This window comes from Microtus oregoni, unplaced genomic scaffold, assembly GCF_018167655.1.
Source record: "Microtus oregoni isolate MIOR12 unplaced genomic scaffold, Mior012 000010F_ref0000083, whole genome shotgun sequence".
Classification (NCBI taxonomy): Eukaryota; Metazoa; Chordata; class Mammalia; order Rodentia; family Cricetidae; genus Microtus; species Microtus oregoni.
The window spans coordinates 36638511-36926868 of NW_024543069.1; the positions used below are offsets into that span (position 1 = coordinate 36638511).

At 37.3% G+C, this 288358-nt stretch overlaps 3 protein-coding genes across 11 annotated transcripts; 1 reads left to right on the forward strand and 2 right to left on the reverse strand.

Annotated features, from left to right (window-relative positions):
- Positions 1-2419: 2419 nt before the first annotated feature.
- Il2 (interleukin 2) lies at positions 2420-7177 on the forward strand. The gene is made up of 4 exons (XM_041658921.1): positions 2420-2566; positions 2657-2716; positions 5046-5192; positions 7064-7177. Exons 1-4 carry the CDS (start codon positions 2420-2422, stop codon positions 7175-7177), a joined length of 468 nt encoding a protein of 155 aa, XP_041514855.1.
- Positions 7178-13224: 6047 nt separating this feature from the next.
- Adad1 (adenosine deaminase domain containing 1) lies at positions 13225-47298 on the reverse strand. 2 transcript variants are annotated; one of them, XM_041659492.1, is made up of 12 exons: positions 47181-47298; positions 46693-46872; positions 45754-45942; positions 43571-43738; positions 41721-41789; positions 37284-37409; positions 33063-33186; positions 29999-30169; positions 28595-28824; positions 23504-23741; positions 19567-19699; positions 13225-13338 (listed from the first exon to the last, which is right to left on the reverse strand). In XM_041659492.1, exons 1-12 carry the CDS (start codon positions 47296-47298, stop codon positions 13225-13227), a joined length of 1860 nt encoding a protein of 619 aa, XP_041515426.1. The 2 variants fall into 2 exon arrangements, with proteins under 2 accessions (XP_041515426.1, XP_041515427.1); XM_041659493.1 differs by lacking the exon at positions 47181-47298 and having other exon boundaries at positions 29999-30136; positions 46693-46849.
- A 9999-nt stretch (positions 47299-57297) lies between these two features.
- Positions 57298-241557, reverse strand: Kiaa1109 (KIAA1109 ortholog). 8 transcript variants are annotated; one of them, XM_041659588.1, is made up of 88 exons: positions 241422-241557; positions 240264-240340; positions 234276-234402; positions 229792-229908; positions 228548-228626; positions 227410-227474; positions 218146-218332; positions 215828-215909; positions 215245-215438; positions 213861-213940; positions 212035-212185; positions 206125-206281; positions 205675-205753; positions 200797-200888; positions 195535-195652; positions 188295-188450; positions 187516-187613; positions 186081-186259; positions 185819-185925; positions 184695-184903; positions 178873-179100; positions 178016-178153; positions 176165-176344; positions 175008-175136; positions 173351-173470; positions 171721-172001; positions 170811-171061; positions 170073-170331; positions 167933-168767; positions 165825-165895; positions 165114-165287; positions 161565-161685; positions 160388-160534; positions 158906-159033; positions 158492-158691; positions 156031-156228; positions 155198-155409; positions 152190-152341; positions 151602-151752; positions 151285-151437; positions 149040-149280; positions 147854-147996; positions 141785-142004; positions 140960-141118; positions 139471-139646; positions 137071-137246; positions 134161-134867; positions 133445-133690; positions 131117-131210; positions 128666-128716; positions 125878-126084; positions 123957-124195; positions 121353-121597; positions 119181-119286; positions 112842-112939; positions 111488-111673; positions 110392-110560; positions 108081-108292; positions 106702-106900; positions 100462-100521; positions 97849-98075; positions 96981-97181; positions 96660-96790; positions 94952-95075; positions 93524-93633; positions 92306-92396; positions 91750-91812; positions 88902-89155; positions 86248-86463; positions 84759-84939; positions 84158-84254; positions 82236-82397; positions 81659-81798; positions 80102-80303; positions 78631-78831; positions 77395-77574; positions 76511-76648; positions 75392-75649; positions 74497-74647; positions 73808-73965; positions 73493-73685; positions 73058-73275; positions 70467-70718; positions 67418-67621; positions 66583-66777; positions 66043-66177; positions 62280-62445; positions 57298-57985 (listed from the first exon to the last, which is right to left on the reverse strand). In XM_041659588.1, the coding sequence occupies exons 3-88, from the start codon at positions 234370-234372 to the stop codon at positions 57769-57771; spliced, it is 15174 nt and encodes a 5057-aa protein (XP_041515522.1). In that variant the 5' UTR covers positions 234373-234402; positions 240264-240340; positions 241422-241557; the 3' UTR covers positions 57298-57768. The 8 variants fall into 8 exon arrangements, with proteins under 8 accessions (XP_041515522.1, XP_041515519.1, XP_041515518.1 ...); XM_041659585.1 differs by having other exon boundaries at positions 81659-81795; positions 84053-84254; XM_041659584.1 differs by having other exon boundaries at positions 84053-84254.
- Positions 241558-288358: the final 46801 nt, after the last annotated feature.

Here is a 288358-nt window from a genome sequence, read left to right on the forward strand (position 1 = left end):
TTTAGAAATGGAGCCATGTAAATTTCTCTAATGGAAACAGCTGGAGAAATATAGATATCAAGCCCATGAGGACATCAAAGCCCTCGTTGTGGGGGAAAGCCCCCACACAGGAAAATATGTGGGCCTGATTTCTTCCATTCTGGAAGGGGGAGACCTGAGTTTCTTGGGCTTGGATGAAGATCTGAGAAGACAAGAGCACTGACGCCGGCGGGTCAGCAGGTAGCCCGCTCACACAATGGCGTGCTTTAGTCTGAAAGGCACAGAAGAAACTTCTGAATTCTTAGGTGACAAATCAAGATCAGGAGACCTGCCTCTGACCTGTCTTCATGCCACCTAAGGAGCTGTAGCGCTTACTGCAAGATACATGCAGAGTTTTGTTTTGTTTTTCAGAATATTGCCCAATGCATGGAGAATTGTCCCAGAACCATTCTCTTTGTTCTTTGTGAGAGATTACAAGCCACTATTCCTTACAGTGATTAACCTTCCAGCCTCCACTATCCCCAGTGTCAAAATTCAGTTGAAAGTAATTGCTTGATTTTCAAAATTCTTTACAACACTCAACATGCACCATTTCCTCAGAATCTCATGTGTCTACATCCAAACATTAGGTCAACAAGAACACAGATGACAAGAGAGTGGGTTTTGGAGTCAGAGCATTCTAGTTTCAAATCTTCATCCTACCCTTTTACTGGCAGTAATGACTGAGTAACCTCAAACAATAACTTCTCTGATTCTTTTTTTTTTCTTTTTTAAAAATGAATTGTATCCATTGTTGTTTTTTATATGTAAACATGAAGTGTATGTGGATACATGTATCCACAGTGTGCACATAGCAGTCAGAAGGCAACTTTGTGGAGTCTGCTCTCACTTGCCATCTTTATGTGAGTTCTGGGATCAGGATGCAAGGTTCCCACAGTAAAAACCTTTCCGCTGTGAGCCATCTCATCAGCCTTGACACTCAGTTTTTTGACCTACAAAATGGGATCATGTCATAGGTATGTGGTAAGGCACATATTTTTTCTCTATGTACCCAGGGGTGGTTTAGATACTAGATAAATGTCTGCATAAAGACTAGACCAGTACAAGGCACTAAAAATGAAGATATTAAAGGCAACCCCTTTGAGAAGGATCTCATCTTTATCAATTAATTGGAACTGTGTTCCTCTTCCATCACACAGCCACTGAGGATGAGGAATCTGATATATCCTTCTCAATCCACCCACTGAGAACACATGTTAATATTCCCTTGCTGTTACTCTCACAGTGCCCCAGGTGCTTTTGAGGAGAAATCCAAGACTATTAAAGAAGAGAAAACAAAGTTGTTGAGATGGCTTAGGGGACAGAGGCATTTGCACACAGACCTGATGACTGGAGTTCAGGTTCCTGGGTCACACACGGTGACAGGAGAGATCTGGCTAGCAAGAGCTCTCTGACTTGAGTTCAGGTTCCTGGGTCACACACGGTGACAGGAGAGATCTGGCTAGCAAGAGCTCTCTGACTTGAGTTCAGGTTCCTGGGTCACACACGGTGACAGGAGAGATCTGGCTAGCAAGAGTTCTCTGACTGACTTCCCCAAGTTAACTGTGGCCTGCACGCATGGCACACGCACACACACGAAAATATTCTAAAATAATGAAAGTGCAACTAGAAACATAAAAATAGCATCAACATCCTTAGGTGCTAACCCTAGTGAGAGTTTGTTACACATCACACTCTTTTTAAAAAGCATAATAAACACTAAGACTTTTGAACATGTTTTTTAAGCATGTTAAATTTAAAACAAAGTAGTACCTCAAACTCAAAAGTGTTTTAAGGGTCCTGATCTTACTATTTCTCTGGCTAACTGTAGGAAGCCACCTATCTATCACCTTGTGTGCAATTAGCTTATTGTGTAGATAAGAAGGTAAAACCATCCTGAAACAGGAAACCAATATTCTTCCTGTCTAATCAACAAATCTAAAAGATTTATTCTTTTCATCTACCTTCTCTTGCTCTTGTCCACAACAGGCTGCTTACAGGCTCAGGATGGTTTTGACAAAGAGCATTTTCACGAGTTACTTTTGTATCTCCACCCCCTCTTAAAGAAAAGAGGAAAATCTGTTTCATACAGAAGGCGTTCATTGTATGAATGAAAACTGCCACCTAAGTGTGGGCTAACTCAACCAAGAGGGATTTCACCTCCATCCATTCAGTCAGTTTATGGGGGTTTAAAGAAATTCCAGAGAGTCATCAGAAGAGGAAAAACAAAGGTGATGCTTTCTGCCACTCAGGTAGTCTTTGAAAATATGTGTAATATGTAAAACATTCTGACACCCCCGGATTATTTTTCCAGCATTAACAGTATAAATTGCCTCCCATGCTGAAGTGCTGCTATCACCCTTGCTAATCACTACTCGCAGTGACCTCAAGTACTGCAGGCATGTACAACATGCAGCTTGCATCCTGTGTTGTACTGACGCTCGTGCTCCTCGTCAACAGCGCACCCACTCCAAGCTCTACAAAGGAAACACAGCAGCACCTCACGCAGTTATTGCTGGACTTACAGATGCTTCTGAGAGGGATCAATGTAAGTGCCTGTCTTTCCTATCTGTAGGCATTACCTTTAGTTTTCTCGCCAGAGGTTGTGCTTTAATAACAATGTGTTATGCTTTCTCAGAATGACAGGAATCCGAAACTCCCCATGATGCTCACGTTTAAATTTTACATGCCCAAGAAGGTAAGCAGCTTTCTGTGTTCAACTGGTGCTTTAATGAACTCAAAGTTATATGCTTTTTGCACACTGATCAGATGAATAGATCCTCATCTGAAGAAAAAAAGTTACTTTGAAATCTGTGTGTAAAAATTCTTGTTTGATAATGGCATTGATTTTAAATGATTATGTCTAAATTTTTCTTATGTATTTATTTGTGTGTTGGGGAAGAGGAAAGGAGAAGAAAGCACAGGATAATTGCATTTTGATGCTGGAATAATTTAAAGACTGTGCTGATTTCTGTTTTATGCTCATCTTAGTGATGTTTGAATAGGATTTATTATTTTATGTTGTGAAATGTCAAAACTGACTTCAGAGGTACTCATTTTATAAATACTTTACTGTTTTAAGGAAGATTCCTAAGACTCTATGTTTGAGGAAAGTGTATCCAGAATTCACAGACGGTAGGGCAGAGGATCTGAAAGAAAGGCCCAGCTCTGCTAGGCCCTAACTCTCATGGCTTCAGGAAGTTGTCTATGTTCACTCACCTACTAACATAATGATAATTGTATGCTCATAGTTCAACAGGCTTCAGAACAGTGTCTGTCCAGCACCACATAACCATGCTGTGAGGACTAGTGAAGAAAAGGACTGAGGCATATAAACAATTTTGGATTTATGTAGTCTTTTTCTAACCAGGAGAACCAGAGAGCTGTAATATTTCTATACAACACTATCTCTCAATATTGAAAATTTCTATGATAAGAAACAGCTTCCCCAGGCTCCTAGAGCTCCATCAGGGTAGAAGTTTGCTAGAGTCCCAACAGCCAAAAGAGAACTAATAACTCTGGTGCTAGAAAAAGCTTGTCCCAGGATAAATCCAAGCCTAGAGCAAAATGGGATCTGAGGGACCAAAGGGGCAATGCTGTTGACCCACCTCTATGAAGTCGGGAACTCTCTCTGGCTGTTCTACTGGAGATGGAAAGGAAATGGCCCCTAAGAGCTAATCTTCTTAACCAGAGTCACATAACTTTCAAGTCCAACAATAACAACTAGATAGTTCTGTGAGGGAAAGAGCTCCACACCCAGCATGCGGAACTCCTCCTAACAAGTCTGAAGCAAACAGGTGGACAAATCCGGAAATACATACTGTCTGATCAGACCTCCCCATCTAGGGATCCCTAGAGAGACATGAGGTCATGTCAGAGAGTGGTGAAATTCCTAGAAATCTAAGTTTTTAAACAACTATTGGAAACAAGAGTAATGTGATAAAGTCTGTTGTGGTTTTTTTTTAAATTTAACCTCCATTTTGTATAAATGTAAGATTTAAAAAATGTTAGAAGCATTTAATTCAGAGGGTGCGGTTAATGAAAATGAGTGCCCATGCCACCCTTGAGCTACCTATTCTTGTGACTGTGGTACTGAGACTTAGTAAAATGGACTTGACCCAGGTCACAGCTTGCTTCTAGAGGACCTGAAGACTTAAAGTGGCTTTTATGGAAATCATAGTGCACTATAGTACTAGACAGTATTCTTTCTCATTGCCTGTATGCATAAATATCCGTGACATATATGTATCTATATATTCTTTCAGAAATATACAGGAATCTTCTCCAAATAGTCTGTCCAAATACTGTGACTTATTATTTCATTGGGACAAATAGAGCTTTTAAATTACGTATTTGTGTTTGTATGTGTACCACAGTGTACTGTGAGAGCTGGGTCACTCCTTCTCCGATGTGGGTCACTGAGGTTGAATTCAGGTCTTTACTTTACTTGTAGAGCTATCTTTCTAGCCCTGACAAATAGGTTTTTTAAAAATTCATCTTTAGTAATTACAGAGAAATAAAAATTTAAGAAATATTAAACATGTCTTCCTGGATATCTTGACAGTAATCATTCTGGGTCATGATAAGGTCTGTGCGATTTGGGTCTGTGACAGCAGGCATCCAAGGACTCCTGCTCCTCACCGTTCTGTGTTCTCAATTCTGGGATTATGACGTTAGTGTAGACTGGGAATCTTGCACTTTGACATTCTTTGATTTCTCTGCTGATAAGAAATGTAGTCTATACCTATGATGTGCACTGTGACAAGGAAATACACTTTTTACAAAGTCTAATGAAGCTGGATTGAAGTACTCACTAGAGTGACCTAACAGCCAGTGTTAACCACAGGGCTTTGCTCTCTTGCTCCACTAGATGTAGGATATCCACTATTTCAGTTTCTCTTTACACTGAGAACAGGGACTGGGTAAAAGCTATGTACTGTCTACTCTTGGTTAGATAAGCTGCAGATTGCCTTCTGGCTGCTCTTATATGGTGAGCTGAGCTAAGAGTTATGCTTATTACCCTCCAGGCCACAGAACTAAAACATCTTCACTGCCTAGAAGAAGAGCTCGGGGCTCTGCAGAGTGTGCTGGATTTGGCTCAGAGCAAAAGCTTTCACTTGAAAGATGCTGAGAATTTCATCAGCAACATCAGAGTAACAGTTGGGAAACTGAAGGTAAGATGTTGCTTGATTTGCTGAGCTAGAAATAAAATAAAGGAGAGAAGAATTGCATTCTGAAGTGGTACGACATTTCTGGTCTTTATCAGGTTCCACGCATTTGGTCAGACAAAATTTAAAGTCTGCTGAGAGCGTGAATCCTTCCACTGCAGGATGATGCTAGCTAGAGTCCCACCCTGCTTCCTCTCACACTAATATTGGAAGCGAGAGAAAGTACTGAGTACAATTCCACAAAAAACAGGCAGTTTTAGTTGCCTTCATGTTTATCAGACCAGGACCAACGATCTGAAAGGCTTTTCCAGAGAGGTGTGCTATACTGGTGGAAGAACGCAGAGATTTCTCTCCAAAAATAGTAGCCATTACAATGGTGAGAGGACGACAGTGAGCGCCCATTTTAGGGATTTGGTTGTTTTTTTTTTTATTTTTATTGAGAAAAAAAATTTCCGCCTCCTCCCACCTCCCACTCCTCCTCCCTCCTCTCCCCCTTCCCCCACTCCTCTACCCCTCCCCCACTCCTCTCCCCCTTCCCCCACTCCTCTCCCCCTCCCTCTCCAGTCTGAAGAGCAGTCAGGGTTCCCTGCCCTGTGGAAAGTCCAAAGTCCTCCTCCCTCCATCCTGGTCTAGGAAGGAGAACATCCAAACTGGCTAGGCTCCCACAAAGCCAGGACATGAAGTAGGATCAAAACCCAGTGCCATTGTCCTTGGCTTCTCAGCAGCCCTCATTGTCCGCCATATTCAGAGAGTCCGGTTTTATCCCATGCACAGGAAACACGGACTTTGGTGAGGCAAGGGAGAATTGCAGTTCTCTTTTCTCAATCCATCTGCTAAACAAAATTGCTGAGTTGACAGGTATCCTGAGCAAGCAGCATCGTTTTCATTTCTGCAGTAGTAGCAAGCCTCCAAGAGGGTGTCAGGCTAGTCCTTTTTCTCTACACTGCTTTCACCTGAGACTTGTAAAATAGGCTGAGAACTACATCTAGGTGTTGAAAGGCTTGGGCCCTTATCTATGTAAAGAAGTCTGCTCTAAGAGCTCTGGGCCACACCAGAAGTCACCCTAAATGAGTGATATAAATTTTTGAGGTGCATAAAAACTAGGAAGGCATGTTTCAAGAGTCACATACTTAAAAAAAAAACCCAAGATATTAGAGCATTCAAGTAACTATGCAAAATAAGATCACGGTAAGTTGCTTTAAAAGGAACATTTATTCAAAAGAAATGTTCTGCCTCACTGACTTACAAGGGATTGCTCAGATTTGGAAAAAATGTTCCCCAAACCTGTCAAAATATTTTCTTCTTAGCTTTTTATCTAGGAACAGAGTTGAAATATCTCCTCTAGCAAAGGAGGTTAGCTTCCAGAAAGTCCATCTACACAACAAATTTAGAATATTTCTACGTGTACAAACTGGAGAATCATCTGCATTGGTATCAAGGCACATATCCATATTTATGAAATGTTTGTCTCCAAATTTCCCCTGCTAGACTTCTGTCCTAACCTACTCTGGGTTGCTCCTATCCTGATTTGGGAAAATAAGAGAATAATAGAATCTTAAGGTTTAGAGATGAACATATAACATATATGTAACCTAAATCAGTACATAGCTGTGTACACTCACCAGAGAAAAAGAGGTCAAACCACTGCATTCTAGAGTGTTCAGTGTTTTCATTCAAACGTTCAGTTGTACTCAGGGAAATTTTATCTCAGATGGTTTATCATCTGGCATCACAATAAAACACAATCTGACAATTGTGATCACTCAAGAAGTGTGAATGACTAATACAAGAATTAAATGGATGCCTATAGAACGTTGGTGAGGAACAACTGCGTGTAAAGTAAACTCCATAGCCTAAAGCTCACTGTTCTTTTTCAGGGCTCTGAGAACACATCCTCGTGTGAATTCGATGATGAGACGGTAACTGTGGTGGAATTTCTGAGCAGATGGATTGCCTTCTGTCAAAGTATCATCGCAACAATGACTCAATAACTATGTGCCTCCTACCTACAACACAAGGCTTCTATTTATTTAAGTATTTAAAGTTATATTTATTTTGGATGTATTGTTTACTATCTTTGTAACTATTAATCTTCAGATGATAAATATGGATCTTTAAAGATTCTGTTTGTAAGCCCCAAGGGCTCTAAAATGTTTTAAATTATTTATCTGAAATTATTTATTATATTGAATTGTTAAATAGTATGTCTGTGTAGATTCATTAATAAAAGCATTTAGAAGAGTTGGTGAATATAAATAAGCTCAGACGTCTGTCATTTTGAAGACAACGTGGTGTAAGCTCTAGAACGCTTCTCAGCTCCCTGAATTCTATGATGGTCATAGTATGCTTACAAGAATCACTCTACCCCAGAGAAGGATGTAAAATGAGACAGGAACATGCACTTTCCTTTAAGCATTGATTGGCTCTTTAGTTCCTTTCAAATTTTAACAGGACACTAAACAAAAATTCTTGAAACCTTTTGTCATAATCTGCTTTGAGCCATAACAAAACAAAGTCTTGATACTTTATATAGAGAAGTTTAGCTCACAGTTTTGGATGTTCGGGAGCATGTGAGGATCTCATAGCAACATGGCATCACCGTAGTGGGAGTATGTGAAGCAGACAAATGCTGTGTGCGGGTGTGCATTTGTATGTGACTTATAAGAACCCATTCTTGCAGGAAACAGTCCCCTCCCATACAAACTGAAGCAGCATTGTTCATAAGGTCAGCCCTGGGCCATAGCATAATTACCCTGCACCAACCCAATCATTTCCTACCACGTTCACACTGCCACACTTTCCACCACATGAACCTTTGAAGGACAAATCAGCACATCTCACAGAATAATGTGCTGCATTTTAACACTGTTTAACACTGCTCTCACCTGGCTAAATCAAAAAGGCTTCTGTTCTTTTCTGGTTTTTCTCTGGGTTCTGACAATGCCGGTATCATAAGAGTCAAAGGAAGATCTTCCTACCTTTGGCTGTGCATCTTGGCCAGAGTCCACCTTCTTCTGAGATGATTTTATGGATATATTTTCTTACTGGATCTTACCTTTCCTTCCATGTCTCCTTTAAAGCTGTGGGTGCTCGTTAGTTGTTGCCAGGTATAGGGTACCTGTGCTGTCTTTTACAGACCAACACTTCATAAATCACCCCTCTCCAATCTCCCTTCTGGGGATTGCCACCTGCTTCCGGCTGAGGCTCACATGTACTAATTGTATCAGAAATAGCACCAGGAAATACATCCCCAAATTGGACTCTGGAGTTGTACTGCTCAGATACGGAAGGAACACAGCAATTGTATCACATGGGTATGTCCCGACTTCATGCTATGCCAATGAAGTGAATCTGAAAGACAAGCACTACATGGAATGTTCTGATCTCATGGTGTGCCAATACCATTTATGTAACTATCTGCATAATCTCTTGTTTACTTAAAATACTTTAAATAGTAGAATGAACTCTTGAATAGGGAATAGAATATGCTACACAAATACTAATCCTGAACAACAGCAAAAACAACAGAAAAGCAGAACAAAAACTATAGGTAGCCAAGCATACTTTAGCAAGAAGAGCAGAGATAAGGGCATGATTTTATAATGATCACTGAGTTCATTCAACAAAGCATATACCATTTCTAAATGTGATCCATCTAACTGTAGCACAGACCAAAGCTTCTGCATCCACCCTAGTTAGAGCATGTTACCAAAGCAGCCCTCTTGTGACTATCCATGAAAAGGGACTCTGAACCACAGGCAGGAGATGTGACACTAATGAAGTAGGCACAGTTGAGCACACACACACACACACACACACACACACACACACACAACCACTGCAATTTTACTGACTTGAAACAGTTTAGAGTTCAGGTTCACTAACACAATCTTGAAGAATGTGTTAATTATAGTAACAGAAAAGAGGCAACTATAACAGTGGCTACAGAAATATAAATAAAATATCTAACTTTTGTTTTCTGGGCAACAAACTAAGAAGCACCAGAATCTACAACTCCAAACCAAGAATAATAATCAGGGAAAGAATGTACACTGGAATACCATAACCACAAAAGCTAATGATGCTGAAACTGGAAAGATCTAGGTTCAATAAATCAGAGTGGAGAAAGCCTTGGACCACCCTGGGGATGTGCCGCAAACCAGAAGGCTGGACCTCAGAAGTCGAGAGCCATGCAGGCTCCCTAACCTAGAGTAGGAGTAGTCTAACCTCTGGGTACAGACCAGCAGGAAAGCTCCACAGTGAAGGCACTTGCGGAAAAGCCTGGCAACTCAAGTAGAGGAGAGAGCTGCCTTCTGCGCGTTGTCCTATGATCTCCATAAGGGTACCATACATAGCACTGTGTGTCACTATGTAGATCAGCTTGGCTTTATACTCATGTTACTCCTGCCTCTTGCTTGTGAGTGGCTGGGTTACATATATAATATCACCATGCTGGTTTTAGCACCATTTTTGTTCAGTTGTCTAATACGCATTTAAACAAGTGTGGTGAAAGGGAAAGGGAAAGGGTTGAAAGGAATATGTTAAAATATTACCATAGAGACCCCTTTAATCTTAGCATTCTGGGAGGCAGAGACAGGCAGATCTCTGAGTTTGAGGCCAGCGTGGTCAGCCAGGGCTGTTACACAGAGAAATCCTGTCTCAAAAAACAAAAACAAAAAAGTTTATCACTCACAGATGGTAAAGATATGAAGTGAAAAATAGTAGGATTAATGGGTGAGTTTAATAGGATTACTAATAATATGGCCAATATACATGTGCAGTAGATTGTATTTATATATGTTAACATCACAAGAAATGTATCTGAAAATAATACCATGTACTCTAGAACCCCAAACATCAGAGATTTGGGAATAATTGTAATAAATATATGGCTGTTAAAATAAGAAGATATTAAGCAACAGTAAGAGCTAAATAAATTGAGTGAGCTAATAGATTATAAGGCCTTGTATCTTAAGATGTTAATTCTCCCTAAGTCTATAAAATTAATGAAATTACACTTAAATATTCAGTCAGTTTTATATGGATGTATACGACAAAGGAAAAGAAGGGCTCAGGTGTTGGTATTAGATGTGTTAATGGCTTTAAAGCTTAGGTTTCTTCGCTACAGTTCTATAAGGAAAGGTATGCCAGTTAAAGCAAGGCTGCCAGTGGTTAGACGAGATGATGTAAATGGAAGGGGTTTGGTTTTTCTTTTTAGTAGACTACCTAATTTTAGGTTGTCTTGTTCATCATTTAGAATGTGGATAACGTGATCCTGAGCATATGAAAAGCAGAGCTTTGAAGAACGTCATGTGAAGATGTGAAGGAAAGTTAGACAGGGTTGATTTACACCTAAGTTTACTATAATAAGGCCTAGTCAGCTGGATGTAGGAAAGGCTACATTTTTTAAAATGTCATTTTTAGTAAATGCACAGATGGCAGTGACCAGTGTGGTTAGTGAGCCAAAGCATAATGTAGGTGTCAGAATAGTACTATTATTTGAAATAAGTGGGTAAAATCAGATTATTAAGCAGATCCCTGCAACAGCTGTAGTTCTTAGTACTTGAGTGAAGGAGTGCTGAGATGGGGTTAGGGCCATCTATGGCTGATGGGAGTAAGGGGGGAGGCCAAATTGTTCCAGTTTGCCTGGGGCTGTTATTAGAAGGCCTAAGAGAGGAATTAAATTGATGTTGTTTTTTCAAAGAAAAATCTGTTGAAGTTCTCAGGAGTTGGTGTCTGGCAGAATCATGAACCCAATGCCTCTAATGTGATTAATAAGATTGCTTAGAGGGTTATGATGTTTGTGTCAGCTCAACCAAATCATCAGCTAATAAGAAGAAATAATACAGTACCTATGCCTTCCTAACCAATAAATAGTTGTTGGCTGAAGTAAGGATAATTATGGTGATTAAAATAGGAGATATTTGATCAGATAGTTTAGGTGGGCCTCGGAATAAATATACCATGAGAAAACTCTATTCTTGATCAGGTTACAAATAAAAAAGTCAAAGGTAAAAAGAGAAGAAGAAATAGTCAACTTTTGAACAAATAGTTTGGTAGAATTAATAGAAATTCAGTGTCAGTAATTAGGAGTGTTAGAGTACTAGAATATTAGGGTTGATAGGCTAGGAAGAAAGCATATTTGATAGATGAAGTTATATATAAGGGAAAATGAATTGATTTAATAATGCCAGCTACAGATATAAAAATTGGAACACTAAGAAGATGGAAGATGAGGTCCTATTTATTAGTTTTATTTGATGTTGCACCAAGTTTTTGACTCCTATAGAAACTATCCTATAAAAGCAAAAAAGTCATGTTTATATATGGAAGCAGGGATTAGCAGTTCTTGCATAGTTTATTGATAAATAAGAAGCTGACAACTTCTGTTATTATATTCACAGTCTAATGTTTTTTGTAAACCATATTTACAGAAGGTGTGTTCTATAATGAATTTGCAGTTAATATAATTAATAAAATTAGTTTGCCTCATTGAGCTGCAATAATTATGTACATAGAATATATGGTGGTAATAAGAATATCTATGCCTATAAGGATATGAGGCTTAGGCCAATAAAGATATGCATATGAGGAAAACATTAGAAAATCAACAACCTAAGCCTTAAAATTATATAGACATATACAAAGTTAAAATAGTCAATGTATTTTTGAAAAAAAACAAAGGATTCATGCAAGCACCAGGTGGATGGTGCCTTCTCTTGAAACAACACCGGGCCAGCAGCATGGTTCTGTGGGTAAGGGCTCTTGTCCTGAAAGCCTGACTATTTGGATTCTACCCGAGGAACCCGTGATGGAAGGAGACTAGATCCATTTGGGGGTGGAGGGGCCTGACCTCCACGTACACGCACACAATACAGTACATGACACTGTCCACAAGCACTCTTGTTTAACAACCTGACACTGAATTTGAGGACTCTAGATTCAGTATTGGCTTTAGAAAATGAGACAGACTGGTAAATGTTATTGTGGAAATGAAAGAGACAAAACTAATACTGTGGAAAACTCTACAGAAGAGCCAGTATTTTGGGCATATTCAGTTAAAAAAAAGAGTAATAGGAAACCTATAGACTGATACATAGCAGCTAAATCCCACTGTATAAATCATGTCAATTCTGGTGCCAGCAGTCTGCAAATACAATGGATACTACTGTTATGGTGTACTAACTGACTCATAGATATGCACCCAAACATACTTTTACCTTTCATGAAGTAACATGTTGCTCCAACATGAAACAATTGAGGAAGTTTATGTGATCTAATATTACCTATATTTAAAAGCTGCTAGCCTGGTCTACAGAGCTAGTTCCAGGGTAGGCTCCAAAGCCACAGAGAAACCCTGTCTTGAAAAAGCAAAAAAAAAAAAAAAAACCTGCTAAAGCAAGATGATGGGTACTTGGAGACTCATTTGCTATTCTCTAGTTTATAAATCCTCACAATTTCTGAGATGAGGAAGGATGGGGGGGTATACTCAGTTGGTACAGTGCTTGCCAAGAGTGCATGGAATTCTGGGTTCAGTTCTCAGCACTACATAACCCAAGTGTGGTGGTGCATACCTACAATCCCAGACTGGGGAGGCAGAGGCAGAGGCAGATAGAGCCCTGTGAGTCTGAGGCCAATCTGGTCTACAAGAGCTAGTTCCAGGCCGGGACTGTTACACAGAGAAACCCTTTCTCAAAACAACAACAACAATAAAAAACAACAATAAAAAATAAACAGACAAAAAAATGCAATTTCCTAGCTGGATGGTGGTGGTGCACATCTTTAATCCCAGCAGTGAAGAGGCAGAGGCAGGAGGATCTATTTGAGTTTAGTCTGGTAATTATTTTTATAAAAAAGACAAAGGAGCATAATGTTTCAATGCAAGATGACATGAGTATTCATACATGTTTAACAATATCTGGGCAGTGCTGTTGCAAGACTTCTACTGTGAAGGCTGAAACCCCATATTTTAAAACATTTTTACCAGTCAAACACATCAAAAATAGAAGATTTTTAATATGACAATGTGTTGTCTAATTCACATACTAAATTGCTCTATACAGGGAGACTTCACAATCCAGGAGCCATAGCCGTGCTGCTGTAAGTAGGACTTCAATAGTGCTTTAGCTTCTTGATAGGGCCCAGACATACGCTAGGGAGAGAAAAAGTTGAACTGAATCAAATTGGCCTACAAAGTAAATAACCTCAGAATGTTTAACTTTATGTTTTAAAAAAATGAAAAACTCTAAATGCCTGTGCTAATTTAAAACAATTATTTCCCAACATGCCTAAGAAGGCAATTTTACTTGTTATTTAATATTTTAATTAAGAGCAAAATTCACAGCAGAAAAACTGAAAGAGCATAAAAAGTATGACCTATGACCTATAACACCCAAACTATAGATAACTACCATCACTATATCCACTGCAAGTGTACATTTTGGTCTTTGTTAAAGTTACTGAGATGTGCAAATGCCAGCAAAATCTAGTGGTAAACTCCACCACCTCTAAATCGCCCATTGTGCCTGCCTGCAGTCAATCTATAATATACCTTTGGCCCTAGCCCCAGGCAACTACACATTTTTCTGTCTCTAGATTTATTTTTCTGGAAGTTTCACATAAGTTGACTAATACAGTAAGCATTCTATAATGCCAGGCTAGCACATTTCCCAATTCAAGCTAATCCATGTGTCAGGGTTAGGCTTTACTGTAGACTAAAACATTGTCCGTGTCTATTACAGCAGTCCATTCACCGCCTCATGAACTTGCACTATCCTCAGTTTTTACTATTAGGAAATTGCTGTCATAAACATTCGTGTGAATTCTGTTTCTCACAAATACAGCAGCACTGCTGAGTCACACAGCAAGTATGTTTACCTTTGTTGGTGGGAGAAGCCAAATTGTTCTCCAAAGTGGCTGTACCATTTTTTATTCTTATTGTAATGCATGAGGCCTCTTTTCTCCAGAAGATCAATAGCACTTGGTGTGGCACCATCTTCTGAACTATAATTGTTCGTGAGGGTTAGGGAGAGAAGCTGACTCCACCAAAGAGCAAGGTCTAACAGCAAGTGCTGATGAAGAAGCTGAAGAAATTACCTGCCCTGTCTAGAAGACCTGGCCAATGTGACTGAATTACAGTGTTCAGTGTAATCAACTTTATCTTGAAGAATATGTCACCTGTGACTTAAAGAGAAGCCTGTGCCTGCTTAAAGTTTTGAAAAATAACCTAACTGCTTTGTTAAGGGTTAATGGGGATACTGGCTATAAGTGAAAGCCAATGTTCATTTACTATCCTGAAAGCCTTCAGTCATCAAAAGAAGCGCACTAAACATATTTGTCTTCTGATTTATATGAAGACAATAAAGTCTGGATGAACGCACGTCTGCTGACAGCATGGCTTACTGGACGTGTACTCAAGCATGTCTGTTGTTTGGAGACAAGGTCCTTCTGGGTAACTGGGGCTAGTCTCAAATTCACATCTTCCTGCCTCAGTCTCTCAAGCGCTTAAGGTGGGATCTACTCCTGGTAGAGGCTGTGAACGTGTTGAAACGACAACAAAAAATTTAGAATCTAACTTAAATTTACTCGATGAACAATGTCAAGGTTTGCTACACTGAATCTTGCATGAAAGAAAGAATGTGACAAACCTCACTGCTATCTTGAGAAACTGTAGCCATTCCAGCATGTGGGAAGTGGAGGAAAGATGATTGCTGAGAGTTAGGCTATCCTGGGCTATCTACTGAAGCCCTGTTTCTAAACAGCAGCCATCTATATGAAAGCAAGTTCCTCCAGTGCCAAAGCAACTAAGTTTTTGCTGTTGTTGTTTTTAGAAACATTTAAAAATCATGTTTTAAAGAAATGATGTTACCTACGTAACTAGGGTACAGTATTGTACAAAGTTAACTATTACACACATGACCATATAAAGCTGTTTGACTCCCTGTGTTGAGTGGTCTGAAACAAACCTGCAGTTTCCAAGGTATGTCTAGTTTAAATTGTGATTAAATTGTGAACAAGGCAAGTTTTCCAACTTTGTTATCGCCCAAAACTGCTTTGATTTTCTATGACCTTTAGATGTTGTCAACCTCACAACCAGATATTTTCAACACAAGTGTCTGCAGCAACACTGATTATTCACTGAGCAGTAGATTAAATTTGGAGACATGCGCCATCCTAACAACACTGAGATTCCCAATTCATGAATTTGTTACATCCTCTCATTTGTTTACATCTTCTTTACTTTTTCTCAGCAATGTTTTATCATCTCTAGTGTACAAGTCTTTTGTTTATTACTGTGTGTGTGCCTGTGTATTTGCTGTTGTGTGAAATAGTTTTCTAAAATAAATTTTTGGAGTATTTATTCTTAGAAAGTAATTATATCATTTATTTTTTATGTTGTGGTGATATCTTGTTTGTACAAATAAAGCTTGCCTGAAGATCAGAGGGCAGAGCTAATCACTAGCTAACCTTAGAGGTCTGGAGATCTGTAAAGACAGACAGGAAGTGATAAGGCAGGGGGAAATAGGAACTCATTTTCTTTTTGACTGAGAAGTTGAGAGATAAAGAGTCCTTTGTCTCTCTGATCTCTCAGCATTTTCCCCAATATCTGACTCCAGGCTTTTATTACTAACATGTATTAGAACTTGTGCAACAATATTGTTCTGATACAGGGGCTGGAGAGATGGTTCGGAGTTAAGAGTGCTTGCTGCTTTTCCAGAAGACTCATATTTGTTCCAGCTCTCACATCAGTGGCTCACAACCACCTGTAACTCCAGCTTCAAGGGATCTGATACCCTCTTCTAGTCTCCACAGTTACCCACATACAACAAAATTTATACATACATACAAATAAACTTTTCTTTTCTGTGACATTCCTAAATTCACATATGATGATCTAACACATTGCACATGGTAAGTTATCCAGTAAATACTCAGGAAATCTATCCTATAGTCTTAGCAATGTTATTTCCTGACATTTGCAGCCCACAGAGGAAGAAGACATGCTCCATGTTGCTGTTTGTTCATTTATTTGGAAACCTCACCCAAGAGGACACTACTCTGCCTAGAAATCTGTTAGGTCCTCCAGGTGATGGTCTTATAGGGCTTCTCCAGGAGATTTCTGCTACATGTTTTAAGCACCTAATTACACATTTATTATTATTATTAATCATCATTTTGCCATCTTTCTTTATCTCCTGCTGTATATTCTTTTACTTTGGCTTGCTATATACTTAATATAATTACTCATTCTAAACTGAACCATGGTTACTTCAGATCATTCTTCAGGAAATCAGAACAGATAAACAGAATAACGGAAGAGGGGTAATTGTCAACATCCTTGTTTTCTTTCCAGTCATAGGTGGGGAAGGGAGATTTCAGCTTTCAGTTGGGCAGAGAGAGAAAGTGATAAGGCAGGAAGAAACAGGCACTCATTCTCTTTTTGGCTGGGAAGCTGAGAGATGAGGAGTCCTTCGTCTCTCTGATCTCTCAGAATTTTCCCCAATATCAATTTCAATAAAATTTTCAGATTTCACTACTAGGAATAATACCACTGTTAAGTTCACTGTTGATATCCTTTATGAAGTTGTGGGAAGTTCACTTCTATTTTTTTCCTTCCTTAGTGTTTTATTGTAAAAAGGTAGACTGTCAAATGCATTTTAAACATATTTAATAATGAAAATTTTAAACTTGGACTTATTAATACAGTGTATTACATAAAAATAATTTACTGATGTTAAATCAACCTTGTAAACCTGACATAACAAATCCTGAACATAGAGCAGAATTTCTATATGCTACTGGATGGTTTTTCAGTACCTTGCTAACTTCTTTTCACATTTATGTTTGTATTATAATTTTTTTCTGTGATGCTTTTATTATTTTGGGTATCAAGAATTTTGGGGAAATGTTCTCTATATATGAAAGTGATTTGTAGGATTTATATAACAATTTTGTTATGTATTGTAGAATTTTATAAGAACATGTTAACAATTCATAGCTTCTCTATGTGATTAAGTTACAGTTGGATATTCTGTTTTTCAGTTATACTTTTTATTTGTGTCGATCTAGCAGCATGTCCATTTTATCTAACTTGTTAACAAACAGCTGTTGGAAATGGCTTTTTGTGGTGTATAACAATGACCCTTTTTTCCATTCCAGCTTTCAATAATTTCTGTTCTCATTTATACTTCTTTGATCACTAAGAGATTAAATTTTATTTCTCTTAATGAGCCAATTTTATATTTCATTTACTTAATTTTTGTTTCAAATTTCATTGATTTCCACTATAGTCCATATTATTAATTCCATTTTACTTATTTTTGTGTTCTAGTCCCCCAACTTTTATTTTAACCAGTTTCTTGAGTCAGAAGCTTAAATCACTGATTTTAGGATTCTTATGTAATATACACTTTCAAAGCTATACAATTTCCCTATTTCTTTAATCATCCATGAATTTCAATACGTTGTGCTTTTCAACTCATTCTAAGATATTTCTCCGTTTTTCTGAAAGTTGTTTCCTATTAACCATTGTTTTTTTTTTTTTTTTTGTTTTGTTTTTTGATTTTCGAGACAGGGTTTCTCCGTAGCTTTTGGTTCCTGTCCTGGAACTAGCTCTTGTAGACCAGGCTGGTCTCGAACTCACAGAGATCTGCCTGCCTCTGCCTCCCGAGTGCTGGGATTGAAGGCGTGCGCCACCACCGCCCGACTTTCATACTAACCATTGTTAATCCATAAATTAATTTCCAAATATATGGCAATTTCTCAGATTTCATTACACTGTTAATTGATATTTTAATGCCATAGTGGCCAGAACCTATTTTCTGTGATGTTTAAGTTTTACTTTTAAGTTCTCCTGCTTTTACTGTGAGGTCTGTCTTCATTAGGTATATAGCTTTGATAGTCTCATCCTAGCTTTTTATTCTATCTTATTTTTAATTTTTACACTAGGCCCAGCATTCCAGTGGTTACCGTGTTTCTATAGTTTAGAGATAAATTATTCAGTAACAGCAGACACTGTACTCAAACACATTAGACCTGTAAGGCTTCTGCCATCTTCTGGCAAACTTACATCAAGAATATTTGATATATATCTTAAGCATCCTTTGGTTTTTGTTCATAGCCTGACTTTTTGACCTTGTCCTGTATATGACTCTGTAGTTCCACATCAATCATAGAACACAGAGAATTTCAAATTTATCCCAGTCTTTCAATTTCCCTGTATCATTCTGGTAACCAGAGTTAGCACTTGTCTCCAACAAGAACTGCAACTTGAGCCAGTGAATTCAACAACTTTTCCTATTCATTTCCTACCAAGTTGGACCTCTTAAACTGAAAAAAAAATCCACAAATTGTTATCCTCTGACACGCAGAGGCCTTTTCTTCTGACAGTAACTCCATGACTTTAGAGGTGTGAACTACACTCCCCACCATTCCGACTAGAGACATGAAGACAAGAGAAAGAAAAGAGCTCCAAGCAAGAACACGAACTTGTTATTCTTAAAATCCTAGCACTTTTTCAAGAACATATAGTTTTGATATTTAAATTTTACTACCTTGAATTCATTTCTACAAAAGACTGTTTTTGACATTATCAAGCTTTTTATATTTGTTCTTACACAAATACGTATAGCTTCTAGACATCACTGAAAACAATAATATTATTAAAAAAAAAGCTTATACTTAGTATAGGTGGGAACGTGCACACAGGCTTGTAGTTGATATGACTGTAGGTGTGAATGTGTGCACAGGTTTGTAGTTGATATGACTGTTGGTGGGGATGTGTGCACAGGTTTGTAGTTGATATGACTGTAGGTGGGAACATGCACACAGGCTTGTAGTTGACATGTCATATTAGATGATAGTAGAAAAATAAAATCCAGCATGTACTGTGACTTTAGCTTAGTGCTTGTCTTGCATGTGCAAGCAATCTTTTTTGTTTTGTTTTGTTTTTCAATACAGGGTTTCTCTGTGTAGCTTTGGAGCCTGTCCTAGAACTAGCTTCTGGGATTAAAGGTATGCGCTAATACCACTCTGCCATACAAGCAATCATAACTATTAATCTATCCCTCCCACCCCCAAAATTTGTTTAGGAAGAAAATAATCTGTATTATCTACTAAGTCACTTTTAAATTAGAGTCTGGAATTAAACTTACTTTGAGCAATGTATTATTGTAAGACTTAACATTCTCTAGTTAATAATGCCATGCACAGTAAAAAGTTTTATAACCTTTGTATCTATGGGCATAACAAAAAGGTGCTAAGCAATATTGTCAGAATAAGTTTGATAATATGTTATATTTAGAACTACTTAAACAATTTTTGTTGTCTCTATAGATTCGCCACATTACTGTCTTTAGCTACATTTCTATGGTCACCTTACCTTAGCTGCGTGGTACGTACGAGCTTCAAGTAAATCATCTGTTTTAGCTTCCTTGGCAAGCAGATTAAATCGACTTAACATTGCAGCCTTACAAAGCCGACTTGCCATTGATAAACCACTTTTAAATGGGGAACTAAAGTTGAAAGGAATGAAACATGCAATAATCATAGTTAATGACTTATGCTGGCAATTGTAGGGATTAAAGGCAGTTCATAGACATTTAGGATCCTGATTAGGAAGAAGAATGCATGTACTGAAGCTCTATTTTAGATAAGAAGCAACTTGAGTTACTTAACTGCTGTCAGAAGCTAATATAACTTAAATTAGTTTAACTTATTACTGTACTGCATCAAAAGTTAAAACAATGTTTGTATTTGAATATTCCTATTATTTAAAGAAAATTAATCTATGGTAATACAAATTAAAAGAGTTATTCTCCTATGATTGAAGAAAGGGAGTGTAGAAATACCTTCTGGAGTGGGGACAGCCACTGAATTCTGACTAGAGTAATAGGTGACCTGGATGGATACATGTATCAAATCTCCTGAAATTGTACAATGCATTCTCTGCAAGCAAACTGTAATTTAGAAAACACTACTTTGAAACCATCCATCCATGCATATGTGTTTGCATGCACATGAATACATTATTCGTCTGTTGTAACAGATCACAAACCTTTGCGCTAAGCAACTTCCCCCTCATATTAGCTGTTCCTGGTGACAGATGAGTAAAACCGTAAAAATCCTCAATTCTTCTGGTTTCCATGTAGCTTTTCAGAGGCAGACGCCCCCTAGAACATGTGCTAGCCTTGTGATTTGTTATGGTGCCACAAAGAGAAAATGTGCAAGTTCAGAGTCTATGTTTCAGGGGAACCCTGCATTCTTCTCTTGAGACCCCTTCATGTTCAGGTAAGAGTGCTGTGACTAGCCTAACCGGTAAAGGACAGTTATTTCTCTAAGAGATCAACCAAAGTGACATTTTATTTGACCCACACCTGATTCCAGATGCCTGCAGGAGTTCTAACTAGATCCAGAAGAACCGCTCAGCTGATCCAAACATTTATTGAGAAACAATAATATAGTGTTGCTTTAAATCACTGAATTTGAGGTAGTTTATATGTAGCAAATGTTAGCATGCACTCATGTATACAAAATCTATTAATCTCTGTATATTAATTTCCTACCATGATAGTATTGGTAGATTTTCCGTAAATTCCTTGGGCTTTTCAACAGAACTGAGGAACACAGCAGAACGTGCCTAGTGTTTGTGAGGTACTGGCTTCAATCTATAAAATCCCCTTAACAGTGGTTGTTTTACCTCCATTCCCCCGTATTTTATGTCTACTTTTTTTATTCAACATATTGATGTTATGGACAGCAGTAACAGCAAGCATCACCCTGACATTTCCTCACCAATCATGATAGTGTTCTGAGTCAATAAAGCTGTATTGTACTCTTCAACAAACCACCTACTACTCTCCTTTTTACGGTTACTCCTTAGTAGGTCCTTGTTATGTGCTCTAGCAGAGCGATCATAGGAATAATTGTGATAAATATAAATTTCTAATTTGGTGTCATCTCTACTACCACATTTACATGTTGTAGAATATTATTTTAAGATGTGTTAATTTGTTTATGCTGTTGAATACCTGTTTAATGATACAAAGATGTGTTGCATTCTTTTATGTTGCATTTGTTTAACTCTGTGAAGCTGTGATTCTTTGCCTGTCTAAAACACCTGATGGTCTAATAAAGAGCTGAAGGGCCAATAGTGAGGCAGGAGAAAGGAGAGGTTGGGCTGGCAGACAGAGAGAATAAATAGAAGGAAAAAAGGAGAGTAGAGAGATCAAGAAATGAGAGAAGGAGGAGAGGAGGACTCAAGGGACCAGACCACCAGTTACACAGGAAGCCGTGGAGTAAGAAGTAAAGAAAGATATGCAGAAATAGAGAAAGGGAAAGGCCCAGAGGCAGAAGATAGTTGGGATAATTTAAGAAAAACTGGTTAGAAACAGGCTAAGCTAAGGCCAGGCATTCATAAGTAATAATAAGTCTCCATGTATGATTTATTTGGTAGCTGGGTGGCAGCCCCTGCAAGACCCAAAAGAGGGGAAAAAAAGCAAATAACATTTACACTTGTGGAAAAACTTCAATTAGTACTGTTGTATGTAATATCTATGTGTTTTAATATGCTGTCATTTTTTGTTGCAGTTTTGATTATCAGCAAGTGTTCTTTGTAAGTTTTGTGTGTATGTTGGGAAAGAAATAATCTTTCAACATGTTTCATGATGCAAGATACATCTGCTTCATGCAAGGATTGGTGGATTCCTAACAGATATGGTGATCCATGCCTGTATCCCTAACACTTAGCAGGCTGAGACAAGGTAACTGAAAACCTGAGGTTAACCTATATAGAGACTCTGTTTTAACACACACACACACACACACACACACACACACACACACACACACAAACACACAGTTGGATACTCTTAAAAATTTTATTTATATGTGTATGTCTGCATGTGTATATTAATATATGTACATTAATATATGCATGTTAAGGACCCCTGGACCCAGCAATACCACTCTTGGGAATATACCCAAGAAATGCCCTATCATATGACAAAAGCATTTGTTCAACTATGTTCATAGCAGTATTATTTGTAATAGCCAGAACCTGGAAACAACCTAGATGCCCTTCAATGGAAGAATGGATGAAGAAAGTATGGAATATCTACACATTAGAGTACTACTCAGCGGTAAAAAACAATGACTTCTCGAATTTTGCATGCAAATGGATGGAAATAGAAAACACTATCCTGAGTGAGGTATCCCAGACCCAAAAAGATGAACATGGGTTGTACTCACTCATAATTGGTTTCTAGCCATAAATAAGGGTCACGGAGTCTACAATAGGTGAATCTAAAGAAGCTAAGTAAGAAGGGGAACCCAAGGAAAAACATATAGTTATCCTCTTGGCTAAGGGAAGTAGACAAAATTGCCGGGGAGAAAATTGGGATCTTGGGGTGGGGTGGGTTGGGGGTAAGGGGAGATGGGGAGAGAAAAGTTAGAAGGGAAGGAGGTCGGGCCTTGGGAAAGCAGGAGGATTGGGATAAAGGAAGGTTGGACAGGGGAGCACGGAACCACAATTCTTAGTTAAGGGAACCACTTTAGGGTTGGCAAGAGACCTGACCCTAGAGGGGCTCCCAGGTGCCCAAGCTGAGGTCCCCAGTTAGTTCCTTGGGCAGTTGAGAATAGGGAACCTGAAATGACCCTATCCTTGAGCAATACTGACGAATATCTTGCATATCATCATAGAACCTTCATCTGGTGATGGATGGAGATAGAGACAGAGACCCACACTGGAGCACTGGACTGAGCTCCCAAAGTCCCAATGAGGAGCAGAAGGAGGGAGAACATGAGCAAAGAAGTCGGGACCACGAGGGATGCACCCACCCACTGAGACAGTGGAGCTGATCTATTGAGAGCTCACCAAGACCAGCTGGACTGTGACTGAAAAAGCATGGGATAAAACTGGACTCTCTGAACATGGCGAACTATGAGGGCTGATGAGACACAAAGGACAATGGCACGGGGGTTTGATCCTACGTAATGTGATGGCTTTGTGGGAGCCCAGCCAGTTTGGATGTTCACCTTCCTAGATATGGACGGAGGTGGGAGGTCCTAGGTCTTACCACAGGGCAGAAAACCCTGACTGCTCTTTGGACTGGAGAGGGAGGGGGAAAGGAGTGGGGGGAGGGGGAGAAGGGTGGGAGGAGGGGGCGTAGGGGGGGAGGAGGGGGAGGGAAATGGGAGGCTGGGAGGAGGTGGAAACTTGTTTTTTTTTCTCCTTTTCTCAATAAAAAAAAAGAATAAAATTTCAATAAAAAGTCTTCTTGTGCTTAATATATGATTTTAGAGAAAGTAGCAATTCTAACCTTTCAGTGATCTTCCCACTTAGGCCATCCACAATCTCCAAAGAATTGTCCCCTTGTGCCCAGTTCAGACTGAGTGATTTGTGGTCCAAGTTTATTTGCAGAGGATATGCAGTGGGCACTAAGCTAATGTGAGGTCTGTTGACCAAGTAAAACATGGGAAGTTTTGAAGTGAGCGCATCATCAACACGTTGGTTTATTGCGATTTCTAAGCCTCTAGTGTCACTGCAATTCCCATCACCTAAAAAGCAAAAACAAAACACACTCAGAAATTTAAGGTCAAAGAAAAGATTGTGCTAAAAAAAAGGTATATAACGGGAATAGGTTAACTATAAATACTCCAACGCTTACTTCTCTTCTAATTTTCTCTATCCCACATTTCATTTGTTTTTTAACCATTAAGCTTGCCTGAAGATCAGCCATACAGACCACTGCCATACACCTTTAATCCCAGTAGCCACACCAGTTTGCCATAGAAACTGGGCAGGGCACGCCTTTAATCCCAGCCGGAGAAAGGATTATAAAATGGAAGGAAACAGCTCTCGGGCTCAGTCTTATTCTGAGATTCCTGGAGGCAGGATTGTCATTTTGGACTGAGACTGAGTCAGTGGCTGGCTGTTTTGCTTTTCGGGTTTCAGCTCAATCTTTCTCTCTGAGTTTTTATTAATTGTGTTTCGGGTTAACTGCAAATACCCTAAAGCTCACTTCTCTTAATTTTCTCTACCCCGCATCTATCCTCTTAGCACTTATTTCCATATATTTGACCAGAATCAGGACAAGGTAATGACAAAATTTCCATCGAGGAATGATCAAAAAGGAAAAAAGCAATAGTGACTAAAAGTAAAGACCCAGGGACTAGAGCATGGGGCGGGGGGTGTTAAGACCCAGGGACTAGAGCATGGGGCGGGGGGTGTTAAGACCCAGGGAATGGAGCATGGGGCGGGGGGGGGGGGGTTAAGAACCAGGGACTGGAGCATGGGGCGGGGGGGCGGGGTGTTAAGAACCAGGGACTGGAGCGTGCCCCAGGGTTAAGAACCAGGGACTGGAGAATACCCAGGGGTTAAGAGCACTGGCTGTTCTTCCAGAGGACCAGAGTTTGATTCCCAGCATCCACACAGCAGCTCACAACTTTCTCTAACTTCAGTACTATAAGATCTGATGACTTCTTCTGGCTTCTCTAAGCACCGCAGGCCCATGGTACACAGACACACATGCAGGCAAAACACTCACATACAAAAAATAAAAAAACAAATTAAAAAAATTGCAAAGAACCGGTACTAAACCACAAAGAAATGGTACTTTTTACAGAGTTCTGCCAGAAAGAACCTGTTCACTCTGTCTTGATTTTTAGGCTTTTGCATGAAATCAGCATCTGATTGTTGGTGAAAGTCAAATAATTTTTTATACTTAATGAGCACAAATTATAGCTGTTATGGAACCACAATGTTCCAATTTAAGGACACAAAGTAATTATAGAATGACCATTTTTGGTTAACATGAACAGTAATAAAAGCTTTCTTTGTATTCACACAATATTGTTGAAAGGAGTGAAGGCATTCTCAAGAGACCCAAATGTGTCTCTATCATAGCTCACTTTGGCTATCAAACTACTAAAATTTAGATGTACCCCAAGAAACTTGAAAAGTCTGGGATCCTAGTGGCAGCCAGGGAAAGGGAGTTTGGCAACTTGTCAGACAATCTTGCAGAGAAACTAGAATTGAGACAATGATGCGTGGGATAGATCCTAACAAGGGACTGGTTATGCATGTTTCTTGCCCTTTATTTAAGTCTAAACCTCCTATTGAAGACCCTGAAAACCTCTCAGAAATTAAAATGAAAATTTAAACACACTGTTCTTTGCATTCATATTCTTTTAAGTTAACATAGGCTTGGAAGAATAAATATAAAGAATTGTACAGTCCCTGACATAATTCCTAATGAGTTTGGTCTCAGAACCCACACAGTGGAAGGAGATAACCTACTCTTGTAAGATCCCTTCTGACCTCCAAATGCACATATATACTGTGACATGTGAACACAAAAACACGAATTATTAAAAGGACTTAAGAGAAAAGAAGATAAAGTCATCTTCAAAGAATTAAATTTAATCTGTAATTGCTCCCTTCTACGGAATTAAAAGGGAAGCAAAGTTCAATTATATAAAAGGAAGAAGTCTGTAAAGAACTGGAGCTGCCTGATTAACATAACTGGTTGTACTCACGCCTATATTCCACTTTACTGAGTGTTTTAACAACAGGCTTAGATGAATACCTATTTAGAATGGCATTTAGTAAGTGCTATATGTATTAGGTAATAAACTGTATGACAGAATAAAGTTCAATTAACTCTCAAGATGTCCTAGGAATCAAATCACTCTCTTTTAAGTGAGAATTGCTAAAAATGTGAGCCATTCAATTACCTGTGTCAGAACCCCCGAAGAGTCTCTAAAATGTATGCTTCTGGGTTTATAGGCAGATTCCAAGAGTTCTGGAAATCTTCATTTTATTATTCATACGCATAAGACTTTTTTAGATTAAACCAGACAGCCAATTATTTTCATGTGGGACCCACAGAGATTGTGAGATGAAAAACCTGAAGCAACTTTCCAGCACCATTTTCTTTTTATTGTCTGTATACTACCACCCTAAACTGCCAGGTGCAAGATGGCAGTCAAATGACCAGATATCTAATTCTTATACTCCTGCTCCAAACCACTAACCAACTACATAAGGGAATCAATGTCTGTTCTCTTAAACAACATTATAACTACAGGGTAAAGTTACATCATACAAATGACAAATTTTTAAAAACATCATCATAAAACTTAACAAAAGTTGTCTTCATCAAGTCTGTGATTGCAGAAAATGCACATAAATTTCTTATATCTCAAACTCATATTTATCAAAAACAAAGAGGGACTTCTACAGAAGATTTAGAAAAATTTAAAATGCCTTGAGAAAGTATTTGAATTGACTAAAACTGTAAACATAGTAAGAATTTTAGTCAACCATATGATCTTAAAAAGTATCACATAATAGATCCCCATGAAGCATAGGAAATGAGCATGTATTCTCACCCATGGTTACTGTGAGAGTTGACTGGGGCTATTTGGTAATATTTTAAAAAGTCTCACATCTTTGACCTGGTCTATAAAATAGAAAGGTATGAAACACTACCAAGCTCATTCTGTGATGTTAAAGACCAGACAAAGACATAACAACTATATACTGATTGCTTCAAAGAACACAGATGTGAACGTTCTCAATGAAACACTTGCAAACCAAATCCAATGACACATGAAGAACATGAACCATGTTCAGCTGGTTCCATCCTAGGCATCTAAGGGTGGATGTTTTGGCATATACAAATGAATGCTTTGTGACACAGAACATGAATAGACTTAGGGTTAGAAATCTTATCATGATCTCAAATAGAAGCAGGACAAACCGCGTACAAAGTTCAGTATTTCTTCATGAGGAAAGCCCTTAGAAATTAAGATAAAGGAAACATACAACAAATTTACAGCTAACATTATACTAAATGGGGAAAAACCTTACAGTGTTTCCTCTAACATAACAAGAAAACAAGGCTGTCCTTCTACACACAAAGATCTTATAAAAACTTTTTTCAAAGTAGGTTACAAAATCAACATTTAAAAATTACTAGTATTTCTATACATCAGTGACAAACTTGCAGGAAAAGAAACCAAGGAAAGAATCCCATTCTCAATAGCTTAAATATATTTGGAGATAAATCTTTCCAAGCAGATGAGATACCTTTACAATCAAAACTTTAAAACACCAAACAAAGAAATTGAGAGAGACAGAGTATGCAAAGACCTCTCAAATCCATCAGTATGCAAAATTTACATTGTGAAAATAGCTAACAAAAAACAAACTACAAATTTGACACAATCTCCATCAAAATTAAAAACAGCATTCTTCACAGAATCAGAAAATAATTAGAAAATTCCCATGGACACACTAAAGATCTAAATAACCTAATCCTAAGCAGAAAGATCAATGCTAAAATCATCACAATACCTGATATCAAATTGACCTATAGATCCATGATGATTGACCTATAGATCCAAAATAGCACAATACTGGCATGCACACACACACACAGCAGGAAGCACAGTACATAAGACATGAAACCTGCCTAGGTACCCTTCAACAGGTGAATGGGAAAAGGGAATTCAGTATATAAACACAATACGTATTTAGTCATGTTTTCTCTCATATGAAGAATTTATATATATATATATATATATATATATATAGACATATGTGTGCATGTGTGTACATGCATTTATGTGTACACACACAGCATGCAATTCAAAGAGGACCATCAAAAGGAGGGAGGGAAGGATGTAGTTAGTGAATAATAGACATGGATACGAGCACAGTACAATGACATACACATGCATATAAATATTATGATTCCCATTATTGTGTGTGCTAAATGATAACACATAAAACAGAAATATGTATAATGACATGCATATATGAAAATGAAAATGTCATTTTGAATCCCATTACTTTGTATACCAACTTAAAAGAAGAAGAGCCCCAAACTCTTTTTTAATGAGATAGTATCTGAAAAGCCATTCAAATATAAACCCAAACTTCAGAGCATCCTCTAGCTAGGAAGTGAATAATCTGTCAATTATATTCTAGTTAATCAGATTTATCTGACCAATTAAAAGGATCTTCATAATGATCAAATGCTTAAGATGATATAAAGATAAGAAGGATCCAAAATGGACATTCAATTTCTTATATCAGAGAAGATAAAATGTAGCATGAGCTTTTAAATTTAGGAGGTTCAAAACAGCATCTTTTCCATAAGGAAATGGGGTTCATTATGAGGTAAGTGAAGCTGTAAATTCCAGATGGAATAAATCTAAGTGACTAGTATGTTAATTCTTTGCCTCCAATAAGATTATAGAAGTCATATAGTAAGTGTAATTTCCAATCATTATAAAACAACAGCTCAACAAAGCAGATAATATGTCTGCTTTTACTTTACTTTCATGTATGCAAAAGCTGGCTATATACTGGTAAGTCATATCTAAACTGTGCTACAACTCACCGACAAGTATACTGCTGATATACACGGGCTGGATAAAGTGACTCAGCAACGCTCCCTGTACACCCAGCACCTCCCATCTTGTTAACTTGTCACTTGAGGACATACTGTTTACTCTATTAATTCCATCAGCAGAACAGTAAACAGTAAGATAAATTTTGCCTTCAACAGCCACATGGAGACTCAGTTCTTCATTGGCTTCAAACGCAGAAATAGAATGTGGATTAAGGCGTCTAGAGAGAGGAAAGAAAGTTTTGTTTATTTATTTTTTTTAAGAAATACAAATTTGTTAAAAGTAAAATGTGCATGTTCTCAAGATTTGTCTCTAACAGGTTTAATTTACCAGGACACACTTCATTCCAATAACATGAACAGAAGCAAACACAAAGAAAATAGGAATGGATTCATCACCTCCCCGCAAATAACAATGAACAACAAATTACCGACACACAGAGTCGCAGCACAATTTTCCTATTTTTAGCATTGTTTATGTCCTTTAACATAGGATGGTAAGGCCTAGTATGGTGGTGTACGCCTTTAACTCCAGCACATGGGTGGGAGAGGCAAGCAGATTTCCATGAGTTCAAAGCCAGTCTTGTCTACCCAACAACTTCAAGGCCAGCCAGGGGTATATAGTGAGCTGCTGTATAAACCTCATGACTCCTGCAAAGAAGCTTAAGACCAGCTTTGCCTATATAATGAGGATATATTATTCAAGGATTGTCTGGAACACATGAAGCCCTGTCTTTAAAAACCAGTAATAATAACAAAAAATACTTTGTTCTTGTAACTTGTGAGCTAGTTTCTTCTATATAGAAAAAGATTTAGAACTACAAAATGATGAAATGGAAAAACTTTTATTCAAGATTCACCTATAATAAAATGTTAATAAAATCTAAAGTCATTTTTTCTTGAATTGTATCTATCCATAGTTCTTATTTTCAAAGTGATTTATAGAATCTTTTATAAAAAAAATATTGCCTGTGGTTATTTCTAGATGGTCAGACTTGGGTATGTTTTTCTTTCTTCACTGTGCCTGTACTGTTCAGCATTCGCCTTACCTGATACTATATATTCATCACAGTAATGACATTTTGGCCACAGAGCAGTTTTTAATCTCCTGTATGTGAATATGAGTACTGCACAGACTCACAGTCTTCTAAAGCTCGTGAAGTAGAGTGGAAGCAGTGGTGAAACAAGAGTGAGCACCTTTAGAACTGGCCTCGGACAGAGTGAATGGAGAGGGGGAGGTTTGCGGTACTCTGAAACCCACAAATAACTCAAGGCTACAATATGGATACAAATTTGTACCAATACGGACTGAGCTTACTCTGTTTGAGACAGGCATTCAGAACATATATACAGTTATCATCCTACTGTCTTAAAAACAACTTTCATAATACTTACAACTGTGACTTAATCTGGGCTGATCCTTTAGGCAGCTGGTTCATGTAGAGGTAAATGTTGATGTTCTGTTTCAGAGTAAGCAGATTAGAAGCTGGTTCTGTACAAAAGATTGACTTTTCCATCATAGCAGGATTTTTGCTATAGAAGAGTAGAAGCTGTCTATAAAAGTACCTAAAATAAATGTTGTGATTTGTTAAGTAATAAAATTTAATGCAGATATTATCTTAATGAATATCATAACCAAATGTAACATGAGCAATATCTCTGTATGTCAAAAGTTTTGATATTGACAAAAGTCTTATCATAACTTTAGCTTTATCTATTGAAAAATTAAGCACCTCAAGAAGTCCTCAGCTTGGACTGCCCTGTAACTTATATTAAAGCGTCATTGCTTGATTACTATCCTACACTTTATATTTGTAAAGAACCCCTGACTCCAGGTTCCTCCTTTCTTCCTGAGATAGCTCTGAAAAACCAACTTGATGCTTTTTCCCTATCAAAACAAGTTACTCCTACTGTTTTATTACTACCACCATCACCAGTGGCTCAAGTTTCTTAGTGTTGAAGAAAAATCCAAGAGCACAGATATAACACAGGGAACATTACATTGTACTAGAAATGAAGTAGATAGCCTGAAAGATGGCAACTAATCTGTAAGGGACTGATATTATTTTACAAAAACATCATGACCTTAAGCTACACTCTATTCTCACTACCAGAAATACATAATAAAACACCAGTGTGTAACAATGTCAAGCACAGAAAACCACTCCACACGTTAAGAAGGTCAGATAATTCCTTCAGTATCAAGGAAGAATGGACAACCGTGAGTTGCAATGTCCTAAAGGGCTTCCACAATAATGCTGTGTCTGTTTTATGTATATATGTGTGCAAGACAGTGCACATGCAAAGGCTAGAACAGAGCGATGGACGTCTTCCTCAACTGCTCTCCCTCTTATTTCCTTGAGAAAGACAGTTTGGCTTACAGTTTAGGCTAGGTTAGGTGACAATTGATCTCTGAGACTCTCCACTCCCTAAAGCTGGGGTCACAGGAACATGCAGCCATGACCAGCTTTATATTTGAGTTCCAGAGATTTGCAAGCAGGTTGTCATGCTTGCAGAGCAAACATACTGATCCATCTATCTCCCCAGCACTTTTCTCTAACAAATTTTAAAATTATACAATTCTTTCTTTATTAGAGTTAGCTACTGCATTTTTTTCAGGTAAAACAGATCTAAATTTGCTTTTCAATATTCCAGCAAAGAAAAAAGCAACCGTGAGAATACAGAAATTAAACAAGAGTAGAAGAATACTAATAACTAAAAAGTTGGATGAGAACACTTACTTAGATTTGGATTAGATATTTGCTATAATGAAAGTTTGTAAGAAGTTTTGTTGGGGAATATTATTTTAAGGTGTGTTACTTTTATTTATGCTGCATTTATTTAACTCTGTGAAGCTGTGATTCTTTGTCTGTCTAAAACACCTGATGGTCTGAAAAACGGCCAATAGTGAGGCAGGAGCAAGGATAGGTGGGGCTGCAGGGCAGAGAGAATAAATAAAAGGAGAAACGAGAAAGGGAAGGAGGAACAAGGAAAGAACAAAGGGAGGAGGATGTCAGGGTCCAGCCACCCAGCCATCCACGGACTAAGAATGAAAGTAAGATATACAGAAGTAAGAAAAAAAAAAAGCCCAGAGGTAAAAGGTAGTAGGGATAATTTAAGAAAAGCTGGCAAGAAAAAAGATAAGGCTGGGCATTAATAAGTAAGAATAAGACTCCATGTGTGATTTATTTGAGAGCTGGGTGGTGGGCCCCCAAAATGTCAAAAGAGGAAAGATCAAAAAAGTAAAACAACTGACAACAAAGTTTAATGGCTCAAGAAAATAAAAAAATTGGTGTACATCATGGGATGTAACACTAAGTTCTCATTGTTAATGTTTTTATAAACATCAGCTTCTAAAGAGAACAAACATTCTTGGCCATTTTGAACCACATGCTACTACTTCTTGTGAAGAGCAGAATGATCAGTCTGGAAAAAAAAGGAGAGGGAAATCTGACTTCAGCCCCTTTCCTTCTCTTTTGATCTATCAGTCTAAGGCAGTGGTTCTCAGATGTTTAATACAGCTCTTCAAGGTTGTGGTAACCCCAACCATAAAATTATTTCATTGCTATTTCATAACTGTAATTTTGCTACTGTTATTAATTCTAACATATCTGATATGTAGGGTATCTGATATGTGACCCCATGACTCACATGTTGAGAACCATTTATCTAAAGGATATATTGTTTATATTCTGCTAATCAGTAGACCATGCTTGGAATTTGTAACTGAAAACCTGTGCTCTTCTGCTGCCGCCTTTGGGTAATGTGTTAGTTTGAATGTAATTGGCTCCTATAATCTCAGAGGGAGTAGCATTAGAAGGTGTGGCTTTGTTGGAGTATGAGCTTACTGGAAGAAGTGTGTCACTGTAGGGGCAGGTTTTGAGGTTTCCTACACTCAGGGTATCACCCAGTGTCTCAGTCGACTTCCTGCTGCCTGCAAGATGTACTGGACTCTCAGGTCCAGTACATCTGTCTGAATGCCACCATGTTCCCTGTCAAGATGATAATGGACTGAACTTCTGAAACTGTAAGTGAGCCACTCCAATTAAATGTTTTCTTTAGAAGAGTTGCTGTGGTCATGGTGTCTCTTCACAGCAATAGAAACCCTAAGACAGATATGTACATCTAATTTAGAAGTGAAGTAAGATTAAGTTTACTTTGTGCAAACCTAAGTTACACTTACAGTTACCATTTAAAGACGGTATTTCTAACTTTAAAAAATCTTGTAGGGTCTTAGAATTTAGTTCACAAGGAAGTCACCAAAATCTACACAAGACAGTTTAATTACCATGGTGAGGTTACTATAGCAACACAAAAATGTCAGATGACTTGGATTAGAGGTTATCATATCCTTTGCTCTATTATAAGTATTGCTCTACTTGTAACAGAAATGTTTATGTAGTTACTTTGGTCTGAGAACATTAATATTTGAAGGCCTTTAATGCATTCTTTAACTTACCTAAGGAGAGACCTTCTTGCTGTAACAACTGCATGAGTATCATGCAGCACTCTCCCATTCGGCTTGATGTACTGGCTGTAGTTGTATTCACCTGTGCCTATAGCCACAACTTCATGATGTCCAGCTGAAAACAGCAGCAAGCGGTTATTTTAATCTCTCTCTTCAGTTGCCCAAATTCTACCTTTATCATATATTTTTAAAAGATTTTATACATATATTTGTGTGTGTGTGTGTGTGTGTGTGTATGTGTGTGTGTGCTACGTGTACGCCAGTGCCCCAAGAGGCCAGAAGGTGTTGGAGCCCTTGGAAGCGGAGAGTCACCCAAAGTGGGCCCTGGGAATCAAACTCAGGTCCTCCACAAAGGCAGTAGAGCTGTTAACTGCTGAGCCATCTCTTAGTACCTATCCTCAATCTTCAGTCAGATAAAACAAACAGCAAATACAGTTCCAACAGTCTTAAGACTGTTATCTTAGTAGTTATCTCAATTTAAGTGGCAACTATCTTATGCACATTACATCACCTAAACTTTTAATTAAACAGAATTACCAAACAACCTTAACCTTCAATATGTACCACAGTTAACAAGACTCCATTTACTACTCTACTTCTGTCCTGAATACTCTATATAGTGCTTCCAATTTTTTTCAGTCCACTCAATCTCTCTATAAACTGAATTAGGTTTTTTTTGTTGGATTGAAGCTGACTTGTTTTTAAATAAAGAAGATCTCTATGTATTTCTCAGTAGTCTTTTTTCCCCACCCACATTTTGCTGTGTTCATATCTGAAATTCCATGCTTTGAAAATGGACAATTCAATTGGCAGTCTTTTCTTTTCCACATCCTAGTTATGGGTCCTGTCAATAGTCTAGTGAGTAGCTCACTGCTTTTCCTTCAAAACAACACAATTCACCTCTGTCTTCCTCTTTCTATCTTTTACTTCTATGCTGATGATTTCAGATAAACTTATCTTCACCCTTCAAACGAAGTTCAATTTATGCCTGCAATCTGAGGGACTTACTCATGCGACAGACATTAGAAATGTCCTGGCCTATACCAGGCCTGAATAGATGCTAGGGTGAAATGCTGAAAAAAACAAACGTTCACTAAGCATGCAGGAGACAAGGGGGGAAAGCCAAACAAATCCCACATTATAATATGTGCTTTGAAGGAAATAAAAACTGATTTGAAGAATAAGAGGTTATCATGCAAGGTAGTTGCTAAATCTTTTCCGAATAAGTTGGAATTAAAGGTGCAACCTAAGGGGTATAGAGCATCCACTTTAGATGGAACCATGCAGGGTATCACCCTGAGGAAACAGAGGCAGCCAGAACAACTGCCCTAGGAATTGTGAGTGCATGCTCACGTGTGTGGGGGTATGTGCATGCCTGTGCATGTGCTCATGTTCAGAAACCAAAAGAGGATGTCAAGTCTGTCCCTCCATTACTCTCTGCCTGATCCTGAGGTAGGGTCTCTTCCTGAACCTGGTGATCATTTCTTGATTATGCTGGAAACCAACAGACCCCAGCAATCCTCCTGTTTCCACTCTGCTTGGAGCAGGGGTTACAGGCAATTAAAGGGGTTCCTCAGCTTATTACATGGGTCCTGGGGTTAAAACTCTAGTCCTCACAATTGCAGACCAAGTGCTCTTAGCTGCTGAGACATCTCCCTAGCCTGCATCTTTTTAAAAATTTTTATTGTGAAATGTGTACAGAATTCACATCAATGATAATAATCCCTGTGGTACCTGACTGACAAGGATTTATCTACATGATCAGCATACCAAAGCCAGAATATACTCTCTCATTTTTTTTCCTTTGATTTTTTTTTATTAATTGGGAAAAAAAAAACATCCACAGACATTATATATCCATTATTCTATGATCGGGTTTTACCACAAATGATGGCTTTTTGTTGTATCCAGGGCAGGTAGTCCTTTCCATCTCCTTGGCATTTAGCCATATTCCCACTCTTCTGTTCAAAGCTCAGCAGTTTAGAGCCATATGTCCCACATCTATGCCTCCACCTCTTAGCATATTCTTTTTTTTTTAATTTTTTTTTATTGAGAAAAGGAGAAAAAAACATAAACAAAAAAACAAGTTTCCACTCTTTCTCATTTTTATCATGATATTTTTCAAACAAAATTTGTTTTTTGTTTCTTGTTTTTTCCTCCTTCAGTCCCCTTCTCTACCTTATAGCTTTCCACCTCAGTAGGCTCCTTTCTGCTTCTGTGTTACATGTATCCTCTGTCCTTAGTCCCCTTCCTAGCACTCACTCTAGTTTCCACTTGTGGTCTCCTATCTAGTTTCACATCTATACCCACACCCACTTATTTACGCACATGCAAACACTAAAAGTTAAAATCTGCACATGAGAGAGAATGTGATTTTCTTCCTGGGCTTTTGTCAGACCATTTAACTACTTTCCAGACCCATCTATTTTCCTGTTAGCCTCTGACAACCCAGCTGAAACAATAAGGTAAGGAAGGTAAGTCTAGAAACACAGGTTACTGCAGGAATGCTCACTTGATTTCCCTCGGATTTTACTAGCCCACATACACACTTGCATTTCCTAGAATGTTCTTATTCTCTCTTATATTCTTCATACAACTTCATGTCACCTTCCAGAATTTCTGGGATCACAAAGACAGTATTCTGCCATGTGAACTTGAAGTGATGTTTATCCATTCTAGTTTATTATTATCATGTTCATATTATCAATTTAATGTTTAATATGGATTTAAATATTAAAATTTAAACGTGGATTTTCTTTCTGTTCACGTTCTTAGTTCTTACACAGGAACTCCAGTATAATAGCTTCATCTGTGACCACCTAATTCAGGTTTTACTTCCATCATCTTTAAATGTTTTCAACCACTAAACATAAATTTACCTTAGCTTTTAATAGTGTAAATTAGTAATTTAGCCAATTACTAATTTCAAATATTGGGCTAAATTATTTACATTATAATATTTAATTCAAACAACTCAATAATATACACAGGTGATTATTTCCATTATCTTTATTTTTAAAAATGAGAAGAAAATTAAAGCACAGAGATGCTAAGTATGTATTTACCCAAAGTAATTTTTAACTGTAGATCTGTCTGATGCCAATGTTCCCAATAATTATATATATCAAGTATTCCTGATGTAAATATCTTTTGCATGTTAATCTTATTAATCAAATTTTTAGCTGACTTTTAAGCCATCTCTTAGAACCAACCGTATCTTATCAATCTAAATTTATTTTACTCCTTTATATATAATAATATTATTCATCTCCTTGTGTTCCTATAAATATTTTTTCCTTTTCCTCATGCCTCTCTCTGTCTAAAAATATTTCCTTCTCTCTTCTCAGGGAAGCCTCATTAGCATTTAAAGTCCCAGCTTAACTCTTGCCTATTGCAGAAGATTTTCATTCAGTTACTTCTTTCCTATCTATGAATTCTCATAAATTGTTTGTTGAGATAAGGCTTCACTATGTAATTCCAGGCTAACTATGAAGTCATGATCCTCCACTCGATTCCCAAGTTTTGGGATTCAGGGGTCTCCTAACATGTCCAGCTTTTCATACATGTTTGCATTATTAAAAGTAGTTTTTCATCATCTTAGATTTTCAACTTACATATATATAAATAAATATTATGTATTAAGTTCTATAAACATATATAGAAGATATATGTATATGTAAGGTATATATGCTGTATCTTATATATGTTTATAATTTAGGTGGGAAGAGAAGATATATATGCTGTATGCCATAAGAATTCCTTAAGCATATATCAAATATCAAAAAATGTTTTATCAATATCTCTAATACAAAGTTCAGGGATTGGCATGAAAGTAAAACTCTAAATGTTAAAAGGCTGGATAAAATTAAAATAGAGCTGCAACGTCAAAATGCCCCCAGGCACATACTCTTCCCTAGAGCTCTCTTTTCAGTATTTGCTATGCTGAGACCTAGATTTGGAGATGGCAGAGCTTCTGGTCATTCATTATTCTGCATTCTGCAGCTCTCTACTGGTTCCTGGTCAGTCTGTTTACTCTCTACCATTGAGAAGCTTTGCATTTAATGGCTTGCCTACCAGAAATGATCACTTCAAATCAATGCAACACTACTGTGTACAGAAGCAAAGACAGTTACTGTTTTACTGAAGTGTAGTTCAAATCACTGAGGTATAAATTCTTCTGCAAAGAAACATATACCAAATATATGGACTTACCTCTTTCAATTATAAAAGCAGCCAAGGAGCTGCTACATTTCAGATATTGCGAGTGAGCAGAAATTAGTTGACTAAATGTTTCTTTAACAAGCTGTGAAATCTTGGCATACTGGACTTGTCTTCCTTCTAGAAAAAATAAAAAGCAGTATGAATTTGAAGAGCACTGTGATTTTTCCAAGAAATGCTTTATTTTACAGTTACATTAATTATTAATTTATAGACACATAGACAAATTTCCAACTTTTGTTATGGTTATATTCAATAGTAAAAGAATAAAAATACAGAACTTTGCTCCTATGAAAGATGTTATCAACCCCAATATGTGAACACTATTGCTTATGTTTGCACACTTCAGTCTAGACATGACATTCAAACTTATGATACACAGGGAATTGTTTCTGTGTACAGTACTCTCCATCCTACATATTTCAATATACTACTTAATGCCTTGAATCTTCCTCAACTTATAGCAACCAAAATATATTCATCATAGTCATCAAGACACAAAATGCTTGGAGTTTGCCCAGTGAGGACCACTGCAAACCAAAAAGCATTTGGACTTGGATATAATTCCATATTCCCACTAAAAAACTTCCTGACCATTGAAAAATGGTTTGAATGATTCTAAGTAATAACCAAAATCAACACAGAACAGTGTATATAGCCAAGAATATAAATTAGTTACTCAGAAAGCTTTACTTATTTTTATTTTTTAACATGATGGAGCCTGAAATTGCAAGGCACAGTCCTGGAGATCTAATATTTTGTTCATTTACAACCGTGCATTGCTAATGAATGTTCATGTGTTCTAGTGGTTAAGAAACGGCAAAAGTCACTAGTTCATTATTTCTGAGAGCTGGTTGTACAGCACGCCTTTTGTTTGTCTATTTTGTTTTTAAGACAGTATCTCACTCTACAGGCCAGGCTGGTCTTAAACTCATGATCCTGTTGCCTTTGCCTCCAGAGCTCTGGGGTTACATGCATTTGCCAACATGCCCAGACCACTGAAAAAGGTTCTTGATGCTCTACAGTAAATGTTAATGGTTGGTCAGGTAGTTCATAGTTCATTTAATATTTTCAAAGCAAACTGAAATGGTTTTGCATTTGTGCAATGCATGTATATGAAATGTATGACTATTTAAATTTTTCAATAAGTTCTCTTAATAATCATAATTTTCTAAAAGGCACACAAATGCGTTCAGTCTCAGTACCCTGGTAAGTGGATATAACTTATTTCAAGTCCATTTATCTGTTCTTTTTTTCATTGAACTTGCATTTTCATTTGTTCATATTATTAACACTATACTTGAAACAACAAAAAAGGTAAAGAGTAAAAGGATAGTCATGAAATTAGAAAATTCAACTTTGAGTTAAAACTAAGTGAACTAGTGGTTCTGTTTATCACCTGGAATTCACAGTACAGAAAAAGAAGTTTCCATAAAAATTTTAAATTATTCTTTTTATAAAAATGAGATATAGATTCATAAGTTCCCCTCTCCGGATGCAGAACCACTGCCACCAATTCTCTACAGGTATTTTGAGACACAATTAGTAAGTATAAACATACTTCATTTATAAAAATCAAACCAAGACCTTGCTAAAACCCACTCTTTATATTTACTTAAGTCATGAGCAATGAAGGTGATTGTTAATGGATTTCATTCTCTCTAATCTTTCCAAGAATGAATTACTATACGGTTTGCAATTATTTTATGTCTTATTTTATGATGCAGAAAAGTATACTGCAATCAGTACCAAGAGGATACAAATCATGGCTATGGCAAGAAAATGTTTTGCTGCCTATTAAAAACAACATAAAGAACATTTGAGACTCATTGCTGTGCCAATGTAAGATGAGCATATAGCTCAGGAGTAAAGCACTTGAAATGTACTCCCTGGTTCAATCCTCAACTCCACAGAAAACCAAACAATGTGCTAAAATAGCCCTTCTCTTAATCTAAAGATCTGTTTTTATTCATGAGTACGCATGTCTATTTTCTGTGTGAATGTGTATGTGTGTGGGGACTCCTGGAGACCAAAAGAAGATGAGAGATCCCTGGAGCTGGGATTTCAGGCAGATGGGAGCCACTCAATGTGGGTGATGGGAAACAAACTCCACTCCAGCCCTCTGCAAAGCACAACATGCTTGAACTGCTGAGTCATCTCTTCAGCCCCCTTCTCTTAATGTTGAAAGAAATGGGATTTTGAATATAACCAAATCAAATAGTTATTAAATATACCTCTCAGCATATGAATGAAAAGATGAGCAAGAACAATACTGTTTTCCTTGTACACGTGTGCTACAAGGGAATCATCACAAGGGATCTGGAATAATGAGATGAAACCGTGACACACAAAAAAATCTGTTCATACTATTTTTCAAAAGATATTTATCATGTGTGTGTGGTGGGGGTTGTATATGTGAGTGCAGGTACTGTTAGGAATCAGAGATCTTGAATCCTCCTGAAGCTGGAATTAAAGGAGTTGTGAGTGACGTGCTGTGAGTGCTGGGAACTGAATTAGTGTCCTCTATGGTAAGCATAGCAGTAAGTAGGAGATCATAACTACGGAACCATCTCTCCAGCCTTCTTACGCACCTTTGATTATGAGTTGCTAACTTCAAGTGATACCCATTATCATGAATAATGTGAATCCATTTTCAGAGCTGGTATACTACTGTTTTCATAAAGGTATAGTCCACTAGAAATGTACTGCAAAGTAGACAGGTTGGAGCTATCAACCTTGATAACTGGCCCTACATGAAGTATTCAGTAAATTTTTTGTGGGTCTCATATTTTTTCTTCAAAAGTTTTAATAGTCAATTCCTATTTTAGCCCCATGTATTTGTTTGCTCACCTTTTTCTGACAATTGACTCCAAAACTCAATTCCCCAAACTGGACTCTACTTTTACATTATTTTAAAACTCTCCTTTCTGACTCAGATATTATGGCCCGTTTTATTAGGGTAATGTGATCTAGATCATTTGTCAATTCTTTGAAATCTATCCCCTTTTATCATTATAGAATCTAGAGGTTGATAGGGAATGACAAAACCTTTTCCTAAGAGTGATTAAGCAATCACTCTTATAGACAGAGCCATCAAAGATGCTCATGAACTATTACACTCCAGAGGTCGTTACCATACCTATCTCTTGATGGATTTTTGTCTTTTGAATATGCTTATTTTCCCTGGTCTGTTCATGCAAGCACAGAAATAATTGAGACCCCTTTTCTTTGTCTTAGAAAGAGAACTAGAACAGCAAGGCTAACTGGAACCAAAGCCTAACCTCCAGGCCTAGAAATGAAAGGAAAGCTCTTTTCATTTTACAAATGCCTTAAAGTCTGAAGTGTCTCAAATATCGTCAGTATAGAAACTAAAAACGTCCTGCCTTCCAGGAGACAACAGTCTACATCAAGGACACAGCTGCTTTACAATACTGAATGTGATAATGTCATGATAAAACAATGAAAGTTCTGATTTAATGAACACTTTCTGTATTTCAGACACTAATATATCATGTACCTATCAACTCAGTCCTCACAATAATTACATGAGGTAAGTGTTTGAATGGTAATTTTAAAAGTGAAGAGATCAAGCCTGTGGTAGTGGCGCACACCTTTAATCCCAGCACTTGGGAAGCAGAGGCAGGCTGATCTCTGTGAGTTCAAGACCAGCCTGGTCTACAAGAGCTATTTCCAGGACAGGCTCCAAAGCTACAGAGAAACCCTGTCTCAGAAAAAAAAGTGAAGAAATCAAAGTGCAATGAGAATTAATTAGTTCGTGGTCATATAAATAGTAATTTCAACTGAAGTTTTATATATATACACATATATGTATATTTATCTATTTAATTATATATCACACATGGTAATGTATATATATATGTATATATGCATATGAGAATTTTAAAGATTTTATTTTATGAGTTTTATCTACATGTGTGTACATGTGTGGAGATATATATATATATATATATATATATATTTGTACCATACATGCCTTATTAATCTATCTCCTTTTTAAAAGGGTCCTGTCCACCAGTATTTCATGTGGTTCTGACAAATGACTCAAAGTTCCCACACCATCTAGGCAAACAGTCTACCACCAAGCTATGCCCAAACCCCTTTCCCATCTCTAGACAAGCCTCATTACATTGACAGGCTACTTGGTGGACTGACAAATCTTGAACTTGCTATCCTCCTGTCTCAGCCCCCAGAGCAGTTAGGATTTATATATGCTGTACCATCAGAACTAGATAAAATCCCTTTTAAAATCTTTCCTCTCCAATCTCATTTCTCTCACCACAAGCAATTTGTTAAGCAAAATTTCCCATTTAATAGAAGCATGAAAGGTCTGAATAAAATGTTAAGGTACATTTTCATATCTGTGCATTTTAATTTATCACTGGTTAATCTTCTAAAAAGAACATTTCCTACCATATTGCACTTTTGAAACATATGCAGCTTCAGGTGTAGCAACAGGCTCTGCAGGGATAGGAGGAGGTCCTGTAAATAAAACAAAAACAAGCAGACAATGAAATGGCAGCCTTCTAACAAACTGGGAGCCAGAGCTTTTCTATTCTGCAGTAACAGTAATCCAGAAATGCACTCCAATAATAGCAATACACAATGGTTTGATTTTCTTTATACTTCTGTCAACTCTGTCATCATTAAGCTCACTGGCTCAGCTGATCTTCCTACTCTGACATCAGCTGTGCAAATGAATTTCTGAATTTCCGGATCTTACCAGCACAACCTAGCTTCCATTGTAAAAACTGCAACATTCTGAAATTCAGCTTACTTCATAAACTTAGGAACAATTTTCTGTTTACAATAGTACTATGTAAAACATTTAAAGTTAACATTTTATTAAAATGAGTAAAATTATTTAAAATGTCCTTATTAGGCTTTTAACAGGCCAATGCTACAAATTTTCTAATGATATTAGTTCTAATCTTTGCCAAATGTTTTCCAGCTCAGTCCTAAAAACTAAAGAGCACATAAAAAACTGGACCAGAGGGACACATAAGGAAAAAAAATCAGGAAGGTGTGAAGAAGCTTTGGAAGTTAAGGTTTTTAACTTAGTTAAAAGAAAACAAAAAGAATTCCTCAAGCTTACTTCAAGGTGAAAACCCAGTTAAAGATACAGATACAAGCAAGGAAAGAACAGTGATGTCAGCTGCCATCTCATACTAGACAGAGTGCTGACTAGAGTTGACACATACTCCCTGGACTTGAGAAAAGCAAGTCGAAAACTCAGGAAGAAGGATTTATTTACTCAAGAGAATATGACTCAAGAAGAAGGGAAACTAGAGATATTAAATTCTGCTTACTTGAACAAATAATCTCAATAAATAAAACAAAACTGTACAAGGAAAACTTCATTGTAAAATACCAGGTACAAATAGCCAAACAAAGTTGAAAAAGAATAAAATTAGAGAATTCACATACCCAGATTAAAAAAAATATTCCAAAGCTGTGTAATCAAAACAATGCCAGTAATTAAAACAGTGTATTACTGGCATAAGGACAGATACAGAGACCAGAGAGCCCAGAAGAAGCCCAGAACATCTAGTTGTTTTTGACAGGGGTGTCACAGGAAATTTTTGACAAATTCTCCTGGGAAAACAAACATTCACAAGCAACAGAATGAAGTTGTACACTAGCATTGTATACAAAAATAAAAATTTATCAAAAAAAATTTAAACATAATAGCTAAAACTATAAGGCTATAAAAAGAAACCACAGGGCGTAACTTCACGACATTGGATTTGGCAATAACTTCTTGGGTATGACACCAAAGATTATGTAAGACAGCAAAAGAAAACTGGATTTATCTAAAGTAAAATGTTTTATAAACCAAAGGATACTAACAATAAAGTTAAAAGGTAACCCACAGGATGGAATGTTATTTGTACATCATGTATCTTTTAAGTGTCCAGGGTAGAGTTTAAAAGTCAATAACAATAAAATTAATTTAAAATGGAAGAAGTGACTTGAACAGTATTTGTCTCCTCCTTAAAAAGATAATATCCAATAAACACATGAAAAGGTTTTCATCATCACACAAACCACAAATGATACTACTTCATATTCTTTAGTGTAACTACTGACTGGCAAAATGTGGTTATACATTTTGGTGATGAAAATACAAGATCAGTGCAATGATAAAACATTGCAGCAAATAGCAAGTGAAAGAAATTATTCAAATTCTGTAATTTTGTAGTTGTTAAGTAATCCTTCTGGAAAATGACACGTTCAAACACATGGTAGTCAGTGGAATTTACCTGCTGGTTCTATAACTCTTGGCTCAGGCTCATCCAATTGTAGAAGCTCATCAAGAGCTAATTTTGCTGCATTGGATCTAGATTCCTTTTTATTTTGTCCCAGTCCAGTCTTGTATTGAACACCATCCACCACAGCACAAAAAGCAAAATACGGTCCCATAACATTACCTTGAAAAAGAACCCAACATGAATGCTACAATAATTCACAAAATAGTCTTGCAATTAATGTCTGAATGTTAGAAAAAGATTCCAGTATAAATTTCTGGAGATCCATTTAGTATTAAATTATCTCCTTTTAGTATAAACTCAAATTCGGGATTAAAATTACAATTATATCAGTCTCTAAACTAATTCTGTGGTTTCAAGCGGTTGTATTGGCTGCAGATATAATACAAGCAATAAAGACAGATTCAGGTTACAGTATAATGGGTAGTAATGGTTCGCCTTCAAATATTTACTGAACTACTTGAGAGGTGGTAAAATATTTGAAGACTTCTATCAATAGTCAAAACTTCAATTCAAATAAAATTAATTTCTCTCATCTCTGGATTGTCCTATTAATTTTATGAGCTCCAAATTATAAGGGATACCTTTGAAGAAACTTTATATGCCCATTAAAGCATCATAGTACGTAACTGAATCCATTACCACTCAGGAAAGGGAAGGTCAGAAAACATATGGCAAGAGCCAAAGCAAACGAGAAAAGCATCTTCTTGAATTAAACCGAATGCCCATTCTTCCACAAATTCCCCAGCAGGATCATCTTTACACTATTACCTTTACTTGGATTCTGTATTTGTCTCATGCAAAATGAAATTTAATCGTCTTCTAAATTTACAGGTGGAACATTTTAGTGTTAGGAATATCTACTAAATCTCTAAACTGATACTTTTTGGTTAGGGATGACTAGGGAGAGATCACTACACACACCACTGTCTTATTTTCTCACATATTTACAACCATGCTACATTAATTGTTTTTAAAAGGCACACTCAAGATTTTACTAGGAACTTAAACCTATATATGGCTAACCTTGCTTTTTCTCCCTTACCTAAACACCCCAATTTACCATTTTTTCATGTTTACCTATATTTCAACCTAAACTGCTAAGCCAGAGTACATTTTACATTCTTAACAAGTTGCTCCTATGATTCTTCTATGTGTTTCACAGTAAATGTGTTAGAAAGTGTTCTGTATTAGAATACTGAATTTTGAACCTCAAAATTGTTTATATTACAGCTTCACAAACTTACTGAATCATATTTGTAACAAAAACGAACACCACTGGCAATCTTCAGACCAGTGAAGCACTTTCACTGGGCATTTTTATCGTTTTACTAATAGCTTACATTTTCCAAGTCTGCTCTATTTGAGAATAATGTAGGAAAGCTAAGAGTTAAACAAAGATTGAGATTACAGTGTACATTTTTGTCACTCTAAGTGGTATTTCACCAAAATAAACTTATTAAAAATCTTTAGCAAAATTTCCAGAGCTCTAAATTATGTTGCAAATCTTTGATAAACATATAGGAACATATGGGCAAAAGTTGGAAAAATAAACAAAACTCTATGCATACACACAAATATTTCAAAGTTGTGTTTTTAGTGTCATATTTTTAGTCAATGCTTTTTTTTTTTTTGAGACAGGATTTCTTTGTGTAGCCCAGGCTGGCCTAGAACCGGCCTCTGCCTCCCAAGCACTGGGATTAACGATGTGCACCGCCACGGCCCAGCTGGACAGTGCTTCTTAAAAGCACCTATGCTTTCTGCAAGTCCCTAAAATTCTTTCTTATTGTCCACAACATAAAGAAATTAGAAGCCTCTTTCTGGTTCTGACTGGTTATACTCCTGTAGTTACCCACAAGTACAACACGGTAAGAGACTTTTTTTCAGGATTAAGAGAGTGGAAGAAATAAATGTTCAGACAAGTCTGCGTATACAGCACCAACATGGAAGCGCTCCTTTCAGATCAAATCCTTCAGTTTCTGGGGCTAAATCTGAGCAATCTTAGGCACCATAGTCACAGAGTCTTTCTCATGACCAGGACAAATACCTAACATTGCTACCATGTGCATCACAAAATACCCGTTAACCCTGACAGCACCACAGAACCACTAACGGGCCCTACTTTCACTGGAGGAAAACGCTAGTTCTGGGACGATTAGACACAACTTCAGACTTGCCTGTGGTTACAGTCTCCTTAAGGTCAAGCTGAACACGCTGCATTTGTGCAAACTGGTGCAAGGCTGACACAGGATTTATCTCTCCGCGTTTGTATTTCATTATAAATTCTTTAGGTATTTTTTTTGGAGGAAGGACAGGATTTGAAATGGACGAAAGACCTTTGGAAAGCAATGGCTCTGGAAAATTACCTATGGAACAGATGTTTATACTGGTCAATCTGGTTTAAAGAAAACGAGCAAAACTACTAAATCCTTCTTAAATAAGCTTACATTTCCCCCAAGTCCCTACTAGACAGTCTGGGCACACACACAGGCACAACCTGCTATCGGAAAGGCAACTTTCGGCATACTGAGGGCACATTGTACCAAAATATTAATGTTAGAAAAGATACCATAATTTCAGTGCTGTTTTCAGAGATAAGCCATTTTTACAGCTGGCTCACTAAGGCCTAGATGGAGACAATACAAATCTGGCTTTGTTGGGACCACAATCTAGTTTTGAGCTCTAGTCTGCTGTTATAATGCCTATCCCACTGAGTCACTGGAATGAGACAGATTTACAGTGTCACCTCAGTTTTACAGTGTGTTTGCTTCGCTTTGTATTTCCATAAGTGATATGTGGGATACAAAGACCTTATTAGCCTAGTTCTTTCCCTGACACCTCATGGGGGTGGAGGTGGAGGAAATCATACTTTAACAGTGAAGGTGGGGACTAATAACTGATCTGCAAGGCTAAAGAGCTCTATAGGCCACCTACTGTATTGTAGGTCAACAGTTAGACAAACGCGACAGGGTCACAGAGATACACACAGACCACACATACATACATACATACACCCCAAACACCACAGTTACCTGCCATCCCAGGGTCTTAATGAACCAAGACACTTCTAAAATAAATAAATAAATAAAAATAAAATAAAATAAAAAGAGTTGTACCTGTCACTTGTGTAACCTTGGATGCCATATTCGACAGGCTACAACTTTCGGAGGAATAACCCGTGGGCAAAGTGACCGTCTGGGCTGATGATTGAACCGGTAAGTTCTTTTTCAGCATCTGAGCAAAGCTAGGAACCCTGGAACTCTGAAACCAGTCATTGTTTCCCGAAGTTTTCTCACCTGTTGAGGATGAAATTGGCAGAAAATGAAAACCCTAGGTAAACAAGTTCCCAGAAGGAGGAAGAAAAACCCACGAAAACTTTTAAAGGTCATAGCTTTTTCTTCGCCACAGGCATAGCCATGCTACCGCCAAATCCCTCCTGAATCAACCGCAAAGCTGTGTTGTGTTGAGGGAATGGCGGGACGGCTTAGTGGAGGCGGCAGGAAACCATCCATCCCCTCAGGATGGAGGGGCCTCATTAGCAAGGACCAGAGAGGTGAGAACAGGAGAGGACAGAACCAAACCGGCGGCCTCCCGGCCTGCGCACCCCCGAGGCTGTCCTTCGTCGCCTCCCCGCCCAGGCTAGCCGGCAGGTGAGCGGCCAGAGGCAGGCCGAGCCGAGGGCCCGGGACCGGGGCTCGGCGGCTGCCGCCCGCGGTCGCCATCGCTGAGCTGCCACCGTCGACCTCTCGCCTCAGGCCTCTGTGGAGCACGCGGCCAGGCGCGTCTTTCAAAAGGCCCCTCGTGCTGACCCTGAGGGGTGGGGCTGGCGCCCCCGCGGCGTCCGCCGTCCAATCAGCAAGGACCTCCCGCCCTCGGCCCCGCCCCTGCGCCCCCGGAGCACGTAGCCTGGTCCGAGTGCCTGCGAATCCCGCCCAGGTTCCAGGCCTCACCGTTCTCCTGGCCACAGTCGCGTCCGCAGCTTCCTGTCTCTGTGGAAGACAAGGTCCCAAGGCTCCGCCGCTCCTCCTACCCTGCCCCACTCACCTCCTCATGTGGCAACTTGTCTTCACCCCACTTCACTTAGCGTGACCCCAACCTTCAAGAGCATCACATGACTGCTTATCCCCGCCTCACGTAGGGTGACCCCAACCCACTTAGTAGACAACTGGTGCCAGCCCTTCCAAACCCCCAGATGCTCCTTAACCTCATGTATCTAGGAGGACTTCCTGTATCTAGGAGGACTTTCCCTTCTACATCCTTCCAGGCAGCCAGGATACTCGAGACTTGTTTCAAAGACACCTTCACTTTATCTCCGGGTAGGAACTGAGAAGGGCCCAAGGGTTAGACCTTTGACAAGCAGAAGCTCCACTAGTGCGGCCCCAAAAAACAATCTGGAAGTCAGATGTGAGGCTGGATGGCTGATTCCCTCCGACACACACTTTCTAGTTGTTTTTTTTTTTCCTCATAAAAGTCGAAAGAGAACCTAACCACCTAGCTGATAGTGGTTTGAAAATATTTTAAACAGTAAATTACCATGTGTTGACTTGCAATCGAGAAGGAATTCAAAGAATTTTTGAGTTTTGTTAGCACAAAACTCACATTTTTGATAACATCTACTAGTTTATGTCTGTGGGAAGGTTTTCTCACGAATTAGAGCTATTTTTAAAAGTAAGGAAAGAGAAAAGGACAATAGAATTGATGGCCACTTGCCTAAGTATAGCAAGAAGTAATATTCGTTCACAAGTATGGAGTGAAATTGAAGGTAAAACAATCCCAACCTTGTAAGTAACACTTACAGTGAGTATTTTTCTTTAGTTATTATCAAGATGTCTTGATTAGTTTGCTTGAGCCAAAGTCCACTAATAATCCAGGAATTTTACTGATAAGAATAAAGACAAGAGTAAAATGTTTAATAACAACATTCAATTATATTAGGGTCAAATATAAAGGGAGAGAGAGTCAGTGGGTAAAGGCACTGCTGCAAATAAGTTTGAACCTCAGAAGGAGAGAATTGACTCCTGTAGATTCTCCTCTGACCTTCATATGTGCACACGCACACATACAACAACAACAACAACAAGGGAAATCTTAAAATACACAATTTACAGAAAAATTGTGACAGTAGAACTCCTCTGTTTCCCCTTGTGTTACCTTGTATGGCCATGGCAAATCTATCAAAACTAAGAAATTAACACTGACATAAAACATTCATTTGGATTTTAGTTTCCCAAATGTTCAGTTTTTCTTTCAGGACTCAGGTTGCCACATACATTTAAAAATCGTTTCCTTTGTCTCCTGTGGTCTGTGCTAGTTTTTAAGTCTTGTTTCTCGTGCTTAGATATGTTTAAAGAGTGCAGGTCAGGTATTTTGTAGAATGCTCTCTCTAGAGAAATATAATATATATTGATTGAGACCTACTAACTGGAAGGCTAACTAGGTAGATAAAGTTAGTAAGAGTCAAAGGCCCAGTGATTACAGGACTGGACAGGTAGCACATGTCTACCATGGCCTCACATGGCCTTAAATCAGAAAGTCCCTGGTTAACACAGAATCTTTCTCCTCATTTTGCTCTGAAGGCTAAGACAGTAGTATTTCTCTTTCATAGTGGTTCTCTTCAAGAGGCTTGCTGTAATGTAACTTCCACTATGAAAGGTGAGAGTCCTCAAATAACCTTTATCCAAACATTTCGATCTTGGCCAGCATTTATTGTTCCCTTGTCTGGGGATAGTAAAGGCATTCCAGGAACATGGAATTAAAGTCCTCCCTGCTGTTGGCCATGCCAGAGGAGCAGCAAGCTGCAATTGAAGTTCCAGGTGTGAGCCCACCAGAACGGAATCTTCCGAAAGGCCATTCTGGTTTAGGCAAGGCCACAGAACCGCAGACACCAGAATGTCTTTTGCTTCTGCTGTGCCGTTACATGTTTGCTGCCCCAGTCTTTCTCTGGTATCTGGCATGGTTTGAGTGGATGTGGGGAGATTCCCACTACCTGTAATGTAGTGTGTTTATCTCATGGAAACATCCTGACCTACTTACTGGGCATTTTTACCTATGGATTATCAGGAAGATGATTCCTCCCTAAGCTGTACTGTCTAATTTGATAATAATAATAATAATAATGATGATGATAGCTTATACAGAATTTTGATGAATACAAATAAATACAAGGTTATGTTTCACAGCCAGGGCCTGTGAGTCTCACTTAAGGAGCTGCATGGATTGTAACTCAAGTTAATGACTAACAATTGAGTCCCAGGAGCCCAGCAAGCTTAAATTCATCCTTTAAACCTTAACGTCGGGAGATGTGTTCACAGGTCTCGGAGTACATCACAGCTGAAGCAAAGCTTTGAAAATAACAAAGTTAGACTCAGATGTTTTTGTTAAATAACTTTGAGGTGAAAAACCCAAGAAGACAGTCTAAAGTTTTAGAAGGCACATGGTTGAGTGAGGAACTCTTTAAAGACAGGGAACAAGAACAAAGCAGCCCAATTATTATTGACTGATGAATTCTCCTTGCTAGGTTTGGTTGATGACAAAAAGTGATGATTAATTCCATATACCCATTTCTGCCCTCAATCTCCTGATATAAAAAACTATTGATGAGTGGGTATGTACCCTAAAGATCTAAAGTAGAACTGACTGGTTCTTTTTATATATAAAAGTTTAGGTTTGTGATTTAAGATTCCTTATAAGATTACCTTTCAAGTTAAGTAATAGACTAGTTGACCCTTTCTTTGTAACTGTAAAATGCAGCCTTCCAGTAAAAGACCTGACAAAAACCCCTTGCTTGCCACATGGTTGATCTATAACAAGTTACTTGGGTATGAATGTATGTGTGTTCTTAAGATAATTTGTTTTTCACCTGTAATATATAAAATGTTAATCATGTAAGGGAGACGAAAACATGTTCTTACCTATAATCATTCACTTAAAAAATGGAATGCAACCGTTTTGACTCTTGTACTGCTTGGAAGATTCTGTTGGGGTACAAAAGCTGTAGAACAATGTGAGATGGGGAGAGAAAATAAGAGAGGGAGAATAAAGAAGAGAAAGAATAAAGAAGGAAACCATCAGGAGAGTTTGTGGGTGCCTTTTTTCTATCTGACCCCCATAAGATAGAAAAGATTAGCTTTGTCAACTCTGTCAATTCCATCTAAGGTATGGACCTGGCCAATGCCCGTCACCCCGGCCAGTATTTAATAAAGCTTGCTTCAACTTTGTCTCAAAAAATTGTGGCAGGGGTCTTATTCTCCTCTGGTGAGATTTAACAGTTTCTCTCATTCCCACATCTAAATCATATCTCTCATAAATCTACCTTACAACTTTTGTTTTTAAATAAAAGGAATTATTTTTAATTTTAAAAAAATAACTCACAGGATTCTTACATAGCCATTGTAAAGACACCTAATAACAATTTCTTTGAGAATCTTATACCAACAGCTGGGTATGTCCCATGCTTTCTTTGAGTTTCTATTAGCCTCTGTGCTTAAAGTCTATATTAAAAATGCCTTTTAATAAACTCACAACTATTGTACTGACTTGTCCTGAGTCACTCCTAACATCTTTAAATTTTATGCCATGGAAATATGGCAGCCATCATCCATGATCAAATAGGATCAACCTAACACAAGAATCTGCCTTTACCTGTGTCTAATTTGGGATTCTTCCTAGCTAGACTTGGGGTTGGGGGAGACCAACTGTTTTAGAACCTATTCCCACAATTTACATGTGTTTGCATGTGGAAACAACCTAAAAAACTTAGTGAGTGGCCTCCCTCCTAAATAAAAAACAAACAAACAAAAAATAAAACAGCAGAAAAACCTATGTTTTGATCTTCACTTTTTCAACTTTCAGTTTATGCTTAGTTCAGGCTCAAATGCAGAAAAATGTCAGGCTTCTATTTTAGGTCTGTAGGTCAAATGATGGGATGAGTTGCCTATCTGTAGGATCAAAGATGTTTCTTTTGGTCTCTTCTTTATCCTTTCCTCATGAGCAGGCATGAGAAAAAGACCCCTAATCAAAGTGTCCTTCCCACCCTACGACCTTGTTGAAAGATTCCCACATTTTGTCTGGTTAACTTAAATGAGTGGTAGAAAAATGTGCAATAAATTTTGGGGACAAATCATTAGACCTGGGAATCAGCTTTAGCATGCACCACTTAATCCCAGTTTCTTTGATTGACAAGAGACCCAAGACTCAAAGGTTTACAGGGAGTCAGGGTCATTTTGGAAATACCTTAGTCCCTCGGGACTAAGTAAGCTTCCTGACATGTAGGATCAGGCCCTACAAGGTGCCTTGATTTGCAGTGAGCAAGCTTTATTCTGCCCTTTTCAAAAAAAAAAAAAAGTATGATGGTGATGATTGCCTCTCTCAGATCTTGTGTTTCTTCTTGGAATGATCAGAAGGGATCCCAAAAGTAAGAACTGCTTATTTCGACAGGACATGTTGAAGGCACAAGGGCAACAACTTCCCTTCAAGAAACCAGTTGGTACACTGTATAAATTATCTCAGAAACCCAAGGAATCCATCTTGGACATATGGTATTGCCTCTTTAGTCTAATACAGGAAATTACTGTATCGTGTGACAATAGGGACACCTAGGAAACCTGATTATAGGCTACCTTTAAAATAACAAAAAAAAAAAAAACAACAAACAAACAAAAACCACACAAGAAGACTGAGCACCCGAGTTAGCATACCACAGATCTAGCAGGAATATATTCGGAACAGGGAACATAACATTGAGGTATGAAGTCCCAAAATAGCAAAGTAAGGAAATTGAGGAGACAGAAAAGAGCAAAAAACTCCATGGTCTCAATCCAAGAAAGGGTGTCCATATGCTTTACCGTAAGTGGTAACGGAAAATACCAAAAGATGTCATTGGGTTTTGTTTTCTCTCTGTATGGCTCCTGAGTCATCTGGGACAAGAGCCCTTGAAAGAGTTAGGGTGGGCAATTGTGTACACATCCACATTGGCACTGTTGTTTTTGTACTACATGGAGACACTCAGAAGGAGAAAGCATTCCATGGTGCCATTCTGTTCCATCCAAGTGAAATAATCAAGGTAACACCATCCTGTCCCAACTTTATGCCTGCCTGGTCATATCTCAGTCTTCTACCCCCTAACAGATACTTCTGCTTTGGGAATGCTTCAGGGATTGTCTATGACCTTGACCACGGTTCAAAAGCACGTCTAGAAGATCCCTCTGAGCCCTGCAAGGACAGCAGATGTAAAAAAGCTGCTCTAAATCTCTCACTAATATAATACACGCCACCCAGCACTGATGTAATAATGTATTTTTTCTTTTATAACACTGTACCCCTGAACTTGGGCACCAGGAGACTTTTCAGAATGATGAGCCCACTTTTGGTCTGGCCATTAATAAAAAAAAAAGTTAATTTCAACATGAAAAACCAGTTAAAGATACAGATACAAGCAAGGAAAGAGCAGTGATGTTAACTTTCAGTTGGCGTAATCAGCATGGCCATCAGTAACTATCTCATGTGGATTATTACACAAGGATAATGTGGGCTGAGACAGTATCTTTCACTTTGTATTATCAGACATTTCTGTCCCTTTGAAACCCACTGTTAGAAACAGTTAATCCTGACTTAATGTTGCAGCAGTCTTATGTGTACATCTACCCACTTAGATGATCAACTGACTAGGGACCACATGATTTAAGGGCTAAGTCAGTGGTTCTCAACCTATGGGTCATGGTCCCTTTGGGGGTTGCATATCAGATACTCTGTATATCAGATATTTACATTATGATTCAAAACTGGCAAAATTTGAGTTATGAAGTAGCAATGAAATAATTTTCTGGTTGGGGGTTAGTACAACATTAAGAACTGTATTAAAGGGTCACAGCATTAGAAAGATTGAAACCCACAGGCCAAGTGCTGGTGTTACAGGGAGCTCACCAGAGATGACCACTTAAGACACAGTTTGTAGCCATTTGAAAGTCATTATTCCAGCTTACTAGGACTATACTCAGGTACTCAGTACCTAAGTGTTTAGGTTATGGGGTTTTAGAAGGCAAAAACCACATCCTGGTTATCTTGCTTGACAGCTGCAAGGGGAAGTTTTGGGCAAGGAAGCAGTTTAACAGAAGCTAAGATAAGCAGTAAGCAGGAGGGGATGGTTTGCACAACAGAAGCTAAGTTAAGTGTGGCATCTTGACCTCCTAGAATAGAGTTGGGTAATTCTCACGAGAATTTCCATCAAGATCAAATTTTAGTTAGCCTAAAATGGCCTCTGCAATACAAGATGTAGGAACCTCTGCACTGTCTTGTCCTGTCTCACTGGTACCCTCTTTTTTGCCCAGGGACCTTGAGGCCTAACAATGCCAAGATGCTTTGCTCTCCTTTCTTCCCCTAAACATTATGACCCAAGGTCTCCCCAGAACTGAGAGAATAGTAGTTTAATGAAAGAAGTGGGAATCCAGAATCTTGGAATATGCTCACATGTTCTGTCCTGAGAACTTTTAAGATTCCATCTGGGTTGCTATGTTACAGAAAACTTTAGGAAAGCCCCATGTTGGATGCTAGATGTTATCAGGGAAACCGGTGTTCCCTGTCATAGGTTCTTAGTTTGATAATAAAAGAATTTAAAAAATGGACTCAGAAGGAAGTTTGGGGACAATTTTAGTCTAGGAAAAAACAACAGGGAGTGGAGGTCAGCAAGTAGATTCATGATAAACAGCAGCCGTGTGGCATGGCAGAAAGGAAAAAGCACTGTTAACTCCAGAAAAGAATGAGAAAGCCCACTGTCCAAGAAAGCGTGCTGAACAAATTGAAAAGGAAAAGAAAAAGAAAACAATACTTCCCGAGTAAAAAAAAAAAAAATTCTGAAAGCAGGTAGGATTAGCAGAGCTATATAGAAGCAGCTCTGGAAGCAACTGTATGGCAGGATTTCCTGGGGAAGGTCAAATATATATCATTAGATAATATTAGATAATAAATAGATAATTTATAATAGAAAATATTTAGATAATTCCTATTTCCTTCCCATGAATTCAGTGAATCAGGATTCAAGGGTGGTCTCCTGGAGAGATGACAGGCACAGCTGAAGTAACTTTAAAAAATATTTTCTGAGGATTTCATATGTGAATGCTTTCTAAGACCACTGTAACAGTGTGGCCAAGAATCTTGTTTTTTTGTCTGAGTTTAGGTCCCTAAAAGGCAAGGGAACACCTTAGGCTGCAAGTGACAGCATGGAGCTAGGCTTCTGCCTCTGTCACCACTGACTCTGTGTGTGTGTGTGAATTTCATAACCTATGACCTTGATACCAATAATAATGAAAATGCTATATGAACTATAGAAAAAAGAGAAAAATATATGCTAGCAAAACAACAGAAATGAAAGTTGTTTGGCACAACATAGAACACTCTTTTTTTTCTATTTTTTTATTGCAAAAAGAAGAAAAAAAACATAAACAAAAAACAAGTTTCCACCTCCTCCCAGCCTCCCATTTCCCTTCCCCTCCTCCCACCCTTCTCCCCCTCCTCCCACCCTTCTCCCCCTCCCCCCACTCCTCTCCCCCTCCCTCTCCAGTCCACAGAGCAGTCCGGGTTCCCTGCCCTGTGTTAAGTCCTAGGTCCTCCCCCCTCCGTCCATATCTAGGAAGGTGAACATCCAAACTGGCTAGGCTCCCACAAAGCCAGCACATTAAGTAGGATCAAAACCCCCTGCCATTGTCCTTGGTGATGGATAGAGATAGAGACAGAGACCCACACAGGAGCACTGGACTGAGCTCCCAAGGTCCCAAGGAGGAGCAGAAGGAGGGAGAACATGAGCAAAGAATTCGGGACCACGAGGCGTGCATCCACCCACTGAGACAGTGGAGCTGATCTACGGGGAGCTCACCAAGGCCAGCTTGACTGTGACCGAAAAAGCATGGGATAAAACCGGACTCTCTGAACATGGCGAACAATGAGGGCTGATGAAACATAGAACACTCTTAACCAGCAGCACTGGACAGAAAAACCAACATTCTACTTTGAACTTGCATTCATTCTGAGTCCAAACTTTGTAATTGCCACTTTCTAGCATTGCTCCCACAGATACAGGTGTTGTCACTGTTGACGGTAGTTGTTCTTCTGAGTGATTTTCAATAATAACACTTTACTAAAAACAGAAACATCTCCCAACATCTAGGAGTTCTGTGAGGACTTTCTTATTCCAAAAGTATATTTGTGAACCTCCCATCAGACTGTAAAACAATGCACCCAGGGAACTGGAATTTCCCCTAGGCATCATGCTAGGAGTGGAAAGGGACTGGCACCATATCTTACAGGAAAGTCTTGAACTGCGATGATGGGTCAGTCAATGATAAGTGGGACTATACTTTGACCACAACTGCTTAGATAGACATAACTCTTGCTCTCTATTTGAACTTAACTATAAGTCAGTATCTAAAAAGGAATTCAAATAGGTCAACTAATGACTTGATTTTTGTTTTGTTTAGTAAATAACTTTCTGGTAGTACACTTGTTTCTATGGTAAGATTGATTAATGAAATGATATTTCATAGATACCTTTGGGGACCATTTGTTGTGGGCACTAGAGAGGATTCAGAGGTTGAAATATGACTATTATTGGACTTAGTGTCACAACCTGTGCCCCAACAAGCCATGTTTGACTACCTGTCCTTGATAATTCAATTAAAAGTTCCAAATCAACAGTAAAAAGAAAGGAGATTTTTATTCAATGTAGCCACAGAGGGAAGAGGGACAAAGATCCAATGACACCCCTAAGTGCATCTTCTGGGTCCTGAAGTGAGGTTAAATAGTCCTGGACCCATCATTTGGCTCTATTTTTTCAACAAGGTGGTCTGTCAAGTTGAAAATCTCTTTCTAGAAGAAAAGTTTCCTTTTTGGCCGACTCAGACTTTAGGCTTTCTCCCAACATGAGATTTTTCTGAAGAACTTCCAATTCCCCAAGGCATATCTTTTCAAGAGTGAGATGGCAAAAATGGGGAGCACAAGTGCCACTTCTGCCTGCCTTCATGTCTGCCAAGCCAGTTACACATTGAGATAGCAAAAGACTAGAGAGTTGATACCTGTAGTTAGCTCCCCATTTACCACTGTTTACTGGACATAGCCCTGTGACTGAGCAAGTGGCTTTTCTGGAGGCTTGTTCTTTTAGTAAAGCTCATCTACATGCAAAGATCCACCAGATGTTTGAGACTTCTTCAGTTCTGTTGTATGCCTAACCTTTGGACTGTCCTGACTTGGCCAAATTTCCAATCTGAGTTATCAATAATACACCTACTTTTGAATATTTGTTTATTCAGGTGCACTGAGGAATGGAATATTATTTTAGATACTATAATTCTCTTAAATTCTTTTTAGCACGCCTACACATGTACCAGTGTTTTTCACAAATGTCCACTATACATATACGTGTATTATATAATACAGCTTATGAATTCATAAGCATAAAAGGTTACATACATAAAGATTAAATAAAGTGTAATAAAAATGAGCATCTTTGTACTCACCACCTGAAAATAACAATCCCTAATGGCTCTGAAACCTCTGGGAATCTCTGAAACCCTTCTCCTATTTTTATTCAGTATTTTTACGCATTTAAATTTTTTTACATGTAATATCTATAAAAAACATAGTAACTGTGATGAGCATATATATATATTATATATTATATATATATGTATACACACACACTAGTGAGAAAAAATCTGAAACAACTAACCATGGGCTGAAGCCATTATTGTGACTTTATTACAATAATTACAAACAACATTTTTGTTGTATACAATCATCACAATTACTCAAATTATATACAAATAGATATTTATACAAGTCTACATAAAAAAGACCCCCCTAATCACATTATCAACAAGAGTTTTTCTAAAAGTTATGGCCAATAACAAAAAAATTCACAGTTACTCTGCAAATATTTTAAATGCAGAATTATATTGCACATAAAACAATCATAAATTTTATGTGTATATTTTATATAGTTTTCCATAAAATTTATATTTTCATGCACTACTTTACTGTATACAGAATGGTAGAACTAGAATAAACACATTAATTTAAAACTGTTACAATAATGGCCACAAAATTAGAATTATTTAAAGTAATATTTAAAGTTACGCTGAAAAATAAATCCAGTGTAATAAAACTTAACGGACACAATCAGGTTTTTCACAGATGAAGCTACTACTCTAGTGTTCTTCTTTGTCTTTTCCTTTCTTTTCTTTTTCATCCTGCAGTGCAGTACCAAGTTTTTTGATGAGAACAGACAGCACCTTGTCCAGTGGGTCCATCACTCCTCTCTGCAGCCATTTGGGAATAGTAGTCCTGGCATGGTGAAAGCCCAGTTTTTGAAGAATATAATCAACACCTACTGGATCAATCTTTCTTCCAGTCCAAGAAATTAATCTAAAACAGTAACCAGAAAAGGTCATTGTCAAGGCATAAGATCCATTTGCATACACCCCTGAGGGTAAGTCCATGAACATTATTAACACCCTTAATATTGTCTGTGTAAAACATGTCAGCAGATATATTTGAATACTTGAGTCTAAAAGTCTTAGATTCATTGTAATAGCTTTATGAAAACTATTTATGGGTGATGATATGTCTGACATACTACATACAGCAATGATATTAATGTAATTCCAGTGTGCTTAATTTATTTCAGGCCTGTGACATGGTCATCTTAAATATTTAAAAGGACAACTGGTTAAAAGACTTCATAAGAATGTGGTTGTAATAAGGGAAAAGCTAAAATTTACTGAGTGCTATATACTAAACATGTTTGAGAGGAGAAGCATTTTCTCCTTGATTTTGACATTTCATTTCTTGTGGAGGATAGGTTACTGGTAACTCACTTCTTGGACTTTCAGTCTATACTGAGGATTTATCTGACTGGTAAAGTTAATAGGGGAATTGAGTGGTGTGTTAAGTATTTCCTGACTTTTTTTTTTTGAGGGGGTACGCATATTGGTGTGTTCCTACCTCATTTCAGGGCTTGAAAAAGATTAGCTCTAGGTGCTAAGTGCTGCTGATGGCTAGGTAAGCACACAGGTTAAGTATTACCATTTCTTTTCAAAAATTTCATGAGGAAGCTAAAGAAGGAAGAGAAGACAGGCCTTTTGAGCTTGACTATTGGTAAAGTCAAGTTGAAGCCAGAGCTGGTTAACAGTATTCTTTAGCACTCTATACCATTCATCATTTTTAGTCATGAGCTTGCTAAAAATGGAATATAGTAACTTTTTATATTCACTTGAATCTTCATTTATAGTCAATTTAAATACACAATTAGTTCCATTATAATTTAGATTTACAAATCTAAAATATATCTTCCAAATATTTTACTGCATTTGTACCTCTAAAAAAAAATCCCTATGTTGGCTTTAGTAATAGCAATGCTAAGATTTCTCATTAAAAAAAAGTGTTCTGTTGATTTGGTTAAGGCAAATTTTATTGAATATACATACTAACAAGTCATAGCTGTACATGATAAAATTTTGTTGTTTTGGAGTTATTTTGTGATACAAATACATCTGCTTAATAACTTTATTTAAGCACTGGACTGGAGTCAATTTTTGGTTACCATCCAAGGATTTGGAACATTACAATTTGAATAAAAAGTAGATGAGAAAAATAGAAAGAATGTTAATCATAAACAACATACAAAGCAGCACCACTGTAACAACCTCCATTAGATCTATCTGTAAGGCATTTTCTCAATTAGTGATTACTGGGAGAGGCCTCAGTCCATGGTGGGTGGTGCCATCCCTGGGCTGCTTGCTAGTCCTGGGTTCTATAAGAAGGTGAGTTGAGCAAGCCATGGGAAGCAAACCAACAAGCAGCACCCCTCCATGGCTTCTGCATCAGCTCCAGCCACCAGGTTCCAGTAATGCTTGAGTTCCTATCCTGACTTCCTTCAGTGATGAACAGCATTGTGGGAGTGTAAACCGGATAAACCCTTTCCTCCCCAACTTGCTTTTTGGTTATTTTATTTTGTAGAAGCAATAGAAACCCCAAGTAAGACAACTAATGGGTCTTAATACTGTGGGTGCCTAAAATTTAAAATTAAGGTCCTCGTCAGAAGGTGAAGAAAGGCCAAGAGCATAAGGAGTTAAAAGGACAACCCTAGCTGACCATGGCACCTGAGCTGCTCTCAATGTCTATAACTGGTTTTGCTTCACCCAGAGACCCTTACAAAAGCAAACAGAAGTGAAGAAATAGCTGCCAAAGATGAAAAATAACCTGTGACCAACTGTAAATTTAACGAGTTAATCTATGGAAGATACGCATAACTTTCTTCACAGCACCCGCTGTGATTTTTTTTATTGTTTTTATTGAGCTATGCATTTTTCTCTGTTCCCTTCCCTTCCTCCCTTCTCCCCTTCTACCCCAGGTAGATCCCCATGCTCCCAGATTACTCAGGAGATCTTATCTTTTTCTCCTTCCTATTTAGACCCATGCACGTCTCTCTTAGGGTCCTCTTTGTTGTATAAGTTCTCTGGGATTGTAGACTGTAGGTTGGCTTTTCTTTATGTCTAAAAGCCACTTATGAGTGATTACATATTTGTCTTTCTGGGTTTGGTTTATTTCACTCAATATGTTTTTTTTCTTCCTAGATCCATCCATTTACCTAAATATTTCAAGATGTCATTATTTTTACAGCTGAGTAGAATTCTACTGTGTAAATGTAGCACATTTTCTTTATCCATTCTTCGGTTTAGGGTTATTATTCATAATACCCAGAACCTGGAAACAACCTTTGGTGATTTGAATGTGAAATGTTGCTCATAGGATCATGTGTTTCAACATTCAGTCCCCAGATGGTGGCACTGTATAGGGAGACTATGAAACCTTTAATAGCGGAACTGGGATGTGGGGGCTATAAGCACGCCTGAGTTTTACAGTTCTGCTGTATTTCCTGTTTGTTCTTTATTTCCTGACTACAGATGTCTCATGCCCCTCTTAGGCCTTCCCTTTCCCACTTAAGTTGCTGCTTGTTGGGTATGGTCACAGCAATGGAAAAACATGACTCTTACATCAATTAGTTCTGAAAGTGCAGCTGCTGCTGTGATAATCTTGACCATGTAATTATTGGACTTTTGGAACTGGTTTACTAGAGGAATTAAAATAGTTTGGAACTTTGGGCTAAAAAAGCCCTTCAATATTACAAAGCAGAGTTTAATGGGTGGAAGTGTAGAAGTCAAGGATGCCAAAAACCAAATGTGGATAATGAAGGTCTAGTTCATGACTGGGATAAGGACTGTTGATTACTGGGCTAGAGGCTATTCTTCCTACATCCTTTCCAAGAATTTGGCTACATTCTGTCTATGCTCTGACAATTTGAATGGGGCTGAATTAAAAAATAATGGACTAATCTGTTTGATGGAGGAAATATTGTGGCGTAATAGCATTCAGGCTACTCTAGCCAGGTCAATAGTAAGAGTAAGAAATAAATGGAGAAGACGAGAAATGTGGAGTTTGATAAAGAAGTAAGTTTAAAATTGTACATAGGACTAGTGCTAAGAAAGTGGCTGTTAAAAGAGAAAAACACTATTAAAGAGTCACTTTTGTGGTCTGCACTGGAGCAATTGGAAATGTGCCCTGGCACCTCACCCATCAGAAGTTCCATTTTGAGAAGATGAAAACTCATTTGTAAGGAGAGAGCTTCAGCTGAGAATGTTACCAAAAGGGCTCCCTTGTGGGAGAACAGCTGAGTAGGATGTTTCTTCAAGGACCACCACATAAAGGCTACTCCTGTCTGAGGAGGCAGGCTACATTTTCAGCTAGCAGCAGAACCTGGCAGCACTGTCTATATGGTACTGATCTTACAGGCAAGAATGACACAAGGATGGGGTATCAGAGAGGTTTGTGCCAAGGTTCCTGAGGCCACTGAAGCCAGACAACGTACAGCAATATCAGAGTCTCTGCAAAGAAGCACCAAGAACTCACTGTGAAAGTGAAGTGCAAGTAGGAGAGGAAAGCCCTGGGTGACGGAGATGCCAGGACCACAGGATGTCTCCTGAGAAAAGCTACAGGCATGGAGAACTGGCCCAAGAGAGAGGGTATATGTGTTTCAGGAGGCAGAACTGGATGAGTGGAGCCACTGAAGATCCTTGGAGGCCTGGTTTCTGCCTTGCCAGGTTTCAGTACTGCTTTGGCCCATTTTTTCCTTGGTATGCCTCTATTCCTCCATGTCACTTTATATTGGAAGTATTAGCTTGATATTTGATTGTACAGTGGTTCACAGTTCAAAGACTGCCCTAAATCTCAAGAGAAACTTTGGGCTATGAAAACTTTTGAAGGTGAATGAATGCATTTTGCATTATGGGATGGCTATGAACCTGGTGGGGATGGAGTAGGTATTGTGGTTTGAACATAAACTATGCTTCATGGGCTTGGTCCCTAGTTGGTGGCACTGTTGAAGGTTGTGGAAACTTTAGGAAGTGTGGGTTACTAGAGACAGGCTTTGAGGTGTTATATCCTGGCCCCACTTAACTGTCATTTTTCTAGTTCTGATTGTGGATACACTGTGACCAGCTGCCTCATGTTGGGTCACCAGGATGGACTGTATCCCCTCTTAAACTATAAATCAAAACAAACCATCCCTCCAGCTTCTTGTCAAGCATTTGTTCACAGCACTGGGAACAACCACCAGTGCAGTAACTTTGGACATGCTGAGGTATGCACACCCACTTCTTACCTAAGGGTAGGCTCCAAATGCCATGTGTTGCACATAAAGTCTCTCCAGTCCACAGTGGTGTAAGTGATGCTGTCTTCTCTATCTCGATCAGAGGAATTATCATCATGCATAATAATTGAACTTTTTTGTCCTGGTCGAGTAGATAGAATCCGAGGTGGAAAAATGGCTACAATAAAAAAATTTATAAAATCAGATCTTATAAATTTTAAACCATTTTAAGAACCACTATTGGCTCTATCATTTTATCTATGACCATGCCAAGCCTCATTTAGTTAATTATTAAAAAGTATCTTAAGAGAAAATACCAATTTTTAATATTTCTGAGAAAAGCAAGGTTGCCACTGTATAGACCGTAGAGCTCACATGTGTGACAGCAGGTATAGGGTGTCCTAAACAAGAACTAGCAGTTGAGTATGCTATGCTGGTCACAGCTGTAACCACAGCTGACTAGAAGACCAAGGAGACTGCCAGTTTCAAGTCAGCCTAAAATTTGAGACTTTGTCTCAAAATAATTCAAAGAAGGACCAGGGGTTACTAATTCCATGGTAAAATACTTTGTTAGCATTTGATTCTAAACTTCAGCACGGAAAAAAAAAAAAGGTTGTGACTTGGTGACTTAGTTGGACTGTTATTTACATAACATAAAATTCATTTAAAGCTTGTAATTAGTGCATCCTGTAATGATTGTAGAGTTGTAAAAACAGTGTCAATAAGCAGCTTTTTGTGTAACATCTTTTATTCATGCTCAAGTATGCTTTACAAAAGATAAGTCTTTATTAAAGTTGGCTACCATAAACACACAGATCACATCTGTGACACACATTGCTTTTTATGTGATCTTATTGAATAAATACAGCAGTTCTCTTGAAGTACAGGCTTCAAGACACAACGTGATCATAAAACAAGGCCAGCTGGTCTGTGACTGAAAAAGCATGGGATAAAACTGGACTCTCTGAACATGGCGAACAATGAGGGCTGATGAGACGCAAAGGACAATGGCATGGGGTTTTGATCCTGCTTAATGTGCTGGCTTTGTGGGAGCCTAGCCAGTTTGGATGTTCACCTTCCTAGATATGGACGGAGGGGGGAGGACCTTGGACTTACCACAGGGAAGAAAACCCTGACTGCTCTTTGGACTGGAGAGGGAGGGGGAAAGGAGTGGGGGGAGGGGGAGAAGGGTGGGAGGAGGGGGAGAAGGGTGGGAGGAGGGGGAGGGAAATGGGAGGCTGGGAGGAGGTGGAAACTTGTGTTTTTTTTTCTCCTTTTCTCAATAAAAAAAAAAGAAACTAAAATTAAAAAAAAAAAAAAACAACTGAAGATGATGTTCACTGTGCAGCCCTTAATTGCAAATTGATTGGTAATGAACCAGGCAATACCACACTGTCAAAACACAGATTCCTACAAGTTCTATTGTACTTGCTGGGCTATCACTATTGGTGATAGTTACACTGCCATATCTCTATGTTCTAGAAATTACTGATTTTACTCTACTCTTAAATGATGGTAAAAAACTTTCTCAGAGAATGTTTATGCTTATTGTGGCCCAAATTTGTAATAATGAGTTACTTAAGTAGCTATTATACTATCTTTATAACTAAATCCTCACATACAACACTTTGTCTTTTCCCATTCAGAGATCTTAAACTGTCTATGCAGTACTTGGGGACTGAGTCTAAAGGCCTACCGGATGCCACACTAGTGCTCTACCGCTAAGACTGTATCTCTAATCCCTTTAATTTATTTTTCTTTTCTGAGCAAGAGACTCTCACTAATTGCCTGGGTTGACCTGGAACTCGCAATCCCCTTAAATCATTGGGATTATAAGCCTATGCTACACACCTGACTAAAACAGTTTAAATTAAGAGATTTTTGCTTTAGAGGGAGACTACTCTGAGGTAGACTAAGACCAAGAAGAGTATTTCATGAAATGTCAAACGCCTTCTATAACATTTGAGAGGAACAAGTACAGGCGTTCATACATGGGCAGATTAGAAATGGTTGGCACAGAACAGGATAACGAGTGGCGGCTACACCTCATGTGCTAGGACATGAAGGATAGGTTCATGCTTTGGGTAGGTGCAACACCCAGCGCTTTCTAGGGCAAAGTGTGAGATGTGTAGGATATTGAACCTTCCCACCATCATTATAGATTTTACTCTCAATTTTTGGCACATTTCTGAAGAACAGTAATGAAGAGTAGTCCAATCTATGTTACGTTAAATTTGTACTTTCATCACAGTCTTTTCGATAATCTTTTAGTTTTGATGTATCTGCAAGGTAAATTTAAAAATTTTCTTCATAAAAAAACAAAATAGTATTATATTTTATTCTGAACAAATTATCCTTCTTAAGCTACATTTAGTAAGAATCACACGTAGAATTGGGCCAGGCAGTGTATCCCTGTAATCCCAGAGCTATGTGGGAGCTGGAGGCAGGAGGATCAAAAGTTCAATGTCTGCTTTGGATGCAGAGTGAGCTTAAGGTCAGTTTGGGCAACTTAGGGAGAGCCTGGCTCAACACCAACACCAGCAACAACAAAAGGTAAAAAGTGATGTGTATATAGTTCAGCTGTTGTCTGCTACACATGCATGAGGCCCTAGATCCTAGCACTGAAAAAAACCAATATATCTGATATTTAACCCACCATAACTTTATTTTTCATAAATACACAACAGTTGTGCAATAAATACTGAACAGAATAAATGAGCATGTTTGGGAGGTCACTCAAAGACCTTCACTTTATCAATAGCTATGGAGGACTACAATACATTAAACCAATTCCAAATAGGTTATTAGGGTCACTGTATGTTTCTTAATGAGTCAATATTTATGTGCCAGTAAGGAAACAGATGTTATCTAGCTCATGAAATCAAAACTGGGCTACTAAGATATAAGTAACTTATTTATAAAACTAAAATGTTCTTTGCACAGAATTATCTCCTTAATAAATTCAGTTTTTCCAACTGTATGCTATGGATAAAACAATACAATTTTATTAGGTAGCTGTTTCTTCACTCATTTTACTTAAATCTGTAGTATTTCCTCCCATTTCCCACTTTGCAAAAAATCATCTATAAGGCTTTTAACTACAGACTTTAATATTTTTAGAAACTACTAAAAACATTTATTTTTGATTTTTATTTATGTATATGCATGCTCTCTGTGTGTGGGTGTGGGTGCGCGTGCATGCATGTGAGGGTGTTTGATCCCCTGGAGCAGGAACTATGTATTGTTGTGAGCCATCTGACATGAGAGCTAGAATCCAAACTTAGGCCTTCTGGAAGACAAGCAAGTACTCTTAAACACGGAGCCATCTTTCCAGTCCCTATTTTAAAAAATAAAGCAAACAAATGAACAACAAAAAAAAACCCAAATCCCAAACTCTTATAGAAAGAGTGCCATTGAAGTGCAGTCAGATGCTACCAAGGCTGATGACCTGAATTTGATTTTCACAAATACCATAGTGGAAGGAGAAAACTGATCTCTACATGTATGCCACAATGTACCTCATCCCCCACAAAACCAGAATAAATAAATGGAAATAAAAAAAGAGTGCCATGTATCTAGCAGGTACTCAGGAAATGTCATTTAGTCTTAGCAATATTATTTCTTGACATCTGCAGCCTGCAGAGGAAAAGACATGCTCCATTCATTCTATATTAGACCATGAAAACATTCCCCATGTTAATCCACTGATCCCTGCTTTCCCTGTAAAGTTTACAGGGAAGAAAATAAAAGGAGAAATTAAAAATATGCAACACACCCTTTTCTTTTTCTTTCAGATAGGCTGACACTAGGTCATGGAGAAACATGATGAGCTCAGCATCCATAGTCACACAAATGTGGTCAGTGAACTCTGTCACCACACTGCATTCCACCTTGGGTTTCAAGTTGGCATCTGTAATGATAAAGTTCTTTCATAGTAAAAAATTTCAAGGCCTCTTCCCATTAATATTTACATAGATCAATATAATGCATCCATTTGAAATGTAACTGTAAAGAAATGAGCAACTGCTATATGCACATGATTTATAGACTAATGATTATTAAAAATTCTTAGAATGTGCCATTGTTTATTTTAATAAAGTCCAATTGTTATTCCTAGTACTTGGGAAAAAAGGCACAAACAGGCTAAATAATTAACCAGAGGCAATAAGTATCTGGTACAAACATCAATTTGACTTATATCATCTGTTTTATTAAATTAATATACCAAAATAACCTGTCGTAAGAGAGCAGTAGTGAGAAGTTTCTTTAGAATTTCCTTAGTGCTGTTAAGACTAGAGATTCTTTCTCTACATACCTTGTAATGAAGGCTCCTGTGGTTCTTGAACATGAATTGATTTAAATTCAAGCTGCATCCTTGGCAATGCAAAGATAGTCTCTGTTTCATGGTTGTAGCTAGAACCTCCCCTGAATCCACTCAACAAACTAGAATTCTTCATAGTAGTACTGTTCTCCATGTTATTAGCATCAACATTACGAAGTAAGTTTAGCTCTACACACATAAAACAGTAAGGGTTAAGCTAAACCAAAGGGTACTATCAACACACCACACTTAAATAAAGCAGAATGATACCTTGTCCCTATTAACAAAAACAACAAAAAACAAAATCAAAACATGTATTTCTGAATGTGATAAGCTGTATTTAAATCCAGGAAAATAATTGTGACCTCAGAGTAAAGTAACAGATTTATCTAAGCTGAATGAAATGTGGCTTTAAAGACACTGTAATACATTAAACTCTTCACTTAAGAAGTTGTAAATGTTCATATTCTTAAAAAGAAATGTGCATATATATATTATTGTTATCAAAAGCACAGAATAATTATAAAACATTTTTCAAATAATTTCTAAGGTATTTCTCAAATGCTATAAAATATAACAAATTTAATTTTATTCATTTAAAACCAATTTATTTAGCATAGTTTCAGTTATAGCTAATTTAAGTCTACAAAATGTTATATCATCAGGCTGGTGATTCTTGTATTAAAAAAAATCACCTTATGTATCAACAGAAATAAAATGAAAGTTGTATCAAGCATGAAAACTTGACCTCTACTTATATTTTAAACAGCTGACAGAGCTCAAAATAGAAAAACAAACAGAAGAAGCCCAACAAAAGCTAAGAGCCAACCTTCGTTTCTTGTGGCAGTGACATAGTTGAACCATTCTTTTACACTTGCTACTCCATGAGGTGGGTTTTCGTGGCGACGTCTCGTTATCTTGGTTATTGTTGCCATGGGACTTTCCAGAGCACCACATGGTTTGGTAACCATGGTATTATGACCCAGATGAAAATCCAGTGTTTGAACAATATATGTAGAATGATCACTAGTGCCTAGAGTACAAGAAAGATATGTTTGTAAAAGTGATAAACTATATTTATAACTAAGAAAATAACTGTGGCTTCAGAGTAATAGATTTAGCTAAGCTGTACACAGACAGGGTAGAAAGGGGAATAAATGAGAAAGTATACAAATAGTTATTTTAGTTAACTGGATTTATCCTAGTGAGATGAAGAACATCAACCATTTTGTTAAGAACCACTGAGTGGGTCAGGCAATGGGACACACCTGCAATACTGGCTCTCAGGAAGCAGAGACAGGAGGATCCCGAGTTACAGGACAACCCGGGCTAAAGAGTAAGGCAATATCAAAAGGCAAACAGAAGAAAACACGGAATAGGAAACTGCTCAAAGGAATTGCTCTTTTAAAATAATTTTATTAGTTCTTTATGAGAATTTTGTACATGTTTTGGTGTCCTTTTTAAAAAACCCATTGTGGGGCTGGAGAGATGGCTCAGAGGTTAAGAACACTGCCTGCTCTTCCAAAGGTCCTGAGTTCAGTTCCCAGTAACCACATGGTGGCTCACAACCATCTATAATGAGATCTGGTGCCCTCTTCTGGCCTTCAGACATACACACAGACAGAATATTGTATACATAATAAATAAATAAATATTAAAAAAAAAACCCATTGTGGAACCAAATCGAAGACCCGAATATTAATCCACACACCTCTGAACACCTGATTTTTGACAAAGAAGCAAAAAATATCAAATGGAAAAAAGAAAGCATATTTAAGAAGTGGTGCTGGCATAACTGGATATCAACATGTAGAAGAATGAAAATAGACCCCTATCTTTCACCAAAACTCAAGTCCAAATGGATCAAAGACCTCAACATAAAGCCAGCCACACTGAACCTCATAGAAGAGAAAGTGGGAAGTACACTTGAACACATTGGCACAGGAGACCACTTCCTAAATATAACCCCAGCAGCAGACACTGAGAGAAACAATAAATGGGACCTCCTGAAACAGGAAAGCTTTTGTAAAGCAAAGGAAATGGTCAACAAGACAAAACAACAGCCTACAGAATGGGAAAAGATCTTCACTAACCCCACATCAGACAAAGAACTCACGAAATTGGTCATCAAAAGAATAAATAATCCAATAAAAAAAAAATGGAGTGCAGACCTAAACAGAGAACTCTCAACAGAGGAATCTAAAATGGCTGAAAGACACTTAAGGAAATGTTCAACATCCTTAGTCATCAGAGAAATGCAAATCAAAACAACTCTGAGATTCCATCTTACACCTGAAAGAATGGCCAATATCAAAAACACTGAAGACAACTTATGCTGGAGAGGTTGTGGGAAAAAGGGAACACTTCTGCCTTGCTGGTGGGAATGCAAGCTGGTACAACCCCTTTGGATGTCAGTTTGGCGATTTCTCAGAAAATTAGGAAACAACCTTCCTGAAGACCCAGTAATACCACTTTTGGGTATATATCCAAAGGATGCTCAATCGTGCCAGAAGGACATGTGCTCAGCTATGTTCATAGCAGCTTTGCTTGTCATAGCCAGAACCTGGAAAAACCTAAATGACCTTCGACCGAAGAATGGATAAGGAAAATGTCAGCTTGAATACTGCAGGAAAATGGATGGAGCTAGAAAACATCATTTTGAGTGAGGTAACCCAGACCTAGAAAGACAATTATCACATGTACTCACCCATAGGTGGTTTTTAAACATAAAGCAAAGAAAACCAGCCCACAAATCACAATCCCAGAGAACCTAGACAACAATGAGCACCCTAAGAGAGACATACATGAATCTAATCTACATGGGAAGTATAAAAAGACAAGATCTCCTGAGTAAATTGGGAGCATAGGGACCTTGGGAGAGGGTTAAAGGGGAGGGGAGAGGTAGGGAGGGAAGGAGAGAAAAATGTAGAACTCAATAAAAATCAATAAAAAAATTAAAATAAATAAATAAATAACCCATTGTGACCAATTTGTCTGACCAGATATCCCTGGAGGTGTGGCCTTCCAGGGTATTATTGTTGCCCTCAAGTTTTATAATGCAGTCTTGTCTATACAGAATCTCTTCACACTGCCACTGTCTGCATGTTTTTACAAGGAATATTTCTACACATCATGCTAAGACCAGTCACAGAGGCACTAAATTTAAGTAATGGAACAAGACAGCAAGTTCAGATATTTCTTTAACAAGTCCAGACTTTACAGATGCTAATTTCACTAGCAATGAATTCGTCACTTATCTGTTACAAATAGAGACGATATCTCCAATAAAAACACTCAAAAGGGGTTGGGGAGATGGTTCAGGGGATAAAGACACTTGCTACCAAGCCTGACAACCCAAGACCCCTAAGAACAGCTCCTCAAGCTGGCTTCTGACTTTCACATGTGTGTTATAGCACAAATGTGTCTCTCTCAAAATAAATAATTGTAAGCAAACAAAAGCACAAAGGAGTCAGAGAGACAGCTCAGTATGTAAAGCATTTGCTATTCAAGTATGAGGTCCTGAGCTTCAATCACCAGAACCAATGAAAAGCTGGATATAGTAAAGTGTGCCTCTAATCTCAAGAGCTTCTATACTGGGATTGGAGTTGGTTACAGGAGAATCCCTGAAAGCACATGAGTCAGTTAGCCTGGTCTCAAACAGGGTGGAGGGTGAGGTTGTTCTATTACTTCCACAAGCACACTGTGCCATGAACATGCCTTCATTCAAAGACATCATACAAAAACACACATACACCATACATACACACACACCCTCAAAAATTAACACACAAAAGACCTAAGAAAGAAAAATTACATAAGTCATTTATGATCAAGCCAGATGATAGCAAAGAATAAAAGCTGGAAATGTGTCAGTTTACCCTCTTCCCAGATTTTCTGAGCTTCAGTCCAAAAGGCAATATTTGGTTCTTCTAAATGAAAAAGGGCCCAGGATTTTGAACGGAAATTTGGGCCATGAAAACAAGCCAGGGTCATGTGATTTCCATGTAAGCTCATGGATCCTCCAAACTGCATCCCATCTTCTGGCAATGGAATCTGAAATAAGGATATATGGCATCCAGATACCACCTTCAACACCCCAGGCCAATGTCGGTGGTGCGCAGCATCAAGCACTACAAGAGAGCCAAAAAACATTTGTCATAAATGATCTCAAGCAACCTGAGCAGGGAAAAGGCAGAGGCAGGTACATTCTACAGCTAAAAGTGACTCAGAAAATAAGTGGAAATGATACACCATCTGTAATGCTAGCTGATTCCCAAAGAATGGCATTGTACACAGTTTCTACACAACAATAATTAAAGCAACTGTCAATCAGGTCTAACAACTCTTCATAGGTAAAAACAGGAATGAGAGGTTTTCTGTTTTTCTCTCCTATGTGCTTTCTAGTACAGTGAGGTCAGAGGACCAGCGCCATCAGCACTCTAGGAGCTTGTTAAAACTCAGCATTCTTGCGCCCCACTCTCTACTCTATCACATTTGCTTTTTCAAAGACTTTGCTTGCCATGTACAAGGTCCTGAGTTCATTCCTTAGCACTGTCAAAATAAAGATTTCCAGGTGTTATAGATGCACATTAATATTTGAGAAGTACTAATTATTCAGAGAATTCAGATATTTTCCCCACTCATTCCAGTAATGTCCTTTGTGGCTGTTTACCATGCTTATCTCAGCACTACCAAGAATCATGCTTTGTGTTTAACTGGCATATATTCTTTAAAGCAAATCTCTAAACCTGGTGCTATTTCTCTTGACAAGGACTTGTCAAAAGAAAGTAAACCATATACCTTGCACAGCACTGCAATTTACACATGCTTGCTAACAATACTGTTTCTAGAGAATATAAAGGCCTAGAGAAATAAGATGATAACACCACAAAGAAGTCACTGAAAAGAGTAGGGCACCCTGAAGATAACTGGCCAAATCTGTTTAATGAGTGCAGTCATTAAAAAAAGGGAATATGCCAGACTAAAGAGAGTAAAGATAGGTAACAACCAGATTTAAGCTTTGAACATGGCTGTACAAACTACTTGATACTTGTGGGTCAGTCATGAAGTTTGAATATGCCCTGGAAGCCAGAGGAGATAACTAACTGGGTCAGGGGAGTGGGAGGAGGGGAGGTAGTGGGAACTGGGATAGGTATGTAAAATGAGAAAAGACTGCTTTAAAAAAATAAATTTTATTTAAAAAAAGGAATATTTTATGACAAGGCAACTCAAATGATACCAAACCTCTCTCTCTTTTAAAAGATTTATTTATTATAAATAAGTGTCCTGCCTGCATGTATGCCTTCCAGCCAGAAGAGGGCACCAGATCTCATTACAGATAGTTGAGAGCCACCATGTGGATATGAGAATTGAATTAGGGACCTCTGGAAAAGCAGCCAGTGTTCTTAACCGGTGAGCCATCTCTCCAGCCCCAATAGCGAATCTCTTAAAAACTTTACAATACTTACTCATCTTATTAAAAACCTTATTTGTGGCCTGCACCCGAATTAATGTCTAAGTTTTTTCTTACTGATAACTGCTTTCACCAGTTATTTTAATGCCCCTCAATTCCCCCAAACCCTACTCATTGAAAACATGCTGGGCAAGGGTCCTACCATGGAATCACACCCCCAGACCATTATGATCATTTCATTTTGAGACAGGGTCTTAAATTAAGTTGTCCAAAATGGCATTGAACTTGCTCTGTAGCCCAGGCAGGCCTTGAACTTGTGATCCTCCTGTCTCAATTTACCAAGTAGTTGTTATTAGAGAACTGTGTCACTAGGTCCAACAGTGATTCTCAAATAAGTCAATTTTGTGAAGAACAAAAGAGGCCTCACATCTCCATGACCCTCTGCCCAGAACTTTTCCCCACATTTTATCTCAGTTGTTTCAACCAGTGACTCATTTCTACCAAGATGTCGATTCCCAATTATCTCTTCCAAAATAGCTATTCTTCCACCTTAGTCTTCTTTATATTATCCCTTTGCTTTATTTTTAAATAATCAATCCTATCATTTATGCATTTAATTACAGTCTCTAATATTTGATTGTAACGTTCATGAGGTAGAAATCGTCATTATCTTCAACTCTTGTGTTTAGAGAAGTACCAGAGCATACAGCTGTCACTTAATAAATATAAGCTAATTTATGAATTACTAAGTGAAAGATAATAATCTGCCTAGTATAAAAAGTTAATAGATAGATGCAGTTATTCTGACTCCTCAGCCCATGCTACAAACCAGAATATAATACTGTCACATAGCAGGTATGCTCCAGGTGAGCTGTAATGGAAAAAGTTATACCCTCCCAAGGGACAGCCGATGCCATTATCAGGACCATAGTCAGTGCTGAGTGGGTAAATGAAGAACCCACAGGATACCTTCTAAGTATGGCATATAAATGTGTTGCTTAATAATATACATTAGAGAAGATAGGGAATATATCAATGTTGAATTCTAACTCTTACATTGTTCTTGTGAATTTTTCTCCAGGTTGTTAGTCATGGTCTTGGGTGGAAGATAAGGAACAGGTCCCCAGGTCGACAGAGCTCTTTTGCTGGTGTCAAACTGTTGTGTGAAAAATTCTTGGAGCTTCATTCCTATTTTTATCAAGTCTGGTGTAGTAGATCTTGATATCATTACTTGGAAAATATCCCACTTCAAGTCTCCATGCACAAAAATCTCACTAGAGTATGAAACAGAATCTGTATCATAAATTTCACAGAAGACATAAACAATACAAGAATAATTATCTTCCCTGCCCAGTGTTTACATTTGTATTAACTGTATAATATAAAATCAATCTGTAGAAAAAAAATTAACTATTTCTCCCATCCCTGAATGTAAAAAAATGTTAAGGGCAGTCACATAAAGTTTCCAGAAGGGGCCATCCTAATAAATACCTTTTATCAGTCATGCTTGAATCCAGGGTGTTATATAAGTTCACTTTCCACTCATCCTGAAGCTTAAGATCAGCATTGCTGAAGATACCCATGAGGATACTTGAGCCCATGTAATCAACCCGAGATTCAGTAGAACCCATGGTAATCTGAATTTTGTGGCTGGGTTGCTGATTTGGATGTTCAGAAATATGAGCTAAATAAAAACAGTAATTACTTTCCATTGTAATTCATGGGAAAACTTAGCAAATCTGACTTTTTAAAACTTTTTTTCTCCCAATACGTTTGGGAATATACTAGTGTAAAATTTCAACATACCAACCATCTCCAAAGCATTGACATCGATGGTCCCACCAACTACTCCTCCTTTGGAATCTAACTGTGACCTTCCCAGACCGACAGACATGCTAATCTCTCGATCACGGTTACTTCCTACAGAAAGCCGGCCTTGGCTTTTCAAACCACTAGTTGTCCAACTAAAAAGAAGGAAAAAGTTGTTAGATAAGTGGCTGTCTGTCATAAATTAAAAATAGTAGGTAGCTAAATCAGATTATTTAATAGAAGATCCAATTTGACACTGAACCATTTCTTCCTTTTTCTGAGTCTGGATCACACAGTGTTGTTCAAACTGGTTTTGATTACTGGAACTCAGCTCATCCTCTTAGTTAAGCCACCTGAATGCTGGGATGAGTGGTATACACCCACCAGATCATTTAACACAGAATTTAAACAAGAACTACATGATAGATGTTTGAATATAAACTAATGAAGCTTTCTAGCTAGAAAATTATCCTATTTCCTTATTTTTTTTTCCTTTGGGAATGTGTTTTATGGTGTTTGTATTACAGTATCCTTACAATTAAGTCAAAATAAAAAGTTAACATTTTACCCACTATATTCACTGTCTCAAAGATCTCTTCATCTAAGAGGGTTGGGATTGCTTTAAAACATTATAAGAAAATTAAAAATTTTATTAAATCTATTTTCTTTGTATCTAAATAGCTTACGTTGTATTTCCCATGACATTACTCATATTCATTTGAACGTTTAGTTGTTTCAAGTTGATAGCGAATACAACAAGTGTCTCCCATGGAGTTCCTTGCTGGCTTGCTGCTTTGTTTGATTTGTTAACAGGTGTTGATGTTTTGGAAATTGAATCTAAAGACAGAAAAAAATCAAATATGCACTTATTTACACAAATCAAAGCTTACTACAAAGCAAAACCTACTAGATTCCATAATCCAAAAGGTAAACATGAGCTTCTTGCACCAGTCAAATGTTTTAACAGTTGCCATATTGCTTCTAAAACAGGTGAGATGAGGGAATTTAGGTGTTCATGAAATATAGATGCACATATATTTCATCACCTAAGATTTTCTTTATAAAAGAGAAAACAGTGTTTCGGTCAAATAGAAGACTCAAAGGCAGGGACCATTCTAAAATGCAGGCATTGGCTAAGTACCTGGCATTTATCTAATGAACTCAGTGTGAAAACCAAGTACTGACTTTACTCATTATATTTTATTCTCTGTTGTACGGAGAACCATATCATCCTGATACATTCAGGTATAACCACAAGACAACACCAGCACACATGAGTTGGAAAAACACTAAATAAACAAACTGAATCAATATAAAGATTTATTTCTTCAATAGCAAACCTTCTTTTGGTACATTCACCGCATTATTGGAATGTTTGTAAAAGCATCTGTCCTTAGGGAGTATATTGACAATAACAACTCCACATTTCCTGTAACTCTGTGAATCTAATAGATATTCACAGGCAGTGCTCTGAAGTGTTTGGTACTTAAGAGTTTTTTTGTTATCTTTTTCTTTTCCCAGTGATTAAGATCTTTAATTTAAGAACCTGGGAAGGCCACTGATAACAAAAAGCAGTGTTACCTCTTCGAGGAACTGAAGAGTCTGACACACTCCTTGACCTTATGGAAGCTGGGGACTTGAGGTTCTGTGCTGCTGACCCTGGTGACATGGTACTATTGGTCATGTGCTCATTGAACACGTTGGGTGACTGAGGCATATGAGTGAAAGAGGCTGACTGACTTGGCTGATCCCAGGTCCTGCAGTATGCTTTCCTTGAAGACTCAGGAGAAAGGTGCTGGCTAACCCCTTCAATGGAATCAGGAGTCCCTGGACCAGATGCTGGTACAACAGTAGAAAACAAAATAAAGTCACACGTAAGAGCATTAAGTAATGCTGGGCAATGGTGGCAGACGCCTTTAATCCCAGCATTCAGGAGGCAAGAGGCAGGCGGATCTCTGTGCGTTTGAGGCCAGCCTGGTCTACAAGGTGACTTCCAGGACAGCCAAGGCTACACAGTGAAACCCTATCTCAAAAACAAACAAACAAAAAAAAACAAAATAAAACCCATTAAGTGATAAAAGTCCTTTCACCCAGACACCATTTCTCAGTATATTGCATATATTTTCAACTTCCATATTTTGCAACTGTATGGCAGTAAATAATTTGGAAAGAACAATCCAGTATTTATTTACTTCTGACAGAAACTGAGTGAGAAGGTCAAAACAAATATTTTGGTCCTATTACAGGTAAGAAAATAGACCCACTCATGACATTATGTTACATTTTTTTACTGTTTCAGACCAACTGTACTCTTCACTTCCATAACCTCTTCAGTAGAACATAACATCTAAGATCATGAAAGAGATGGAGGCAAAATGGTAGTAAGTCTCCAATATTTTCATTTTTCCATACGTAACTATGATTAGTAATAGTTAAGTGTATACTTGCACTTCCAAATTTACAAGGATTACAGAGTAAATTATTACAAAATAAAATGTTAATTAGGAGGTAATCTTGAAGAGGGTCATGCATTTATTTGTTTGGAATGCCCAGTGCTTACTATTAGAGGGACTCCATAGATATTCTTTCAAACAAATTACATGGTAAAGTTTACAAAGTAAATCAAAATTTGTATTATCAATCATGGATCTTGTTTATTTTAACCCAAACTAAGAAACCTAATTACGATAACGAGCTTACTTGGCAAATTTACAGTTTGGTCTCCAAGGAACAGGCGTCTTGCAATACTTCTCCTGTACCAGGCTCTTGGAAACGCCAAAATTTCACTGAGTCGGCGCATATCATACTTAAACGAAGCGGACCCTATATCACAAACAGCTGATGCAGAAATAAAGTTTGTTAGAGCTTAGAACAGGCTTCCAGATCTTTTAACACTTTATCAAACATGGTATTATACCTACTGTTCTAATTCATAAAATCTAGACTCCATTGTATTTAACAATGATTTTATTTCTTTCTTCAAATTACAGAAAACAGTGTATTGTAAGATCATTAGCTTTGTGTCCTTTTCCTGGGGGAGATGACAAGTTACGGTTCTGCCACAGTTATGGAGAGGTTCTAGACATTAACTACATGGCAGCTTTCAGTTTGACACAGGGCTCCTCTAAAATATGGAAAATAAGTCAACTGTATGAGCTACAATATGAACTTGCACAAAGAGAACTGCAAACCAAACAACTGAATGCAAGGGAGTACTTATCTCCCTTTTTGTTCCAGGGCAGAAACTTTCACATGAAAAACTCCCTTATGGCCACCTTCAGAGCTTCTGTTTGTCATCATTCCCCTTCTGCCTTTCTTCTCTCTGTTCCTCTTCCACGGCTTCTTTAGACTGACCTATTGATAACTTCCAGTGCACACTGCCTGAGCCTTACGTCCAGACTTGGTGGTCAGCTGACCCACTGATAGGTCTATAACCACTCTCACTTTAGTTTATAGTTATCTAAGTTAATTAAGGGTTTAACCTTCCCCTCCAAATCATCTAAACTCAAAGCCACCTTAAAAACAAAGGCCATTGTTTAATTCTTTATAATAATATTTTAATTAAGAACTATAAAATAGAATACCAGATATATTGATTAATGTAGTGTCCATTTTGCTTGCAGACTTGCTTATAGACTGACTTTCAAAAAATGAAGCACCTCCTGAGCGCCTTATCCGAGACAAGCTCACTTTTACAAACTCAAGGTTTATACTTAACGAGTCTTTTCGACCAGTGACTGAAGTAGGTTCTTCATCTACATTCCCTAAGAAAAAAACCAAAATAAGAAAAATATCCACAAGTATGCATATGCAAAGAGATGTGTGTATATGCAGACAACTAGTTAATGAAAATTATCCAGTATACTGTAACGTGTCACCAATTAAATGCAGTTAAATTAGGGAAAATTTAGACAGAATAACCTAATGAGCATTTGCATTCTTCACAGTAGATTTGATAGATTGAAGCTTGTATACAAGAGTAGCAATTTAATAAGCTCACTCCAACCACATAAAGAAATATTCACTAATAAAGCCTGAACTTTAAAATGTAGACTTTATTTTACTAAATGCTGGCTTAATGATCTCATTTAAAATTACCAAGCATAACCTACATACTTTAAAATTTTACTTTTCATTGACTAAAATTTTTTGCAAAGTAATTTGATAATATACTTAAAAATGTAACATAAAAATTGTATCTTTAGGTATTATGCTATATATATCATGTAACAAGTATTCTTAAGTTTTAAATCCTTGTAAAATCAGTTTATCTGAATTTCGTTTCATATTTTTACTTATAAAATAGGTATTATCAGCAGGGCGGTGGTGGCAAATGCCTTTAATCCCAGCACTAGGGAGGCAGAGGCAGGTGGATCTCTGTGAATTTGAGGCCAGCCTGATCTACAAGAGATAGTTCCAGGACAGGTTCCAAAGCTACAGAGAAACCCTGTGTGTTTGTGTGTGTGTGTGTGTGTGTGTGTGTGTGTGTGAGAGAGAGAGAGAGAGAGAGAGAGAGAGAGAGAGAGAGAGAGAGAGAGAGAGATAAAATAGTTCATACCTGCTGGGCGGTGGTGGCGCACGCCTTTAATCCCAGCACTCGGGAGGCAGAGGCAGGCGGATCTCTGTGAGTTCGAGGCCAGCCTGGTCTACAAGAGCTAGTTCCAGGACAGGCTCCAAAACCACAGAGAAACCCTGTCTTGAAAAACCAAAAAAAAAAAAAAAAAAAAAAAAATAGTTCATACCTATTACTTAAGGCAATGTGGACTAAGAATAGAAAATATTTTGAAAAAGTAACAAAAGACACAAACAAGCAAATCTACCTAGTCCTCCTGATCCAGATGTAAGACCAGAAACCGTGGACTTTTGCTTCCCTGCACCATAGGGGTGAAACACATACAGGGAAAAGTCAGACATGCATGCAGTGAAGCTCAGGCCAGATGAGCTGCTGCTGGAGCCAGTGAGATCTGACTGACTGCTACTGTGTCGACTTCGGCCAAGTGGGCTCCCTAATCCTGATGAGCCTGTAAATAGGAGACATCCAACATTATCAACCACAAGCAAGTCTATAAGCACTAACATGCTCTCAAAAGGCAAACATGAGGCTAAAATTTTGGGTAAAATTTTGAATTCAAAATATTTGTACAAAAAACGGGACCTGAGTGATCATTTCCAAATCTGAAGGCTGATTTTTATTCAACAGCTTTCATGTTTCTTTTGAAACTGGAGTTTAAGATTTCATTCCCACACTTTTGCTTTAGTAAATTCAACCTTGGCCCTTCTAGCATTTTAAACCAAACAATTCTTTTCAGAAAGAAACCTTTTCAGATTGGCAGGTTGCTCGCACAGTGTTCCTTGTTTCCTCACAAGTTTCCTGTTAAAGTCTTTCAGTTGTGAAATCCCAAACTGTAAGGCACCTGCTGCCCTTGATTAAGAATCACCATTTTAATTACATTTCAATTCTATTGTCAATTTCCATTCAAACTAGTCAATATTGCTATTATTTATATTTGTATTTCTATTTGACTTTTGAGCACAGAACTTTTAGTGAGGAAGGAGTGTTACCTCATCAAGAAATCCTCAAGTGTATTTTACAACAAAACCTTTCACGAAACAAACGAGGTAGACAGCAATATTTATCATTTAAAAATACAAGTGCTAGCCAGGCGGTGGTGGCATATGCCTTTAATCCCAACACTCAGGAGGCAGAGGCGAGGCACGTGGATCTCAGTGAGTTCGAGGCCAGCCTGGTCTACAAAGCAAGTTCCAGGACAGTCAGGGCTGTTACACAAAGAAACCCTGTCTTGAAAAACCAAACCAAACCAAACCAAAACAAAAAACAAACAAAAAAACCCCAAAAAGAAAAGAAACAGAAAAAAATTATAAGTGCTATTTGGTAAATGTTTAATGAGAACATATTTTTATAAAAACTTATCCTTTACTTTCATTTGCAAACCCATTGTTCCTAAAATGTGAAATCCAACACAACACAACACAAAACATTCAAATGCACATGGATGTGTAAACAGTATTCTTGTAACAGTGCTTTTAGTATCACTCAAGCTCAAACTATAATGCTATCTAATCACCATTGAGTTAAAAAAATATATTAAAGGGGACTCATATTCTATTAACACATGAAATATACCTAGAACTTTGGTATTTTTTTCCTTCAAATGTCACAATTCTCTAAGTATGCTTTCCTAAATCTATATAGAATATAGATGAATAACTGTTAAAATTTATGTAAAAATAATAGTTGGATTTGTATCAGGTAACTTAATGTTTCTATACCTGGTATTCCAGCTTTGCTGGCAGAAGTCTTTGTCCCACTCTGAGGAGCATTACCACCAGGGGACAAGATCTCTGCAGGGTACGTAGTCCCCAAAGTGTCCAGTTCTCCTCGGTTTGAAGAAAAAACCAAGTCCAGGGATGGCAGCTTTAGCATGCATTCTACTCTTGATACTGGCAAACAACTAAATTTGATCTGTGAAGGCTAAAGAATAGAAAGCAAGAGAAAAAAAGATTTCTAGGAACTGCATGGTCTAAACAATTTCATATTAGATTCTAAAAGTTATATGTAATTTCCATTTAAACATTCATATACACCAAATGTATTATGTTTAATCATCTGACATTTAAAAGCAATTTAATCTAATGTCACAACTTACAAAAAACAGAAGGATGGCACATAAGCCAAAATGCATTAACAAAATGGTACAATCTTTATGAAACTAAACATTCTAGACATACAGGTTTATTCTAATGCCTGGCTCTTGGGGCTCTGGGGAAGGAGGATTACTGCAAGTTTAAGGTCAACCTAGTACATGCCAGCCTGGGCTACTGAGTTGAGATCTTGTCTTAAACAAACAAAGAAGATTCACTGACATTTGGATAATTCAGCATCTTAAACATATTTATGCCCATAGTAATTTTGCTAATAATCCAATCTTTTAAAGGAAGTAATCTTTAAAATTAATTAAATTTTAAAAATTAAAAAACATTGTTGTGTTAGTAACAAAGGTTTTTACACACCTTCAAGTACTTAGCATATTTCATCAGAATTAACAAAACTCCAGAGTATCAGACTAGAGATCTTTTGGCAAACAGTTAATCTTTAAACTTAAAGTAATTAAATTTTAAAAATTAAAAAACACTGTTGTGTTAGTAACAAAGGTTTTTACACACCTTCAAGTACTTAGCATATTTCATCAGAATTAACAAAACTCCAGAGTATCAGACTAGAGATCTTTTGGCAAACAGTTACTGTAGAAAATACCTGCAACTGATGACACTAGCAGTTTTCTTATTCTTATAGATTGATTTTAAAAATTTAACTGAATGGTAAACTGAACTTGAAGAGTCGATACAAGCATCTTTCTAATCCTCTTTAACAAGTAGATAAAATCAAAGGATGATATGTATTCCTAAAGGTGTATTGATAAGGTTGCATTAAAGAATAAAATATTTTAAAACTACATAACAGTTCCAAAAACTCCATAAAAGGCATTATTGTGCCTTAATTACATTGCAAATCTGCCCAGAAAGAAACATAATGGTGAGAGCTAAGAATACAACACTAATAAAGAAATGAAATGCTTTCAAAAGGTTTAAAACTTAATTTTATTTAATAGAAGATTGAGATTAAGAAATGGAAAACTCTTAATCTATGAAACTGTTCTGAATAGTAAATACATACATACAGTTTTAAATATACTTCTCAGGAATTATCAAACTTCTAAGCCATTGTATCAAACATGTGTAAAGCTATGACTCAGAAAAAATTTGAAGGGAAATGCTGTAGAAATTTCAAATACAATTTTGTCTTTATGAAGAAATAACACACATCACCTGAACTCGAACGTAAACCACAACATCTACAGGGAAGGAAGAGTAAGCAGACGTTGAAGATGACACTAGGGATGTTGTTGATTCTTCCATAGGATCTGGGATTTCAAAATGCCCCATATCTTCATCTTGTGAGCTGACTGCTGTTAAAATATTTAGTTTCAAGTTTTATAACATATCAAGGGCAAACCATTAGAAGATCCCTATCTCTAACTAATATCAACATCAGAAAGTTGCTTTTAAGTCTGTCCGTTTACATATTCTTGCCTACTCAAATCTCAATTTCATCTCCCAAATTAAATTCTTCCACATCACAAACTATACACAGTTTACTGCACCTACTACTTGCCTACAAAGGAAGTTCAGTGCAAGAAACACATTAATCATTAATGTTGTCACTATTTAGCAGTACCCTTGAAATCAAAAAGCTTGGTTCTTGACTTGCAAAGGAGAGTGAGATGACCTCTCTGGTTCTTCTCCAGTTCTGTAACTTGTTTTATAATGGAATATACAACAACGTTTAATAGCACTGAGAAATTCTAATAATATCTAAAATCCGAATGTATATGAGAATACTTACCTGTATAATTCCTTTCAATTGGTGTAATTGGGATAGTTTCCAGAGCCTTCTCCAGAAAGTCCAATAGACAAGGGCTAATAACCATTTCTTCTGGTAATGACTGAAGTGCTACCCAGGCATAGAGCTTGGCTGTTTTTACTCCTCCACTGCTTTTTCCTTTGGCTAGAAAGTCAATAAATATGATGCACATTGAATGAAATTCAATAAAATGTCCCAACAAAACATGGCAAGTTAATGAGAAATTAGAACTGTATGACAGCTTAATTAAGTGAAGTACTTTACCTAAGACTACATAAGAAAACAAAAATAGGCTGATGATAGAAATGATACATTGTTAGTCTACAAGTATCATTAATGATTTATAATACTATGTTTATTCTTAGTTATGCCAGGCTATACATTATATTCCAAATTTTCAATTTTATACTTTTGCTAAGTTTTTGGCTGATGTTAGTCCATCTGTTCACTTAAAAAGATAGCAAAGCTTGACTAATATGATTTAGTGGAAAGTGGAGGTAAACTATCACAGCTTTTGGATTTTTTATACCTAATATATACACACTGAGAATACTTCTATACATTGGATGCCATGTCTCATTCTACAAAATCTAGTATTTCTGCTTCATAAAATACATAAAAATATCTAACAAAGTCTTAGTTAACTTTGTCTTTAATACCCAATTTAAACATTAGCTGTATAAATATCGAAAAATGCCCCAAATCTGTAAGCCCTAACTTTCTCCATTTTATAAAATGGAATTCCAGTATGTGCCTCATTATAAATGGATCTAGCTATGCTCTGTCAATTGAAAAGTGGTTAGCACTAGGCATTACCATCATGATTCTTTACTGAGTATTTTAAAGGGTTGATATGTGAAATTCTCAAATGAAACTTCTTTTATGATTTTTCCCTATGTTAGAAATTATACCATATATACATATACGCATGCATATATACATAATATATAGATGTATATATGCACGTGTAAAGTATCATTTATGTGCTATGATAGCCATTTCCAAGATGGCTGCCAAGAATCCTTGCTGGCTTTCAAGCTCTAGTTCCCATCCTCAATGATCTGCACAACCAGTAAGAAACTAAATATAGTACTCTGTGATATTTAAAGTTATTAAGAATTTTAGGTTCAGTCAGCTCTTCTTTTAATCATTCCACTCAAAGTTTGTGAACTGCAATGTCATAGAAAATACTCCTATCTCAGTTGAGATGCCCACATGTGATGTCCCAGTCAGTCAGTTAGTCAGTCAGTCAGTCAGTCAGTCAGTCACATGACTAGGACAGGATGGAAAATCTTCCTAGTTTACTTAAGTATTCGGGTCTCCTAGCCAGCATCTTGACTTCAAGGTCATCAAAGACTTTTTTAAGTTGAGATTTATCAAGGCAAATTTCTTTTTTTTTCTGTAATCAACAAGGCACTGTGATTAAGTTTATATGTTTTTGGTAATTCACTGTGTTACAACAGATAATTAATAATTGCAAGTATTGCAGTATACTCACATATGTGTAAATTTGATCCCTAGCTGACCATAGCTCTCAAACTTAAACCACATGAACAACCCCTTTGGTAAATATACATTGTTCTAAAAGTGTGGTTTATTTATTAAGCTTATTCTAATGTAATAAAAATTCAAGAAAGAGTCTAAAGTAGTTATTTTATACAGATGTTTCCACAGATGGATTTTATATAGCTATTACTGACAAGTCTATGTCCTTTCTTAAACAAAGGAATTAAAAAGTCTAAACAGAGCAAGTAAAAGAACTAAAAATTAAAAAAGCATGACAGTGCAGTCTCAAATACCTGAGGGAATAGGTGGGGGTTGGGGAGGAAGTAAGGTGTTAGTCTTGCTCTGGACAGTACAAGGTAAAGGAGGAGAAGAAGGAGATGCTGCGTTATCTTTCATACCATACAACTTGGACTCTTTGGAGAGTGTTCTAGGCAAGGAAGATCCTCTGGAGGCATTAGGTGATTCGGTCTTTAATGTCTTAGAATTGTAATGCAACTGTATTAAAAAAAATTCAAAATAAAAATTTGGTAGATGAGGAAACAGCGTGAAATATAGAAGATGTAGATCAAAGAAACATTGGTTCAAGAGCCTGAAGTCTTAGCTCCAGCTCTGTGAGTTAGCTTTCAGGTTCTGGAGACTTCTTGCCTTTTTCATTATTTAAATTAAAGAGATCAATCTAGATCATGTTTAAAGTTCTTTTGAGCTTAAAGTCTAAAGTCAATAATTTTTGAAATTAAAAACATTATTATTTAATGAAATTACAGTAGGCAAGCCTACTATTAATATCAGTATCACTTCTTTCTGCCAAACTTTCATAGGAAAAGATATATGAGCAAAATGGTAAGCCACAATTTAGATACTCTCATATTCAGCCTATGGCTACATTTAGGTAAGCCAGAAAGTTTTTTTTAATAAAACAAGGAAAAGACAAATATATTATAGAAAATAAACACTGCTACTAAGGGTCTAGTCTCTTATTCCAGACAATCAGGTTTTTACCTTTACGTCCACTCCAGGAATATAAAACACTGTTGTTTCTAAGTCACTGGGCTTGGTCTGCAGAGAGGATGGCACTTTCTTGCCCGTCATTAAATGAGTCGTAGAAGCATAATTAGTTTGAAATTTTTTCTTTTTTGAAGGAGAATCTTGATCTAAACTCCTAGAACTTCGATCATAACTCCTACAGTTAAAAAAAAAAGGGACAGGGTATTATTTTATTTCTTTTCTTTTATTTCAAAACAAACATATTTATATAGTAAATGAAAAGTAGTAATTAAAAAATTTGAAAGATCAGAACTTTTAGTTAGATTAGTTAATGTTTTAGAGAAGTGATAATGTTTTATGTTTTAATGCTAGCTGTATGTATGTATGTATGTATATATGAAATTTTGTAAAAATTTCATTTGATAGTTAGAATCTTTTATTTCAGACATATAAAAAATAAAGGGAATGAAGTGGAGAATATTGCCAATTTCAGCAGCTGTTAGCATTCTTCCATTCCTATATTTCTACCTTCTCACTTTCTAGTAACTATTACCTTATTTTCATAACTAATTATTTGACCAGGAAAAAAGCTGATGAAATGGCTCAGCCAGGAAAGCATTTCCAACAGCATCCATGAGGACCTGAGTTTAAGCCTCATAGCCCAGAAAAAAAAATAATGGTGACACACACTCATAATTCCAGTACTGTGTAGTTACAGATAGGAAGATCCTTTGGGCTCTCTGCTCAGTCAGTGTAGCCTAGTTGGTGAGCTGTTGCCAGGTAGGTTAAAGACCCTGCTGAAAACACAGAGTGGAAGGTATCTGAGGATCGATACCCCAGTCTGCTTCCGACCTCCACACACAAAAGTACATACATACATCCACACATGAACATACACACAGCCAAAAAAAACCACAACCCAATGCTAAATCTGTTTATATCATTATTTAGTTAATGATAAAAACAAGTGGTAATCTTGCAGTTATACCCTGAATATTTCTATTTAGTGAGGCCCTATTTCAGTCTTTTCTTATTTGTTTGTAAACATATCAAAATTCCTAGTCAAGAGTCCTGCATTAATTATTCTTTAAAACAAAAATGTATTCAATACAAAGGCAAAAAAAAAAATTCAGGCTTGTTGAAAGACTTCCAAAGAATTCTTTAATTATATATGTGTGTATGTGTGTGGTAAGTGCTATTGGGAATTAAATCCTGTACTCAGACAATAGGTACACTCTACCACTGAGTTAAAATCCTCAGTCTAAAGATCTATTTTAATTAAAAAATTTACCTATTTCTAAATCAGATAGTCACTTTTAATTGCCAGAAGATATGTATTTGTTCTAAAGAATTGTATGTTATACAAATGACCACTATAACTATGAACAGTTTCTTTTAAATTAAATGTGCAGTTTTGGATAGGGAAAAGTCTGTGATAATTCATGGTATAGGAACAGTGTTTCTAACTAATGAATTCCTGTAGCTTTTCCAGCTAGTCTCTTACCTTCTTAAACTTATATCATCATGCTCCTGCAAAAGAGTGGTCGGGTGGAGGACACATTTCCCACTGTCAATTTCTACCCTTATATCAAGTTCAAAGTCAATATTTCTCTCAGTAGCTGTGCCACTAAGACTTCGGTTGACTGGTGTTGTAGGCCAGCGTTCAGTAAGAAGTTGATGAACAGCAGCAAAGCCTGTAGCTTTCTTCCGAGAGGTATGTCTGCAGAAAACAAGGAATTGTTCCTTATAGCAAACTGAAGTCTTCCTAATGAGCTATTTTCCAATGTAATGTGAGTAATAGTATGCAAAGAAATTTTATTATTTTATAAAATAATAGAAATTATTCAACTAGTTAATCCTAACAAGTTTTTTTCCAGGTTTAATGTAGTCGCAATTATGAACTGACCATTATCTGCTAGTAGATGCTAGGAGATGAAGACACAGGCATAAACACAACCATTAATGAGTGTGAACACCAGTGTACGAACTATACTCTCTGGAAGAGGTCTCATTTCCACAAATTGCAAAATCTAAATGCTGGCTTCCTGTTTTTATTTAAAGACAGAAGGATAGGGAAAGGAAGAGAAGAAAAATGCAAAGGTCTCCGACATGTGATGGAGCTAACACCACACACAAGGGCGATGACACTGACCCTGATGCTGCTCCACAAATTCATTCATGCTGTTAGCACAACACTCAGGAGGCTGCCAGACTGACTACACAACAGGAACTTATCCCTCACAAGAAAAAGTAAAACAAAACAACCCCCAAAACCCTCCAACAAGATTAACGACTTAAATATAAGACCTATTATGGTAAAACTCCTTGGAGGAAACAAAGGAAAAATTTCTATGACACTGATCTTGACAATGATTTCATAGATACCACAATTTTGAAAGCACAAGAAAATAAAAGAAAAAACAGACAAAATTGGATCAAACCAAATAAGTTCTGTGTCTCCAGAGCAAAGGAAATAATCAACAGAGTAAAAGGCAGCATATGAACTAAGACAAGAGGTTAATTTCTAAAACACATAAGAAACTCATAGAGATAAACAGAAAAAAAGAAAAAACCCAAAACCCAATTATAAAAAGAACTTATAGCCAGACTAAGCCCAGCACTTGGGAGGCAGAGGCAGGTGGAGTTCAAGGCCAGCCTGGTCTTGTGTGAGTGAGTTCCAGGACAGCCAGGGCTGACAGAGAAATCTTTTTCTTTTGGGCCACCAACCAGCTCTCAAATGACACAGAGGATTTTCTTTAGTTCTGAATGCTCAGCCCAGCTAAGGCACATTTTCTGGCTAGGTATTTTAAGTTAAAATAACCTGTTTCTCTTTATCTAGCTTTTGCCTCAGGGCTTATTACCTTTCTTACTTCTGTACATCTTACTCTCACTGCTTCTCTGCGGCTGGCTGGCTAGCATCGGCCTGGCTTCTTGCCCAGGGTGTGTCCCTCATTTGTTCCTTCTCCTTTTCTCACTCCTTACTCTCTTCCATAGATTTCTCCTCCCATTTATTCTCTCTGCCTGCCAGTCCCACCTATTCTTTTTCCTGTCTGGCTATGGGCCATTCAGCTCTGTATTAGACCAATCAGGTGCCTTAGGTAAGAAAGGTGAAACAAATACAACACATTATTACATAATTAAACAAAACAAATGCAGCATAAACAAAAGTTACACACCTTTACACAGTTAAAAGTAGTATTCTGCAGCATAAACAAATGCAACACATATTTGTCCAGTTAAAATATTATTCCACACCAACCCTGTCCCAAAAACCAAAAAAGAGCAGTCTGGGTTCCCTGCCCTGTGGGAAGTCCAAGGTCCTCCCTGCTCTGTCCAGGTCTAGGAAGGTGAGGATCCAAACAGACTAGGTCCCCACAAAGCCAGTAATAATAATAATAATAACAACAACAACAACAACAACAATAATATCATCACAAGTTTAAAAAAAAAACCAAAAAAGAGAAAGAAAAGAAAAAGAGCTTACAGTTTAAATAGACACTTCCAAGAAGGCTTTAGAGGTGGGTAGATTTTAAAGGCCCTTCTAGTTCTTCACGAGGGCACATTCTCAGTTAAGACTTCACACATATATGCCTTTTATTTCATCGACACTATCTCATCTCATTTCTTTCAAGAATGACTAGAAATTCTTATCCACTGCTACATATTTCCCTTTACTATTTATTATTTTTCTCAACTATATGTTTCTTTTTATTTTTATTAAACCCAGGAGGATATTGCTTTTTTCTTTATTAAACCTATAACCATATCTCTATCTCCATTTTACTGACAGGTATTATCATGGAGAAATAATTTAAATAAATCCATTTAAATTTTGAAGAAAATAGTGCCATATAAAATTAAGTAACATTAGGAAATTATGGATATGAATTTTAGAATTACTCAAAAATTCAAAAATTAATACTTTTTAAATTTGTTGTTGTTCAGACTTTATATTTTTGAGACAAAGTCAAATATAGCCCAGGTTGGAGTAGGGCTTGTTATGTAGTCTAGGAGGATCTTAACTCCTGATTCCACTGCTGGGATTACGGGCATGTGACATCATGCTTGGCTCGTTAAATATTAGGCTAGATAAAATGCCTTAGGTTTATGTCTAGATTCTGATACCGCCTAAAGATCTTAAAATAAAAGGCTACTCACGAGGGCTTCCTATAAATATAGAATCTTTCCCTCTCACGGTCTTCATCTTTTTCATCCTTTTCAGAGTCTTCACTGGTAGAAGACAGACTGTCATCCCGTCGGCCATCTTCGGACTGGAAAGGGACATTTGGTGAAAAGCTTCCTGTGGTTTTGGGAGAGCTGAACACCGAGCATGATCCTTCACTGTTTGATGAGTAATGCGATGGACCTTCAATAGTTACTGATAAAAGATCCAGTTCTGTCTCCTCTGGAAACTGAGTATAAAAATGGTAAATACAAATTAGATGTTTTTTCAAATTCTCTCTCAATTAAAAAGAGAAAAACTAAAAATATGAAAGATCTAAGTGTAAACATTTAGACTCTCTGAGTTGAATTTCCTCATTGTGAACTGAAAGGAAGGGCAGGCTCAGGGACATATATGCAATGGGAGAAAGGACAACCACAGAGCCACCACTGACACCTGAAAGTCACAGCGTCATTTTACTTTAGAGGAACATAAAAGATCACACTTTAATCAGTTCACACTGAGCAGAAGCAGATTATGAGGAAAGAAAAAGAAATCGACCATAAATCAGAATGAAAGAAGAGCCCATGATGAGCAGTGACTGTGAGTGCAGACATCTCCTAGAGAAGTTGCTGTGGACAAATCTCTAAAATGAAACCTTCATGAATTGATGGAAGATATGTAAACATCTGAATAATAAAACATGTATCAACTACTCAAACCTAGCAATGCTGTATTTTAAAAGCAAATAACTTGTTTAAATACTGTACCTCTAGTTTGGGATTTTACTGGAGGCCACAGTTTTAAAGTGTCCAAAATGCCAGCAAAACTTGCTCTGAGCTGATTTCAGTTTCCCAGCTAATACTGCTCTAGTGCCATCTAAACCTGATTAGTCCCAATAAAGTGCAGCTAGCAAGGTAATGTAATTTATTATTAAAAAGTAGATGCTACTGTAAGATTCATAGTAAAATAAAAACATTAAACATTTGTAGAAATCACTTAAAATATAAAGGTGTTATTGAGTAAATAAACAGATAATTTTAGGACATCTTTCAATTTTTAAAGTTGATAAATTTCAATAGGCAATTACCTATTTACTTGATATTTATTTTATATAAAATCATACCTTCATAATCTATTATCTAATATCTAATCTCATGTTATCTAATTTAAGATTTTTTATATATAAATGGGGTATATTATTATTTAAAAACAGGACATAAATTACCTTCAGCTATTTTTACATTTAATTGTGTGTGCTGGAGGTGGGGTAGGGTGGGTGGCAGCACACGTGTGCCATTGTAAAGTTTTTGTCAAACTTATATATCATTCATTTTTTTAAAAAAAATATTAAGCAGGATGGTGGGGGCGCACACCTTTAATCACAGCACGTGGGAGCCAGAGGGAGGCGAATCTGTGAGTTTGAGGCCAGCTTCAGGATAACCAGGAATACATAAGAAACCCTATCTTGAAAAACAAAACAAAACAAAACAGTGTGAAAAGTATTTTCTTTTATGGATATATGTATGTGTCTAAGCACATGGATGTGCTCCACATGTGCGCAAAGAATAAAGAGGTCAGAAGACATCAGATTTTCTGGAACTGGGGTTATAGGTGGTTGTAAGACGCCATGTGGGTGCTTGGAACTGAACCCAGGTCTTCTAAAAGAGCAGCAAGTGCTCTTACCTGCTAAGCCATGTGCTCAGACCTTGTATTACATTCTAATTGCTTTGAGATAAAAAATTATGGGATGCATGTTGAGATTAGTCTGAAAAAGTAAAGACAAGGAAACATATTTGGAGTTATTGCCAATTTTCTTTTGTAAAACTGAAATTTGAAAGAAAAATTCTAGGCAAGATTAAATGTCTGGTGTTGCACATGGGATAATGTGTGTGTGTTGTACAGATGTATATAACATTAGTAATTAGTTTAATGACACGTTCAGAAAAAAATTGACTTAAAATGTTAAGTATTATGTAGCACATTTTCACACTGTTCTGAATACAGTGACAATCTTTTAAATGATTCTTTTCATTTTTTTAATATTTTGGTTCTAGGGATCAAAATCAGGGTTTTATGCATGATGGCAACTATTCTACTAGTGAATAATATCTCTTGTCCTGTTTTTGTTTAAAGACTAAATTGCCCAGGCTGAGAACAGAAGCAACAACACATGACTGTATTCTGAGCATTTGGAAGCAAAGGCCATCTTCAGTGACACAGTGACCTTAAAAGTCAGTGTAGGCTAGATGAAACCCTGCCTCAAAAACTGAAACAAAAGTAAGTCATTCATGCTGGGTTTGCACTTCCTGTTTTGTCAAGGAGCTGAAATTACAGGCATGTGTTGTCACACTCCGCTTTAAATATAACATTTAATAAATACTAGTGCATCACAGTGACTTAAAAGAACTGGTAGACAATGATCAATCAATTTTCTATTTGGAGTTAGATTTGACTTGAATTTGAAGCACTTAACAAAGATTGCTAATTTTAAAATGACTCACTTTGTAGTTAAATGCAAGGAAAAAAGATTGATTTCAGGATTAACAAATTGATAGTAATTGATTTAGTAAACTTCAGCTTTAGAGCTTAAAACCTGGTTCAATTGATATAATAATCTGATTAAAGTTTATTAATTTGAAGGTCAGGTAAAATTAAACTATAAGTAAATGTAAAACCAAAACAGGGTATTATGAAATAAACATAACAAAAAGAATTCCAACAATCTTAACTCTTTACATAAAGTATTTTTGAAGCTTCAGTTTAGCTTGAAAAGACATTTTAAAAGAAATTCAGGGCATTAATTAGTTTGAAAGTAAAATTTTATGTTGTTTTCATAAGTACCTGAAAGTACCCTTCCCCTGGAGAGCTGGGCTGTGGTGAACTTCCCCACACTGTATTTTTCAACTTAATTAAAATAATAAGAAAAGAAAATAAAACTCATGAAAAATAAAGACAACATAAACAAATATTCCCCAAATAAACATTTTCACATGAATTTTGAAGTGCTATAGTGTATAGCTCTGAAGTTGGCATTTCTTCTAGTGTCTACTATTTATAAATTATGAACTTAATACATAAATGAGTATGTATTTCACATTAATAACAGTGTAAAAGACACAAATTATTTAATGTAGATCCTCACTAAGAAAACTGCTCAACAAAACAACTCCATGTAAAAGCAAGCAGCTATGGGATTTTTACTCTACACACACTTGGTCATCTGCAGTGCAGCTGTTGTAGGCAGCGTCTGCTTGCTGGTGGTGCAGATACTTCACCTATGACAACTTTCACTTTCACCATAGGCAACAATTCATATTTTTAAATTTATTCTTAAATATCATTTCATTTTTTAAACTACTAAGCAACACAAATCTCTAACAAGTACTGTCTCTCTTACTGTATCCTGGATGTTAAAAGTTACTCTGGGTCCAGGAGATGCCGCATCCACACGGATTTCTGGAAGCTCATCAGTTTCTCCTATTCGAGAACTATAAGTAATAAAATAGTTATAAAATAAGCATAAATATATAACACAAATATAAAACACCAATAGTCTCATTTAAAAACTCATGACTTTATAGAAGTCTTATTAATGACATTAATATTCTATGTCTAAATACTGACCTTATCAGATGATTTAATTTTTGGAATCCCATACATTAGCCTTCAACAAGTGAAAAAGCCTCGATGTTTCTTTCAATTAACTTTACATTGTCTAAAACTAAACCATATAAAAAGGATTTATGCTTTTTATTTTTATTTTTTGGAGATAGGGTCTCCTATGTCCCAGGCTAGCCTCGAAACCACTGTGTAGCTGAGAGAAAATGCTCTTGAACTTTTGATCCCCTTGCCTGTCTGAAGAGCTACCATTACAGGCATGAACCACTCAATTTATGTGGTACTAGGAATTGAACCCAGGGTTTCATATATGCCTGGCAAGTACTCTACCAACTCAGCTACAGCCCACCTTAGAAATTTCTACACCTTATTTTTATAGTGTTGACTTAATACTAAATGAGTTTTTAATGTGCACAATCATCCTTCCTAAATTGACTATTTAAAAAGCAACTACCATACGATCACGGCCAGCCACGCGCCTGACTCAAAAAGCAACTACCAGGGGCTGGAGAGATGGCTCAGCCCCTCTCTGAGCATGTTAAGAGCATGGCCTGCTCTTCCAAAGGTCCTGAGTTCAATTCCCAGCAACCACATGGTGGCTACAACCATCTGAAATGAGGTCTGGTGCCCTCTTTTGGCCTTTAGGCATACACGCAGAAAGAATATTGTATACATAGTAAATAAATAAATATTTTTTTTTTTAAAAAAAGCAACTACCAGTATGTAAATTTTATTTTCTTTGGATTATTTATAAGCTTATATATAAATCATATCTAGACAAGTTTGCTTTACTAAAATTTTGTTACTGCTTTGCAGAATAAACACAGTGGAGCTTTCTTCAAACTAATGATGTATGATGGTAATTACTAATAAAGGTGATTTTTTAAAAATTATTACTATATAGCTGGAACACAGTAAAAACAAAAAAGTACTGAATCTTAGTTGGTTAGAAGCCAGCAATTTTATAATTTGTCTTACTGGTGGAAATATGTATTACCTTGCTCTTTCCATTCTCTTAAGAGGTGGTCTTCCAGAAGCTGAAATGCTCTTTGATCGGCTGTAACTTGGTTTGTAACCTAAACCCCACTTATCCTTGAGAGAAGCAGCCTAATAAAATGATAGAGGAAAAAAAAAAGTGACTCAAGGCAATTATATAATAATGTGGCATTTCACTTCAGCTAAAACAAAAACTGTGTTAGTTCTTTCACCTCCAGGTGACTTTAAATGACATCTGGCATAAATGAATCAAGTACCACAACAATCAGCTATCCTGATGTCATGATATCCTTTAGGAGGATAAGACAATGGAAAGAACAGCTATTGACTAACTCAACAGCAAAGGAAAAGATTGGGGAAGGGAAGCAGAGGACAGAAGCAAAGTGAGAATAAAGAAAATAATTAATTAGAGGAAAAGAAGGGAAAAAGAAAATGAGCAAAGATCCCAGGGAAAAGCTAGGTATGTGTTGAAAAGAGACCACTTTATTATTTCCAGGACCATTCAAACTGCACCCCTGCTGCAGATCTCTACTTCACTGTAACAGATGAAAGAGACTGGGATACTCAAATGTGCTAAGATACTGCAAACTAGAAGGATTCTGACACAGTTGAATATTCATGAAATCGTAGAGATCAAAGGGGAAATGTTGAGTGAGATAAGTAGTAAGACAGTAGATGAAATTTCAATGATATCTTTAATAATCTCTATCAAGTTTTATTTTTAGCAACCTACCAGATAAACTACCATAGAAACAGCACAGATGTATTATTTTACTTAGTGTATGACTTTCAGTATAATTTTAAATATATAACTATGTACTTTTATTATCAAAGCCTATTACTTTCAGAGAATAGCAATGGATAAATTAAAATGCATTTAATCTTTAAATAATTTAGAGTAGAACTTGAGAAAGGTTCTCTGGCAGTTAAAAGTGATTTGAGAGATCACCTACAATCTCCCCCCATCCCTACCCTTCTTTTGGAGCTATTTTTATTTCCAGTTTCTAGTCCCATGACCATACAGAAAGTAATAATCCTTCCTGAGCTATAAGAGAAGGGCAAAATGCTGCACCAAGGATTTGGAAAAGCAGGTAAATACATAAATGGGAGTTTCAGCTGATAAGAACAGAATTCACAAGTAGAGAATGTCATAAGGACAGTGCCCTGCCGGGAAATCCAAGGGAATGGAGTGGAGAATCTTTATTGACTTCTCTGTGCCTTGTTTTCTCATTTTTAAAATACAAGAAAAGGTGACTTCATAGAACTATTGTGGAGCTTTATAATGTAAAGTGTTTTAAATAGTGTCTGGTACACAGGTCTGCTATTCAGAAATCAGGTGGTATTTTACCAGCATGAACAAAAACATTTTATCATTGTTAGGTTTCAAAAAGCAAAAATAGTCTTCTAAAACTTTTAAGTATGTACTCACTCGCATACTGGATCTCCGTAACTTTTTACGAACATCTCTTCGGATGTCATTCACAGCCACAGACTCCAGCTGTTGGTAACGCTGAATTTCCTGGTTTATGGTTCCTTCACTTGCACCCAATTTTCTAAAGGAAAACAAAACATAACAAAATCAAAAAGAAAAAGAAAATCAAAGCAAAACAAAAACCCCCACCAAAATGGAGAGAGGTTATTGTAAAGAAGTAAGAAAGTAAAACTGATTTTCAACTGCTCCCTTCAAGTTCTTCCACTTGTCAGAGAAGCAAAGGACTATGTCTGGATGGGTCAAAACACCTGCAGCTTTAACACACGTATCTGGAAAATTAAAAAGGCCCACTTGTTGTGGGATATTTGCACACCTGTGAAGATGTATTTGTTGTGATTGGTATAATAAAAAGCTGAATAGTCAATAGCTACGCAAGAGTTACAGGTGGGATTTCCAGGGGGAGAATGAGGAGGAAGAATTGAGACCAGCAAGAGACACCAGTGGGACTCTAAAGAAGCTGGATATATGGTACAAATCAGAGGTAACCAAGCCAATAGACAGAATATAGATTATAAAAGTATGGAGTAATTAAATTATAAGAGATAGTTGGGAAAAGTCTGAACTAAGGCCAAGCTTTCATAATTAATAAGTCGTCTCCATGTTGTTATTTGTGAGTTGGTGGCCCAAAGAAAAATCCATCTACACCCACTAACATCTGAGGAAAGGTTCTTATACTCTCTACCCATTGATGTAGCAAAAGGTGATAGCAATCTCATGCAAATCAAACACTAACTCTGCAGAAAAATGTATATACGATTTTGGAAGACTAATACATTTTGCCTCAAGTTATTTTTATACCTGAGAGTAAAACTCAAAATGATGGAAAATATGAAACATTACATGATAATTTACAGACAAATTCTAAGGTCACACCTTTTCATTTTTCAAAACTCCTGTATTTGTGAGAAGTCATGATTGAATAATAACAACAAAATCCCCACAGGTATAAGTATTTGAAGATTATGAAAGAGGAGGCACGGCTACCACCTTTGAGAAAATGTAAGCTTCAAAGCTTAGCAAGAATATTTATTCTTGCACAAAAGGTACTTAGTAAAATTACAATACAACACATGTAAAAAAAAAAACAAAAAAGGTTACTGATGCTTACTGCCTTACCTCTACTATTGTTCTAAAGAACTGTTAATATCAACAGGCAAGATTAAAAAAACCTCACTGACTTTGAATTCATATTTATAAAAGCACAAATCTCAGTTTTTTTTACTCTGAGATAGTTTTCTCATCATTACATTCGGAAAAAGCTATTTAACCTTACAACTACACTGTGAGGTTCACTGTGAGACAACATGTCACACCAGAACAGGTACCCATAAATGCTGATTATTAATTCCTCAAAAAAAAAACCACACTCAACTATGCATGTAAATATAAGCAAGTATGGACATGCACATGAGTTGTATATACATGATATAAAGTCAGCCATTCACTTCACAGAAATAAGAAGTTTTGAAGACATAAAACTAGGATTCCAAGCTTGACTTTATTGCTAATGAGTTCAGAAAATTTACTATACTTCTTGGAGCACTGATGACATCACTAATAAACTAAAAGGTTTCTTTCATCTTTACCATCTTATTATTCTATTACTAGGCAATGCTATATTAAGTTAAAAAAACCAATGACATACTTAAGATCATCTATGACTTTCGCCTGTTCATTCAGTTCTCTGATGTCCACTAAACGTTTCATAATCTTTCTTCCTCTGGGTTCTCCTGGCTGGCTAGATGATGTTCCTTGTCTTCGATAATCTATAGTTTCCTAAAAAAATTGAACGTATATATGTTAATACCACTTTCAGTTCATATAGACAATCTATACTACAAAATTAATGCCTCAGATCAAAGAAAGCATGCAAGAATCGAAGTCATCTATGGCAGGTAAGATGATTGCAGTTCTCCACTGATTCAGATCCCCTCATTTCATAAGAAGCTCACTGAATGCTACCTACGTTTCCCCATGAGTGTGCTCTGCATGCTCTCAAATGGGACTGGCTAGACTGAGGGGAGCCCCACATTTCTGAATCACACAGATACTCTGCAGGAACAGAATAGCGCTGATTTTGGGGTGCCAGGCCTAGTAGGTGATTTACAAGTCGTTGCCCAAAGGTGAGTTTGTGGCCATCTCCACTTACTGTACTTCCATCTGAACTCTAAATAATAAACAGTATTATTAATTTAAAATTAATTTCAAAGACAAAACTATTTCATGATACAATAGATAAATGTATTTAAAATATCTTTACAATCAAACCAGAATGAAATCTGAAAGTCACTTTCTTTTTGACTACTAAGTAACTTGATAGTACAGAATAAGCAGTATAGCTGGAAAAAACACATTTTAAATGTATATGTCATGGTGTAAGCACTTTTCTTTTTCAAAGACTTATTTGTAAAAATCTTTCCTAGGATATGGTTTACGAACCATAAGACATCCATTTAGCATGTACAACTCCATGGTTTCAGGATATTTAGAACTCTACAGTCACACCACACTCTGAGCATCACCCAGAAAAGCTCCTTTCTTTGTAGCAGGTCTTTCCATCCCAGTTCTCAAACCTTATCATCCACCCAGACTGAGGACCCACTGATCTACTTTCAATGTTTAGATTTATCTTACCTGACTTCCAATGTTATATTGGCTAAGGCACATTTCAAATGTCATTATTATGAAATATACAACAGCACTGTGAAATGCAGACCCAGAAACCTCTACCTTCTTCCCTTTCTTCATACACAGTAACCACAACACACAAAATAACACTGAGTTTACCAGGTATCTGTCTCAAGAAAAGCCAGTCTTGAAACTCCTACACTTACAGTATGGATTGTGGGAGACATAGTATCGACTTCGTCTTCATCTGACAGGTCAGCTATGTTCACTGAATTGAGGTCAGCAATGTCATCTATATCTTCCTCTCCTGTCAGTGTTGTAAGGGTGTTTCCCAGAGCATTAAGCCTTTTGCCAATGTTAGGGTCCATGTGGACATCAATCCCACACATTTTCCACAACACATTGAGAGTCCATGTTCCAGCACTACTACTTTCTGTTTAAATAAAGAAGTGGCATTTAAAAAAAATCCTAGGAATAAGAGTATAAGCAGTTCTAAAATGATGGACTTTTACAGCAAGGACTGTCCGAAACACCATACAGTGAATTGGTTTCCATGTATAGAGTGTGAATCTACCTCTTTTGTATAATAGCATGACTCTTTATCTCAAGGACTACACGTTTTTTTCTTCTGAGCACAACAGATATCCCCGTGCATGAGAAAACCATCATCAATTTATCCATCAGCTACAAGTAACTAAATAACTGGTCAAAGTAAACATCAAAGCTGTAAAAACAAAAATCTTTCTCTGTACTTAAGAAAAGATTTGTTGGGAGCTGTGCAGCCTAGTCTCAGATAAGCATATGACTACCTTTCCAATGTGTTTCCATGGAGCAAGGAACCTGTGGAAATGGATTCTCACTTGGTAAGGGCCAGTAATCCATGGGACAGCATAAGAATTTGCAAAACTCATGCAGGTTCTTTTCTCTTTCATTATATTGGTGATTCTTTGGGTGGTTTTTAGTTTTACTTTGTCAGTCATACATGCAACAGTTGTAATTTTCCATGGAAATTCTATTTTCAGATATTTTTCCCTAAAATTCAACAGGGACCTAATGTTTCCAAAATCTCTAATCTGTAATTACTAACTACAACTCCTAATCCTGGGAGCTTTTCTGACTCAATAGAGACAGGTACATATGAGAAAACAACACTTGGAACATTAACCATGTCTCACAGTTCTGGACAGGAGATTAACACATAAGTACAAAGAACAGGGAAAAGCCTCAGGAATACACAGTGCCAACTGTTAAGAACAAGTTCTCTGGGCACCAATCATACAGAATCAATGATACGATCTAGTATATTCTGATGGGAATAACACAATGTAAAATATGGGATGGGTAAATCCATCTTTACCATACACAGGAGCTTATACTGGTTGGAAAAGTATGATAGAGTGAGATGGGAAAAGAGTAACTTATCAAAGTATGCCTTTTACAGAGAGATTGAGACATTGGACCCTCTTGTAGAAAAGGGAACTGTATAAAAATATATCTTACAAACATGAAATCACTGTCTGCATTTAAATATTGTCCTTAAAGCATTGTGCCCATGTCTATTACCTTTAACTTTGTAACTGCAAAGCTGCCAGCTGATGTAAGTGCTGCAAGAACAGGATGTCTGGCTTTATATTTAGTTAATCTGGCAAAAATGCTGAACTCTATGTCTAGAATAAAGTTATGCAGGGTGGGAAGGTGTATTTGGAGAAGCATAAAGGAGGAACAATGGGGATTTCATGATCACAATGTATTCTTTAATTTGTGATGTATTTCTTAAAAGTAAAAAATAGAAACCAATAATAAAGCTATTTATGTAACCTAGTAAGAAAAACTCTGTTTAAAGAATAAATAAAAACAGCCTGAGCTATTTGGAGCCACTTGAGTGCAATCACTTGGTAATCAGAAGCTTTCCTTGAGCCCACACCCTTCCCCACCTCAGGACCTGAACCCAAGCTGAGGCTGGGCTCCAGCAAAGGTTGGTTTATTTTAAATGAGAGAGTGTAAATGAGGCCATGAGCTCTATCTATTCATGCAATGTCATCAATTAAAGCAAAGAAAACAAAGAAAAAAAGGATCCGAAATAAAAGAGGCAGTGAGAGAGGAACAAAACCCAGAGCTGAACAGGTCCTGGTAACAGATACTGGTTCCAGTTGTCCCCTCCCTTACCTGACACAGCATTCTTCAATTTAAAATCATCTGCAAATACCCTGGGATAAGATTTTGCTTTTTGTTAAGCTAGTTTGAATAAATTGCTTTTACTTACAAACAGACAGTTCTGATAAAGAAAACGTGTCCTCTCTCCCAAAGGGAGTGTTTGCTCAGTCTCTAGCTTCCTAGCAGTAATGCTGAAAACTGTCATAACATTTTAGTCCTTTGTTGCTGGGAATAACAAGCACCTCTTGAGATAGCTTATTCAGGTTGAACACTAAAGCTACAGTTGGAAGAGTGTCAAGGAACAGTAAAAAAAGAAAGGATCACTACAAATATTACTGGCTTTGATTAGTCTATGCTTGTCAGTATCCCAAGGGCCTTTCAGTAAATGTCTGCCTTTAGCACAGATCACTTTTATTACATGAGAAATTAATAGCTGACACTTTATTATTTTAGCTACAACACTCCACACTCACACTTACTGACCAGCTGTGTTCCTATGCCTTAGTACCTTGAGGCCTTTCTTTGATGGCATCACCATTTGATTTCTTGCTCAAAAATATTTAATAGCCTCCCTATTCATCAACAAATCAACTCCTGAATTTGGCACTTGAGATGTACCATTTTATTTTCACCTAACTCTGTTTTAAAGTGAAGAGTGAACCTACCAGCTGCAGCTTGTCCTGTAGTCCTTGAACAAACTTCATAGGTGCCATCTGGAACTACACCTGCACAAGAATGACCCCAATGCAATTAGCAATAAAAAACATGCTTGTATTAAACACTGTACCACATATTGCCTCCCAAACACAATTACCTAAATGTAAACAGGATTTGTAGCTCTGTTATACTTCATTTCTTCCCCACAAAAGGAGAACCTTTGGACTCAGCCCTGTTCTACAAAGTATAGCATTTTATTTTATGATTTTAGCAACTTACCTATAGCTTTGGCTTTATTTGTAACATATAGTTATTAGACTCATATACCTGGACACCTCTAGATGGCTCTCTAACAACCTCTAGGATTCTCTGATTATTTGTGACATCATAAAAACACAACACACACACACACGTTGTTGCTGTTTTTTTTTGATGACATGCTCTTGCTATGCAGCATGTCTTGGACTTGAACTCACAATCCACTCTCAGGCTTCCAAGTACTAGGATTACAGATGAGGCACTAAACCTTGGTGAGCAGATTTGTTTTTTAATGACAAAATTATTATACTTATTTATTATGTGCATACATGTGTGCAGGTGCCATGACAAGAGTAAAGAGTAGGAGTGAATTTCTACCCTGTGGGTCCCGAGGATTGAATCCATCTTAGAGGCAAGGGCCTTTACTGCCTAAGTCACAGGTGCTGCCCCATATATAAATTTTTTAAGAATGGAAATCACTGAAAAAGAACTAACAATTTAGAACTACCATATGAGGTCAGAGATAATCTGTCACTTTTGTCATCTCTTTGTCAAGGATTATTAAGTTTAATACCTTAAACTTAATCAGTGAAGAATATGCTATCTTTGAAATATCTCTAAACAAAATAAGTTTTGATTTTTTTCCCCCGAGCCAGGGTTTCTCTGTGGCTTTGGAGCCTGTCCTGGAACTAGCTCTTGTAGACCAGGCTGTTCTCGAACTCACAGCGATCCACCTGCCTCTGCTTCCTGAGTGCTGGGATTAAAGGCATGAGCCACCATTGCCTGGCACAAAATAAGTTGTGAGGAAAGAATTAAGGTCACTTTCAGTAAGCCTTAATGAAAATAAAACAATCTAAATTCGATCACACTACTAAGTGAAATGTTCTTTTATAACTGTGAATCCTAATTTGGTATTCAGTGTCACTTAATGTTGGAGTCACATCCCTTTTCTAGGTACTCTGATATCGTTTGTCTTTCCTTGAACATTTTCTAAAAAGAAAAATATTCCCAATTTAGGCATACTACCTACCATTTGTGAGAAAGGATCAATTCTTCTTCTTTCCTCTTCCTTCTCCTCTCCCACCCCACACCTCTTTTCTTTCTTTTGAGACAGCTCCTCAGGGCTGTAGTACATATGGGCTTCAAACTATTGTTATATAATTGAGGATTAATAGGCTGACCTTGAACTCAAGATCTTTTGGCCTCTTTTTGTGAAAGTCTGTGATTACAGGCATGCCTATCAAGGCCAGTTTTATGCGGTGCTAGAGATCTAATCCAGAGTTTCCTGATGGTAGGCAAGTACTCTACCCACTGAGCTACATCTCCAGACCTCAATGGAATTGTATAGAAGACCAGGATTTTAACCCACAAACCTATGAACACCTCATTTTTGATAAAGGAGCTAATAGTATACAATGGAAGAAAGAAAGTATCTTCAACAAATGGTGCTGGCACAACTGGATGTCAACCTGTAGAAGAATGAAAATAGACCCATATCTATCACCATGCACAAAACTCAAGTCCAAATGGATCAAAGACCTCAATATCAATCTGAACACACTAAATATGATAGAAGAGAAAGTGGGAAGTACCCTACAACATATGGGCACAGGTGATCGCTTCCTAGGTATAACCCCAGCAGCACAGACATTAAGGGCAACATTGAATAAATGGGACCAATTGAAACTAAGAAGCTTCTGTAAAGCAAAGGACACTGTCACTAAGACAAAAAGGCAACCCACTGACTGGGAGAAGATCTTCACCAACCCCGCAACAGACAAAGGTCTGATCTCCAAAATATATAAATAACTCAAGAAACTAGACTTTAAAATGCTAATTAACCCAATTAAAAAATGGGACACTGATCTGAACAGAGAATTCTCAAAAGAAGAAGTTCAAATGGCCAAAAGGCACTTAAGGTCATGCTCAACCTCCTTAGCGATCAGGGAAATGCAAATCAAAACAACTTTGAGATATCATCTTACACCAGTCAGAATGGCTAAAATCAAAAACACCAAAGATAGCCTTTGCTGGAGAGGTTGTGAAGGAACGGGTACACTCATCCATTGCTGGTGGGAATGCAAACTTGTGCAACCACTTTGGAAATCAGTGTTTTGGTTTCTCAGGAAATTCGGGATCAACCTACCCCTGGACCCAGCAATACCACTCTTGGGAATATACCCAAGAGATGCCCGATCATATGACAAGGGCATTTGTTCAACTATGTTCATAGCAGTATTATTTGTAATAGCCAGAACCTGGAAACAACCTAGATGTCCTTCAATGGAAAAACGGATGAAGAAAGTGTGGAATATATACACATTAGAGTACTACTCAGCGGTAAAAAACAATGACTTCTCGAATTTTGCATGCAAATGGATGGAAATAGAAAAAACTATCCTGAGTGAAGTAACCCAGACCCAAAAAGATGAACATGGGATGTACTCACTCATAATTGGTTTCTAGCCATAAATAAAGGACATTGAGCCTATGATTAGTGATCCTAGAGAAGCTAAATAAGAAGGAGAACCCAAAGAAAAACATATAGCTATCCTCCTGGTTATGGGAAGTAGACAAGATTGCCGGGCAAAAAATTGGGATCTTTGGGGTGGAGTGGGAGGGGGGTAAGGGGAGATGGGGAGAGAAAGTGAGAAGGGGAGGATGGGGGGAACTTGGGGAAAGTGGATGATTGGGATAAAGGAAGGTTGGATAGGGGAGCAGGGAAGCACATATCTTAATTAAGGGAGCCATCTTAGGGTTGGCAAGAGACTTGGACCTAGAGGGGCTCCCAGGTACCCAGGGCAATGTCCCCAGTTAGTTCCTGGGGCAGCTGAGGATAGGGAACCTGAAATGACCCTATCCTATAGCCATACTGATGAATATCTTGCATATCACCATAGAACCTTCATCTGGCGATGGATGGAGATAGAGACAGAGACCCACACTGGAGTACCGGACTGAGCTCCCAATGTCCCAATGAGGAGCAGAAGGAGGGAGAACATGAACAAAGAAGTCAGGACCACAAGGGGTGCACCCACCCACGGAGACAGTGAGGCTGATCTATTGGGAGCTCACCAAGGCCAGCTGGACTGTGACTGAAAAAGCATGGGATAAAACCGGACTCTTTGAACATGGCGGACAATGAGGGCTGATGAGAAGCCAAAGACAATGGCACTGGGTTTTGATCCTACTTCATGTTCTGGCTTTGTGGGAGCCTAGCCAGTATGGATGTTCACCTTCCTAGACCTGGATGGAGGGGGGAGGACTTTGGACTTTCCACAGGGCAGGGAACCCTGACTGCTCTTCAGACTGGAGAGGGAGAGGGAGAGGAGTGGGGGGGGAGGGGGAGAGGAGTAGGAGGAGGGGGAGGGAAATGGGAGGCTGGAAGGAGGCGGAAATTTTGTTTTCAATAAAAAAAAAGATATTGCAGTAACTTAAAAATTATACTTTTCACAGATTCAACACAATGTCCATCAAAATCCCAGTAAATTTGTCAAAAACCTCGAAAGAATGGTACTTAACTTCATATGGAAAAGCAAAAAACCAGGATAGCCAAAAAAAATCTGAACAATAAAAGAACTTCTAGGGGCATCACAATCCCTGATTTCAAACTCTAATACAAAGCTACAGTACTGAAAACAGCCTGGTATTGGCATAAGAACAGACAGGAAGACCAATGGAACCTAATAGAAGACCTGGATATCAATCCACACATCTTCGAACAATTGACTTTTGAGAAAGAAGCAAAAAATATCAAATGGAAAAAAGAAAGCATATTTAATAAGTGATGCTGGCAAAACTGGATATCAACATGTAGAAGAATGAAAATATACCCATATCTATCACCATGCACAAAACTCAAGTTCAAATGGATCAAAGACCTCAACATAAAGCCAGCCACACTGAACCTCATAGAAGAGAAAGTGGGAAGTACACTTGAACACATTGGCATAGGGAACCACTTCCTAAATATAACCCAGCAGTTGTGGGGTAAAGGGAACACTTCTGCATTGCTGGTGAGAATGCAAGCTGGTACAACCCCTTTGGATGTCAGTGTGACGATTTCTCAGAAAATTAGGAAACAACCTTCCTGAAGACCCAGTAATACCACTTTTGGGTATATATCCAAAGGATGCTCAATCGTGCCAGAAGGATATGTGCTCAACTATGTTCATATTCATAGCATCTTTGTCATAGCCAGAACATAGAAACAACTTAAATGCTCCTTGACCAAAGAATGGATAAGGAAAATGTGGTACATTTATACAATGGAGTACTACACAGCAGAAAAAAATGACAGCTTGAATACTGCAGGAAAATGGATGGAGCTAGAAAACATCATTTTGAGTGAGGTAACCCAGACCCAGAAAGACAATTATTACATGTACTCACTCATAGATGGTTTTTAAACATAAAGCAAAGAAAATCAGCCTACAAACCACAATCCCACAGAACTTAGACAACAATGAGGACACAAAGAGAGACTTACATAGATGTAATCTACATGGGAAGTAGAAAGTAGAAGAAAAAGACAAGATCTCCTGAGTAAACTGGGAGCATGGAGACCTTGGGGGAGGTTTGAAGGGGGGAGGTGAGAGGCAGGTAGGGGAGCAGAAAAAAATGTAGAACTCAATTAATATCAATAAAAAAAGAAAAAAAGTTAAAAAAATATACTTTTCAACCATAAAGAATGGATGCCTACCTTGTCAATTCTGAATTACAACAAACAAGGCAAGCTACGGCTTCAGGTAAAGATATGCACTTCAGTCATTGTCACAAGTCAGAACAAAGCCTAAATTACTGGCTTTTCAAATTTAAGAAGACTACATAATAAAAACTTTAAAACTTGAACATTATCTCTTTTCTCTACCAAATATGAAAATTATATAACAGTATTCTTCCCACTAGAAACTACAAACTATTAAATCAATTTGTTCATTTTATCATTTTGAATTCAAATATCAATAAAACAATTGCTCTATTCACTGTCGCTCCAATTTTCTTCCCCCAAAACAACTGAGCTACAAAAGTAATGCTCTTCAAAGTATAAATCCAGTTAACTGAATATCACAGAAATCAGAATGGCAAAGTTCTTTATTGCCAAAACAATAAATACTGAGGTACTAAATAATTATCTATTCATTTTAATAATATGCTTTTAATTCTGAGCCCAAGGCCTATTTTTTATAATCTCTATGAGATAAATTTTCTTAATTATTAGGAAAATGGTTTATTTCCTTTCCATCCATTGTGTATTTATTTTAATTCAACACAAATCAGGTTTAAATTAGTTTTTGTCTTTACTTTGGGAATATATTAAGTTATCGTGACTTTTTAGAATGGAGAAGTTGCATAAATGATGTCAAACCACCTTCTACAATGTATCTGGATCCTAGGATTGGCTGAAGATTTCAGTTTCAGCATCTTTCAGCTTCTATATGTGGACTTCTTCATGATTAAGAATGGTGATACTGTACTATCTCTGATGTAATACTTAAAAATATTAAAAGTGAGACAACAAACCTTTTTACTTTCAGATTAGCATGTGCAAAAATAGTGGAAGTAGAATTCACAATACTCTCTGTCGTGTACTGTTAATACTGTTATTGGGTTATTTCTTGTGTCAGCAATAATTAAAGCTGAAATTCTAGTTCAGGGGATTTACGCTACTCTATGTTTACTGAGTTGGGTCTTGCAGTTATCACTTTCAGGATCTATGGAATAAGGTTTTATCCAGTTATTCATGGTTCTATTATAGGAAAAAACAGGAAGAAATCAAAGCCTCAAACGTATAAAAGTCTCCCTGCATTACTAGAAGATTGAAGTTACAAGTTTTTGTAGATATATTTTGCTACCTTTAATAATAAGGCCTAAAATTCTATTTCATTTCTAATAGCATTCCTATATCTGAACATTCTTTAGTTACCAACACAGAGACATTTTAATTCTTTACAATTATCAGCCTCATGCAGAAAACAAACCAGACTCACAAGCATTCATGACTAGATCTCCACGGATCTCTGGTTTCCAGTCATCCCACGATGTCTCAAAGCCATCAGCAAAACGGATACAGAAGTTCTTGAAATGGCCTTTGCTAACCAGAGACTCTGAGGAACATGCAGTGATGAGGGTACTTTCAATGGTTAGCACTAGAGCAGAGCCGGTGTCAAGGTCCCCAGTGTGATTAGACTACAGAAATACCACAGGAAAAATGAGGCAAAAGAGGAATTAATTTCTTGTAAAAATGCATTTTATGTGTATGACTATTTTGCCTGCCCATTGATTATGTGCATGAGTGTGTGGTGCCCACAGAAGTCAGAAGAGGGCTTTAGATCCACTGAACTAGATTTACAAATGGTTGTGAGCCATCATATGGGTGCTGAGAATTAAAACCAGGTTCTCTGCAAGAGCAACAAGAGCAATTTCTTTAGACCAGATGACTTTTAAAATTCAGAAATCTTCACATTTCATAAGAATAAAAATTTAGAAAGAGTCAAGTCTAGAAATCCTCAATATAAAGCAACTTAGAAAAAAATAAATTTTAAACATTATTCAAACAAAATGTATTCTCCTTGTGCCTTTCCCTTTTAAATATACCAAGGGCTAACTACCTGTGTGTCTCTGTTTAAATAATGGGGAACATTCTCACTAGACAACCAGTTCTTGTGTGTGCAGCTTTCGTGAACGCTGTCATCATGTCATCAAAAAGCTGCCATGCTTCAACTCTTTAGATACAAAACACCGCCCATCTTAAACTCCAAGTTTCTCTTAGCATTGTTCTGCCAAACAGAACCCTAAATATAAATTTATTCCACTCACAGGCTTATCTCTGCCATGGCATTTAAGGAAAACTGTAAGAATAAGACAGATCTCTGCATGTAATTCTTAGGGCTACTTCTTCTGGGTGTGACAGGTGCCCACAGCATTTTCTTGCTTAAGCACATGTTCAAGTACATATACCTTCCTGAAAACTGGCCCTAAACTATGAAGACAGTATCCTTGCCTATCCAATTACATACATAACTTTCAAGTTACCTTGTCATCATTTAACATTCATACTTAATACATAAGGTTTGTAAGCAAATTGAAATTCCCTGCCATATTACAGATGACAGTATTAAAATGCATTCTCAAATGTCCTTTTGTTTCCACTTTATACAAAGATTAATAAAAGATTTCTTTGCTTAAAAAACTAATTAAGAAGATTCTGAAGCTTATTTGTAAAAGCAAGAAATAAGAGTTTTGTTCAATTTATAAAGTGCTCTACTTAATTTTTTTTATACGCTAAACTCACAGAAAAGTTGAGTAGAATTGTCTATCTGGCTGTCAATCCTGGAATAAAGCCTCCTATGTCTTGATTTTTCTGTACCTGTGCAGTATTTGTTATAGGGAGGCAAATTCCTAGATCATTCACAGTCAGCTGGAGGAAGAGAGTCCCAAAGGCCTGGGCTGATGTTTGCTGGATACCAGGGAGCATGTCTACCACTTCCTTTGTCGCCATATGAATATCCTTATGTAAAGCCATTCGTTGTTCATTCCAGTTGTCATAGGCAGCCTTATAATTCAACCAAAACAGCACAGCTTTTGCAAATAAAGAACAGGCAGAAAGAAAATTAAAGTCAATAATGCAAGTGGTTTATTACAGTTAGTAAATTTCAACTACTACAAAAACTGATGATTAATAATACTTTAGTAAGTTTTATTAACTTACTCCAGAAAATTGTAGAACTAGGATTGTAATGAAACTAAAATACTTTTCATAGACAAATGAAAAATGATGCAGAAAGTAAGCAACTGCCTAATGGCAAAAGAAAGAAAACACAGATCCATTTAGCCATTCAATACTGTAGAATGCCTATTACACATTTAGTCCTGGGAATAGTGATATTTCATTTGCATTTTAATAAATAAAGGTTGCCTGAACACCAGAATACAAAACAGCTACACTAGTTAGCCATATAGGCCAGGCAGTGGTGGCACACACCTTTAATCCCAGCAGTCACACTTAGCCATAGAGGCTGGGCGGTGGTGGTGTACACCTTTAATGCCAGCACTAGAGAGGACTAGAAGGCAGGATGAAACAGGAACTCGCTCTCTTTCAGTCCTAAGATTTCGAAGAAGTAAAAGCTCTCTAGTGGCTTGGCTGCTTTGCTTTTCTGATTTTTCCGGTTGAACCTCAATATCTGTCTCTGGGTTTTTATTATTCATGCTACATTTGGGTGGAATAATAAATGCAAACAAACATGGTCCTTGACTTTAACTATACGGTTTACCTTTTGTGTTGGTTTGACTAAGAAATGTCTCCCATATGCCCATGTACTTTAATACTTGGTTCCCAGTTGATAACGCTATTTGAGAGGCTATGGGAATTTTAGGATCAGAACCTTACTGAAGGAAATAGGCAGTGGAGGTGGATGAAAGTTTATAGCACTGTCCCATTATAGTTCACAATGGACTTCTTTGTGTAGCTGAGATATGATTTCTTAACTTCGTGCTTGACTATTTGCTGTCATGCCTCTGCAGCCATTATGGACTATCACTCCGGAACCCTAAGCCCAAATACACCCTTACTTCTTTCAAACATTTCTAAGGATACAGACACAAGGTAGGCATATATTTTAGAAGGATACGATTTTGAGTTTGTTAGTAACAGTAATCCCCACCTCCAAGGAAAATCTTCATCTCACAACAGACTATGGAAGTTTAAGAAGATAAAAATGGAGAGACAACAGAAGAAGAAAACCAAGATGTGTCACTCAGCAGTTGGGGAGTGTTTTAAGGACTTGGTGAAGGACAAAGGAAGGTTAGTGTGATGAAAGATGCATAGCAGGAGCAAAACGCTCAGCAAACAAAATGCTATGGCAGCACTGTCAGGAGGGAAGGTTTTTAATGGCAGATCTAAGACCACTGCTAATGGAAATTTTACAGGGATTCAGAATTATTCCTCACTGACTCTGAAAAACAATTTAAACATTAGTTTGTCCATCTAGTCAGTCTTCTTTCCCACTCTTTTCTTTCCTGAAAGCTGCTATCTTCTCTTAGACCACTGTGCTTATGAACACTCACTTGCTTCTCTCACTTGACAAACATTTAGTTAGTGTATGTAATAATGTTCTAGAACCTAGGATAAGAAAGTAAATAACACAGATTTCATGTGCTTATCGCTTTGTTGAACTTTACATTCAAAGTTGAAACTGAAGAATTTGATTCTCTTCTAAAAAGCATAGGAAGTCACAGACTCTTTCAGATCTAAAACAAATATTTCTGACTCCATTTAGAAGTTTACCTGAACTCTTTTTCAGCAGACTACATTCTTTGAGGGCAGGGATCCTGATTCTGTTATCCATTTTTGTATCCCACATTTAGCCATCACACAGCAAACATTTTCAAAATGAATGAACCAACCCCATGGCAAAAACAGAAATGAGTAGATAATCCAAACAAAAAATTTAGCATTTAAGATTGAAACTTGTAATAAAATAATTATAGTTATGTCAAAAGCAAAATAAATGTAAAATATGAATTTTTTTTTAAAAACTAGGGTTTGCAAGACTTGTTTTAAGTGCTCACATTTCACACTCAGGAGGTATTTAGCTGTCAAGTCTCTGTACTAGAACGCTACAGTCGATGTACCCAGAGCATGCCCACCCGGCAGTCAATAATGGTGGACATAATCTTACCTCTATCAAAGGCCACAGGTTGTGCATAAACTATTGGTCTATTCAAGGTAATAAGCACAGCTTCCCTATCTGAAGAACCACTGATTTCTTCTCGAAGGGCATTCCTTAATCCAATTCTAGTTTTAAAATAGGCAACTTGATGAAAATCAGAACCAGCTTCCTCATAAACCTAAAATGAAATTCAAAGCTTAACAAAATCAAATAATGAAAAAATTTTACCAAAACAATTCAAACATTATTAATAGCATTGTTCTACAAAAGACCTACAGTATACTGTTCTAATTCAACCATTAAATGGTACACACCTTACATTCTGTACCACAAATGCTTAAAATTAAGATAAAATATTAAGAACTATATAAAAGGCAAACGTGGAGCTGGGCTGTGACTCTGTGGTAGAGAGCTAGCAAGCCGAGTTAACCCAAGACAGAAGTAAACATAGTGATGTATTAAATACATCAAAATAAATAAGATTTATTTTTCTCTCAAAATATGTATCCATTTGAAAAAGTTAGCTTTTCCACAGTTAATATAGTTAATTTAACATAGTTAATATAGCCATCAATTTTTAAACTGTAACTGCATTTAAAAAATGACTTTGGGTGAAAATTAGGTGGGGCATTAAAATACATACTTAGTCAAATTGAAACAGAAAATAACTCTGATAAACAGTAAAACTTTGTGTATTGGGGAACTATACTAGCTACTATTGTCTTTTTCTTAAAACGTTAAATGCTTAACATTTATTATATGTTGAATTTTCAAATGTTCTACAGGGAAAGGGTAAACTTAACACTTTAGATATTAACTAATGAAACCACGAGACAGTGAAATAAAAATAATGTTTAACAAATTGAAAAATTATAAGCAAATGTTTATGCAGGTTCTGGATAAAGTCTCATGAGATTGCCATTGTACTAACCTGTAAATAGGTAGAATACAATAAAAAACTGTAATGAAATGGCAAATTAAAATTGTAGAAGTCTAAGTTTTCAACAGAATTTAAAATACAAATTTTAAGAACTAAGTTCTAAAATCGAAACACATAAATTAATTTAAAGACAATAGTGAAAATAACAATATAGTCTGTACAAACCTGATGTTTGACAATTTGCCCTAATGCCAGATTTAAGTCTACTTGGCATTTACCAAAGAGTTTCAGATAGCTGCTACTTCCTGGTGAAGCTTTGGTTTGAAGTCGGTTTGAAAGTTCCAGTTCAATCAGTCCAGTTTCAAATCTCACAGCTCTCATTGAAGGAGTGGTGGCTGTTACCTGAATACCCTAGCAGGTTACATGTTACAAGGAAAATAAGAAAATAAACCAATTACAGACTTATTCAAATGCAATCTTTTGAAATATGGTAAAAAGTCATGTTTAAAATGTGTAGGTTATACATAAGGAAAATAGTCTTTAATTCAGCTAGATTTCTAGGACTTTATAGTTAATAAATTTTGTTTTAATATTTTTACTTAAAATTCAAAGTGTTTTGGGGTTAAGTATATTAATTATAATTAAAAAGTCATTAAGTAAATATTTACTCTTTAAAAAATAATATTTTTATAGGAGAAAATGAAGGTTTACAGTAGTATTATAGTTTTCTGTTTTGCTTTTAGCCATGCCCTGTTCTCCCACCTTTGGTGCTGAGGATAGAACCCAGAGCCTTATTTCATTCAGATAATTGCACATATAGGTAACTATTCTATCACAGTCCCTAAAATATTATTATTAATGAAACAAATATCTAATATATCCTTGCAAAGTAAATTATAAAAAAAGTAATTAAGAAATATCAAATGTTCACTGGAATGCAGCAAATTAAACTGTCTCAACTATATAATACAGGTTTCAAGAAGATAAAGTTGATCTCAAAAATCTGATGTAGAAAGATTTAAAAGTTTTTTAAAAATCCATAAAAAACATGTACACATAATAATAGAAGGTCCAGGCATGATAGCACACAACTTTAATCTCAGTACTGGGAAGGCAGAGGTGGCTTTCTGAGAAGGCTAGTCTAGTCTATATAGTGAGTTCCAGCAGGCTAGCAGGCTAGTCAGGGCTGCTTAATTGAGACTCTGAAAAAAAAAAAAAAAGGAAGGAAGGAAGGAAGGAAGGAAGAAAGGAAGGGAAAAAAAAGGAAGAAGCTGGTAGTTTCAGGAAGCTTAGTGCCTGCCCTTAAAAGGATTGAGGATGTAGCTCAGTGAGAGAGGCTTGCTGTATATTTGCAAGGCCATGGGCTGAAAGCACAGCTGTGTTAAAATGAAAAAGTAAAAAGGAGCCAAAAAAGCACTGATAGAGTATTCAACTGTTAAAGCTTTCCCCTGAGGAAACTAGATTATAGTTTAATTTTACTTCCTATTTTTCAATTTATAAATTATACAAATATTCCACAACATATGTACACTAATTAATTAGAAAGTCCTAAATGTTATCACTGTTATGTAAATTTTACCTTAAACTGTAAATTCAGGGAATACAGGAGAATTTTTGGTTTATCTCCATCTGTTGTTCCATCATGTTCATTCCAAAGAGGAATAGGCTGCTCTCCACCTAGAAAGAGGTTAAATACTGAAGAACTAGAGAAGCGTCCTTATCAGATAAAAATCAGACTGTATTTTGTACATTAAAAAGAAAACTCCAGTAAAAAAAAATAATGACAAGTTAATGCAATCTTCAATTGCAATCTTTAGCCAAGTCACATTTCAGCGAAGCAGGTTATATAACATACACTATTCATAGAATCTCATAAGGAATTACAACATTAGTACTTCTCAGACTTTTGGCTACAATTGAGTGCAAAACATTAAATATGTAATCGTGCCAAACACATGATCATACATCTTGGAAAATGTATTTGAAGCCAAAATGTAAACTGATTTCTTTAATCAGCAATGTAAACGTGTTCACACTCAGAAATGCTGCAAACCAACATAGGTAAGTATGTGTTAATAATAAAGAATGTGACAACAAACATTTACTCCAGAAACTAAAAACACTGATGGCAGGAAACCTGGTGGTGAAGTTCCTATGAACAAAGCATTATGAACACAGACAACGTGGAATAGGAAGTGATACGTTTGTATTTAAGGTATAACATGTATTTCTACTTGTTTCCCTCAATTTGAATATTTCTCTGCATGTTTTTCTTTCCAAATGATCTACTTCAAAATAATTATTTTTCATATATATGATAAGCTTTGAGTCTAGCATCACCCCAGAGAGTCTCTAGAGGTGAGGAAGAAACTACTTCTACTACAGCCATAACAAATTAACAAAGAATCAGATTGGAAAGACTAGGTATTGCTTTGAAAAAGATACTGATTTCATATTGGCTCTTAAAATTTAGACTAGTGATCTAAAATCTATCTATAAATACTATGATAAAAACATATTTTGTGGCCGGGCGGTGGTGACACACGCCTTTAATCCTAGCACTCGGGAGGCAGAGGCAGGCAGATCTCTGTGAGTTTGAGGCAAGCCAGGTCTACAAGAGCTAGTTCCAGGACAGGAACCAAAAGCTACGGAGAAATCCTGTCTCGAAAAATCAAAAAAAAAAAAAAAAAAAAAAAAAACCCCAAAAAAAAACCCCATATTTTGTGATTTCTACTGCAATATAAAAAGAAAAATAAGAATTTTGATGGGACCTTGATAGGGATTGCATTGAATCTATAAATTGCCTTTGGTAGAATTGCCATTTTTACTATGTTGATCCTCCCAATCCAAGAGCAAGGGAGATCTTTCCACTTTCTGGTATCCTCTTCAATTTCTTTCTTCAATTCCTTAAAGTTCTTGTCAAATAGATCTTTCACTTCCTTGGTTAGAGTTACCCCAAGATATTTTATGCTATTTGTGGCTATCGTGAAAGGTGATGCTTCTCTGATTTCCCTCTCTGCTTCCATATCCTTTGTGTATAGGAAGGCGACTGATTTTTTGGAGTTGATCTTGTATCCTGCCACATTACTAAAGCTGTTTATCAGCTTTAGGAGTTCTTTGGTGGAGTTTTTGCGGTCGCTTATGTACACTATCATATCATCTGCAAATAATGAAAGTTTAACCTCTTCCTTCCCAATTTGAATCCCCTTGATCTCCTTATGTTGTCTTATTGCAATTGCTAAAACTTCAAGCACTATATTGAAGAGGTATGGAGAGAGTGGACAGCCTTGCCGTGTTCCTGATTTTAGTGGGATGGCTTTGAGTTTCTCTCCATTTAGTTTGATGTTAGCTGTCGGTTTGCTGTAAATAGCTTTTATTATATTTAGGTATGACCCTTGTATCCCTAATCTCTTCCCTTTCTTACTTCCAATTCCTCCTGTGCAACCTCTCTTGTTCTCTCTCGCCCCCTCTCAAATTCATGGTCTCTTTTTCTTTGACTGTTGTCATTTATTCTCTCTCTCTCTCTCTCTCTCTCTCTCCCTCTCTCTCTCTCTCTCTCTCTCTCTCTCACACACACACACACACACACACTGTGTATGAGTACAGGCAGGAGAGTAAAGAGAAACGGCATGTATACTGGGACAAGAACACAAATTCTGGAACTCAGAATACCAGAACCTATTATTTTTTTTTTATATTTTTTTTATTGCGAAAAGAAGAAAAAAAACATAAACAAAAAACAAGTTTCCACCTCCTCCCAGCCTCCCATTTCCCATCCCCTCCTCCCACCCTTCTCCCCCCTCCTCCCACCCTTCTCCCCCTCCTCCCACCCTTCTCCCCCTCCCCCCACTCCTCTCCCCCCCCTCCCTCTCCAGTCCACAGAGCAGTCTGTGTTCCCTGCCCTGTGTTAAGTCCTAGGTCCTCCCCACTCCGTCCATATCTAGGAAGCACTGGACTGAGCTCCCAAGGTCCCAAGGAGGAGCAGAAGGAGGGAGAACATGAGCAAAGAATTCGGGACCACGAGGCGTGCATCCACCCACTGAGACAGTGGAGCTGATCTACGGGGAGCTCACCAAGGCCAGCTGGACTGTGACCGAAAAAGCATGGGATAAAACCGGACTCTCTGAACATGGCGAACAATGAGGGCTGATGAGACACCAAGGACAATGGCAGGGGGTTTTGATCCTACTTAATGTGCTGGCTTTGTGGGAGCCTAGCCAGTTTGGATGTTCACCTTCCCAGAACCTATTATTTTACATGAATCTGTGTAGATTTATGTGTCTTTGCAAGCTAAGTGCCTACTTGCATGCTTACACTCTCCCTCTTTCAACAACTCTGCTCTATAACTTAAAACCTACTCTTTTCTCCTCTTCTGCTCATCATCAGGCCCCAATTTCTACCTCATATCAGAAATCTACAAAAACCTTTCTTAACGAAACTTAATTAGTGAAATCAGTGATTACCTTATCTGCAGCCAGCTATCAACTATTTTATCTTTCTTCTTGTCTCAATCGTCAGCTACCACCAAAATTTCAGGTGACAAAGTCACCATTTCCTAAATGTCTTAATTTCCTTAAATAAGGCTTTATCTGATACCACATTTGGAAGTCTCACGCTAACTCATTCCAAAAGAAGTCTTTATATTACTTTTCAATGAAAAACTTTTAAATGTTAAATCACTATTACTGTTTTTCAGCATTTGAATTTAAGTCATAACTCTCTGATTTTACCATTCTCTTAACTCCCTTTTCTAAAGCATATTATGTTCTTATTTACTTGCTGCATTCTCAACCATGCAGAGATCCATGTGGGCCCTGGTACCAAGGAGGGTGAGTTATGGAGTACATGCAATGTGCCATGTGCTCACCTCAGCCCACCATACATTGGTTGGTTTATTTATTTATTTATTTATTTTTGGTTTTTCGAGACAGGGTTTCTCTGTAGCTTTGGTGCCTGTCCTGGAACTAGCTCTTGTAGACCAGGCTGGTCTCGAACTCACAGAGATCCGCCTGCCTCTGCCTCCCGAGTGCTGGGATCAAAGGCATGCGCCACCACCGCCCGGCCCCCACCATACATTGTTATAGCCACTCTTATTCTAATAATTCTCATTTATCAGTTCTTCCCTGATATATCATTACGAGTACTTGGTCTTTCTTTCTCATGTGATGTGTCAAAAATATCCATGTCTGTCATAACTTTTACTTACCCCCATAGTTATCTCCCAAATTAGACTGAGTTTCTTGGGGAAAGCATTATTTTATTGAGTTCTCGGTGTTTTCCTCAACTCTGTCACGTGTACCTGTTCTGTTTCATGACCAACTTGTCATCTTCAGTCATATCCGTGATACCCTTCTCACAACAGTTATGACAAGTCTTCCTAACTTTCTTTAGACTCCTCTAAGTCTTATTCAATCACAGCAAATGAACATGACTTTTGCTGTTTTCTTTCCTGAGACTCTCCCTGTCTTTTGGAATGGTTCTATAATCAAAATGTAGAATGTATTCAAGCCCTAGTTCAAGTCATCCTGATATTAGGAAGTCCTCAGTGATAATGTATGCATGAAGTATCCTTTCTCCTTAAGACTTTCAATATTACATTTTTTTTTCATTCATTCATTTTGTGTGTGTTTGAGAGAGAGAGACCATCCTAATGGAGGTATAAGTCTGCAAAGTCCAATAACTCTTATTTCTACATCTTTGTAACTTCTTCATGATTTAACTTAGAGTCACATAGTTTCTCTCATAAATTCTACTTAAATTGATTTATTATCAGTTCTTTTATATAGAAATACGATTTATAAAGATAATTATATAAAGACAATTTCTACTTAAAATTACAAAAGTATATCACATACTAAAGAGAAAAAAAATCTCACAGCATAGTTACTTACACTTTGAGAATTATTTTTAAAATACTGTTAATAAAAATGTTTAAGTCAGTATAGGCCTCCAACATGGTCCTATAGTCAAAATTAGATTCCAGATGACTCTAGAGCAGAGGTTCTAACCTGTGGATCATAACCCCTTGGTGGGTCAAGCATCCCTTTTACAGGGGTCGTATATCAGATATCCTTCATATAAAATACTTATATTACAATTCACAATAGTAGCAAAATTAGTTATGAAAATAACTTTATGGATGGGGACAACACAACATGAAGAACTGTTTTAAAGGGTCTCAGCATTAGGAAGATTAGAAACATTGCTCTAGAATAATCTTATGGCACAACCAACATAGTGCATGTGCGACCAAGTAAGAACTATAAGGTTCTTTTTCAAAGTCTTTGCAGTTCTTTGTTAAATAAAGAATAAGTAGTAACTTCTCTGTAATGGAAAATGAATAAAGTAGCAGGTTATTGTGGTGGGGAAGGAAGAGCTCTTAAGTACGGGAAAGGGCAATGGAATGCTGCTATAAGGGCAGAAGGAAGACTCCTCCCAAGTGCAAGTAATTCTTGAGAACCAGAATCTAAATGTCCGTGACAGTAAAAAGAAAGTAATTAATTTTGGCCATCTGAAAATTCTTAAGCACACAGCAGGAAAATACAACTGAAGTTGAAATAATTGATAATAATACAAAACATAGGCTTTTAATCAAATTAAAGCTCTTAAGTTAAAAGACTCAAATACTTTTTCTAACATATTCTTATTTACGTATTTCTGAAAATTTTGATTATGCTTCCTTTGCTTTGCAAGATCTACAAAATAAGATTAAAACCATGCCAAAGATTACTATCTCATCGGTGAACAGCTTTACACCTGAATCTCTGTAGTAAAAATGAGTTAAATCTAGTATAATCTTAGTGGAAAGACAATTCGCTAGACTTTTAAATTCAACCACTGTCTTAATTTTGTCTATATTTATTTACAGTTGATCCATATTCAAATCATCCTAAAATGATCTAACTCTGGGTCCCTTTGACTGTTCTCCAATGCTTAAAAGTCAGCAAGAATGAAGACTCTAAAACCCCTTTATTCTTCTAATTTTAGTTGGAAGAGGCCAGACTTATTCAACATCAATAAGGGTCTCAACTCGTGAGCTGCGAATGTTAGCTAGACAGACAGGTACTAACAGGCTTGGATGCCATTAAAGGATTCTACCCTTATGGCATCCTCTTCCAAAGTTTCCAACACTAGAAACTGTCCTTAAACCATGATGAGGACGCTGGTTTTGAAAGTAGATAAGAACTACATGAACAACAAATGTGCCTTCTTCTCCATCTATCCATACATACAAAAGTCACCAATGTGAATCATGGCCATGGCATTTTGAACCCCAACCACTACCCCTGATAATCACCTATATTTCTTTCATACACACTTCTGCAGACCTTAACAGCTGTACATAAGAGATGGCTACCTATCATCTGACATTCTTTGACTCACTACTCATCATTTCTTTGGCCATTCCTAGAAAAAGTCCATCTCTGATCAAAAAAGGAAACTTTTCGTCCTACTTTCTGCTTCCTGCCATGCCTACCCTATAATTACCCCAGCTTGTAAGTGAATGGTGGGCTTTGATTCTTACAGAGAGTCTCCTCATCAGCCTACAGGTTTTCTTTCTTGAAATATAGCTCTCTACAGTCTCAAATAACAAAAACAAGCTCCAGATTCAATGAAAGATCCCAGCTTAAGGGAATAAGATGAAGACAATTTAAAAAAGCTAGCTGATGTTCTCTTCTTCTCTGGATGTGCATCTTCTCTCTTACCTTCCTCTGTCTGTCTGTCTGTCTGTCTGTCTGTTGTGTCTGTCTCTCTCTCTTACACACACACACACACACACACACACACACACACACACACACTAGTTACCAATATAATTTTTCTTACTTTTGTGTCACTTAGGTCTTAGTTCAGATCATGAAAACTCACGGGCAAATAAGAACAGACATTTGCATTGCTAGGTCCCAGACAGCCTTACCAGACACCTTCTGTATTACTTCATTCACTTCCTTCATGAATACTTTCTGTACAAACACCAAGTGGTTTAAAAGATCTGTTGTGAGATTGTGTTCAAAGGAACCAACCTGCCAAACAAAATCAGAGTGTGAGATTATATGTTAGCACTGTACTGCATTTCCACAAAGCCAAAAAACTCGAGGAAAAGGAGATAATTATCTATATAGTATATGAGAACAATGCATTGAAAGGGGCTTATTCAGTCCCAATGATCAATTCTATTTGAATTAAATGCTAAAGCTATAGTGATTAAAAACAAAATCCCTAAAACAGCACACTACAGACCTCAGGATTTCATGAGAGTGAATTATCAATCAGATACCTAATCTAATAGTATGAAACATGTGTCTTGTGATTAGTACAAAGCATTAATTCCTGACAGAATTAGTCAATAAACAGATGAAGCAGAAAGCAGCTTCTAATTATTTAGTGACCATTACAAAAAACATAGAGTCAAGCACTCTTTTGATTAAAGCACTTTATCATTGTGACATGGTTCATATTTTGGTCAAAAATTAAAAGAGGAAAATATATTTGTCATCTTAGAAAAGAAATCACAAAATGCTTAATTAGACCAGGAGGCACATTTTTAAAAATTTGTTTTTGTTATTTTTAATTATGTGTCTTGTCTGTGTGGGGGAATGTGCATATGAATGCAAGTGCCCACACAGGCCAAAGAGATGATATTCCTATGGAGTTGTCTGATGTTGTTGGGAGCTGAACTCAGGTACTCTGGGAGAGCAGTACATGTTCTTAACCACTAGCTGTCCCTCCAACTCTGCACCAGGCACTTTATCTTGCCCAAAATCGTACAGACAGGACAAAAATGAGTTACAGTGTATTTATATTAGGACACAATAAAATAGGCAATTTGAAATAAGGTTCAACTTTATATGCTTTGAAAGTAATTTGTTATTTTCTTTTCCTTTTTGGTAAATCTGAGATTGTATTTTTCCTAGAGTATAAATTCTTTCTTTTTAGTATATAACATTAACGTGGAATTATACAACAGAATGCTTTAAATTTACTTTCTTTGAAATGAGGCATCATTATTAGTGCTGCTCAACTATTTTTGCGACTCATTTTTCTATGTGGAAAGCATACCTGCCATATAAAATTTCCTACTTCAATCAACCTTTGGCTTCTTAGAATCCTGTGTACATTTGGATAGACTTGTTTTTCAAATACAGAAATTTCAACTCTGGGCCTGGCTAGGTAGATTACTGGGCAAAGGAGCTTATGATAAAAACCTGGAGACCTGAGTTTTATCCCCCAAACCAAGGTAAAGTAGAACAAACTCCACAAAAGTGTCATCTGATCACCATATGTGTGCTGTGGCATCCACTTCCAATCACATATCATGGACATGGATGGACAGACACATATGCACACTCACACACATGCGCACACACAAATGAAATTAAAAACTAAAAGAAATTCAAACTCTTAGGTGTGAAGGCCAGTTTAGAAAAGGTATATCATAATTAAATGTGTCTCTTCCAGTTATAGTATTTCTATTGAATTCAAAGAGCTTTCTTACAGATTTTCAAACCAGGTATGTCATGTTTTTGAAGTTTTCGACAGTTATACATACAGGTAAAAAAATAATGAGGCAGTCATTTTTAATTCTGTCTTAAATAATAAATGATTCTGTTAATTTGTTTCATTTTTCCATATGGCCTTCAGAACATGACTAATAATTATGTTTTAAATCATATAACCATATTAAAAATCAGTTTATCCCCCACTTAAAAAAGAGAACAGTATGTTTAACTCAAAGTTAATTAAAGGACCATAGAAGTAAACATATAAAACTCTTGCTGTTAGTTGTCAATTCCCTTTTTATAATCAAATAAGCCATAAAACATTGCCATGATGGGCTTGAAATTTAATATATAAAATGCAAAGTAAGAGATTATTAGTATATTGTTCCAAAAAGCATGTTTCAATAAAGCAAGGGGGACGAGTCAGTGACAGACACATGCTCATTCCTATTCAAATTCAGTAGGATTTCTTCTTCTGTATAAACAAACAATTTAACATTTAACCTTCAAAGTTTAGATCACTACACATATTGGTATCTAAATACTGAAAACATAAAAACTGCTAAAAGTAACTTTAAAAGTAAACTTACTTCTGCTACACAACGTAGATAATTCCCTTGTAAATAGTAGCCCTGTTTAGAAGGCAGCTCATCTATGCTCCACACTTGATCTGAGTAACTATCATGTTCTTCCATGATATATTTCCCTGACATGGTAACAGGTGGAAGATTAAGACTTGCAGAAGGAGGGATAGTTGACATATCTGTTGCAGAAACTTTTGAAGTAAAACGCAATCTATGATTTGGTAACTCAAATGTAAACCTTGTCTGTGCACCTGTAAGAAGTAAGGAACATTATATAGCCATACAAGCATGCATTAATATTTTCATTTTTCCAAAAATGGTGTCTTAAGAAAAATGTTTTGTCATCCCTCAGTTTGCTATACATAACAGCAATATTTAAAATTTATATATGAGAGATTCCTTATCTTTAAACAAGTACATTCACTCACTTTAAGAATTAGCAAGTACCATTAAGCAATACAGCAGTATTTATGAAGCTTACTGGGTACCTAGTATTGTATCATATGCAGAAAGACACAGATTTAGTATATCACAGAAGGGAGAACAGAAAGACATTGCCCTTCATGTAGAGGAGTTATACTACAACAACTCATGCTAAAAACAACTCCCAAATTCTGAAATATTAAGCACACATTCCTTTAGCCTTAACAAATATTAAGAGGCTAAAAAATAAGCTACAAATTTTAGCTCAATATTGTGTTAAATTTTTTAAGTCCTCTAACTGGCAGAGTTGGTCAAGCAAATATTAATGAATAGTCAATTCCATTATTTTGCCAATACTGTTTAGTTATCTCTGTAGGCATGAGGAATTGGTAGAAGTTGTATTGCCATCAACTCTATCACTGCTCAATGTATATACCTATGACTACACATTGATAAAGGTAATGTATATACACCCATGTTCCTTTCATAAACAGCAGACTGCCATTCTCTCAGTTCCCTCTTATACAACTGCTACAACAAAGTATACCTTTGACTAGCTACTGCAAGCTTCAAGAGATAGGGTCTGTCTCCTACTATCTCTACTGTGAGTATCACTAAATAAAATTCATCCAGATCAAAGCAACCCTAGGCCTCAGTTATCACATATCTGTAATCAAGAATGTGTCATGGTGGAGAACAATTCTGTATTCTGTCAATTACGTTTTAAATAAACGCTGATTGGCCATAGCCAGGCAGAAAGTATAGGTGGGACAATCCAACAGGAAGTAGAGGTGTAGCAATGAGAACAGGAGAATTCTGGGAAGAAGGAAGCTCACTCGCCAGTCTTGCCCAGACCACTGAAGAAGCAGGATGTGACCTGCCCCGCTGAAAAAGGAACTGAGCCCTGTGGCTAACATAGATAATGATAATGGGTTAATATACATTATAAGAGCTAATACAAGGACGAAGCTAATGGGCCAATCACTTTATATCTAATGCAGACTCTCTGTGTGATTTTCATTGGGACCTCACGATTTTGGGAACTGGGCAGGACAGAAACCCCTACAAGCCAGCCCTGATGGTACAGTGCCATTCTTTTACTGATTGTGTCCTTTTTCCTCATTTATAGAATTCTGGGTTCTTACTTGTATGGATATTCAACAAGCTGTTCACTCTGTTCTTAAACAGTTCTAAACTGCCTATTGGGCTTGCTTTTTCCATTAATTTATGGATTCCAGATGATATGAATATATGAACAAATTAGCCAATGTACTCATAGGACCGCCTCTGATAGTGAAAGCCCATGCTAACTTTGCCAAATCCAAAAGCTCACTTTAGAGTGTTTCTATTTCTGGTAATATAAAGGTTGAATGAAATGTTCAGAAAACTCTCTTAATCGACAAACTCTGAAATGTAAGGAGTAGTAATATAGAGATCCTTAACGTAACATATCTGTGTTAAAATAGATCTATTAGTGCTTTAAATGCACTAATTTATCATGTTAAAGCAACAAAAAGGAAAATACATTTTTATTTCAACAGGTATAAAAGAAAGTATCTGTATACAGTAACCAATTATTCTTTATAGAAATTTCATAACACAGTAGGAAAAGAAATCACTTTTGTTAAAATGACAAAGGTTTTGAAACCTATGAAAAACAAAGCAAACAGACTCATTAGTAAAGTGTTATTATACCTTAAAACTAAAGTTGAGACAAGGCAAAAATGACAAAGAAGATTAAAAACATTTTATAAAATGGGGAAAAAGAAGGTAAGATATTTAAGGATGATTTAGAGGTGTCTGGGAGAAGTTGGGGATGAGGGGAGTGGATAAGATCAAAATACATTGTAACCATAAATGAAATTATAAAAGGCTACATGAATAAAATTTATAAAAGAATATCATTGTTGAAATTTGAATAATTAAATTATTTATTTATTTATTTGTTACTTTTTGAGAGGGTCTCATTATGTTGCACTGAACTCACAACATAGACCAGGCTAGTCTCAAGTTCACAGAGATCCACTTGTCTCTGATTCTTTAGTACTAAGATTAAAGTGTTACCACCATGCCTAGCTATTTAGATATTCTTTAATATATTTTTAAGAGCTTTACCTTTTCATCAAAATACTTTCTTTTCAAAATTACCATCAGTTTTATGTGGTTAGACTCATAATCCAATGTTACCTGTCATTCCATGGCTTCTCATTCTCCCCATCTTGTACTCTGCTTTCAGTGATGGTAAGAGTGCTGCTCCAATGGCTATGCCATCCAACATGGCGCTAAATTTGAGAACAATAGGCTTCTTCTCTAAACCTTCTGGTAGTTGAGGAAATTCATTTGTTTCAATAGGAGTTTGATTAACACTTGTTGGAGTTTTTTCAGAAGGCAGTGGGGTTGCAATATCTTCTTTCATAGGCTGTGGGCTATAAACCAAAATATAACATTAAAACTATTTGCAAATACTACTTTATTGAATAAAATTACTGAATTTCTCAGTGGAAAAATAGCTAAAAAATAATGATGATCTAGAAAAACGGACAGAGTAATATCTTATTTCATAACTTATTGATGGAGGAAGGTCATTGGCTAATAAAGGAACTGCCTTGGCCCATTTTATTGGTTAGGAGATAGGTGGGAGGAGTAAACAGAACAGAACGCTGGGAGGAAGAGGAAGTGAGGTCAGACTCGACAGCTCTCCTCTCGGGGGCAGACACCTGAGAGAGATGCCATGCCCCGCTCCCGGGATAAGGCTCCGACCCAGGATGGACATAGGCTAGAATCTTCCTGGTAAGTGCACCTTGGGGTGCCATACACAGATGATTAGAAATGGGCTAAATTAATATGTGAGAATTAGCCTAGAAGAGAATGGGCCAAGCAGTGTTTAAATAAATACAGTTTGTGTGTTGTTATTTCGGGCATGAGCTAGCCGAGCAGGCGGCCGGGGTGCTGGGAACACAGCCCCGCCGCCCTTATTACTACAACTTATTAACATGAGAACCTAGATTAAAAAATTGTAGCAAAAAAACCATCAAGACTATCAAAATGCATGCTATTTCGTCACTTTATAGGATAGGGAAAAGCAATCATGCATGTGCAGACACTCACATGTGTGCACACACATACACATGGAGAAACTATAGGATGGGGAAAGGTAAGCATGCATGTACACACACAAACACACAGAGATAGAGATAGCTAGCTAGCTAGCTAGATAGATAGAGATATCAGAAAAGTAGAAGCTATAAATAGTGGCAACATACACAGAGAGTAAGTTACAGTGAAAAGGTCTGATTTTACTGCCTTTTAAAACGCTATATGGCACTGTAGTTCATCTTCAATCATAAACAGTAATTTCAAAATAAAAGAACATACAAAACCATGCATGCTATAAATGACCACTGCAATTTCTTAAAATTAAACAAGGACTGACAGTTCTAGAATTCATTAATTTGCTTTTTTAAAAATTGGTTTGCTTATTTATTTATGTATGTATGTATTTATTTATTTATTATTTTTTCAAAACAGGGTTTCTCTGTAGCTTTGGAGCCTGTCCTTAAACTAGCTCTTGCAGACCAGGCTGGATTTGAACTCACAGAGATCTGCCTGCCTTTCCCATCTGAGTGCTGAGATTAAAGGTGTGTGCCACTATTGCCCAGCTTTTTTTTCTCTTTTTCAAGACAGGGTTTCTCTGTGTAGTTTGGGAACATGTCCTGAAACTTGCTCTGTAGACCAGGCTGGCCTCGAACTCACAGAGATCTGCTTGCTTCTGCCTTCCAAGTGTTGGGATTAAAAGTGTGCACCACCACCGTCCAGCTAATTGGTATTTCTTATGATGCCAATAAAAATCAGGGATCTCTCAAACTTTATGTTTATGCTCCCTATTTAGCATGAGACAATGACAAGGCCATGATGATGTAATACTTTAATGATATTCACTGTGATTCTCCCATGATGTCATTGGGATACTCTCTACCAGTCCCATTACTGTGAGAGTCGATGCTTATAGTAACTGCTCATTTTCCTGCAAACCTCTGCTATCACAGCAAAAATAAAAGGTACATTTTATTGTAAAGTCACAGAATATATAAAAAATGAAATAACTCACGCTGTGGAAGGCTGTCTAATAAGGTCTGAGATTTGTTTGGATAATTGGTGAGAGCTTCGAACCATCATGCTGTGTAAGGTGGCAGGATGCTGAGGGATGTTGATACTGATAGCTCCTACTTTGAATACTGCAGCATTGTTTGTCTTCAGCCCTCTCTGGGCACTGTAGAGGGCTTGGGACTTGGCAATACTACATTTCACCACAGTTCTAGCAACAGAGGAGGAAGACTATTAAAACATAGCCAAATGAAAATTTTGGAAGAATACCAAGAATATAATATATTCTTACTCAATGAGTTAGAATGAAATCATTCATATGTCAAGAATATGAAAAGCTAGTTTAAAAGATCTTAAAAAGATACTAAATTTACACTGCAGAGAAAAGTCTATTATTTCTTTAGTAAATACTAATGTGAGTAAAAGCACAATCATTAACACATCGTTATATGTGTACACACACACAAAAAAATCCCATTTTGATTTTTTTTTCCCCACTCAAAATCCTCTTTTTTCCTCCAATTTATTTTTGGGATCTAAAGCAACAGACACAATACAGAAAGAAAAATACACTTATTATACTTCTTTTTTTTATATATTATACTTCTAAAATATAATCAAAGCACACGTCATTCTAACAATCATCTACTCTGTTAAAAGAAATAGAAGGCAGGCAGCCTGTTGCTTGAACTCAGGAAAAGGAAGTGAGAATAGACCCTGGTGTGATGAGGCCAAGGCTTAACAGTAGATCTGGCAGAACTCTGTAAACTGCACTTTCCATGAATCTTTAGTCAGTCTCTGTGGACATCTGTCATGAACTTTTTGTATATACAGTGGGAATAACAAGCATGGTTCAAACTTTTAATCATTTTTTTAAGTGAGATCATGACTATTTCTTCCTTGAATAAAATATACATGTGTACCTTAAACTAAGTGGTTAACTCTCTTCAAAAATAACGAAACTGCAAACAGAGGACTCATACTAACAACCTACAAACTAAATTATATCCCAGATCTCTCCACATCTCTTTCAAGGCTGACAAGAGCATCCTTTACAACTTCTAGTTGAATTTCATCAGTGCAGAATCACCATGATGTTTAGCTCTGGAAAGCCTTTATCTGCATCACAAATCTTGCTGTTGTTTGTTCAGTAGCAATAGTTTTGCTCAATGTGCATTGAACTTTTATTAGTTCTTTACATATAGTAAAAGTGTAAGTTGAAAAAAATCAATAAATCTTTATTATTTTTCACATCTACTTTTATAACCTGTTAGCCTGTCTAAAAATCACTTAAGGTTTTATAAGAAAACGTGCAAAACTTAATTCTCAATTTAAACCAAAATTTAAAATAGAAAGCTCACAGGCCTCTACCAAGGTGGTTCAGTAGAAATTTGGATTTCAAAGATAGAAGAATTGTCCTGTTCAGCAGTAGAGAGCCTAACTTACACTATAATTTTATCAGCTTTACACCAGTCTAGTAGCTCTGTCTCAATCTCTACACTCCCTCAGGCCTTGCCTCCTTGAATTGGCTTCCAACATAAAAAAGGAAAGAAGGTGGAGGATATTAATTTACATAACTTGGCCTGTGCTGACGACCTCAAATCAGTTTACTTTTTTCTACAATAGTGACATGGAATGTGTGACATGATCAATGCTTAAAGCCAGGAAATCTTTCCTACTTAGCAACTGTATTCTAGGTAACTGTCTCTCTCAGCAGAAAGCCTGAGAATAGACTAGGGTAGCCTAACATGATGATATGACAACAAAGACCACCTTTTACTTTTCCATTACTGCCTTCCTGGAGCCTTTCTAGTACATAATATCTATGTCCATAAATATTTTCTTTGTGTGAAATAGACGTGACCTTTTGCTTCTAAAAGCATTCTCTATAAAGTCAATATTGATATATCCAGAGAAAATGAATAAAAAGAAAAAATCTAGGTACTGTCTGAGTGGAACTAAATGTGGTTCTATTTATGTTTTTCTATAAAAGCAAAAGGCATAAAAAAAACACTAATATTACACAGGATATTTTCCAGAAATAAAATTCAATTTTTAATACTTTTAGTTAGCTCATAAAATGAAACAGACCATGCTAATATCAACAATAGACTTCTAACAAATGATGTTTTGTCTATGGCTTATTATCAATAATGAAACAAATTTCATAAGATATGATAATCATACCAACAGGAAACATAGGTCACCTACCTAGTCAACATATTTAAATATTATAAAAAATGTACACAGATGTAACTGTGCTAAGTTTAATGTTGATGTGACATGGGATAGACTCATGTGGTCAACATTTACACTGCACCTCAAGTGCAGCCAACTGCAAACAAAATATCATATGCACGATGGTTTAAATTAAGATACTCAAAACATAAATGCTCATGTAGCAAAAGCCATAGATAAAACTTGACAACCAGAAATTAAAATATTCCCATTAAAAAAATCAGAAAGCTGAAACATGCAGTTGCATTGTTAGTTTTTAAAAATTACTTCATAACTAACAAAAACTCACCAAGTGAATTTTTTTGGTTTTATTATAGTACCAAACAGTAACATGTCTACAGAAACACAAGTAACACACACTAAACACACTAAAAGTCTGTCTTACCTAAGAGACAGCCTCACTTAGGCTGTGATTGACTACTAATATGTATTAAACTACTTGTGTCTATGGTAAAGCTTTGAAATGGTAGCTAGCTATACACATACCATGAAGATAATATAAACATTATACAATATGATATTAATCGCAAGTCATGAAAAATAGTATGACATACAGAAACTCTTGTTTGGCTGTACTTGTAGGAGATGTAGGAAAATCCTCCAATCTACAGATGCAGATTCAAGAGAAAGCAGGAAAACAAAAAGGAAGCAATCAGTGTTCATATGTAAGTTAGTTACAACAGGACTGCACATCAGGAAACTTTACTAATGTCCAGTTCTTAAATTTTTTTCAAATTACTTTTGAAACTATCTTTCCCCATTCTATTTCCTTTCAACTGCAGTTAGAAATAAATTGCTGAAGAATAAATTCAAAAAATATTAACAAAAAGTCTTAATTCTAAGAGGTTGGCAGTAACAAATGAATAACTTTTACATTTCAAGTAAAACTGATAAGAAATATCAATTTTACATTTTTAAAATCTCATTAAATGCATGTTAACTTTTACAAGCTGAAGAGACTAAAGACATTCTCTTGAGAGAGTACAGACAATGAGACACAAGATAAAGCTAGCACTGGGGACACCTAATCTGGCTTGCTTTGGGAAGAGGCCTAGAGTCAATGGAACAATCATGAAGTGTGCTTTCTGTGATGACTTTCTGCAGATGAGGGAGGAAGATGGAAGCAGTGCAGCTCTGGGCTCTTCTGACTGGACTACTTAAAACAGTTTATGCTGATACTTTGATCTTTCTAAATCTCAACTTCTTGTTATGCTATAAAGTGGAGCTAAAATCACCTCAGCTCACAGAACTGCATTGAGATTAAGTAAAGGAACCGATAATCAGTTCCTAACCCACAGTAGGGGCTTCATAATACAACTAAATATTATTCTATAATGTTTTAACCATGGGGATTTCCTGGTCTCCTAATCCCTTTTTAAAAAAAGAAGGAGAAGGAGGGGGGAGGGGGGAGAAGAGGAAGAAGATTAAGAGGAGGAGGAGGAGGAAGAAAAAAATGAAGAGGACAACGACTGCTTAGTAAATGGAATCTGGGTCCTGGAAAGCTCCTAGAAATAAACTGTCAATGATTCCAGGTTTAAGCTACTTGGGCAAGAGACCTCCTCTACCAGGCTCTGGCCTGTTTGTAGATACCTACTTAAAATGTTGCCCAAGGTAGATATGCATTACCCAGATTTCCAGAACACTGTGACTAGAACTGTAACTAATCATGTTTACTAGCTGATCTATTAGTAAGTTTTACAGTAGTAGCCAAATCTTCTATTTTAGTGATTAGCTAGTTTGAGGGCTATATTGCAGGACAACATTAGCATAATATTAGTTATCCCATCAAAGAGGAACAAATTCTCAAAATATGACCTTAACTATTTAAACAATTTTAGTTATAATGCAAAACTGATTCACTAAAAACAAATTAGAAATTAATTTTGGCAAATACTGCCAAAGATATAAACAATGCCATATGGTTAAATGCAATCTTGATAGACAGTGTTGGAATACCAGGAGCAAATGTTATCAATATCAAAATAATTCTGAACAGATCCAAGAATAGAACTTATATTTAAAAAAGAAGAAAACAAAGAAGAGTTGAAATATAATATATGGGTTTTTGTTTACTTGGATTTTTGTTGTCATTGATTTTTTTTCTTTAAGAAAAAGAATAATTCAGGGTAGCCTGGCACACAATATATAGCCAAAGTTGGCCTCTAATTTGTGGTACTGTCCTGCCTCAACCTCCCAAAACTGGAATTACAGTTGTGAGCTGCCACACCGGCTTGATATGCTCTCTTAAAAAGGCTTAATTTATACTGTAACACAGATTTCAAAGGCTTTACTGTTAAGTTTGTTAAGTGCAAAATGACAAACTTGAAGTCTAGGTGAATATGAGTAATGATTACTTATCTAATAAAATAAGTAATTTATTAAATTGAGTTACTTAATCCTTAATATAAAGTTAAGAGTTTGTAGTTTTAATTAACTATTTAAATGATAGGAAAACTTACAATCTACATGCTAAACAGAAATTTGTACTGTGATCTTTTTCCTATAAGACAACCTCACAAAGTCCTAAAATTTGGGCTTTTCTCTTTCTTTCCTTTCTTTCTTTCTTTCTTTCTTTCTTTCTTTCTTACTTACTTTTAAACAGAGGTGAATTTAGGGTAAGAAGAGAGAGCAAAATCAATTATGTTTTCCAAAAAATATTTTACTGGGTGATATTCTTGGGAGCTTGTTTGGCGGTTCTAGCAGAAGAACGCAGCTTGTTTTATACCCTTGACCAAAAACCGGTTATCCTCTATTGGCAGTGAAGAAGGAAGGAGATACCTGCCTAGCCAGCCAGATCAACCAAATCAACCCTGGAGATCAATGGGGTGACAGATGTTGCAGCCAGAACACCCTCATATCCTATTAGATGATATTCTAAGTGACAGTATCTAGAAACACTGTATAAATCTCAAAATTAACAAGTACCAGTTCATTCAAGGAATTCCAAGTGTTCTAAAAGCTATAAAAAAGAAGTATAAGAAAATAGTAAAAGTAAACACACTTACTGTATATTTGGTGTGATCCCTTCAAGTAGCACAATATTAACCCCACCAATGTGAGCAGTAGCACATGTCTCAGTCATCTTTTGATGTAAAACATCTTAAATATGAGAAAAAAATATTCTGAGTTCTCGAAATAATATCATTGTATCTTATAGTAAAATTACTTTATTCACAATATATTTGGTGACACATGATGACTGTAAATCATGAGGAAATGCACTCAATGTTAAACTGCCTTAAGAAAACTTCCTCAGCTTACTTTTTTGTGTTCATATACGCATACAAAGTCTATACGAAAACTGGAATTAGACAAAAATGCACTTTAACAAGCTTTCATGAATTAAGTAATTTACTGGCGTTAAATGGTCTATACCACAGATATACTGTGAACATAAAAAAAGAAATCAAATAAACTATTACTCTTGGTCCATATAGTTGCTATGATTTTAATATACTTATTACTTACAAAACTAAATAAAATAAACATGTCATTTTGCCTGATTCTCTCTTTTACCATTTTTTTTTCATTTAAATCCCATGATACAATTTGAAATGAATAAATTTTAAACTGTCTTGGGGCTATAAAAATAACAATTAGCTATTTAACATCAGTCATTTTTACAAAATTATGTTTTTATTTCCTATGTTTGTAAGAACTAGAATTGCTAGGCCAAAGATTAAATTCAGTGTAAAGACTATTGATAAAACTTGGGGAATGTTAAACCAATTGATTTAGAAGAGATTGTCCATTTCCCAGATTCTACCCAAAAGAACCAATATAACTCTTATATTTTATTAAAACAGAACAAAAAAAACTGGTTAATTTTAAAACCATTGAAGTTAAAGAAAATTTTACTTCAATGTAGCCATCTGAAGTATGTGCACCACACATCCATTGCCTTGTATTTGAGAATTAATATGTTTGTATGTCTCTCAGCAATTTATAATCTTTCATTTCTGCAACAATTTTCTTTAATCTCACATAAATTTTCATGCAAAATCAGTGTTTGATTGACTTTTGTTTCATAGTCAGGACATGAAATAAAACAGTCAAAGATGGGTATTTAATGAAAAGTTTAGATTTATTTGTTGGGTAACCATAAAATTAAAAAAAACCACAGTCATTCATAATTTTCTTTTCTTCTGCAATACAAAAATTTCTGAAACTGGGGGGATATTTTACAACTGATTATATCTGGTGGAATTATTTTTTTGTGATACACAAAGCTGTAACAGGAGGGGCCTGCTTGTTGGGGTTTCTGTCCTTCCCAGTTCCCACAGCCGGTAAGCCCCAAAGAAAATCACACAGAGGTCTCCCTAAGTTATAAACTGATTGGCCCATTAGCTCAGGCTTCGTATTAGCTCTTATAACTTAAAATAACCCATTATTCTTAACTATGTTAGTCACATGGCTTGGTACCTTTTTCAGCGGGGCAGGTCACATCCTGCTTCTTTGGTGTCTGGGCAGGACTGTGGAAGAGCTTCCTTCTTCCCAGAATACTCCTGCTCTCATTGCCCTGCCTCTACTTCTTGTCTGGTTGTCCCGCCTATACTTCCTGCCTGGCTACTGGCCAATCAGTGTTTTTTTAAAACATGACTGACACGATACAGACAATTCTCCTGCACCACAAAGTTATGGACTATATTCAAGCAGATGTTCTCCTAGATTTAATTATTATACTATTATCATTTTTCAGATGAATGGCACATTTTCTTTTTTCTTTTTTTTTAAATATTTATTTATTTATTATGTATACAATATTCTGTCTGTGTGTATGACCGCAGGTCAGAAGAGGGCACCAGACCCCATTATAGATGGTTGTGAGCCACCATGTGGTTGCTGGGAATTGAACTCAGGACCTTTGGAAGAGCAGGCAATGCTCTTAACCTCTGAGCCATCTCTCCAGCCCCTGAATGGCACATTTTCATTAATAGAAGTGAACTTTTCCATCCACTAATAGAATTTTTATAAAGCTCTTAGCTTTTCTAAATATTAAAATGAGTATTAGGTTGTAAGATTTCTATAGAAGTAGTAAGAAAAGCAAATATTTTACAAATTTCACTTTTTATTCAATTTTTAGACATCAGAAACCTGTTACTGGCATTCAAAGACAAGCTAGTAAATAGGTACTCAGCATCACACATTAATGAGTCCATGCCCAAGGACTTCTGCTAGGTATCAAAGCTCCCTCTATTCACAGATCTTGACTAACCTGCAGAATTTTGTCAAGTCTCATTTTCTGAAGAAGCCTGCTAGGTAGGAATTTCTGCAACAATTGGCATTCACTTCTTTCACAAAAGCAACATCACAGTACCAGAAAAGCATCATACCTTTCATTTTTTCCTTAAGAGTGAAACTGCCATGGATCCTTTTCAGCTCTGACTCCATTGTCAGTCCACCAATATCTGCCTCTAGGTGTGTGCGGTTCACCATGCCAATCCCAAACACAATTAAAGTAACATGCTGAGGCTCAGAGGTTACCAGACTACGTTTTCTCTGTGTTTTAGTCAAACTGTTGTTGTCTTGTTCATTCTCAAACACAACTCTACATGTTGGCTCTGTAGGACTCCGAACACCTTTTTAGCAAACAGAAGTATATGGTTTCAGATTTGAAAAATGAAGCCAACATAAAGAATGATCTAAATACTGCATTAACTTTCTTGGTTTCAAATTCCAAATTAGACCTTTTCCTTCTCTAAACAATATAACTATTTTTCCAACATCTTCCCTAGTATCTACTAGTAGATATTTGAAATGAAATCTGTCTAAATCTCTTAAAGAGTAGTCTAAGGGTGTGTGACAATCTAGTGGCTTAGTTTTACCTTCTGGTCTTCAGGCAAACTTTATTTATAAAACATAAAAAAAAGTTCAGGGAAGATGGGGACTTTGGTGATACAATATCTGAATATTAGCACTATTATCTCTCCTTGGTAACTACCAATTTCTCTATATTTCAATAATTTATTACCATTAATATGGTGAGCAACCTACCATCTCTTTAGCATTCCTAAACAGAAATTTTAAAAATCATAAAAATGCCTATTACCTGCTGGTCCAAATGTTTCTGACGATTTTTCCAATATTCCTGTTGGATCTGAGATAAGTGAGTAGAAGTTAAGCAATTTATACATATTCTGCCAGCACTCAGCCGAAGGCTCACTTTGTTCTGACACTGTAATAGAATCTGAGTCATCCATATGGATGGTCATGTGATCCACTACATCTTTCGAACCTTTCCTAGATACTTTTGAAGTTCTTCTTTCAGACCTTCCTAGTGAATTTTTGTTTCGGGATTCTTTTTTGTTGTTCTCATTGTTAGCCCGTTTGTTCTTAGCATTATTTACTCTGTTCCCACCATTGAGACTTCCTCTAGAACTACGGCTGAAGTCAGATGAACGGAAATCCCGATGTTTTCTGGTTTTGAAGGTAGGTGTAGGAGAAGCTGATCCAGCTGTGTATCTACTAAGTTTAATGTCGGTCTGAGTTGCTTTGATGTCATCTATCATTGTACTGAACTGATGGATAAGACGAACCAGAGCCATATCCACATGTTGACTTATTGACTGGCAGGAAATAGTAAAGTTGCAGTGGAAGGTGTTGTAATAGCGCTTATTGAGATCATGAAAGGAAAGAGCACTGGTAGGGTTCTGAGGAGTACACACTGACTTTTCCATCACAACAGCACTGATGCTGAAGGTTTCCAACATTAATGCTGGTTTGAACTCAAGCGGAGGAAGATTCACATGGCCTTGCCTAAAATGTTCAAAAGAAAAAAAAAGCTGTTACTTCCTTTTTTGAAGAACAGTATAGCATATTCTTATGAATTTATAAACATAATAGCCTAGAAGGCGAAACGTACCATTAAGTAAGAGATTCAATACAATTGTGTTTGCACTAGTCTAGTCTTTTCGGGAATTACCAGACGAACTTTAGTTTTTCTTGTTACTTTTACACTAAAATTTACTAAGAAGTCAATATCATTCATTTTCAATTTAAAAAGTTTCAATAAAATAATAATCCAACAGTATACCAAACACTATAGAAACTTAGAGTTAATAAGAGATCAGAAGCAGGCCCTCATATTAAATGATTAACTAAATTTTCAACTCATTATAATTTTATTTGCTATTAGAAAGTCCTCATAGCTTGGTCTGACAAGTTTCAAATGGAAATGAAAATTAAAAACAAAACCACACTAAAAATTCCTAAAATCTGACACAAAAATTATTTTAAACCCTTCACTTATCTAAAAACTTCTGTGAAAGAATTATGATCACTTTAAACATTTTATTTTTAAAAACCACTCAACTTCTATCAACAATAACAAATCTCAAGTAAAGCATCATTTCCTCTCTTTTTTCATATGCACTGTGAGTATACTGCCACACAGAGCAAATTAAAGAGAGACTATATTCCTATTTTAAAAAATCAGAGACCTGGATAGAGGTGGGCAGTCCTTGGGCTTCCCACAGGTCAGGGAACCCTGATTGCTCTTCGAGCAGATGAGGGGGGGGGGACTTGATCGGGGGAGGGGGAGGGAAATGGGAAGCGGTTGTGGGGACGAGGCAGAAATCCTTAATAAATAAATAAATTTAAAAAAAAAAATCAGAAACTAATTTAAGTTTATAACTAGAACATGTAATTCCTTACTGAGTAATAGCATTTATTAATAAAATGTATGGCACACTATAGTATAATATGTACAAATACAGGCACTCACAAGTCGCTGACTATCAATGTTCTACATGTGGCTATAGAAGGAAACATTATATTGAGAACTAGAACAAACGGAAGACTAAAAAGATATGAAATAATCCAAGACTGGAGTGGGGGGCAATAGCAAATCTCTGAGAAAAAAATAAACAAACCAATAAAACCTGAAAAATAATGATAACAAAAAGGAAGAAGAGTTGAGAAAAGGAGAAAAGAATTCTGGGTACGTGCTGAAGCAGTCATTTAGAACAAAAGCAGTAAGGTGAGATAAGGAATAGAAATATGCTCAAAGGTGGCATTTCTGATAATGTTTTTGTAACATATTAAGGTGCTCTTTGTAGTTTAACAAGGTATAAGAATATACCTAAAGTAAAATTCCAACTTCTGAAAAGAACAATCAAACCTATTAATAGATACAAAACTGCCTACTCAAGCAGTAAGGAACCGGAAGAACTACTCATGAAAACACAGAACGGCAGTAACAGCTCCTATCTTCAGTGCACATATGTGCATTTGTTCTGATGGCCATGCTATCAATATGAATTTTACTCTAGCCCTAATACTGTCTGAGGGGCTGGAGAGATGGCTCAGTGACTAAGAGTGTCTGCTCTGCAATCATGAGGACTGGCACTGACCTCAGCACTCATTCAACAAGCCAAGTATCCCATGAAAACCTGTAAGCCCAGCTCTAAGGGTTAAGAAAGTAGGACAATTTCTCACACTTGCTAACTTGGAGTCTAACTAACAAAATATTAATCTCAGGTGAGGGAGAGACTCTGTCTCAAATGAACAGGTAGAAAATGTTAGAGACTACCTGACACCTTCTTCTGGTCTCTCTGCATGTGTACACTCCACCTATATACATACACATGTGCACACAATCATACAGACACATGCATACATACATAAATATATCCATGACTACACAAATCTGCTAAAAGTTGACTCAAAAGGTAAGTTAGAAATAAACTGTTAAGTGCAAAGATTAAAAACAAAGAGCCATAAGAACCCCACTATTGAAGCTAAGCATATAAACACTGAGTGCATTTATCAATAGATATACCTTAGAATACCTCATGTATATGCTTCAAAATATGCCTAAAATAGGCTGCTTGATCCATTAATAAAATCAACAAATTATAACAAAATATGTTTATTACATTTATTAATTAGAAATTATCTTCTCATTGTTATTAAAATTAATTATAACTCTTGGTTAAATTTTTATACACTATCATGTCACCTTCTTGCTCTTTTGCCTTTCCTGTCTTTAGCTGTGTCTGAATCTACAATATCTGCTCTGAGGCAGTCCAAAGTTCCTGAAAATGAAAGATGTTCTCCAAAGTACATCCGGTAACAGAGTGGCATTGTGTCCTGTGACTGGATCCCAGTATGACTCAGAAGAGGTTTAAAAACAACCTAGAAGAAATCAAACAACCATATTAACATAATTAATTGTTCATTGTTTACTTCTGTTCTTAGTCCAGCACATAGTATCTATTACCACAGAATGAAATGAAACCAAAGACATCATAATTGCTTTGATGAAAGCAAAGATTAGCTATATCTTCCCTGAGATTTAAATAATTTACATTCATTCATGCTTTTTAAAAAGTCTATGAATACCCAGTGTACTTCTATTAAAACAAAACAAAACTAGTACCAGGCCTTGTGGCTCAAGTCCATTATCACAGCTAATAGAGAAGACAGTCAAAAGGAATGTGAATTCAAAGCCTGCTGGGCTATGGAGTGAGTTCAAGGCCAGCCTGGGCAACTTAATGAGACCTATCTCAAAATAACATTTTAAAAGGGGATGGGGCTACAGCTCAGTAATAGAGCACTTGCCTAGATGAGTTCAAATTCCAGGAGTGGAAACAAAACCAAAACAACTAAAAACTAATATATACGGTTCACTAATAGTTCACCACTTCTTGCAATAATATAAAAACAGTTTACATGTTGTATTATGAACACTTATCCCATTTTTAAATGCTATCACTTGGCTATATCAGCCACTTAGCATGTTTTAGAACACATATTTTAAAGATTCCTTCTCTAAATGCTTACAGAAGTGCATAACTCACATGAAATTTCCAGCTAACTTAATGTCACAGAAGCAAATGTGTCTAACAAGAGTACCATAATACTTTAATTATCAACTCTCTGGTGTTGATTTATTTTTCCTTCTCCATATCCTATGTCTGAATGCTATACAGTGGTTTCCCAGCTCCTTGTAATTCATGGCACCTTATCCTTTAGTGATTTTCGTCTTGAAGCTTAAAATGCCTCCTCCCAGCCTCCCATTTCCCTCCCCCTCCCCCCAGTCTCTCCCCCTCCCTCTCCAGTCTGAAGAGCAGTCAGGGTTCCCTGCCCTGTGGAAAGTCCAAGGTCCTCCCCCCTCCATCCTGGTCTAGGAAGGTGAACATCCATACTGGCTAGGCTCCCACAAAGCCAGAACATGAAGTAGGATCAAAACCCAGTGCCATTGTCTTTGGCTTCTCATCAGCCCTCATTGTCCGCCATGTTCAAAGAGTCCGGTTTTATCCCATGCTTTTTCAGTCACAGTCCAGCTGGCCTTGGTGAGCTCCCAATATGATCAGCCTCACTGTCTCAGTGGGTGGGTGCACCCCTCGTGGTCCTGACTTCCTTGCTCATGTTCTCCCTCCTTCTGCTCTTCATTGGGCCCTTGGGAGCTCAGTCCGATGCTCCAGTGTGGGTCTCTGTCTCTATCTCCGGTATGGGAAGTAGACAAGATTGCTGGGCAAAAACTTGGGAACTGGGGGGTGGGGTGGGATGGGGGTAAGGGGAGATGGGCATACCCCTTTCTCTATGCCCATCCCAACTCTCCAGCTCAGGGACTGGTCTTCCCTTCCTCCAGAGGCTCCTCCCTATATAGCCAGCCATTTTGGTTACTGGCTTTTTATTCTTTTGCCCTCTTGACTCTGCACCTGGCTCCCTTCTCTCTCCTCTTCCTCCCCCTGCTCTTTTCCCCACATAGACCAGCTCAGCTTGGTCATGTCCACTTTGAACACAACCAGACATTCCTGACTGTCTCTGCTCTCCATTTTATAAACTTGTTCCTCCACCATGCTTAGCAGTCATGTCCTTTCCTTTTTGTCTGTTCACTTTGTGTATTTTTAATTCAGCCTATACTTTTGTAAAGCCACAAATTTTTCTAGTGTTTCATCATCACTGGTATGAATGACTTTAACAGTTTACCTTTCACCTCTACTTTTGACCCTGATTGATTTATACTACTTATTACTCATATATCTCCATGTGTTTAATTACTTTATTTCTCTATTCTAAATCCACTGTCTCAAAATTGCTCACTTAATAAAGTCTGAGATTTATATGAAAGACTATGGGATATAATAAAATTTAACTTTCTAGTCATGTTACTGTAAAATTTTTACACATAATAAAACATTATAATCAGACTTTCAATTTGATAAACTATTGGTTAATTTGCATTCATAATTAATCAATGTACTTTTTAAAGGCTGTTCCTCCTCTGCAAGAACGTTTTTACTACAGGAACAGAATAGAGTTCATTTGAACTTCAAGTACCTACTACTTAATGGTTCCTCCTGTAAGCCCTGCTGAAGGAGATATCAGTATCAAGTACAACAGGCAAGCTCACCTGTGCATCAGCAAGTTGAACAGCAGGAAAGCCTTGGTTTGCTTCTTCCACGCCTGCCACATCATCTTGACTAGTACTGTGCTGAGAATGTGTCCCATCCAGAGTATTCTGATCACTAGACAGGACGGTGTTGAAATCTGAGGCTGATGGTATCGTAGGAAGATTGGGTGCAACTCCTAACAGTAATATTTCAAGAGTAAGTAAAATGCAACAAATTTGTAAACCATAAAAGGGCATAACAAGTCAAATTTAAAGACAACCTATGTTGTAGTGCCCTTATCAGACTACTTGATAAAGAAAAAATGATAATATGTAATAGTAAAATCTTATAGATGTAATTTATTTTAAAAAATTAAAACAAATATTCAGAAAATACTAGTGATCTTTATACAGGTACTCAAGCCAGTCAGTCCAAAATGTAGGATTTTACAACTGGAAAAATCTCTGAAATGCTGATGCAGCAGGCAAAAAGCATTGTTAATAGTCTCACATCCAGTTTTCCGGGGGAAGAAAAAAAAAAAAACAAATAAGCTATGGCTTCTCTGGGCACTTTCTGTATCATTTCCAAGACAAAGGACCCTTAAGAAAGAGAATCTGTTCCATCCTAGTTCTCCTGTAATTTAAACTATAGCCACTTAGAACAATGGTGAAATGAGAACCAAAAGAAATGCCAAGAACTGCAGGGTGCCATTTTTCTATCTTCTTCAGCCAAGAGTCAATGCAGAGAACTAGGATGTGACTATCATATCACTTCAAGATGGAGGTGAGCCACACCAACAAGAAAGAGCTGAGTAGGCATTCACATTTTAGTAATTTCTATATGGAAAGAATTCACATGGTTCAGATAGCTGTTTGAAAAATTCATTTTAGCAGCCTTGAGTAATCAATACCAATATTCTTCAGTATTTACTAACTTGGAAAACCTTTGAATATTGAAAAAGGAAGGCTAATATTCTTACACTGGATACAGCCACCACTTTCTTGGGGAAACATCCTGCCTGTTTTCTTCCTATACATGCATATTATTTTAAAATTAAAAAATGGCCTTCATTTATCTCTCTCGTTGGGCAAAGAAATCTTACTTTACTGTTCCCATAGATCTGATTACATATTTGTTAAGTAACTATAAAGAGTACATAAATTAATAGTTACAATATCTCAGAGAGAGCTAAACAAATTCAAAGTATTTTCTACTGTAGGTACATCATGTTGTAACTACACTTTATGTTTTTTATCCTGCCTCCTTTGGTGTTATGAATGTTTAACCAACCACATTAAACGTAAGTTTTAAACTCTTTAAATCTTGTATTAGATACAGCAAGATCAATAAGTGATAGTTTGATTGATCATTTTCTGAATGAGTACAATTTCAAACAAATATTACTTAAACATCTGACAACTTAATTATACTCTGGGAAACAAGAATTTGCTATAACTGTTTGTGCTACTTAAGACAGTTAAGATTTTTAAAAAAAGACAATTTTAATACCTGTTGGAAGACTGTTATGTCCTGACTTTGTAATGGGAGATTCTTGTACCACGCTTCCACGATTACCCACAGCATTTGACATCCAATTATAAAAACTCACAGATGATGGCTCAGATAACAAAGGATGTTCAGATAACATGTCAGTGGCCACTGTATTTCCTAAAAACAAAGTTTACTGAGAATAAAATTATTATATACTGTAACACAGAAAAAAATGTTACTAATATACTTTCCGAAAGTTAGATGAAAATGTCTTTACCAATTTTTTTTTAAAGATTTCCTTTACTTTTATTTATGTATATAGGTGCTTTGCTTGTTTCTGTATACAAAGTGCATGCAGTGCCTGTGGGAACCAGAAGAGGGAGGGCATCAGGATTCACTGGAGCTGGAGTTAAGACAGTTGTCAGCAGCCATGTGGATGCTGGGAACTAAACCCAGGTCTTAGCAGGAGCAGCTAGTGCTCTTAACTACTGAGCATCTCTTCCCAGTATTTTTCAATTCTCACTTCAGGAGGTGGATTCTAAGACATTAGTACAGAACTCAATTTTACTCTCATAGGGAGATGATTCTATATTCCGTAGTCTCAGCATGTGTAGGTTAGCATTAGTCAGTACTTATTTGAAAACAAAAAATGAAAATGAAGATAAAGTTAAAATTTTCTTCTAAAATATTTCCTCAAAAACAAAGTATACTAAAAGTATTAGTGATGCAACCAAAAAACTGGAAAGAATTATTTTATTTTTAATTATGTGTGTGTGTGCACACACGTGAGTACACCTGTGTGTAAAGTACAGAGGAATGACCTGGTCCATAGGAGCTAGATACCTGTTCTTGTTAGGGAGCTACTTTTCACAGCTGCACTACTTCTCTGCGGAGTGCCTTCCAGAAGGTTGTGCAGGCTTGGGAAGCTTCCCGTCAGATAGCTGAGAAGGCTCTCCTTCCTTGGACTCTCCTTCACTGGCATCCCAGCACGTCCAACATGCACGGGAGAATCCGTCGCAGTGTCTCCACTGGTGTAACTCAGAGAATGATATGGATGAATGCCCTACAAAATAAACACATGATTTTTTTTTGCATATGTAAAATGACTCCTGACAACATCTATGACTGTTGCTATTGGTATCCTACCCTTTAATACAGTGGTTGTATATACTACAATTATTGAGTCTCAAATGTACAAACGCATTTTTTATAACTGTAGTACAATATTAAGGACTACAAATCATATTCAAGTTTATCCCTTTAAGTATTTTAACAATGAATTATTAATCAGTTTCTACAGCTGAACAAGAGCCCAAGAACAGCATCTCAAACAGAATACAGGAAATAAAATGCTGGTAAATATGTAAGTCAATAATATATTATTCATGTGTTATAAAAAACACACACTGTGGTGGTTTGAATAAGAATAGCCCCCATAGGCTCACATTTTTTAATGCTTGTTCTAGAGCTTGTGTGACTGTTTGGGAAGGACTAGCAGATGTGGCCTTGTTGGAGAAGGTGTGCTGGGGGTGGTTTTGAGATTTCAAAAGCCTATGCCATTCCCAGTAAGCTCTCTCTTTCTTTCTGCCTCATGGTTGTCTTAACGTGTAAGTTCTCAGCTACTGCCCCATTGCCATGCCTGCTTACCTGCCTGCTCCCATGCATCCCACAATGATGGTCATGAATTCTAGCCCTTTGAAACTGTTAAGTTCCCATTTAAATGCTTTATTTTAAAAGTTACCTTGATGTTTCTACATCTACAGCAATAGAAAAGTCTCTCTCTCTCTCTCTCTCTCTCACACACACACACATACTCACAACTATATTGTTATCAATCCATTTAACTTCAGTGACATCTACAGCTGCACAAAGACCTACCCCCTTTTTGGAAAGGCTTTGTGGTAGGCAAATTTTATTAGCCCTCTTATGTTGAATTCTTTTATGTCATATCTATTATATTCCCATTTGGTGTTGCCAAGAGAAAGCTGTAGGATCTGTCTGATCAATTATGGTCACTTTTAAAATGAATAGTCATTGACATGGAAAGATGTTAACTTTTCACATATAACTGCCATACTGTCTCCCCAGAACAAGGTTTATCATATAAATAATATTCTAATATTGCATGAGAATGACTATATTCTTATATTTTCACATATATATTAAGTTTTAGTATTATAATCTTGTAAACAAAAACAAAAATGTCATTTTGTTTTATACTTTTTATAAGAAAATATATCTTCATATGTATATATATATATATTTTTGTGACATATTTTATGCCTTTACCCATTTTTTAACTTTTCATTTTAGTATCTTGTCTTTTTCTTAGTGATTAGGAAAAACTTCTGCTGTTGTTTATTTGAAAGCCCTTTTTATAAGTATTTTTATAATTTTTATTTAGAAATTTAATATTTTAATGTCAAAACTATTTTGTCATTATAAATCTATGTGCAGACTTTGAGTAAAAGTAAACTTATTAACTACCATTTTCAGTTCTTAGAAAAGCACACTAACAACCAAAAAAAACCATAACAATGTAAAATATCAGATACACTTATCATGTCTTAACTCAGTTATTTTTCACCATAATACTTCAAAGGAGGTAGCTGTCAAAATCCCTACCTTACAAATAAAGATGCACAATTCAGTCAGTAATTTTTCAAGTTGCAGAGCAGGATTAAAATAAAGGTATTGCTCCATATGCTAGTCTACTCACCTGGTTATATTGTTCCTTTTATCAAAGATTCTTTAAACTTGCTAAAACAATGGAGTGTACATTAAGATCATAATTTGTAAAAACCCAACCTAAGGTTTGCAATCAATAATATACAGCCTAAAAGGCTGTATATTAATGACTAGATTATCAACATTTTTAGTATTGAATTTTATTGCATATAATATTCAATAAGATAAAAGAACACAAAGGTTTAATAGTCTTTAAGTATTAAATATTGATGATACAATTTTCATGGAAATATATACATTAAAAGTTATTATCCAAGGGGGCTGGAGATAGGGCTCGGAGCCTAAGAACACTGGCAGCTCTTCCAGAGGTCCTGAGTTCAATTCCCAGCAACCACATAATGGCTCACAATATCTGTCATGAGATCTGGGAGTGTCATATATCAATCTGTTGATTTCATTGGTTAAGCAATAAAGAAACTGCTTGGCCCTCATAGGTTAAAACATAGGTGGGAGGAGTAAACAGAACCGAATGCTGGGAGAAAGAAGCTGAGTCAGGGAGTCGCCATGATTCTCCCACTCCAGCCAGACTCAGGTTAAGATCATTCCTGGTAAGCCGGCTCTTTGGCTACATAGATTATTAGAAATGAGCTAGTCCAGGTGTGAGAGTTAGTCGAGAAAAGGCTAGATATAATGGGCCAAGCGGTGTTTAAAAGAATACAGTTTCCGTGTAATTATTTCAGATAAGGCTAGCCGTGCAGGTGGCCGGGTGCCAGGTACGCAGCCCCGGCCCCGCTGCTCTTATTTCAACAGATGGTGCCCAGACGTGATGGACTAAATCCACTTAAAAACCTGAGAAGGCTTAAAAATAAGGGAGAGAGAGTTTAACACAGATTTTTGCTGTTTGTTGGTGGCGTGCTGTAGAGAGATTTCCTGATTCAGCAACAGCAGCAGAAAAAACGCTGTGTCATTTTAAAGCGCAGCTTTTTGAGGCTGTGCTGCCAGTGCAAACTCTGGCTTTAAAGCATTTCAATGGATTTTATGGGACTGGATGTTTGTGTTCCTGCTTGGGATCAGAAGGAGAGTGCTCTGAGACCTTGCCAATGGCTCATTGCTCCCTGTGTGCACCTGGGCAGACTGCAGAATCAGGCTTAGGCCAGCGGAAGAGCATGGCAGATTCCTGCCAGTGTTTTCAGACTGTGCAGTGCTCTGCGTGTCAGATTTGGATGTAACTTGGATGAAAAGAATTTCTGTGCTGCACGCTCAGTCTCAGAATTAAAGTGCTGAGTGCCGCTCCTACCTGGCGGCTCCAGAGCTAGCACAAAATGGTACGTCCTCCATTTTGAAATTTTCCTGACTCAGCAGCAGGAAAAAACTGGCTGTTTTAAAATGCTGGCTTTCTGGACTGTGCCGCCATTGCAATCTCTGTCTGTCTCCTGCGGGAGACAGAGCTTTTGAATGGAGCATTTGGAGTAACGTGCTACGATTTGTTTGATGGCAACTAGACTGTTGTGTGCCTAAAAGGGGGAAATTGTGTGCTGCAGCTCAGAGGCACAAGCAGCTCCGCCATGCTAGTGGTGCAATGTGCAAGAATCAGAGGCAAGAGCGCCATGTTGGACTGGGCGGGGCCAGCAGGCAGTACCTGTTTTTGACTTAGGAATGTCACAGCTTAGATTCTTAAGTGCTTAGTGATTTAAAGGCACAAAACAAAGTGCTCCGGGATAGTAAAAAAAAAAAAATATTACAGATTCACAATAAAACAGATTCAGACATAAAAGACCACACTGTTGGATGAATGTACATAGGCTTGAAAAGAGAAAAGAAAAAGAATATAGAGAATAAAGTTGATGGTTTAAAAAAAAAAAGAGGTAAAGTCTTTAAAGAGACAGAGTACAGATAGTTAAGAGATTAAAAGAAATAAAGAAAATTAAGCCACGTAAAAATGGAAAATTCACAGAGAGTCTGGATTATGTACATTGTGTTTTCTTTAAAATTTTTGACTGTGAAGGAGCTAAGTACAGAGAGACATTTCATTACAAGGGCTGCCAAGCTAAACCAGAATGGATATAAGGGTATTACGATTTCAAAATTTGGGTCTAAGGATATGATGCTTTGGGGAGGGTCTTCTTTTGTTTTCACAGAGGACCAGACCCTGTGGATTGCATCTATCCCGATATGGTATGATAGACCATGACCTCCCGAAAAGTTCCTGTGAACACCCTCAAAAAATTACTTCACTCAACTGCCAACTGAGATAAACCTGGCACACAGGTTACACCCTAAATGATTTGATTAACAGCGCCCCCATTCAGCAGAAAGCAGTTTGGAGAGAAAAAACTGTGCCCATGTTCCCAAAATATTGTTTATAAATGTTCTTTTACATTTAAAGGGGGAAATGATATAGATATGAATAATTTACATTGGTATGGATTTTAGGTCAATTTTGTTATATGTATATGTATTTCTGATCTTGATTAAGGTATTGTGATTGTGTAGTTCATTTTTAAAATGTAATGTATAATTAGGAAATATAGGTTGTTGATGGATAATCATAAATAATAGTCAAGTTTGTAGTCATGTTACTTAGATTTTCTAGATATATAGAGATATATTTCAGATAGGCATTCTTCATATCTCTCAAAGGCTACAGAATATGGCATTTAAAATATTTTAATAACTTGGGACTTTTCATGACAATGAGACATGTCTGCTCCTGGCGGCACCAATCTACTTCGAGAGGAAGATGGGCATCGAAGAGGATCCTTATGGAGTCTGATAGCCATTTGGGCAAGAAACTGCTCTTGCCTGGACTATTGCAGAGAACCCGCAGAGAGAGAGGACTGCTGAACTTGCCTAAAGGTGAGACGGTCTTTTGGGGTTCATGACTCATGAAAGAGTCTGCGAGACATTCTGCAGGACACAGTAGATAGTGACTGAACTGTCTTTGAAATTGCCTGCTTCATGGAAATGTCTGCTGGATACTATGGGCCTGAAGGCTGAAGATGGATGCCCCAACGGTACAGAGGAATTTTGGGTGACTGTACAGGCAGCGAGATGTCTCTGTCATTTCTAGAGTTTTGGATTTCTTGTTTACTTAGGTAATATTATATCCTTCTGGAGTCTTTGATGGAGTTGAAGAATGAATAGATAGTTATAGTTTTCCTTAGTTATGATAAAAGATAAAACAGATATAAATATTGTAATTGTAATTCTTGCTTGATAACTTTTTGTTATATGTAATTTTGCTATGCTAAAGTTAAAGCCTTCCTTTTTTTGTTTAAACAGAAAAAGGGGAAGCGATGTGGGAGTGTCATATATCAATCTGTTGATTTCATTGGTTAAGCAATAAAGAAACTGCTTGGCCCTCATAGGTTAAAACATAGGTGGGAGGAGTAAACAGAACCGAATGCTGGGAGAAAGAAGCTGAGTCAGGGAGTCGCCATGATTCTCCCACTCCAGCCAGACGCAGGTTAAGATCATTCCTGGTAAGCCGGCTCTTTGGCTACATAGATTATTAGAAATGGGCTAGTCCAGGTGCGAGAGTTAGCCGAGAAAAGGCTAGATATAATGGGCCAAGTGGTGTTTAAAAGAATACAGTTTCTATGTAATTATTTCGGGTAAAGCTAGCCGTGCAGGCGGCTGGGTGCAGGGGATGCAGCCCCGCCGCTCCTAATACAACAGAGTGTACATTAAGATCATAATTTGTAAAAACCCAACCTATGGTTTGCAATCAATAATATACAGCCTAAAAGGCTTCTCACTAAAACTGAAATGACTAGATTATCAACATTTTTAGTATTGAATTTTATTGCATATAATATTCAATAAGTTAAAAGAACACAAAGGTTTAGTAGTCGTTAAGTATTAAATATTGATGATACAATTTTCATGGAAATATATACATTAAAAGTTATTATCCAAGGGGGCTGCAGATGGGGCTCGGAGCCTAAGAACACTGGCAGCTCTTCCAGAGGTCCTGAGTTCAATTCCCAGCAACCACATAATGGCTCACAATATCTGTCATGAGATCTGGTACCCTCTTCTGGCACAGAAGTATACATGCAGGAGGAGCAGTATATGCATTAAAAAAAAGTTATTAGCCAAATTAATTTCAACATACACTACTGGAATATTTAGAGTAGGCATCTAATATATTTAATATTGAAATCAAAAAATCAAGTTTTTGATGTAAGTTTTAAACTATAATCAAAACCAGCAATACTGTACCTTTATTTTTAATGCAGAGTCACTATGTGTATGAGTTTTAGAAAGTTTCCTCATTATTTCTGCTCCAGTGACAGGTCCAGAGCTCCCAGGTGGTGGCCGGTTAGCTGTTCCTTCTAGAAGCATTGTGTGTTCACTGATTGTGGCTAAAATGATTAAATAAGAGAATATATATATGTGACCACACACTTTTGAAAAAAAAATCAACCAACATCCTGATCTGTATAATTACGATCCATATTTATAAGCTGAAAAATATAAATTTTTAAATTTTTTTATTCTTGTTTCTTTACTTTCCAACTTTAATCTGAGTTTATGCTATCCACTGATATAGTGCCCAAGACCCAACTCAACTACTCTCAAGAATATCCAGAGAGGCACAAATGAATACAGGTACTAGAAAGTACCTAGAAAGTACCTAGAAAGGGAAAGCCTAATTCAAGTTCTGTGCTTAATAAATTCTGGATAATAAGCAATAAAATTTAGGCTACTTTTTATAATGGATTCATTAAAAGTAATTTTTTTTAATTAAGCTATACTAAAGCGCTAATTTTGGGACTACCCTTTCCCCTACTTTTAATTCTTTGTCAAAACAGTGTAAGACAATCTATCATCATAATAAAAAATTAACCTTTGGCAAATAGTTAAAATACAAACATACATTTCAAAAGCATCCACCTTGTTCAGATGCAACACATTTTATTTACAGAACTGCATGCTCAGCTCAGGCTTCCAAATTTACTTAAAGAGCAAATATATGTAACAGGCAGTAGATACAACTTGGTTAAAATCAGAGGGGACAAATACAATGTTAAAAGATAGGTCTTTATGAGTTTGCTATAAAAGCTGTCTCTACTGTATGGATCATCAGTATACTGTATCTCACAAATGCAAATCGTAAAACTTGTTCAATGAAAAGATTCCAAAGTTATTGTGAATGTGGGTTTATAAAACTGCCTAGTTAAACCCACAGCATTTTCAAATTTGAGACAAAAATTATTAAAATTAATACCATGTGACCAACTATGTACAGCTAGGATTTGCTTCTATTAATAATTTGCTAATAGCTATAGGAAAAAGGTCTTGATTGGTATCTTTAAAGAGGCACATTATCCATATGAAGCTATTCCTATAAGATGCACATACCCAATATGCCCCACTTCCCCCAAAAACCCACTTCTAAATTTACCTGCATCAAACTCAAATTCTGCACCATCAGCACTGGTATCACTTTGAAGACCACCTCCATTATCCAGGCCAAGTCCATCTTCATGTTCCTGATCCATAGCAGCTGGAGGTTTCAGTGGCTGAGCTGGTCGGTGTAAGTTAACTACTTTAAAGGCAGGTGTCACCACAATGAACTTCATCCACTGCCGTGCCAAAGCAACTAATCCTTTCTTTAAGGTTACCAATGCAGGAAGCCCATCACTCTGCAATAACAAAGAAAAACTTATTTGAATCTCAAAATATCCACTTAGAGAAGAAACTAAAATTTAGAATTTAGATAATTTGTTCAACAAAACTCAGTATTTCAAGTTGATAATAAAACTTTCTACAGCTACGCATACATTGAGAATGTGCCTTGAGGGTTTATGGGGTTCAAAAGTTTGGGTTTCAGTGTAGCAATGTATTTGGAAAGGTGCAAAATCTTTAAGAGGGTATCTAGTGGCAATCGCTGATGACAGTGGCATCAGAATTCATTACAGCAGTTTTGGTGAGACCTGGAAAGTCTGTACACAGGCTGTTATTAAAGAGCAAGGCCACCATTTCATCAGCTCCTGGCTTCCTGACTTGGCAGATGGTCTTGATATCCTGATGATCTCTCTCTCTCTCTCTCTCCCCCTTTCTCCCCCTCTCTCTCACACTCACACATACACACACACACACACACCATGAAGCCACATGTTATCTTAGTGAATCATCTAAATAGTTAAGGGATTATCAGCCTCACCAGAGCCACACTGATCCTTTGTTCATAAATTACCAGTCCCACATATCTGATTAAACCCAAACTCTAAACACAGCATTGCATATATATAAGGCACTATGACTGCTTCAGGTGAATATGACACTAAACACTGGAGACAAAGTTGTTGTTTTGTTTAAAGAACCATTTAATAGACTTTATTATTTTGGCCCAAATGAAGACTCAAAATTTACTCTCAACTATTTAGATGATTCACTAAGATAAAAAGAAATAAAATTATTCACTGCAAGATTATAATCTATCAGGTATCTCTACTATTTAAATGTTAAAATGAATTGCTACAAATTAAATGGATTTGTAACTATCTTGAAAGTTAACAACAAAGATGGCTACAAGAAACTTCAGTTTCTTTCCTATTTTTGCTGTAGCCTAAAAAGAAAACCGTAAATTCTTCTCAACTCTAATTTTCTGCAATTTCTCATACTGACATAGATGGCCAAAGAACCTCACACCCACTTTCTGAGAACATCAGGCCTTCTCTTTCCTGTCCAGGTACAGTGCCATCTGCACCTCTTCCTTTCCCATTTTGTAGAGCATCCCCTCAGAGTTAATGCCTCAAGACTGTCAGTTCTAGTTTCTCTGACCACAATTAGGCTAGGCATGTCAGGCTTACAATGTACAACTTTGTCTTTAATTCCTAGAAAGGAGAAAGTGCTATTTCAGGCTTAGATATAAACATCTTTTTAAAACCTATCACTTACCATAGATTCTTTACAAGCCTGGTGAAAGGTATGGCTGGCCATGAACAGTACTGATACATAGGTGTCTAATTTGGCTAAATATTGTTGCACATGCTCTACTACCCAGAAGCCTAGAGGAGACAAGCAATGCTCTCAAACTTCTAAAATCCCAATCCCAATTTGCCATTTGTTTTTCTAAGGGTGAGGATGAGTTGTTCAATTATATAGTCTCCCCTCTATGATTAAGCACCCTTTACTTTATTAAACCATTATGACTCTACGGATTATTTCCTGGCTTGAAACTCATGCTTTCAGCTTTCAAGATACAACTGTCTCAGTTCTTCTATCTTCTATCCCTTCTTAGTACTCCGCCTAGCTTATCTAACCCCTCTAACCTTCTTAAAGTTTTTCAGAATTCCAACTTTGATCATTTCTCATAATCTATCAAGCTGAGAAATCTTATCCATCTTGACAGCTTCTACTAACACCTTTATATAGGTCACTCTGAGAGTGTCAATCAGAGCACAGATTGCATTTCTAACCAAATGTCTCAACCTGTCCATCAGTACTATTGCTACAGAATAACAGTTTCCTTAAAGCTAGTACTTACCAATCAGGTGCGGTGGCACATGCCTTTAATCCCAACACTCAGGAGGCAGAGAGAGGTGGATCTCTGAGAGTTTGCAGCCAGCCTGCTCTATAAAGCAAGTTTCAGGATCTACACAAAGAAACCCTATGTCAACAAACAAAAAATTTAAAATACTAACCATTGTGGCATCATCAATGATGGAGTAATTTGCTTGGTGGAGGTAGTGGTGTAGAATATTACATAGTAAACATGAAGGATTTTCTTGGAGAAAGCGAGCAACTTTTGTAAGTCTATTGTATTTACTTCTTAAAGGGAAATGTACACTTTTATTCTGAAAACCAAACAAAAACAAAAGACTTAGAATTATAAGAGATCCTAAAATCAAAGATATCTAGTAAATAATAACCTGTAGACCTGGTACCTTCCACTATTATGGAAGTGAATCATTTTCAGTAATCAAGCATGTCTGATACCTTATATGACTAAAAGACACACCTCTAATGCTTCTGTCATTATGCATCCCATAACAGCACAAATTCTCAAGGTTCCCTCAGTCTCTAATTTGTTTAAAGATGACTTGAGTTGATCAATGGGAACAAGCCATGCACCAACAGCTGGGGTTGCAGTACTTAAAAGATTCAGCTGCCTTTTAAAATAAAAAAAAAATTATAAGATCAAACTTTAACAAATTTTCAAACAATCATATATATCTTACGCATTTACTATTATTTTACTCAGGCAATATTTTTCTTTTTAGTCAATAACAAGTTATGAACTTATAAATAAGAAATGGACACTTGGAAAGGGCAAACACGTCTGAAATGAAGAATAAAACAAAAGTTTTCAGACAGCAAGACAAGTAAATACAGCTAAAATACTAGGAAAGAAATTGGGCTAAGTAGAGAACATACAATGTCTAAAGAAAGTATCCAAGGAGAAAGATAGGAACAGTAGCCATTTTAGCACCCACAGAGTATCAGACATGTCAGAAATTATTTCAGTAAGTACATGAAACAGAATATCATGCTGTCTAAAATAAGGACAAACTGTCAATGGACAAAACTACATTTTGAAATTTTTTACCTAGAAAATGCATGTGTAAGAGATCTCACATTGGTGGGAGCTGCAAAACTAAACCAAATTTCTTTAATAGTTAATTTCATGCTACATGAATCTGGAGGTGGTGGCATTAGAGGTAGATCTTTTTTCAAATCATCAGATTCAACTCCTTCATCCTATATCAAAAAAAAAAAAAAAGACAGCAACTTAAATATGTATTGATTCTGCGGAACCACAATATAGGCTTACTAGAACTTTAAACACAAAACTTTTTCATTCATCAGGCTTAACAGGCTACACTTTTACATAAACCCTTGATCTGTGGCTACTGCTCAAAGTAGCCTTCTGCTTAGGATCTCAGCCCAGGTCATCCATCAGGCTTGCAGCAAGACAGCAAATGCCTTTGCTTGCTGAGTCATCTTACTAGACCCCATATACTTTTCTTTGCGAAAGAAATCTAAACCTAGGGTCCTAGATATTCAGGAGGCTGAAACAAGAGAATCTTTTAAAAGCCCAGGATATTAATACTAGTCTAGGCAACATAGACTATCCTGAAAAACAGAAACAAAACAGCAACAACAAAAAGAAACCTCCATGGCTGGGGGAGGCAGCTAAGTGGTATAGTTAACTCTTACAAAGCATGTTACAATATCCTGAACTTAATCCTCAGCATCACAAAACATAATAAATAAATTTGAAACACTGATTTTCTCAAGGAGCTATGAACCAGGCACTTGGGTGTATAAAAATATAGAACCTGACATTTGAACAAAGTAGGGAGACTTGTGCATTATTACTGTAGCAAAGTGCATGGTCAAGTAGACTGAACTGTCTCTGGAGTCATGGCATACTTAAACATCATGCATAAATGTCATGACATGGCTTAGGAGTTCTGTGAAAGAAGCATGGGAAAGTGTTACCACATAATAGAACTAGCAATGAATCAGGGAACAGACAAACACAAGAGGAAGTTGGTGCCACAAATACAACTTCCAGGGAACACCCACATTTGAAGAGAAACAGGAAAAGAAAACACAAAACTTGGATAAATTGTTAGAAAATCCACATAGGTGGGGCTGTGGTGGCACATGCCTTTAATCCCAGCACTTGGGAGGCAGAGGCAAGCAGATCTCTGTGAGTTCGAGGCCAGCCTGATTTACAAGAGCTAGTTCCATGATAGGCTCCAAAGCTACAGAGAAACCCTGTGCGGCGCGGGGGGGGGGGGGGGGGTGAGAAAAAGAAGAAAAAAAAAGAAAAAAAGAAAAGGGAAGGGAAAAAGGAAAAGGAATCCACATAGTACAGGATCTGGGAGAAAGGTCCTTAAAATTCTGTGAAGGGAGGCTGAAGAGCAGTTAAAAGCACCAGTTGGAGGTGGGCTCTGTTTCCAGTCTGGTTCACAACTGTCCTTGCTCCTGTTTATAGGGATCCTAACCCTCTTCTGGTCTTAGTGGGCACCAGGTACACAAGTGATGCACCGATACAAATGCACACAACACTCTCCCACGTAAAATAAAATAGATAAATCTTTAAAAAAATATATGGGAAGTTTTGCAATAGGTGAGAAGGAAAGAACACTGAAATAACTCTTGTTTGGTGCACAGCCACATATGTCTCATTCCCCTCATGAAAACTATAACTCAATCTACCACACAGTTCTGAAGAATAAGATAACTAATTAATTTAAATTTTAATTTATTATTATTGTGTGGGGGTGTGAGTATGAAGTGTAAGTGTGGGTATAAGAGTACCATGGTGCAGATATGGAGATCACAGGACCACTCTGTGGAGTCAGTTTTCTCCTCCTGCTTTTATGAGGTTCAGGAAACCAAATTTTGGTTGCCAATCATGCCACCTAGCAATTGGCTCTACCCGCTGAGCCATCAGGCTGTTCTGGAAATTGATTAACTCTACAACTATGGACCAAACAAATCAGGAGCTGGGTAGATGGCTTGGTGAGCATTTGCCCAGCAAGCCTGACAACCTGGGTTCGGATCATCAGAACATTAAAACAAAAAACACACACCCTCCAGGCAGTACAACATGTCAGTGTCTCTACAGGGGAATGGAGGTGGTGGTGACAGGAGAATCTCAGGGTGCTTCAAGACCAGCCAACCTGGTCTCCACAGCACTGAAGAAACCTGTCTCTGGTAGAAGGTGTCTCTGATCTCCACATGTAGGCTATGACATGCCTATACCCACACACTCACATCTGTTTCTCATACACAGAGAAACACAAAGAATCCTGAGAAAATGGGGTTCAGAGGTGAGTATAACCATGATTACTAGATGCCCACAACCTATTTCTCAATGAAAGGCTGTTTTCTTAAGCTTTTTTTTGTATACTCTCAGAAGTGTATGTATATTTGCATATACATTCACTAAATTCTTGCTTGAACTAGACACTTGAATAAAGTTTTTCATATATGGTACTGTTTCAGTGTTGAAAATTCTATAAAGCCAATGGCATTACTTACAATACTATTACAACTAAAAAAAAAAAAAAGCTAAAAAACTTGCTTGTCCAAGATCATCAAGCAGTTAATGAACCAACCTCCAAAATACAGAATTTTAAATACTTTTGTTGTTATCATATGCAACAATTAAATTCTACTACATTAAAAATACTAAATTGAATATAAGGCATTACTTAAAATGCTATATAAAAAAGCAGATAATAGAAATATTTATTATCTACATAAAATATCACCAATAACAAGTATTAAAATGACTTTTAAAATAATCAAAACCTAATTAATTAATCAAACTTACTTTACTTAAATTCTATAAATTCATTTATTTAACAAAATTTTATTAAATGCATAACATAAACTGAGTATTATGCTAAATAATACTATAATGGTCAGGAATATGCACCATAGGTATATATTCCTATACCTAACTATACTCTAGTCATGGTATATTCAACAAAATGTAACAACTCCCAAAAAGGAAACGACAAGGAGATATGTTCTAGAAATTGATTGCGTAGTTCCCTAATTCCAAACCACTAGTATCATTAGAAATTCACCAACTTGTTCATCTGAGACTGAGTTTCCATTTATGTCAGAGGAAGGACTGGTTCGGTCACATGGAAGGTTATCATCAGAGACATCAGTATTGTAGCCGCTGCCCGTAGGAGAATCAGAAGAATTATTGGATGTCAGCACTCCACCTCTTTCTGTGACATTAGTCTTACCCATAATTCCAAAACTGTTATATAAAACTGCCCCAGACTGTCTTCCTCCTATAAAAATGAAGGAAGTTATCTGTTAGAAAAAGAGCAGATATGTGTTTTACTGCTGCACTACAAAATACCTGTATATAATAACTTCATCAAGACCATGTTTTTCCTCACTAGCCTTTGCTCTTATCTAAGAGAGCTATGTATGACTGCCTCACCAGTATTTCAAGTTATTGTGTAAAGTGAGACTAAACCGAAAGTCTTATTACAACTCAACTTTCCTACTTTAAAGCATTATTCATAACCACATGACTTACTCTCTTCCTTTCCTCCCCTCTTATCTTACATAAGAAACAAGTATAAATAAGTAGTTTTCAGTAAATGAAGAATTTACATAAAATATTTACTTCTTATATGGCAAAGCTCTAAATCCTGCTGTTCTGTGAGGTCCCAAGGTTTAAAAAAGAGGAACTGTCTCTCTAGCTGTGTAAGAAAATATCACTGGTATAACTGGGAGCAATCCACCTCTTGTAAGGAATATCAGGCATCACAATTTTTGCTGTATTATGTTATTCAGGTTGCTACAAGTAACAACGTTAAACACATTTCAGTAATGTGGGACTGAACTGCACCCACTTCAGCAGAACTCAGGATTTAAAAAAAACAAAACAAAAAAAACCTTACCTTTTATAGTTAAATTTTCAAGTCCACATTCAAACATTATCCAGCCCCATTTTTCTTGACTGGGACCTATCCGTGTGACATCTGGGATAGCGTGCTGATCTGTCTCATCTACAAAAGTAAATTCATCCAACTCTTCAAGAGTAAATAAAACTTTGGACTTCTCAAAGGGAATGGCAGTGATGGCACAGGTCCCGATGTCTATTATTGAGAGAGCACAATAAACTATTTTTTTAAAGAAAAAATACAGATATTAATATTTGAGAAGATAAATCACTCACAATTGTTATCCTAAAAAGATGTATTAGTATTCTACAAAGACAGAAAAATAAAACACTTTTTAAAAAATGCCATCTACAATGATGTAAAGAAATTCCAGATTAACAATTAATTTATCAATTTATTTAAAAAAAAATCAGAGTATCCTGTCAACAAAGGTAACAAATTCCTACATAATCCAACTTTGTGGTAAAGTACTTTAAAAAGCTCCATCATTTACAACAAAATTATTTCAATTATGTGGCCTGAGGAAAAGCATTCTTTCCTATTATTTCCTAGGAAAAGTGTAACTTTTACTAAAAGACTGCTTTACACTAACATTTTAAATAATTGTAATGTATTAAACATTGCTATGAATCTATTGCTTACAGATGGAATGAAGTAAAATGTACCCTCATTTCCCAAATTTTTATGATTATTTAATTACTTGCATTTCTATTTAAATCTCTTGAACTTACTTTTAAGTGTGGGTATAAGGTGAGAAACTTATTTAATTTCCTGAATAATCTAACTGCTGTAGATATGAAAGCATACCTAACGGAGAGCACTGCAGTCAGAAACCTACCTCATCTCTCTGTGGCTATCAAATGCCATGAAACTGGGAATTGCTAGCATATGTATAAACATTTACTTTTGTTCAGCATTTTTATGGAAATTCATGACAAGTTTTGTTTGCAATGAGTTTTTATTCCAAATGGTGGGTTTCAAGTTATATAATGTAATGCTTATGTCCTGGCATAACACATAAGTGCAAATTGATCACCACTACAATCTACAGAAATTTTAAAACTCAAACTACTATTTTGCCCCAATTTTGGAACTATCGTTAGCAGGTAGTTATAAAAAAAAAAATCTCTTGAAAGTCTCAGGTCGAATGCTGTAACTTTATACACAAAATGATGAAATAAGCTCTTTGCTGAATACTTTTATGCCAGCTTGATACAAGCTAAAGTCATCTGAGAGGAGGGAACCTCGATTAAGAAAATGTCTCTACAAGCCATGAAGAACAAGCCAGTAAGCATCACTCCTCCACAGCTTCTAAATCAGCTCTCGCCTCCAGGTTCCAGCCCTGTTGAGTGTCCTGTTCTGGCTTCCTTTGATGATGGACTGGGATATCAAAGAGTAAACTAAATAAACCCTTCCTTCCCATGCCTTTTTTCCATTAAAGTATTTCTTTTTTTTTTCTTTTTTCTTTTTTTTGATTTTCGAGACAGGGTTTCTCCGTAGCTTTTGGTTCCTGTCCTGGAACTAGCTCTTGTAGACCAGGCTGGCCTCGAACTCACAGAGATCCGCCTGCCTCTGCCTCCCGAGTGCTGGGATTAAAGGTGTGCGCCACCACTGCCCGGCTTCATTAAAGTATTTCACTGCGGTCACAGAAACCCTAACTAAGACAAACCCTGAGACAGGAAGAACAGTTACACTGACCTAGAACACAGCCAGGAATCATGACACCTACAGAACCCACAAGAAAGGGAACAGATTGATAAAACTATTTGTTCATTTGGGATTGGTTGTATGACCAACATACAAATTTTGGGAGACTAACAAACAAAATTTTTGAAATTCAATCTGATATTCTGAGATTTTTTAAAATTTCTAAAATTAAAAAAAAATCACATAAAACCCACCAAAGCCGGGCGGTGGTGGCTCACGCCTTTAATCCCAGCACTCGGGAGGCAAAGGCAGGCAGATCTCTGGGAGTTCGAGGCCAGCCTGGTCTACAAGAGCTAGTTACGGGACCGGCACCAAAGCTACAGAGAAACCCTGTCTCAAAAAACAAAAAACAACAACAACAAAAAAACCCCACCAAAATGGTATGTAAAAGCTCTACTTTTCTCTTTCAGTTTTCTAGGGATATTAAGAAAAAACTCACTCTAGATTAATATTATGATTAGTTCCTTTTAATAATCCTCACAATTTTAATTTTTAAAAAGCCCGATGTATGATGTTCTCTGTTCTATGAGCAAGAAACAGAAATTAAAAGAAAAAAATTTCTAATTGAAGTCCTAAAACTTACTTTGCTTTCCACTCTGCACACAATATAAGTATTTAAATACCTCATATGTAGAAGCACCTTTCTCTTCCTTACAAAATCAAATTGTTGCACTATTCATAGGAAAATATTTTATTTTCGAAAATGACACATTTACAAATGCCAAAGAAACACAAATATTTTGAAGCCTACCTGTAGTATCAAGACCTCTAAGTTGCCCATGGACTCGATGGATATTCAACTTGGCAGCAATTTCCTTGCCTTTCTCTGCTCCAGCATTTGATCTAAGTGACCCAGATGACTGTGGCTGCATCTTGCTGGCATGAACATATCTATCAAAATTTGATGTTTTACTAGGGTCTACATTATTTGAAGTCTCTTCAACCACACCTCTTAATGAAAACAGAAAAAACACAATGGTTAACATTTAGATAATATAGTCCAATAAAAACATTTAACTAAGTTGTTTAAAAAGAACACTGTCTAAATTAAACCAATAATATTATTACCTAAGTGTTTCTTAAAAATAATTATGATCAATTAAGAAAATTAATGTTTTTAACATCCAACAAAAAATCATGGCTTACATTATTAAAATCTTTTTACCTGTTCATACGAACTTGTGTAGCAATTCTGTCAAAACACAAAGCCACCAGGGAAACATGAGTCACACTTCTACTAGGAACTGAGGCTGGAGATTCTTCCACTGAGGCTTGTAACAAGCATAAGTTAACCTAACACACAAATGTCATACATTTCAGAATTGAAAAGTTACAAAGCATACTTTATACCTAAATCACAAATAAAAATAAAAAAGAACCTAATAATAATATATAGACATATCTGAGGGTAATGAAGAAAAAACTTCTAAGTTCTCAAAACAGCCATAATTCCTGCTAAGATATGTTCACTAGTGCAAACAATAGTGGCAAAAACGTTATGCAAGTAATCAACACTTTCTGATTGAATTTAAGGCCTGATCTTGATAGAATTCATTTCTGGATTATTAACTGGACCAAGAACCAGTGGCTAAGTAGGTCATAGAATCTGGGGAAAATCTACGAATATTGTTCTGCTAAATGGACACATTATTAATAACTTTTTTCCCAAGAATGTCTATACTCATACATACATTAGTGCATCCCTCAACACTCATTAAAGAAGCTGTTTCTCTCTCTTTTATTAGTATCGAGTTTTGATTGTATTCTTCTTATTTCCTTCTCTACCAACCCAATTTTGTATCTTTTTTTTTTTTTTAAGATCCTTCAAGACCAGTCTATGCTGCCCAAATATTTGTGGGTAAGTATTTTCCCATTGGAGTGTGGTTGACTACGCTTTTAAAGAAAAATACAGATACGTTTCTTTTTGTAGTACATGGCAATAAAGAAACTCACAATTTGTCAACATGTAGGGAGTTAGAGTACTCATACAGAAATAGAACATTTATGTCTCTCCCTCATCCTCAAGTCTCAGGAATCAGTGAGTAAAAAGAGGAGAGATGTTAAGAGCCAAAAGTGGTGGATAACTTCTGTGAAACTTTATTTTAGATATGAGCAGACATTGCACAAAACTAACAAAGGATATGACTTTATGCACAAGACAAGCTAACCCTAGCATTTATGATACTGGCAGGTACTCTGCACACTACTGGAGAAAGGCAATCATCAATATTTCTAGGCAACTTACAACAATGATATGCCTGCAAGATGAATTGTTGCAATGGTGGTACAAATGTTATGGGAGTAACACATCACTTTCTCATTGAATTTAAAGTCTACTCCATGAGACTGAACCCATACCAACTAATGTTAACAATACCAAGAACCTGATCTAGATAAGGACTACTAGACAGACAGACTACTAGATAAGGACTAGTCATGGAACTATGAGAAAACCCTATTATTCTAAGAGTTTGCTATAGTAAGCTACTTATAATATAGTAAATTTACATTAGATCATCAAGGAAAAGGAATATATTATTTGATACTGCAAAGTATTTGACTAATATTCCCTTTGAAAGTAAAAGATAAAACGTATCAAATATGCTTTCCTATATCAGGGAAATGTTTCTGAAAAGCTTAATATTACCTTTGGTATGCTCACATTAGCCTGCAGACCTTTAATTGTCACATTATCTTGCTTTGTTGTAACATTTGTCTGAATTTGTCCCTGGTTAGTTGTTCCTATCACAGGTTGCTCAGTTTTTGTTCCTCGAACATCTTGCTTAGGGGACAACTGAAAGGATTGAGTAGAAATTATTCTCCAGACATTTCGTAGGTTATACAGGATCCACACCACCATGTGTATTCATATATTGTTACACTTCCCCAGTCTACATGACATCGACTATCCTAAAACACAATCTTGAAATTCAAGCAAAAGCTGGCAAATAGACCAGCTTGTCATTCTGAAAAAATACTATACAATAAATTAAATCCATCTATGGAGAAACAAAGATGGCAATAGTATATATTTATAATGTTATTACTATTATTATTATTATTAATTTTAGGCAAACTGAACTCTACAGTCTTGAAGGCTGACTTTATTTCTGCCAACTGGCTCCTTATTGACAGGGAATAATTCAAATTTCCTTTTGTAATACTGATCTTACTGCTCTACCCTAACTAACTGAATGTAGCACATGAAGGCCAACATAGCATGAGTAATAATGAGTTCGCCAGAAATACTCAGGCTCACTTTCACATCTACTTGGTACTAATCCACATGTGATATAGAATTATCAAAGAGCACCACACTGTGACTGCTAAGCAACTGGTGTCAGAGCCAGAATAACAGCAAAAGTGTCACAGGAGAGAGTGTTACTCAATTCACTGAGGTGAACAAGAAACAACATAAAAATAAAAGGAAGTTAGAAACATGTGTACTTTTGGTTCTTAAAACACTAAAATATTAATGCTAAAGAATGTTTACCACAGGGATGGAGAAATGTTCAGCATTTATGGACATATACTGATCTTTCTGAGTATCACAAATTTAAAACAAAATAAATCTTAAAAATGTTTTCACCACTTAAGGACAAGGCTTGCTTAAAAATATTCAGAACTAAGCTACTTTCAAAATAAAAGAAAAAAATAAAGCTATGATTTTTAAGTAGTACTACTTAATCCACAGTAGTTATTTGTGGTACATTTCAATTGAACTTATTGATAAAATTTGAAACATTCAAGTTTTTCAAGTTGGCATATTCTGACACATGGTGAATATTCAATTTGTTATGCCCATTGAATCAAAAACTTCTTACATTTTCTGAGAATGTAGTCTTACTATTTTGGACAGCTTCTCTAAGGACTTTGGTGTGAAGATCATCTACAATTGCAGCTGGGTGCCGGGTACTAGCACAGTGAACCATAGCTTCAATATATCTGATGAAAGAAAAAGAACAATGAAAAATTAAAATTTCATTTACTATTATACCAGGCAGTGAAACTTACCATCATCTGAATATTTACAGTTCTTCAATACAGAAATGCAAAATCCTCAATTATACCTTCAGAAATTTTACAGGGAAAATGTTACTGAAATTTTTAGACCTACCATCAATCCCAAAACCCTGAGATTGGGCAGGAACATCTGCCCCCACCACAAACAACGTTCAACATTTTCTACAGACTTCCACCTTACACTAATATCTGAAACTTGGTTTTTTAATTTATTCTTGCCTGATATTTAAAAAACATTAGGATTGTACATACTAACAAGTTACTGTCTAGATACTATGAGTCTCATTTATTAAAGGAGAAAACTTTAAAAATCCCTTCTTCTGTGCACATCAGAGCTTCTAACTAGTACCAGTCAATCAACATTCCTCTGCCCTTTCTCTCTCCAACTGGAATTTCGTAATCACTATTCTACCATTAAAAGACTAAACTGTTTCAGATTCATATGAAGTAATACATGTAAAATTTGTCTCTGCCTGGCTTATTTGATTTAACCTATTGACATTCAGTTCCATTTACATTGTCACAAATTACAGAATTCAATTGTCTTATGGCTAAACACCATTCCATAATGCAAATTAACAAATGCTGTCAGTTAGTGGATATGGGTCATTTCCATTCTTAGTTACTGTAAAGAGTGTTAGTGCACATGGAGGGAAGATGTTTCTTCAACATACTACTTTCGTTTTCTTTGCATATATACCCACTAATCGGGTTGCTGAATCATAGCAGTGTTGTCTTTTGCTTGTGAGGAACCTCAATATAGAGATGTATTAACCTACATTTCCATAAACAATGTACAACAGTCCCTTTTCCTTTTTATAATGGTCATTCTTGCTGGGGTGAGGCAATATCTCACTATAGTTTTAATTGGCATTTCCTCAGGGATTAGTAATTTTTTCATATATCTGTTGGCATTTATACATCAATGCTGAGAAATGTCTACCTAGGTCTACTATCTATATTTATTTTTTATTTAATTTTTTAAGATATTGCTAATAGATTTTTGGTATTCCTAATATATTCTAAATATCCACCCTTTGTCAGATGTTTGATTTATAAATATCTTCTCCAATTCTGTGAACTGTATCATGTCTGCTAAAACTTTTAATTTGTTATAATACCATTTATCTATTTTATTTATTTATTTTGCTGCTATAATTTCACCCCCACCTCCACACAACCCCCACAAGTGAAGAATTCTTGTACATTTTAATGTCCTAAAGTCAATCCACTGTCCATTTTGTGTGGGGAGAGGGGTAGTTTAATATTACTGGTATTCTACTTAGGTTGTTAATACATTCTGAGTCAGTATTTTTGTTTTCTGAGACAGGATCTTGGTTTGTAGTTACCCATGTTGGCATCGAGCTCATGATTCTCCTTCAGCCTCCCAAGTGCTGTGCACAAAAACATGTGCCACCATGTCTTTGAGTTATTTTTAAACCAGTAAGTCTTTTAGAATCTCCTAGACAATTTCCTATATTCTTCATTAATATGATACTTTACAAGAATCTTGACAATTTATCAGAGAATACTATGTACTCCAGTAAAAGGAGTATTTTCATGAGAACTGGTCCTGAGTCTCTTCTGAACTTCTTTATTTTCCACACAATTTGCATTCTATTTTGTTTCACTTTGGCTTTTACTTGTGTCAATTTTATCTCCTTAAATAGACTACACACACCTTGCAGCACACAATAATTATTATTTTCCTTTTAGCTCTTCAATTAACAAGGAAGAATATGAAATGATTACTTCACAGGCATTTGATCGTTTTATGTTTGTTAGTCCAAATTTAAAAGACAAAATATATTGTAACTATTATAACAATGCCAATATATTTACCTTGTATTTTTACTGAAAACAACTAGTTAATAAACTCTTTTTTTTTAAAAAATGTCTGAGATATTTATTTATTATACATATTATTGACGTATTATTTTTTTAACAAATTGAGACTAACTTGACATCAAGACAAAAGATTAACAAGGCATTTTTCACTTAAAATATGTGAGAATTTGATTCATGAAATGAATACTTATATCATTTCTACTCCTGTCTGAACCCCTTTCAATTCGTCCCTTGTCCACTAACAAACCCTCACAAATTCATGACCTCCTCTTTAATTATTATTGCGCTCTCTCTCTCTCTCTCTCTCTCTCTCTCCCTGTGTGTATGTGTGTGTGTGTGTGTGTGTGTGTGTGTGTGTACAGGTTTTATATAACCAACAGAGCCCATTTAGTGTTGATCATATGTACCTGTGTTTAGAGCTAACAAATTGAGATTAGATAATCTATCAGGAAACTAGAGGTCCCTAGAGAAAACAACTCCTCCTTCTTTTGGCATCCATTGATTGTTGTTCATCTGTGGGTGGTGCATTCTGACTTCTCCCCCATCCACACTGGCAAGTCACTGTCTTTTATGATCAGGTATTGTTTGGTGACCATATCATTGAAGTTCCATAAGTACAGTTTTCATACATATAGAAGACACTATAACAGCAGGTGTCCTTGTCCACTATAACAGCAGGTATTCTTGTCCTCTGACTCTTTCAATCTTTTTGCGCCCTTTCCCTCAATTTTTATCTGAGTTTTAGGTGTAGCAGTTACATTGTAGACATATCAATCACATTCACTTATTTTCTATATTTTAACCAGTTGTGAACTTCTGTAATAGACTCTATCTCTTGTAAAAGAAGCTTCTTTGACAAAAAGTATGAACTACATGTATCTATGAGTATAAAAGTAAGTGTTTTAAAAAGAGCTAGAAACTATATTGGTTTAGGAAAATGGCAGCAATAGGTTATTCTCTAGAAACTATGATCTCTCTGCAGACACAGTATAGAGTCATCTGTATCTCCTTTATTAGGTTTAGTCCTAGATACTTTTTAAGAGTGTTATAGATGGGGCTGATTCTATGATTTTCTCAGCATGTTTGTTATTGGTCTATAGAAAGACTACTGATTAAGTTGATTTTGTACCCTGTTACTTTGTTGAATGGGTTGATCATTTTTAGAAGTTTTCTGGTAGAATTTATGGCATCTCTTCTGTAAAAAGTGGTGAAAATGGTGCTACTCCATTGTAAAGCCTATTAATTGATCACAACAATGACTAAATTGGAATACTAATTGCAGTGGTTTAGTACTGGCAATTTTAACTTGGTGATAGCCAACAACTGTCAAGTTGGTTGTCAGGTAAATCTAATAGGAGGAAATTTATGCCTGAGATTATAAACCTAGCCAAATATCTGTGTCTGCATAGTTAATAAACTCTTAAATGAACACTACCACATTTTCACATATCGTGTAAAATATGTCACTTTATAAAGCAGTAATTCTATTTTTAGACAAATACCTGTCTAAGGCTTCAGCCACCAGTGGAGTCAGAACAACATCAACAGTTCCTTTTACTTCAACAATGGCTGTTGTCTTGGTCTGAGCAACAGGCTGGTCCAGGGTCCACTCTTCTGTTAATGTTCCATCATCTGTATTATCAACAATTTTCTTGTCTAATGGAGTATATGGTGTGCTATACAGTTTAACCAGAAAAGCAAATATTTAAAAGAATATAAACAAGTTGGAACTTCTTTAAAGTACATAAACATTTAAAATACATTTATTTCAATGAAAAAACTCTCACAGACTAATATTTCACATCTCAAAAGCAGGCCAAATGAGGTACTTTTTAAAATGCAAAATGGCCAAAGATGCCAATTATATCACATGACAAAAAATATTTTTATATATTTATTTACTTGATAGTCCTGTCCTAAAATGTGCAAACATATTTATCTACTCCACACAAAAAAATACTGGAGTAATTTATTCTTAAAGTAGGCTTAAAATCAAGGACAAAATGGTTATTACTCAGAATAAACTCTACTAATCTCATAATCAAGAAGGACTATGACTCTGAGCTTTAAAAATGCAATTTTAAGGCACCTCTACTCCTAGCTGCTTGAAGACTAAGGCAGAAAGATTCCTTTAGTCCCCGAATTCTAGGTCATGCTGGATAACATAGTAAGATGCTGTGTCTAAAAATTAAAATAAGACAAAAAAATCTTACTTTGAAGTTGATCCTGAAAGTTGCATCCCTCTGTCTAGCAAGGAATTAGCAGTGAGTCCCTGTTTGATGACCTAGAATAGAATAAAATATTGTTTATAGTCTAAAATTTTAATTATTTCTTCTTATGATAAGCAATATTTGTGAATATTCAAAGTAACCTGCTATTGTAATCTTAACATATTCAATATAAATATTTACAGAAAATATTTAATGGGTAACTGTAGACGGAAGTTTCTGTCCTGCCTGTTACCACAGCCGTTCAGTTCCAACAAAATACAAAGACACTTATATTAATTAGAAACTGTTTGTCCTATTAGTTTAGGCTTATTATTAACTAGCTCTTACAACTTAAATTAATTCATAATTCTTATGTATGTTTAGCCATGTGGCTTGGTACCATTTCTCAGTGCAGCATTTCCATCTTGCTTCCTCTGCATCTGGGTGGCATCTGCAAACTGAGCTTTTCCTCTTCCCAGAAGTCTCCTAGTCTGGTCGCCCCACCTATACTTCCTGCTTGGCTACTGGCCAATCAATGTTTTATTAAACCAATAGGAGTGACAAATCTTTATAGGGTACAACAGCAGGTAACTTTGTACTTTATTAAGTGACAGAGTTGTGAGGGTGGAATGAGAATGACAGATGACTGAAACAGGAATTTCAAATGTCTTTCCTCTGTGAGTTCTTTTTTAAACTGAGTTAGTTCTTTCTGAAGCTGATTTCAGTTTTCTCCTAGTATAACTGCAAGACACAATGAAACATCAACCACACAATGAAAGTCTAGATGACCATTGTCTTTGCCTCTAATCCAGAGGCCCTAAGTCTGATTCTCATCCTCAATGATTCCTCCTTCTTCAATTTTCAGTTAAAATTCTACGCCCTGGGCTGGGGAAAATGGTTCAATGGAAAAATACTTGCTGCGTGATCTGAGTTTGTGTCCCTAGCACCCATGTAATAAGATGGGCATGGAAGCTTGTGCCTACATAGCCCTAATGATGAGTGTAGTGGAAGACAGGCAGATCCTGGGATTTCAATGGCCAACTAGTCTATCCAAAAAGGCAATCTCCAAGTTCAGTGAGACATCTACCCTCAAAAATAAGATGGAGAAAAATGTAATACACACATACACACACAAAAACGATTACCAAACACTGTTCATTAGGTCCACAGACTTTATATACCTTTAACATCATAAAACTTTGTCTTATTGTACATTGTTTAAAGATAAGAATTTTCATACTGACTATTATGACTAAATATATTTTGAAATGTTTCTGACTTTTCTAAAATCATTTAAGAAACCACATTCACACTAAATTATAATAGTTCAATCATTAACTGAGTTGAACTGGAAATACCAGAAAAAGCTATGGACCAATAGAAAATTACTTCAAATCATATTCAAATAATTCCAAAATCTTATTTTTTAAATATCTTTTTAATTATGTGTATATCTATGACTGTGTATGTATGCATGAGTAAGGTGACTGTGAAGGACAAAAGAGACCTGAATCCCCAAGAGCTGGAGTTACAGGTGGTTGTGAGTCAACCATGGGTGCTGAAAAGAGAAATTTAGTCCTCTGGAAGAATATTATGCACTCTTAACCACTAAACCAGCTCTCTAGGCTCCAAAATCTTTTGTTATTTTGGTTTTTCGAGACAGAGTTTCTTTGTAGCTTTGGAGCCTATCCTGGAACTAGCTCTTGTAGACCAGGCTGGCCTCAAACTCAAAGAGATCTGCCTGCCTCTATCTCCTGAGTGCTGAAATTAAAGGTATGTGTCACCATCACCCAGCCCAAATTCTTATTTTTAAAACACAGGAAATGTATAAACTCACAGAGGAGATTTGATCCTAATCTTAGGATTACTGGAAATGTAGATTAGCCTACATGTTAATTTACTACATTAACAATATAAAATCTTAAGCCATCTTCAATTCAATTCATTTAAATTTATAATACTCATAAAAAAAACCTGTAACCTAACTGTTAAACAGAGTTAACATTTGCAACAGAAAGTCTATATTTTAGAAAGATAGCTAAAATGACTTAGTAGTTCTGAAAACTTTACTATTTAAGTATGTTAATAGGAAATAATGATTTGATTTGTACCTTAAATGTTGGAACAGAAAGTTGTTCAAATGATGATGAGCTCTCTTCACTGGTTGGAGTATCTAGGTCAAGGGGGCGATGCAATGAGGACTTGGAGGTTCTTTTGTTGGTAGGATGTTTAACAGACCAGTTAATTACCTGAAACTGAGTAAGGTAAGTCTGATAGCAACTCATCACAGGCTGTTGAGACGTGATCTGCTCAGTCTCTCCTGTTTTCTCACCTTCCACAATGTACAGATGTTCTATGACTTCATCTTCACCACCTAATGCAGAAACAAAGGAAGCCTGGGAAGGGTGAGTTTTGAATGGAAGAGTTCGAGGATCTGTAATGCTTTCTCCATGGACAGTAAGTGGTCCTTCTACACTGTGATATATAGAACCCCTACTGTAGTCAATCTGTTGCATTTGCTTTTTCTTCTTTTTTCTACCAGGGTAAGTTCCAGGACCTTCATCACTGCTAATGGGCTCAAACTCTTCAGCTGCAGAGAAGTAGGCTTCACTATCAGCCATTGACATACTGGAATCCATTGACCGATACTGATGAAATGAATTAGAGTCAGCTGATGGTGTGTATGGGAATGAACCAAAACTTCTCTGTTTTGGTGAGTCCAGCACATTCTCATCACTTCGAGAGACATCACTACTAAACTGGACTCCAACTGTAACAGGCTGTTTGTCTCCATAAAAAGCAGCAGTGAGGCTCTTAGTACTACCAAGTCGGGTAGAACACACAGAGGCTTGACGCTTCAAAGGAGATCTAAGAGGAGACTGTCCTACTGACTTGTCTTGGTTGTTAGGAGATACAGGACTGGTTCCTGAAATTTCTGTAGGAATACTAAAACAGAGAGGAAAACTGTTTTGATTTTCAGCCCACAAACAATTTAAACATAAAGTACTTATAAAATCAATTTAGTAATTTAGTAAAAAGTTACAAATAAAAGAAAATCTAGAATTATACATTAAAATATTGATTTAAAACAGCAAAACATTACGTGAGTTCATATTCCCCATAAAGCTAAAAAGAAAAAAAATAGAACCATAAAACCAAAACAAAACATCTTAAAAATTTAAAGAAGACAAGGAACAATAGCACATTTATAGGGTTTTTTTTTCTTCCCACATCTTCTAAAAGCTTATCCAGCAATATACACTTAACAGTGTTGTTAAAGTCAAGGGAAAGACTGAGGACTAGAGAGATGGGTCAGGGTTTAAGAGTGCTTTCTGCTCTTGCAGAAGACCTGGCACCCCCTTGAGAGCTAACAACTGCCTGTGACTCAAGTTTCGGAGGACTTTGTACCCTTTTCTGAACTCCAGAGGCTACTACACAGATGGGTACAAACAGACTCACACAGGCAAACATATACACATACATACATACATATATTTACATACACACACACACACACACACACACCTACCCAACTTTATCAGCTGTATTCCTCTAGAGTAGTGGTTCTCAACCTGTGGGTCGCAAACCATTCGAAAGCCTCTATCTCCAAAATATTTACATTATGATTCGTAACAGTAGCAAAATTATAGTTAAGTAGAAATAAAAATAATTTTATGGTTGAGGGTCACCACAGCATGAGGAACTATATTAAAGGGTCACAGCATCAAGAAGCTTGAGAACCACTGCTCTAAAAAGCTGTACTAAAACAATCATTTTAATGACTCTGAACCGAAGGTCTCTATGAAGCATCCAAACAGAAATATCAAGGTACCTAGGCTGGAGGGACAAAGATTTTTACTATAGTTTTTACATTTGAAAGATGTCAAGCAAGGATAATTCAAAAGAAGGAGTGTTCAACTGTTAATATGATAAGAAGATCAAAAATTTGATAAATTAATTTGATAAGTTCAAAAAATGTTCAACAAATAAGAAGGACAGTATATGAATAATAACAAAAATTCACTGAGTGGTAGAATAAGAAATATTTTCATTATAAATACATCATTGCATTTTCTAAGACTTGCAAAGAAAATATTAATTTTCTTTTGAAAGACAAACTGACATAAATATATGTTCAAGAAATAAAATATAAAATGAGTGTGTGGCGAGGAAAGAAGTTTCTTGTGTTAGTATTTTTAAGTAATTATAATCCAGTCATCATCAAATTTCTAAGTCTATCTGAATACTAACCTTGCTTGGCCATCATCTCTTTTGGTACCATGTAAGAAATCTTTCTGAACCAAGTGGTCATCAGCAACAGAAGAGGGGCTTTCCTTCTCACCAGCCAGTAAGGGCTGCACAGCACTTGAGCTGCTATTCTCCTCTGAGGAAGAGGATGAACTGTGGGACCGTAAGGGCACCTGAAGACTAAGGTGCTGAGCTTTCCTCTCGACTTCTATTCCCACTGATTTGTTTTCCCATTCCTTCCTCTTCGTACCATTCACATTTCCTAAACAAATAAAATGTGGACTAAATGACTGCAAACATTTTTGAAGGAATATACGAAAAATATAGCAATTTACTATAACTACATTTTAAAATATTGTTCTTTTTTAAAAAGCACAAGTGTTTAACTTCACATAGCAACATGTTACACATTACAAAAAGTTGTCTACAAAATTCTGGATCCACAGTCTATAATACGTAAATTTTAGTTTTTTCTTCTTTAATCTTCACAGGAAAAGCTGCCCATTATCATTTTCAACTGTAGAAGTCTGAATAGTACACCTACTTTGACCCTACGTCAACACCCTCAATAAAAGAAATACTACATTTTTCTGGCTTTGAATAATGAATATAGATTATTTTAACCCCTATCTGTAACAGTACTCAAAAGAATCAATTATATTGAATAAAGTAGCAGCACTCTCTCAGAATGGCACAGTGACAGAAAAGGTCAGCTCCAGATAAACAATACATTTTTATTACCATCTACAGTTTTAGGGATTTCTTTAGTAATGATCCACTCTCCAGGGTGCAGCAAAGACTGGCCATAATGCATATCAGATTCCGCAGTTATGTTTGAAAATGCAGAGCTACTGGAAGGTGTCAGCTCTTCGAATTTGAAGAAATCTAGGCCAGTTACTGTGCCACCAAAGAATCTGCAACCACCAAGACAGCCACACTTGTTTCTGCACTTCTTATTCTTTAAGGTGTCATCTGGCCACAAAAACCACAACCTAAACAGAACCCAAAATAAAACAACATAGAAGAAACCTCATTAACAAATAAAAAAGATAAAATAAAAATGGCACATTAACTGTTAATATATATGAAAGTCAAAGTAAATACAAGTAATCACTTAGTAGTGCAGTATATCTTTTTAATCAATCTACCTTTCAAAACAGAACACAGCTGTATAACAGCAAGAAAAATGAAAATAAGAATAACAAGAGGCTCCGGCAATTGTTTTAAAAGGTATAATCATTCCTTAAAAGCTAATGAAACCACGTGTAAGTGTTCTTACTCAGCCCTGAAATTTTGAAGAACTGCCAAAAGATTTTTCTGCAGTACATAATGGTGTGATGGCTTCTAGAGATGAAAAACAAAAAAAGAGTGAAAAAAAAAGAGTGTCTCATAAAATATTATCTGGAAACCATAATTTAAAGTGTACCCATGTTAAAATACATAGTATAGATTTCCAAAACCACACCATCACTACAGAACCTCAAATTATTTATCAGGTCTTTGTGCATTAACCAAGGTATAGGAGCAAAATCACAGTAAGTGTTTATTTAAAATATTTTAATCTACTCAAACTGTACGATTTTCTTTAAAATTATCAAGTAATTTTCAATGGAAGATAATACCACCACTCTTTAAAAAGACTTTCACCCACCTTTTAGTTCTGGCATCGTGAGTTTCCAAGAAATGTCTTTGTGCCTCATGTTTAGAATGGTGATCAGCAGCTAGTGCAATATCAACTGTTATAAGACCTAAGTTGGCTGACCCAGCTTCCAGCCAGTAGGCTCTCCGTAGCACTGCTGGCTGAAGTCCAATTCTGCAGTTATTTAATTGTTCAATATACTGTCTCACTTGAAAGTCCTGAATTGCAGCACTTATTCCTTCCCCAACTGACTGGTTGTGGAGGTTACAATTTGCAACCCGAATTGCACCCATCTAAAGTTAAATTAGAAAATGAAACAAAGCTGTAATTTCAGTATTTTTAAGTATCTTAGCATAAACTACAGAACTGGTGACTACTTTAAAAAAAGTAAAAGGCAGGTGGAAGAAACTGAAAGAATAAGGGAGAAAGGGGGAAATTAGCAAAGGAAAAGAAAGGAAGGAAATAAGGGTACAATTCAATAATATATGAAAAGTAGACATGCAATAAAAAAATTAGCAGGAAGGGTTGGTGAGGTGGCTTAGTGGGTAAGGGAGTTTACCACCAATTATGACCACCTGAGCTGAAACCCCACAACCAAATGATAGAAAGAACTAAATCCTATAAACTGTCCTCCAATTTTCAACACAAGCACCTCGGCATTGAGCAGGTAGATACACCCCAGAACGCACACTAAACAGATTTTTAAAATGTAAGAAAAAAAATCTATTTAAAGCAGGGCTGGCAAGAATGGCAAAGTGGGGAAGGAACACAGGCTGGCAGGCCTGGAGTTGGGTCCCAGAACCCGTATGGTCAAAGGAGAGAACTAACTCCTAAGAGTTTTCCTCTGACCTACCTATACACATCTAAATAGGTAAATGGTTTCTAAAGAGCAGATGCACACAGAGGAGCATAACTACAAAGGAATAAGAGAAGACTAAGTATTGAGAGTATTAAATAATAATGAAACCCCAGGAACATAGCAGGACTTTATTTTAAAAAGTAAAAGCAATTCATAAAGCAGAGGGGATAAGCAAATGCTTTTAGACGCCAAAGAGGAAGTATAAAAGGCTAAAAACAACAGGTATTCAAAACAAAAACGTTTTATAATTATTTACTGAGTGAGTGGGAAAGGGAGAGGGTGAGAGTGAAGGAAGGAGGGAGGACACACTACTACCGCATGTTGTGGAATACACATGAAGTCTGAAGACAACTTCATGGACGTTGGTTCTCTCTTCCTACCATGCTAAGGCAAGATCTCTCTTATTTCTGCTACTACTCTGCAATTCTAACTGGCCTGCAAGCTTCTGGGCAGTCCTATCTCTGCCTCCTACTTTACCATAGGCATACTGAGAGCACAGTCGTGTGCCACAGCATTCAGCTTATTAAGTGATTCAAAGTATTGTCTTTCTAAAAAATACATACCATGGGTATAAATACAACCTGCTATTTGAATCAATGTTACAGTAATTCAGAGGCAGAAAATGGTAAGTACACTAACAGAAACAATACTTCAAGAGAACATAAAGAAAAAAGTATGAATAGCCTATGAGATGACACAGTCCTAATATTTCAAGAGATGGAAACTTGGTTTAGTAAAAAGAAAAAGAAAAATAATTACCCTGGCTAAGAAACAAATGGTTACCTTTATATTTGTAGCACAACCATGTTCCACAATATAAATATCAGCTCCATCTACTGCTAAACGAGTCATGGTGTATTTTAAATCATCTGATGTTGGACAAGGCCCAGGAATACAACTCAACTAAAATTTTAAAAAAGGTAGTCCAACTATTAATTCATTATTTTGACAGCAGGTAAATCTCATTATTTAAGTAAAATTCTTGTTACATGTTAATTTCTTAATTAAGTTTCATTCTTCTATAAGGATAACTGAAATGGTAAAATATCAAATTAACCAAGTAAAAATCCAGCCTTATGTAACCATGTACAAATTTCAAAAGTGGCAAATTTCTCAATCTCGCTCTTTCTCTGACTACATTATATGTATGTATATATTATACACAGTATATACTATATTATATATATAGTACTTACTATTGAGACTCAAAATGTATCAGAGTAAACTGATGAAATAAACACATCACAAGGTCATATAAAGCCACGCAACACTTTACTAGTATAAGTTTTCTGGTATAAGATTTCCATATAAAAATCACATGCACAGGCACACATGTCACATATCCATATTTTCTTACCATGCATGAAAAAATAAACTTTGAATATTTTCATACTTAAGATAATACACACAAACCAAAAAGCATGTGAGGCATACTGGTAGCACAGCCAAAAGAGGCATATCAGTAGTTGTATAAGGGCAAGAGCTGACTGAAATAAAAAACAAATTTTCTAAGGTATAAAATGTCCTGTATCTGCACAGGTGGTAAAAACTACACACATATATACAACATTTGTAAAGCTTACATTGTACAACTTAAAGAGTGAATATAACACACGTAAATTATGGCTCAATAAACCTGATTAATAAAAACTTTAATAACACAAACACTTTGCTGTTTGATTTTTGTGGGGCAATGCTGCTTTTATAACATAAAATTTTAGTGATTCATAAATACAATTTACATGGTAAAAGAACATAAAGGGAAGCACTATTAGAAAAAGAAATATTTAGTTATTAACATCTTATCTGCCACAAAACTATGGTTATTTTCCTTGTTTGAAACTGCCATGATTTCTCAGTTTTCTGAAGTGTGTATATTTCCAAAACCAGGAGCACATGGCTCTTTCAAACTCACACAGGGCGTGTAATGACATAACACTAAAAAAAGTGTGTATTTTACTGTCACCATAAACAGTCTGTAGAGGCTCCTATCTACACCTTATAACCCTTGTGGAGATACTAATATAACCTTAACTGAAGGCAACACAGTATTCTGAAGAGAACACGCAATCTGGGGTGTTAGATATTGACAAATGCCCATACTAAAAGTATGTTTGGGGATACTGTGTGAATCGAGTTACATAAGGCATTTACTTGGTCTTATTGCTTCAATTTCAAAATATATATATGCACAGCTAAACTACAGATGGATAGTACCATAGTGCAATGGGATATGAATCTTAAGAGTAAAAATGCAAAGTAATAAATTCTGTTTTCATGTGACCTCATTCTAGATACAACTAAAAAGCCATAAATTTACAAAATCATTTATTCAAATTAGTGAGCTATTTATTAACTTCAAGGCTATGTTCATTTGATTTAAAGCTAAGCCTAAAACGCATAAATGGTTATAACATCACCAGCAAGCTTGTTAACTTACCTTGGATTCACAGACCCGACGATCAATTCCATGCTGGCATATTATTACTGCCTTTGGTCTTTCCAGTTCATATTCCCGACATACCACATGAAAAACAAACGTCTGCCCCCATTCTAAGAGACATGCCAGCTACAGATAATAACAGGTGTTAATACTATTAGCATCCTAAACAAGTGTTCAGTATCAAAAGCTTATGAAGTCTAAAATGACCTGAAATAATTCAAAATTGTATAACTGCTACTTAATAAATACTGGCTATCCAATGATTTTCTATGTTGAGACCATTTATAAACTTGCTGCTTTTCATTTGTGAATGTCAATACATTGTTAAATTAAAATCAATTTCAACTAAAATTTCCACTTCAGCAACTTCTAAAGTAAATACTTTTTAAATCAAGGATTATACTTCTAATTGTCTAAAGCTAACTCGATCCATTGCATAACTAATTGCAGAAAAGGGCACCTAAAACCTCATAATAATAAAGATTTAATTTTGAAAAATATAATTGTCTATGATAACATTTATTTTCAATTTTAAAAAACTAGGTACTTTGATGATTAAAGCATTCCTGTCTATTTAATAGCTTCAGTGACTAGAATAATTCTTCAGATTGTATAATTTATTAGAGTTGTTAACAATAAACACATTGAGCGATGGGTACACATCATGTCATTCTAAAATACATAATTTCAGAAATTAGGCTATATGAACTTTACATTTAAAACAAAGAATACAATAAACATAAAATTACCTATGGATTAAAATAATGTGGCTCCATATAAGAAAAGCCCAAGTGATAAGCACTGTTCTATAAGTAATATATTTTAAAGCTAAATTAACTTTAGCTTTAATATTATAGCATATTTAGCTTCCAATATTAGAGCATCGTTTTACCTCACATAAAGTCTAAAATTCATGTGCTAAGTAGAATTACATATTAGTCAATTATATATGGCTCAGAAAAGTAAAACGTGCCAACGACTTGCCTATTGCTACGTTCTGAGAGTTAAGCATGGCTCCCATTAGCATGGCACTACTGGAAATGCAATGAACATGGCATACAGCAATTCTTAGGAAGGTGAGTAAGAAACAAAGGAAATGGCATGAGACAGTACTGCGAGAATGAACCTATGGAGACAGCAGTGGGAGAACCTACCTGTGGTGCTGTGACTTTAGCTGTAAGGTTTCCAGCCTGCACATCAATCAGCCATGCGTATTCTAAAGAATCACTTCCTAAGGGAAGACCTTCTGCTGAAAACATTGCATGTGCTCTCAGCTGGAGACCTGACAAATTGATGTGGCCTTCCCTGAGTACTTCATCTACAGGTGGTCGCTGCTGAAAACAATAAGAAGTCCAAGAAAACACACTGCAATTTCTAGTTGCTTTACTCCCCGCCCCAGATATTAATTTTATAAAAATTTATAAAATTATGCTGTCTGGAAAGTAAGACTTCATAATTAACCTTAGGCATTTTGTGTTTAGCTGATACAGTATCTATGGAGCCCACCACAAGGAAAAGTACTAAATCCTGAAAGTATGCAGCTCTCAGGCAGGTAGCTGTACAATAATGAAAAAAATTTAGTATCTGACAGGAAAGATAAAAGGTCAATCTTATGTTGAGGCTAGGAATCATGATATTAAAATGCTCAAATTAAGAAGAAAAGTGAGAAAAGACTATATAATCAAGAATATGGGGACTAAAAGGGGGACCAAGGTTCATACAGATTTTGAGGACTTTATATACTTACAATCAAAAAGCATGTATTTCAGAGAGAAATCTAAGACATTCAGAATTCTAAGCTTTTTAGCTAAGATTATCTAAGACATACTTAGAGAAACAAAGGAAATATTTTTTTTTAAAAAAAAACTGTTTTTTGATACACTGGCTTCAGAAAACATTATTAAGAATATATACAGGCGTGGGTGTATTCTAGCCCAATGATAGAATTTTGGGTAGCATATAAACCCTGAGTTTGATTGCTACCAAGACACACACACACGTTGAAAAATGTCTATACTGGATATGTTTCCAATCTTATCTATCATCTTTTTTTCATTTAGTATCACCTCCTGTAAGAACCTTGCACAGTGTTCTAACATGTACCTTTTATCTTTTTGTTCACACTCTACCAACAACCAAACAGATCTTTCAAAAATGCAAATACGATCAATTCTTGCCTCCAGACCCTATAACATGACATCAAAGCACTACATACATCTTCTTGTGTACTTTTTATACTTGAAATTATTTATTTAAATTTCAATTTTCTCAATTTTATCTTCTCCCCCAAAATCACTTGAGTAATGACCATTACTGTTTTGCTCACCAAGAATCTCACTTTATCTAACAATGTTACACGAAAAGTAGAAGCTACTAAATAGCTAGACAGAGCTCTTTTGTTGGGGTCTTCAACAACGAAAATACATTAAAATAATTTACAGATATTTAGAAAACTATTACTACTATGGTTTTTCTTTTGTGTTAGTGTGTAGGTCTTATCATGAAGTTAGTGTTCCTGCCTTACATTTCTGAAAATGTATTTTTTAATACATTTATAAAAGATAAGTGCTAAATCTTGTAAGAAATTTTCTAAAGGAAATTTCAAATTATGACTGCAATAGCTAGCTCTTTTGTACAATTTTAATTTTATATAAAATTAAATCTATTCTCTATGCCTTTAACTCCTCTTATCAGTAAGAATGCAAGAGAATAGTTAATAAAAGTTTCTACTGGAAAAATCCTCAGGATTCTCTTGCATTCTTTCCATTTCTAACGGCAAAAAAAGTAAAACATAATTAGGATCACATAAATAGGGAATCACACAAAAGAAAAAAGATGGACTCTTCAAACAATTCTTCTATGTCCACATTCATACAAAACTACTACAGTGAAAATAAAAACATAACCTAAAAAGAACTACATATGGAAGCTAAAACTGTTTTGACCCCATAAGTATTAATAATAAATCACTGAAGTATTTACATTATATATCATGTTGACATTACCTGATAGTTATCACTGACAAACACGTTCAAGGGTGACAGGACAAGTTGCAGCATGGTCTCCCTGAATCCTTTTTTCATTTCAAAACACAGTCTTTCCAAGAATGCTGTTGGGCATTCAGGACCATCAGTAGTTCCATGCTACAGTTTAAAAAAAAAAATCACTATCAAAACATAAACTTCAAAATAAAATTTAACATGATTAAGAGAATTTGATTCCTCAAAAGGAATAACAGTACATACTAACCAAACTAATAGTCCTGTCCCCTATTTAACAACATAAGAACTATACGACCTGTGTAGAAGATGCTCCAGAGTCCCCTCTTCCTTGAATAGCCCTGGCCTGAAGCCCCTGGCTTCTTAAGGAAATAAGTCAGGAACAGTCAGCTTCAACAAGTTCAAGAACAAGCTTTGTGGAGCAGAACCAAAACTAAACCAAAACCTACAACACAATTCAACCTCCAGAGTCAAGCCTGAACCTTTCTTGTGGGTGGGGGTGGGGTGGGAGTGGGGTTCCTATGCAGCCAGAATGCCCCAAACTGGTTGTGGTCACATGACAAGAATCTAAGAAAATATAAAGTTCCAGAATAGCCACTAGGTTACTGCAACATCACAGCAAAATGTTCTAAAGTTACACAGCACAAGGAAAGAGGAGCTTAAGTGAAAACAAACAAAAAACACAAGTAAAATCATTGATGATCAAATAATTATATAATGAAGAAAAACATAAAGAGATAATTTCAGAAGCTTTTGAATTTAAGTTTTTTTAATGTGGGTATAACAAGGCACAAATATACAGTGTCCTATGGCAGACAGATAGCATAATATACCCCAATATCATTTTTATCTTGAACACTTACCACAGGAAGACGCCCATGAACTTTATACAAATTAACAAGCACTGTAATATCCCAGGGACGCAAGGCAAGCGGATGAATCGATTTGGTTGAACTTTCATTTTCTTTTTTGTCACTGTCCACTCCAACACCGGTCCACCCAGAACTGGAAGATGTTGACAGTGACAGGACAGGGCTTGAGACAGCCTCTTCAAAATCCATGTACATGTCATCTTCTCCAAAGTAGTTTTCCTATAAATATTTTAAAAGTAAGCTGCCACTAAAAAAGGTATATAATAAATTTTCTATAATTATTATTAAATAAGAAATCATTAATAAGAGATATGACTATAAGCCCTACATTTACACAATATTCATCTTTCTAAACTGCTGTATTTAATTAAAAACATTAGGTCTACTTACATCATATGAAAAAATATATTTCTCTTAGTAAATAAACATCCTGCATAGAAATATGCAATACAGTAAAGCTCTTTGACAACTTACACAAACTTAAATCCTCAAAGAGACAACTGAAGGTAGGAAGAGCTCAATTGCTTTCCATCTTGGCTTCTCAGAGTCATGAGACAATGAGCAAAACAGATCCATTTACTGAAAATTAATTTGGCTAAGTTCAATTAGATAAATATATAATTATAGATTTTCCAGTTGAAATTTTTATCAGATATTCAAAAGCTCTTAAGAACATCCAGCTTGTATTGTTAATGAAATGCAAACATGCTTTACCAGCAATTATCAAATTTCTTTTCAGATAGTTCACTAATTTTTATTTTATACACAAGTGTTATTATTCTGATTTCCTCAAATTTGCAAATAACATTTTTTGTCTTAAAAAACAAATTCAGTTTTGATTGAAGTTCTTTTTTCCACTGAATAAATTTCCATTTTACTTATTTGATCTGTGAGCATGAAAGAAAAGCTGTTAAGTATTATCACTGTTATATTGTTAAATATGAGAACCGAGTCGGCATTTTGGCATATGTACTATGATTACTGACAACTTTATTTTATGACTAGGTTATAAACATCAGGCCGCAGCACCTTTTCCTAGGAAAGGGTATTTTTTAAGCTTATACAAAACGGAAACACTAAAATTAAAATCCTACTGGTATCTAGTGCTGTCCACTTCTAAATAATACAGATGCAACTAAAATCTTGATAATTTTCCTCATAAATCAGAAATAGAAACAAACTGAAGCAAAAAGTTATATTTATATAACACTGTTATATCTTAATTCCAACATTAAATTCACATATATGCATGTGTACTACATATGTGTAATATATGAATAAATGGTGTATGCACATGCAGAGGCCAGAGGAGGGTGTCAGGTGTCTTCTTATCCTTCGAGAACAAAACCTCACTGAACTGCAGAATCACCATTCAACTAGGCTGGCTGGCCAGTATGTTTCCCTGATCTACTTGCCTTTGACCCATAACACTAGTGTTATAAACACACAACTGCACATGACTTTATATGGGTGCTCATGATTGCAAAGCAAGTTCTTCTATCCACTGAGCCATTTCTCTGGGGAAAGAGAAGGAGATGGGGGTGGGAGGGAGAAAGAAGAGAGAGAGAGAGAATAGAAAAAAGAAAGATGACAGAAAAAGAAAGAAAAACAAAGAAAAAAGAGGAATGGAGAGAAAAAGAGAAAGAAAAAAGAGAGAACAAAAGAGAAAGAGGGGAGAGAAGGGAGAAAGAATGAATCAAAGAAAGGAAGAAAGAGAGAGAGAAGAAAGAAAGAAAAAAGAGAGACACAGAGAGAAAAAATAGAAAAAAAGAGAGAAAGAAATAGAGAGAGAAAGGACAAAAGAAAGGAAAAAAGGAAGAAGAGAAGAAAGGAAAGAAGGAAGATGAATATGTTTATTGATCAAACTCAATTCAAACCATTCTGTTTTTAAAAACACACACCATTCATTTCTTGGAGACAGGTTCAGCAGGTATGTGGCAGGCATGGAGTCCAAACAAGTATAAAGCAGATAAAAATCCTTCAGGTCATTTAATCTGTAAACAGCTTTCTGACCCAAACATCTGAGCCAACTACAAACCAACCAACCAACCGTTTTACCCAGTTATAATGCATGAACTTGAACAACCACTAGCACGGCATAATAACTCTAAGGGTGCAGTAGTGGCACGTGTACCTCAGTGGTACCCAATAGCTCTCTTACTAGACTTAAGACCTGCTCAACAAGAGTGAAACCATACCTGGTACTTGAAACCTAGCTAATTATTCAGTGCTGCAAAGTCATGAATATTGTTAAGAAAATCTACAGCTACTACTAAACCAGAACAATTCCTAAAAAATCTAAACATTTGTCCTCAGACCCACAGGTAAGGACACCCTTCATCTAGGAAACTTGGCTTTGCAACCGATAAAGACCACTACAGAAAACCACATACAGAGTTGTGAGTCCCAAGAAGTACATCTGCTAACACTCTCCCACCTAAGGTTAAGAGAACACTGAGAAGGAGGGAAGCAATATTGTAAGGACCATAAGATCAGGGAGTCTGCTGTGAGACTGTGTCTCCCAGTAATGCCAGAAACCACACCCAAGTCTCACCAACTTGATTGCCTGAAATGAGCTAAACATGGACAACACAAAGGAGCATGCCAAAGACAGGAAAGGCCCACGAGACCTCAATCCTATAAAAAGAACTACAGGCAACTGTGGAATGCTGAGAGCAGAAGAAATTGTCTTCTCCATGGAAGGACACATTGATTGATCATATTTAGAAATGTAAATAAATACACATACGCAAACAATAACAATTAGTGAAATAAAAGGCCGTGAATTTGGAAAACAAGGAGTAATACTGGGATGGTTTGTAGTGAGAAAAGGACAGGTACAAAGGTTTATTATAATCCTGGAGAGAGAGAAAGCCAATTATGTTGGCTCATCCAGTAATCTTAAGTACTTAGGAGATGGAGACAAGAAGACTGCTGTGAGTTCAAATCCAGCTTAGGCTACAAGAGAAGTTCAAGGACAGCCTGGTCTATAAGAGTTAGTTCCAGGATAGGCTCCAAAGCTACAGAGAAACCCTGTCTCAAAAAACCAAAAGAACAACATCAGCAGAAAAGTTACACCAAAAGGAAGCAGTTCTAGATTCAATCTTCATTCTAGAATACAATGAACATTTACTTAAAACTTATTAATTTGGTTTATTCTGAGATAAATTAGTTTCTGTTTGTAGAATATAGCTCAAAAGAAATCATAGCTAATTATGCTCAAATATTGAGTGATATTTCTGTTTTATTAGTTACAATATATCAAAGTTACAATATATTAAAGCTGTCTCTCCTTCTCTTACTCCTTTAGTTTCTATCCCACTAGCAACTAGTACTAACTGGATGGCTGCATGTAGAAGAATGGAAATAGATCCGTATCTTTCAATCTGTATAACACTCAACTCCAAATAATTCAAGGACCTCAACATGAGGTCAGATACCCTGAATCTAACAGAAGAGAATGTAGCGAATGTAGGGTACTCATTTGCATAGGAAAAGATTTTATGAACAGGACACTGGTAGTACAAGCACTAAGACAAATAATTAATTAATGGAACCTCATGAAATTGAAAAGTTTATGTATAGAAAAAGAAACCATCAGTTAGACAAACCGGAAAGCTATAGAATGGGAAAAGGTCTTTACCAATTGCAAATATGATAGAGGCTTAGTATTATAAAGAACTTTAAAAGCTGAAAATCAAGAAAACAACTCAATTTAAAAATGGGTACAAAGCTAAACAGTTCTCATGTATGAAACATAAATGGCTGAGAAACACTTTGAACATGTTCAACATCCTTTAGCCATCAGGGAAATGGAAATTAAAACTATTTGAGATTTTATCTTACAGTAGTCAGAATGACCAAAATGAATAAAACAAATAACAGTTCATGCTAGTGAGGATGTGGGATAAGGGCCCAACAATCCATTATTGGTGGGAGTGCTAATTTGTACAACCACTATGGAAATTAGCATGGTGGTTATTAACAAAGCTGAGAATAGATCTACCTCAAGATTCAGCTATACTACTCTTGAGCATACACCCAAAGAGCTCAACATCCTTCTAGAGAGACACTTGTTCAATCATGTCCACTGCTGCTCTATTAATAAAAGCATAGGTATCCATAAAAATGTGTGAGTAAATTGGGAGCACGGGAACTTTGGGGGAGGGTTGAAGGGGAGGGAAGAGGCAGGGAGGAGAGCAGAAAAAAATGTAGAGCTCAATAAAAATCAATAAAAAAAAAAGAAAAACAAACAAAACAAAAAATGTGTGGTGAACCCACAAGTATTATACTTAGTAAAAGTACAGTTGATAGACCACTAGAAAAATTCACAAATAATATAATATCGTGAAGAATCCATTTTGCAGAGCTGTGGGAACATCTATATTTTGGATAAGTCACTGTTAATTCTATATAAATCTTGTGGAATCACTACATTTCTCCTTTCTGTATTATCCCAGCAGTGTAAACCTGACTTTCCTGTAGGACAACTGGATACCTTCCCTCACACCATGAAGCCCTGGAGTGAAAGCATTCACTCAGTCAAACCTTGTTCTCATAGCCTTGTTCTCATAGCCAAAATTTACATAAAACTAGTCCCCACAACTTACTTTACTGACAGCACTCACTGATAAGAAAGGAGCCCTAAACAGGAGGCAGTATGTCTGCTCTAACAGAAACTCAGAAAGGTGTAATCTACTGGTCTTCAGCTCTTAACAAACTACGAATATTCTGTGTTTATCCTTCAGTTTCAGTTAACATAGTCCAGGAAATTAACTGTTTATACAGGAAAAAGTACTGAGTCTCTAATACTTGTGGTTCAGAGAGAAAAATTCTCATTTGGGCATTCAGCTGGAGTCAAAAGCAAAGTACCCAAAAGAGATTCCCTTTAACTCAACCAGTAAAAGGCTAATGCAAATCAAGCCATTAGGTCACTATGGTTACCAATGCTGTGTTCCAAGCCTTCTGAGAGCTTTACAGTCATAACCCCTGAGACATAAGGTGCCTCCTTGTCTGATCCACCCCCACAGGTTTTGTTTGTTTGTTTGTGACTCTGAAAATGCATGCTTGATACTATTGTTACAGCCTATGAAATTGCTAACTTGTCTGTATGCCTATATAAACTGAAAGCTTTGAAGAAAACTGTCCCTTTTCCCCCTTCTTCTTCCTTTCCTTCCAACAAGGAATAAACATGCAGGATTCCTTTCCCCAGCCAGTTTTCACCTGCCCTGGCAAATCTTTCTGGACTCTGAAAGAGTTAATGGGTTTAACCTCAAAATAAACCTCAATGAGAAAATGTTGAAAGGATAATAAAATGTGATATATTTACACAACAGAACAGTATTCACCTGTGTTTCTTGTATTTTTAGTTTTTCTTTTCATTTCTAGTTTTGTTCTTTGTTTTTTTGAAAGAGACAGAGAGAAAGAAAGTTAGGTTTGTAGAGAGGTAGGGAGGATCTAGGAGGAGCTCAGGGAGGGCAAAACATGAAAAAAAAAATTTAATAAAAAAAAATTTGGTCTTTAGGGAGAAAAAAAAAGTCCAGTAACACACATAATACCTCAACAATAATTTAAATCATCCAACTAGTATTTCTTATGACCCTAATTTTCTATTATCACTGTTTATAGCACATGCTTAAAACTTTTTCTTAGCTGGACCATGGTGGTGCTCGCCTTTAATCCCAGCACTTGCAGAGGCAGAGGCAGATGGATGTTAGTGAGTTTGAGGCTACCAAAGTGAGTTTCAGGACAGTCAGGGCTGTTACACAGAGAAACCTTGTCTCGAAAAACCAAAAGAAAAAAATTCTTAATACCTTTATACACAAAAAGGCATTTAAGAGCGGTCCATAGAGAGTTATCTGAGAATCTGGGGACAGTTCCATTTCCACATGAAGTTTATCAGGTGGTAGTTCTGAGGGATCAACAGGAGGGCGTGGTGAAGTAGATGGAGAAGAAACAACTCTCTCTGATGTTTTCTGGGCTGGCCTTAATACAGATAGCATTGTTTCTTCCATTTCTGACACTAGAATAAATTGATGGAGGTGGAAAGATTAGTATGTCAGAAAAAAGTAAATGGCTTTTTAGAAGTTCTTCAAGATAATTATAAGAAATTTCACTATACTTACATAAAAATTAAATATTGTATCTGTAATATTTAACAAAAAAACTGAAAGATCAAAAATAAAGAAAACAAAAAATTTCACTAACATAAGGAGAGATATGCATAAATTAGAATTTATGAACAGAATAAATGAAAAGCTTCTATTACATATAATATTACAAGTCCCTAAAATAGAAATTCAGGTCACAATTAGGCATCAATTATATCTATAGGCATTAGAGTTTTCACATAAATAGTTATTTAAATGTGTGACATTATTAAATACTATAAGTATGAATAAAAATGAAAACTGTTCTTTGATCATAACAAATTGGAAAATACAAAAACAAAACCACTTAACTCTTGAATTCTTTTTCTATACCCAGAAATGTAAAAAGTTAGCTTTGATAATCCAGAAATACAGGATAGTTGTAAAACTGCATTAAAAACTAACTTTCTTTTCAATTAGTGTTATAAATATACTATTTAAGACACTGTACTTTGTAGTCCAGCTTTGCTACTTTTACTTTGGTAGGCCTTGGAGAAAATGTATCTCTTTAACTCTAAAATAAGCACAAGTATATTACCTGTATCACAGAGTGCTAATAAGGATTAAATGGGAAAATAAGTAAAAAAAACTACCTGATTTAGTTTTTGATACAGAGTAAATGCTCAATAAAAATTATTTATAATTATTTCAAAATAGTTAAAAGAATACAAAATCATATGTATTTGAGACTACATACCTGTAAATTAATTTTATCTTTTCTATATTTTATTAGGTATCTATTAAAACAGCAGTGGTTTCAAAACACAAATGATATTCAAAACACTTACATGACTGTTTCAGCTGTTCATCTGCTTTTTGTGGATAAATTGGATGCCAGGTATAATCAATGGTAAGCATGACACTTGGGACAGTCCAGCATTCAACCCAACCAGCCCTTCCAAATATAAATAAAAACAAAAATCTATTCAGACACTTAATCTTTAGTTGTATAAAAGCACTTTTTTTTTACAGATAAAGCTTATGATTTGAAAGAAATTTCTCTACCTATAAGCTTACAAAATTCTCAGACCACTATTTTTATGCCCTTACTTTTCCTGAGTAACGTTGCGCCATTTTGGTTTAACTGTTTTCTGGCCACTCTGACACTCAGCAGGAATACCAGTTTCAGGAACCATTTTATTTGGGTGACAATTCTTTACCAGCATAAATAATGAATATTTACTAGGGTGACAATCTGGTAGAAATAAATGAAGATCAACATCTTCTCCCTAAAAAATAATTTATAATAAAAAAATCAGAACATAAATATGATAGCACAGTATCTATACTTAAATCTATTTCTAAAATCTTGAAAACAAACTGAAAATTAAATGATAAATTTTAAAAAGCATATTTAGCACTGAAAAGTCAGATAGATATCTGGAATAAGATTATACAATGACTAAAATTAAATCCTTATTGAAAAGTATAAAACAGGTATTACAGAAAGTAGTGCATAGTTTCCAAGTAACAATAAAATGACTATCTTCAATAGCTGTTACTGGGTTTTACAAGATACACAATTTAAGAGAATCAAAACTCTAATATGGGATCAGGTAGAATATCTTCTATCATTTCTTAACTTTTAAAATAACTTAGCCACTAGACCTTGGTTGGATTTCATGTTTTTCTTATGGACCCTCTATTCTTGTTTATCTCAATGCCTAGTTTCTCAGCGGGTAACATAGTAAAATAGGGTGGTTAAAAGCTACATTGCCAGGGTTCAAAATCCAAAATGGCAACTCACTAGCTGCATGAAAATTTACATAAACTGTCTCCCAATTATTATGCATATTCCCTCCTAACTTCCCAAGTAGCTCAGATTCTCCTCAATTTGTGATCATCCTGCCTCTGGGTCCTGAATACTAGAATTACAGGCATCATACCCAAATACATCTCAGTTTTCTAAGATACAAATATAGGCAACTATGCCAAGAAGGTTTTTTGAGAACTAAATGAGTTACTATGCATATAGCACTCTGAAAATGGTACATTTAAAAGGGGTTAATAGGTATTAGTTGGTCCTTTTATTATTGCTTATTATTTTATTCTTACTACTTTGATTCAAATAATATTATTGGTAATTATTACCCGTACCTTAACATTAGATACATCATAAAATTTTGAGCTCAGAAGTACATAATTGCTACCTCTTAGATATAGAGAGAAGTACTTAATCTCTGAATTTGTGGTTTATCTAGAAATCAAGAATAATAAAGAAACATAAAATTTGTTTATAGTACAGTATAGGTGGAAGAAGCTCTAACAATTACAAATGATTTCTAAGAAAATAATTTGTATTTTCTCAGATCAATTTCTAGAGGCTGTTAGAAGGACAGAGGAGTAACACTAACACTAAAGCTATTAGTAACTGAAGGTTGCTACACTCTCACAGTAGCAATGGGATGAACAGCACACAGAAACTCTGGGAAATCAAGTCTACTAACAAACCTATGGAATAAACAATGCATCCAATTATACGTACTCTTAAGGAGAATCTGGTATTACATGTAGCTGGAACAAAGTCCGTAAAAGGCAAAGAAAAATCAATGTTCAATGTTTCCCCACAGGCTGCCAGATATACTATAAAAAAAAGTAAAGTAAATATAGTTTAATGTCAACAAAATTTAAAGGGCAAAACTACATTAAATGTACAATTAAATAAAATAAACTGTATGAAAGCATAAAAATCTAAAAACAATTATGAAATAGTCTCAGAAGATAATATAGGAAAATCAACTCCAGCTGTTCTAAGTGAAAGAAAAGAGAAGCAGATTCATGGATAAAGGGTTGTCATGAGATAAGCCTTTAGAAGGACTTTAATAGGAATTGTGGCCCTGAAGAAGGAACTGCCTTAGAGAAAATATTCACCATGTGTAGCACTAGGATAGGGATGGGTATAACAGGGTGAAGAGAAGAGCTTTCAATACTGAGAACAAAGGGGATTGCTGACTTCTAAATTTTACCGGGTAGGAATTCTTTGCAGCATTTATATAATTTGGCCTGACCTACCTGCTGGAAAGAGAGGCACTAACAGGATAAATTTATCTTGTAGGTAGAAGGAGCTTACTTTTTCTGCAAAACCTTGAATGTTCCATCACCATAGGCACCTATCAAATTTTTGTCTTAAGGGACAGACTGCAAAAGCACACTGCCTGATTTTTAGGAGACAGAAAAGAAAGGGGGGAGGAAATCTACGTATTTTAACCTCATTTTTGTTGGCACATCTTAATGAGTAGATTAACAAACTTGTAGCACTCTTACCATTTTCCTGTTGTTTAGTGGAACAGTCAATCCAGTTATGTTGATTGGCAGCCCAAATCATTTCAAATTGATGGAACATGATTTTAAAATTCCATGTGTATGGAACAAATGAAAAAATATCTGGAGCATTATCACTAGACCAATCTTGAATCAGATCTTAAAACAAAGAAAAGTAAAACTGATTAAACATGAACACGCATGTATGTTTGTTTACATATTCACACACACATACACACCCTAGTTCATCAAAAATAAATTCTTTTGTAAATAAAAAAAAAACTTTATATACCTGCACACTTACTTCTTTGAATCCTCTTTTTATTGTGCTTATTTCTACCTATCTGTTAATTGGGGGGCATGAGGGGTTTGCTATGAGTGAAAAATATCTTATTTTAATCAACTTTTTAAATAACAAATATAGCTAAGCATGGCAGTGAACCCCTTTAATCCTACCACTCAGGAGGCCAAGGCAGATAATCTGTGAGTTCCAGGCCAGCCGAGGTGCACAGTAAGGCCTTGTCTTAAATACAGATAAAATTTTCATATCTGTTCATGAAATAAGTATCCACTGAGTACCTATTATATGGGAACCTCTGTTCTAAACTCTGGGACTGCAATGAAATAAACAGATACAGTCATCTGAAAGTTTAAAACAACCATTAGTGCTTATGTGTCAAGCTTGAATTGCTGCTTTTTAAAAGTGTTTTATAATTTTTATTTATTATTACTATTGAGTGTGATGTAGGTGTCAGGCCATTACCATGCCATAGTGTACATATGAGAATAAGTGTGTGAAGTCAGTTTTCTCCTTTCACCTTTACACAGGCTATAGGGGTCAAATTTAGATTACCAGACTTATGCAGCAGCAAGCATTTTTACATGTGGATTATTGTACCGGTTCCTAGTTGCGTCTTTTAAATTTGTCTTTATATATCTAGTCTGTTTCTCTGTTAAATTAATTTTCTTTTAAATTTAGGAAGTAAAGGCTCTCATTAGGCTGTTGGTGGTACATACTTTTAATCCCAGCACTGAGGAGACAGGTGGATCTTTGTGAGTTTGAGGCCAGCCTGGTCTACAAAATGAGTTTCAGGACAGCCAGAGCTGATACCCAGAAGAAGCCTGTTTCAAAAAAAAAAAGGAAAAGAAAGAAGTAAAGGTTCTGTATATGGTAATACTAGCTTTGGAAGTACAGTAATTTCCACAACTTTTTTTTCTGTTTTCCTGTCATTTGTATGGATTGTATATAATCATCAAGATCAACATTTCTTGAGAAATAGCTCTATTCTTAGAGATGTCAAATTCAGCTTTGTACACTTATAATACATAGAAGCCTCATGCCATGTACATGAAATTAGGTGTGCATTTTTGGTTCTGATATCAGACAATAATAACTTTAAGTTCTGGCTTTATTAGCAACATAATTTTGAGAATATAACTTAAGTATTACTACTTTCTCCTAAATAAAGACAATAAGAATAAAGACAATTTCCCTAACTTATTGGAAGAATAGAAATGATTTATGTGACATTTTAACAACTAAATGGCATCCAGTTAGTTCCTTGGGCAGCTGAGGATAGGGAACCTGAAATGACCCTATCCTATAGCAATACTGACGAATATCTTGCATATCATCATAGAACCTTCATCTGGTGATGGATGGAGATAGAAACAGAGACCCACACTGGAGCACTGGACTGAGCTCCCAAGGTCCCAATGAGGAGCAGAAGGAGGGAGAACATGAGCAAAGAAGTCGGGACCACGAGGGGTGCACCCACCCACTGAGACAGTGGAGCTGATCTATTGGGAGCTCACCAAGGCCAGCTGGACTGTGACTGAAAAAGCATGGGATAAAACTGGACTCTCTGAGCATGGCGAACAATGAGGGCTGATGAGAAGCCAAGGACAATGGCACGGGGTTTTGAACCTACGTAATGTGCTGGCTTTGTGGGAGCCTAGCCAGTTTGGATGTTCACCTTCCTAGATATGGATGGAGGGGGGAGGACCTAGAACTTACCACAGGGCAGGGAACCCTGACTGCTCTTTGGACTGGAGAGGGAGAGGGAGAGGAGTGGGGGAGGGGAGAAGGGTGGGAGGAGGGGGAGAAGGGTGGGAGGAGGGGGAGTGAAATGGGAGGCTGGGAGGAGGTGGAAACTTGTTTTTTTTTTCTCCTTTTCTCAATAAAAAAAAAATGGAAAAAAAAATGGCATCAAGTAAGCACTCCATAAAGTACACTTATCATTGAGACTACTTGAAGGGAATTTACAAATAAAACCTAAATATTTAATGTCACTTTGTTTTTAAAGAGGATCTTTAAACTGAAAAAATGAGTTAGAGTCATGACAGAAAGCAGTCATATGATTTCATGTAAAAATTAGCTGCCTAATCCTGACTTAATAAATAGCAATCTTAACTATAAATAATCTCATTAATAAGATAAAAATAAATCAAATAAAAGGTATGTAACTATTAACCTTTACTATTAATAGAAAAGGGAAATCTTAGTATGTCAAATTTACTTTAAATATACCTTTATTTCATTTAAAAATTACAGAGGGTAGCCACTCCTATTGCACCTATGCTTACCTTGGAAACATATACACACACTCATTGTTTTATTTTCTAACAAAGGAAGTGTTTATACCAAAACTACAGGGGCAAACATCCTACATACAAGCTTCATTGTGACTGGCATACATGCAATACATCTCCACTTCCATCCACTCCCAAAGTTATCTTCTTCCCTGTTTTACAAAGGTAGACATTTGCCTCAAAAACAGAAAGAAAAATAAAAGGGAAAACATTCAAGGAGACACTTAAACTTCAGTTCTACATCCCAGCCTCTTGAAGAAGTCTGACTCTCTTTCTTTCTTTCAAGATTTATTCCTTCAAAATTCATCCCTGGGAATAATCAATTTCATAATAAAATTCAACATTTTCCAGACTGACTTCTTCATTTTTCTCCTTAGTAAACTCTTATAGTTCAGCATATGCACTATATATATACTATATACACACACATACACACAAACACACACACTATTTAACCTGTCTGAAACTAATATAGTCATCTTTCCATAACCATAGATACAATCTACCATGGGTTGAAAATGTTTTTCTTTGCATATGAACTAAACATTTGCCTGTCATTATTCCTTAGATACTACAAGTGATTTTTTTATGAAATATCAACACTGTGATAAGTATTTTAAGTAACTTGCAGATTAATGAAGGTATACAGGAAGATATATAATCTATATTCCAGAACCATACCATTTCATAGAAGGTACTGAGCATCTACAGATTTTGTATATACAAGGAACCAATAATCTATGGATATGAAGTATTGACTACCCTGTCATTCATATCCTTTATGTGGAAGGAAAACAACCATTTCTAATGGCAGGTACTATACAAATATCTGCTTCAATAATTCTATTTTCTTCAAGATTTTGGTTTTTTGTTTGTTTTGTTGTTTTGTTTTGTTTTGTTTTTTCGAGGCAGGGTTTCTCTGTGGCTTTGGAACCTGTCCTGGAACTAGCTCTTGTAGACCAGGCTGGCCTCAAACTCACAGAGATCCGCCTGCCTCTGCCTCCCGAGTGCTGGGATTAAAAGTGTGCACCATCACCACCCAGCTTTTCTTCAAGTTTCTAACTGTTAACTTAGAGACAATAATATTGTTTTTTTTAGAGTTATATGAAGAAAATATAAATTAATGAGCTTTGTAAATGCCAAAATGTTACATAAATCATTCCTATTATATCAAGGTTCACTTTATAAAGTCCATTTCCATCATTAATAAACCTTCTTTATTTACACCTTCAGATGGTATTAATTTCTGATGTCCTTCCATCTCAGATGCAGTGGAAGGACCATAGTTTACTCTAGCTCAACATAAACAATGTTTTGCACTGTTTCATTTTATATCTAGTATGTCTATCGATGTACTTGAGATTACTAATTAAAACAAGAAAAACCTAAGTGATATGTCCATAAGTTCTCTGTGGGCAGAAATCATATTCAGTAATTGTTTTAAATTATTATGAGACTTGGAATGTCTAGTAGAAGCATCTATCTATCATATGTTTACATTGGTTAAAAGCACAACATGAATTTAGTAAAAAACAGAAATTCGAATCATTTAATAGCTCAAGAAATGAATGTAGTTTCTAAATAAATTTATTCGCCACCTTCTATTTTAACAAATCTTAATGTTTTTCTTCAGTAGTAATTGAAATGGTATAAATCGCTAATTTCCACTTTAATAAATCTTAGATTTTAAAACCTTATTTGAAAGTTTATAATATCATCATACAATATTATCTTCACACCAGCTTCTATATTTTTACTGATAAATATTAAGAATTGGGGTGAAAAATATTTTTCACACACATAACAGAAACTTTATTAAGTTTCTGCTACAAGAGACAATAACTTCAAACTGTTTAACAGAAATCCCTGTTCAACTGAGAGGCCAAATGGGTCCAAGAAGGATGAAAATTAAATACTTAATCAAAGGCCCTATAACATCACCTACCACCTAACACCACAGTGGTAGTAAGCCAAGGAAGACTGCTATAGCAAGTAACCTACTGCGAATGTTAGCAGTCACACAGCAAGAAGTAACTCTGTCTTACAGAAGACTACGGTACAATAACCAGAGTCTAAGAAGTGATTGCCAAAACCATTTTTATTAATATCTGTAACAAGCACTTGTTGCACTTTAATAGCACTTTTTTCTTCAGATCAAAAGCTGCTCACATTACCAGATGGTCTTATCAAATAATGTGATTAAAAAAATGAAGCACTTTCTTTATGACCTAATTCATTTGTGCAAGAAATTTAAAAATTATAAAGACAGTAAGTTAAAAATTAATCTGAAAAACACACTAACAATTTACTTTAGAACTAAATTGTTAACTGGGCGGTGTAGTGCACGCCTATAATCCCAGCACTCAGGAGGCAGAGGCAGGTGGATCTCTGGGAGTTTGAGGCCAGCTTGGTCCACAAAAGCTAGGTCCAGGACAGCTAGGGCTGTTACACAGAACCTTATCTCAAAATATCAGAAAAAAAGAAAACGGGAGAAAAAAAAAAAGAAAACTAAATTGTTATAAGTAATACCCCATAAAATGTCAACCAGTTGGTATTAGAGCTTTGTATCAGTCCATAATTGCCCCCCCCCCCATCATAATATTCTTAAATCAATCTATTTCCACAAGAGGCTTCAGTTTCCACCTTTCTTTGACAGCTTCAACTCCTGGGGCATAGTATTTATGATAAAGCTCTGCCCCACATCCAAATTTCTAAAGAACTATTTTACTTTATTATAAAAGGCGTAAGAATCACTGCTGGACTCATAGGACCTCAGAGAGTCTGAACTGAACCAGCAAGCCCACATGGAACCAATCTAAGCCCTCTAGATAATATGTGACAGTTATATAGCTTGGTCTACTTGCAGGACTCCCAACAATGGGAGCAGGGGCTGTCCCTAACACTGCCTGGCTTTGGGGAATCTATTCCTCGTACTGGGTGCCTTGCCCATCCTTAATACAAGAAGTGCTTAGTACTACAGCAACTTGATATGCCATGCTTTTTTTTTTATTGATTTTTTATTGAGCTTTACATTTTTCTCTGCTCCCCTCCCTGCCTCTGCCCTCCCTACTTCAACCCTCCCTCAAGGTCCCCATACTCCCAATTTACTCAGGAAATCTTGTCTTGCCATGCTTTGCTGATAGCCATGGGAGGCCTGCCCTTTTCTAAACAGAAATGGAGTAATGGATTTTGGAGAAGGACAGAGGGGAAATGGGAGGAGAAGAGGGAGGGTAAACTGTGATCAGGATGTGAAATACGTAGAAAATTTTAATTAATAAAAGAAATTAATTAACAAAAATACCAAAAGAAAAAGAGAATTGCTGTTGAACAAAGGGCATTCCCTCACACCAGCTAGAGAACTTATTTCTTGTAGATTCTGTCAACAGAGAAAACAACTCAAGCACGTGACCAAGGATATTCACTCAGGGATGAACCACTATTAATATCTACGAGGTAGCCTTTCAGTAAAATTAGTAAATTTAAAAGGTACTCCTGAAGTTACTATGCTATCATGTCTTCCAGAATCAATATAAAGCGGTCAAATGTGACAGTTATCTAAGAAATGAGAACTTAAATGGTACAAACACACTATAAAAAAGAATGAATTAAACAGGAAAAGCATAAGAATTAGTGACAAAAAAGTACAGAAAATCTGTTCTAATTAAAGAAATGTGTAATCAAGTATTTAAAAGTAACAAAACATCTAGTTTAAAGAGCAACTTTAAAGTACATTTTTTTAAATCATGAAGGTTTTTAACTCAACTCTATTTTTAATACTGCTGATGCAAAAATGAAATGCCTGAAAGAAAGTATCTGAAACTAGGAAAAGTCTTAGAAAGATTTAAATAGTAAGAAGCAGTGAAGCAAATGTTGTGTCTCCATAAAGCAGCTGTTGATCCTAATAAATCAGATCAACTCTGTGGGATGAACTTCTAGAGCCACAATCATAAAAGCTACTAGTAGTAATATTTACAACATTCATAGACCCAGACTACCTAGGTTTTTTTGGGTTTTTTTTTTTTTTTTTTTTTTTTTTTTGGTTTTTCGAGACAGGGTTTTTCTGTGGCTTTGGAGCCTGTCCTGGAACTAGCTCTTGTAGACCAGGCTGGTCTCGAACTCACAGAGATCCGCCTGCCTCTGCCTCCCGAGTGCTGGGATTAAAGGCGTGCGCCACCATCGCCCGGCAGACTACCTGTTTTTTATGAAATATGAATGCACCAAGAAGTTGGTTTTTCTTTATTTCCAACTATAATGGCATTGACATAATCCACACTAACAGAAAAGTTTGAGCTAAAATAATATATTTTACTATTTGAGTATACTGTCATAGATGATGATATAAAGCTGGAAAAGGCAGCAACTGGCTCATCAGTGCTTTATGTTTTACTAACCTGATCCAAAGCCATAGGCTAAACTAAGCTCTTCCATTTGTTTCTAAGCTCAAAATTGGTTTAATATTTTCACTGCCATTGTTTGGAATTGACGAAAACAAAAAATTTGTATTAAAATAGTTCCTTTGGTATTCTCAGCCTAAAACAAATTAAGATAGCATAAATAATATCAACAAATCCCTATATTGAATATAAAAGTAAACCTACAGAATAGAAATAAGCTCATCACAATAAATCACTCTATGTTTACCAAAAAATACCTGTAAAGAAGTTCTTCTGTGCAAAGATGAAATGGTAGGTGGCTTTATAAACCTCTAATTCACACTGCCAGGTCTGTGGCATGTTCCAAATCCTGGGGTAGCTGGCATTGATGTGAAACTGCAAAATAAATGTTAGAGCTTAAAATGTGACAATGCTAACAGCATTGGAAATGAAGGCACACACACTAGTGAGTAATTAAAATTTATTTTCCCGCTAAGCTGAACAGAAGGTGTCTGAGACTTTTAAAACTGTTGTAACACAACCAGTAAAATAAAAACAAGAAAAAAAGTAAATGAAATGATTCTAATGATACTCTGCTATACTTCTATACCAGAGCCTAGCAAAATTGTCATCAGAGAGGCTTCATCCAGCAACTGATGGGAACAGATGCAGAGACCCACATCCAAACATTAGGCGAATTCTGATGAAGGCTGCAAAGAAGGACTGTGGGAGCCAAAGGATTCAATACACACACACACACACACACACACACACACAAAAAAAAAAAAAAAAAAAAAAAAAAAAACAGCCCACAGAATCAACTAAACAGGGCTTATAGGGGCTCACAGAGACTGAAGTGACAGTCAGAGAGCCTCTATGGGACTGTCCTCTGTATACATTATGGTTGTGTAGCCAGGTGTTCTTGTGAGACTCCTAAAAGTGAGAATGGGGACTGTCTCTGACTTTTTTTTTTTTTTTTGCCTGCTTTAGGGACTCTTCCTCCTGTTGGATTGCCTTAATATGAGGGGATGCACCTACTCTTGTTGTGACTTGTTATGCCATGTTCGGCTTATATCCCTGGGAAGCCTGCCCTTTTCTGAAGGGAAATGAAGAAAAGTAGATTGGGGGAAGGGACTGGAAAAAGAGGAGGGAATGGAAACATCGATTTGAATGTAATATATGAGAGAAAAATAAATTAAAAGTAAATTTAAAAAAACAACTTGCTGTAGCAAAAGGTCAGTATTCCTGGTCAATACTCACATCTTTGAAATATTAAGCTTTGGTGTAGTCAAAATTTTCTGAGAACAAGGACTCATGCTCTAGTTTAAACTAGCTAACTAATGTAGCAGGTAATAAACCATGCCCCTAATTCCTCCTCTGTTAATAGAAGGAAGGTGAAATACCATGCACACCATCATACAACCTGATCCTGGCATTTCTGCAAAGGAAAAAGCTGCCTGCTTAAGAGTAGCAGCAATGGATCAACTCCAAAAAATCAGTCGCCCTCTTATACACAAAGGATATGGAAGCAGAGAGGGAAATCAGAGAAGCTTCACCATTCACAATAGCCAAAAACAGCATAAAATATCTTGGGGTAAATCTAACCAAGGAAGTGAAAGATATATTTGACAAGAACTTTAAGGCATTGAAGAAAGAAATTGAAGAGGATACCAAAAAATGGATGGACCTCCCTTGCTCTTGGATTGGGAGGATCAACATAGTAAAAATGGCAATTCTACCAAAGGCAATTTATAGATTCAATGCAATCCCCATCAAGATCCCATCAAAATTCTTCACAGATCTGGAGAGGACAATAATCAACTTTATATGGAAAAACAAAAAACCCAGGATAGCCAAAACAATCCTATACAATAAAGGATCTTCTGGAGGCATTACCATCCCTGACTTCAAACTCTATTACAGAGCTACAGTAATGAAAACAGTGTGGTACTGGCATAAAAACAGAGAAGTCGACCAATGGAATCGTATAGAAGACCCGGATTTTATCCCACAAACCTATGAACACCTCATTTTTGATAAAGGAGCTAAAAGTATACAATGGAAGAAAGAAAGCATCTTCAACAAATGGTGCTGGCACAACTGGATGTCATCCTGTAGAAGAATAAAAATAGACCCTTATCTATCACCGTGCACAAAACTTAAGTCCAAATGGATTAAAGACCTCAATATCAGCCCGAACACACTGAACCTGATAGAAGAGAAAGTGGGAAGTACCCTACAGGAGATGGGCACAGGAGATCGCTTCCTATGTATAACCCCAGAAGCACAGACATTAAGGGCAACATTGAATAAATGGGACCTACTTAAACTGAGAAGCTTCTGTAAAGCAAAGGACATAGTCACTAAGACACAAAGGCAACCTACTGACTGGGAGAAGATCTTCACCAACCCCACAACAGACAAAGGTCTGATCTCCAAAATATATAGAGAACTCAAGAAACTAGACTTTAAAATGCTAATTAACCCAATTAAAAAATGGGGCACTGAACTGAACAGAGAATTCTCAGCAGAGGAAGTTCAAATGGCCAAAAGACACTTAAGGTCATGCTCAACCTCCTTAGCAATCAGGGAAATGCAAATCAAAACAACTTTGAGATATCATCTTACACCTGTCAGAATGGCTAAAGTCAAAAACACCAAGGATAACCTTTGCTGGAGAGGCTGTGGAGGAACGGGTACCCTCATCCATTGCTGGTGGGAATGCAATCTTGTGCAACCACTGTGGAAGTCAGTGTTTCGGTTTCTCAGGAAATTCGGGATCAACTTCCCCTGGACCCAGCAATACCACTCCTGGGAATATACCCAAGAGATGCTCTATCATATGACAAAAGCATTTGTTCAACTATGTTCATAGCAGTATTATTTGTAATAGCCAGAACCTGGAAACAACCTAGATGCCCTTCAATGGAAGAATGGATGAAGAAAGTATGGAATATATACACGCTAGAGTACTATGCTGCGGTGAAAAACAATGACTTCTCGAATTTTGCATGCAAATGGATGGAAATAGAAAACACTATCCTGAGTGAGGTGTCCCAGACCCAAAAAGATGAACATGGGATGTACTCGCTCATAATTGCTTTCTAGCCATAAATAAGGGCCACGGAGTCTACAATAGGTGAACCTAAAGAAGCTAAGTAAGAAGGTGAACCCAGGGAAAAACATATAGTTATCCTCTTGGCTAAGGGAAGTAGACCAAATTGCCGGGGAGAAAATTAGGATCTTGGGGGTGGGGTGGGATGGGGGTAAGGGGAGATGGGGAGAGAAAAGGTAGAAGGGAAGGAGGGGGGACTTGGGGAATCAGGAGAATTGGGATAAAGGAAAGGTGGATAGGGGAGCACGGAACCACAATTCTTAGTTAAGGGAGCCACTTTAGGGTGGGCAAGAGATTTGACCCTAGAGGGGCTCCCAAGTGCCCAAGATGAGGTTCCCAGTTAGTTCCTTGGGCAGCTGAGGATTGGGAATCTGAAATGACCCTATCCTAGAGCAATATTGACGAATATCTTGCATATCATCATAGAACCTTCATCTGGTGATGGATAGAGATAGAGAGAGAGAACCACACATGAGCACTGGACTGAACGCCCAAGGTCCCAATGAGGAGCAGAAGGAGGGAGAACGTGAGCAAAGAAGTCGGGACCACGAGGCGTGCACCCACCCACTGAGACAGTGGAGCTGATCTACTGGGAGCTCACCAAGGCCAGCTGGACTGTGACCGAAAAAGCATGGGATAAAACCGGACTCTCTGAACATGGCGAGCAATGAGGGCTGATGAGACGCCAAGGACAATGGCACGGGGTTTTGATCCTACTTAATGAGCTGGCTTTGTGGAAGCCTAGCCAGTTTGGATGTTCACCTTCCTAGATATGGACGGAGGGGGGAGGACCTAGGACTTACCACAGGGCAGGGAACCTGGACTGCTCTGTGGACTGGAGAGGGAGGGGGAGAGGAGTAGGGGGAGGGGGAGAAGGGTGGGAGGAGGGGGAGGGAAATGGGAGGCTGGGAGGAGGTGGAAACTTGTTTTTTGTTTATGTTTTTTTTTCTTCTTTTCTTAATAAAAAAAAAAGAGTAGCAGCAATGTTTTACATAGCCCTATTTATCAGCAATAGCTTGAGAATTCTAACAAGTGCTGAACTGTAAGGAATACTGATTTTGATAGATTTTAATGCTAGATTTTACGTAATAATAGATTTCTGTAGTAATTTTATATTATTCATATACTAAGGCACGTTTTTATACTTATGAAATATGAATGCTCCAAAAAATAAGGTTTTTTTTTCAACATTGTTGGCATCAACTTAATTCATGTCAACAGAAAAGACTACACACTGACTCTCAGGCTAAGCCAACAAACCTGACTATTTGTGAATGCTGCTGTAGATAATTATATAAATATATATGGGTTTTTCTTAGTAATTGTGAAATTTTCTTGTAGGTTATATGTAAAATGTTAGCTTAAGGCAAGTAATTAAGAACCTTATGACATCATCTTATATAAATGAATCTTCAGTGAATACCAACCATTCAAAACAGTGGGTTTGCCGGGCGGTGGTGGCGCACGCCTTTAATCCCAGCACTCGGGAGGCAGAGGCAGGCGGATCTCTGTGAGTTCGAGACCAGCCTGGTCTACAAGAGCTAGTTCCAGGAGAGGCTCCAAAACCACAGAGAAACCCTGTCTCGAAAAACCAAATAAAAAAAAAAAAAAAAAAAAAAAAAAAAAAAAAACAGTGGGTTTTTGTGGTTGTTCTTGTTGTTACTGACTTTTCTTTTTAAGTCCCAGATTAATGAGTATCTTAATCTGAAATTTAAACTACATGTACTGTCAGACAACCCAAAGTACCATCAAAATTTTCTTCCTTTAAACTTAGTCACTGACTTGACGAAGAATAAAATGTTAAGCTCTGAGAGAAAATCCAAGCAAGCCATACATGCTCAAAAATTATTTTACTTATAATTTAGGAAAAACACATGAAGTTGAAAATTAGCATTCAAACAACTTTTGGGGCCTTCTACTTACTTCCTATATATTAGAAGCAGAGCAATAAGCCTGGTGGTGGGATGGGGAGGTAGCATATACCTTTAATCCCAGCACTTAGGAAGCAGGGGCAGGTAGATTTGTGAGTTCGAGACTAGCCTGGTCTACAAAGCAAGTTCCAGGACATCCTGGGTAATACAGAAGAACCCTGTCTCCAAAAATTTTAGGAAAAAAAAAAAGAAAAGAAAAAAGGAAGGAAGAGAAGAGGGAGCAAGGGAAGGAAAGAGAGAGACAGAGAGGGAGAGAGGGAAGGAAAGAAGGAGCAAGTGAGGGAGGGAAGGAAGGAAGGAAAGAAGCAGGGCAATAAAGGAATGCAAAGGCAGTACACAGTATCTGCAATCAACTTCTCTTCCCTAGTATGGTATAACTAAAGTACCTACTTGGCAGTTCTTAAATAAGAAAACAGATAATTTTTAATTTTACACTGAAAATTTGAAACCAAATTATAACTACTAAAAGAATACATTCATATATTTAGACTTACTGCTAACATTTCTGCTTCTAACAGGGTTCGATACTGCATGCTGGTAGTAGCATCAACATGTAATAGTTGTCCTTTAATTGCAGGAGTGTAACCTAGTAAATAGAAATATAAAACGTAAGGACTAGAATAAAAACTATACAATTATAATTTTTGTAGTAAAACCAACTCAAAAAAAAAATAATCCCTGAGAAACAGCTTAAGTATTCATCAGTAAAAGAGCTTGCTAATATAGTAAGGAATCATCATCACCATTGATATCTACTCTAGTTTGCTTTGGAGTATGAACCTACAATGCTCTCTCAGTATCCATTCAGGATGGTTCCAAGATCCCATAATTAAACCAAAATCTATGATGTTCAAGACCTTTATGTGAAATGTCAAAGTATTTCACATTATTTCATACATCTTCCACATATGCCAAATTATCCCACATTACTTACACTTAATCTTTAATGCAATGTAAACACTACATAATAACCACTAAACAGTACTGCTTAGGGAATGACAAGGAAAAAGTATACAGTACAAACTCAACTTTACTTAAATATTTTCATATTGAAGCCTATAGATATGAAGACTTACTGCATGTTTATTCTCTAAGGAATACTTTTCCTTTTTTAAAAAAAAACAACTTTATATACTTATTATGTATACAGTGCTCTATCTGCATGTATCCCTGCAGGCCAGAAGAGGGCACCAAATCTCATTACAGATGGTTGTGAGCTACCATGTGGTTGCTGGGAATTGAACTCAGGACCTTTGGAAGAGCAGGCAGAGCTCTTAACCACAGAGCCATCTCTCCGGCCCAAGGAATACTTTTCAAATATTAACACAAACTCCATACTTTTACTTTATTCACTGACTCACGTATATTATTTTTTCATCACTTTTTTCAACTACTCCCTATATAACTACGGTTGCCAAATATCATCTATTTCTCTTATAATGACACTTTCACATCAATAAATGCCATTCTCGGCACAAGCAGGAAAGTTTAAAATGCCATTTCCTTCCCTAATGAGCCTCCTTTTCTAACCAGCTGTATGTTATTATACTAAGAGTTTTATAGCATATCTACAACACACTCCGCTATAGGCTTTCTTTTCCATCCTAAATATTTGAATTTGAAAAATACTTTAGGTTTTTGTGTGTTTGGAGCCATGTGTTGTCCTTTTCATGATTCCTAAGTCCATTTGTCATTCCTAAGCTCCACAAAGTCATCTTAAAAATCCGCCAAATCCTTTTGACAACTTTTGTTACATTTTATGCATTTGGGTATATGTCTGTGTGGAGGTCAGAGGGTACCCTGTGAAAACTGGTCCTTTTTTTCTAGCATACGGGTGTTTGGAATACTGATTCCTCAATTCTCAGCTGGCCCATATTTATCTCAGTGCGCCAACATTTGTACAATAGCTATGCACTGTGAAATTACTATGTGCATTATTGTGCAGGCTAGTCTTAAGTCAACTTGACACAAGCTAGAGTTATCTGGAAGAGGAGAACCACAAGTGAGAGAAATAAGATCCAACTGTAAGGTGTTCTCTTAATTAGTGATTGATGTGGGAGGGCTCAGCCTATGGTGGCGCCATCCCTGGGCTGGTCATCCTGGGTTCTTTATAGAAAGCAAACTGAGCAAGATACAGGAAGCAAGCCAGTAAGCAGCACCCCTCCATGGTCTCTGCATCAGCTCCTGCCTCCAAGTTCCTGCTCTATTTGAGTTCCTATCCTGACTTCCTTAACAATATGAAAGGTAAGCCAAAAAACCCTTTCCTCCCCAACTTGCTTTCAGGTCATGGGGTTTCATTGCAGCAATAGAAACCGCAACTAGTAGGGCACTGGGGGAGGGGGGAGCAGAGGCAGGAGGATCTCTGAGAGTTCAAGGCCAGCCTGGTCTACCAGAGCTAGTTCGGACAGGCTCCAAAGCCACAGAAACCCTGTCTTGAAAAACCAAGTAAATAAATAAATAAAATAAAAACACGTAACTAAGAAAATGATTGACTGATCAACTTAAAAATTTTATTTTGTAAGTAAGTATTTTGCCTGCCTTTATGGATGTGCACCACGTGTGTTCATGCCAGAGAGAATGTTATAGTGGGTTGTAAACCACCATGTGGTTGGTGCTAGGAACTAAAAGGTCAGAACACTCCCATATTTGAACCATTATTAATTTTATACAACTTCCAACTTTCTTTCTCCCCTGTGATACACTGTAACTAAAGTATTTCTAACAGACTTTTCTTATCAAATAACTCCTATGAATCAGGCAGCGCTAGAGGATCTCAGATCTCTCCTTCAAGAGCTCACATGAGCTCTAGTTCTTTACAAGAAAAAGAAAGTTTTTTTTTCTTTCATATTGTTAAGGAAGTCAGGATAGGAACTCAAACAGAGCAGGAACTTGGAGGCAGGAGCTGATGCAGAGACCATGGAGGGGTGCTGCTTACTGGCTTGCTTCCTGTATCTTGCTCAGTTTGCTTTCTATAAAGAACCCAGGATGACCAGCCCAGGGATGGCACCACCATAGGTTGAGCCCTCCCACATCAAAACTTGGAGTTGGGTGGGAGTATATATTATGCCGTCTTCAGTGACTGTTTCAATGGATTATTTAAACAGAAAAGCCCAAATGCTGTAAATTTTATGTAAATATAAGAAATGAATCAACCTCTCTTTCTCGCTTTATATAGGAGCATGGATATAGATGATAGAAACAAGATAGGAGAGCTAAATAAAATAAAATATGAATAAAAAAATTAATGACAGATATCCATACTATCATTGCCATTTAATGACCTTAAAATAGAGTCTATCACTATTCTCTTTACACCAAGAAAGTGACTATGTACACAATTTCATCTTAACTCTCCTCAGTAACAAATATACTAAAGTGGGAGTTAAAAAAAGCAAAACTTAACCTAAAGCACTATTTATTCATGTTACTGATTAAGTGCCCAAATTTCAAATATGCAATGAATTATAGTAGCTCAGATGAAATTGTAGCTGTAAGAGAATTAATATTTTAATATGCGCTTTTTTTCTTTCTCAGTTACACTGTTCTAAGTACCCAGCTTAGTCTATGAAAAAAATATCTATTAATGTCACACCCTAAAAAAATTTGTGCCAGGCAGGGGTGGTGCACACCTTTATCCCCAGCACCTGAGAGGCAGAGGTAGGTTGATCACTGTGAGTCCGAGGCCAGCGTGGTCTACAGAATGAGTTCCAGGACAGTCAGAGCTGTTACACAGAGAAACTCTATCTCAAAAAAACAAAAACATTCTGACAGGTGTAAGATGATATCTACTTAATGTGCTGGCTTTGTGGAAGCCTAGCCAGTTTGGATGTTCACCTTCCTAGATATGGACGGAGCGGGGAGGACCTAGGACTTACCACAGGGCAGGGAACCTGGACTGCTCTGTGGACTGGAGAGGGAGGGGGAGAGGAGTGGGGGGAGGGGTAGAAGGGTGGGAGGAGGGGGAGAAGGGTGGGAGGAGGGGGAGGGAAATGGGAGGCTGGGAGGAGGTGGAAACTTGTTTTTTGTTTATGTTTTTTTTCTTCTTTTCTTTATAAAAAAAATTATTAAAAAAAAAAATAACCAAATTCAAAGAAAGGAGAAGTGAAAAAAAAAAAACAAAGCAAAAATTTAAGCCTATTTATCAAACAATTACTGTTCAAATTCCAGGATCTGAAGTAAGTATGAGACCTGTGATTGATATAGTATTCACTCTCACAGTACCAAAGCTTAACTAGAAAAATTATCAGACCTACAAGAGATGTGTACAATATAAGAAAAATATAGAATTACTATCTCTAACAAGTCAAAAATTGTTCTTGATAGATACTCAAATATTATGTAATCACTTAAAGTACAGGTACATTGAAATGTAAAACTATGCCCTCATCTGCTTACAAATAGGACTATCACATGATCCAGCAACCCCATTATTGAGTCTATCTCCAAAGGCAATGAATAAGTGGGCTGAAGAACCATCTGCATGCCCATGTTCATGGTAGCACCATGCACAAAAGTCATGACATGAAAACAAACTAGGTGCGGTATCCATCAACTGATGAATGAACAGAATAAAATATGGTACATATGTGAAATGGGAATCTAGCCACAAAAAAAAGTTGAATTCTTATCAAATGATAAGACAAAATGGCTCCAAATGAAAGTCATTATGTCAAGTGAAATAAGACACACAAAAAAGGATGTGATCTTATTAATGATCTCATTAGTGCATGCAACCTAAAACAAGAAAAAAATAAACACTGAGCTTATAGAAGTTGAGAGCAGAATGGTAGTTACTCAAGGCTGGGGGGGAATACTGAGAAAGGAAGGGTTAGGAGTGGGTAAAAAATGACTACTAAGTTATAGACACAAATTGTAGGCTGATCCACAGATAATGAGAATGTTATACACTTCAAAAAGCTCAAGGAAAGCTGGTCAGTATGGTAGTTCCAATCTGCAATCACAGCACTTGAGAGTCTGAGGAAGGAGCATCTCAAGTTGGGGACAAGCCTAAGCTACATAGCAAGTCCTTGCTCAGCATGGTCTACATAATGAGATGCTGTCTCCAAAAAATAAGTAAGTGCGAAACTAAACAAAAGGATTTTAAATTCTTTTACCACACAGAAGTTATAAATGTAGAAACACGTTTACTTTGACTTGAACATTGTAAGTCTATATACATGGGTTCAAACATCACATGGCACCTCATAAATAGATACACTTTTATGTATCAGTAAAAACCTAAACTATACTTAAATTAATAGACAAAAAAATTAAAATAAAACATTACTATTATTAATCTGGAAGGACTAACAAACTACATTATCATATTAATCATGTCACTAATCATTTCAGGCAAAATAATGATAACTTACCATTTTCTTCAACTGTCATTGGAATATTAATTTCTAAATATGAGCCAGCCCCTACATTTACATGTACAGCATTTGTTTCCTACCAAAAGAACAAGATTAATTACGTGAGATTTATTGTATTTATATTCCTATCATTTTACTTTTAAATTATCAAAGAAATATAATTAATAATATGAAGTATTAAAAATTTGGAAAAACAAAGGTTCAGATTTACACCAAAATTATACTAAAACAATTTAACAAAATACATAGGAAAAATTAGAAGATAACTTAAAAGTTCACTGTTATTACTATTAATCATTATTAATTTCTTTTCATTATTTGGCATTTAACAAAGTATTGTAAACATAAAATAGAAATGAAGCTAAGCTTAGAATTATGACCCAAAAATACTCTAAAAAATAATTTTCAAATTTTAAACACTATTTTCTATTATCTTATAATAAATACCCTGTTTTTAGTAAACAGCAAGTCAATGGTAGCATCTGCAATAATATTCATTCGTAGTTCAAATGCAAGGATCTGTCTTGGTCTCCCAGGCTGTGCGATCTCAGAAACTTTCAGAACTTGATAGTCAGGTGGAAAGAAAAACTTCCATAAACAATCTCTACATATCAAGGAAAAGGAGTAATGGCATATTAGTCAAACACAATCATCTTTGATAAGTAACTAAAATCTTATTTTAACCTATCATTGCTATCTCATTTGACAAACTATTTTTCCATATCATATAGATAACAATAAACTTTGAACACCTAATACACTATTACTGAGTGAAACATGGGCAGGCCCCAATCTAAGTGTATATGAGTTATAAAAACAGACTATAAGCATATCAGTTATGTAAATGATCAAGAACTGAAGAAAGATAGCTTAATTCATCATTTCTCCCTAAGCAAGTGAATTAATCTTTCTGAGAAAACCTGATCAGTTTCCTTGTGTATAAAAATAACTTATCTCAGAGAGTGGCACTGAGGATTGAAAAATACTTAACAGTATGTGACACAAGGAAGAATTTTGTGCTACTGTCACAATCATTTAAAAAATTAACTTTATTTTTATTTTATATCTATGGGTATTTTGCTTGCACATATATTGTGCATTTCATGGATGCAGTGTGTGAAGGATAAAAAAAAAACCATAAGATCCCCTGAGACAACAATTATAAACAGTTGTAAGCCACTATGTGGGTGCCGGTAACCCCAAGTCCTCTGCAAGACTAACCAGTGCTCTGAACCACCAGACCATTTCGAGACAGGGTTTCTCCGTAGCTTTTTTGGCTCCTGTCCTGGAACTAGCTCTTGTAGACCAGGCTGGCCTCCAACTCACAGAGATCTGCCTGCCTCTGCCTCCCGAGTGCTGGGATTAAAGGTGTGCACCACCACCGCCCGGCTGAGACCATGTCTTTTAATCAACATAATATCATTGAAAGGACAAAGAGCAATATATTCTAAAAAGTAAACAAGTATTTAGTCGCTGAGCCTAATATATATGTCTCCCTATATCATTTGACAAGGATGAAAGAACTTAACAAATGTTCAACTCAGAGTCTTCTATGTGGGCCAACATCAGTTTAGTATATGTTCACAGAAGGTAGCAGTGCATGACTTTTAAATAATAGGGTTGAAGGAGTCAGTAGTGACAGTAAAGACTACTTAAAATAAGAGACTTGGAAAAAGTAGATGAACAGAACAAAATCTGAAAACTGAAATTCACAGAGTTAGACTTGTCATCATTACGTAAAAATGCACAAAAATTCTGCAAATGTTCTGAGACTCACAACACACTAATCCAAAAAATACAGCACACCCAGAGCTACAGGCATTAGGCTGTAATGGAAAGAACACTGGGTAGAAGAGCTGATCTGAACCATGGCCCTTACTACTGCTTCAATACCTTCCCCACATCACACAGCCATCTTTCCATGAGTGAAGTACCATATGAACAAAGCACACTGAAAAACAAACCTTTTGATTTAAAGAGCATGAGTAAACCTTGAGATTTAATGTGCTCCAAGTCTAATTTTTAAAAACACTGGTGTTCTCTCTCAGCAGGGGAAAACATGCTAGAGAGGGTTGTGAAAGTGCATATAAATGCAGTACCATTTCTCTAAATAATACTATGATTGGTTAGTCTCTAACGTGAGTTTTTGTGTCTGGCATGGAGGCACATGCCTTTAATTCCAGCACTTAGGAAGAGGCTGATGAATCTTTTTGTATTTAAGGCAAGCCTGGTCTACATAGGTCCAGGAGGACAGCTATGTAGAGACCCTGTCTCAAAACAAAATTAAAAAAAAAAAACTTATTATGAAAATTTAACTCGGGCTTTTGAGCAAATATGTGCTGAAATTTTTAAGTATAGCAAGATTAAATATAATTTAAGAAGAATCATGGTTTATTCAAGTTAAAAAATACAAAAACATTTCATAGTTATTTTCCTAATATAACTAACTGTTCACCAGGACCCCCCCCAAAGACTAATTTCTCCTAAGATTTCTGAATACAGTTCAAATAGTGTCAGTTATTACTTCATAGAAACCTCTCATTATCAACTGATGCCACAGTGACTACAGCATCATTAAACTAAAAAAATACTACAAGAGGAAGATTAAAATCTAGTAACATAAAGTCTTTGTTTTCAAACCTGAAATTTTAGGCTCCATTGATGCTCAAATTTAATAATCTAGCATAGTAAATATAATAACATATTTCCAAGGTTTTCAAAAAATTAATCCAGATTTTGAACAACTGTCCAACAATGATATACTGAGGCATGTTATTTCAATATACCTGAAATATTAACATGAAAAGTATATAATGAACAATCAAGCAGAAGTGTTCGGCCCATTCCAGGCCTGAGCTAGTGGCTCCTCCCAGATTTCTTGGTCAGGCACCATCACACCAAGCACTACCTGAGGGTTCCTAGGCCCAGCCATGTGAGAAAAGAAAAGCAACAGCTCCGTGCCAAGCCTTGTGGCTAAGGCAGGCAAGACTCAACCAAGTGCCCACCTGTAACCCAATCAAGAGCCCTGGCACAGAGTGAATGGGCACTATTATAATGAGTACATGGTGGGAAAATGGAAAAGGCAGAATGGTTCAAGGGGCCATGTTTAGAGGTGGATCTGAAGAGGTGAGCATGGTAAGGAACAGGCTGACGTGAATAGCCTGTTAGTCACCCAAGTCTAAGGTGATGATTGAGCCTGGGCTACTGCCAAAGGCCAGTTCTGGGTCTGAGGCCCTGAAGTAGCCATGAAGGGGGCCTGTGTTGATGTCTGTGACTCCTGTGGCCACTGAGAACCATGAAGAGGCCTGTAGATGAGAGTTGGTCCCAGGGTACATGGGTGAGAGAACTAGCCCTGCCCCTCACCAGCTGTAGCACACAGGGGAACTGGCCCTGAACCCTGCCAGGGTAGCACACTAAAGCTAACCCTGTTGTTGGGGGAAGGAGGGGAGCAGGTGAGTCAGCCCTAAGGGTGCCACAGTAGGAGAACTGACCCCGCCCCTTGTGCGGCCCCTACAGCAATTGAGAGAAAGGACCCTGCACCTAGTCTGGCTAAAACAATAGAGCTGGCCCTGGTGATGTGAGTGTAGGTGAGCCAAATATGAGGAACCTGAGAGCAGAACTAGTCCTGCTTCTTGCTGCAGGCTGCACTGGGTGAGCCAGCTGAGGCAGTGCTGGAGCACTCACCCAGGTAGTGTTGATGAGGAAAAGCTAGGGAGGAGCTAACACCCAGGCCCAGAACCAGGGTTGAGTTGGCCCACCCCAACATTCACCTTGTCTGTGAACTGTGTGAGCATGTGAAGGGGACAAATCTACCGATCCAAAACTGCAGGATCTCCACAACATAGGATAACAACAGGACATCCAAGAGGAGCTCCAGCGAGAGCCCATTATCTGTGGCACAGTAGAAGCCAGAGGCCTCAAGCCAGATCAATAGCACTTGGCAAGAACACTTGTAAGTAGAGTAGAATGGACTAAAGGGTAAACTGTGTGACTCAACAGGTCACACTACGGCTTCCACAACAAGATTCTTCTACTTTTTTGTTATTGTTGTTTTTATTTTGTTTTGCTTTTTTGTTTTGTCTGGTTTGGGTTTTCTTTTAAATTTGGTTTTCTTTTGAGGGGAGGCTGCTAGAGCAGAGAAAGGATGTGAGCAGATGGGAAAATGATAAAAGTAAAAAAATAACAAAAAAATATGCTGAGAATACTTGCCTAGAATATGTTGGATCCTGGTTTTATCTCTAATACCATTTTTTAAAAAGAAGAAAGACCATATTACTTGACAGTGTGTAATTTTTCCAACAGTACTAGGTAGGGAACTCATTTGAAAGTAAAAAGTTAAAAAAAGCCAATGTATCAAGAATTAATTTCAGCACTCCATCAACAGGTTAAAAATACCTGATTCACTGAGGGACTTAGCTTATCTCTCTTTTTTCAAGAAAACTAGATCATAAGTACAAAACTAGCCTAATTCTAAGTAATGTCTACTCCAATTTCTCTCTCTCACTCACCCCCACCCCCCACAGAAATAAGGTTTCTCTATCTAACAGTCCTGGAATTTGCTCTGTAGACCAGGCTGGCCTCAAACTCACTAAGATCCACCTGCCTCTGTCTCCCAAGTGCTGAGATTAAAGGTGTGAGCCACCACCACCCAGTGTCTACTCTAATTTCTCAATGTCCCCTAATAATCAGTGCTAAATGTCTCCTAAATTCTTCAGAAGTAGGAAATTGGTCATAATATATTATAAATAAGTTATTTTAAAATGGAAGACTAGTTTAGTTTAAAAAACCTTCCAGGTAAGCAAGTATGATACTGAAGAGTATATATAGTTACTCAGGACACTAAAGCAAAAGGATCAGTTGAACCCAGAGTTTAAGACCAGGTTGAACAACAGCCCCACCTCAAAACGAACACATAGGCAAACAAAGCCTTTCTGGTACTCCTCATTACTATGAAACCCATACCTGCATTTATCTATTAATTTATTCTTTCCCTAAGGCCTTGCACATTAGGTAGGCAAGCATTCTAACATTTATTTAAAGCCTCAGCCCCTGGCTTTCTAGGTTGAGGGAGGGGTCTCACTTCATAACTCAGGTTGGCCTCTACCTCACAATTCTCCTACACAGACCCCTCTGGCATGCTGAAATGACAGGCATGAATCACTGTACCTGCCATGTCTCTTTAGTACAGAACTCTGAACTACCTACAAGACCTTCAGGGAAATTTTTTACTGTCCTTATTCATCTTTCCTTGATTAGTCATACCCCCTTCTTTCACCTTGCAAACTTCTGCTTATCTTTCATAAACCATACTCACATTCCCTCTAATAAGGCCTTCTTTATTCACTGTGCTAATCTTTAATGCTAACAGCTTGTTACAAGCCAAACTGTTCCCTAAAATTTCATGTTTAAATCCTAAGTTTAAATCCTTTAACACATGGCTGTATTTGGTGACAGGGACTTTAAAGATGAGTTTGTGAAGGGTCATCAGAAAATACCCTAATCCTGTATGGCTGGTGTGCTTCTCAAAAAAAGAGATCAACAGACTATAAGACAGGGCATGTCAAAAGAGGAGCCAACACACGTTGCCTTAGCTCCAAGAAGGGGCTGGGACACATCCACCTCTCATGATGCTCAAAAAGGACCAATATTGCTAATACCTCCAAGTGTGACTCTTGAACTCCAGAACTTGATTAAACAAGTTTCTGCTGCTGAGGCAATATCCCAGCAATGCTTTGCCATTTAATCCTCAGAAACTGCTACTGTCTTTTAGAGCCTGTCATGATAAGCCTTCCTCACTTATCATGGCTTACTAAAGCTATTGCAGTCTTTCATTTCTTAATCTATATTCCCAAAATCCCTGACTCACAGAAGGTCAGTAAATAAATCATAAATTAAATATAAAAATAAAACAAAGAAACCAGTAAGTAGGCTGCTCACTAGAGTTTGTGGTTTCTCCACAAACAAATTATTAACTGGATCAAGTGTTTAGTAAAAACTTACTTTGCTACAACATAATAGTTTTCAAAAATTAAGTAATGGGAGCTAGAGTGATGATTCAGCTGTTAAGAGCACTTGATGCTCTTCCAGAGGACCTGAGTTTGGTTCTTGGCACCTATACCAAGCATCTTACAAATGACTGTAACTCCTGCTCCAGGAGATCCTCTGGCCTCCATGGGTACCTGAGCTCAGGTGCACATACCTGAATGCATATGGATACATTAGCATACAGACACACATGAATACACATAATTAAAAAATAATAAAGATGTTTTCAAACCTTAAGCTAGTCAATAAAAACTAAAATAAAATCTCAATATACTTAAAAAAAACTATTAGAAATATAATTTACTCAAATACCTCTGTCTGTCAGCCCAGGGTCCATAATTAAAATCTGTTCCTTTACCACAAACAATATCTAGTCCCCAGCATGGAGGTAAGTCTTGTAATTTGCAATCTTCACTGCTTATTTCTCCTTCTAGATTCTCTTCTGTTTCTTCTGGAACAAGTCCTACGTTCCAAAATATAGAAAGCAATTAGTTAAAACCACCTTTAAGAAGTTTCCTTACATTAGCAGTTCAAATATTTTAATCTCACATAACCTTACAACTAAAAATTTAAAAGTTCCAGAGAGGTTGGTGGTTTTTGTTTTGTTTGTATATTATATATCAAATTTATTATATTCAAAATTAAAATTCCATGATTTTAAGGTTTTATTTAAACAATAAACTTACTGTTTATTTACATAAAGAATAACTTTTTAAAAGTATAAATAAATAAAAACTAACTAATTAAACTTAAGTTTTCACCTCAAGAAAAAATAAAAAAAAAACTGTAACTTCCAAAACAATTTAGTGAGAACTTTTTGTATTGCTCTTCACATCAGCAGGTATCAGTGTCCAGACAAACAGAAAACAGATTCTCATAGCCACTCTACACTAGATAATATTGTTAAAAGAGTCTGAAGCAATCTCGCCTTCAGTGTAGATAGAAAAGGAAGAAACATTTCAACAGCCCATATGTGTGTGTGTGTGTGTGTGTGTGTGTGTACTAGAGCAAAATTCAACAAATGACACTTCAAAAGATTACAGTGTAGTAATGAAACACATTATTAAAATTTTCAAACTGTCTCATGTTAAAATCTACTGCTCTCTCTTGTATTCTGAGTGAATCTTTTGTCCATGCATGTCTCTGTAAAATTATGTACTGATTATTTGGAAAACAGTGGTTCATTATGTTCATTTTTATAAAAATTGGCAAATTAATTCTTAAACTTTTCCTAAAACCACATGTTATTATCACTCACAGTTTCATTAGAAAAGCTGTGAATACTGGGATGCTGTCATACAGCACCAAAGTTTCCAAAATTATTTTCACATGAAAAACTATATGGTTTGCCTTGAATTATTCTTTCAAGTAAAATCAGTGTTCCATGAAGAAAAGCGAGCAGGCTTATGACTTAATCAAGTGGGTACTTTTTCTGAACTCTTATAGCACAAGTGCTCCATGACACTTCCTTCCCAGTTCATCATACCAAGTGCAAAGACTATTAAGGCTAAAAAGGTAATAAAATTGATATTTTTTATGGTTTCAACAAGGAATTCTTTTGAGAATTGACATTTTCTGTTGGACCACAATGTGTGGCAGTAACTTCTGAATACTATTGCTTCTACAATGTCATGACAAAGGGACAAGGATCCTGGTCCTGTACTGAAAACACTGACCACACAAACCACTGGGAGGCAAAAAGAACAGAAGCATGATAAAAGAGCTCAAACAATCCAACATTAGGAACTTTTCTCAAATGGAAGCCATCTATCAAACAATGAGAGTAGCTAAGTCTCAATTTTTATGTTGTGAAATCAAAATGTAATAAATTGTAATTTTTTTTCCCTCTAAGTTAAGACAAACTACCCTGTTAACACATATCCCGAGGTTTTTCTTGGGGTTATTTGTTTACAATTTTTGAGTACATCTATGAAATGCATTTGTAGGAAAGATTAGTCTACAAAACAGTAATGCAATACTCAACTCTTAAGACATGATACCTTTTTTTGGAATTTGACACTCTGTCGTGTTAAACATTTACTGATGCTAACTTTCAGAATTTTGAAATATGCATACAAGCGCATTTCCCAGAAAAAGCAGAAGCAGTCCTCTGAGACACACTTTCAAAGAGGACACACCTGGCTCATCCATGTAATAGTAGATGTCAACATCATTTGACTGCATCACCACAAAACCCTCTCCCATGAGTCTCGGTGGTCTACGAGAACAAGTGTGAAACACAACAAATTAATAAATACATCTTAGACTATAAAATGCTCAGCACTCTATTGAACAACAGTTAAGAGTGAAGAGGAAAAGGGGGGGGGCAGATAAACTACGAAGTACATGACAGATTGTATCTTTTTGGTTTGGTTTGGTTTTTTGAAACAGGGTTTCTCTGTAACTTTGGAGTCTGTCCCTCTGTCCTGGAACTAGCTCTTGTAGGCCAGGCTGGCCCCCAACTCTCCTGGGTGCAAGGGTGCAAGAGATTGTATATTTAAAAAAAAAAATTTCACACAAATACCGTAACAAATGTAACAAGTTACTGTTGTTGTCTAGTTGTATACTATATCAGGTTAAGTGATAAAAATGACCCTGAAATCTATTGATAAATTAGTTCAGGAAAATGAAAAATTGGCTTATAGTCCTCACTTTAGGTTTTGAATGAGATAAATCTATTTAAAACAGAGGCTAAATACAACAATAATTAAAAGTAAAACCAAATGGACACATAGCCACTTGGAAATCATACAGAGGAAACCCTTTCTACCATGCTAGCCAATCCTGGAAATTTTAGTTGAGTGTCAGCCAAGAATTAAAATTTGCTTTTCATAATTTCATTAAAAACTTACATTGCTGATATAAGAAAAAGCTGAAATATTACAATATAAATTTTCTATGTATATACTTAAAATTATACAACTTCAGCAAGAGTTCTTATCATAAAAATAAAAGAGACTGAGAAAGATTGGGGACTGTTATTCTAAAAACAGGTGACTTGGTGTCTGGCAGGAGTTAATAAAGGGCTGTTTCCTCAGGGTCTAGTCTATTTCTGCATAAACGTCTCACCATACTGATGAGTATAATGTAATGTTCTTCTAAATAAAACAGCTATTTGAGCACAGGAAGAAGATGAAAAGCTAGATAGGAAAAGTCAAGTGGCTATCTCAAAATTGGACCACTCTACCTTAACCAATTTTCCCAAGAGAGAGTTGTAATTAATCCCTTCAATTTATTACTTATCCTAGCCTTCTAGATACAAAAATACACCTTTAATGAGCATGTCCTAACATAAATATCAGAGGTTAATTTAATCCAAAATAAATGAGAAAGTAAAAAAATTATCATTATAATCATACAGAAACACATTGAAAAGTATACCTATTACTTTTCACACAAAAGCTCTAACAGACTGAAGATATATGTGATTGCTGTACAACTTCTACTACAGAAATGAGAAGGATACTACAGGCTCCTTATACTAGCTACAAAGAAGTTACTATTTTTATGATGTTTTCTTACTCATCGTTTTGAAGACCAACATATCTTGGACTAGGAACAAGCATTACTCGAACATTTTCAAGCTTTCCTTTCACAATGTGCATGAACTGGTCAAGATGACTTGAAGGTGGTTTTGTAGTGTAAGTTAAGAAAGCATCATCAAAGTTGATGCACAGAGTCTGAGGTTGGTAATGGTTCCCAAAGGCCAAACGTCCCTAAAAATATAAAAGAGATACTATACCAGCATAGTCATTGTTTTTCCTTAGCTGACCTAATAACCAACATTCTCAAGCAATAACTGATTCCATTTTAGCTGTATATGCTATTTAAATCATTATTTAAAATAATTATCATTTATTTAAATCAATATTCAAAGAAAATAAAGATAAGTTTAGAGCAACTTAACCACTTGTAAACAGTCCTTCAGGTTTAATAAGCACCTAAATACACAGCTGGTGTTAAAACAGTTCATTCATACCCTAAAGAAATAGGAACTAAAATGTGCAAAAAACTTTTATTTTCTTATATGGACTTTGTATTTGCAAATAATATTAAGTTCTATGGGTTAATGTGTCAAACATTGACTTAAACATAATTTACTTACTGTGCTCACATTGACCTTAATAACTGGGATAAGTGATCTCCACGAAGATGTGGGGTCTTGAGACTCTGTTTTTACTTTAACTCTGATGAGAAAAATAAAACTTACATGAAGAAAAACTTAAGGGTATAAAATTAAACTTCCTTATAACATACACACATCATGCCAACTGCATTTTCCAAAACTATCTAATGAGTATTCAAGTAAACAAAACAATAAACATGTTTATTAGCTATATTATTAGGTATTTATTAGGGATATTAAGTAACATGCCTAAAAGTATCTTTTGGCATGTAGTTTTTCATACTTTTTTACAAGCTATAATGAAATACCATCTTTCTATAATAACACTCCAGAGTAGAATATGACACAATTATTGTACTGTGATACTCATTTTATCACCCCACTTTGTAACACAACAAAGTTAATCAGCCATGTGATTTATGTAATCAAGGTATAAAGTCAGTATTAATTCTCATCACCTCTGGCCCCTGGTAACCACAATTCTACTCTATTTCTTTGAGTTTAAGATTGGGGGAGAAGAGATCTATGTTGTTGGTTTCCTTTTTTTTTTAAACATGTTTTTAAGAGTATTTTTATTAATTCTTTGACAAGTTCCGTTTTTTTGTTTGTTTGTTTGTTTTGAGAAAGGGTCTTACTATGTATTTTTGGTGGGGAAAAAAAAGGAACTTCTCAAAGATTTAAGGTTAAGAGCGCTGCCTGCTCTTCCAAGGGTCCTGAGTTCAATTTCCAGCAACCACTTGGTGGTTCACAACAATCTGTAATGAGATCTGGTGTCCTCTTGAGGAAGAGACCTGGTCAGTCATTCTCATCAACTTAGATCATGAAACCCAATAAGGACGAGTTCAACAGAACCGCCATATACGGGCTGACCATGCCTGCTTCAGCATTGCCAGGGCATAGATTTCATTTCATTCTTACTATGTAGCTGATCTCACATTCACATTTGTCCCTTAAGCCCAGGTGAGCTCAATTATTTTAAACTCCACATATAAACAAGATTATGCTAGATTGCCTTTCTAGGCTTGGCTTATTTCATAATATCTATTTTGTTGCAAATAATAAGATTTCCTTTTATAAAAAAAGGGGTTAATATTTCATACAATGGAACAATTTTCAAATTAAAAAATAAATAAAAGGAGAATCTGTGTCTAAAACATAACAGTAAGTTAAAAATATAATGAGCTTCATTTGAAAATAATAGTTTGATTTTAAAAAGAACTCCTGAATAAAACTTTTAATTTAAGTAACTTTAATATCTCTAGAAAGGGTACACAAGTCATTTCATTTCCCAATCATTTTCTAATTGTGGCTTATTTTCCAAGACTCATAATAAATTACTACGCATTGAACACTGTGTTGACTCTATTATTTTATAAGCGCCTTCTTAAAGATATTTCTTTTTCTATTAATAGATTTCCTTTTATTGATGTGTTCCTGTTCTGTCTCTTGCCCTTTCAACAACATATATATATATATATATATATATATACACACACACACACACACACACACACACAAAGATAAGTGATAATGATACATATTTTATGGCAAATACAGATTATTCTATTTTCCTTTGTAAAATTGTCATATATTTAAAGTATACAGATACAGAAAGATTTAAATATATATTTACAGATAACGAGCAGATTACAGGGAATTAGCTCAGTGATAGATTGCTCACTTAGAATGGGCAAGGCCTGGGTTCAATCCCTAGCACCACCAAGAAGAAAGAACAAAACAGAACAGAACAGAACAGAACAGAAGAAAGAAGTTACACAAGAGGTCACATGTAATTTTAAGAAACACAAAGAACACAATACTTACATGTGTACTTTGAACATATAAATATGGTGTGTGTTTATGTACACATATTAAAAGGATAAAAGGCAAATTATATAATAGTCTATGAAAATGGACTAACATGTTAAGAGATGGAACTTTTTATAAAAACTAATCTTCCATTAGTTTAATTTTTAAAAGATTATATAGCTATAAAAACAAAGGGATAAGGGCTGGAGAGATGGCTCAGAGGTTAGGAGCACTGGCTGCTCTTTAAAGAGGTCCTGAGTTCAATTCCCAGCAACCACATGGTAGCTCATAACCATCTATAATGAGATCTGGTGCCCTCTTCTGGTGTGTGTGTGTGCGCGCACGCAGGCATGCAGGTTAAATAAATAAATATTAAAAAAAAAACACAAAGGGATAAGATTCTGTTTAGGTGAACATTGTTGATGATATTCTACTAAAAAGAATTTAAATACTGTAAATTAATAAAATACAAGTTTTTATTTTACAACCTTTCGATTTTGGATTGAGTTCTTGTTCTTCCATTTTCCCTTGTCTTATCATCATCCTTCTTGGGTGGAATTATAGTTGGTTCCAAACCAAACAACTCTTGAAGACGTCCATAAAGATCCGAACGATTGTAGACATGAAATTCAAAGTCATTAACTGTGATATATAATCTGGTTTCTGCCTTTGGATCTAAAGACGCATGCCAGCAAAATAAATAAATAAATAGATAAATAAATAAATAAGTGCAAGAAAGAGAATAATGAAAAGAAAGGTTTCAATCAACTTTTCAAGAATTTTAATCAAAATATTTTTGTCAAATCTTTTCTCACAAAGTAAAACAAACTTACTTATAAGAGAGAGGACATTTGCTTCTACAGAGGAAGTTTCAAGTCATCAATCTCATGTTAACCATAGCAGGAGAAATTTACCTAGGATTTCTTTTGTTCTAAAATAAAATGTTACATTTTTGTAACATCTTTTGTAATCTTAGTCTATTTTCCACTTCTATCTAACAGATTCTACTGAATATTCTTTAAAATTGGATAGTCAGTTCAAAAATACCCTTAACTTTTAAAAATGAGTGAAAAACTTACTAACTTTCATCTTAGTAGTAGATGAAGTTGCTATGCCAAATTAAAATAAGAAGTGTCTAACCTTTCTGAAGATACCAAATTTCATCAAAACTACTTTTTTCATGTTTCTTGCAAAATTGTAATGTTCAAAAGTGTAAGCAAATATAAATTTGCAACTGTTCTTAACCTATGCAGCTAGTGATGTGACCCTTGATAGCTCAGACAAAACTAGGAAATATTATCATGAACTTTTCTATGGTATTTCATGTTCTGTTTCTTGTAAAGAATATGTGATGCTTACTATGAAAATACTGTACCATTACATATCAGTTTGTGCATTTATCCTCAAGCAAATGCTCTGTTATAAAAAGGTTAAGTACCCACCTATCTAAAATTGACATTATATCTTGTACAAGTTTATTAAAGTTAGAGACCATCTAAAATGGCTCAGAACAATCCTCAGTTTTGGTATTCAAAAAAAAAAAAAAAATAAAAAAAAAATAAATTTGCAACTAACAAAATACAGTGCCATTCACATTTTTAAAAGAAAACTAAGAAAAACAAATCATTAATATTTATTTTTCACATAGTAATCATGTTACTTCAATTAAGGTATTTTCTCATCATTTTCTAGGGCAACTGGGGAAAGCAGAATAAATTCAGTCCTTTAAAAAAATCAATGGTAATAAAAATAAAGTAATATTAACTCCAGATACTCGATAGCTATGAGCTGTCATTTATGTAGTTCTCTGATATTTCCTGTCATTTATTCTCTGGCCTAGATTCTCTGCTCTTCAGTTTTACCACATAACTAAGAGCTAAGACAGTGCTCATTACATCAACCACTCCATCATTCTTCCTTGCTGCATATCAAATCCTTAAAACTGACAGTAAAAGGAATTTTATTAATATACATGAAGTATAATTCTTGAAACCAGAAACCATAATTACCAATTTTAAATAAACAAGTAAATCAAACTCTATTTTGCATTAGGTTTAAACCTTTGCTTAGTAATCAACAATGGTGCACCCCATACTCCAAGGTCACAGAGTAAGTGGGCAGTCCTCAATGTCTCCAACTTTCCTGAAATAAGACTTAACCAACACCTGATTTCCCTATCCAAATCCAATATTCCTCATCAATAGCAAATCTGTCTTTTCCATTACGAAAAAGTCAAAAGTTTTGACTGTTCATTCATGTCCCATAGATAACCAGACAATCCTGACAGCTTTTCTTAAACATCCAGAATCTAACCACTTTTTAATGCTCAGACTCAAGTCACCATCTCTGTGCACTTCTTATAACAGTCTCCCAACTAGTCTGTGCTTTCGTTATGCGCTTCTCATGCTTGTGCTTAGCACATTGACCAGGCTATTTAAAACTCAAGACATCTCATCCTCTATTCATAAACTTTCTAATCTTCCTATCTGACCCAGAAAAACAATATGGCCTTTCAAATATCTAAGTTCTAAACAATCTACACTCTCACATGGTAATCCTGCTTTCTACCCCAACTCCAAGTAAAGAAAGCTCTCCCTGAGACAGTAAGTTACATACTCCCTTAGTTGCTGAACTGTTCTCTTTTAACTCTCCTCTGCCAATGGAGGCTCCTGATTTCCCAGGAGGAACTTCACCAAAAAGTACTCCACATTCAACTTGCCCTGGTTTTATATTATTTTTTTTTTCATTTCTGTATTTTCCTCATTACTTGCTGATTATCTGAATCTTCCCAACGTGAATATAGGAAGTTCAGTGAACAGTGGGACCATTTTACTCACTGGTAAATTCCTAGTATCTAGAAGAATGCTAAATGTATAGAAGAGTTCATTTGTACAAAACAAAACAAAAAACCAGAGCATCTTCCTACAAGTCGTACTTCTAGGAAAGCAAAAATCCTACGTTAATAGTGAGATCTTATTCTGTTTGAATACTTAATAAGTAAAACATAATAAATATATGTAGAATATTTTTACATTCACACATAGAGTTGTACACGTAGAAATTATTACACAATTCTTCAAGGTCATAAACAATTCACCTTTAAACTCACTAAGGCACATGGTTTCAGGTTTAGTTATCCAACAGTTTAGTAATGATCCCTTAGCACAAATGCCCTAAGCATCAATCAGGTTTATGCTACAAAGGCCAATGGATTAGTTACAGAACCTGATTTATTCCTAATGGGATCAACAGTGATAAATAAACAAATGAATACTATATAAAATAAAGCAGAACTGCTCTCACTTCATCTCCACCTTGTAGAATCTGCAAAAATCATCTCCTTTCAATACAACTGATGAGAACACAGCTTCATTAATGTATTAAGGATGCCAAGGTATAAAGATAATTATTAATTTCTAAATACATTTGACAACCCCCATAAGTACTAAGTATACAATACGACACTGTAAGATCCCGATTCCTTCTTTCATACCCCGGTTTTTTACAATGTTTATTACTTCTCCTACTAGAAGGTGATCTCCATTAGAAGAAATGTTAGCTCATTACATTCACTTATTTTATCCCTGAACATCTATCACATGCCTGGAATATAGGCAGGAACTCAATTCATATTTAAATCACTGATCAAAAATAGTAATGGATCTAAATTTCAAATAAGACAAAATTTAGGCCACATTAAACCATTATTAGTCTAAAGATCATCTTTTCCTTCTAAAAATCACTTTCGAAAAGTATTAAATAGCAAGTTTTTAGTTTTAAAAACACATTTTGACCTCAGTTTTAGAAAAGAGAAACATTTATCAGAGTTCACATTCTATATTTTTCTGTGTCCTATTGTTTCTACTTATTTTGACTGCACTGACAATATTTCAGTCAGCGTTCTAACACTAAATCAAATTCCTGGTTCATATTCACACTTACACAACCTGCAGGTCTTCAGGGTCTCTGTCCATGATCCTTTCTATCAATGTCACCAGCCTTCTATAACTCTATAACTTCTATAACTTCTATACAGTCACTCACTCCATCTTTCATCCCTACTCAGACACACATATGGACACAGTTGTAGTGATATTTCATTTGTATTTAATCAATAAAGTTTGCCTGAACATCAGAGAGTAAAACAGCCCCACTGGTCAGCTTTACAGACCAGGCAGTGTAACACACACCTTTAATCCCAGTAGCCACACTAGTTTGCCATAGAAACCAGGCAGTAGTGGTGCTCACCTTTAATCCCAGCCCTAGAGAAGACTTTAAAACAGGAGGAGCTAGCACTCAGACATAGTGTCATTCTGAGATTCCAAGAGGCAAGAATGTCATTTCAGACTGAGGTAGAGGTAAGAGCCAGTGTGGCTGGCTATTTTGCTTTTCTGACCTTCAGGTTGAACCCCAATATTTGTCTCTAGGTTTTTAATAATCGTGCTACAGCAAGTGATTTAAAAGTATATCCTTAGAGACAGAGAAACAATATACCTATTAAAGAGACAAATACATACAAAGATGTACACCACACATTGGGGCACTCACATAGAGACTTAGAAATATTTCGATACAAGCACGCACATGTACATACTCTTACAGAGTCATACATGCATGCCTACAACTAACAGCACAATGACAGTATGACCTTCACAGAGATAACTACACAGAGCTCACTTGCAAAAGTAGTCCACACAGATCAGAAGGTGAATATTCCCAAGAGGGGTATGTCCACTCAAAGACAGACAAAGCACAAGCACTCCTCCAAAACACAGGCAGTCCTTCAAAAGCATCAATCTCCACAAACATATACATATTCACAAACAACAGCATCTTTTATAAACATTAATAATAATAAAATTAAAAATTAAACTAGGATACTTGTAGTGGAGTCTCCAAGAACTAGACAAGGAGATAAACAGTAAGAAAGATAAAGGTATGGATCCCCACATAATATTTTTTATTAATGTGGTGACCAGAGACAAGTATTTTACTATTTTAATTATAAATGCCTTGTTTGATTCACATATAAAATGAGAACTATACTACCAACCTATGGACTGTTATACACAATAAATATTAGCTTCCTTAGCAAATCAACATTTTATTAGTCATATAAGTTACATACAATTACCTCTGTATTCATGAACTATGCATCTGTAGATTCAACCAACCATGACTGCAAATATTTGTACATGTGCCTATACTAAAAATTACTACATGTGCCTGTACTAAACATATACTGATTTTTCTCTTTATTCCTTGAACAATACAATGATTATTTACACAGCATGCAAACTGAATCAAGTATTTTGAATAAGCCAGAAATGAAGTACATATATGTTTTTATGTAAAATACTTGAATATTCTTTAACTTCACTACCCATACAAGAAAGAGGGGTGTCCTGAAGCCAATCTTCTACTCACACTGAGGGTGAATAGTATTAGCTTTTGAGTTATGCTTTTGAAGCAGTTTTTTATTCTGTGATGTGATATAATGTAATATAGTACGGTAGTAATAAAAGCAGTATGCCTGTGTTCAACAGTGACTATATTTTTGGCTTTAGTCTAGGCACTTTTACTCACATCTTCTCATACAAGTTGAAACAGTTAACAGTTGAAGCTCATTATAGAAACCTCAAGAAGACTGGAAACTAAGTTTCTAAATATTGAAACTTAAATTACCTAGCCAGTTATATTAATGTATGAAAGCAAATATTTAGCTGTAAAAAATTTTAAAAGTACTAAATGATATAACACTAAAACATGTAATCATCAAAATGACAGAAAAGGGCATACTTTATTATCCTGTCCACTTCTTAATATAAGAATCCCTTCTGGGCAAGAAAAATGCCTAACTAATTATTCAGGTCCATATTCATCTAAACAATATAACACATTAAGATGCAACTGGTACTGCTAGCTAATTATTTTCTAGAAGAATGACTTAAAATCAATTATCCTAAAACAGAGACTTTATTTATTGCAGACTCTATTTCTTGCAAATAACTCATTTCATAACAGAGAATATTTTAAATCAAATTCATTAAATGTCTCTTTTCTCTTTTTTTTTCTTTTGTTTTTTAAGACAATCCTGAACAACCAACAAATTTCAATGTATTCCTGGATAAAATTATTCCAACCAACGTCTATAACAAAGGATTTGTGGACCCTATGGTAGTGTGGATGGGGGAAGAGATGTCCCCTTCCTCCCCACCTGTGCCAGGGAGAAAACAGGCCCTGAGGTCATAAGAGTAGGAGAGCTGTTCCTACCCCTCACCAGCTGCAGCACCCAGGAGAGGGGCCCCTGCACCTCACCTGGGCAACACAGTAGAGTGGACTGAAATGGTGTAGGTGTGGAGAGCCGACCCTGAGGGCATGAAAGCTGGAGAACTGGCCCTGCCCCTTGCTCACTTCTGCCAGTAGTGAACTAATTAGGGCAATGCTGGAGAGCGCACTCTGGTGGTGAGGACAGGGGAGAGCTAACTCGCCAGTTGCTCAACCCTGCAACTACCCAGGCACAGAAGGAGGGTTATAAGTTGGCCCACCCCAACAAGTATCCCATCCATGATCTGCTGGAGCAAGTAAAGGGAACAGTCCTGCAGACCCAAAGATGCAGGATCTCTACAACACAGGGCAACAACAGAATAGCCAAGAGAAGTCCCAGAAAGGGTCCGGCATCAATAGTGTAGCAGAAACCAGAGGCCTCAAACCAAGAAAATATATGGATAAAAGGATTTACTGCATGACTCACTGTGCCATACTGTAGCTTTCATGATGAGATTGGTCTCTCCTTTTTTATTATCCTTTTTTTTTCTCTTAAATTTTATTTTATCTTGGGGGTGGGAGTTGCAAGAGCAGAGGGCACATACAAAGGAATGGGGGAAATGAATGGAATCAAGACACATGATGTGAAAGACACAAAGAATAAATAAAAAGAAAGTTAAAAAAAAGATTTGTGAACATCACTCTTTTCTTCCAATCAAACAACTCTAATTTCTAATGGAAATCTTAGCCCTACCAAGAGGCACTTTCTTTTTTTTTTTTTTTTTTCCCTCTCGAGACAGGGTTTCTCTGTGTATCTCTGGCTGTCTTGGAACTTACTCTGTAGGTCACGCTGGCCTTGAACTCACAGAGACCCAACTACCTCTGCCTCCCTGAGAGCTGAGGATTAAAGGCATGCACACAACCACAGCCCAGCTCCAAGATGTAGTCTTTAAATCACCTCCTTGGAAGTCTGTGTAGCTTCTACTATTTTCAGGCCCACACTCTAGCTAGACTTCTAAGATTTTCATCAAGGAATGTCAACCACCTATACTGTCTGGATAATTGTCAAAGCACATACATCAATCTGCCCATAAATCAGCAAGAAATCATATATTTGCTATAAAGTCTTACTAGAGAATATAGTCCACTCTTATTATATGTTAAAAATAATTACATAATCTACTAATAGTGCTTGGATTTTGTCAGTGCTAAATTCTAACCTATTTACTATTCTATGCACTTTATTCTAAAACTTTGATTCCCAAATCATGAAAGACTAATAATATATATAGATTCAACGGTGCATTCTACCTTTCTATTTCATATGACTTGACTTTCAACAGATATGACTGTGAGCACATTACTAAGAACATCAACTTCCATAATAGAGAATTCCCTTAAAAAGTACATGGAATATATAAGAAGCTCACATATAACATTAACCAATAGTGAAAAGTAGAACTCTTTCCTCTAAGACTCAATGAACACCTACCTACCCTCATGTCTTTTCAAAATTGTTGTAGTTCCTTGTCTAAGTAATTAAGACAAAAGAAATAAATTAGGTATCAATAGGAAATAAAGTCATTAAATTATTGTTTGCTGACAACATGGTCTTGTTAGAAAATCCTCAATATTTCACCAAAAACTCTTAAAACTGAAAAAAAAATAGAATTCAGCAAAGTTACAAGACTGAAGATAATCAACATATGGAAATCATTAACATTTCTCCATACTAACAGCAATTTTTCAGGCAAACAATCTCAACAAGTTACCAGAAAAAAAAATTTATATATATATATATATATATATATATATATATATATATAGTACTTAAGATTAAATTAACTAAAGGAGTTAAAGTCCTAGACCCAAGAGAAAACACATTCCATATTCATGGGTTAGAAGAAACAATACTGTTAAAATTTTACTAATGAAAGCCATCTACAGAGTCGATATAATTCCCTCAAAATTCAGTATCACTTTTCACAGCTGTGGTGTTGTAAATGAGAATAGCCCCTCACAGGCTCATAAATGTGAATAGCACTATTTGAAAGCATTAGTAGGTGGTGGGCCTTGTTGGAGAAAGTATGTCTCTAGCTTTGAGGTTTCAAAAAGATCATTCCAAGTCCAAAGTCCCTCTCTTCCTGATGCCTGTATATCTGGATGCAGACTCTTGGCTACTACTCTAGCATCATGTCTGCCTGCGTGTCACCATGATGATAATGGTGAAACTTGAAACTGTACTGCAAACCAGCCCCAATTAAATGTTTTCCTTTTTAAGAGTTGTCATGGTCATGGTGTGTGTTCACAGCAATAGAACACTGATCAAGATAACAGCTAAAGAAAAAATAATCCTAAATGTCATGTGGAATTACAGAAGAATTCAAACTGTCAAGGAAACCACAGCACAAAAACAATGCTAGTAATAGCTCACATATTCCATGTTTAACTATATACAAAGTGATTACCACTAGAACAGCACAAAACTGGCATAAGAGAGACACCTAGAACAGTAACAAAACACAAGAGTCTACCAATGAACCCAAGAACCTACAGTAAATTGATTTTCAACAAAAGTAACAAAAACATACAATGGAAAACAAATCTCTTTAATAAATGGTGCTGACAACTATAAATCCACATACAGGACCTCATCTCAAAACCACATACACAAAAATCAACCAAAAATGGTCTGAAGACTTTAAAACCCCAAATCATAAAACTACTAGGAAAAAATAATAACAATAACAGAGTAATAAACTACATACCACTCTGGTCCAGGTACTGATATTTAAACTTGACCCCAAAAAACACAGGTAAAAAAGACCAACTGTATTATGTCCAAATAAAAGTATATTCATAATAAAGGGAATAATTAACAGAAGGTACAAACTAATCATTGGGAGTAAATATTTTCAAACCATATTAACTGATAAAGAAGTCCTCTGATAAAAACTGTACACAAAATATATAAGGAACTTAAAGTACTCTACAGGAAGAAAACAACTGGTTAAAAAACAAACAAGAGACGTAATGAGTGTGAACAGACAAGCAGTTAGCACCACCAATCACATGAGGTGGCGGCACACACTTAAGGACCCAGCTACTAGAAAAGCAGGAGCACACACATCTCTTGTATCCATGAGGTCGAGACCAAACTGGGTGACACAGCACGTATTAGTGAAGAGAAGCTCAAGAATGTGGATGTCTTACAAACATTAGAGTGATGCGGGCCATTTTATTCAGATACTAATAGGTTAGGTCCACATATTCAACAGATACTAGAAACATGGACAGAGCATACTGAGGACATGACTGGATAATACAGCAAAATGAATGATTAATTTAAGCAACAGATAAAATAAGAGCTTTGTAAATGCCAAGTTATTAAAAATTATCTATTATGCAAAGTATTTAATACATATAAAGGAAAATTATGATTATATGATTAAATACCTTTGAAACATATAAAAAAGAGAATTTACCATGTTGTTTCTGCTTTGGGTTATACATTTTCCACCACCGAAAAATGATGAATCCATCTTGAATCCTGAGGGAAGTCAAATTATACCAGATTACAAAAGCAAGAAAACAATTTACTGAACTCATTTTTTAGACCTCAAAATTGCTGTGAAGCCAAAGTGACCTTGAACTGATTCTTTCAGGTCATTCTGTCTAAACCTTCCCCACCACACCCAGCATTCCTTAGCTCATCCTTGTTTCATCATCTTTCAGGAAAAAAATAAAGAACTGCCTAACTCCAAATTAAGAAAGAATGTTCATTTAATTGATAAAAATTGTACAGATTTATCATGTATAACACATAAAAATTACTGGGCTCTTCTAACTATGTAAAACATAATGCTAATATATTTACAGGAAAATGAAGTGCAGAAAAAAATATATTTTAAATAACATTTTAATGCATAAAACATATTTAAAAAGTCAAATCTTAAAGAAGGTGTTAATAAACTCAGGGAAAAATTTCTAAAATACTCCTTCCTATCTATCAATTACCTATGATTTCATACCTTAAAAAGATCCTCTCTGAGCTTTTCCTTTGATTTAGACATATTATAGGCTACCACAAAAGTTGCTTCCAAGTTTTAAATGACATATAAGCAATGCCAATCATAGTATCTCTCACTCTAAACTTTTTTCTAAGTCACAAATTTTGAAAAAACACAAAAATAGAGTAAGCTTTTCTTCAAAGCTTACAGAAAACAATTTAATCGTGTTATTATTTCCTATTATACTAGATTAGTTTTATATTCTCACAGCAAAATTATAGTTGCTAATATGTACTCAATACTTGCATGCTGACCTTGAGAAAACTGATGAGCCATACCAATAGCCCTAACGCGCATGCCATGTAACAACAATTGGAATAGTCAACTAACACAATGGTTCAATTTTCCAGCTACAAATCAAATGAAAATATTCATTTCTATGAACTGCTAGGTAGGAAGTATTTTGTTGGTCTAAATAATTTTAAACATTGCTGAATAAACAACTTTTGATTTATGATTTATTTGAATAAACAAATCATATTAAATAAAACCATATTAAGAACATTTTTATAATAGTTCACATTTTTTTGGATCTCTTTTCATTTCTTGTTACCTAATAGACATATCTTCTGTAATGTAATATATTTCACGAACCATGACTTTGCCAGAGAGAACAGAGAAAGAGAAGGAACCTGTTACAGAGAAAAAACAATGGTAACTACAGTAATTCTTTTTTTTTTAAATATTTATTTATTTATTATGTATACAATATTCTGTCTGTGTGTATGCTCGAAGGCCAGAAGAGGGCACCAGACCCCATTACAGATGGTTGTGAGCCACCATGTGGTTGCTGGGAATTGAACTCAGGACCTTTGGAAGAGCAGGCAATGCTCTTAACCTCTGAGCCATCTCTCCAGCCCCCAGTAATTCTTTTAATACATAGTAGAGCATTTAGAGCTTAGACTAATCTTAAACCTTTAAATTAATAAATAATTCATCTTATTCCATTCCCTTCTCCATATACTCACAAGTCTTATAAATCTCTCATTTTTCCTTCCCCAATGAAACAAAAAGGGCTAAAATTATCAGTATGGGCTGAACTACTAAATAAACATTTTTATAACTGTTCCATATAGGTAGATCCTTTAATTAAAAACAGCCACTACATATACACAAACAATACCTAACTCATCATTTTTCTCATTAATCTGTCTGCATCAGTCATTTTTCCTAATTAACAGAAGACAATTTATGCTTCAGAGAAGGTTTACTTGTGCTCATTAATAAGTTTTTTCATATGAGGCATGCTGGAGTGGCTCTATCCAGCCACCCTCGTCCCATCCCACCCAATTAACTACTGGGCTTCTTCCCAAGGAACATGCTTTCGTAATGCAAACGCCCACCCTCATGCAAAATTTCTTCTGACAATAAGAAGTCGACTAAAAGTAGCCACAAATGAAATACACAAAATTATCTCAACTTATAAATTTTTAAAATAACAACTTTATAAAAGGGGGACATCTATATTAATATTCAAATACAAGACAAACTTTAAGGAAACTCAATTTAAATATTTTGTTTTTCAAATATTTTTATAAGCATATTTTTTAAGAAAAAAAAAAGCCAAAAAGTTACTATAGAAACACTTTAAGCAAAGACAATATGGTACGTAAAAGTAACCAAATGGCAGTTTATTACTATCTAAGGAATGTTACCAGAAAGGCCAAATAGATGAATTACTTCAAACTACTGAACCAAATGATGTTCTAAAACTACTATTTGTTTACAAAATATAAATTTATAACATATTATCTCATTATAATGTAAAAGAAAAAATATAGTGTTAAACACACTTACCAATATGGATATAGCCATGTTTATACAATCTATTAAGGACCAGTGTTAAAATAAGACCAACATTCCGAGAATTATAGTAGGTGAGATAAATAATCCATCCACAAGACAAAATGGTAGCTGTTCAGAGGGAAAACAAATCAGCGAAGATTTACTTTCATATAGTAATCTGTATTTTAACAATTTAATACTTGGAATTGTAAAATCATGGGTTCTTTCTTATATAACCTTTTTTCTTCAGTTATTTGCCTAAATAAATAAATATTTTAAATGTAGATTCTAATCAGATTAAAGTGCAATGCTTAAAGAACTTGAAAGGTATTGTTCCATGCCTCTGCTTTAAGTTTTGGTTAAGAAAACTAAATTAGCAATTATTCTAAGTTTTTGCCTTTACATGTAAACTGGTGCCTCTTACAGCTGTCAACATTCTTCTTTGTTCTGTATATGCTCTGCTCCTCTTCTCTGCCATGATTCCCAAATGTGTCCTCTCAATTGTATTCCATAAATCCTGTATGTTTTTTTTGTCTTACTATTTCACCTTGATTATCCTCTGAATATTCCAATTTGTCTATCATGTCTTCAAGACCTGGAATTCAATTTCCATTTGATCTATTTTATTAGTGAGGTTTTCCCTAAGTTTTTGGTTTTTTTTTTTTTTTTTTTTTTTTTGGTTTTTCGAGACCGGGTTTCTCTGTGGTTTTGGAGCCTGTCCTGGAACTAGCTCTGTAGACCAGGCTGGTCTCGAACTCACAGAGATCCGCCTGCCTCTGCCTCCCGAGTGCTGGGATTAAAGGCGTGAGCCACCACCGCCCGGCTTTCCGTAAGTTTTTTATTTTGACCTATTGACATTTTCATTTTCAAAATTTCAAATTGATTCATTTTCAGCACTCCTATGTCTCTACTGAATTCCTCTATCTTATCTCTCTGTATTACCTTCCTTATTTCATTCAACTGTTTGTGCTCCTTGAATTCATTCAGCTTACTCATGTCTTCTTTTCTTTCACTGGACATCATCATCATTATTACTTTCGAGACAGAGGAGTTTCTCTGTGTAGCTTTGGGCCTGTCCTGGCACTCTCTCTGTAAATCAGGCTGGCGTCAAACTCTCAGAGATCCGCCTGCCTCTGCCTCCCAAATGCTGGGATTAAAGGCATACGTCACCACAGCCCAGCCCTTATATTCTTTTGACTTCCATGAAATTTCATCCAATTTGCTCTCATTGAAGTCTATTACTACATAATTGGGAATTTTCAAGCGCATAGTTATAGCCTTGTTTTTTTTAAATGTTTTTGTTGTTTTGTTTTTGCATTTCTGTGTTGGGATTTAAGCATCTGGAATGACTCACTGGCTGGAATATTTTTTTAACCACCATATTTTCTTCAGCGCAAATATCTGCAGTGTTCAAGTGGAACTATGTTATAATATGGTGAAGGTGTCATTTTCCCCCACTGGACTTGACTCATCTCTGAGAGCAAACCACTAATTTCAGGACAAGTCTATTATGAAAACAGAATTATCTTCAATTAAAATAACTGCCCAACCCTAAATTTTGGATGAGTACAAAAGCACAGTATGTAACAAGGTATTAGAGACTAAGAACAGTATGGAAAGAAAGTAAAACTAGTCATTAGTATTAGAGCAGCACACAGAAAATAAAAGAAGGAAAAATGAATAAAAGGATGTAATAGTTAAGATAAGGGGAAGAGATAAAGCAGCTCCATTGGATAGCAAAATGAAAAGAGAAAAATATAAAGAAATGTAATCAAACAACCTAAAGCCACCCCAGCACTTGGGAAACTGAAGCAAGAAGATCCAGAAATCCTGGCCAATCTATGCTTTTAAGAAAAGCCAAAAAAAAAAAAAAGAAAAAAAGAAAAAAAAAAGAGGGACAAGGAGAGCAGAGCAGAACAAAACTGGTCCATTCAATTGAATTAGACGATATATAAACAAGAAGGAAAGAGAAATAGGTGGGTTACAAAGTCTGTATGTGGCTTCCCACATGCCTGGTCTTCCTCCAGGCAGTCACTCATGATGCTATCTCCTCCTTTTCAAGACCCAAAGATTTGTTTTCAATTTTCTTTTGCTCCTTCATTATTCAAACTAGTGTTGTTCTTCCATCACTGGCCTGTTGGATAGCTGCATTCCATCCGTACCCAGTTTATTCCCCCACAGATTCTAAGTCTATGAAGATTCACTCCTCCCAGCTGTGCCCCGCTCAGCAGAAGTCTGGTACAATGAGCCAGTTAAGGAATAAATCAGCTCCAGGGACAGGTGAGCAGCTCAAGGGCTGCTGCACCACAACCATACCATTCCTGGTTAGGTCACAGATACCAGAGTTACTACCTTAGCCATGCCTCTTGGTTTTTTTTTCAACTTAGAGAAAAATCATTGTTTTTTTAATCAACAATCTCTACTGTTAAAAAAGTAACAGGAGCTGAGGAAATGGCTCAGTTGGTACAGTGCATGCATAAGGACCTGATTTTGAATCACCAGCACTCACATAAAATTGGGCTCGGCACATGCAACCTGTAGAAAAGACCTAGGAAGCAGAAGCCAGAGATAGCGCAATCCCCAGAGTTCACTGGCCAGCAAGCTTAGTGAAAGCAATGAGCTTCAAGTTTACTGAAAGACTCTGTCTTCACAAATGTATGTACATCACACACATACACCAATACAAATGTGCATAAACACATACTAAGAAAAGAAATAGAATCCAAGAAATTTTGTCAAAGAAACATTAAATAGCCTACCTGCGGTCATGTGAATATAACTAGCTCCCATAAACTCATAGGGAGTGACAGATACTACTAGGAGGTATAGCCTAGCTGGAGCAGGTGTGGTACTGTTGGAGGAAGTGTGCCTCAGTTTACTTCCTGCTGCCTGCAGTTCAAGATGTTGATCTCTCAGCTCCTTCCTCAGGTCTGCCTAAGTACTGCCATGTTTCCTGCCATTATAGCAGGAAACTATAAACCAGCCCCAACTGAATGTTTTCCTTTCTAAGAGCTGCCATGTCTCTTCACAGCAACAGAAATCCTAACTAAGAGGCTACCCTCTCCTAAATATTTGTAGTAACTGTTGTGACAATAACCTACTTTTTAAAAATGTCACTGATTATGGTAGAAATAAATCATAGCCTAAACTTAACTAGTCATGAAAAGTTGTCATCTAAAATTTATATTTTTTAAAATTGTATTTTTTAAATACCCTGTTCATCAATACACAAAAGGAAAAATAGAAAAACCATTGTTTTTATAATGAATTGACCTTTATTTTAAATGTATAATTGCTTTCTAAGTGAGGAAAAAGTAATGTGTAGCAGGTTAAAATGTGACCTACCAACATCATAGTAAGATCTTCACTTTGTTCAAAATGCTACAGTTTTTAAAAACAAAGCAATAGCTTTGTTTCATTTTTTTGGATTTTATTAATAATTTACAGTAACTTTCTTTTGTCGAATAGAAACTATAGAACTCTAAGTTGTAATTCAGTCCTACCTACATGTTATGAAGCATCATTATTCCTTCAGGATATTCATCACCTCTGCCCATATTCCTGCCTTATAGCATATGGCATCAAGTCATATAGACGCAAAATCATGCATTTAGTAAACACTGCTATGTAATCCATAGCACGTAATCCATGCTATTATTAAAATGAGAAAATTAAAACCTATCTTCATAAAACTGCTTTGAGCACTGAAACAACACATACAAACTTCCTATTATATTCAGTAAACCAAGTATGCTGAAAAATATCAGTATGTCTCCTTTTCCTTTCTACCCTTCGTAATTTCCCTTCTACATCTGGGGCTCCTACACCAAAATCCAACTCAAACAGCACGATTTCACATCAACTTGTGCAAGAATAACAGCCTTCAATAATCTCTTTATTCATTAATATTATTTTATACATCTTCCTTTTCCTTCATATTCATTCCTTCATTTCTTCCCTCTCTCTCCCTTCTCTTCCATTTAATTAGCACTGTTTTGAACTATCTGCATATACCGAGAAAACTTCTAGACCATTACACAAAAAAAGTAATAAATAGAATAAACCACAACCATTTTTCCGAATGGAGAAAAAAAGAAATTAAAATAAAGTATTAAATATATGTTATTTCACTACAAAATATTATTTACAATGAACGTTTATTAAGCTTATATTAAAAATGTTTGTGTATGTGTTGGAATAGGGGTGGGGAAAGTAATTTAAAACAGGAAAAATAAGCTCAGCATAATCAATGCCTTTTCTCTCCCCCAGCTCTCATAAGTCAGATAACTTAGCAGCCTAAGAAAAACAAAAACAATACAGAGTAGTTTCCATTCCAGAGGAAATAATCAAAAGACATATATAAAATCCCCCTTCCTAAAGATAAATGAATGCTACTCTAGCATTTCAGGTTGAGCCACCACTGCCTAAAATCTGACAGTTGTTAATACTTGGAAGAAAACACAACAAAATAACTTTTTAAAATATATTCTACTTACCAACAAGAAGCCAAACAACATTGGAATTGTGTTCTGTAAGAAAATCTTCTAATTGAGTGATACTGGGGACAATGCTGTCATTCTTCCTTTGATCCATTACTGATATTTTTTCAGAACATCTAAAGGCCTAAAAGAGATCAACAGTTAAACTTAGAATCAAAGATTCATAAAACTCCAACAGAAATCACGTAAAACATTAAAAGGTGAATTAACGAGGTTTTAAAGTTACTTTTTATGTCTTTCACTGGGATTGCAAGTAAATAACAAATGAAATGTTTGTACATATTTCTATCTAAATAGAAGACCATGGTTCACATTAGCAATGCCTTGATTTTACAATCAAGGTAAGCAAATCTCTGTGAGTTTGAGGTCTACTTATGGTCTACATAGCAAGTTACAGAATGGCCAGGGTTACATAACCTCTTTCAAAAACAAATTAAAAGAGTAGTACTGAGAGAGGCATGATTGCTATTAAAGATCATAGTAAAAAAAATCTACTTTAATAAGGAGTATTAATCATCTATATACTTACTAGTCATCATTAATAATAATCAATAATTATTATATAGACACATATATTGCATAAACAATATAATACCTAATAATTATGTTTTAATTAAATTTTAATTAATTGTATTAATTAATGCATCATTAATGGTATGTTATTGCAAATAATATAATGGATAATGAATATATTATTAATATTCATCTAGATTTTTGCTCAAAGTTAGTGCTTAATATTATAATTATATATTAAATAAATCTTCATAATTTCCATCACCTCTGTGTATTCACCAATATTCAACAGGATAATAATCTTCCTAGTCACATGCTTCCTTTAGATAGCATGTGAAAAGTTAAATGATCTCTTGCCATCACATGTTCGGGAAAAATTATAATAAAATGTCAAGCTATGAACAGACATGGTCAATTGTGTAGATAAATATGCATATAGATATGTGTTTGTCCTAGTTTGAGTAAGATGAACCCAAAAGTGCAGATATTTAAATGGTTAGTCACCAGGGAGTAGAACTCTTTGATAAGATCAGAAAGATTAAAAGGTGTATGTAGCCTTACTGAAGAAATAAGTCACTGAGAGTGGACTCTTAAGTGTCAAAAACCCATGCCAAGCTTCGTCTCCCTCGCACACACCCACCCTCCCTCCATCTCTCTCTCTCTCTGTGCCTGTTGATCAAGATGTAGTTCTCAACTACTTTTCCAGCACCATGCCTGCCATGCCTACCATGCCTGCCACCATGCTCTCCACCATAATAATGAACTAACCCTCTGAAATTGTAAGAAAGCCCCCAGTTAAATGCTTTCTTTTATAAGAGCTGCCTTGCTCACAGTGTCTCTTCACAGCAATAGAACAGTAATTAAGACAGTATTTATATCCACATACATAGACAGGCAAGTAGCATAATTATGATTATTTTATAAAGAATGAACTAAAAATAAGAAAATTCTTACATTATAATAAAAAACAAGAGGCATTTTCCTTTTAGTACAATATAATACAATTAACCCAATCCACTAACAACAGTCTCCAATTATAATACAAATTTAAAAAACTCAAAGAAAATGGGGACAAAGAATCATAAGAAAAACTGTATCATTAATATTCCTTTAGACCAAGTAGCACAGGTAAGTTTGGGGGGAATAAAAATAACAATAGGTAATTTTCAGGACATACAAAGAATGTATGAGGACAAGTTTTTCACTGAAATTCAATGAATATGACTTGTCAACTTTCTAAACATATTTTTTGTTTGTTTGCCATGACTCTCACTTTGGAGATCACAATAGATATAATTTTCATATATGTATGTATATAAAAACATATATACATACACACACACATATATAGCTGAAATCTTAGTATAGCATAAAGATGAAAACAAAACGTGTCTGAAAAGTAAAAGGGGACACATGCAACAGTAGACAGTGACAATACCATGAAACAGCAAAGAAGCTAGAGAAATGTTTCTATTTTTAAATTTTTCTCCCACTGTTTACAAACTGAATAAAACAGATTCTCATATTTTTAAAAGCACTGAAAGACTTGTCAATCACCAGCCTAAATTTTAGAAGGAAGCGATCACTTTATAACCCATGAATTCTCTTTTGTCTTTTGTTCAACACTATTTAAATGGGTGAAATACTTTGAAAGACCCACAGATATAAAAACAAATATGAGAACACACATTTGATACCTAATACTGAAAGAAAAAAAAGGAAAAAAAGAAGGCCAAGAGCATACCTAGCCAGATCTAGTAACTTCTGTAATTAGTATATTAACATAATTGATAGTAATGTAATCACTCCTATAATCTCAGTTCCTCAGGTGGCTAAACCTAGAGAATCACAAATTTAAATCCAGTAAAATTTATATCAAAAAGCATATTAAATAAATATCCACACATTTTATAATGAATTACATGTGATAAAATTGTATGTACCTATTTATGCTTACTTTTTATCATTTAGAGATGTAAAATGAGTATTTACTGAAGGAAACAAGGTTAGGTGAGGTACATATGTTCCGCATTTGAGCCTCTACACAAAAATATGTTTCTAATCAAGTCCAAAAAGTGCAACCCATCCACAAAAAAAACCTAGAATCCTCAACCAAAATCACCACCATGTGATATAACAGCTCATCATTCTTATGAAAGGAATGGAGAAAGAGGGTGTTGAGGCTGGAAAGCCATAAGTATCTACCAACATTCTCCCCAGTATAAGATGAATGCAAAACATTTAAGAAAAATCATCAGACAAAAACCCAATGTTAAAAACATATCTCAAACCGGGTGATGGTGGCGCACACCTTTAATCCCAGCACTCGGGAGGCAGAGGCAGGTGGATCTCTGTGAGTTCGAGATCAGCCTGGTCTACAAGAGCTAGTTCCAGGACAGGCTCCAAAACCACAGAGAAACCCTGTCTCGGAAAAAAAAAAAAATATATATATATATATATATATATATATATATATCAAGCAAATAAAGAATAAAGAAACTACTTTGTGATGATACTTTGAACAAGAATGACTTCCATAGGCGCACATGTTTAAATACTTGGTTCCCGGTTGGTAGAATTCTTTGGGAAAGATTAGGAGGTGTGACTTTGTTGAGGAAATATGTTACTGGGGAAAGGCTTTATGGTTTTAAAAAATGTAGCAGTGGTAGCACATTTTAATCCCAGCACTCACGAGGCAGCGGCAAGTGGATCTCTGTGAGTTCAAGGCCAGCCTGGTCTATAAGAGCTAGTTCCAGGACATGCTCCAAAGCTACAGAGAAACCCTGTCTTGAAAAAACCAAAAAAAAAAAAAAAAAAAAAAAAAACTTCTCCTTGCCAGGACTCCCCTCTCTGCCTCCCACTTGTGGATCCATCCAGCCATCTGCTACCATGTCTTTGCTCTGCCATCATAAACAACCATCTAGAACCATAAGCCAAATAAAACTTTCTTTTATAAGTTGCCTTGGTCATAGTGTCTTTATCATAGTAATAGAAACTAAGTTGATACTAGGAAGTGGGTTATTGCTGTGACAGTCCTGACCATGCTGTTTTTGTTGTTGTTTGGGGAAAATATGAAAGACTTTGAGACTTTGGACTAGAAAAGCAGCTGAGTGCTGTAAACTGAGATTAATAGGCCATCCTAGTAGGAGCTTGGAAGACAGACTTACTAAGAACAATGTTGACCATGGAGACCCAGCTGAAGAAGTTTCAGCTGTACCTCAGACCATTTTTGTGATATTTTAGCAAAGAAGCTGCCTTCTACCCTGTCCTAAAACTTTGCCTGAGGCTAAATTGAATAGTAATGAACTAATTTCTTTGGCAGTGGAGATCTCAAGACAGCCTAATATTGACTGTCACACAGTTGTTAATGTACGCACATCTACAAAGAATAAGAGCAAGAAGGGTAAATAAAAATACAAAATGTACAGCTTGAAGAGAAAAAGAACAGCTGGAAATTTAGTGTTGGAAGCAAGGCTTCTTTCTACTGAAGGAGGTAAGATCAAGGCTAGGCCTGATCTGCACTGGAATAAAGGGAGGGGCACACTAAGGGAAAGACCCCAGCCAACTAAGCCTCCAACTTGAAAAGGCCTAAGGAATTTAAAAGCAACAACAAATAAAGCTGCAGTAAATGTGAGGCCAGGCTCCATCCCAAGTGAGCAGCAGAATTTAGCAGGGTTTTTCACATGGTTATGGCTTTAGAATCATGAAGGATAAAAGACTAAAGAAGTTATAGAAACTCCCTCAGTGCCTAAGGATAGCAGGGAAAATGAAGCCTGAGTTGTGTGGGATACCCCAAGTTGTTAAGAGATGTCAGAGCCATAGGATATCTGCAGGGAGAGCTGAGTACGGGGAGTGGAATAAGCCCAAGAGATGTATGCTGCAGACAGAAAAACTGGAAGAGAAGTCATCTAAACCCTTTGACATCAGACATGGAGCTCAGGGGTTTCTCCTGTTGAGTTTCTGTCTTTCTTTTGGGCCCGTATTTCATTACTATGTACCAAATTCTTTCCCTTTAGAATGGTAATCAATATTCTAAACCATTGTATATTTAAATTGCTGTTTCATTTTATAAGGGTTTACAATAAAAAGACTGCCTTAAGTCTCAGGAGAGTCTTTAAACTTTGGATTTTTCAAAAGTGTTGAGACCGAAAAACTAAGGAAATTTTTGAAGTTGGACTAAATTTTGAATTATGATATGGCTATGAGTCAATGGGTGCCCAGGAGTGAAATGCAGTAGTTTGAATGAGAATATGAACTTCATTGGCTATATGTTTAAATATTTATTCCCAGTTGGTAAAACTGTTTGAGAAGGATTCGGAAGTAAGGCCTTGGAATAGGTATGTCACTGCTGACAGGCTTTAAGATTTCAAAGACTAGTGTCATTCTTAGTGCTCTCTGTCTCCTGCTTATGATGCCTGTTTTATATCAAGATGTAAGCTCTTAGCTGCTGCTGCAGCTGTCTGGCACCATGCCTTTGCTCCATCTCCATAGACTCGAATCCTCTGAATCACAAACCAAATTGAGTTGCCTCGGTCATGGTGTCTTATCACAGCAATAGAAAAGAAACTAATTCAGCCTTTGAGTAAGAACAGCATGGTATTCTAGCATAAGGATCAAGGCAAGAGGGTATCCACAGGAACTAGGGCTACACAGTGCAGACACATCTCATAGTACAACAACTGCTTAATGAAGAGGAGCTGGAAGCTCCTCTACTATAAGAAGTTCCTCTAATATAAAAATCTACTGCATGATCTTCATACAGTAAATGATTGATTGGGGAGAAACAAAAGGGGTTCTTTCCTCTTCTTCTACTATCCTGAACAGTTTAATCTCTTACCAGAAGCTCAAATTATATATATATATATATATATATATATATATATATCCCTAACCCTTAACCCTAACCCTAACTATATATATATATATACATATATATAGCACTCTATAAATATCTATTAAATGAATTAAACTACTTGCAATCATGTTTAACCAGTCTTTTACTATCTCTATAGAACCCAAAATTAAAGGAAAGAAAGAAAAGAAAAAAAAAAGGCTTTAAGTTCGGTAATACTGCAAGTTGATACCAAGAAGCTGAAGCAGGAAGATCTCTAGTTCCAGACAAGCCTTGACTTTGGTAATATGGGCTCAAAAAACAAACAATGTCAAACAGAGATACATATAAATATTCTTTTTTAAACCTTTTATAAACATGAGCAGCTAATAAAAGCAAGCAAAAGATAAGAATACTGGATCTTCGTAATGAAGCATGGGTTTCTCTGGGCTTACCTCTGCCAACACAAAAGCTAAGCACTTGACTTACTATCAGTCATGTATCAACAGTCCAGAATTCAGACAACATGATTTGGTGGCCACAGATGTACCGAACACAAACGAAGCATGAATCCAACATGTTTCTATCTGGGCTTTAATAAGAAATTTGATTTTTCTTTAATCTTAGGCAAAAATACTTACACAACATATTTTTTTAATCTTCAATGTTGTTTATCTTTCCACTTCTGAAGGCCCTTCTGTAGCGTTTCATCTTAAGTCTGAAAAGCACAGCATATTAACCAATTATAAAGGGTATCCTAACTTTGTTAGTGATGCTTTCAAATTAAATTATTTAACACGCCAGAAAACTTCGATATTGGGCCAATAACTGCATTAAGAACTCCTAGACCTCAAATAAAACTGAACTTTTCAAAACCACTCTACATATGAAAAGGATATGACCTAGGAGTCACTGAGTAGGAGTCAGGACACATTTGAAAGTGTTTTCCTATTGACACGGAGTCTTCCCTGGAAAGAAGCGTGACTTAGTTTCCCTTCTACTCTGGACACCGGGCGCACTGTTTACCAAATGACAGTTGCCTTGCAAACTCTAAGACATTTGGGGGATTGGGTTGCATGCTGACTGAGGGGCTATAAAGAAGCGAGAATGCCAGGTTTGAAACAGTTGTGCTTCAAGGTTCTCAGCCACAAAGTGTGGGGACGGCTCCTAATAGTGCTGGCACTATTATATGACACCACACCAGTTAAATGCTGATATGTCAGAAAGTCTCACGAATTCACCCCATTTTTACACCTGTCAGACTACATCTGCTTCACTGTCATGCATGGGATGAAAACAGCACCACGAGACCAGCTGAAACCTACTCTCTCAGTTCCAGAACCTGTGACTTCCTCAGAGGAAATTTACAAGAATTCGTTCCCTTTACCAGACACCCCGCTGTCTACACGGGAACCAATGGGGGGGGGGGGGGGGAGGAAGGACGGTAACTAAGACACCCCGGAAGGAAGACAACCGTTCCGGACCTGCTTCTGGCCGGAGAGCTGTCCACTGAGGTGGGTGCCCTACTGGACGAGCCTTCCCGCATCAGGGCAGCCGGGCCATCCCGGGGGCTTCGGCCCTGCCCTGCTCGCTCCGCCAGCTCCGCGCGTGCCCGGAACCCCGGGCGCCCGGCTGTCAGGGCCTGCTAGGCCTCGACCGCAACCTCCGACCCCGCGTCCCCAGCCCCGCGCCACGGCCGCGACCCCGCCAACCTCCCCGGAGGGACTCGCCCGGGAAGGCGCTGCCCGCCTCACGACCGCCAGGCCCTCGCCGCACGCAGCCTCGCGAGCTCATCTCACCTGACAGCGCGGCAGGCCCGAGCCGGGACCTCCGTCGATGCCTGCACCCTCAGCCTGCGCAGCTCCAGCTCCGCCGCCGACAGCCTCGGACGCCCATGGGGCGGAGGAGCAGAGCCGGGGCAGCAGCGGAGGCCAGCGGCACTGCGGCGACGTCAACCGGCGGCGTCTCACGTCAGGGCGTCGGCGCCTCAGGGCACGCCACTCCGGCCCCGCCCAAGAACCGAGTGGGCCCCACCCCTCGCTGACCGGGGTAAGGGCGGGACCTGGGCGGAGGGGCGGAGCTAGGTCTGGGACAGGGTCCTGGCTCCAGGGTAAGGCCTGGCCCGAGGGGCGGGGCCTGAGATGCGAGACCTAAGCAAGGACTCTAGGCGAAACCTAGGGGCGGGTCCTGGAGCAAAGAAACCTGGAAGAGGGACTCAAAAAGGGACGGAGCCTGAGCTTTGTCACCGGCCCGTGACCATAGAGTGATACCTGGTCTGAGGAGCACAAGTCACCGAGAATTTAAAACTACCTTGTTCAAGATTCAAAGTGGGAGATAAACACCGTCCTGATAACGTGGATAGTACAGTCAACATAGGAAAAAGAGGACAAAAAAAGGAGTCAGATAGCCGTATGGTGTGAAATGAGTGCTCACAGAAGATGTACTTAATTGTGTAAAACGCTGACACAGTAAGGCAACCAAATACATTATTATCCTAATAATGGCAGTGGTTTGCGCTCGCCACCCTGGATATGATTTAGCAAGTGATTCAAGATTATCAACTTGCTGTTAGGACAGCTACTTAACCTGTGTGTTTCTTATGCACAAACAGTGTAAAGCAAACGTTATAATGAAAGATTGCAGGATGCTTGGAGCGGAGTGGAAAGTGCTCGTACAACTTGAAATGGGAACAGCAAGAGCAAACTGTTGAGCAGGACGTAGACACTTGCTTGTCCTCCCTAAGATCTGCAAAGAACATTCTTATCCTCCTTTTTCTCCACTTCACAAACTGAAAACGTAAGGCTTAGAGATTAGAAATACATTTCCAGTCTAGAGAGCTAGGATCTGAACCACAGTCTCCAGTTCCTTCTTTACACTAGCTCTGGTTCTGAGTGCTCAGGTCATTTCAACATTTCTCCAAGGGCGTGGTAGTGTCTGCTCTTAAACAGATATGAAGCCAGATATAAGGCTGCAAGAAAAAGAAAACAAAAACAAAACGAGGTACTGCAACTAAATTGTTATTGAATATAAAGAAATCAAGGTCCAAAACAGAAAAGTATCCCACCACAAGTTCTTGGAGCAAAACACGACCTAGATATGATCCACAATCCCCCCGAAACAAAACTAAACAAACTCCAGAGATAATAGGAAGATTTTAGAATGGCAAGGGGGGGGGGGGGGGGATTCACTGCAGATTTCCTCTACAGTGAGTGAGGGACTGGGAGAATCTGGACACTTCTGCCTCTCCTTTCTTCCCACCCCTATGACTAAGAGCCTCGTGGTGACTACAGCTGTTTGTGAGATAACATCAAGATGGACTACCTATTTTCGAGCCTTCCTATTTGAAAGGCCTCTAACCCTGAAAAGACACACAGGCAGTCCATGTGGCTCACAACACTTACATCGCAATGCCTCTTGGATTCCCTGACCTTTATCCTACCTTCACTTTTCCCCAACATGTCTCCAAGAAGGAGCTACCAAAAGAACTGCCTCCAGAAAATATAATGTGAGCTGGGCATAGCACAGCATCATTGGAAGCCAAGGCAGGAGAATCTTGGGTTTGAGACCAAAGGAGAAAGTTCTGGGCCAGTTCGGGTTACATCAAAAGACCATGTTTTTAAAAATCAACAACTAAAAGAATTTTATGACGAAAGCCATCTAATGATGTTTTATGTTATAATATTTTACTTAGAAATTATGACTAGTTCACAAGAAGTTACAAAGATCATGCAAAATTATCTTGGGCACTTGTACACTGCCCTCTGGCTGCTCTAACCTGTATAAGCACTGTACAACATGAAAACCATATTCTACACAGGTACGATGTGTGTGTAGCTATGTGCCACTTTGTCACCTGTAAACTCATGTAACCATCACTGCATATCAGCACAGAGATTACCTTCCTGCTATTTTTTATGGTCACTCCCCACTCGACTCCAGTCTTAGGGTTTTATTGCTGTGAAGAGACACCAGGAGCCAGAAACTCTTACAAATGAAAGCATTTCACTGGGGCTGGCTTACAGTTTCAGGTTTAGTCTGTAATCGTCACAGAGGGAAGCACGGCGGAAGGATGGCAGCAGCATGCAGGCAAGCATGGTGCTGGAGAGGAAGCTGAGAGTTCTGCACCTGGATCTGCAGGAAGCAGGAAGAGAGAGTGACACTGGACCTGGCTTGAGCTTTTGAAAACTGTGATACACTTCCTCCAACAAGACCACATCTACTCCAACAAGGCCACACTTCCAATAACGTCACTCCCTGTACGTCTATAAAAGCCATTTTCATTCAAACCAGCACCTATCTCTAAACCCTGGTGTCATGGATAGCTTATGTGAACTTGACACAAGCCAGTCTTCTGAGAGGGGAAAACTGCAATTAAGAAAATGCTTCTAGGGGCTGGAGAGATGGCTCAGAGGTTAAGAGCATTGGCTGCTCTTCCAGAGGTCCTGAGTTCAATTCCCAGCAACCACATGGTGGCTCACAACCATCTGTACTGAGATCTGGCGCCCTCCTCTGGCGTGTGGGCATACATCAAGGCAGAATGTTGTATACATAATAAATAAATAAATCTTTAAAAAAAAAAGAAAATGCTTCTATATGATCTGACTGCAGGCAATCCTGTGGTATTTCCTTAATAATGATTGACGTGGGAGGGTCCAGCCCATTGTGGGTGGTGCCATTCCTGGGCTGGTGGTCCCGGGTTCTATGATAAAGCATACTGAGCAAGGCATGGTGAGTAAGACAGTAAGCAGCACTCCTCCATGGCCTCTGCATCAGCTCCGCCTCCAGGTTCCTGCCCCCACTACTTCTGATGATGAACTGTGACATGGAGCTATGAGTGAAATTAAGCCTTTCCTCCCCGAGTTCTTTTGTTCACAGTGTTTTGCTGCAGCAATAGAAACCCAAACTAAGACACCTGGCAACCACCAATCTGGGTTCTTGTGGCTATGCAGGAGAATCTGACCACCATCGTGCAGATCAAAAAGGAAAAGAACAAGATCACAAGCATGCTCAGCACTTACCACATCTGGTCAGCCACAAAGGGCTTTCAACACTGCGGGGAAGGCCTACAATTGACCTCTCTGGAGACAAAGCCAAGTGATGAACGCAGGCGGCAGGATGAGTGAAGCTCCGTGCCCTATCAGTTTCACCATGTTCTCACACTCTTCGGTGAGAAACTAAATAGCACAGATGCTAAAGAGGGCCCCAGAAACAGATTTGGCTGCCTCAGGACGCTTGAGGTCAGAGGACTTTGGGGAGATCGAGGTTAGTCTGGGCTACAAAGAGAACTTCAAAGGAGCTTGTGCTTGAGAGTGGAGTCCATCTCTGCACTCCACCCAGACAAAGAAGCACCTGGCGCTGTGCAAGAGCAGGATCAGCCAAAATTATGCGCAGGTGAAAATGCTTTAGAGTACACCTGCTAGTTTGTAAACTACATAGATTTGTTTAAAGGAAGGAAGGAGAGAAAAAGGAAGAGATAAGGGATGGGAATGGGGGTGGGAAATTTCTACCTAATAATAAGTCTGAAATGATGTATGAAAACTAAATAAACTAGTCAAAAGCCTACAAAAATTAGTAAGTAAATGAAAAGATGTTCAAAATCTTTCATTAACAGGGAAATACAAATCAGTATGTCAATTAAATGTCTTTTCATACCCACTCTAGTGACCACAATGGAAAAAAAAAAAAAGCTGGGAATAGTGGCATAGGCCTGCAAACAAGGGTATTACTTAGTCTGGTCTGGGAAATGTGGCAAAACTCCATTTCCAGAAACAACAAATCAATAGATTTAAAAGGTTATGAAAAATACATATATTGGAGAGGATATGGAGAAACTGGAACCTTCTTGTGTTGCTGATAGGAATTCAAAGCCATGTAACCACCATGGAAAACAGTTTGACACTTCTTCACAATGTTGAACATAGAGCTGTCTAGTGACCCAGCAATTCCCCTGTTCTGTGTATGTCCAAGAAAACCAGGAACACTCTGTTTTCATAAAAGGAATATTCACTGTAGCATTACTTGCTCACTCTAGCCTAAGAAGTCAAACAATCTCATTCTAATACTCAAGTCTTCACACCTCATCATTTTCCCTGTGGCCAGCCTGTCCCCGCAGCTCCACAGTCAGAAGAAGAGGTGAAGAGCCTGCCTGGCCACTGAACTGCCTCACTCCCAAGATTCTGTTCCCCAAGACCCATCCCACAGCCTTTGCCCTCCCATCTCATCACCCCAGCCACTGCTGGGCCCTTTCCCCAATCCCAACAGACTTCCACTGCTTAGATGTGTGGAGGCCAAAAAGTGTGAGCCTATTTCCACCTTGTCTGAAGGTCAGAGAGTTTTAGCTTGCTCAAAGTTGTTAACAAGTGTGGCTATACACCCTGGCCTAGGGTGTGGTTACGTGGCGTTTTGGACATTAAGATAGCCCTTACAGGTAGATCCACTCCACCCTGACCAAAGGTCGGAATTCTAGCATACTTCTGCTTCTTTTTTTGAATTAGGAGGTTTGACCTAGGGAGTGACTGCCTTCAGGATACTTGGTCTAGAGTGGGTTCACTGCCTAAACAACAGAAAGTTTTTCTCAAGATTTAATGAATCGATGTCTTAAGTATTGAAGCAAGTAATTGTTCTGGTTGTCCTTTGTATCATGTTAAAACAGTCTTTTGTCTTCTTCCCCTTTTTATTTTGGGATATAAAAGTGTTCAGAAAATTAAACCTGGGCGATTTCATTTCAGTATTCATTGGACGTCAGTACTGTCCTATGTTTTTGTTTTAGTATTTTCACTCTCATTTCCATTCTCTTTACTTATTTTTCTAATCCCCATGCCCCTACTGTAATTATCTATTCTGTCTCTTTAAGAGACAAGCCACGCCCACTCCCTCCCTGTCTGCTGAGACAGGCTGATCTTCAGCTTTCAGTCTGAGTTCTTTCTCTTTTCCATCTTTCTCTTGAAGAGGCAGCTTCTGCCTCTCCCCACTTCTCCCCTTCCCCCGCTTCTTCCTCTCTCTTCTCTCTCTCTGCTCTTCTCCCCTTTTCCCTTCCCCTCCATAATCCACCTAATAAATATCTAACCTCACTCTACATGGTGTGCCTATCCGGCTGTCTCTCACCTGCCGCAGCCACATGGCTCACTGTCAGGGACCAGCCACCTTCAGAGACCTGCCTTGGACTGGCTGCTCTCCAGAATCCCTGCCCACTGCCTGCTGCTGCCAGGATTCCGGAAGCATTTTTTAATAATCCATTACACCTACTCTGGCAAGTGATATCCTTGTTGAAGCTAGTCTCTGACCAGGTGCACCAGTCAGAAGAACAGAGCCCATCCCTTACTCTCAATGCTGCACCAAAGGCCAAGCTAAGCACCAGAAGGCCAGCTCACATCTCAGACAGTGACTCCTACTAGATCAGAGACCACACTGGTCATCAGCAATTCAGGCCACAAAGACTAGAAGAGGAAACAGAAACCAAGGAACAAAACACACATCCAACAAAGAAAAAGTCAGAAATCAGGACTTAGTCCTAATCAGCCCAAGCCCAGATGCCTAAATGCCAGTGTAAGATAACAATCAACAACATCAGAGCAGTGTGGCACAACCAGAGCCCAGCTGTCTTTACCACAGCAAGACCTGAACATACCAACACAGTCAACACACAGAAAATAATCTTAAAAACAATTTTAGGGCTTGCTAGCTGGCCAGTCTGAAAAAATTCATGAGCTCTGGGTTCACTCTCAAAAAAATAAGGGGGAGAGCAATTGAATAAGATCCCCTAAAGTTGACCTCTGATCTACACGCGCGCACACACACACACACACACACACACACACGTAAAACAAAAGATGGAACCAATACTTGTTGCATGGGTGAATCTTGAAAATATTATAAGTGAAATAAGCTGATCTTAAGACTTTATATTTCATAATTCCACTTACATGAAATATTTAGAATAAGAAAATCCAGTGATAAAGAAAGCAAATTAGCAAATTGCCAGGTCTCATGGGAAAGAGCTGGGTTTAGGAGTCTGTGTGGAGGTTTGAATAAAAGGACCTCCATAAACTCATAGGTTTGAATGCTTGGTCCCCAGTTGGTGGAACTGTTAGGAGAGGATTGGGAGGCATGACCTTGTTGGAGGAGGTGTGTCACTGGGAATAGGCTTTGAGGTTTCAAAATCTCAGACTACTCCCAGTTAGCTCTCTCTCTCTCTCTCTCTTCTCTCTGTCCTCTCTCTCTCCCCCCTCTTTCTCTCCTACTGTCTCTCTCTCTCTCTCTCTCTCTCTCTCTCTCTCTCTCTCTCCTACTGTCCCCTATTTGTGGACAAGAATATAAGATCTCTTCTACTGCTCTGGTACCATGATGCCTACTGCCAAGCTCCTAACATAATGGTCATGGACTCACCCTCTGAAACAGCAAGCCCCATTAAACTCTTTCTTCTACAAGTCGCCTTGGTCACTGTGTCTACTCACAGCTATAGAAAAGTAAGACAGCTGGGTACCAAGCTATGTGCCTGACACAGACAAGAATTATGGGTTAATATAGGATGAAAGAGTTGATAAGAAGCCTGAACTAATAAGCCAACCAGTTTATGATTAATGTAGACCTCTGTGTGTTTCTTTGGGACTTAACAGCTACAGGTCTGGGCAGGACAGAAATCTCAGTCAACAGGTGTGAGTGTTATTGTCTTGTTCTGGCAACAGAATGCTTAACTAAGAATGTAGACCCTAATCCTTCATCAGGTCTGTTCATTTCTTGTATCATGTGAATATAGTTTCTTATCTTATCTTTTGGGGTTGGAGTATTTAAGCAAATGGAAATTAAACAAAGGCAATTTTAGCATTCACTGACACTCCCTCCCGATACTATCCTATGTTTCTGTTTCTTATTTCTCGTGTGTGTGTGTGTGTGTGTGTGCATGTGCGTGTGCGTGTGCGTGTGTGTGTGTGTGTGTGTGTTCTTTTTGCTTAATAATTCTACTCCTCACACCCTGAAACATTTGAAATCACGGCTAGGGTCCTGGCAGAAGTCACTCCAAAAAGGTGGTTTATGACATATCAGTCAAAGTGGGCCAAATAGCCAGAAAGGTGGAAAGAAAACCAAAGAAGATTGATAGCAAAGAAGCCATGAGAAACAAAAAGCCTCAACATGGAGCCATGCTCCATGGTCAAAAGTAAAAGCTGCAATTAAAAATAAAAGATGAACTTTTCATCAACAACATGATAAAACAGAAGAAATAGGAAAATGATTTATTTGTGGCAAAGTGTAACTTTGGGCAAAAAAGATATTTTGAAGACAGGAACTTTGGGGAGATAGTTAATCTACAAAGGAAAAATTACAATACTGATTCTATTTTGGGTAAATAGGTAATTTGAAAATTAAACTATAAATCTCATAAATTTGACTTGTTATTGCATCATTTCTACTTATCAAAATCAAAATGTGTTAAGGAGCAATCAAAGTACCCAGCTTTCTTTTCTGTACAAATGGCATGAAAAATAAAATTTCAGTTAGTAAACATAACCTAGAATTAGAATTTTGCTGCTGTTTCAACACTGTCATTGAACTAGTGCTACAGATTTTCAGCAACAAATAAAATTCTCTACAGCAGTAATATCAATTTCCCAAGTCAGAATCTTGATGTCTTCATCAAAAAGAATATTATAGTGTGTTTATTTGTCTCTATACACAAAGATATAATTCTTTTTTTTTTTACACCATGACCATCTCGGCTTTATTTCAGTGTTAAGAGAACATACAAATCAGTAAATTTAGTACAGCACATAGACTCACGGACAGAAACCGTGTGATCATCTCAATAGATACATAAAAACCTGTGGTAAAATCCAGAATCCCTTTATAATAAATGCTCTGAGGATAGTAGGGATTGAACAACTATACCTCAACATGGTAAGGTCTCTATATAGCAGCCTGTAGCCAACATCCTACTGAAAGGATTTCCTCTAAAATCATGATAAAGAACAAAATGTCTACTCTCTGCCTTGGTTAATACAGTGCTTGGAATCTTGGAGCAATAAGGCAAAAAAAGGATAAAAAAGATATCAAATTATCCTCAAGGAAGGAAGAAATCAGATTATCCCTCCTTCAGATGATATGATCTTACATATCAAAGAGTCTAAAGATTTTCCCAGAAAATTCTCAGATCTGATCAATGCCTTCAACAGAACCAAAAGATACAAAATCAACCTACAAAAAAAAAAAAAAGACAGTTGTTTTTCTATATACCAGTAAGAAACATGGTGATAAAATTTGGAAAAACAATCATATTAACAGTAGCTTCAAAAGTAAAACAGGAACAAGCCTAACAAAGGGACTGAAAGTCTTCTACAATGGAAACTAAACCACCAAAGGGAAAAGAGAAGAGGACGCTAGAAAACAGAAAGACCTCCCATATTAGTGGGCCAGCAGAATGCATTGTGAATGTGCTACTCCTAAAAGTAGGCCACAAAAACTCTGATGGTATTTTTCACAGAACCAGAAAACAGAATCCTTAAAATTCATGCAGGAAATACCAAATACTTAAAGAAATATTAAGCAGAAAAATGATGATATAAATTCCAGACTAAAAATTGTATAAATATAGAAAAAAAGCATTAGTATTGGCAGAAAAACAGATACACAAACTAATGAAACAAAAGTCGTACACATAATCTGACACGCTACAGTCACCTAATTTTTGACAAATGTGGTGGAAACGTGCATTGACAAAGACAGTCTCGTCAATAAACGGTGCTAGGAAAATGGGATAGTCATATGTAGAAGAATGAAACTAAATTTCTGTCTCTCACTCTGCACAAAAAATCAATTCAGGACACACCAAGAACCTTAATATAAGAGCTGAAACTACAAAATTGCCAGAGGAAACATTCCAATACACAGACAAAAGCAAAGACTCTCTGAAAAGAACTCCAGCAGCTCAGAAAACAGTCACAAGCATTGACACATAGAATTGCATTAGGTTAACATGTGAATGAAAAAGAAAACAGTAGCATGAAAAAAAAAAAGAAAGGGAATCTGCCAATTATACATCTAACAAGCAATTTGTATATAGAATATATGACAGTCACAAATATTAGCACCAGTAAAACACACCATCCAAGTAATAGTTGATATAAAATGAAGAGCAAATGAATGGTGCTGGCGTAACTGGATATCAACATGTAGAAGAATGAAAATAGAGCCATATCTATCACCATGCACAAAACTCAAGTCCAAATGGATCAAAGACCTCAACATAAAGCCAACAACATGGAAGCTCACAGAAGAGATAGTGGGAAGTACAACACATTGGCACAGGAGACCACTTCCTAAATAGAACCCCAGTAGCACAGAAACTGAGAGAAACAATTAATAAATGGGGCTTCTTAAAGCTGAGAAGCTTCTGTAAAGCAAAGGACACAGTCAACAAGGCAAAACAGCAGCCTACAGAATGGGAAAAGATCTTCACAAACCTCACATCAGACAGAGGATTGATCTTCAAAATATACAAAGAACTCAAGAAATTGGTCATCAAAAGTACAAAGAATCCAATAAAAAAAAATGGAGTACAAGCCTAAACAGAGAACTCTCAACAAAGGAATCTAAAATGATTGAAAGACACTTAAGGAAATCCTCAACATTCTTAGCCATCAGAAAAATGCAAATCAAAACATCTCTGATTGCTATTGCTAAAACTTCAAGAACTATGTTAAAGAGATATGGAGAGAGTGGACAGCCTTGTCTTGTTCCTAATTTTAGTGGAATCGCTTTGGGTTTCTCTCCATTTAATTTGATGTTGGCTGTCGACTTGCTGTATATTGCTTTTATTGTATCTACATATGCTCCTTTTATCCCTGACCTCTCCAAGACCTTTATCAAGAAGGGGCAAGACCCACACATTGGAGCACTGGACTGAGCTCCCAAGGAAAGATATAATTCTTAATGTAACTTTTTTAAAAAAAATAATCTTATTTCCCTTTAATAAACTCACATGGCAATAACATATAATTAAATTATTGCCTCACTCATTCATATATCATAAGCAATCCTCTGCCATTTTCTACTTGGACTGTAATTCATTCAAAATCAAAACAAACTACTACATTATTCATCTTGGTTTATATAAACAGATTGTTTCCATAGCAGTGGACACAAACATTGGTAAAATTCTAAAAATCAGTCTCTATATTTTGGGGCCTGAAAATGTCTTGAAAATCCTTTTATTTTCAGTTAAGGAGTATTAGACTTGAGAAAACTCTGCATGAAAGTTTAACCTTGAATGTATATAAATATAGAGGTTACGTAAGAATCAAATTCAAAGTCTTTCCCATTCTAAAAATGCACTTTACCACTGAGCTACACTCCAATCATGTGTTGTTTCATGTGAATGTATCTGTGTGTTTGTGTTCTGGTCTTCAAAGCCAAAGTCTTTCCCATCCTAAGCATGCACTTTATCGTTGAGCAACACTCCAGTCTTGTGTTGTTGTTGTTGCATGTGTGTGTGAGTGTGTGTTTGGGTTCTGATGATCAAATCCACAGTCCTTCCCATTCTAAGTATGCACTTTACCACTGAGCTACACTCCAGTAGTATGTTGTTGTTGTTGTATGTGTATGTGTATGTTTGGGTTCTGGTGATCAAATCCACAGTCTTTTCCATCCTAAGCATGCACTTTATCGCTGAGCAACACTCCAGTCTTGTGTTGTTGTCGTTGCATGTGTGTGTGTGAGTGTGTGTTTGGGTTCTGGTGATCAAATCCACAGTCTTTCCCATTCTAAGCATGTACTTTACCACCGAGCTACAGTCCAGTATAATAGCATGATCTAGTTTTTTTTTCATTTTAGAACTACCTCTATGTACAGACATTTTTTAAAATGTACATATAATTGGGATTTTACAAAACATAGGATTTAGAAATAAAATTTAACTAAGAAAGCAGATTATTCCAGAGAAGTTCCAAGGCTCGCATTTCCTTGCTCATCTTGAATAACCTCTTCAAGCCCTTCCCTTGTGAACATGTGAGATTCTTGAAGGCTGCTTTGAGACTCACTCAAGACTGGCAGTGTTCAGCTTCTTCCCCGTTGCTGGTATGAAAATGATCAGTGAGGCCCTGAGGTTACTTCAATATCATAGACCTGAAATTGAAATAAAGGAGGTGAGTAGATAAGCCACAACAATTCTTCCAAATGTAAATGGAGACTTATTCTGCTCCACCTGGTCCCAAGACCCCTTTAAAATAATCACCCAGAAGCTTATTATTAATTACAAACAGCTTGGCCTATTAGATCAGGCTTATTATTTATTAGTTCTTACAACTAAATGAACCCATTTCTATTAGTCTATATTTTACCAGGAGGCTTGTGGCATCTTACCTCACATCTTGCTTCCCTGGAGGCTGCTGGCGTCTCATTTGACTCTCCCCTCTTTCTCCCTCCATTCAGTTTGCCTTTCCTGCCTAGCTATATTCTACCCTGCCATAGCCCAAAGCAGCTTTATTTATCAACTAATAAAAGTAACACATATTTGCAGCATACAGAAGGACATTCTATATCACAAGGCCATCCTGAGGTTTAGAGTAAATTTTAGGCTACTATGGGTTATATGAGACCCTGTTTCAATAAACAGAAAGAGAGAGGGGGAGAGATGGAGGGACTAAAGGAAGGAAAGACGGTAGTGGAAACTGTTAGTGGAAACACAAACCAATATTATTTTTTGAAGCAGAAATAGATAAATAGGAAAATAAAAGATAATGTGATATATGAATGTGTGCTAAAAACTGATATTTAAAGTTCACAATCACAAACAAAGGCAAACTGAAAGGATCTCTTGTCAGGGTATTGGGATATCTAATTGGCTCATTAGAGACACTTAATTATATCTCTAATAAATACCATATAAACAAGACAAACAGATGGGATACAGATAAAACGATATAAAAGAAAATGATTGTAATATATAGTTAAGCAAAGATTTTCTAAACAAAACCCTAAAGGCAAAGCTATAAAATTAAAAATGGATATTGACTACTAAAAATTAAGAGAAAATAGTCATAATTTCTGTTCAGGGCAAGATATCACAAGTAGCATTAAGAGATGGGTGACTGGAAAAACAAGGAAGATACTCATCCTATTAAAACTGATGAACCAATGAGGAGACGAGACTTGGTGGCAAATAGAGTACATACTTATGGATAAGACATTGTATTCATTCTTAGCACCAGAATCAAGCCATCAAAAAATCCTGAAACAAAACAAATAGCTATAAATAAAAGTAAATATGTCATTGAAGTAAGAAAATAATTGAAAAATTGGCATAAGACCTGAATAGAGATTCAAAGGTGAGAAGGCCCACTGCCCCATAAGCACAAGATTCTCTAATTTATAATAACAAAAAATGTCAGGCTGGAGAGATGGCTCAGAGGTTAAGAGCATTGCCTGCTCTTCCAAAGGTCCTGAGTTCAATACCCAGCAACCACATGGTGGCTCACAACCATCTGTAATGAGGTCTGGTGCCCTCTTCTGGCCTGCAGGCATACACACAGATAGAATACTGTATTCAGAATGAATAAATAAATATTTTTTTAAAAAAAATGTCATATGAACTTGTCAGATGACAAAAATTATAAGGATAAAAGAATACCAAATTTGGGTAACAGTGCATTGCTTGTGAGACTTCCATTCTAGAAGCCACCTGATAATGTTCAAAGTCTTTCCCTGCCGCACTGTGAGTCTACTCCAGGCAAACATTTTTACAGGTCCCTGATTGACTGTTTATGAAAATGTTTATTGTTACCACTGTTTATCATAAGGAGCTAAGACCAGGGAAATGTATATAAAACATGATAGATGCACACCATTAATAAGTATACATTGGGTACTCCAAATAGATAACTGACAGATGAACAGAGATGATTGATAAAGAGAGATTGATAGATGATTGATGATAGATAGATAGATGACAGACAGAAGATAGATAGATAGATAGATAGATAGATAGATAATAGATAGACAGACAGACAGGAGACAGTGATAGATATGTAGTAGATGATAAATAATTAGGCAGATATATTAATGATTGATACATTAATAATTAATTGATGATATATAGATGATAAGTAGGCAGATAAATAGATAGATACACAACAAATAGATCTATAATAGATAAATAGGCAACTAGATAGATAATAGATTGATCTAGTGGAAGAAAGTTTACTTTCGAGATTTCCCGATTATGGTTTATTTTTATTGAAGAAACCTATGTTTCATCACCTGTCCTGTTTTTATACTTTCAGTAGCATTTCTGGAATCAGAGATAATTTCTTTTTTTGCTTTATTTTTATTATTATTAAAAATTTCCACCTCCTCCCCTCCTCCCATTTCCCTCCCTCTCCTCCCAATCCCACTCCCTGTCCCTCTCCAGTCAAAAGAGCAGTCAGGGTTCCCTGCCCTGTGGGAAGTCCAAGGTCCTCCCCGCTCCATCCTGGTCTAGGAAGGTGAGCATCCAAACAGACTAGGCTCCCACAAAGCCAGTACATGAAGTAGGATCAAAACCCAGTGCCATTGTCCTTGGCTTCTCAGTCCGCCCTCATTGTCCGCCATGTTCAGCGAGTCCAATTTGATCACATGCTCCATCAGTCCCAGTCCAGCTGGCCTTGGTGAGCTCCCATTAGATCAGCCCCACCATCTCAGTAGGTGGGTGCACCCCTTGTGGTCCTGACTTCCTTGCTCATGTTCTCTCTCCTTCTGCTCCTCATTTAGACCTTGGGGGCTCAGTCCAGTGCTCCAATGTGGGTCTCTGTCTCTATCTCCATCCATCGCCAGATGAAGGTAATCAGAAATAATTTCATCAAAAAAAAATGGAGAACTGAACCTTGCCAATCTCTGCCTTGTCTCTCAATTCACAGTTGAGTACTGGGGAAGCTAACAGTAGAATGAAGCATTGAAAGGGGAAAAGGCTGTTGGGCAGACTGATACCCCAAACTTGTCTAGACCAGTCAAGTCCAGCACCAGCTGTCAGCCCAGGTACAGCCAAGAGCATCAAGAAGACTACCTCAAGATGCAGGACGAGATGAGTCGTCAGGTAACTGCTGCGTATGTTGTGAGGGATATGGCCAGCTTATCTCTCTTGTAGAGTAGGAGAAAATTATTGTCTGTAACAGCATTGAAATATGAAACAACATCACTGTATTCCAATAAAGAAGTTCAAAAACCCCCTTTTATATGTTGGTACAAGTGCCAAGATAAAAATATGCTTTAAAAATTATCTATAGAACACTAGGGAGGCAGTTGAGAGGCCAGAAGGGGCTTTGCACTTTTGTGTGAATGCATGTGTCTTCTCTGAAGAGAACACCAACAGTGACTCAAACTATGGCCCCTGGAGCAGGCAAGTGTAGCAGTTACACTGCTGGCTTCACCCTGGTTTGTTAGAAAATGCAGATGCTGGGGAAATGTTTGTACAACGGAGAGAAAAGTAAATGAGACACTGAAGGCAGTGTCTTTGTTTTCCTATCTGCACAAAGCCCTATGTGTTTGTAAAAGTTAACCCTCCAGTTAGGAAGCGATGTGTCCCACTGTTCAGGAAATACTGCATTTCAACACTCAGTTCGTGCATACCTCATATCTCAGAGCTTTTCCTCTGAGGTTGTGAAAGAAGGACCTTGTCATAAACCTAAGAAAAACACCCATGATCCTGTGCCCTATGGTGGCCCTGTGGCTGGAACTGTCAGCTATAGAGCTGAAAAAATAAAGGAAGGAAGGAAGGAAGGAAGGAAGGAAGGGAAAAAGCAGTGCTTGCCTTGGAATCAAAGCCTGCTACCAAGGAAGCCCAGTGGGATGTGTGTTAGAGTATGATTGTGCACTATTTCCTGCAGTTATGCAAACTAGCAGGAGAAACAGAGAATGCTTACAGAACAACCCAACACTCCTTCCTCCGCATGCTCCTTCCCTACACTTGGAAACCTTCTCCCACTACCATAGTAAGTTTTCTGCTTTTCTAGGGAAGATGGCCCTGTTGACATCATTTCTATACATTGCATTCTTCCCCAGGGTGTGGCTTCTTGTTAGCCGACCCTACTGCTCTAGCAGGCTGATTGTCAGCTTCTCTTGGCTGTCAGCCACCTTTCGGTCTTGTCTGTGTGCTACAACTCGTTAATTTTTGCTTTTGAAATTGCTCTATTTCATGTTCTACTGGCACAAAATTGCTTTTTCTATGGGTGTGGATATAATACATCATTTCTGAAAACATTTTGCCACCAACTCTTACTTTGAAATCACTTCAATATAGAAAGTTAAAGGAACACTAAAATTAATTATATAACTAATCAATCCAGCTACTCTTCAACCTGACTTACCCTCTAATAACATCCGTGAATACCCAAATAAATCCCTCTGAAGTACCTTGGCCACACGATCATAGCACCATTATTATACACAGAAACTTAACTAACGTCATTTTTAACTTAGATACAATACATACTTTTCTCTGCTTCATACACAAAGCATACCTTCTCGCTGCCTCCCTTTGGCTTTCATCCAGGATCCCACTGAGAATAATGTGTTACATGTGTTGGTGCTCATAACTTTTTAGTCTGCTTTTGGGCTCATATGTGTATGAAGGTGAACAGGTGAGTGTGGGGGAGGGGCAGGAGACAACCATACTTGTCCTTTACAGGACATCTCACCTTGGCTTTTGAGACATGGTCACTCACTGTGACCTAAGACTTGTCAAGTAGGCTAGACTAGCTAGCCGGTGAGTCCCAAGAAGTCTCCTGTCTCTCCCTCCCTGTATCTGGGGGAGCGAGTACATATCTCCATCCTGGAACTTCCAATGAAGAGCTGTAATCTCTTCGTCTTTTTAAATGTTATTATGTTTCTGCACTGAGTGAAGTCATCTTGGCTATCTGTATAATAGTGTTTTCTCCACTGAAAGTAGCACAGAGACTTCCAGCTTTCCATAGCTCCCAGGTATTGAACTCGGACGGTCATGCGTGCGCTTCACCCGCTGAGCCATGTCCCAGAACTCTTTTCTTTTCTTTAATCTAGAAGAGTTTCCTTATCTTTCATTTGACATTGGATGACATTTTGGAAGGCTTATTAAATTGAAACTTATCCTATAATCTACATGTATCTTATTATTTTCTAATTGCAGATTCAGCCTGAACATTCTGGCAAGAGCATAGCATAGGGAGTATCTCCCCAGTGCATCCCAAAGAGAAGAAAACAAAAACAAGCTTCTGTCACCAAGGAGGGAAAGCTTTATCACATGGCTATGATGGTGACCACCAGATCATTCCTGTTACAAAGATATGTGCTTTTTAACCTCTCTATAATAAATGAGCTATCTGTAAGGCGATGTTTGGAAACTACGTGACTATCCTATTTCCCCAGTAACATTTTACTCACTGTTCAGCATAGGTCATGGAGTCTCTCCGACAGTAATAAGTGGCTGCAACTGATGATTTTTCTGGTTGACTTGTCTACTGCATCTCTTGGCTGGTGTTCTTCCACAGAGGCAGTGAGGCGACACAACAGATGGAGGCACCTGCCACACAAGCCTGACAACTGGAGTTTGGTCCTTAGAACGGACTCCACAGAATTGTTCTCTGGCCTCTATACACATGTCAGGCATGTGCTGTGGGCACACCTGAAAGCCCTACTCCCCACATACATCATGTACACACACCCACTAACAAGTGAGTTTTATTTTAAAGGTTGCAGTGGATTTAAGGATGATGGTGGTAGTGATGGTGGTAATTTGAGGGAAGGCCCCCCTCTTTAGCTCAATCTGGACCTAAACTCACTGTATAGCTAGTGCAGGAGAATTGTCTGTATTCTGTCAATCATGTTTTAAATAAACGCTGATTGGCCAGGCAGGAAGTATAGTTGGGAAAACCAGACAGGAAGTAGAAATGATGCTATGAGAACAGGAGAATTCTGGGAAGGAGGAAGTTGATTCCTCCCACTCCTGCCCAGATCAACAAAGCAGCAGGATGTGATCTGCCCACTGAAAAAGGTACTGAGCCACATGACTAACATAGATCAGAATAAAGTGTTAATATGAGCTACAAGAGCTAATAAGTAGCCTGACCTAATGGGCCAATCAGCTTTATAACTTATAGAGATCTCTGTGATTTTCTTTGGCCAGCTGTGGGGTACCAGACAGGAAAGAAAAAACTCCAACAAACAGTCCCCCTTCATGTTACATGTAGCCAAGGCTAGCCTCAAAAATCATAGCCATCCTCATGTCTCAGCATCCTAAGTTCCAGAATTACAGGGATGAGCTTAACTACATCAAGCTATGGTTGTCTTTTTATTCAATGTGCTGCAATTCTTTTTATCATTATTCATTTTGGTATTCAAATTATCCCAAGTTGGTCAGTAGGAACTCCTTAAAGATGTGATCATTTAATTTCTTTCTTGCAATAAAAGCATATGTTCCTGTGAAATAGGTGTGCTCCTTTGCAGAAAAGTAATTTCTTCTGGTGTTCTAGTCTCTTTGCTGTGATAGAACGGCCTGACAAAAAGCAGCTGACGGGAGAAAGGGTTTATTTCATCTTAAGGTACAGCCCATCATTTAGGGAAGGTGAGGTAAGAACCCATGTGGGCACCTGCAGCAGAAACCATGGAGGAACGCCTTTCGATGGCTCACTTGGTCTCATGCTTAACTAGCCTTCTCATGCAGCCCAGGGCTGTCTGCCCAGGTACCACCCCCGGTGAGCTGCATTCTCCATCAATTAACAATCATGGCAGTCTATCCTAATTACTCTTTTATTGCCATGAGAGGCAACTTATAAAAGAAAGGGTTTATCTGGGGCTTACCATTTCCAGAGAGATAGGACTCTCTCACCGTCATGGCAGAGAACATGGCAGCAGGCAGACAGGCACGGCTCCAGAGCAGCAGCAGGGCACTCATATCTGAATCTACAACAGGGACCATGGGAAACATTTAAAGCCTCAGTCCTTGCATCCTGCTCTGTGGCTTTGTTCCATGGCTCGCCTCCTCTAACAAGGCAACCCCACCTAATCCTTCCCAAACAGTTCCACCAGCTGGTGACCAAGTCTCCAAACATGCGAGCCTACAGGGGGCATTCTCATTCAAACCACCATATAGTCCCTCACATAAATGCTCCCTGACCAACTTGATAGAGACGGTTATTCAATCAAAACTCTCTTTTCAGTTGATGAGACTGTGTCGAGTTGATAGTTAAAATTTAATTCCACTGGTTGTAAATAGGAAATAGACATTTTCATGCAGAAATCTTCAACTTTGCCTTTCAGTGCCAAGGGTCAAACCCAGAGTCTCACACGTGCTAGGCATGTGCTCTTTACCACTGGCCTATGTTCCCATCCCAACAAATTTTTATATCATAACTGCATGTACACATTTGTACTACGTACCAGTTTTAGCTAGAAGGTACAAAAGGCCAGAAGACAACTCCTGGTCAAATCACTTCATTTGCCTGATTGTCTTCTACATCAGACGCTCTCTGTTGGTCTCTAAGTTGTGACTTAAAAAAGTCTTGACACTTAATGTGCATTTCTGTATGTCCCAGACCTCTCAGTCTCTGGGGGCTCTGCCCATTGAGATACTCGTCCCTTATCACTGCTAAGACCATCTTTGAATGAGCCTCTGTGCATTTGCCATCCGCCCCAGCTTACCTTTTATTACCCTTCCTGGAAGGGGGTGGAGCACGGTGCAATGCTGGTGGATACTAGGGGATGTTCGGTGACCTGCCCATGCTATGTGCTGTCTGAATCTGATCAGGCTCAATCCAGAATACACTTGGGTCCAGATCCCTTTCTCGGTTCCTGATTTTTTTTAGACTATTTTTTTTTAAAAAAAAAATACCTCCACACTATTATTCTCCCTCCTTTCTTATGCAAAAGTTAGCATTTTATTTATATTCCTCTGTCCATTATGTTTCATGTGCTTCCTAGGTTATTGTGGTATCTGTAGATTAACATCCTTAATCAGGTGACTGAAAGATTATTGTCTATACTGTAGACGGGCCTCATGCTTTTATAGAAGAACAAAGCCAGCTTTTCCCAAGAAGATGAAATCCTGCCTCCAGACTGCAGCACTAATGATCCTGCTGAAATCCCCAGCTGCAAGCCTGTGTGCATAGTTTAGACTCATCGGCTCACAGCAACATGAACTAAATTTTCAAAATAAATTTTTTGTCTATGCATTTATCTGTCAATCAACTGGCTGATACATACAGGAGGAAAAATGGAGCTATTACAGTATACACATAGATTTAGAGATATAGAAATGTTGACATTAATAAGTTCCGTATTTATATAATGATCTAAGTATCTGCATAGATTCATGCTGTAAGTTGACTTCTGAAGAGCCATCCTGCAGTTGCTGTCAGGATGAATATCGCCTGGACTCTGCTTCTCTGCAGAAGCCTGGCTGATACCTGGAGTTCGAGGAGCAGGAAGAGGGCCAACGTCACCACAGCACAGGGGAGGGAAGGAGGTGGGCTGGTGGGACTGCCGTATGCAATGAAGATAGAAGTGGAAACGGTCAGCTTATCTTCTGTAATAATGCAAAGCAAGAATGCACAGAGGAGATGGCAGATAAGTCATTAGGAAAGAGACCAGACCTTCACTAAGCATTAGATCGGCTTCTCAACCTTCCTAATGCTGCAACTATAGTTTTTTTTTTCTCTTGGGGCCTGACACCCAGCTCCCAAATAAACACACAAAGACTTATTTTTATTTATGAATGCCGGCCTTAGCTTGGCTCATTTCTAACCAGCTTTTCTAACAAATTACCCTGCTCCTCTTTATTTATGTTTTGCCTCTAGGCTTTTAACCTTTTTTTATTCTATACATTTTTCTTTCCTTCTTATTCAATGGCTGGCTGGCTGGGTGGGTGGCTGGGTGACTAACTCCTGGCATTTTCCTCTCCTCCTTTTCTCACTTCTTACTCTTCTTCCCTTGAGTCTAGATATCTCCTCCTATGGATTCTCTCTGCCTGGAATCGCCACCTATCCCTCTCTCCTGCCTAGCTATTGGCCATTCAACTCTTTATTAGACCAATCAGGTGTTTTAAACAGGCAAAGTCATACAGCTTCACAGAGTTAAACATATGTGACATAAAAGAATGCAACACATCTTTGCATCATTAAACAAATATTCCACAGTATAAATTAATGGAACACATCTTAAATTAATGTTACCCAATTTGAGACCCTTTAATACAGTGCCTCATGTTGTGGTAAAATTATTTCCATTGCTGCTTCATAACTGTAATTTTGGTACTGTTATGAATTGTAATATAAATATCTGATATGCAGTGGTCTTAGGAGAACCCTATCTCCTAAGAAGTCATTACCCGTATGTTGATAACCGTCTAATTAGATTGTTTCTGTCTTATTAGATTGTCAAATAGTTCAATAACTGATTAACGCACGTGATTGACTGGACTGTGAAAAACAAGCGCTCCCAGAATCTCTGAGGAAGGACAAAAGGGCAAATTCCTATTGAGGGATGTAGGAGGGTACCCATAAAATCCACACATGTATGTAGATCAAGAATTCCCAACCCAAGGAATTGAGCCTGAAGATGCAAAAATATGAAAAAAAAACCACAACAGATAATTTTGTGGAGCATAGTTTGTATTGTCAAAATATTGGAAATAGATCTCAGTGCCCATCACAGATGACGGGTTAACAAAATGAACTATAGTACACACAGTGCATACATAAAGGAGGTGAAAAATAAGACCGAGAAGGAGGAAGAAGAGAAGGAAAAGGTGAAGAAGGGCGATGACGAAACGCCTTCGTGTACTGATACGATGTGGTTTGCGTCCCAGTACCTACACTGAGTGCCTCACAACTGCCTGTAACTCCAGTTCCAGAGGCGATCCAGTGCCTCTGGCCTCTGCAGGCATCTCCATCCACATGTACACAGTAACAGAGGCACACATATGCATAACTTAAAATAAAACAAATCTTTTAGAAATTACATTTCTGAATATGAAAGTAAGCAAAGAGTAGAACAAAGTAGAAACATCAGATCTCCTTCCTCTAACAGCTATTGGAATGAACAAAATTTTAGCCTGGGTCTGGACAGGTGGCTTAGTGGTTAAGAACGCTTGTAGCTCTTGTAGAGGACTTGGATTTGGTTCCCAGCATCTTTATTGTGGCTTACAACCACCAGTAATTCAGTTCCAGGGGATCAGATACCCTTTTCTGGCCTCCATAGGCACCAGATATGAACACGGTGCATACACATACATGCAGGCAGAATACTTATACACTTAAAATAAAAATAAAATATAAAAAATAATAATAAATAAAAATTTTAGTCCAAACATCAAGCAGTGAATAGTAAGCTCCTACAATACAACAGATACTGTTTGAGTTCAGGAGCTACAGAAATGAAACAAAACCAAGTCCCTAATCCTATTTATCCCATTTAACTTCAGCCCAAAGTGATGAACTAATACAGAAAACAGCCTTGTGGTATACTATAATGAAGCTGTCAGAGTCCAAACCTACCCCTACTGTCTTTACATAGTCCAAAGTGTGAAGGAGGGGAGAGAATACCCCGAGATTTCTCCTAATGATGGCTAAAAGGCTAACCTGCTGCGTTCACAGAAAGAGCACATGAACTTAGCCCCTAACGTGGCACTTCAGAACATTCTGGAGGCAACTGCTACATCGGTTTGCCATGGTCCAGAACACTGGAAACACCTAAGCCGGGAGGTTCACTGCTTTGTTCATTTAGCTGATATTTCTAAATACCTGAATGATGGGTGATGAGAAGCAGGGACCAGAAAGTAGAGATTTTAAGGCCAAGGAAACAGGAAAAGCAAGAACATTCTGGGAGAAGGTGATGGTTCCAAGTATCAGATTGGCTAGGTTGGAATGCTGCATTTAGTCAAACACTAGCCTGGGAGTTGCTATATAAATCATACACCAAATTACCTGCAATTTTGAATTAGAGATGAATCAAAACATTATTTTATAATATGTGTAATAACTCAAGATGTTATGAAATGTCAGTAATCTTTACTGATAACAAAGTCCCATGCATTTCTGTCTTGTTTGCATTAATAATTGAAGAAATTATTAAATTTCAGGTGGAGTTTGGGAAAATAGGTCATTATTTCCCACCTAAATTTATGAATCCTAGATAAAGAATCCCAATTCCTTTGCCATAAATAAGTGCAATCGTTATGTGTCAATTTAAATATGCTTAAGTATTAAACACAGCACAAATGAATCCTAGTTTACAGAAATGCCTGTCAGGACTTCACGCTTCTGATTTCAGGGTCCTTTTGGGGGTTATCTTTTTAATCCAGGAAGTGCGTAATCATGTCCACTGACTTCTTTACCTGAGTGTCTGATGTGACAGACACCCAGTCTCATTCTCTGCTCTGCTGGAATGTAGGGTCGATGTCAGAGTCCATGGGTACAGAGAAGAGCAAAAGAATTAGTGCAAAATCCAAACAAATTGTGGATTAGAGACATGTGGTCTTGAAGAGGGTGGGATACAGAGTTGGCTCTAGAAGATGTGTGGTTCTTATTCACAGTGGGCGGGATCTGCGGAGGCAGTTCTGGGTGGGAACAAGGCGTGAATGCTTACTGAAGAACAGAGCCTTTTGAGGACTGGGGTGATGACTCAGAGGTTAAGAGCACTAGCTGCTCTTTCAAAGGAGGTGGGTTCAAATCTCAGCGCTCACATGGTGGCTCACAGCCATCTGTAACTCCAGTTCTAAAAACCTCCCCTATACTCCAGGGGGTTTGCACCATGGTAGTTCACAGACACACGAAAACGGCAGAACACCCATTTACATAAAAAAAAGAGCCATTTCCTTTGCCTGTCAAATTGAACTAGTGTACAGGACAGATAGGACTAAAGAGGAAACAATGGCTTTAGTCACCCAGTGCTCTCTCCTTGGCATATGTGCCTCGTGATGCTTTGGGACTTGTACTCTTTGTTGTTGTTGTTGTTGTTTTGGAAATTTATTTATTATGTATACAGTGTTCTGTGCCTGCATGTGTACCTGCAGGCCAGAAGAGGGCACCAGACCTCATTATAGATGATTATGAGCTACCACGTGGTTGCTGGGAATTGAACTCAGAACTTCAGGAAGAACACTCAGTGCTCTTAACTGCTGAGCCATCTCTCCAGTCCTGGACATGTACTCTTTCCCTCCATTCAGAGAGGAAATCCCCAGTACAGTCCTGCAGGGCTGTTTCCAAGAAGGGCTGTCCTCTCCTAGGGAAGACCCTGTGATCTCTCGTCACATCTTTCCTCTGTGTAAGATTCTGTCCATCTTCCTCCCGCTGAGAGCCATCCAAGTTCCAGAAGCAGCCACTTACCCCCACTCTGTATGCAGGTAAGCAAGTGACCTGCAAGCAGAAGCTAATACCTGCCTCAGACAAGTGATCTGTGGAGAGGCTTGTTATGCAGTAACAGGAAGGTCTGCCTGTTTCTGTTTGTTCTTCAGGACCTCCTCTGAGAATGACTTCAGCCTAGCCGACTTCAGATACGAACACAGACGATCCAGTCTCTCTCCCCATTTGAGAGTGTGAGAAGACAAAGAAGCCCCTGAACTTCCAGTAAGTATGACCTGCAGCAGTCAACCTCTGGCTGTGCAAGTCTAGCTCCGAAGAGTCACTCAGTTATCTCCAGATTTATAAGTTAACTCAAGTTGCTGTTTCCAGTCATCTGTGGCCAAGAGATAACATATTTTCATGTGGGAAATTTTCTTTCTTATTTAAGGCTCAATTAGTTTAATTCTCCATGACAGAATAGCCAAATGATCCTTAATTGGTAGTGCTGAGCATCTTTCCCCGTCAAGCCTCAGAATTAGATCTCATTAATCATATGTGCTTTGCCAGTGATTGTGTTTGCAGTGGTCATGTTGTTCTGTTCCTAAAGAAAGAATTCAAAGGGTTCCTGTGAAATGTTGCTCTGTAGATAGATATGCATGGTGTGTGTGTGGGGGGAACAGCCACGTGTTCATCATACCCATACATCAGCATTTGAAGTCTGGAATGCGAGGCCTGTCTTTAATCCACAGGAGAAGAAGTTGTCCTATTAGTCAAAGGTCATATTCTGTGGTTAGCATATTGGAAAGAGGGAAGCAAACTTTGGTAATGACAGTGAGCCCCTTGGCAAGATTCCCTAACTCTGCCTGGATTTACTTGTCATAAAAATAAGCCCTATCATGAATTGCTGGAGCAGAGTGAAGTGAATTTTCTGTTAATTCCAGACGAAAGCATCCTAAATGATTAAAAGAAAAATCCTTGCCTCTGCGATACTATACCAGTTGGGAAATTTTTTTCAATCTCTGCCTTGGTTCGTTTTGGTCCACTTGACACAATCTAGAGTTATCTGGGTAGAGGACCCTCAATTGAGAAAATGCCTCCTCCACATTGGCCTGTAGGCAAGCCAATCTTTTTGATTGATGACTTATGTGGGAGGGCTCAGTTCATTGTGGGTGGTGCCATCAGTGGCTGCCTCTAGCCCTGACTTCCCAGAACGATGAACTGTAAATTGTAAACTGAAACAAACTCTTCCAAATTGCCTTTGATCATGATGCTGTTGAAGCAACAGAAACCAGACTAATACAATCAATCAACAAAAATGTGCAGTCCTGGTCCTCTAGGAATTTATACTCCCAAGAGAGCCTCTGTAAGGTTCTTGGTAGTCTGTGAATGCTGGGGTTAGGGTGTGAAGTTCATTTGTGCCCTTGGTTTCCATCTGGTGGTGCTGTGGGACTGTCATGAAACTTTTACGATGTGGAATCTCACTGGAAGAAGTGCATCATTGAGAGAGAATCTTAACATTTTACGGCCCCACCCACTCCGTAGTCCCTCTTGTTGCTTCCTGAGTGTGGATGCGATGTGGCCAGCTTGCTTTTTGCTTCTGCCACGATGCTTTCTCCACATCTTCCCCCTTATGAACAATCCCCTTGAACTGTAAGCCATCCATGTAATCAAAGCAACATGGGAAGTGACTAAGAGACCCAATAAAGAAAGGTTATTCTGTAAATACCAAAGGGGAATCCTAAACCTGTCAGGTAAACCTCTCTGTAAAATATGGGCTTCTAACCTCACCAACAGTAATAGAACCTGTTTAGCATCAATGCAGGGGCTTATTACTTTATTTTCATTCTGCTAATTCTAAATAGCCATGTCTTGAGCAGGTTTATAATTCAATGACAATGTGATACTTTAATGTTTGTGATTAATCACAAACACATTCAATAAATCACAAATTACTTTGGACTGTGTTAAGACACTAGAACTAAATATGTAAACTAAGGATTGAATCTGGGTTTTTCAGTGTCTGCATTCGGTTTTATGTAATTAACTGACCGAGGGATGGGAACGACAGCCTTGCTTATTTCCTCTGTAGTTGGTGGAAACTGGCAGCCAAGAGGACTTCTGGCTACACTGAGAGAGCTTTTATGGGTACCAGAAGAGGGATGAGGCCTGCAGAAATCTGAGTTCAGAACCTGCAGTCTTGAACTGCACTACAGGTACCTTCTCTTAGCCCCAGAGACTTTTCTCTGGAAGCTGCGTTCTGCACATGAGGAATCTGCTTCCTTCCAATTGTTTTTCAGAAACACACTTTTTCCTCCGGTGTTTTTATAGCTGCTCTTGTGCTGTGTGCAATTGTGCACAGCACAAGTGCTGGTCCTGCATCTTCTCATGGTGTGAGGTGTTTCTGTGCCGTTGGTTTTCTCTAGTGGTTTGTTTCTAATTCTCACAGATCTCCTCCTTTTGGTCTCACGAGGTAAAGCTATCACTATATTCTACCAAAGAGGGGGGCAGGCACACTTACAGGGGCTCAAGAGAGGACTTGGGTTTGCGCACATCACCTTAGAATGGCATTGCTCACCAAGGTAGATAGTCCTCACCGAGAACCTGGAATCAAGCACAGAATAGCAACTTTGTGATGGGCAGAGCATGTGCATGGCTCGCACTAAGTGGCACCTAACTTTCTATGAAATCACAGGTCTGGTATTCTGAGCAAAAAGTAAGATTTGCTGTGGGGATGGGAACAATTAGTTGCTTGCTTTCAGCATATCCAAATTCAATCTGTTTGAACATGAAGGAGCCTACAGGGCCATGACAAAGTCCCATGAATTCAGGTGAACAGGGAAAGGGTCACATGGGGAGTCTGAATGATTACAGCTCCTAGTTTTTAGCTAAACCAGTTTTGGTAAGAATGACAAGTGGCTTGAAAAATATTGCTGCAAAGAAATCCAGACCCAAAAAAAAAAAAAAACCCAAGGCATGTGTAAATGAAAAGAATATAGGAGAGATAGACTTTGATTTCTCCTGGCCCAGCATATTTCTGGTCACTTAAACAGGCTAAAACAATTATACTTGTCATGCCCAATATCCCATTCATTTAAATTATTTTTTAAAAGCTTATCTATGCCAAAGATGATACAGAGGGCTGAGAAGAGCACCCTCTTGAAAAGGAAAATTTTGAAAACAGATCTGAATCAACATTGCCGCTGTTTTGCTGCCTTAAGACAAAGGGAGGACGGGAGCTTGACAGCAAAGAGGTCAGAAGCCAGTGCTGTCTTTCAGAGAACAATGTCCATAAAGTACTGTGGACTGAAGACTGTCCACAGGTAAGGTGAGAGGAGATGGTGATGCAATGCGTACAATCTCCACTCTGCCAAAGCTCAGCAGTGAGCTGAAGACAGGGCAAAGCTCCGAAAGAAGCGTTCTTCTTAAGATGGAGGACTCAACCATTGCTTTGGCCTAAGGACAAAAGTGGGGACAGGATCAAGATTGTAGCAGTTAGACAAGATCAAGAAGACAATGGCAGAAAACCCTGTGTTACCTGGAATACAGAAGAGAAGCATGTGTGCAAGTAGAGGAGGCCTAAAGGGAAAGGAGCAGCCATCAAGAGAAGCCCGGGTTCAGGCTAAATTAAATACCCGATTTCTCAGAAGAGCCCAAGAACAGGGGAAAGAACAAGGTCTCAGGCAGTGATTCTCAACCTGTGGGTCACATATCACAATTCACAACAGCGGCAAAATCGCAGTTATGAAGTAGCCGTGGGGGTCGGCACAACAGGAGAAACTGTGTTAAAGGGTCGCAGCGTTAGGAAGGCCTAGACTAAGGATTTGGAAGAGTAAAGATGATTTTGAGCAGTGGTCACGAGGAGAGACACATATCTAATAAGGCAGCATTCCTGTCTACTGTGTGACCTAGCAATCTCTACCTGTCGGTTTGGTGCAGTCTAGAGTTATCAGAGAAGGATGTTTCAACTGAGGATGGCCCAGGTCAAAATGGCCTGTGGAGGAGTGTCTTGATTCTTAATTGATGTAGGAGGACCTGACCTACTGTGCGCAAGTAGCCCTGGGATGTCTAAGAAAGCTAGCTTAGCGTGGAGCCGGCAAGCCAGCAAACAGCATTTCCCCATGGTTTCTGCTTCAAGCTTTTCCTTGGGTTCCTACTAAAGAAGGACAGTGAGCTGGGAGTGTAAGCCAAATAAGTCCTTCCCTCCCCTAAGTCACTTTGCTCAGAATATTTTATCACAACAAAGGAACAAAGCTACAACAAAATCACTAGGAATGCATCATGATAATGATGGCTGAGCACCGTGACAGCTCCAATTAATAGATCAAAATGAAGAAACAGAAATAAACAGGAGGAAGTCAAGGAGGAGAGACTTCAGTCCACGGTGCAGAAGATGGGGAAGGAAACGGCCTAGACAGGCAGGGGTTTGTACTGCAGTGTGTGCGTTCCTGGGTACTTGACCGAGCTGACGGGGAGTCATCAAGCCTGCATTCTATTGGCCACTTTTGTTAGTGTTTAAAAAAATAATCATGCAGAACACTTGTTACTAAAAGTTACTGTTTTGAAAGAAAGGATCATGCCAATATACTCTTCGTGGCCAGTTGTTTGCCCTGCTTCTGTGCTCCCATAGTGTACATGTAATGAGTCTAAATTTTGAAAGTCTGGTTCACTTGGAAGGGTCCCTATTAAATGCCCTGAGAGCATTGTGTTGGGAAGAATTAATCATGTTCTAACACACGGCTAAAATGGATGTGTGTGCGGAGGCCCTCAGACCTTGGAAGACTGGATGGAAGTGAGGGTAGTGGGAACCTAAATGAAAATACAGCAGCTCTGAACTTGGAGTTAGCTAATTTAGGGAGGGAGACAAAGGGTAATGCAGGAAGCAAGCTGCGGGGAGGCTGAATAGAAGGGATAATTGACTTCGCTGGACTCATTTGTTTCTAATAATTATTATTACATATGTAACTCTGGATATTGATCCCAGAATATCATGCGTGTTGAGCATGTATTCTTCCAGTGAGCCACATGCCCGGTCAGCAGATATGCTAATTAGTGGAAGTAATGATGTCATGATTCTGAGGAACTGGGGTCCCCTCTTGGGGCTCATAAAAGAATTTGAAGATGAACTTCAAATGGAAGCTTGAAGACAATTTTATTAGAGGTTTAAAGAAAAAACACACAGGGCAGGCAAGCTGCAAATCTCAGTACCTTCAAGGAAGGAGCAGAGAAGAAAAAAACCACGCCATTTGAGGGAAGTCGGCAAGGAGGTTAGTTAGCCACATAGCAGGGAAACAGAGGATAGAGAAAGAGTAAGAAAGCCCAGAGTACCCGAAAAGTATACTTCAGCTCTGATCAGCACCCAAAAGAAAGACAGAGAAGAATGGAAAATTACACCGTTTGGAAACAGGATTTGAAAATATGGACAGACTCAACAGAACCTTGCAGTGACTGGGAGGACCTGTGCTAGGAGGTGGGAATTCTGGGAAGGAAGAGTGTATTATCTCATTAGAAGATGGCTTATTTCTCCCACCTCTTTAGCGTGGCTTAAAGTGAACCCAGTTTCTTAGGGGTGGGTCAAACAAATAACACATACAAAGTCGTAGTACATAGAATCTTTGTTTGACCCATTAGCTGGGTTTTGTTTTATTTGTTGAGACAATGTCTCACTTTGTACTCAGAGCTGGCTTGAAACTCACTATATAGGCCCTACTGACCTCAGAACTCCCCACAATCCTTCTGCCTCAGTCTCTCTGGACCTGGGATTGTAGGTGTGTACCACCGTGCCTGGATAGAAAGCTTGGCATTCCTGAGACTGCAGGTCTGTACCACCATGCCTGGAGAGAAAGCTTGGCATTCCTGAGACTGCAGGTCTGTACCACCATGCTAGGATAGAAAGTTTGGCATTCCTTTACTAAGCATCTTCTCTTACTCTGTAACTGACATTTTAATTTTAGAAATTCCCTGATGTTGGCCCTGTTCTCTTCCATTCGGTTTTCCACCCCTGCTAAGGGAGCTTGCTCACTTCCAAAGCTCCATTCTTTGACAATTCCCAAGTCAAGCTATTCTCTGTATTTCTTTTCTGAGTTCCACGTTTCTACTTTGAAATGCTGGCATGTCTACATGGAGTTCCCCAGGTATAAATCTAGACTCCTTGCCTTCACTTGTTTTCTGTCCTGTCTCTGTGCTCTCCACTTCTCCCTCAACAGCTGTTACTAGGCCTGCCCCCTTCTTCCTTTGCTTTAGACTTCCCTCCAGTGCGTTGTGGAATAATATTTTAACTAGGCACGCAAAGGCCTGTTACATCTGTTTCTGCTCCATTTGCTAACAATATGAAGATGTGTTGTTGTTGTTTATCCTGCATTTGTTTAATTTTGCAAAGATGTGTTGCATCTGTTTTACCTTGCCTGCCTAAGGCATTTGATTGGTCTAATAAAAAGCTAAATGGTCAATAGTTGTGCAGGAGAGGGATAGGGGGAGCTGGCAGATGGAGAGAAAAATTAAGAGGAGAACTCTAGGCTGGAAGTGAAGAAAAGTAGACAAAGAAAGGAATGAGGGAGAAAGAGAGGGACTCACCTGGAGCCGGAAACCAGGCAGCCACGAGAAGCAGCTTAAGTAACGTATACAGAAGGAAGAGAGGTAAAAGGTCCTAAGGTAAAAAGTAGATAAAGAGAAACAGATTGATTTAAGTTAAAAGAGCTAGCCAGAAGCAAACCTAAGCTAGGCCAAGCATTCTTAACTAATAATAAGTCTCCATGTCATGAGTTGGGAGCTGGTTGGTGGCCCAGAAGGAAAAGCTTGCTACACCAATCTACTGATTTCCCATTCCTAGAGTTGCTAAAATCGCTGTGGTCTTTCCTGTACCCAGGCTCTCCTTGTCTCTGATGTCCCGGTTTTACCTACTTCTTTTGTTGGTAAAGTACCTTTTACCACCAGAATTGCACCACAAAACCATTCCGGTTGCTTTCTGCCCACCCAAAAATTCACAATGGAACTCCCACTATGTGTGTGTCAGAGTGAATAATGAGAGTTAAAAGTCACCAAATAAAATAATAATTCATGAGCATATTATCATAAATTATCATAAATAAATAGATATAAAAATAAGTGAGCAAAAAGAAACTTCTCCTTAGTAATGAACATGGATGACATGATGCAATTAAGAATCACCTCTGGTAACCTCTCTCATAATAATTGTTTTGTGCAGGAAGCAGATGAAGTCCTGGGTGTGTGTGTGTGTGTGTGTGTGTGTGTGTGTGTGTGTACGCGTGTGTTGTTGACATGAGCACAGTCATGCCAAGGACCCCAGTTCCTCAGGGACATGGGAATGACAAGACCTTCCTCAGGTCTGGCTCAAGGAAACGGCAAGGCCTTCTCCTGTCCCATGAGGAGAATGTTGACGACAGCTTCCTCCTCTTGGGTGTTTTCAGGCTCATATTTCTCTGCTACAAAGATCTCCTACCAAGATTAGCTAGGCTTACCTCCTTGGTCAGCTGTAAAACAAATTTAGTTTATGGGGTGCTGTTGTTGGTGTGTCTCTGTCAGAGTACATGACTCACCCAATCCCAACCTTTCTGTAGGTGTATTCTGTCATCTCGTCATTCTTTGTCACCCCATTTAGGTTCATCTCTAAACTGTAAAACTACCACCCACATATGATAAAATTACTGGTTGGAAGTTCGGTGAGAAAGGGAATATTATAGTCTCAACAAAAGCTCATAAAAGATTTGTCTTAATGACAAAGAGACATCTAGAATCTGTGCAGTGGCAAGGTGATTATCATCTGGGATCTAACCAAGAGTTGTCCTGGCCCTCTGATACAAGAATGGGTCAGACATCCACTAGGAATCCCCAGCACACAGTGTGAATTAATGTAGTGATATTTTATTTGTATTTTAATAAATAAAGCTTGCCTGAAGATCAGAGAGTAAAACAGACACATTGGTCACCATGTAGACCAGGCAATGGTGACACAGTTGTTCGCCATAGAATCCAGGCAATGATGGTGCATGCCTTTAACCCCAGAACTAAAGAGGAATATAAGATGGGATAAGACAGGAACTCACTCTCTTTTAATCTGAGGATTTCTTAGCGGTAAGAGCTCTCTAGTGGCTTGGTGACTTTGCTTTTCGGATCTTCAGGTTGAACCCCAATATCTGTTATTTGTGGCACAAATTAATGCCGATGAACTGGCAGAAGCTACAAATAGAGATACACTTTTGGAGATAAATCGCTGGATTCTTCCAAACTGTCAAAGGTCATCAGATTTGAGATCCCAGACTAAAAATGAATAAAAACTCAATGCAATTTGTGACCCTACATGGAATCCTGTATCCTGAAATACTTGCCCAGAAAATTATTAATTATTATTTTTTTCTGTACTGAGGATAGAATCTGAGGCTTCTCGCACGCTAGTCGAGTGCTTTGTCACTGAGTTACATTTCTAGACCATTCATGCTGTGGTTATGCAAGAGAACAATCTTGATTTTCAGCAATGAGCCCCGAGTTATTGAATAGTAACTGAGCATCGTGCCTCTGAAACGCTCTCAAGTGGTTCAAAAACATGATTACACCCATCTACTCATCTATCTCTATAGCTATATCGCTATATTTAATTATTATTATCACTATTATCTGCTTAGTGCAAAAATATAACTAAAGCAAATGGAGTCCTTCTGCCTACTCACGCTTTCTATTCTGTAATAATTGCCGCCCTGTTAGAGGTGACCCTGAAGGCCTAGTGGAAAGTCAAGCCCAACGTATTTCCAATAGTCTTTTATTAGGAACCATGACAATGGGAATGAAATAAGACGTTTTCTCACTGTAGTATATGTGTGGTTTACCCTTCTCCTTGACACGTCCATGAATCACGGCTATATACATAAACTATGATAGCATATGGCATCCTCAGCGCAGTAAGGAAAATGGAAAATTGGTCTTCTATTTACTCTGTGCAATATTGGAAAAGACATCAAATACTGTGTTTTCCAGATAGAAAATGCTCATTCAATTCTTGGCTCTCAGCACCGACACTTATTCCAAAATGTAAAGGGTTTCAAAAAATGATACGGATTTTTACATACGTGCATATATTTATGTGTGGATATAAATGTGTTTAGTTTTTTTTTGAGAATTCATAAGAAAAAATGGCTGTCAACAGTCAACAAAGAATATTTGGGAAGCTGCCCAAATTGGCCATCTTGCTCCTGTTTAAATCCTCCAGGCAAGTCACTCCCTGTTGAGAACAGATGGCTGTCTTCCAGATTTCAGATGACTGTGAGCTCAGTGTACGGCAATTGCTTTGCAGTAGACACAGTATTTGTGTTCTGAAAGCAGTCTTTGTATATGGAAATACACAGAGACGGTATTGTTGCTCTACATCAAAAAGATGTTAGGAAGCCACTTTTAAGGCATCGTGTGAGGGAGATCTTTCTTTCTCCTGACAATGTATTATTTTGATTGTCCTTAGGATGCCAAGGGATGGGTCACTCTTGATAGGTATTTTGGAGGGGTGATCGAAGAGCAAATCTCACTGTGCACCATTGGGAGGAGTGAATTTCTTGCAGGTACTACACTTCAGCTTTGAGGGTGGCTTGGGGAAGAAGCATGGCCCTGTCTGATTAGTGATGAGAGGAGATGCTCCCACCAGCTGCACTCAAGAGGCTACATCTGCAGACGGGGACTTTTCCTGCATCTATAATTGAAGCTTTTCATGACTGAAATCGAAGCTTCAAAGCTTGTCAGTCCCCAAAATGATTCTGAAAGTGTAAAAATATTGCTTTTTTATTTCTATAAAACAAAGGAACAGCTAGTCTTGAGCCTGTTCTTTGAGATTCAAACTTTTCCCTACAAGTGTGATTTGTAGAAATCATTCAACTCTGAGAACAGGGCATAGCGAAATTTCATTATAAAACACTAGTTAGAAAATACTTTCTGTGTCAGCTATGATGTTTCAATATGAGAACAGCCATGGGCAATATTTACATTAATGGACATGGCCATCTTCCAATCAAACTCCATCAATAAAAACTTGGATTTGAATTTCATATAGTTGTTGCATCTATATTATTATATTATTCTATTTTGATTTACTCTTTAAGCATTTAAAAATGTGAAAACCATCCTTAGCTTGCAGGCTACATAGAAACAGCAGATGAGCCAACTGTGATGGTCACCGCTGAGGTGCCCCAAAACCCTCACCTGGAAACAGCCTCGAAAGGCCCCCTCCTCTTACTTCATGTGGTAATCACTGAGAAAGCATGCGTAAAATGCTGCTCAATGCATGTATGAAGCGACATCTTTATCAGGTGTGTTTCCTCATCCCAAGTCAAAGCTGTCCTTTTGTGTGTGGAATCCAGGACGTATCTATGGCTGCGCAACACAAAGATGCTTGTTTAGAATTGATGCCAACGATCAGCATCGTTGCTCTTAGAGCACGCCATCGCACAGCTGACACTTAGGAGAAAAGACGGTTAATATAAAATCAGTTTTGGTGAGTCCTTTGATAGGATGGTGCTCTGAGAAAGTGTATCTGTTTCCACATCACTACAACTGCCGTGTCGTAGATGAGAGGACAGATCACCAGGAAAGATCCACACCATGAATCAGAAATTCCTCCCTGGAGGATAATATGAAAGACTACTTTAGTGAACTTTCAAGTCCTTACATTGGACTCATCTATGAAGATGATGATATGTAACATTAGGTGCTAATTAGCAAGGCTAAGTTCCCTAAAGCGCTGGTTCACTTAAGCTTAAAGTAGCACAAAGAAGGCAGGCACTACGATTAGCACCGTTTTCTGGGGCAAATGGAAGCAGAGAGAAGTTAAATGACAGCATTGAACCCTGCTCTGGTTTGTGCCTTCAGTGGATGCCCTAGTGCAAGAGGAGGGACCTTGTTTGATGGGATCGCAACACCAGGAAGACAACTCATTCTGAGGACATGGGAGTTCACAGGATTTCAGCTCAGCTTGAACAATTAAGAATTCGAAATGTCAGACCACACATCCGTTCTTTGGCTTTAGGTCTCTGGAGAGAAAGCTGTAGGAAGTTCTTGATTCTGTATTTATTCAGGTGTTTTGACTGTGGGCCAGAAACTGAAGCTTGCAGCCTGTAGTAGTTCTGATTTGCAGTTTATATACTGATAGGTTTATTTTATTTTATATTATATTATTTGGCAAAAATGCAGTTTGTAAGTTTGAATTTGAATGCTTCTTGTTGGGCACATTCTCACCAGTAAACCACGGCTCTCAGAACTTGCGTGTTCACACTGTTAAGACATACACCCTGTCATGGAAGCTGCAGTGTGACATCCATATGGCTGCCATGATGAGATTTTTAATGTTTTCCTTTTTTTAACTTTTAAATCTTGTTTTATGGGGGGGGGGGAGTGTTGCAGGGGCGGAGGGCAGATGTGGAGGGATGGGGCTGCAGCGGGGTGGGTATTAAGGACTTGAGCTCTGCCCCCAGGGTGCCTGCCTTGAACTTCTTACCCAGTTATTTACCTTTAACCCAAGACACTGGGAACACTGCCCAACAGTGAAGCACTCATAAAGGGGTCGCTATGTCTTGCTGTCAGCATTTGCTAGCCCATGAAAAAGGGAAGCGAACCCAATGCTAAACCTTACATTACAAGGGGCCTAGATTATAGGAGGCTGGTCAAATGACTCAGCTGAAAAGTGCTTGTCACCCGATCCCGAGGACCTGAGTTCAATCTCCGGGACCGGCATAAAAAAATCACAATGTGGAGATTCATGCTGTACTCCCAGCACCGGGTAGACAGGGATATCTGGGCGGCGCTCCCTCGTCAGCGGCTCTAGCCTAAGAGGAGAGCTCCAGGTTTCATTAGAGATCCAGTCTCAAAAATTAGCGCGGAGAAGCGATTGAGGAAGCCACGTGAGGTTGACTCTGGCCCCACACACGTGTGCATCTGCACCTCGGCTGTGAGCAAACACACATACTATTTCCTAAATGACAAGAACGCAGGGAGCACAGGAGCTAGGCAAGGGTCTACAAAGAGAAAAACAGGAGGCAAGTGCACCTGGCGTCTGGTGGGGAGGGGATATACAGAACACTCACCACTGCCCTGCTTTTGAGAGAAGGAGCTTTCCCTCCACCCTCTTAGGTTGACTGGGATCCAGCAAACCAAAATAACAAAAGAAAAGTTAGCAAGAAAATGGAGGGAAGTATTAATCTAATTGTGGAATAAACAAGAATTCACAGAAAGATGATGGTAGGGTTTGGGCCTCCTCTATCCTTTCAATAAAAGAGAAAACCACTTAGGGAAAGACAAAGAACTTCGAAGAAAGGTAAAGGGACCCTCTGGAGAATGGACGGAGACAGGATAGCCTTGTGACAATGTCTGTTTGGGTCACTGGTGATAAGAATAACTCTTCCTGCATAAATTCCCGAAGGAAAAGGCTCTGACAGGTGAGTTCTGTCACATGAGAGGGTTCAGAGAAAAAGCCCATTTTCAAATGCCATTAGGTCAAAATCATTTTCACACCGCCAGAGTCCCTGCTAGACCTCTTCTCTTTTATTTTATTGAAAATTTAAAAACTTTTTAAAAAGTAACTCTGGGACTGAAGGTGCGACTCCTTTGGTGGAAAGCCTGCCCAGCCTAAATGAAGGCCCGAGTTCAATTCCCGGCACCACTTAGAAAGGCATGGTGGTCTGTGCTTGTAACCCAGTATTTGGAGGGTAGAGGCAGCAGGATCCGAAGTTCAAGGTTATTCTCACTTTCATAGGAAGTTTGAGACCAGCCTGGAACATACAGACCTTATACAAATACATACATACATATATACATATATAAACACATGAAAACCAAATAGGGGATAAATAAAGAAGTAAATAAATAAACATTATGTCTAGAAGACTGGGGCCACATGAAAACCAAATAGAAGATAGATAAATAGATTGATAGATGAATGAATGAATGAATAAATAAATAAATAAATAAATAAATAAATAAATATGATGTCTAGACGACTGGGACCTTAGCATTTCCAGCTGTTCCTACAAGGAGCTAATAAATGATCCCTACTTTAAGTTCAGGATAACTGCAACTTGAAAGAAAGCTCAGCAGATCCTGTTTGCCCTAATCTCACCTTTAGTCTCTGAAATTTCCTATGGATGTGGCAGGCAGGGGAGGTGAGAAGAGGTGGGAAGATGTTCAGCTGAAAGGGCAGTGAAACTCTGCACCCCAGCAGCTGGAGCTACTGACCTCCAGGTCCACCCTGGGCCTTCTGCGTTCTGGCATTTGCCAGAGCTGCACACATGTTAGGTTTCTCTTGGTTCCCTCCCACCTAGCAGAGCTGCCCATTCTTCCAGGTCTCGGTCAGACCCTACTTCTCACAATAACAGTTGGCTCTGCCACCTTATAAACTTGACTCTAAACAAGCTAACCCAAGCTCTCTACAAGAACTGAGGTCACAGCTATAAATGAGGCAGTTTGGAGAGTAGGAGAAGACACTGTGGAGGTTTTTTTCCCATTAAGTTGGAAGCCCTTTAGTAAATTATATTTAAAATGTTAGACTCTGCACAGGAGGTCACAGCTAGAGGTAGAGTGCTGTGTCGAGACACTGGTGTGGTTCCTGTATTCTGTTGACTTTGGACAGGATACTGGTTCTCAGCAGACCACTGGCTTCCCAAGCCATCAAGGAGAAGCAGACGTTTGAGAAAAGTGACCAGACACGTCCACAGTGTCAGAGAGCTCAGCGTGAGCCTTGTCCCCTGGGTGTGACTCTGCAAGCAGTTCACATTTTTCTCATGGTTTCAGGAAATAAGCAGACTCAATCGTGTTTGTTTCCTGGGTAATAGTCCAGCATCATGGGAAATGGAAGGTTGGAAATATGTAATTACAAGCTTGTCTGTAACTTTCAGGATGGAGGGTTGTGTGTGTGGGGGGGAGCAGGGGGCGAACTCATTTAGATACTGCATTCTACCTAGGTAAGATAATCCAGTGAGCTTAGCTGACCTAAGTGGTATAATACTTACAATATATCTCACTGGACGCATTCTGTGAATAACTTGTTTTTGTTTGGGGAGGGATGGGGCTCCATGCATCGAGGGCTAGCCTCGAACTCATTATGTACCAGAGAAGGATCTTGAACCACCTGCTCCTCATTCATCTCCCAAGTGAGGCGATGACTTGTGTGCAAGGAACAAGACCATGCCGGGTTTTGTATGGTGCTGGAGGTGAAACCCAGGGCCGTGTGCATGCCAGGAAACCACTCTACCAGCTGAACCTGAGCCGCATCTCCAACCTTCTTTATTATTTTTTTTAAGTAATAGGAATTGAACCCAGGCACTCACACTTAGCGGCCCCTGAGTTTCAATCCAGCCCAGCACTTATAGGTTCTGTTTAATAAAGGTCTTAGATGGAAAAAAAAATTCTAATAGTTCACATCTGAAGCCACGCCCCTGTTTTCTCCTTATTATTGCTAATGCTCCATCGTTGTCAGGCTCAAATTCCACGTGGTGAGGAGATTAAAACGAGACAAAGTTACAGAGTCTATCCTCATTTTCAGCATATCTAGAGATCCAATCTCAATTCACTTGAACAAAATGCCACTTAGAGCAATTCCTGGCACGAGTCATTTGTCCAGAACGTGGATACTTGCACAAACAGATCAAGAGGAAATGAGTTGGTGAGAAATCGTACATTGCTCCTTAGATCACGTTCTTCTGCTGTTAATTCTCATTATTTTCATTTGATTTATTTCTCTCCGACGATAGTAGCCTTTAGAAGTTCCCATGGATTTTTAGATGCTTGATTCAGGAGACTTAAATTGCATATGTCTTATCATATATTTTAAGTTATTGCATCTAAAGGGATGGGTGTGAATATTATATATTAAACATCCTTTCTAGTATTGTTAGTATAGACCGCTATTTGTTAAAGCATTATTTTGGTACATTTATTTGTTCTCTGATTTTCTGTGTGTTTGTGTGTATGTGTGCGCGTTCACTGGTGCCGTGGCACTCGTGTGAAGATCAAACAAAGGACAACCCTGTTGAAGTCAGCATTTTATTCCCACCATGTGAGTCCCAGGGATCAAACTCGGGTCTTCAGGTTTGGGTGCAAGCCCCTTTACCAGCTGAGTCATCTCTCTCCATCAAGACACATTTTAGCCCCACCTGTTTGAGTGGGGCTTCACCCCAGCTCCTGGCACCCATTTTGGAATGCCGGGTGGAAAGCTCCATTTCAAGCCCCCTCCCCTGGGAGTTGCCTCAGTCCAGACTCCACCTCTGAGAAAGCCGGTCAAACCACGACCCCTCCCCAGAGAGGGTCAAGACCACTCCCACGGGCTATTTAAATTCCCCCTCTCCCCAGAAAACAATCACGTGGTCTCTCTGGTTCTCCTTATTCCTCTCCGTGTTTTCCCAGAGAGCCACCTAGAGGGCGGGCATCCATTAAACCTGGGCCTTTTTCTAATTCAGTTTGATTTGGTCTGATTTGGATTGTTTTGTCAGGTCAGAAAAACTTAACACCACCCCACTCCCAACCCGAAGACAACTTTATCTAACGTGAAGACAGGGAAAGCTCAAGTGAAGGCATGCCAGTCACGGGTGTGGTCCTGGGCTACGTAAAGCTAACTTCTGGGCTGTGGGACTGGAGAACGGGAACACAATCATTGTGTGTTTGTCCATTTATTCACTTATTCATTCTGAAATAATCATGGGCCCCTAGGACTTTGGGAAGGCTGCAGAAGCAGAGTCACTGGCTGGCAAGGAGACACTGAAAAGTTGACCAGCCCCGCACAGTCCTGACCCTGCAAGTTTCAATTGACCACACCTTCAACCTCTCCCACTCTGAGCAATTTTTGCTCTTCCAGACAGACCACGAGCCAGCCCATGGTAGTGCCTGCCTGTGATCCCAACACTTGGGTGGCTGAGGCAGGAGGACTTTGAATCTGAAGCCATCTGGAGCTGTTCGTATATGGTAAGGCCCCGTTGTAAACCACAAACAAACAAACCACAAAACAGCGCAACAAACACTCTAAAAGCAGCTAGACTGTGATGATGTTCTCGGTTCCACTTCCTCCAACATCTTGGCAAGTTTCTCAGTTTTACAGTGAGTACTCATGTACACCACCTAGGTTTTCTTCGGCTGTCACTTAAACCTCTGGAGAAGTGGAATTCGAATCAGAAATTCCAAAGTTAGGAGCTCTGTGCCAGGAGCCAGTCATAAAACCTACTTTTGCTTCTCACTCCACAGGGCACTTAGAGACAGGCTTGGTCTCTCGTGAGGCCTCCAGTGTAATCACCTCCTTCACAGACAAAGCCCAACTTCAGACTGTACGGCCATGGCCAGAGTTCTCTCTTGAGTTCTTCACGATGAGACTGAGAGGGGTCTGACCAAAGGCTGGGGGTGGAGAGGTTCTAAGAAAGTCTTAGGAAAGGGGGATCCCCACATTGCACCCCTCTCTCTCCTAGGCAGTGTGTTAGCATCCTACTCATGGCTTGTTCCTGTTACAGACAGTTATCCCCAACTCCTGGCTTCGAATAGCAGAAAGTCATTACCATATGGCCCTAGAGGCAAGACATCTGAAAAAGATCTCATTTGGACTTGAGGTGTCTGAGCTGCCTTCCTTCTCAGACTCCAAGGGGACTCCATTTTCTCCCTTCTATGATTTCTAGAAGCTTCCTAAATAACTGGTTAATGGCCCAGCATATCTTCAAAGCCAGCAACCTCAGACAGTTGTGCTGGCTGGCTCACACTGCTGCCTCTGCTCTGTTCTTGCCATTTGAAGAATTCTTGTGATGACTTTGGGCCTATGGATGACCCACGTGGGTTTCTCCTTTAAATCTGTCTATTAGCAATCTTCACTCTGTCTTTGTTTCCTGACATTTGAGGATGGCTCTCCTTTCAGGAGCACTGGTCTGCCTACCCCACCTACTAACAGGAAGTTTGCATTCAGAACCATTCCTACTTCTATCAAATCAGATCTCTCATTGGAAGAGGGGCTCGCTTCCTCTAGCCCTGTGCATCCTGGGAGGGTTTGCTGAAGTTCAAAAGGGAGATCCTAAAAAGGGCATCTTGGTTACACTTCAGATATAAGGACATGACTCGCCTTTTAGTAGGTCTTAGGGATTTTTGGCATCTCTGTGAAGAGATGTGATTTTATTTCTTATAGTTTTGCACACGGTAGAATTGCAGTGCGAATGGTCCCTGGGTGTGCCACATAAATCTCTGGCAGGCAATAGCACTTACTTTCAGCAGTTTCCATAAAATACAGTGTGTCGTCTGTGCAGGCTGTTTGGGCTAAATTCTAAAACAGTTCAGAAAGTTAGAGTTCGCTCTCCTTGCCTTTTTCCATTTCGGCATCCACTGTCTGGGCCCCATGCTAGGGGATCTTGAGCAAGGTGACTATGCTCCCAGCGTTGAGCACGTGATCTTAATACAGACTCTTCAGCATGGCCATTAGTATTAATGTCTTGGCAGGGAGCTTTAGATCAGCACACTTAAGCTCCAGGGGCTTTAAGAACTTACTAGAATTAAAGAAGAACCAGAGAATAAGAACAACACAAGAAAAACTCGAAAAAAAAAAATGAGAAAAACATCTAGGTTAATTTAGGCCAAGTCTAAAGTATTTGTGCTCATGATTGCTGGAAATTTTTTATTCTGTATTTAAAAACTGTATTTTACAAAGTTGAAATACATTATATTTTAAAAAATTAATTTTATTCACTCTGTAGGATACCCCGAGGCCCTTCCGTGTAGCTGGGACAGGCAGACCTGTCCTGGAGTGACCCTCTACCAAGCATGCCTTGTCGCCACTGTGACACTTCAAAATGATGTCCACACCTGAGAACATGCCATTGCTAGAACTGTCCAGTTTCAGTGTGGCCCGAAAGCCTTGTTAAAGCTTTCATCTCTGCCTGTCATTCAGTGACTCGGGAATGAGTCCTGAGAATTTGTCCTTAGGATGAGTTTCCAAAAAGATGGGGTGACGTGGGAGAAGCACTTTAATGTATACAGAGACACCCACCACCAGGTTTGGCTTACTATTTCAGGAGATGCAGAAGCCATGTGTTTCTACTGTAAGAAAGATTGCTGTTACTAAGTGAACCATATCCACTGTATTAGTTAAGGTGTAAACTCACATACTTGAGAGCTTAATCACCAGGAAGTAGAACTGTTTGAAAGGATTAGGAGGATTAGGAGGTGTGGCCTTGTTGGAGTAGGTGTGGCCTTGTTGGAGGAAGTGTGTCCCTGGGGGTGGGCTTTGAGGTTTCAAAAGCCCAGTCTGTCTGTCTCCATTTCTCTGTCTCCCTGTCTCTGTCTCTCCCTGTCTCAGTCTCTCTCTGACTTTATCTCTATTTCTCCTTAAAATGACAGGAACTATGGGGAGGCTGAGGTCAACTTGGGTTGTGGAGTGAAACTTTATCTCAGAACGAAGAAACCTGATCAGAGAAATTTTGGATCAGTTTAAGAGAAGAAAGGCTGGAAACGCATAGTTTTTAGGAACCATCAGGTGTGAGTGTTTACTCTCTACTTTTCTGAAACTAAGATCTGAGCCCTTTACACAGCGATTTTAGACTTGGGCGGATGAGAGGAACCGATTTGTAGTTTATGGTGCCATTGTTTTCTCCTCTGTGTCAAGCTGGTCATTAATATCAGTGTGCTTTCTTCTTGGGAAAATTTTAACAAGCAGCCATCCATCTTGAGTGAATTATTATAAATGAAACATAAACATAAGTGGCTACAATGATCCATAAAACATCCAGATGCAAATGTTCTGTGGGTAGAGACTAGAAATCTCTTCCACGTAGGGATCTAAAACCGCAGCAAATGGAATTTAACTTAATAGTCTTTACTGCAGAGAAGATAGAGGCATATATTGCTATAATCAATAAACGGGATCACTTTGCCTATGGCCCGGATTTAAATTCTGTCTCCATCTTTGGCAACTATTCACTAATAATGGACAGCTTGGTGCCTGTTACTGCCTGGGTCTTCATCTCCTTCCTGCATGTTGCTTCTCAGAAATAAGAGCAGTTTTTCACATTTTAATTCAATGGTTCCTAAAATTCTAGGGATACATTCATATTTCAGATCATGGTTTGTAAAATGGTCGATTTTCAATGCTGTTTATCACCTGCTATCAAATTCTTCCTCGTTTCACCAGAAGCTTCCTTCTTTCCCTGGCTGTTATTGTGTCTTCCCTCCTCATCTTTCTTTCCCCCTTTACTCTCAGTTCTTAGTTTTAGATGGATTATGAGTCAGTGTGGTCTTCACTTATGTGGTGCACTGTTAATGCAGCATTTTGTTAGCTACAGTTTCCACGGAGCCTGCACATCCCCAGCAAAAGTGCATACGGGGAAACTGACGAAGACCAATTAAATGTACAAGTTTTAATCTTTGTCCTGCTTCATAACTAGGGCTTTATATGCTTCTAAACTTGTATGAAGCCATTTTATCTCATATTCTAAAGAGAGAGAGGGAATAGTAACTCATTTGTTCAGAACTGCTCAGCTGTAGGGCACAATGACGGTGCGGATAAAAATTGAACTGTCCACTTTGCCTGAGGTGATCTGGGAAGGCATCGCTAGATTCTGAATGAGTTGAGATAAGAACGAACAGGACAGTGAACCCCCTATGAGGCCACTGGATAGGAGGGGTAGCAGTGACTGCCCGTTACCTTGAGGTCAGACCATAGACTCCTTGAGACCAGACTTGGGATCCACAGAAAGCTGTGAGAGCTTGGCAAAGGCCAGTAACACAATCAACCTGGTCTTTAAGGAGATTAATCTGGCGGCAGATTGTCCTCCAGATCTCACTCTGGGATTTAACAACAACCAATAATTTCTGTTAGGATTAACGGATCCACATCCAGTCCTTCTTGGAGGTGATGAACAGTTGGCTAATACCTTCTGAATAATGAACCTTTCTCAAGCTGTAAAAAGAAGTCTCACTTAGAGGAACAGAATTCTAACTGGGGCGTAAAGGTGCCTTGGACACAATCTGGTCACCTTCCCACAGAGTCAGGACTGCTGGTGCCTTGCTGTGACTCCTTTTCTCAAGCTGGGACTCTCCAGTTCATTTTGCCTCATCTCTCAGAGCATCCCACAGTTCACCTCACAATTCTGCTGTTTCTTCCACTGATTCAGCGTACAGTACTGACTGGAGACTTCCTGAGTTCTCCCTGAGGAAGGGTCTGTCCAACTCTAAGATTCCAAACAAGACCCTGTAACCCTTTCTTCTGAGTTAGACTTAACCACGCCCATCAACCCTTTCTTCTGAGTTAGACTTACCCACTCCTGCAGATCTTAAAGCTAATTTTCCATCAACCATCCCCTCAGCTCCTGAGGAAACCTAATACTTCATTTTCTGTCCTTTTGAGGCAACAACTGTTCTATGAAGGAGAAAAATTTAACCTTTTTTCTTGAGTTGTCAGTGATAAGTCACACAAACCAACTTTGTGGGAAAATTTTATATGGTGACAGTCACTGAAGGGTTCCAATTTTTATAGCCAAGTCTACTGAATATAACTTTCTGAGGCCAATGTGTTACCGTTACAAAGTACCAGCCTTTCTGTCCAGATTGCTTCTTCCATCGTCTTTCCCATTTCAGTGTTTAGTGATCGAGGAGGGTCATCTGTCTATCTATTGTTTTCACTGGTTAATTAATAAAGAAACTGCTTGGCCTGATAGGGCAGAATTTAGATAGGCGGAGTAGACCGAACAGAATGTTGGGAAGAAGGGAAGCGAAGCAGACACTATAGCTCTCCTCTCCAAGATGGACGCAGGTTAAGATTGTTCCCCGTAAGACACCACCTCGTGGTGCTACACTCATTAACAGAAATGGGTTAACCAAGATGTGAGAGTTAGCCAGTAAGAGGCTAGAGCTAACGGGCCAAGCAATGTTTAAAAGAATACAGTTTCCGTGTAATTATTTTGGGTAAAGCTAGCCGGGAGCTGGGCCGCAGCCCGCTGCTCCCTTCACTACAGACTCAGCCTGCAGCTCCTCATTACAATTTAGAAACAGCGCTTGACTAGCAAAAAGTTTGAACTCTCTCAAACATTTTGCTAGACAAGCCTAGCAATAGCTTAGTCTTGGTCTTGGATTTACTTTAAACATTTCAGCCATTCATCTATTACCCGCAGCCTGAGTTGAGGCAATGCTTTCTGGTTGCTGTCCTTGCTGTCCATTCATGTGTGCTCTTAACATGGTGACCAGGGGATACTTTGAATGCAAGCTAGTTTACACTAATCCTCTGCTCAGAATGCTGTGATGCCTTCCTTCGTCTCTCAAGAAGAAAAGTTGAAGTCTGTAGAATATTCAGACTTGTGATAAATAAAATGCATCTGGGGAAGTCATGAATTTTCTGACTCGTATTTCCCCTGTTCAAAAACTGATTTGCATACTCAATGATTTAAGGCCGTGTCCAGAGTTGAGATCATCAGATAAGTAATGTCTCGATAAGACTAGCTGTGTCCTAATTTGCATTTGATGTATTGCTTTGTAGGGATGCTTGTCGTGTTGTTTGTTCATTCTGCCTCTGAGCTGGCTGCTCCTCAAGTAACTCTTCCCTCTCCACGACATGGCTCTTCACACTGGGAATGCTGCCTTCTCGGCTCTGCTAACAAACCCCTCAGACCTGAAACAAGAGCATCAAGGATTCTGGTACACTATAAGCTGTTTGTAAATCCCTGGTTTTTGCCCCCTCTATCTGTAAAATCATTTAGTCTTGCATTTTCTACTTTCATTAAATCAGCCAAATCTAAACTCAACCAAGAAATTGTTCTACTTCTCTGACCACCTAGCCTCACCTTTCTTCTATAAAAAGGACCGTAATTTATAAAGGACTGTGCCCTCTCATCACGGAAGTCTGAAAGTGCTGTTTCCACAATTTAATATCCCAAGGCAGCCCCTTGCTAATCTGTCCTGGCTACAGCTTTCAGATGTTGACTCCACATGTTTGTTAGGCTGCATACTTGTAGAGAAAGAAGTCTCTCTCTCTCTCTCTCTCTCTCTCTCTCTCTCTCTCTCTCTCTCTCACACACACACACACACACACACACACACACACGGCCAAATGTGGTGCTGCATTTGTAATCCCAGTGCTCGTGAGGATAGGGCAGAAGGATGTCAAGTTAGATGCTGTCCTAATTAGCTCTAATTATCAACACGGTACAGCCTCAAATCATCTGAAAAAACACCTCAGTTGAGGAATTGTCTAAATCAGATGGGCCTGTGGACATATCTGGGAGAGAGATTGTCTTTATTAATTGATGCAGGAGGGTCTAGCCCATTGTGAGCAGGGCCATTCCTAGGTAGGTAGTCTTGGGATGGATGCTAAATCAATGGAAGTATGACTAAGTGAGCCAGTAAGTAGCATTCTCTATGTTTCAGGTGCACCTCCTTGGCTGTGAGTGAGCCCTGGTTAGGCCGGAGGTAATTCTTCAAGGAATATTAAGGAGATCTCGTTTCAAATGCCTGCTTGAGTTCCTGTCCTGACTTCCCTCAGTGAAGAGCTGTGACCTGGACATGTAAGCCAAATATAGCTTTTCTCTCTTAAATTACTTGAGGTTGTCACAGTAACAGAATGAACCTAAACAGGTGTCTTGTAAGGTATATATCTGATCATCCAAGCGGTATTTGAGGGGAGAGTAGAAGGCTCTGGAGAGTGAAACAGAAAAGGTAGCATTGAGAGGAAGGTGAGGTACACTTGGGTTCCATCTTGGGGTGGTGGTGGCGGTGGCTATTGCTGGTGCCATCATAGGCGGTGAGGGTTGTGGGTCTGTGTTTGGGTAGGGTTCCCTCATAAGCTGATAGAAAAGGGGGGAAGGAAAAGGTGTAGGGAAGCTGATCTCAAACTCTTGGTTCCTTGACTCTGCCTCTTCGGCAAATCCTACTGGTGCTGCTACAACCCAGCTGTCCATTTTTATCTTAAGTAGGAAAGGAGGCACAAAGAGACTTAGCGAGTTGCTCACAATTGTATTTTCTAAACTTAAAATACTGTGAGGTGTGCTATTTTTTGCCTATAAATTTGACAACTTGACACCATACTCCACTGGCCATGCCCTAGGGAGATGAGGGACCCTCTGTCCATTGCTTCCATGAATGCCAAATGTTATGATCCTTATAACTGAGGGCTTGGAAATCTCTAACAGAACTGCATAGATATTTGTTTCCAGATATGAAAATTCTATCCCTAGAAACCTACCTTTAATTTTCAAAGCCACCAATTTAAAATAACCCATTTGTAAGTTTATCTGTTGTGGCACTATCGGCTACGGCAGTGCAGGGCTGCAATTTAAATACCTATCTAGAAAAGATAGCTGCAATCAAAATACCTATCTAGAAAAGATCCAGCTGATCATGGAGGGACAGTAGCTACAAAAACAATGGGACATTCATTATCTAAGAACTGATTCATATTCATTTGTAAGACACATTGTTACCAGGGAAAGAAACAAAGTACATAAAATGTTATTTACTATCTGTGCAAGAAAAAGCCA

What these genes read in the sequence shown, in the direction of transcription:
- Adad1 (XM_041659492.1), bottom strand. Translation starts at nt 47,298, where the DNA reads ATGGCGACCGCGGGCGGCAGCCGCCGAGCCCCGGTCCCGGGCCCTCGG. An exon ending in TAAGGAGACTGTAACCACAG is followed by an intron (nt 43,739 to 45,753) that starts GCAAGTCTGAAG and finishes TTCTTTTTCAAG; the next exon opens with GTAATGTTATGGGACCGTAT. An exon ending in AAGAGTTATAGAACCAGCAG is followed by an intron (nt 41,790 to 43,570) that starts GTAAATTCCACT and finishes TTTTATTTACAG; the next exon opens with GACCTCCTCCTATCCCTGCA.
- Kiaa1109 (XM_041659584.1), bottom strand. Translation starts at nt 234,372, where the DNA reads ATGGATCAAAGGAAGAATGACAGCATTGTCCCCAGTATCACTCAATTA. An exon ending in GAGAAGCCATGGAATGACAG is followed by an intron (nt 121,598 to 123,956) that starts GTAACATTGGAT and finishes TACTTCTTACAG; the next exon opens with GTGCACAGACAAGGTTTACA. An exon ending in GAAAAATTCACAAGAACAAT is followed by an intron (nt 70,719 to 73,057) that starts GTAAGAGTTAGA and finishes GCTCTCTTGTAG; the next exon opens with TGCTTGATGCTGCGCACCAC.
- Il2 (XM_041658921.1), top strand. Translation starts at nt 2,420, where the DNA reads ATGTACAACATGCAGCTTGCATCCTGTGTTGTACTGACGCTCGTGCTC. An exon ending in TGCTTCTGAGAGGGATCAAT is followed by an intron (nt 2,567 to 2,656) that starts GTAAGTGCCTGT and finishes ATGCTTTCTCAG; the next exon opens with AATGACAGGAATCCGAAACT. An exon ending in TAACAGTTGGGAAACTGAAG is followed by an intron (nt 5,193 to 7,063) that starts GTAAGATGTTGC and finishes GTTCTTTTTCAG; the next exon opens with GGCTCTGAGAACACATCCTC.